Here is a 229,909-nt window from a genome sequence, read left to right as displayed (position 1 = left end):
GGCGTGGCGGGCCCTCGGCTCAGGCTTCCCACATGGTCCGAAAACCAAACGAACCCCAGCCAGCCCAGCCCTGGCTGCTGTCCTGCTTTCTGGGAACATTCTCCATGGGGAATGGCTGTTCCCTATACAGGTGTGTCCCCCAGAAACCCCTGGGCATAGCTGGAATCCTGCTGACTCTCCGGTTTCCGCTGAAATGCTTATCTTCTTGGCTGGGTCCCTTCCAGGAACCTGAATGAGGGGCCCCAAGCCCGTGTCCCCCTCGCCCATGACCCCTGTGGAGGTGGGGAGCAGAGAGAAGGCAGAGGAGGCCTCGCCCTCGGCGTCATTTTGGCACATGGTTAGCTCTCTCCAAACCTCAGTTACCTCATCTGTGAAATGGGGCTAGTTCCACCCTCACAGTGTCATAGGGAGGCCGCGTCTGGCAAAGAGCATGGCCGGCGAGGAGTGCTCACCTGTGTCGGCTTTCCCTTCACCCTGCCCTTGGGAGATGGGACTCCCTGGGGACACTCGTGATGACGATCCGCAGGTTATTTTGAAGCAAGTTCTCCACTGGGTGGTGACGGCCACAACCCAGCCTTGAAAACCACGGCTTACTCTGTCAGGGGCCCACGTGGCTGTCGTCTCACTGATTCCTCGAATCGCCCCATGCTGTAGGCAGGGTACAATAGTCCCACTTTGCAGGTGCAGAATTAAATCTCAGACACAGCGACTTGCCCGGGGAACTGCTGGTTGGTGGCAGAGCTGGGGTTCGAACACAATTTCTTGGCGGCCTCCATGGCCCCCACCCCTGCAGAGCAGAGCTGGTAAAACCTTGCTCCCCCGAGGTCTTCCCGCAGCGTCTTGGAGGGGGACACAGCCCAAATTGAGGAGGAAGAGGAAAGGGAGGGGGAGGGAGCCAAGAGTCCCAGGGGTTGCAGTGGGAAGGATCAGGCCTCCCTAAGGACAATCTGGGGTCCTGGGGGGAGAGAAATTCAGTCTGCCAAGAGTCAAAGGCCAAGAATCAAAGGCCGAGCGGGGGACAGAAGAGCCTGGAAGTCTAACACAGCATTTCCGGGAATGCTTAGGGGGATTAGTCCTTAAATAGGCACAGAGTGACTTCTGTGCCAGAGGTGGCTGCATCACACAGTGATTATGTAATGACACAGGGTATTCAGATACTGACACTGAGCCATCATGTTGTAATTCATTCACTGGGGGAGCAGGAGAGGGTTGTCAGCGACTTACAGATGGGGACGCTGAGCCTTCAGGAGGTCAAGCGACTGGGAGTGAGAGCCTGGACGTCCTGACCCCTGACCCCTGACCCTCTGCCCTTCTGACGTCAAGGCTCTACTCTTGTGTTCACTGTGAGTGGGGACAGAGGGGGACTGACCCCTTCCTCCTGGCTTCTTGATCTTCAGGGGGTCTGGCTTTCTGGAGGATCAGTCCCCAGCTCTGGGGAGGGTCCAAAGCACCCAGTCAGGAAACCAGGATGCCTGCGGGAGCAACATGTGGCGTAGGTGGGGCCAACCTCTGGCATGTGACAAAGTCGAGAGCCACTCTGAGGTCTGAGTTCATCCAGCCATGAGCCCGGCTGAGATGGGGTAGGACCCCCTGGAGGGGGCAGAATTGGTATTGTCTGGACTGGTGTCTAGTTTCTGGAAAGAGTAAGGACAGGAGAGTTAGGCAGATGGACTCACAAGCCAGTGTCTCCCTCCCCCGACAGTGTCTGATTTGGGGCAAGTCGCTTAGCTCAGGCCCTCAGTGTCACCTGTGAGACGGGAGCGGCCCCATGAGAAATGAAGGCGTGTAGATGCATAAGGCGCCTGGCTCAGTGAATTGTCACTCTCGGTGCAAAGCATCGCCGGTCGCCCTGTGCCGGCCTCAGTTTCTCCACTGGTGAAATGCAGTTAGCTGCCTCTTCCGGTCTGTAGCAGGGACCAGATGACACTGGGTAAAGGGCACTGAGAGGTGAACGTCCCTGCCAAGGCCAGGGCACCGGCTGGTGTGTGTGGGCATCTTTAAACAGCTGGACGGGTCCAGGCCCCATCCATCATGTTGCCTTCCGTTCCCCACGCTGGGGCGGGCAGCTGGGCAGCTGGACTTGTCCTTGGCAAAGTCAAGTGGCAAAGTCACAGCCCTCAGGCACCCTGTACTCTTGATCCTTCCCCACCGGCTTCTCCCAACGGGCTTCTGGGCGCCTCCCCCTCCTCGAGGCACACAAAGGCCCCGTCCAGGTGGAAGCGGGTTCCTCCAAAGGTGGTCCAGGCACCTCTATCACTGGGATGCCCGTTAATAATGCAGATTCCAGGCCCCCACCTCACACCCACCAACTCAGATATGTGTGTGTGAAGACTCAGGGGGCATCTTAACAAGCATCCCTGGACTATTTTTATAGACAGATCTTTTTATGAGAATCACTGGATTAGAAGGTGCAAACAGTTTAATATTCTCACCTGTTTTGCTGTTCGGTGTGTAATACTTGGGGGAGGGTTGGTTGGAATTTCTAGAATGCTTTGGCAGAGTCCCACCAGGGAGTCTGAAACACCCCACATTGGGCATTACAATGACTTCTTCTTTTTTGTCTTTTTAGGGCCGCACCTGCAGCATATGAAGGTTCCCAGGCTAGGGGTTGAATCCGAGTTGCAGACGCCGGCCTACACCACAGCCACAGTAACGCGGGAGCTGAGTCGCGTCTGCGACCTACACCACAGCTCAGGGTAACGCAACACCAGATCCTAACCCACTGAGCGAGGCCAGAGATCCAACCTGCCTCCTCATGGATGCTAATCAGACTCATTTCCACCGAGCCGCGAGGGGATCTCCTATGATGACTTCTTTCCTGGCTGAGTGCGACCCCTTAAAGCCTGCCCTTCCTGAAGGTGACAGGCACTTACAGGAAATGACCTTCCCCCTGCCCTTGGCTGGCCTCTCTGGCTAGTGTCCTTGTGCCCTGGGAGGAAGGGCCCCCTGGCCCTGGCCTAACATGTACCCCAGTTTCCCCCCTTCCTGGATTGCTGGGAAGAGCTTTTGGCCTGCGGTGCTGATAGAAACTTGTCTGTATTAACAGGAAATTTCAACCCCAAGGAGGGGCTGCTGGAGGAATTCCAAACACTTGCTGTCTGATGGAGAGGGCACTTCCAGGGCTCTGGTCCTTTCATTTCTTAAGAACCACACTTGAACCAATATGTATTGAGCTCCTACCCCGTGACAGGTGCCAGGCTGCGGAACGCAGGGGCCTGGTGATGAACAAAGCTCCATCCTTCTTTAGCTTCCAGAGGGCGGAGGGCAGATCAGGAAGGGACAGGGGCACCATCCGCTCTGACTGTCCCCTGCTCTTCCCTGGCCCACCCCAGGGCCTCGGCCCAGGAAGTGCGTGGCAAGTGGACACAAGCAAGCCGAGGGCCGCGTGGGCTGTGTTGCTTGGGGCTGCTGCGAGGTACGTTGGCTGTATGAAGCAATATGAAAAGCGCAGCTCTTCTTGGTCATTTGGTTTGCACATTTCCTAAACACATTCTCCTGTCACAGTACATTTCTTAGCCCTGGGCCTACCTGTGGGACGAAGTTAACACTTAGCCAAGGATGTTACTGCGCAGCTGTCAGGGCTCTCGGAGCTGTTGCCACGGCCTCAATGGCTCAAAGAGCTGCTGGATTCCTTTCCCTCCTGGGACACGGGTCCACTGGTGTGCAGACCACAGGCTGGTGAGCCCCTCACCTCCCCCTTTCGGAGGCCTAGCGAGGGAGGACCTGGCCCAAGGTCACACGAGGCCCACGCGGGACTCACGCCCAGGGGCTGCGGGGAGGGACCATGGCTCTGTCTCTCTCCACATAAAGCCAAGGTCTGAGTGGCCCGGGCTGTGGGGTTGGAAAGAGGCCGAAGTGAGAGGCTCACCTGCCAGGAGGGGCTTAGCCCCGGATCAGGCCACCTCGGGCCAAAGGTCAGGTGCCGCGGAGGGATAGCACCGAATCCTCAGGGGAAGCTCCAGAAATAACCTGCAGGAGGACAGGGGGGTATGGCCTGAGGTTTAAGGGACCGAGGAGGAGGCAGTGCCCCCCGCCCCCACCCCAAGAGGCCGGGGGCTGCTGGAGCCCAGGATCTTGTTCAAGTGTCTTCTGGTGTGGGGTGAACATGGCAGCATGATGAATGGGTTAGAATGAGCTCCCCGGGGCAGGTGCTCTACCAGGCAGTTGTGAAACTGAGAGCTGGCAGCCACAAATGTCCCTCAAAGAGCTTTGAATTAGGATTCACTTCAGAAGATGCTACCAATGCAAATGGTGGCTGGCAATTTTAATTCACTCAACCTTTTTTTTGGTGTTTTGAGCGCCACACACATGGCCTATGGAAGTTTCCAGGCCAAGGGTTCAGTTGGAGCTGCAGCTGCTGGCTTATACCACAGCCACAGCTCCACTGGATCTGAGCCGCTGCTGCACTGTATACTACAGCTCATGGCAACAACACCAGATCTCTAACCCACTGAGTGAGGCCAGGGATCGAACCTGCCTCCTCATGGATCCTAGTCGAGTTCGTTCCCATGGCGCCACGACAGAAACTCCCATCCTCATTCTACTCTTTACATTAATAAAATATTTCAGTCAAACAGAAAAGGCCTAGAGTATCATGTAAGGACTGGCCATACCCACCAGCCAGCCTAAAAACAAAACTTGACCAGTGTATCAAAAAGCTAAACACAGAATTACCCTATGACCCATCAATTCCACTCCTAGGTATGAACCCAAAAGAACTGGAAGCAGGGACTCAGCTACGTGTACACCAATGTTTACTGCAGCATTATTCACAACAGCCAAAAGGGAAACAACTCACCTGTCCATCAACAGATGACTGGAGAAACAAAAGGTGCTGTATCCACTCGATGGGATATTATTCAGCCCTGAAAAGGGATGAAGTGCTGCTCTGTGCTGAAACCTGTGAAGACATGTTAAGTGAAATAAGACAGACACAAGAGCACAAATGTGGTGTGACTTCCCTTATAGGAACTATCTAGAAGAGGCAAATTTAGAGAGACACAAAGTAGATTAGAGGCTACCAGGGTCTGGGGTGAGGAGAACAGGGCGCTTAATGACACAGAGTGTGTGCTTGGTGTGATGAAATTTCACTTCAGAAATAGTTGTACGATACTGTGAATGTAATTAATGTCACTGAATGGTACACTTGACTAAAAATGATTAAAACAGCAAATTGTGTGTCACATATATTTCACAATTTAAAAAAACTCCATATGCATTTGAAATCTGTCACTATTCCTCCTCCATCCCATTCACGCTCTCTAGAGAAAGTCACTGTCTTGAATTTGACAATTACGACTCCATGCACCACTCATTTTTGTGTGACTAAATATGTATGCATCCGGAAACAGTATATGATATTGTCTTGCACATTTTAAAACTTTATATAAATGGTATCCTACCGTGTACATCCTTATCCAACTTATTTTTTCACTTCCCATTGTTTGTGAGATTGATTCCTGCTGAAGCATGTAGCTATAATTTATTTGTTTTCCTTGCTGTATAATATTCCATCCTGTGACTATATTACAATTTGTTTCTCCTCTGTCCTATCGTTGGACATTTAGGTTGATTCCCACACTTTGCTATGGATGTCCTGGGCCCTGGCCCACATGGGAGAGTTCCTTTGCAACTTCCCGGATAGGAAACGGCTGGGCTGCAGGGCCTGTGTATCCTTAGCATGACCCAATATTGCTAAGCGGCTCTCCATGTGTGGTTATGACTATTTCCGTTCCTATCGGCCGTGTCTGAGGGTTCCAGTTCTTCCACATCCTGATTCACTCTTGATGTCACCTGACTTCTGAATTTGTGCTGGTCTGATTGGTATGAAAGGGCATTTCATTCTGTTTAATTTGTTCTTCTTACTAACGAGGTGCTCTTGTGTTTTTTCCCACAAAGTGTAGGCCTCATCGACAACAGATAAATGTAGCATGTTGAAAAGTGAAGCATTTCTTTTTTTCTTTTTTTTTTTTTGTCTTTTTGCCTTTTCTAGGGCTGCTCCCACGGCATATGGAGGTTCCCAGGCTAGGGGTCTAATTGGAGCCATAGTCTCCCCGGCCTACGCCAGAGCCACAGCAATGCGGGATCTGAGCAGCATCTGCGACCTATACCACAGCTCAAGGCAACGCTGGATCTTTAACCCACTGAGCAAGGCCAGGGATCGAACCTGCAACCTTATGGTTCCTAGTTGGATTCGTTAACCACTGCACCACAACAGGAACTCCAAAAGTGAAGCATTTCTATCAGTAAAGGATATGTTAGATATGGTATAATTCACCTTTCCAATGGAATATTATGTAGCCATTAAAAGAACAAGGCAGGGAGTTCCCGTTGTGGCTCAGCAATAACAAATCTGACTAGGATCCATGAGGGTATGGGCTTGATCCCTGACTTTGCTCAGTGGGTTAAGGATCTGTCGTTGCCATGAGCTGTGGTGTAGGTCCCAGATGCGGCTCAGATCCTGCATTGCTGTGCCTGTGGTGTAGGCTGGCAGCTACAGCTCTGATTTGACCCCTAGCCTGGGAACCTCCATATGCCATGGGTGTGGCCTTAAAAAGACAAAAAAACCCAAAAAACAAAAAAACAAGGCAACTCTGTGGCCATTATATGATGGAAGATATGTGAATATTGTGATATACTAAATTTTTTTCATTGCAGATATATTATTTAATAAAAAGGAAGAGGCATAAAACACTGTGTCCCCTTCCTGTATAAATCCAAATACATATACACATGTATATTACACATGCTTGAGAAACCTCTGGAAGAACAAACAAGAAGTTGATAAAAATAGTTCTTCTGTGAAGGGAACTAGGGTTCAGGGAGTTTTTCCTGCTCCGTGCGTTTATACTAGATGCATGTATTCCCATCAGAAAAGAAATTTGTGGAGTTCCCATCGTGGGGCAGCAGAAATGAATCCGACGAGGAACCATGAGGTTGTGGGTTCGATCCCTGGCCTTGATCAGTGGGTTAAGGATCCGGCATTGCCGTGAGCTGTGGTATAGGTCGCAGACGAGGCTCGGATCCCGCATTGCTGTGGCTGTGTGTAGGCAGGTGTCTACAGCTCTGATTAGGCCTCTAGCCTGGGAACTTCTGTGTGCCGAGGGTGCGGCCCTAAATAAAAAGACCGAAAAAACAAAACAAAACAAAACACAAAAAGCAAACGAAGAGATTTGTAGAGACAGAGAGTAGCACAGAGGTTATGGAGGCTTGGGCATGGAGAGCGAGGGTTCTTATTCAATGGGTACAGTTTCTTTTTGGGATGAAGTTCTGGGAATGGACCACGGTGATGACTGTTCTACACGGTGAAAGTACTTAACCCACTGAATCAGACACTTAAAAATGGTTAAAATGGTAAATTTTATGTTATGTCTATTTTGCCACAATAAAAAGGTAAGGAGAAGAGTACGCCCATGATAAAAAAAAAGTTTAACTGTACCCATTAAAAATTATAATTATTTAGGAGTTCCCGTTGTGGCACAATGGGATCTGTGGTGTCTTGGGAGCACTGGGACACAGGTTGAGTCCCCAGCCTGGCACAGTGGGTTAGGGATCCAGCATTGCCACAGCTGCGGCTTAGGTCACAGCTGCAGCTCGGGTCTGATCCCCGGCGCGGGAACTCCATGCGCTTGGGTGTGGCCAAATCAGAAACAAAAATATAATTATTTAAGACGTTGTTGCTTTCTGAATCTCTAGCCCCTGAAGGTAAGTCCTAATCCTGGCCCTCCAGCAGGGATGGTGGCAGCTGGGAGCCAGGACCTGGGTCCAGCAGGCAGGGGTCCCCACTGGAGGGGAGCTGTAACTTCCAGAGTCCCCCCAGAAGGCAGAGAGGCCAGCTCCTGTGTCCGCACCTTGGCCGAGCACTTCCTAAATCCTCACCAAGACTCTGGTGGCCTTGACCTGGTGGCCTGGGTGCCTTGCGCATCTCTGTGCATCCTTCCACAGCTGCCTGTCCCTGTCCCCAGGCCTCAGAGATCCCTGTTTCTCTGCAAACAAGACCTCTGAAGACCTACCAGCATTCTGCCCAGCTGGGGCCTCCCCTAGGCAGTGGAGTCCCCTCAACCCCCTTTGAGGCTCTGCTAACATGCAGAGCCCCAGTCCCCACTGGTGCACCCACCAGCCCCTCCACGACCCTCTCCCGGCTCCCGATGCCTTTGCCCACCATGACAGCCCCGCTCTGGTACCCATCCACCAGCAACCACGGCTTCATTTCAGCCACCACTTACCACAGCCACAGGCGGGTCCCTGCCGTGCTACTTCCTAAATGACATCTGCAGCCCAGGCAGGACGCGGGGATCAGACGCCAGAGAAGGAGGACCTGTCCACGGGGCACAGCAGCATCCGTTAGGCTCCCCCACTGCTGCCGACACTCTCACCGGCTAGTCCCTGCAGCTCCACCTGCTCCAAACCCTCTGGAGAGTCCCAAGTCTCCAGCAAAAGCCCAAAACACAACCAAGCCGGCGAGACCTTACAACCTGGCGTTCTCCAGCTTCCATCACTTATGAACTAGCTTCTCAGCTGGGACCTGCCTTGTTATTTACTTTAAATCCACTTGCATTAAAAAATGCTTTAAAGACTCAGGTTAGCTTTGTCCTACCCGTAATATTTGCGATGGGAATTGATGTGCTGGTTATATTTCTCTACTGCACATTGAAATCCACATATTATTATGACAATAAAATAGTTTTCATTAAGTAAATGAGGTTAATTGCCCAGGGTCTCATAACCAGAAAGAGGCAGCGCTAACTCTTGAGCCCAGGCGGTCTGGCTCCAGAATTCACATGCTGGTGTGTTCCATGTTGTCACCCCCCGGGGCTGTGACATTCCTATTCCCCCAACCCCTATCAAGAGACCAAGTGTGCCACACGTTAAAGCTGAAGGTGACAGAGCACAGCTCCGCAGGTGTGCTGGGTAGGGGTCGAGCCTGGCTGAGATTTGCTCAGCATCCTCATGGCATCAGCCAGCCCTGGCCAGCCCTCCCCATCAGAGGGCAATGGCCCTCGGGACCACACTGCCGCGCAGGGCCAGACCGTAGGGGTCGGGTTCACGTCCTACCTTCCTTGGGGAGCCCAGGGTTTGAGTCAGGTTGGCAGCAGGGCAGCCTCGCCTTCCCTGCCCCACAGCTGGGTGGTGACCCCCAGCGCTAGGTCCTTAGTAGCCACCGGCCAGGGCAGGTGGCAAGGCCTCGGCCTCAGTCCTGAGACGTGAATGCTGGGAAAGAGCCGGTGGGCAGAGCCGGTGGAGGAAGGAGGAAGGGGTCCAGGCAGAGCAGCCGTCGAGTGAGCAGAGCCGGCTGGAGCTCAGAGGGGAGGTGGGGCCCGACAGGGGAGGAGGCAGGAGGCCTGATGGCTCTGCTGAGCCTCACGACCCCCACCCCTGCTCTGGGGGCCACCCACCCTAGGGCTCCCCTGCCTCCCAGGCGAGAGCGTGGGTGCTTCGCTGCATCTGCATTTAGAGTCAAAGACTCCAGGACAGCAAAGGGTCCTTGCGGCTCACCCACTCTCCCCTCCCACGGCCAGCCTTGTGCCCCAGCACGCCCATCGGGGGCCTGGCAGCTCCGCCTCCACCGCCGGCCCTCCCCTCCCCCACCCCACCCACCTTGCACACCTGGGCTGCCCCGCCCCCTGCTCAGGTGTGGTTCTTCCCGGTGTCGTTTCCATGACGCCCCCTCGTGGCTGTGCCTGGGCCTCGTTAGAGCACTTACCTCACTTGCTGTGACCTCATCTCTGTCTGTCTGAGTTTCTGGAGGACCAGGAGGGATGGCTGCATCTTTGTGACTCTCAAGGTGAGGGGTCAAAGCTGAGGAGCCTCTGAAGTCCCAGAGGAGATCCCCAGGACTCACCAGGGTGAGCCTGGGTCTCACCCGCCACCCCAGAGTTCTGAAGCTGGGGCCAGCCTTCTTCCCCAAGCAGAGCACATCTTTGCTAACAGGGAAACCTGGGTCTAGAGAGGTGACCCGACCCGTCTAAGGTCATTCAGTGATTCTGAGGTGGGGCTGGGGCTCGTGGCTCTGTGCCTGCCGCTGTCTGGGGGGTCAAGAGGGTGGTTCTACCCTCTGTGGCCATCTGGCATCCTTTGGGCACAACAGGCTCCAGCCCAGGGATTGAAGCACATCCCAGTTGGGCCAGAGGGGTTTTCCTAGCTGGCTTCTGGTGGTCCTGGTGGGGCCTGTACCTTGACCCTTCCCACAGGGCTTTGGCAGAAGGTACTTAATCCAGAAGAGGGATCCATTTCCTTTCCCTCATCCTGCCCTTCCCTGCCCAGGCCCATTGAGACAAGCCTGGGTCTGCCTCAGGGCCTTTGCACGAGCCAGCAACTCCTCTAAAATGTCCTTGCACCAAATCATGGGGGCGGGGGTGGTGTCACTCTCAGCTTTTAGATCTCAGCTCAAGGCCACCTCTTCGGCCTGACAACCCGAACGAAGCAGCTGTGTTCAGATCCTGTCAATTGTTTATTGCCTGCGAGCTCCTTGCAGGCAGGGAGCCAGCACAGTGCCGGGCCCAGGCTGGGGCCCTCAGTTCACAGGGCTTGAAGGAAAGAATCAAGCATGTTGGCAGCCGGGCCAGCGAGGCTGTGGGGGAGAAACTCGGGGTTATAGGCAGGGAAGCTGTGGAAGACGTGGGAGCAAGGCCAGCAGGGGCCTCTCCAGCCCACTCAGCTCCGCCCTGCCCGCACCAGCTCCCACCCCAGGCAGGCGGTGGCCTTGGAGAGAGCAGCATTTGGGGGGGGGGGCAGGGGAGGGCCATCCATCAGCCGGAGACGTGGAGAGCCTGGTAAATCAGGGAGGCTGGCTGGGGCTCTGCCATCGAACGTCTGCCTGCTGCTCTGGATGTCTGGGAGCCTGGGGGGCGGGCAGAGGGGCTGCTTCAGCCAAGGCAACCCCAGTACCCCCCCACCCATCCCCAGGCACTTCAGTGGGTGGCCAGTTACCTGATACCACTTTTGCCCCATCCTGCAAGGCAGGTCATTCCTGTGTTTAATTATTTGGAATTTCAATACCTGAGAGCATAGAGGTTGACAGAGCAAACCCCAAAACATCCCCACCGAAATGAATATTTTCATCTTTTTTTGAGTTTTTTTTTTTTTTTTTCCTGTCTTTTTTTTTAGGACTGTACCAGTGGCATATGGAAGTTCCCAGGCTGGGGGTCGAACCGGAGCTGCAGCTGCCGGCCTACACCACAGCCACAGCAGCAGATCCTTGCCTCACCTGACCTACACCACAGCTCAAGGCAATGCCGGATCCTTAACCCACTGAGTGAGGCCAGGGATCGAACCCACATCCTCATGGATACTAGTCGGGGTTGTTGTTACTGAGCCACAGTGGGAACTCCTGAGGTTTTGTTTTTTTACCTTAAAGCATGTGAATCATAACACAGAAAACTGTGTAAAACACAGATGCCCCTGTAACGAGTAGTTATAAAGCAAACACCAGCAGAATCACCACGGCGGCCTCACAGGGGTCGTCAAGCAGGAAGTTAGGAACCCCACCCCTGGGCTGCCCTTGAAGTCTCTTTCTCATTCCACGCTCCCCCTGCCCCCGTGTGTGCTGATCTTTATGGCACTGTTGCCTAGGTTTCCTGGTCTTTTAAATCTATCAACAAAATAAAACATTCCAGATAAATATTTCCCTTCCTGAGTCCCCTCCACCCAGCAGTCAAGCAGAATCACGACCTATGATTCCAGGTTCTGCTGGATGTTTTTACCATGCAGACTTGTATTAGATGCTGTTCTAAAGTTTAAAACGTTCTACGAGGGGCATCGATACTGCGTGTGTTATCTTGCAACTTGCTTTTTCACTCCACTCTAAATGCTTTACCAGAAAAACAGCTTTACTGAGGTATAATTTATACACCATAAAATTCAACCGTTTCAAGTGGACGATTTAATGGTTTCGAGTAAATTTACGGAGTTGTGCCACCATCAGCACCGTCTGATTTTAGAACATTTCTATCCCTCCCCCAAAGTCTAAATGCTTTCTTGCTTTCTTTTTCTCCAAATGCTTTTGCTTTTCTTTTTTTCCAATGGCTGCACCTGCAGCATGTGGATGTTTCCTGGCCAGAGATTGAATCTGAGCCACAGCTGCAACCTATGCCACAGCTGCGGTGACCCAGGATCCTCTAACCCATTGTGTGGGGTTGGGGATGGAACCTGTACCTCCACAGGGATTTGAGCTGCTGCAGTCAGGTTCTTAACCCACTGTGCCACAGAGGGGACTCCTAAATGCCTTTTGATACACTTTTTTTTTTTCTCCCTTTTAAGGCTGACATTGCAGCATATGGAGGTTCCCAGGCTAGGGGTTGAATCAGAGCTGCAGTTGCCAGCCTAGAACACAGCCACAGCAACACCAGATCCAAGCTGTGTCTGCGACTTACTCACAGCTCGTGGCAACACCAGATCCTTAATCCACTGAGCGAGGCCAGGGATCGAACCTGCATCCTCATGGATGCTAGTCGGTTTCATTTTCACTGAGCCAAAACGGGAACTCCTTTTGATACACATCTTAATAACTGCTCTCTATAAAACTCCTACTACGTGCCATGTGTTCTAAGAGTGTTACCTCTGTCACTCATTTAACCCTGGCTGTGCCTCTGGGAGTCCAGAGCAGGTGAGAAACTGCCCAAGGTCACTCTTCTAGAAACCAATGGAAGAGGCCATGAACCCAGTTGCCTGACCCCAGAGCCTACAGAACAATCCCGCTCTGAATCTGCGCTATGTCAGGCAAAGACTTTCATCCCACGGATGAGCCACTGGGGCTCAGAGGGGCCAAGGGATGCGCTCGGCACCCCTGGGGTGGGAACCAGCAGAGCGGGGACTCGGCCCAGGCCTGTGTGCCTCCCGTCCTCCGGCAAAAGAGAGGGAGAGCAGGGGGTGCCTGGGTGGAACGGGAGAGGCAGAGATGTCAGAACCGACGTCTAAATTCTTTTCTGCTCATGAGTGTACCTGCAAACACAATGACACACCTGCGCATGCTCAGAGTGGTGCATGCACACACCTGCCCACACTCACACCGAGGTGCACATGCCCAGCTACACACACGATCACCTGAACAGAGTCAGTATTCAGAGGTCCTCTGTGCTCAGAATGAAGGCAATGTCTGCGATTGTGTGTGTGTGTGTGTGTGTGTGTGTGGTGGGAGTCGGCGGGGGGTCCAACCTTGCCAGGTCCTTCACTGACCCCTCTGCTAGGGTCCAGGCCCTGGGAGATGCATGGGGCAGGGTCCTGCCTGCTGGGGGCTGGGTCTCTGTCCCCACAGCCCCCTCTCCGGCCCTGGGGCCTCTGAGGGCCTTTGCTAAATAAAGTCTCAGCTCCAGGGAACCAGGCTGCCTGTGATCTCTGGGGACTTCATGGAGCTGCTGGAGCCACAGGGCCAGCCCGGCTCCTGTGTTGCCAGGAGTCAAATCCACTGTGTCTCCGCTCACTGGCCTAGATGCTTCCTGTCCCCAAAGATCATTCCCGTCCCTGGACTCCTGTGACTCTCCCCAGACCTGCAAGGGGCGCGGGAGCCGCGTGCAGGAGGCGCGAGCAAACGCCGAGGGGCCACGTGCCGTGCGCCAGTCATGGGCCTCAACGCAGGTCTAGGAGGTGTGCGCGGCCACCACTGCCCTTTGGAACCCGAGGCGCAGGGGCCTCGGGCGGCTACCGAGAGGCGGGCCCTGGATGCCGTCCCGGCTGTGTGTCTGCTCCTCTCGGCCCCAGGAATACCTGGCCCCAGGCCATGCAACAGCACAGCAGCTGCCTTGAACCCCGATCCCAGGAGTTCTGGCTTCCAGACCCCAAGCCTCCGTCCTGGTTGCCGGTTTGTAAAAGGGGTCAGCTTTGTGATGAGGGTTCTACCCTGCGGCCGAATGGTGAAAACAGAGGACGATGTCATAACTTTTTCACAAAGTTCAAGTCCCTTAATACAAAAAAGATGGTGGAGTTCCCGCCATGGCGCAGCGGAAATGAATCCGACTAGGAACCATGAGGTTGTGGGTTCGATCCCTGGCCTCGCTCAGTGGGTTAAGGATCCGGCGTAGCCGTGAGCTGTGGTGTAGGTTGAAGATGCGGCTCTGATCTTGCGTGGCTGTGGCTGTGGTGTAGGCTGGCGGCAACAGCTCCGATTCGACCCCTAGCCTGGGAACCTCTGTACGCTGTGGGTGTGGCCCTAAAAAGACAAAAACAAACAAACAAACAAACAAAGATGGTCTCTTTATGGATTCTTTTTTCCTTTCTTTTCTGAAATGAGAGTGATCTCCTAGGACAGTTAGCATTTTATATTTTTACTTGGCAAGATAAAAATGTGAGCAGTGCTGCCTGCCAGCCCCCCAAACCTGGGGGGGGATTTATTTCTGGTTTATAGACCCCTGAAAGTTTGGGCCTCTTTGGGGGGACCCAGCACTGGCCTACCTCAGCCTGGAACTGGGATCCTGCTCCTGTATCTGTCCTCTCTGGTTCACATCTGTATTTGCCACAATCGTCTAGCCGAGGCAGTCCTATCCAGGATGTTTGAAATCTTTATGCTACCAGTCCAGACTCTGGATTGAGTTAACGACAAAATAGAGGACAATTTTTTTCTTCTTCTTTAGTCGTCAAGCTTCAAGGCAACTTCAACCTGGGAACTCAGCCAGTGTCTGGGAAGTGAAGGAATCAAAGGCCTCTGAACAGTAAAAAAAAAAAAAAAAAAAAAAAAAAATGTCTTTAGAGCAGAGCTCAGCTCTGAGTCCAAGCTTTGGCCTTGACGGAAATTCAGAACAATGGTTTGGTCCAGCTTGTTTATCTCCTTCCCACCAGGGAACACGGTGCCCTCAGGGGCCCTGGGCAGGAGGCTGGGAGGGCTGTCTGGGGCTGGTCTGTGGACCAGAGCCTTTAGGGGAAGGCAGCAGCCCAAGAGCCTGGGGCCGTTCAGAGCTGGGGAGCCAGAGGTTCCCTTATTTCACAGCACTCTGGGTGGTCAAAGTTTACCACTTACATGTTGATATGGAAGAAAAAGGTGTCCCTAATGCCGCTCAGAAAGATTTCCGTAAGGAGTTCCCATCAGGCCTCAGTGGTAGTGAAACTGACTAATCTCCATCCTTGGCCCCGCTCAGTGGGTTATGGATCTGGCGTTGCCATGAGCTGTGGTGTAGGTTGCAGATGTGGCTCAGATCTGGTGGTTGCGGTGGAGGCCGGCAGCTGCAGCTCTGATTTGACCCTTAGGCTGGGAACCTCCATATGCTACAGGTTTGGCTCTAAAATAAAAAAGAAAAAGAAAAAGAAGTTTTCCATAAAACTGTCTAAAAAGCAAGCATAAAACCAACCAAACAGGCAAGGGTGAATTTCAGTTGTACGGAAGCTGCAGAGAGAGTGGAGAAGACCATGGGGTGAGTCCCTGGGCGGGTGGGAGGTGGGGGCCAGACTGGTACCCCCAGAGTTAGCAGGGCTGTGCAGGGGCAGGAGCTTACCTGGGGGAGCTGCCTTCCGGCACAGGCCTGGTACCCCAGATGGTCCCGGGTCGTGGGTCCCATTGCAGTTCCGATCCTCCCCTGCTGGAGCTCACACCCCGAGCCCGGTAGCTATTCTGTCCCCGCAGTGATCCTGTGGAGTGGGCACAGCCAGAGAGAGCGGGCGAGTCAGGGCATTTACTGCTGTTATCATGAAACAGGCACCACTCAGAGGAGGTGCCATATTCATGTAATCCTCACTATCGCCAGCTCCGGGAGACTGAGTCTCAGAGAGGTTAAGGTACCTGCCTAAGGTCACACAGCCAGCAGGTGCCAGAGCTGAAAAGAGAACACGGTTTTGTTTGACTCCAGGGCCTGGGCCTTCTGCCCTTGACTCCCCAGACTCTTCAGCCAGCTGGTGGCAGGTCCTCCCGCCTGGGGCTTCCAGGGAGGGCACGCCTGCTTGGGGCCAGCTGTGCGCCCGGCCAGGGATGGACCTCACGCTCTCTCACCCCCAGGGCTGGGCTGATGGCAGCAAGCAGAATGCTTTCATTTCTCAGCTACTAGCTCTGACACCTCCAATTTCTACTGCGATCACAGTGTTTTCTGAGTCAAGCAGGGTATAAGGAAAATCGCTCTTCCCTGGAATAATTTATCATCTTGTTATTTCCATTAGCTGACTCTGTTGGAGCCTATTCCATGCTGAGCTGTTTGAATTCCCAGCTTGGAAATCCCTGGGCTGGGCGGGAAATACTGCTTTCTGTCCTAGGAGACGAGGAGGGGCTGCCCTCAGGTGGGGCAGGGGGCATGATGGGGAACACAGCGGGGAGGGGGCGCTGATTAAAGAACCAGGGCAGGAAGGAGGGGACATTTTTGTTTCTTCTGACTCCAGAGGAGGGTGTGTGGTGGAGTTCCAGAAGGTTCTGCTGGGCTGAAGGGTGGGGCTGGCAGAGGCCTGAAGGGACCCACAGCCAGGGGGCCCAAGGGAGGCAAAGCCACTGGCAGGAAGCGGGGCTGGACCAGGGCCTGGAGTAAAGCTGCTTGAGGATGCTGACCTCAGTTTTTGACAAGTTGAGCATCCTCAGGGGACCGTGCAGGTGAGCACACAGCTTAAGAGCAGGGGACTGGGGGACTTCCCATCGTGGCTCAGTGGTAATGAACCTGAATAGTATCCATGAGGTTGTGGGTTCGATCCCTGGCCTTGCTCAGTGGGTTTAGGATCTGGCATTGCCATGAACTGTGGTGTAGGTCACAGAGAGGCTCGGATCCAGTGTGGCTGTGGCTGTGGCAAAGGGCAGCAGCTGTAGCTCCAATTGGACCCCTTGCTTGGGAACCTCCGTGTGCCACTGGTACAGTCCTAAAAAGACCAAAAAAAAAAAAAAAAAAGAAAAAATTGGGCATTCCCATTGTGGCTCAGCGGGTTAGGAACCCAACTAATGTCCATGAGGATATGGGTTCAATCCCTGGCCTCACTCAGTGGGTTAAGGATCCAGTGTTGCCGTGAGCTGAGGTGTAGGCTACAGATGTGGCTTGGATCTGGCTTTGCTGTGGCTGTGGTGTAGGCCGGCAGCTGTAGCTATGATTTGACCCCTAGCCTGGGAACCTCCATATGCCACTGGTACAGTCCTAAAAAACAAACAAATAAACAAACAAAAACGCACACAAAAAAGAGCAGGGGACTAGGCTTCAAAGCCTTGCTCGGCTACTCGCTGGCTGTGGCTTATCCGCTTCCAGCCTCAGTTTCCTCATCAGCGAAGTGGGAGGAATACTCCTGCCTCCTGGTGTTGTGACTGAGGCAAAGGGTGAGGGGACCTAGTCTAGCATCCAGTGTGGCCCGTGCGACCAGGATGTTGGCTGTCTGGGGTGAGCAACCCTTCCCGGTGTGCCCAGGACGTTTCCCAGCTTTGGCACCAAAAGTCCTGCATTGTGGGAAATCCCTTATTTGTGGGGACACTGGGAGGGGTGGTCACCCCAGCTTCGGTTCCATGCTCCTCAGATCTGGGAGGGGAGCCTGCAAAGTCCACTGAGGTGTCCTGGGAAAGGCTGAGGTCTTTGCTGAGGTTTCTGCAAAGCCCTGGAGAGCTGCCTCTCTGGCTCAGGGGACCTGCTTTGGCTGAGCTGACTCCATGTTGGGGGGGTGAATATCGCTTCCATACCTGAGATTCCGAACCACAGAGACTCAGCTGTGCCGTTCGGCCCCTCTTCCCCCACGTCCACCTCCACAAGGTGTGTGCATGTGTGTGTGTGTGTGTGTGTGTGTGCGCAGGCAATGCCGTGGTGGTGGAGGGTAGGGTAGGAGCTGCTTACATCCCTCTGGCGCAAAGAGCATCACAGGGAACAAGACAGGCCAGTCCTCCGGACCCCCGTGGGATGTGTGGCCACGGAGGGGCAGGGGTGGCTTCTCTCAGGGACCGCCCGCCTCACCCCGTCTCTCTGGTGTCACGGTCTGACCTGTCTTCCTTCCTCTAAATTCCTATTCATTTCTGTCTCTTTTGTGGCCTTGGCCTCTGGTTAGACTGTGTTCTCTGGATCATCCACAATCAGCCTTGAAAAGTATTTTCCTAGGAGTTCCTGCTGTGGCTCAGTGGGTTAAGAACCCAACTAGTATCTATGAGGATGCAGGTTTGACCCCTGGCTTCCCGCACTGGGTTAAAGATCCCGCGTTGCCGTGGCTGTGGTGTAGGCCAGCAGCTGCTGCTTCGATTCGACCTCTAGCCTGGGAACCTCCATGTGCCGCGGGAGTGGCCCTAAAAAAGGAAAAAGAATTTTCCTAAACAAAGACAGTTCCTGCCCCAAGGGGACCTGCGAGGCCAACCATGCAGATGACAGCAGCTGCTTGCCTGTGGGAGGAACTTAGGACTTACCTGTTTAGACTGGGAAGGCCGGCAGAGCGGGAGAGGCCAGCTTTGGGGTCTGTTCCTGGTTGTGCAGGGCGCCCATCCCTGGCTCTTTCAGAGACCGTGAACCGGGGCTCGTGCAGCACTTGTCCTCCTGGTCTTCCTGCGCCTGAGCCCGGCTTAGCCCTCGGACCCGGCAGCTGACACCGATCCCAGGCCGGCTCTTATCCTGGAGCTTGGAGAAGAGACACTAGAAAGTCACCACCTTCGGGACCGACCTGGGGCACCACTGGTTCAACCTGTTATTTATTTATGTATTTTTAGAAATTCTTTTTTTTGCGGGGGGGGGGCACCTGAAGAAAATTCCCAGGTTAGGGGTCGAATCAGAGCTGCAGCCGCCGGCCTACGCCACAGCCACAGCAACGCCAGATTCGAGCTGTCTCCGTGACTCACACCACAGCTCAGGGCAACGCTGGATCCTTAACCCACTGAGGGGGGCCAGGGATCGAATCTGTGTCCTTATGGATGCTAGCTGGGCTCGTTAACAACTGAGCCACAACGTGAACTCCCATTCACTCATTTTTCCATCCATCTGTCCAACCTTCCATCCCTCCATCTTCTCCCTTCCTGTATCCCTCCCCCCTCCCTCCTCCCCCCCTCCCTCCCCCCCTCCTCCCCCCTCCCTCTCCCCCTCCTCCCCCCCTCCCTTCCCCCCTCCCCCTGAAGGAGCCGAGGGCAGGGTGGGGGGATGGACCCTAGGGAACTGGGCTCAGCTGCACCTTATCTTGAGGCAGAGCCCGGGGGCAGCATGTGCGCTGATGGGAGCAGGCCCTGCTCTGGGGGCAGGGCTGACCACCCCCAGCTTGAGGTCCTCTCTTCCCCAGGAAAGAGCCTGGGCAGAGAGGTGGAGGAGACGGCAGGCAGGCAGTCGGGAGGGAAGGCTTCACTTGTCAGCTGCTCAGCAGGTACAGTCAGATTTAAAATGTCCCCAAAGAGTGTCTGCTGAGAGGCAGGGGGTGAGCACGCTGAATTATTTCTCCGTAATTGGCACTGAGGAAGCTGCAGGCGTCCTGCGGTCTGCATCAAAGAGCTCAGAGCTCGGTCTGTCTCGGTGAGGCCGTGGGGGCAGCTTGTCTGGGTCTCCCAGGGTTCTTCCAGCTCCCACCCACCTCCCCCCACGAGCCCCCACCCCACCCGTCCTGATGGGGCCACCACGATCTTCCTTGCTTTCTGCACAGGGCAGCCTGGGGGGTGGGGCTGGGCGTGTACAGGTCAGAGCCCCTGCCATCTGAAGAGCCAGCTACTGGGGAAGGGACAGGGACGAGGAGACTGGAACACTGAGGCCCTTCTCTGCAGGGGACAGCCCAGCCAGGGGCCCTGCCGATGTCTGCCTGGCAGGGTCCTTCTCCCCAGATGGTCTGGGCAAGGCCAGTGCCAGGTTTTCCTTTAGTCTCATCCCTCCCGTGGGCAGAAGACCCTTTGCTGGCCCTTCAGATGAGCAGTTTGAACCAACTGGTCACACATATTTTGTAAACAATTGGATCTTCCTGTGTCTGTGTGCGCTAGTGTGAGTGAGTGTGTGCGTGTGGGCGTGTGTGCATACGTGTGCATATGGGGTCCAGCTCCCCTGGCAAGGGCCCCTCCAGTGCATTTGTGGTTTTGCCTGGGGCTCTCCTCCCACGGTGTGGCCCTCCACCTGCTCCCCTTATGCCGGAAGCTTCTTCTCCCCTGGAGGCAGAGTGCAGGCCTGGGGTGGCCTGGGGTGGAGGATCCAGACTGGTCAGTTTCCAGGGCTCTGGGCTTCCTTCCTGCTGTGGAACCAAATAGAGTGAACAGATCAAAGAGAGTCCTATGTTAGCAGTGGGGTGCGGGTGGGTTCCTCCTGCTCCCTAGAACTTCCCATCCCCCTGCTCCCACACCGGGCACCTCTGGGGAACACAAAGAGAAGACTCTCTATTTAGCCAGTTCTCCCATGGCATAGAAGGGTTGGCAGTGGGGCCAGGATGACAGGTGCCCCCGGGCTGTCCCGCAGCAGAGTTTGAGGAACTTCACTGCCAACCCTTGACTGTAGATCTGGCCACACTTACAGAATCTGCATCCAGAAAGAAGAGCCAGGCCAGCAAGGACCAGCTGCATAATTTGCAGGGCCCAATGCAATAAGAAAATGTGGGGCCCCCTGCTCAACATTATCAAGAATTTTGAGACAGTGACAGCAGAAACTGAAAATAAGCTTGGGGCCTTATGTGACTGCACAGATTGAGCGTGTGCTCGGGAGGCTGGCACCGAGGCCAGTGGGGTTCCAGCCATCGAGGGAACAGCCCTGGGTGACTGCTGTTCCCCATGCCATGAGCCACATGGTGCAGAGAGATGCAGGAGGACAGCATCCTGCTTTAGAAGGAAAGGCAGAGCCTCGTGCACTGTTGCCGGCAATGGAAAATGGGGCAACCTTGGTGAAAAACAGTGGTGATCCCTTAAAAAGTTAAATGTAGATCTACCACATAATCCAGCAATCCCACTTCTAGGACTATACTCAAAAGAATTAAAAGCAGGGTCTCAAACGGATACTTGCATATCATTGTCCCTAGCCGCATTACTCACAATGACCAAAAGGGGGAAATAATCTAAATGTCCACCAACGGAGGAATGCATAAACCATGTGATCTACCTACCCAGCGGAATATCATTCAGCCATAAAGTGGAATGAAATTCTGACACAGGTTATACAACATGGATGGACCTTGCAAACCCCAAGCTAAGTGAACGAAACTAGATACAAAAGAGCAAATACTGTATGATTCCAGGTATACGAGGTACCTAGGGTAGGCAAGTTTATAGAGACAGAAAGTAGGATGCTGGATGCCAGGGGTGGGGGTGGGAGGAATGGAGAGGTAGTGTTTAGTGGGGACAGAGTTGGCTCTGCAATGATGAAAAAGTTCTGGAGATGGTGGCCATGGCTGCCCAACAAGGGGAAGGTACTTAACGCCACAGGACCATACACGTAAAAATTGTCACCATGGTTAATTTACGCCATGTGTATTTTACAACAATTAAAAAAATAAAGAAAAAAGAGCCCAGAAGTAAACCCAGACAGCTATGGTCAATGAATCTTCGACAAAGGAGGCAAGAAAAAAATGGGGATAAAAGACAGTCTCTTTAGCCAGGGGTGCTGGGAAAACTGGACAGCTGCATGTAAATCAATGACATTAGAACACCCTCACTCCAAGCCCAAAAATAAACTCAAAATAGCTTAAAGACTTAAACATAAGGCATGATACCAAAAAACTCGTAGAAGAGAACACAGGCAAAACATTCTCTGACATAAACTGTACAAAACTGTATAAAACTGTATAAATGTTTTCTTAAGTCAGTTTCTCAAGGTGACAGAAATAAAAACAAAAATAAATAAATGGGGCCTAATCAAACTTAAAAGCTATTCGCACAGCAAAGGAAGCCATAAAAAACCCGAAAAGTCAACCTACAGAATGGAAGAAAATAGTTGCAAATGATGCAACTGACAAAGGCTTAATCTCCAAAATACACAAACAATATATACAACTCAACAGCAAAAAACTAAATGGTTCAGTCGAAAAATGGGCAGAAGATCTAAACATACATTTCTCCAAAGAAGACATAAGGATGGCCAGTGGGCATATGAAAAAATGCTCAACATCATGAATTATTAAAGAAATGCAAATCAAAACTACAATGAGGTACCAGCTCACATGGGTCAGAATGGCCATCATTAATAAGTCTACAGATAACAAATGCTGGAGAGGGTGTGGAGAAAAGGGAACCCTCCTTCACTGATGGCGGGAATGTAAATTGGTACAACCACTGTGGAGACCAGTATGGAGGTTCCTCAGAAAACTAAATATGATGATCCAGCAATTCGACTCCTGGGCAAATATCCAGACAAAACTTTGCTTGAAAAAGATACATGCGGAGTTCCCGTCGTGGCGCAGTGGTTAATGAATCCGACTAGGAACCATGAGGTTGCGGGTTCGGTCCCTGCTCTTGCTCAGTGGGTTAACGATCTGGCGTTGCCGTGAGCTGTGGTGTAGGTTGCAGACGCGGCTCGGATCCCGCGTTGCTGTGGCTTTGGCGTAGGCCGGTGGCTACAGCTCCGATTCAACCCCTAGCCTGGGAACCTCCATATGCCGTGGGAGCGGCCCAAAGAAATAGCAAAAAAAAAAAAAAACCCAAAAAAAACGATACATGCACCCCTATGTTCATTGCAGCATTATTCACAACAGCCAAGACATGGAAACAACCTCAATGTCCATCAACAGATGAATGGATTAAGAAGATGTGGTACAATACGCAATGGAATACTACTCAGCCATAAAATGAACAGAATAATGCCATTTGCATCAACATGGATGCAACTAGAGATTCTCATGCTAAGTGAAGTAAGTCAGAAAGAGATACCATGTGATATCAGCCATACGTGGAATCTAAAATATGGCACAAACAAACCTATCTACAAAACAGAAACAGACTTGCAGATGTGGAGAACAGACTTGTGGTTGCAAAGGGGGCCGGGGGAGGGAGTGGGATGGACGGGGAGTTTGGGTTAGTAGATGCAAACTATTCCATTTAGGATGGATAAGTAATGAGGTCCTGCTGTACAGCTCAGGGAACTATATCCAGTCTCTTGGGATAGACCGTGATGGAAGAGAATATTAAAAAAGAATGTATATATATGTATAACTGAGTCACTATGCTGTACGGCAGAAATTGGCACAATCAACTATAATTTAATACAGAAAGAAAGAAAGAAAGAAAGAAAGAGAAAGAGAGAAAGAGAGAAAGAAAGAGAGAAAGAAAAGAAAGAAAGAAAGAAAGAAAGAAAGAGAAAGAAAGAGAGAAAGAGAGAAAGGAAAGAAAGAAAGAAAGAACGAAAGAAGGAAAGAAAGAAAGAAAGAAAGAAAGAAAGAAAGAAAGAAAGAAAGAAAGAAAGAAAGAAAGAAAGAAAAGAAAAGAAAGAAAGGAAGCAGGAGTTCCTGTCATGGCTCAGGGGAAATGAATCTGACTAGTCTCCATGAGCACGTGGGTTTGATCCTTGGTCTCAGTCAGTGGTGAAGGATCCAGTGTTGTTGTGAGCTGTGGTGTAGTTTGCAGATGTGGCTCGGATCTGGCATCGCTGTGGCTGCGGTGTAGACCAGAAATTACAGCTCTAATTTGACCCCTAGCCTGGGAACCTCCATATACTGTGGGCACGGCCCTAAAAAGACAGAAAAAAAAAACAAAACCCCAAAACCCAAAAAGAAAAGAAATAAAAGAGTGGAGGTGGCTTATGGGAAGATAAGACAGTTGTGGGGGTGGTCAGTTGAGGGGGGGGGCTGTGGAATTGCAGCTCCTCGTCTTGGAGCTCAGGGGTCATGTTCAGGTGCGCCTCCCACAGCCCTGGGAGGAGTTGCGGGTCAGTCCAGAAACAGGCTCTGACTCCAAAGGTGCTGAGAGGCTGCCTGATTTTTCGTTTGTTTTTGTCTTTTTGCCATTTCTTGGGCTGCTGCCACAGCATATGGAGGTTCCCAGGCTAGGGGTTGAATCAGAGCTGTAGCCACCGGCCTATGCCACAGCCACAGCAATGCAGAATCCAAGCCGCGTCTGCAACCTACACCACAGCTCACCAGAACGCTGGATCCCTACTCTCTGAGCAAGGCCAGGGATCGAACCCGCAACCTCATGGTTCCTAGTCGGATTTGTTAACCACTGAGCCATGACGGGAACTCCAAGGCTTCCTGATTGATGGAAGCTCCTGGAAACCCTCTAAGCCAGAACCACCTGCCTATCATGGCCTGAAAAGACAGTCGCTTCACTGAACCTACCTGGGTGTGGGGTGAGGGAAGATTGATAAGAGCCTGGTGCGTTCTCAGCCTGCTGTCTGGGGCACCAGACAGTGTCCAACATGGGGACAGAATCTTTGCAGCATCTGAGCTTTATTCTCAGTCGTTACACTGGGGAGATACCCCTGTGGGACAGGGGACTGACTTTATCCTATTCATCTAGAAGTTTCCATCAGTGCCATCCTCTGCCTGCACCCAGATCCTTCTCTGCTTGGTGTCCTGGCTTGTTCTCACCAGTAAACCCCTGCCTCCTGTGCTGAGCATGGTCTTTGGCATCTGACCACCATATATATTCAATCCAGGCTCTCTTGACCTCTCTGGCCCTCAGTTTCCTCTTCTGTAAAATGGGAACATTAGAAGTATTGGCCACATAGGTGCGAGTGAGGATCCCTAAAGCTTGTAGCAGGTGCCTGACTCAACAGATGGTGGCCATGATGGCTATTACACAGCAAAATGCTTCTCTCTCCCTGGCCCTGGCTCAGTGGAATTGAGGGCTCTGTTTGTTGTCAGCAAACAAAGTGGTGTGAGGAGGCGGGGCAGCGAGGGAAGCAGGGAGGGCACTGCCTGGAGTCCTTGATGGGCCTCCTGCTGGGCAGCTCTGCTCTCTCCGCTGCTGCGCTGGGCAGACCACGCGGGCTGGAGACAGTTCACGGGGTGGAAGCAGAGATCTGCCTGAGAATTGCTGGAAATAGCAAGCTCCTGGGTGTCTTCCCACTTGGGAAAGATGCTGGTCCCCACCTTTGTGGATGGAAGTGACTCTTACCTGCTGGGCTGGTGGATGCTCTCTGCTCCAGGGCTAAGGAACAGTTGGGGGTGGCACCTCTGTCCGGGGGGTGGGGGGCGGGCGGATGCAGCAGGACTGGGTCCCAGGCTTGTGTCCTCGTCCAGTGGGGCCCTGCATTTTCTCTGCCAGCCCCGTCCTCATTACCTGCCCTCTGCTCCCCCGCCCGGGTGGGTGTAGAGCTGTCAGTCCAAGGAGACACAGGTAAACTGGTTCTACTAGATCCATGGGTCTCAAAGTTGGTCTCCCAGTGGGGAGCTTTGGCATCGCCTGGGAACTTAAAAATGCACATTCTTGGAGTTGCCGTTGTGGTGCAGCAGAAACAAATCTGACTTGGAACCATGAGGTTGTGGGTTCGGTCCCTGCCCTTGCTCAGTGGGTTAACGATCCGGCGTTGCCGTGAGCTTTGATGTAGGTTGCAGACGCGGCTGTGATCTGGCGTTGCAGTGGCTCTGGCATAGGCCGGCGGCTACAGCTCCAATTAGACCCCTAGCCTGGGAACCTCCATATGCCGAGGGTGCAGCCCTAAAAGGACTAAAGACAAAAGACTAAAAACAAAACAAAACAAAACAAAACAAAATGCACTTCTCAGCCCCACCCTGGACCTTGGAGTCAAAAGCTCTGTGGTGGGTCCAGTGACCTGTGTTTTAACCAGCTGCCCACTGGGAAGTTGCTGCGGCGGCTCAGCAGTAACGAACCCAACTAGTATCCATGAGGATGTGGGTTTGATCCCTGGCCCCATTCAGTGGGTTGAGTGTCCAGCACTGCCATCAGCTGCGGTGTAGGTCACAGATGTGGCTTGGCTCTGGCATTGCTGCGGCTGTGGTGTAGGTCGGCAGCTGCAGCTCTGAGGCGACCCCAAGCCTGGGAACGTCTCTATGTCACGGGTGTGGCCCTAAAAACAAAGCGGAAAAACGACAAGCCCACTGGGTGATTCAGACGCCACGGGTGTGTGCAGGCCATGTCTGTCATGGCCACTACCGAACCTCAGCCTCGACCGGCCCTTGGCCCCCGAGCAGCTGCCCACTTCATATTGGATGGATGAACCATTATTCTCCGTAGGGAAGAGCATGAACAATTGCCATGCCCCAGGCTCTCGGCAACCAATGTACTTACCTTCTTACGTCATCAAACCAGCTCCCAGGGCAAGCACCACATCTGCAGCGGGTGGGTGTCATGACTCATAGCAGGGCTCGGAGCTTTACTTGTGCCTTCAGGGTTTTAGTTTCAACAACGTTCCTGTGAAGGAAGCCTTACCCCCATTTCACAGAAGGGGAAGCAGAGACCGAGACGTACTTATCATTCCAGGTACTAAGTAGTGGAGCTGGGATTCGAAACTGCCTGTCCAAAGTTCGTAAGCTGTCCACCTGCGGCCTCTTTTAGGGACCACTTGGGTTACCTGGTACCGGGGGCAAATCGAGTCATTTCTGCACACCTCGATTTTTACAGATGACACACAACACCCTCCACCCCGGCCATGAGAGTCTCCGGTCCCAAAGTTAATATGTAAGTTGGGGGCCTGAGACTCAGAAAGCTTTTTTGTAAAGAAAGGATTTCTTGGAGTTCCCCGGTGGCCTAGTGGTTAAGGAGTTGGCATTGTCGCCATTGTGGCTCAGGTTCCGTACCTGGCCCCGGGAACTTCTGCAAGGCCTAGATGTAGTAAAAAAAGAAGAAGAAAGAAGAAGAGGAAGAAGAAGAAGGAGAAGGAGAAGGAGAAAGAATTTCTCGGTTTCCAGACAAGCACACATAGCTTGACCCCTGACAGCTCCCGTTCCTGGTGGGGGGAACTGGATCCCATCTCTACCCTAAAGCTGAGGGCTTCGGGGGTTAACACGTGATGAAGCTGCTTCAGGACCCCATCTCCCCTGTGCCACGTGTCTCTCAGAAGCACCTTGGGATTCACCCTGGAGGCTGCGGGGCCTGAGCCCCCCTCCTGGACTGGATCTGGTCCAGGCAGGGGGTTCTGGCAGGAGCTGGGTGTGGCGGCTTGTGCTACATCAGGTCTGAGGTGTTAAGGGGGTCTGGTCCCAGCGCAGAGCACCTGAGAGCCGGGAGGCAGAGGCACCAGCCCCTCACAGGCCGGATATTTGGATATAGGGGCCACTGGAGATGGGTTTTCTCATAACCTCCTTACCTGCCTTACCTGCTATGGCCTCAGGGCTTTCACCTCCACCCCACGGATTTGTCCTGTTTGATATGTATTTTTCCATTAAAGACGCCATTGTTAAAAAGGTAATGTGGGGAGTTCCTGTTGCGATTCAGCAGTAATGAACCTGACTAATATCCATGAGGATGCAGGTTCAATCCTTGGCCTCACTCAGGGGGTTAAGGATCCAGCACTGCCATGAGCTGCAGTGTGGGCTGTAGATGTGGCTCGGATCTGGGGTTGCTGTGGCTGTGGTGTAGGCCAGTAGCTCTAGCTCTGATTCGATCCCCTGGCCTGGGAACCTCCATATGCTGTGGGTATGGCCCTAAAAAGACCAAAAAAAAAAAAAAAAAAAAAAAAAAGAATATATGGGAATTAAAAAAAAACAACCCAAACCAAACCTCATTAATCTGAAAATATCTTCATCCCAACGCCACTGAAATTTGGGTAGATATGCATTCAGATGAGAAATCATTTCCTGCCAGAAATCAGGAGATACTGCTGCACTGTGTTCTGGCTTCAAAATCTGCTTAGAGAATTACAAAGTCATTTTAATCCCTGACCCTTGGCATGTGATCTCTTTTTAAAAATATTTCTCTCTTTGGAAGGGTGTAGGAATTTTTTTTCTCTTTAGGATTTTTAGCCTAGTGTCTTAAGATTTCATGAGAAGCCTTGCGATAGTTGCCTAAAATTTTAATTCTGAGAGATTTCAGACACATACAAATAATACAAATACAAGGAAATGCTATAAATATTACAAACCCATCTCTCCATCTCTGAGTTAACAAAACACCACCACCAGTAGTTGAAAGCCCTCCTTCTGCCTCTTCTTCTCAAGATGTATCTTGAAATCTGTTGTTTATCCTTCCTATGCATTTCTTTATTCTTCCACTGCATAAAATATATGTTAACATATAACATTTTTGCATGTTTAAAAATCTCTATATAGACAGTGTCATAATGTATTTATTTTTTCTGCCATCTGGTTCTTGGCTCAGCGTGGTTTGTGCGAGTCAGCGTGCTGATCGTGGCCTCTTTGACTGTATCACAACTGAAGGATCTCTCCTTCTAGTGATGGTATTTAGGTGGCAAACAATTTTTAGCTAATAAAAAGGCACTGCTCTAAATCTCCAGGGCATGTCTTCTGGTACCCACACAGAGAAGTTTCTAGAAGAAAGAAGGGGTCCTGGGTTCTGCCCGCACGTGGCATCCTCTGGGGAGCTTTATAAAATTCTGATGTCCAGGCTGGACCCCCAATTGATGTAACCAGCCTCTCTGGGGATACCTCTGGCGTGAGGGTCTCTAGAGCTGGTCAGGTGATTCCAATGAACTGCCCGTGCTGCCCTGCCACCGCCCTGGACCAGTGCCCCTCAGCGTGTGGTCTTCCAGCCAGCAGCCTCAGCATCGGGGAGCGCAACAGACACCTCCACGCTCAGCCCCTGGCTCAGACCTAGTGGGTGAGGCTCTGTTTCAGCCAGGTGGCAGGTGATGGGTGTTAATTCCACCGCAGCTGCAGGTCAGGTGCATTTTCATCTCCAGGTATTGCCGCTCGGCAGCTCATGATGGTGGCGGCCACCCGTCTTCTCGGCTGTGGTTTTTTTGTCACTACGCCCAGCACTTGGTGGGTTCCTTCTCTGTGGACGTTCCTTTCCTTTCGTTCTAGAAGCTATTCTTGTGTCATTTCTTCGGCCATTTTCTCTCCTCTGTTTTCTGCTTCTCAGTTTGAAATTCTCTTAGCTGGAGGTTGGGTTTTTGGCCGGGATCTCATCTTTTGTTGTCCAATGCTCTTGACTTTTTCTTCCTATGTCGACTTGGGTTTTGATGGTTTACCTTCTGGGAGACTTTCTCACCTTTTCCCATCCCTTTTGCATTTTGAAATTTCTGCTCGTATAGATTTGTAAAAATTTTCAAGAGCTTTAACACTGCCTTTTAGAAAAATAACATTCTTTTCCTGTTTCCTGGGCAAACATCTTCAGAGGGTTGTTCTCTGACCCCTTTCTCCTGTCTCTGAGGGTCCCTGTATCTTTCGCTGTTGGTTTCAGTCAACTGCTGGTGCCACTATGAGTGCAACTCAGCAAAGCTACCAAGGGGCTCTGCACACGCGGGCAGGGCTTGGGAATGGGGGGGCCTCACTGTGCCGACCGGGCAGGGACCAGGAAATTGCCACATTTGGGATCTGTCCGTCTCTTTTCTTTACTCAATTTCCCAGAGAGAAATTCAATGATGTCCTGCCTGGGGGGTGGCTGGATGGGGCACAGGCCCAGCAGAGGAAGGCCGAGGGTCTCCCCATTAGTCATCGCCTGTGCGAGGGGGTTCCCAGTCCAGAATCCTTCTAGTTCAGCCTGGGCCGGCTTCAAACCTGTCTTCTGCCAGGGCCAGAGAAGGGCAGGCATGGGCCATCTGGGCTGGGAGAAGAGACCTGGGGTCTAACCGCTTCTTCCAACTGATACAATTTTCACACCCATCCTGAACTTCCGCTTTGAGGAGGATACCCGTTCCCTCCCGGTTCTGAGCTTTTGGGGGATTCTGCAGGGCAAATAAATGGGCTTGTTAACCATCGGTTTTCTTTCTTGTAGACATTTTGGGGAGTGGGAGAAGCTGGTCCTAAATAAATTATACTCTTCTGGGAGTTCCCATTGTGGCTCAGTGAGTTAAGAACCCAGCTAGTATCCATGAGGTTGTGGGTTCGATCCCTGGCCTTGCTCAGTGGGTTAAGGATCTGGTGTTGCTGTGAGCTGTGGCGTAGGTCACAGATGCAGCTCTGATTTGATCTGGGAACTTCCATATGTTGTGGGTGTGGCCCTAAAACAAAACAAAACAAAACAAAACTCCAAGTTAATGATCTTCTACCTTCCAAAGTCTCTGGACCTCTCTTACCTGCTGCTGTCTCTTCTCGTATTCTTCTTGCCTTTGAAGTTCGCCACTTTTTCGCTCCTTTATGTCACGTTGGTGGGTTTGGGGAGGCAGAGGAAATCCAAATGCATTCAGTCCACCAGGTTTAACCAGAAGTCCTTGTCCGTTTCACACACATTTTTACATATATATGTATAAGCTCATAGAACTCATTTTGCTTATCTGTGCGTATACCTAACGTTTAATGTTGCCGTCAATGGCCTTGTTTTTCCCATTCGCCCTGAGGTCCGTGAGCCCCTATAACATGCAGAGACCAGCTCCTTCCTCTTCCTTCAGCCCAGCAAGCGTTCCCGGCATCAACGTACCACGTCTCTTTCCATGCATTTCTCTCCTGCTGCATCTCAGAGACACAAGGGATGGCGGCCTTTTGATCAACACACTGGCTCGAATGCAAATTCTAATATTGTTTTTATTCTGAAGCATAACTCGTCACAGGGAAACAGTGAGGACTTTTTTTTTTTTTTTTTTTGAAACAGTCTGCCAGTGATGAGGGCTAAAGCGCTAACCGTGGGGGCTCGAGAGCCTGGAGAGGAAGGCCCTTCAAGGACCAGATATGGGGTGGGCAGGATGGCTGGGAGGGTGTGCCCCCCCCCCCACACATGTGCTCTCTCCTCAGGGAAGGGTTTTCCAGACACATCTGCCTGCCCTTTGAATGAAATATTTCTGCCAACCCGAGCCCCAGCGGGGGCCTCAGCGGAAGGCCGCTGGCAGTGAGGGAAATCAGTGCTCACCAGAGCCTTCCTGCCTCCACCAGGCCTGGGGGAGAGGCTGAGCAGAAGCTGGGAGGCCAAGGGGGGCTTCCAGGAAACCCAGCAGAGAGCCAGCTTCAGCAGCAGCTCCTGGGCTGCCGGAGGCGGCGGCTCCCCCACAGGAAGGGGGCGTCTCTCACCCCACCTGCTTGGGGGTGAAGGGTCTGCGTGCAGGGCAGGATTTCTCCTTGCATGATCACAAAGGCTGAAATTGCAGTGCATGTGGGGAGGCCCCTCGGGCGGGGGGAGGGGGGGTCTGAAGGCTCTTCCAGTCCAAGGCAGCCAACTTTAAATGAACCTGGGGTAGATGCAGTGGTGGTGGTGGGGGGGGGCAATAAATTAAGGTCAGGCTGAGTGAGCGGCTGGGTAGGGTGCAGCCGGGTAGGGGGTGCAGAAAGGCACTGGGTGGGGGGAAGCGGATTCAGCCCCCCCGCCGAACACTGGTTTGTTGCATCAGAGGTCACGTCCGACAGGGCTGGCGGCTGAGGCCCCAGGACTGGGGCAGGAAGGGTCCAGCTCCAGCTTTTTTCCCTCTCTTGAGTTCTTCCACTGGAGAGTCCACCCTGCGCACCAAGCCCATCTCTGCCTGGCAGGTGGAGGGGACTGTCGGAGGCCACATCAGCAGCGGGGACTCGCCCAGGTGTGCCTTTTGCCTTTGGGAGGAGAGAGAAAAAAAGGCCACTAGAGAGTGAGCAGGGACAGAGTCCCTCCCAGGGACTGAACTTTGGGAGTGAAATGCAGGAACGGCAGACTTCTTGCTGGAACCGGCCACACCTGAAGCAGCTTCTCCATCTGGAACTGAGCGGGGCTGAGGCCTGGGCAGAGGGTGCCTGCTGTATCACTCTGGGCAAGTCACCTACTCCCTGTGCTTCAGTGTGGCCATCAACACCCAAGCAGGTGATCGCCGGACGCCAGAAGGAGCAAAGCGACATGGGGACACAAACATTCCTCTAGGCCAGTCCTTTCCGAGTAACAACTTAAGCCCTGGGAGCCTGTCCATGCACTGCCTGTGCTCAGCCTTCCTCGCTGACTACTGGACATTGGCTGAAGACCTACCCAGGCAGGCACTCCGCGTAGACTTCGGAGGTTCAGGGGCAGGCTGGGCTCCGTGCTGCTGCCTCCAGGGGTCCCTAATTCTCCGTCTTAGGATTTGGGCCCGCCCTGGCCTGGGCTCTGTTTTCACTCAGTTGGCTGGGCTTCCTCAGTGACGCAGTAGGTTTCTGGAGGTCCAGGACTGTCCCCCCCTGCACCCTACCCAAGCTGGGCACACACTGCCTGGCACATAGTAGGTGCTCTAAAAATGGAGTTACCGTGATTGTTCTGGAGATGGGGAAATATTTTGAAAGATTATATGTTTCATAAAGCGGAGGATGGTGACAGCCACTGTGGTAGTTTCGGAGGACGGAGAGGGACGGTCACTGTTCTTCTTCTGGGCTCCTCTCTCTGTCCACTGAGGGCAGGGCTGGGGTCTGGCTCCCCTCTGTTCCCCCAGCCCCTGGCATAGGGCTGAAAATGCCACCTAGCTCCTAGTCCAGGAGCACTGATGAGGGAGGGGAGAAGACAGGGGGTGGGTGGGAGGAGTGGCTTGGTACTCACCAGGGCCCTTTGGGTCTGGCCAGGGGGGGGTCCCCACCTGTGGGTCTGCTGCTCCCGTCCCGGCCTCACTGGCCAGGCTGCTCTGGCTCCCTGAGAGGTGGCTGGGTGGGCGGGAGGGCCCCATCTTGGGGGACTCCATGCTGCCACCTGCAAGAGACCACGTAAATGGCTCAGGGCTGAGCCCTCTGGACTTTGAGCTGAAACAGGGATGATCTTAGTCCGACAAGGAACTGTTCTAAACTCTCATCTAGGAGTTCCCTGGTGGCTCAGCGGGTTAAGGACCTAGCATTGTCACTGGTGTGGCTCAGGTGGCTGCTGTGGCGTGGGTTGGATCCCTGCCCTGGGAACTTCCACATGCCTTGGGCATGGCCCAAAAAAACATAAGTAAATAAACTAAAGAGATTACAAAAAAAATCGCCTCATTTGGAAATGTGGGTTACATCGGTGGGACTGTCTGCCAGAGCCCCCCAGCCCCGGAAAGGGCCCCCTTCCCCCCCCCCCAACACGCTTGTTATGTCCTGGTGGGACCCGACCCTCAGACCCCTGCTGACTGGCCCTCGATCTCTAAAGGCAACCGAGGGGGCCCTGGGGCGTTTCACGAAGGAACAAGCAGGGCTCCCCACATGCGAATGGGCAGGGAGGGGGGCCTGCCTTCAGAGAAGGAGGGTGTGTGTAGGGGAGGCGTGCCTATTCCTGTTAACGCCGCGGAGGGACAGTCCCTGCTGCCTTCATGAACGACGGCATCTTTGCACAGACACGGCTGTCAGTCCCTGCCCGGCCCGGGGAGCTGAGATGGGGCCTGTCAGCCTGCGCCCCAGCTCGTCTGTCTCCTGGACCCGCCTGGTCACAGATGAGCGTTGGTGTGATGAGAAGGGACAAGAGCTGGGCAGTGAGGGGAGGGAGGGGCTGGAAAACCCGCTCCGCCACCGCGGCTGGCAGGTGAGGAGGGCTGGCAGGTGAGGTTCCTCCCCACGTTTCTAAGATAGACTCTTTCACCTGGAGGGGCCTCAGAGATCACCTCGTCCAGGGACAGTTTTCATCTCAAGCATCCTTTCCGCCTACTGATACAAGTGAAAAACGGAATTGAGGAGGACTCTGAGGCCATGTCAGGCTCTGTGGGAGAGAGGATCATGATCGACTGGTAATGTCTGCCCTGGGCATAGGCGTGGCAGTCTTAGTATGTGTGCCAGGCATTTACCATCTCTGGTCTGGCCCAGGCAGGAATTCCTTCTGTATCTGCTCTGGCAGGAGATCGCTGCCCAGCCATCCATTCCCTTTCAGTTTGGGGCAGTTATTGAAAAGCTTTCTTCTTCTTCTTTTTTCTTTTTGGCTTTTAAGGGCTGCACCCACGGTATATGGAGGTTCCCAGGCTAGGGGTCGAATCAGAGCTACAGCTGCCAGCCTACACCACAGCCACAGCAACGCCAGATCCGAGTCACGTCTGCGACCTACCCCACAGCTCATGGCAACGCCGGAACCTTAACCCACTGAGCAAGGCCAGGGATTGAACCTACAACCACATGGTTCCTAGCTGGATTCATTTCTGCTGTGCCACGACAGGGACTCCCCTTGAAAAGCTTTCTTCTTGTGTACTAAAATCAGCCTCCCCGAAACATCCTGCAAACATCCCAGTTCTAACCTCTGGTGTAACTGGGTGAAGCTGGCTCTTTTCCTGGGAAGGCCCTTCATGTGTTTCAAGGAAAGAAAAACGTGTCCCCAGGCCTTCTCTGCATATACACTTGAACCTCTGTTCTACCTGCTTTTTTCCTCCCCTTTTAAAAACATCTTTCCCAGTTGGTCTCTTAGAGAATGTATTTTACTCTATTTTTATTTTTATGGCTGCTCCTGCAGCACAAGGAAGCTCCTGGGCTAGGAGTTGAATCAGAAATGCAGCTGCCGGCCTGCGCCACAGCCATAGCCACAGCAATGAAGGATCCAAGCCACATCCGTGGCCTACGCCAGTGGCACACCAGATCCGTAACCCCCAAAGCCAGGGATTGAACCCGCATCCTCATGGATACTATGTCAGGTTCTTAACCTACTGAGCCACAGCAGGAACTCCCCATTTGCTCTCAAGTGGTGCTAACACTTTAGGTCCTCGTCACCCCAGCCCTAGGCCCACTTCCCCTCCCTGATCTAGAAGATTCCGCAGACCCCAGCTGGAGAGCAGCAGCCAGGGAAGCAGCGAGGCCACTGCACATGGGGTTTGGAAAACAAACAGTGCTGCTTCCCACACTTACCTGATTCCCCCCAGGGTTTGTCTCCTTTTGGGTCCCTGGTCCCAGGAGCTGGAAGTCTGTTCTCCAGGCTGGACGAGCTGAGATCAGAGTCACTGTCACTGTCGCTGGACACCACTGGAAAAGAGTCACCAGGACAGGAGGTCACCCCCACTGACCACCACCAGCAAGCATGTGGAACAGAGGGGCCCAGGGCTGGACTCCTCCTGCCAGGGACAAAGAGGCAGAGGGCCTTCGCTGGCCCTGGTGTTTGGGGCACAGGGACAGCGGTCTGGGGATGAGGATGGCAGGATGCTTTTTTCTGCCAGTCAAAGAAGTGAGTCCCAGTGTGAGGGGGCTGGGATGAGGTATAACCAGCCCCAGCAAGGGGGGGGGGGCTCAGCCCTCTGGCAGCCATCTCCACCGTCACCCCCTCCCTGGGGCAGAATCAGAAGGCTCTTGCTGGGAGGAGCCGATGGTCCCCTCCGTGCAGGCGCTCTGCCCTCAGGCTCGTACCTGGCAACGCCTCAAGGTGCACAGCCACGCTCTGCAGCTCTGCACCAACAATCCCAGTTCTCGCCACCGACCCTGCCCCAGGGCTCCTGGTCTCTTACCTACGCTGACTCACAGAAGCTTCAGAACCACCCTGCAAGACGGGAGGTAGCACTTTGGCAGACAAGGAAGCCAGGGCACTTGTCCAACGTGGGATTCTTGCCCCAGCGGCCTGGCTCCACCGCTTGTGTTTGTTTGTTTGTCAAGCTTTTTAGGGCTGCACCTGCACCATATGGAAGTTCCCGAGCTAGGGGTCGAGTGGGAGCTGCAGCTGAGCCGACACCACAGCCGCAGCAAGGCGGGATCCGAGCGGCATCTGCCTACACTGCAGCTTGCGGCAATGCCAGATCCTTAGCCCACTGAGTGAGGCCAGGGATCAAACCCACATGCTCTTAGATACCAGGTGGGTTCTTAACTGACTGAGCCACAGCAGGAACTCCTCACAGCCTGTGTCTGTAACTGCTCTGATCCCAGCTCATCCGGCAACTCCCAGGGGTGTCCTATGAATGCAGGAGGGAGCCAGGCTGATGGGGCTGGAATCCCAGGGGACCAGTGGCTGAACTCCCCTGGGAGTTCCCGCTGTAGTGGAAATCGTCTTTTCTGGACTAAATGGGACCATATTTGGCCAGTTATTCAACAGTGGGAGTCATAATGCAGGAACTACTCATACATGAAACACTCTATTTTAAGTATAGAAATGTACATCCATTCGCCAATCTTTTGACAGAGGGCTTGGGTGCTGCTTTGAGATTGGCCCACAAAAATCTCTCACGTCTAACTGCACCATATTGTGTGGTGTGTGATTCCCAGGCTGAGTTTCTTTAATGTGGAGCAGAGCTTAAAGACACGGGCAAAGCACGATGAAGGCAGAATCTTTCTCTGTTTTTCCATTTCTTCTCCCCATCCCCCTTTATAACTTTGCCCCAGCGTGCACCTGCTTTATGTGGGATCTTGGCTCCCAGGCCAGGGATCCAAATTGGGCTGCAGGGAAATCACTGAGTGCCAACCACTAGACCACCAGGGAACTCCCTCTCTCTCTCTCTCTCTCTCTCTTTTATTTTTTTACAGTTACGCTGCCCACATCTAACTCAATAGCATTTTAAAGCAAGTGGCTTCTACGCTTTCCAAAGTCTTGGTTTTAATGAAACAATGCTGAGTCTTTGTGGACTCTTTTCATGGATCTATAGAACATGTAATTAAATGATGCAATTGTAACAGCAAACACAACTGCACAGAAAGGTTTGGGATCGCAGGCAACTGGCTTGTGCAGGTGACTAACTCAGTGTGCCTTGCCCAGAACACAACTTGCTAGCTATGGAGAGAGTTAGGAGCAGTTGCCTGCTTTCTGCCAGGCACTGTGCTAGGTCCTTAGCAAGCGTTATCTTACTCAACCTACAGAACCCTGAGCCATAGGGACCTGTTTGGTAGGAGACGAGATTGCAAAGAGAACCAATCTCCACCAAGGGCAGTTAATAGCTTCCTAGCTTCCTCCTTCCCAGCTTCCTTCCCTCCTTTTTTGGCTGCCTCTTAGCACATGGAGTTCCTGGGTCAGGGATCAGATCCGAGCTGCAGCTGCAGCAACACTGGATCCTTAACCCACGGTGCTGGGCCGGGGATCGAACCTGCATCCCAGGGTTCCCAAGGTGCCACCGATCCATGTGTGTGGGAACTCCGAATAGGTTTCATCTGATGCTCCAGGCCCTCTGGAGCAGTGTGACAAGGAGACTCCTGAAAGTGCATTAATGCCCAGCAGGGAGCAAGCCTGGTCAGTTAGGGAAATACGTCATAGGTACAGGAGGGGAAACGCTGGACCCACGCCATGGAGTGCCCACCTGGATCTGGAGCCTTCTGGAAGGTCTTTAAGGCTTTAGCCTGTGTTACCTTTCAGCTCAGGAAATCACAGGTCAGAAAACCAAGCCACCAGAGGGGCTGGAGCTGGCTGGCCCCTTGAGTCTAAGAGATGCCCTGCCCTGTGCTTCCATAGCAGAGCAGCTGGCACACAGTAGGTGCTTTGGGAAGCTGATGACTCATCGGCTCTTCCCTCCCCGCCGCCCCACATCCTGCTGGCTTCATGTCCTAAGTGGCTCGTGAATCAGTGGCCTCCGCACCCTGCTCGCTGCCCTTGCTTTGCTCAAGGCCTCAACGTCTCTGGCCTGGACTCCCGCCACGCCTCCCATCTGGAGCCCATCCGCAGGCGCGTCCCTCTGCATAGCCCCCAAGGCTCCACTAACACACAAATCCTGGCTTACCTTTCTCCACAAGCACCCCGTGACCTATGGGGTTGAGCCCAGACCCCTGCCCTCTGACTACTTCTGTGTCATCCTGCACCACCTGATCTGCTACCCCAGGCTCCTCTGGCCATACACGGCCTGGAGCACCTGCTAAACTGCCCATCAGCACCGCTGGCAGTGCCTGGCTTCCCTCTGCCCAGAATGCCCTGCCCACCCCCCTGTTCCTGGGTCTGTTTGAGCATCACCTCCTCCAGGAAGCCTTCCCTAGGACCCCTGCCTGGCCAGCCTGGGGCTCCTCGAGGGCAGGGGCTAAATCATGCTGTGATGGAGGCTGGCTTCTTCCACAGAGCCTGATCCGTGGCGGGGGGGGGGGAAGGGTGCCCAAGAGCGATGCTAACGGGATTGCTTCCAGCTTTGCCCTGCTCAGTTTGCCTTTTCTGCTCTGTTTCTTTCCCTCCTCAGGCTCTAGGAAGAGTTCTGCTTTACTTTTCTGGGCTTTTCCTCACCCGGGAGGGGTTGGGGGTCCATACGCCCTCCTCCCAGCATTTGACAAATGCTAGCAAAGGTCTGACTTATTTTGCAGGTGCTTTTCAGGTCCCAGACTGGGTTGCTGTGATCATGAATCCACCGAGATCCAACTTAATGGGCATCCGTTTTATAAGCGTTTACATATTTTTGACTCATTCGGTGACTGACTAAGCGCCACCCCTGTGGGTCCCAAAGGGAGTGGGAGGTGGCAAGAGGCACAAAGCAGCTCCCCACATCTCCTTGCGGGCAGCGGCAAGGGACTGGGGGAGGATTCTGCCCCTTTCCTCCAGCAGGAAGGGGGGTCCAGCAGCTGGTTAAGCAGAGGGAAACCCGAGAACACGGTGACTGATCTCACCGGTGTCCCCGTCTCTCTGGTAGAGATCATGTGTTCCGTCTTCCTGACCTGGAACATTCTGTCTCCCCATGACTGATGTGTAAGATCTTTGTACTTCTGGGGCAGGGTGGGGAACCTGGGGCTGGGGCCGTGCATCTGTTGAAATAATGCCTGGGTCCTTCTGCGTTAACGAGCAGATGCCACAGGGTACAACATACCCGGAGCTCGAAGGGAGACGATGGGAAAGGATGTCTCGGGACTCGGGTCGTGGCGGCCCACTCAGGCGCCCCATTTCTTCCCTCTGCTCCCTGTTCTGTCATCTGTTGTGCTTGGTCACCGCGCTGGGTTGGGAGGGGGCTTGCCTTGCACGAAGACGGCTGTGCTATGTTGGGCGGACACTTTTTGCTGGGAGGGGAATGTCTTGTCCACGGCGTCAACCCTGGAGATGGGGTTCAGACGCCGTACTGCCTAGTTCCCACGTGGTGTCCGTGGGACGTCAAGGCCTCTGGAAGGAGACAGAATTCAGAGCCTCTGGCCAAGGCAAGAATCACCAGGCCCTTATCATCACCCCGCCCATCTCACTGTAACGTCCCCTCCCCCTCCTGAGCAACCTGGCCTACTCCTTCCCACCCCCTCCTAGGAAAGGTATGTGGCCCACTCCTCACCTCCCCCTGCAGGGGCCTTATAGGCCCCAACCAACCAGCAAGTGTATCGGAAGACTCCTCTCTGCCCAACCAATCAGCAGGTTGGCAGGTGCCTCACAAGACCTCTCCTCTCCCTGGACTATGAAAACAGACATGAGCCTGTGCCCGGGGTCGGCGCCCCCTGATCATCGGGAAGCCGTCCAGCTGCGCCAGCAGCATCCCTTAACTCATTATTGAGATACTCTTCTTTCTTTTCACCCTGCTATGAATCTGGAAAATTCTTTTTCTGACCCGCGTGCACAGACCATGCCCGTGCCTACGCAGTGCAAGGTTGAGAGAAGAGAAACCTCCCCCGTGTGACAGTCAGTTGGCTTGTTGTCTCCTTTTATAGCCCCCAAAGGGCCACAGTCGTGGAAGAGAGGAACAGCCTGGATGACAACTGAGATCACAACGGTGTCACAGAGCCAAGAAGCAGACAGCTGACGACTCATTCCTTCTGGAGGCGTCTCCCCGGGCTCAGGCTTCTTTGCTCCTTGTGTCTGGGATTTCGAGCAGGGGGCCAGGCCTACAGCTTCGAGGTCTTTGTGGTGCAAACCCAATCCCATTTCTAATGCACTCGGATAAATCCCACTTGAAACGAACACACCAAAGGAAGCTGGCAGTGTTCACGCCCGGTCTTGGCACTTAACTGTCGGCGGGAAAGAAACACACTGAGGTGACATTTTGGAGAATGTCCCTGGACACAAACCAGTACAAATGCCATTTACCCAAACACTCCTCCGGTGGCAAAGGAAGAAGTTTTTCTTCCTCCACCCCTCCAAATGTTGCCGACCCAAACTTTGGCTAATCTGCCATTCGATCGCCGCTGCCGCCTTTCTCTCTGCATAGCAGCTGCAATCGTCAATCTTCCAGGTCTATTAACAAAGATTTTAGGCTCATAAATCTTTTGGCCCTTGCTCTTCCATCCTCAACAAAATATCTGTGTCTGAAGGCTGATTTTTTTTTTTTTCCCTCTAATTCCCCCAAGGCTGAGTCTAGAATGGCTCGGTCGGTGATGATTGCTTGTATTCTGCCCACGCCTGATCTTTCAGATTGAAAATGGGAAAACACCAGGGAGAAGACTGTCCCGAAACCTTCCCTGAAAAGGAGATGTCACCAAATGGATTCACCCAGGAGGTGGGTGGAGGGCGAGGGGAGCTCCCCTGCTGCAGTGGCTTAGGCTCCTGGACCACTTGCTTGGGGACTTGGCATCTCTGAGATTTTTTCCACCTGCCACAGCAGGGCTACCCTACTCTGCCCACCCCTCATCCTCAGCAGTGGACAGACTCAGTGCCAGCCCTGCCAGCTTCTCTGGGGAGAGGCCAGCTTCCCCCCAACCCCCTTCTCACTCTTGGATGGATTTGCAATTTGACTGTCACCATGGAAACTCAGAGTTTTGGTACATGAAGGTGGGGGGAAGTCTTCCCTTTTGGAGTCTTTTCTGACTGCCTCACAGGACATGTGTGGCAGTGGCTGTCTTGTGGAGACATCTTGCCTGGGACAGTCCAGGGGACAGGCAGGATGCTGGCCACTTGACCTCAAAGCACTGCATTGGGATTTGGGGGACCTGCTTCCTGGCTCTGCTCTGCCACTATCTCTTTGTGTGACCGTGGGGGCACTTAGGGCTTCGTCACACACACAAAAGGCCAACCTCTGCAGCTACTCTGGGTGTGAATCCAAGGATTCAACTTCAGGTCAGCTTTGTTCCATCAGTGGGGAGGCCCTGATGCCCCTCTCTGGTGGAGAGGCGGGGAGATGTGACTTCTGGGCCACACAACATCCGCCTGCCTGGCACAAGGACAGCCATCAGTCTGTGAGCTTGGGAGGGCTTTATATGTAAGCTGCTGCTGCTCTGCTTGGAGGCTCCCAAAGCCCCCAGAAATTATGAGAATTAGTGAGGAAGAGATATTTTCAGCAAACATTCTGCCAAGGCAAAGCAGATGGTGGAAAATTTTGCATATTAAAAACAAAAAAAATTTTTTTTAATGTAAAGGAACGATGAGAGGGCCTTGGGGAGTGCAGAGACATCCCCAATTAGCCTTACCCAGCCCACCAGGCTGGCACGGCTGCAGAGAAGAGTCGCAGAGCCGTCCCCGCTGGCACAGATGAGGGCTGACCCGCCTGCAGGTAGGGCCAGGCTTGCAGCCTGAAATTCCACCGGGATGCCTCCCAAGTCTGGGGCTGTGTTTGGTGGCAGCCGGAGGGAGGTGTGGGCGTGGTGAAGAGGCACGGGCTCTGAGTCAGACAGACAGTGTCCTGGCTCTACCATTTCCCAGCTGTGTGACTTTGGGCAGGTTTCTTCACCTCTCTGTGCTCAGCAGGCCCACCAATCAAAGGGGGTGGGGGAGGATGGCTCCTTTCCTGGGCTATTTTGAGCATTAACAGAGGTAAGTAACATGGACAGTATCTGGCACATGGTAGGTTTGATAAACGGGAGCTATTTTATTTGAGAGGGGCATCCTGAACTTTCTCAGGGCCTGGCGTGGGGCTGGCCTCCAAGCTCGGAGCCCAGGCTAACCTCACAGGGGTGGACTCACCTTTTCCAAGGGAGCTTAAACTACCAAGTTGTGCTTCCTAAGATGCCGAAGGCACTAGATACCTTCAGAAGCTGTTGGGAGGCTGGGCTGGGATTTCAACCCAGGCCTACCTATTGCTGGAATTTGCTCTTTCCTCCTCACTCAGGATACAGGGCACCTCAGGATCTGGCCTCACCCTAAAGGGTCTGGTCCCTCAGCAGTGCCCCCTCCAGGCAGGCCAGTTTACCCTCTGCCTCCCCAGCAGGCCTTTTCCTGTCATGGGTTGAATTACAGCTCTGTTTGGATACTCTTGGACAAATACCTTTATTTCTCTGAACCTCAATCTTCTCATCTGTAAAATGGAGACACTATCAATTACCAAGGAAACAAGATCAAGGAGGACAAAAGGCATTGTACGTTTAAAAAGCTACACAAGGGAGGAGTTCCCTTTGTGGCTTAGTGGAAACGAATCTGACTAGCATCCATGAGGACACAGGTTCGAGCCCTGGTCTCGCTCAGTGGGTTAAGGATCCGGTGTTGCCGCGAGCTGTGGTGCAGGTTGCAGATGTGGCTCAGAGCTGACATTGCTGTGGCTGTGGTGTAGGCCCACGGCTACAGCTCCGATTTGACCCCTAGCCTGGGAACTTCCATATGCCCTGGGTGCAGCACTGAAAAATGATTATTTTTTCTTCTTTTTATGGCTGCACCTGTGGCACATAGAAGTGCCAGGGCTAGGGGCTGAACTGGAGCTGCAGCTGCCAGCCTACATCACAGCCACAGCAACACCAGATCTAAGCTGCATCTGCAGTCTACACTGCAAATTGTGGAAATGCTGGATCCTTAACCCACTGAGTGAGGCCAGGGATCCAACCCGCATCCTCATGGAGACGACATCCCGCTGAGCCACAACGGGAACTCTCTATGAATGTTTTTAAAACTTAGATGCCAATTCGTCCTCTAGGAACCCATCCAAATTGTGCCTCTACTTGAAAGTCTCTCCAGCCCTGGGGAAGGAAGCATGGAAGACAGCCCTTCCCTCACTGTCCCCACAACTGCTGGTCAGCTTTTCTGGCCCATCTCAGACACCGTCTGGTGTTGCATTTTTTTTCCCTACAAATGCCTGTCTTTATTTATTTATTTACTTATTTTTAGGGCCGCACCCACGGCATATGGAGGTTCCCAGGCTAGGGGTCTAATTGGAGCTACAGCTGCCAGCCTATACCACAGCCACAGCAACGCTGGATCCGAGCCGTATCTGCAACCTACACCCACAGCTCACAACAACGCCAGATCCTTAACCCACTGAGCAAGGCCAGGGATCAAACCCGCAACCTCATGGTTCCTAGTCGGATTCGCTTCCACTGTGCCACGATGGGAGCTCTTTCTTTTCTTTTTTTTTAATGTCCATACCCACAGCATATGGAAGTTCCAGGTCAGGGACTGAATCCGAGTTGCATCTGCAGCAATGCCAGATCCTTTAACCCACTGCGCCAGGCCAGGGATTGAACTTGCACCTCCTCAGCGACCTGTCATTGCGGTCAAATTCTTAAGCAAATGCGCCACGGCAAGAACTCCTCGAACACCTGTCTTGACTTCCCCAACAGTATCAGGAACCCCATAAGGGCAGGGCCATGCCCTCCTTTTTTTTTTTTTTGGCTCTTCCCATGGTGTGTGGAAGTTCCCAGACCAGGGATCAAACGGTGCTTCAACAGCAATTCCAGCCACAGCAGTGACAACACTGGACCCTTAACCCACTGAACCACCAGGGAACTCCCAGGGCCACATCTTAATCAGTGTCTGTCTCCTTCCTTCAGCCCCCAACACTGGGCCTTGGGCCAGGCAGGCACTCAGTGAAGGCCTGTTGACTGCTTTCTGAGAAAACCTCCCCAGGAGAGGACACGGCGCTGCAGAGACAGCAGGACCGACCGCGGCCAGCAAGGTGGTGGGAGCCAGCGAGGGCCGGGCTTTCCACCAAGCAGGAGCTTTCTCGCAGCCTCTTCCCGAAGGACGTTCAAGTACAGGAGGCGATGGATGGTGGCCTCAGCTGAGCCAGGGACAGACTCAGTGAGGGGAGGGGCTGTCAAAGGCTGGTTGCCATGGACACAGGATGAGTGGGGCGGGGAGGGGAGCGCACGCTTCCCATAAAACCTTCTCTTCTTCCAAACTGCAGCCCCCAAAACAGGTTCTTGCTTTGTTTTGGAAACTCCTTCCAGGGCCCCAGAGAGTCAGGGTCTGGACGACAGAAAGGTGGCTGCAAGGCTGGGGGGGGGGGGGGGTCTGTCCTCACGGGGTGGGCTTGGCGCCCCCCTCCCAGACCTGGAGTCAGGAGATCTGGATAACCCTCCCTTTCCAGCTGCCTGATCGCCCAGGGCCTCTGAGCCGGGGACAGTCATAGGACCACCCTCGAGGGTGTGGTGAGGGTGTGGCACCTGGGAGCCCTCCTTCCTTGGTCCCCCTTCCAGGCTGCCATCTGGGACAGCACGGGCCAGGACGGGAACTGAGAGCTGGGGAGCAGAGGGTTTCCTAGGCTTGTTTATTCCTTTGCCATTGATTTTAATTAACTCCCTCCTTGGGCCTTGCAGACAGACAGGAGGCACCAGATAATGAAGACGAATCTTCAGATCAATGGTGATGTGGTCGCCAGCCCTGAAATCCTGTGGTCCTGCCCTGGCTGGAGGAGCTCCAGATAAAACGGGAGATGGGCGGATGGAAGATAAGAACAGCTTTTTCCAGAGGGAACATGATACTCTGCAGGGGTGGTGGAGAGTGTTCAGGGAAAGGAGAAATCAGGGAGGGCTTCCTGGAAAAGGTAGAATTTAAAGACGGCCATGATTTGGACAGAAGACTTGCTGGGATCGGGGTGTGCCAGGCATCCCTGATGGAGAACAGGAAAGGCAAAGGCCAGGTGGTGGGCTTCTCTGGGGGCCACGACAGCTGTGTGGGCTCAAGGGAGGTTCCAGGCTCAGGCAGTTAGGAGGGTGAGGGGCTGGTCTGGCTTGGGTACGCTCTGCACCGTTTCACTCTGGCAGGTTATTGCTTCTGATTTATGGCAGAGATGAAGCAAAGCGGGTCCGCACCGCCTGCCTGCCCCTTTGCTGGGATGCGAAATGCATCTGCTCTGTGACATCAGGGCTCTCTTTGTCTTTCTTTACGTCTCTGTGTGTCTCTGGGCCTGTGTCTTTGACTTCATCTTTTGGGGCCTCTCTTGCTGATGGTCAAAAAAGATCTCTCTCTGCCTTTGCTTCTCTTTCTTTCCTCCTCTCCTTGTGACCCTACGTGTTCTGAGTCTTGGGTTCGTCCCCGGGTTCCCCTTTCCACTTGGGTCCCTTTCTCCTACTCTCCAGTCTCTCTACAATTCTGGCCATCTGTCTCTGGGTTTCTGTCTCTCTGTCACGTTCCCTCAGAGCAGGGCCTTGGGGTGTGGCCATCAGATTCCCTCAGCGGGGCTGGAACCTCAGCACCGCCCTCCCTGCTCAGGTCCGTGGCATCTGCTTTCAGAGCCTGGGTGTGGGGATGGGCTGCCTGGACCTCACATGGACCCCAGGGGCAACCGAGGCAGGGGCAGCCCGGCCCCTCCTTCCTGTAAGGAGATCGCCAGGCACACAGACCCTCCCAGCCTCTGCTGCGCTCCTGGGCCAGCGAGTGGGACTCAGCCCAGCCCCTTCCTCGAGGCTGGTCCCCACCCTGTGATGAACAGGAGGCCCCAGGGAGAGCGCTGCTGAGCTGGGTGGAGCCAGCACTGCTCCCTCCCAGGCTTTATTGGAATAAGAGAGCAGGCAGGCCCAGGTCCCCAGAGGCTGAGAAATCTCGAGTGGGCAGAATTAAGCTGTAGGTTCACACGGCCAGACAGGTGAGCGGCTGGAGCGGGCTGTGCTGTGCCGCACGGGGCCGGAGCTCTGCGCTCATCTGCTGACCTGAAGCTAGGCTGGCTGGGGTGGGGCTGGGGCCTGCTTTCCCAACGCAGCTCAGATCGGGGCTGGGGGTGTGGGGGGGACAAGGAGTCCCAAGACCTCACCTTGCAGCTGGCATCATCCAATCAGCAGAGGCCGTCATCAGGTTTGCACAGATCAGAAGCGACAGCCAGGCCCCTGACCTCTGTGGTGTGGCTAATGGGGACCTTCTCCTCTTGGGAAATCAACCCTCAGGCCAGCAAGGACCCCCAGGACAGGCAGGAGGGCTGCAGGGGCCGGGGGTGGGGCGCAGCAGTGGGGACAACGGCGGCTCCTGGAAGCTCAGGGCTTCTGCTCTGGGGGGTGGGGGGGCGGCCCCTCCATTCACACTCGCTGGCACCGAGCTAGCGTTTGGCTTCACCAAGGGCTCCGAAGGTCAAGACAAATTAGTAACGCATGGGCTGCCCTTTCAAAACACAGCCACACAAGATGCGGCCAGGCCTCCGTCTCCCGGAGACTTAGAGTTTCCCGAACACCGCGCGCATTCCTTGTTCTGCCCACACCGCGTCCAAGGGCAAGCGATCTGGCCCCTCCGTGTCTTATTTCCTCTTCCATGAACTCAGACGGCAGCAGTACCCTCAGGGCAGGTGTTGGGGGGGTTACACCAAGGCAGAGCACAGCACCTGGGGCCTGAGACCTGCCTCTTTCACCGGCACAGACCCACGTAAATGGTACCCAGGCCCTCGGCTGACCGGAAGGACGATGGCCACACAGAAGACTGACTGTCAGTGTTTATCCCAACTCGGCACGACCCCACCCCCTTCTCCTGCCTCCGTGGGATGGATGGTGTTTCTGTCCCCGAGTGGGAGCCACAGACAGGACTGTCCAATTATGGCTTTTTTTTTTTTTGGCTGCACCCGCAGCATGTGGAAGCTCCCGGGCCAGGGATCAAATCCGTGCCACGGCTGCCACTGTGCCACAGCTGTGGCGTTGCTGGCTCTTTAGCCCAAGGCGGGGCCCCAGGGGAACTTCCACAGCTTTATTTACTTTCCAGACCCAAACTGCAGGCCTACATGATGAAGGCCTGGGTCAGGGGCTTCGGGTGCCGGGCTGGACACACAGCAGCCTCCTCAGATGGTTCGAAGGCAGCCGCGCCTCCCTCCTCTCTCAACAGCCCTTTCTGGCTCATGTCTATGTATTTGGATTCTATTATCTTTATGTACCTATATAAAAAGCCCAGGTACTTCCAGCTCCCCAGGACTCTAGATCCCACGCAGGGTGTAAAACACATAGCGACAGGGAAGGTGATAATGACGCCTAAGAGACGCTCCCAGGGCCAGGACGGTGAAGGGAGAGTCAGGAAGATCAGAAGCACCCAGGGAACCTTGACCACAAGCCCAGGGCACAGGTGTGTGTGTGTGTGTGTGTGTGTGTGTGTGTGCGCGCGCGCGCGCGCATGCGCTGGGTGGGTTTGATGGGATTTCACCAGCAGCACACAGCAGGATTGTGTTTGTATGCATGCATGTGGCCGTGTGTGTGTGTGTGGACAGGGCCGCTGCTGAAATGCGGCTGTCCTTTGTTTGTTTTTGCCTTCTCTAGGCCCATGCCGATGGCATATGGAGGTTCCCAGGCCAGGGGTCGAATCTGAACTGTAGCCGCCGGCCTGTGCCAGAGCCACAGCAATGCCAGATCCGAGCCTCATCTGTGACCTACACCTCAACTCATGGCAATGCCGGATCCTTAACCCCCTGAGCGAGGCCAGGGATCGAACCCGCAACCTCATGGTTCCTAGTCGGATTTGTTAACCACCGAGCCATGATGGGAACCGCTGTTCATTGTAGCGGAGGCAGCCTTGTGTACAGTCTGGGAGCTGCTTGACTGCCTCTGGGAGAATCCCCCATAAAGTCTCAGCCCCTGGATCTGGAACAGAAGCTATGAAAGCTGGAAGGGAACAGACCCTCTCTCCCGGCCCCTGTCACCCCCTTCCTACTCATGGGGCAACCGAGGCCCAGAGAAGAAGAAGGACTTCCAAAAACGAAAGTTCTCTTGCCCGGGGGTCCCCTGTGGAAGCACAGGAGCTCTGAGGTCCTGGGGGTGACGATGGCGGGTCACCTCCACAGAAAGTGCCAGAGCCACCGCGGGCGCAGTTTGCGGGGCTGGGATCAGGAAGAGAGATGCACAGATGGGACAGGAGGAAGGGTCAGCAGTGAGGAGGGTTGGGCTGGATGTGAGACTCCTTCATTTCCAGACACGTGAGCCTATGTTTTCGGCAATGGTGTCCCTGTTGGTGTCTTCTATTCTCTTTCTTTCACAGGGATGTGGAAAGAAGAACTATTTCACGTTCTTCTTAATAACCCTGCAGGGGTGATGAGCAAAGAGTGTGAGAGACAAAAGGGAAGAGTGGGGACTGCGGTTAAACCAGAAACCACGAGTCCGGCATGAAGGGGTTTAGCCATTAGCCTGTCCAATTTTTCCATGGAGGGGCGGTGTTGCCAGGCCTTCTGAGTTTCAAAAAAGAAGCCAGAGCTCCACATTTTTTAAAAACAAGAATTCTCCACATTAAAAAAAAAAAAAATGTACTTTATGGCCATACCTGTGGCATTTGGAAGTTCCTAGGCCGGAACTGAATCCGAGCTGCAGCTGCAACCCGAGCTGCAGCAGGATCCTTTAACCCACTGTGCCAGGCTGGGGATTGAACCTGCACCTCTACAGAGACCCAAGCTGCTGCATTCAGATGCTTAACCCACCGTGCCACAGCAGGAACTCTGAGAATTCTCCACATTTTGAAAAGTTGTCTATGAATTTAAAGCAGTGAGCCAGATCGAGTCACCGTTCCACCAGTTTGTGACCTGTAACAACGGCAAATGTCGAACCTTCCAAGGACAGATGGCATCTACCTCCAAACACGGAAGCCCTCCTGCTCTGCTCTGCCTGTTTCTCCAAGCCTCAGCCAGCCTGGCCCCCTGCACACAACACACACTCCCGGCGGCTCCAAAGGCTGCAGGGAGTTCATGTACCAGGTCCAGGCAGATGCGACAGAAACGACAAGTCCTGAGTCTGCTGGGGAGACATGGGTGGTGGGGGTGGGAGGTGGGAGAGGGCAGCTGAGCGCCCCAGGAGCTTCCAAAATGCGAATTTCTCAGGAACAGAGAAAGAAGGAAGGAGGCATAGCAACAACTGGCTCTGGGCAGTGAGCAATCCTGTCTGAAAATAAAACATTTTACAATCCACAACCGTGGCTCATTAAGAATGAATGGATCTACTGGTATAAATAGCACGCTGCGTTAAGAAGTCAGGAAACAGCATATGCGTTTGATGGAAAAACGGCTGCCACCAAACTGCTTATTAGCTCAGTCGGCTGCAGCTCTCTGCTAATGAGACAGAGGTCTCGGGTTCAAAGCCATGTGGCTTTCTCGATCTTGGGCCATAGAATGTGTCACCATCCCCCCAGCCCTGGTCAAGACGTTGGGAACATCACTCTGGATACACAGCAACAAGCCCACAGCAAGCGTCCCCCAGTTTCTGAACCATAGCATCCCTACTATAATGTCCAGCCTCTGCTTGAATGCTCCCAGTGACAGGGAACTCACCACCTCATGAGATATGAAACTCCCAATTCTGTGGTTCAGTGGCTATTAAGCCAGACACAGACTTCCTCTCGCTCTGTCCCGGCTGTGATTTTGGGGAAAGGCGCTTCAACTGGGCCTGACTAGCCACATCATCTAGAATGTCCGACTGGATACAGGCTGGATGCATAAAAGGCAGCCTGAGCAGGAGGGGGTTGGGCTAATCCCATCCTCCCCATGTGTGGATGTGGGGTCCTGAGAGTGGGAGCAGAGGTGAGACGGAAGGGCTGCAGACTTGCAGGTGGGCAGGGGGCGGGGAATGGAGCTGATCCGAGAGTTCCCCCAGGAACCATACTCCCCCATCCCTAGAGGCCGCGAAAGCCTTCTCCACCCCTGTAAATCCGAAAGCACACGCCAGTGTCAGCGGCTTTGCTCTGTGCTACCCTCACAGGGGAGGCGTGTGGGCTGGGATTCAGAAGTCCAGGTCCTCGGCCCTCTTGGCCGCAGCCTACGTGACCTTGGCCAGACATCCCCCTCCTCATCCATCACTTAGAGTCAATTTCAGGTCCAACACGGCCCCCCAGGCCGTTCCAAGCATCAGATGAAATAAGGGCTAGGAGTCACGGAGCTGTGAGTGAGGCCGGCGCAGTGCCGATGACTTGGCTTCTCCGGGGGACAGGAGACAGCGGCGTGGGGGTGGACAGGCAGCCTGAGGGGTCCCTCAGAAGGGCTGCTCCAGGTCAACCTTTGGAACTGAGCTGAACCAGACCACTCAACCCCGAAGCCTGCTTTCACCGGAATGCCAATAGAACCAGAGTCCAGGATTTAAAAAATTGCTTAAAGTCTCACAAACCAATGAAAGTGTTCATGAAACCCCGATTTTTCTTAAAATCCACCCAGCTGGAACACATCCAAAACCTTGAAGTACTTTTCCAGAACAGACCTGGAAGTGAACCGGTGTGTAATTCTGTTCAGTTCCGTCCAGGAGCCCGTGCTCTGCTCAGGCGGAGGATGGGGGGGGGGGGTGCAGAGGGACCCGGGGGGAGGGACTGTGACCCAGGCCTCGGCAGGGACAGGAAAGTGAGTTTACCTCTCAGCTACTGGGGGCTCAAGGCACCTGCCTGCGCCCAGCTGGGGCTTTTTGGGATCTGGGGCGGGGGGCGGCGGGCAGAGTAGAAAGGCTTCCTTGATTCGGCCACGCCACGGGGCTGCGACAAAAGCTTTAGATGATCGTGGGCTTTGCTCCCCGGCCCGGCCCCAGGCTCCCTAGGAGAGGCGAACGCAGCAAAGTCTCACTGATCCAGGAGTCAATCTCCGAGGAACCTCGGCTCTCCGGCTCCCATCTGAGAACAAGACAGACATCCTAAAATACCCTTGGGGCCCTGTGTGGACCAGAGACTGGGGGCTTCAGCTCCCACTCCCGCCCCATCTCAGGTGCTCAGTACCATTTGGAAGGAAGGGGCAGATCCGCCACAGAGCAGACCCAGGCAGGGCTGCCTCCCAGTCACAGGTCTGGGGGCTGAAGAAAATAAGCCCCGTCCTGTTAGGTACTCTCAGCACTGGAATCCCAAAATCCTATCTGAGCAAAACTGCCCCATGCAACGAGTTCAGTCAGATAAAATCAGCTCTCCCTTAACAGGGAATCAGCTCCTCGTAAGGCTGCCGAAGCAGAAAGCTTACTTTCCTAGCCTCTTCTTTCATCTTTCTTCTTTTTTTAATAGCGATGGCTGGAACTGCAGCAACCATCTTGCGACCATGAGGGAAAGAGCAAGGATTACAAAGACATCTGTCCTGACGTTGCTAAGCTGCTGAACCAAAGCCGCAGTAGCTTCCTTTAAGCTTTCCAGTATACTAGGGAAATGTCACCTATTACCCAAATATGTCAAATTAATACCCCTACTTCCAGCAAATAGCTTTCCATACCCAGCCAAGGGTAGGAATCTGGCTGAAAGGAAGGAAGCCTGCAGAAGAGGCGGGTCCAACTCTAAACGAATGAAGACCCAAGAGCCCACAGTACTGGTTCCGCCATATACACCTTATATTTCATAGGGGAACACAGAGACCCAGGAGGGCACAAAAACTGACTATGTTTGTTGCGGCCATAACCTTGGCACAATGATCTGCCAAGGAAAAGCAGCGTAGACCACACATTTCAACTGGATTGATGCGGAAGGGGAATGAAAACCTCTCCCCAGAGGCAGCTGGGTCAGACCCAGGGCCAGTCACCAGGAGGAACTCAGGTCGCCCTGTTCCCCACTCCATCCTGGAGAAAGAAGGGAGGTCCTGCTAGGAGCAAGCTTGCAGGGGGCTCACCAAGGGGTCTGCAGGCAAGTCCTTGACCAAAATCAGCACTCAGTGTCCAGAGGAGGGAGACAGTGCCAACTCAGGCAGGCAGTCCACCTGGTCCCCAGGGGTCAGAGAGCCATCAGCTCTCCGTACTGAACGCAGAGGAAAGAAACACTTCTAGTCTTTCTCTAATCCATTCATTACGTTCTTTTTAATATTTAGATCTTTAATCTGTCTGTAATATGTCTTGGATACACATGGAATGGAATGGAAATCTGATCATGCCTCTCTGGTTGTTAAATAAACCTGATATTTTCCCAATGAATTGAAGAGCTACCTGTGTTTAGCTCCCATACATCCTCAGGTCTATTATTTCTCTATTCTAGCCCACTAATCTATTTAGTCATTGGGTTTGGGGGTTTTTTTGGGCCACATCCACAGCATGCAGAAATTTCCAGGCCAGGGATTCGAATCTGAGCTATAGCAGTGACCACGCCAAGTCCTTAACCACCAGGCCACCAGGAAACTCCTATGTATCTATTCTATGAATAAATATTCTATTTATTCTGGGGCCTAAATGCTAGTATTTCTCTTGATTATAGTAACTTTATAGTAAGCATCACTATTTGGTCAGGCAACTCCTCCCAATACCCTTGCTCTTAAAAAAAAATGCCTTGTTAAACCACTCTCTAGCTTCCTTACGAAGTTTTAAAATTGAAATATAATTCATATACTGTAAAATTCACTCATTGAAAGTATACAATTCAGTGGTTTTTAGTATAAAGTCATGCAACCATCACCACTCTCAAATTCCAGAACATTCTCACCACCTCTAAAAGAAAGCCTATACCATTCAGGCAGTCCCTCTCAGTTTCCCCACATCTTCCCCAGCCCATGACAACCACTCATCTACTTTCTGTCTTCTTGGATTTGCCTTTTCTGGACATTTCACATAGATGGAATCATATACTCTATGGCCTTCTGTGTCTGGCTGCTTTGGCTCAGCACAGTGTTTGCAAGGTTCATCCATGTTATAGCACATGGCAGTGCTGCATTCCTTTTCAAGGCTCAGTAATATTCCATCACCTGATTATACTATATTTTGTTTATCCAATGGATAATGAAAACATTTCAATCCATTCCTTTCTAAAACTGCTGAGAATCAGGGAGGAATTGTTATACTTATTAATTTGGAGTCCTGTCCTAAGAGTCCTGTCTGCCTTACTGTTCATGCCTTACTTTTTGTCCTTTGATAGGATTCTATAATTTTCTCCACGTTCAATGTACAATCCCTCCCGCCCCTTTTCATGGCCTCACCTGTGGCATATGGAAGTTTCTGGGTTAGCGGTCTAACTGGAGGTGCTGGCCTCCGCCAGATGTGAGCTGCATCTGCGACCTACACTGTAGCTTGCAGCAATGCTGGATCCTTAACCCACTGAGCGAGGCCAGGGATCGAAACTGCATCCTCACAGACACTATGTCGGGTTCTTAACCCACTGAGCCACAGTGGGAACTCTGAGCTGTAATTTTTTTAGAAATTTGTTTTGGGGAATTTTATAATTTTTGTGGTAATTATGAATGGATTCCACCCTCCCCCCCATTTCTACTTCTAATTAGTCAGTATGGAGAAAAACTGTTAAGTTTTTGGTTTAAACTATTGATTTATTTTGTGTCCTGTCACCTCCCAAATTCTCTGATAAATCCGAGTGGGTTGTTCTAAGAGGCCCTCTTGGGTTTTCTTCGTATACAATGTTATCATTTGCAAATAACAGAATTTTTTCTTTTCTAAGAGTAACGGATTTTTTTATTTTTTTGCCTGGGTACAGCAGTTAAATACAACGAAATGCTGTCTGCCGAATGATGGGGATGATGGAGGAACTCTTGCATTTTAACAGAACATGGTCCATGCTTTACCAGTTACTATGCTATTTGGTGTCCCATTTCGGCTTTTTTGGTAACCGTATCGTGTTTAAGTAATTTCCTTTTATTCTCATCTTACTTCAACTTTTTATCTAGCAGATTTTTTTTTTTTTTAAACCTTGCAAAGGAAAACATTTCAAAGCAAGATAGGAAACCTATAAACCGGAAAGCAAAAGAAAGACATGCTTGACTTCGGAAAAATGAAGAGAAATTGTGTGAGTGTGTTCCCCCCCCCCCTCCGTTGTCTTTTTAGGGCCACACCCACAGCACATGGAAGTTCCCAAGTGAGGGGTTTACTCAGAGCTGCAGCCGCCTGCCAGAGCCACAGCCATGCCAGATCTGAGCTGCCTTTGCAACCTCCACCACAGCTTGTGGCAACACCGGATCCTTACCCCCTGAGCGAGGCCAGGGATCAGACCCACCTCCTCATGGATACTCACTGGATTCTTAACCTGCTGAGCCACCCTGGGAACTCCACAGAGATAAAGTTTTGGGAGAAGGAGAAAAGAGCTTTACTTCTTTGCGAGGCAGAGGGGGACACAGCCGGCTCATGCCTCCAAAAATTGTGTCTCCAGAAATTGCGTTTGAGTGGCACGATGCTGTCAGTGAGGACGAAAGTCAAAGAGAACGTCAAGTCAAGGAGAAAAATATCTGCAACTCATTTCGTATCCCTAACACGTAAGGAGCATCTAGAAATTAGGTGCAAGAAATAAACAACATAATAAAAGATGAGCATTGGGTTTAAAGAGCAACTTTTTAAAAGAGGAGACGCAAGTAATCCATGAGGCTGGGGAGAGAGAGTCAACAAGCCAAGGTGGAAAATGAAAAATCATTTTTCATCTCGTATACTGGCTACAAGGATAAACACCAATAATATGCACGGCAGGCAAGGATGCAGGTAGAAGTGAATCTAAACAACTGGAACATTTTGGGAATACAGTTTGGTGATGTCCACTAAAATTTAAAACATATGACTCAGTTTTGGAAATCTGCCCCATGGCAATAAAAGCGTCGTGTACATTGCGTTTCAGCATTGCTCGCGGTGGCAAAGAGCCGGATACTATTTGAATGTCTCTCCATAGGTGGATAATTAAATCACAATACATGATACGATGGGATTTTATTCCACCATTAAAAAAGAATAAAGTAAAATCTATATCTATTGACCTGGAGGGAGGCCCACGATTCTCTTTTCAAAGATAAAAGCAACACACAGAGTTATGGGTAAGAGCCTATTCTGGTTGTGAAAATAAAAACAAACCAAACCAAACGATAACCCTGCATCAAGTATATGTTGGTAGGAACAGGGAAAAGGGGGTTTGGAGATGATGGCAGGGAGCAGAGGTTTTAATTTTTCATAGACTTTTGAATTGCTTCACTTATTAAAAGTAGATCCTGTATTCTCCTGTACTTAAAAACTAACAAAGAAAATTTAAAGGCAGAAGAAAAGGGACCTGCCTCAGAAACCCCAATCCATCTCACCCGATTGATTGCTCCGAGGGTGGCAAAGTTTGCGATTTCTTTCTACTGGCTCCCCTTCCTCCTCCGAGTGCTGTGAGCTGGGATGGGGGGAAAAGCTGGGGGACACAGATGTCCCAGCCCAAGAGCAGAGAGGGAGGGAGAGGGGGGGAGGAGGAGAGAGAGAAGGAGAAGGGAGCCTTGTGGGTGGGTGGTGGGGGGAAGCCAGAGAGGGAGCGGGTGCCAGGATCGGCTTCCAGGCCGGGGAGCAGGGACTGTGGGGCAGGAGGGGATGCTGGCTCTGGGGTCCCTGAAGACAAGAGCCTCGGAAGAAAACTGATCTAAAAGCCCCTTGACCCGAGCCCCTATGAAAATCCCTCTGTAGGCCTTTCACGTATCCCAGAGCCGGGGGGTAGTTCATTCATTCTTCCATTCAACCATCTAATAAGCCTCTGCCTTGTGCCTCTGCCCCACTCACTACATGCTGAGAAATCAGCCTGTGCAGGACAGATGTGGCCCTGCCTGCAGACAGCTTCCAGCGTGGTGGGGGAGCCCACACCCCAGTGCGGGGCACTCTGTTTTTGTCCGGCCCCAGCTCAGTTTGGGCTGAATGGGGTGCTAGGAGGGCCAGGCTTGCCAGAAGGCCCCAATCTGGAGCACAGATTGCAGCAGCACTCGGCCCCAGGGCTGATGGGGCTGCAGACAGGGAGGGGTGGCTACTTGCCAGCTGCTTTGTGTGCTGGGAGCCTGGGGGGCTTCGAACTCAGACTGAGTTCACACCAGGGGGCCTCCACATTGCCTGGCCTGGCCTCAGTGCAAACTCGCTTAATAAACAGAGCCAAGTACAAGTGTGAAGGCCGCTGGCCTCCTCACCCAAATAATTAAAAGGCCATCTGTATGTCTGGGCTGCTGAAGAGACAGAAGAAGGCTCTGCCCTTCCCCAGGGGCGTGTGCGTGTGCGTGTGCGTGTGCGTGTGTGTGTGTTGCATTGCTGCTGGAACAGACAGAGGTGGCGCCTCAGGGCTTCTCCTCCTCAAACCTCTTAAAGCAAAACCATCTAAACCTGCCAGTGACCCCAGCTTCTGTTTCCAGGGATCCTCTGCCCTCCGTCTGAGGGACACAGATGCACCCAGATGGGGCTGGAGCAGGGCCAGGAGGAAGTCCCAGCGCTGCGGGTGGAAAAGGGACTCCCCTCCGGCCGCCTGCTGCCCCGCTCCACCTGCACTCGCCCCCGTCCCCACCAAGCTTGTCTGTGGTAGTGGTGGCAGGAGGCGATGGGAAGGTGAGCTCCTGGGACGTGGACGTGCACACCGAGTCCAGGAGGATTAGCCAGGGAGGCCTTGGCTGCAAGAAGAGCTCACCTGGCCGAGTGACGCCGACCCAAAAACATCTGGAGAACAGACGCCACGCTGTTACTGCCGGGTGTGTCTGGAAGGGCTGACTTACGGAGCATTTTTACTTCCTAAATTCTCTCATTTGAAATTTTTCAAAGCTGTATACTAAACATGCCTTGCTTTCATGACAGGAAAACCCAAGGCCAAGCCAAATGCCAGGTCACAATCCAAAGACAGGGCTATTCGAGAGGCGCTCAGAAGCAGCTTTCTTGGGTCCACTGTCCTCAGCCTGGGAGAACCCTTAGCCCTCCGGCGGCCCTGTCTCGTGTAGGACCCTAAAACCCTGAGTTTGGGGCTGAAACTCAGGCACCTCAGGGCAGAAGGAGCCAGAGGGCAGGACCCCAACTTTTGGTCCCAGCTCTGCCGCACACCAGCAAGGCGCTCCTCTTCTTGGGGCCTCAGGCTACTCATCTGTAAAACGGAGCAACGAAACACCCACCCTGTCCACCTCTGGAACCTGCTGTGAGACGAGGCACTTTGAAGATAAAATCACAAACACTAAAGCGTCATGAAAGCAGTGGAGAGCCATCTGCTACCCCAGGTAACGGGGGCAGAGCGGGGCAGAGTTTCCTGCCGATGGTGGCCACCTGGCACGCACCCACATCAGTGCAGCCACCACAAACACCTGGGGCCTTGGGCACAAGGTCACTCTGGTTGTTAGGACCAGAGAAGCCAGGAGTCCCCACTTCCTGAGACACAAGACAAGTGCCGAGAGGAGGTGGTACTGGCCCACCTTGGAAAGACGCCTTTTCTTTTCTTTTCTTTCCCTCCCTCTCTTCCTTCCGTTCCTTCTTTGGCTGCACCTGCTGCATACGGAGGTTCCCAGGCTAGGGGTCAATTTGGAGTTGGAACTGCCAGCCTACACCACAGCAACGCCAGATCCAAGCCACGTCTGCAACCTACACCACAGCTCACGGCAACGCCGGATCCTCAACCCACTGAATGAGGCCAGGGATCGAACCTGCATCCTCATGGATCCTAGATGGGTTCTTCATCCACTGGAGCAACAACGGGAACTCCAAGAGGCGTGTTTATACTTTGCAAAAACCCTCCGCTAACATCACATTTCTGCCCAGACCCCTAATGCTGTTCATAGCACCCTCGCCCCTAAATTAGTGCCCGGGGGTAAAACGGCCCTCTGCAGACCCTCCTGCTGCAATCAAGCTCCCTGCTAGGGTCCAGCTGCCCACGTGGTGCAGGTGGGGAGCCAAGGGCACAGAGGTGGATGGAGACCAGCGTGAGCCACTTGGAAGTACCTTGGGCATTGGCCTGGTGCCCACGGCACTGCTTGGCTGGCTGACGGCCCGAATGTTGGCTGCTGTCCCAGGAGAGGGGGCCTGGGGGGCTTACCTCTCCCTCGGGCCCACGTGTAGACGCGGCTGGTCTCAGTGCTTCTGGGCTCTGGCTCGGTCGGCTCCACAGGCAGCGGTTGGAAGTGGGGGTGACTGGCCTGGCCGGGGGTCTTCAGGGGCAGGATGTACTTGGGGATCCCTTTGTAGAACCAGGCCCCCGACCTCTTCCAGACCTGGGCGGGGAGACAGCGACTCAGAGCACAGGATACAGAGCGGCCTCCCTGGACGGTGCTCCCTGCCGGCCCTCCCTCCCCTCCTGCTGGAAAGGGCTGGGCGCTGTGCAGGGCACCCAGAAGGCTCGCAAGGAGCCACTGCGTTCCTCTTGCCCACCCCGCCCTCGAGGCTCTGGACAGAGGGACGAGGAGCTGGAGGAAGAGCAGGACTGGCCACGACCTGGTCTTGGCCGCGGTCTAGGACAACGTCTCGGGATGTGATCATCCGGACAGGCCCGGAGCTCAGAAAGAGCCGCAGATTAGAATTCAGAGCAGCCCCCGCGACAACGTCCCTGAACCCTTAATGCCTGCTTCGGCGACTGCCAAGGGCTCCGTGACCTCTTTTCTGATGAAGGGAATGCATTTGGGGCCTTTGGGAAGAAGAACGCGAGCGCGTGAAGGAAGGATGTGACCTTTTCCCCAAGGAGGGAGGCTTGGCGGGTCAGAGCAGACGTGCCGGGGTTGAATCCTGGACCTGTCACCCCCGCAGCCCGGAGATTTGGACGCATTAACCTTCCCGCCCCTCGCTTCCATTATCAGTAGGTGGGATGCAGGGACAGCGCCATCTCCGGGGCCCCCGTGAGGTCAGACTCGCTAATGCATGTAAGTTCCTGCAGCCCAGGGCCCGGCGGGGCGCAGGGCAGCCACTTGACAGACATGGTCCCCACAACCATCCCTGTCACCCTCCTCCTCCTCTCGTCTGATGAACGTGGGCAGCTTTACAACCAGGGGACCTGGTCCCCTATGCAAAAGGGAGAATTTACAATCCGAAGGCCAGAGTCTGCCCTGATTCTCTAGAGAATGGTGTTTCCCACTCCACCCAAACTTTCTCTGTACTGCACTGGTTCTGTGGGATGTTAGCAGGAGCCAGGCGAAAAAAAAAAAAAAAAGAAGAAGAAGAAGAAAAGAAAAAGAAAAAGATGTTTTCAATCATCTATACCAGGAAGCACTAGATTAACCCAAGCTCCATCACTGCAGGACTTCTCAGAGCCTTTAATATACCAATGCACAAAGAGTTCTCCAATAGGGTGAAAGGATATCCAGTGCTTCCCACATGGAACCTACCTGGCAGGTTTTTCTAGAGAAACTGAACCTTGGGAACAGGTCTGCATAACCTTAACTGTAGCCCTTCACTGTACAGCACTGACTGTTCCCTCGCTCCTTACGCCCAGAGTGCCCGGCCCAGGACCCCTGAGTCCAAACCCTGTCCCTGGCATGAATCACTCAGCCCTCCCTCTCAGCTCCCCTGCGCAGAAGGGCTTGCTTTACCGCGTGGCCGTTGAATACCATGGAACACATCTGGTGGGATGGGTGCTTCGAGGAGACGCCTTGGAAAACCCTTTGGATCCTTTCACAACCCTCCTCTGAGATGTATTTATATTTTTGAATCAGTAACACATGCCCGCGATCTAAAAGTCACAAATTGTGAAATTAAAAAGTCTCCTCTCCCATTCCCAGGGGCAGCCGGGGAGAACTGTTCTTTGAGGAGGCTCTATTATCGTCCCCACTTTGCAGATGCAAAAACCGAGGCTCAGACAAGTTAAGAAGTTTGCCCAGTGCCAAGCTACTGTTCCCCTGGCCTCTGCCCTGCACCAGAGGTCCCAGTCTCATCCCAACAGCTTATAGATAGAAGCAGGGGGGCTCCCTAAGCTGCAGCTGAGTGGGGGGATAAATCCTCAGTGGGTCAGACACGGTCAAGGACATGAGGGTCTGGGAGCCCAGATGGCAGAGAAGTAAGGGAGAGTAGGGAGAGGAAGCGTGCCAAGGCCACCCTGACACTGCAGAATGGCTGCGTGGCTCTGAGGACAGGTGCCCAAGCCCAGAAGGCCATGGGGGGCTGGCGAGGGGTTCACTCGGCCTCCCTCTGCTAAGCAAAGCCCTGGGCACCTATCAGTGCTGGCTTTGCCTGCCCTCCCTCAGGCGTGCCAGCCTCCTGCCCCGCATGCGCTGGGCTGGGGGTGGGGATGGGGCAGGGACCACATGAGGCAAGCCCTCGAGCACCCTCTGTGAACAGTGGGGTCTAGGTAGGCTTAGGACCTGCACCATAATGCCTCCCTGACTCCTGCTGTGGATGCTGCTTTGCCATTTTTTTTTTCCTGCCTGAGAAATGCACAGGTAGCATGCAAAATTAGGGTAACAACAAAAAAGCAAAATAAAGAAACTGTAGGTCCCCATACAGTCACCCCACAGCCACGCAGAGCCCAGCTTGACAATGTGCTGTGAATTTTCTTACACCCTTTCCTGGGCATAGACACAATTTTTTCAGTCCTTTTTCTTTTTTCTTTTTGAGGCATGCGTTCATGTAGATGCGATTCCATGACACTTAACTATCTGTCATAGCAGTTGTTCTGTGTTAATATGCAATGGTCTCCACATGAAACTACTGTGGTTCTAGAGTTTAGATTTATTGAATTTAATTAAATCAACCCCCCACCGATGGACATTTAAATTGTTGCCGATGTTTCACTCCTGTGAACAGTGCTGCGGCCATCATCTTGGCACAGCCATCACCTTGGCACCCCCCCGCAGCAGGCAGGTGTCGGTTCCTGCCCTCGGAAATACTCCCGGGAGTGGAACTGCCGGATCAAGGGATGGGTGTCCATTTAGATGCCATGTATCAGCAGACTGCCCTCCAGAAAGAAAAGCCAGCCCTCCAACCGGGCACTCGGGGTCTCCAGGGAGGCGACCCCACACTGTGCCGTTAACGGTGTGAAGATGCACAGAACATTTACCATGGCAACCGTTTCGAAGGGTACCGGCAGTGTGTTAAGTACATTCACACTGTGGGGTGGTCCGTCCCCAGAACTCTTTTTATCTCGTGAAACTGAAATTTTACCCTTCGGACAACTCCCCGCCCCTTCTCCCCTGAGCCCCAGTGACTGCTGATCTGCTTTTTGTATATGAACTTGCCTCTTCTCGGTACTACCGGAATCATATATTATTTGTCTTTTTTTTCTTCTCCCCTTTTTAGGGCCGCACCTGCAGCATAGGCAGGTTCCCAGGCTAGGGGTCGAATCAGAGCTATAGCCTCCGGCTTACACCACAGCCACAGCAACACAGGATCCGAGCCAAGTTTGCGACCTACACCACAGCTCACGGCAACGCCAGATCCTTAACCCACTGAGCAGGGCCAGGGATCAAACCTGTGTCCTCATGGATACTAGTCAGGTGCTGTCCTCAAGGTTCATCAGCACCTGCCAGAACATCTTCCTTTATGTGGCTGAATAGGACTCCGTTTTACGAATACACAGAATATTATTCATCATATGTCGATGGACACTGGGGTGGCGTCCCCCTTCTGGCGAGTCCTCTATGTCTACGTCTCTCCCCCAGGGCCTACCATCCAGGAGGGAGGCTCAGGGCGCCTCTGCTCACCACCGATCTCCAAGCGCCTAGCACACACCTGGCACACAGCAGGCGCTCCAGAAACACGGGCTGAATGACTCAGTTGGCGGCTGTGGGTTGGTTGCCGGATCACGTCCCAATCCACACAAAGCCTGTCTCCTTCCTGGGGAAGTGGCCTGAGGGCGTCACCCAAGTTCTTGTAATTAATCAAACGGAGTTACTGTTTGAGATGAAAAGAGGGTCAAAGGGGAAGCTCCGAGCAGGGCGAGCCGGTGCGCCTCCCTGACTGTGAACCCCAGGCCACAAGGGAGCCACGTGCTCGTATCCCTGAGACCCACGGCCTGGCTGCCCCTGCCCGCCCTGGCATATCACAGCCTGTGGGCCCCACGCCACCAGCCTCACTTCCTGCTGCAACAGCCTACACCTCCCACCCGCTTAAAAAACACTTAACCTGTCATGTGCTTCTGGGAAACGGGATAAAGAGCACAGGATCCAAAGTACTAAGTTGTATTATAGGAAAACATCTAGATATTCAACCTTTTATTCCTATTTATTTATTTTGGTATTCAACCATTGTGACCTTTAAATATCCCTGTCAATTTCACACGAGGCACCCCGATATTTATGCTCAGCAGGGGCCATGGCCCCAAGGGTCTGCCAGGCCTGCAGCACATCCCTGGGGTCCAGGGGGCGAGTGAGCTCATTGTCACGGGGCCTCGGGGTGTCTGTTGCTCTTGAGCTGGCGCTGCAGCCCGGGTGGAGGCCAGATGCCGAGGGGCAGAGACCGGATCAGCCTGGCTGGTGATCCCAAAACTTTCTGAGTCCCCAAGGCAGGGGGATGAGAGCATGCAGGGGCATTCCCTGGTATGAAGGCAGGGGGCGGGGGGCACGAGATGCATTAAACACACCGTCAGTGTTTCGGAAAACGCCTTCCACATGGGAGAGCAAGACTGGTGAGGGGAAGGGCGAGGGATTCTGGTTCTGAGCAGCAGCATCCCTGCTGCCCCCCCCGCCACCGCCCCTGCCGCCAGTCCCTGCACATTCTCTACAGGACACACCTTCTCTCATCTCGCCACCCATCCCCACCCTGCAAACCGCACAGCAGCAGCTTTTAATCACGTGATCTCCGCTCTCTGCCTCCGAGCCCATCACCTACGGCCTGGCATCTTCCTTTGACCCCCTCCCAGAGAACAGCGGCAGGAAAAGCCCTCCGTGGGAATGAACCCCTAACCGCCCTGTCTAGGGCCGCAGATGGGAAAACCTTCACTTGCTGCAGAAGCTCCGCGATTCTGCAGAGCCCGGCGCTGCTCCCCACGTGTGGTTTGCTGTGATAAGGCCAGCGAAGCAGCCAGCCTTGAAAATGCCATTTAACGAGAAAAGACCCGCACGGCCGCCATGGCCCTTGTGGCGGGGGTGGCGGTGGGGGCCTCGATCCTCTGCGGGCACTGCTTCCAGCTCTGTGCTCTGCTTTGAGGTTTTCATTCCGATTTCAGCTCACGGCCAACCTGACTGCAGATACTGATGGGTATTAGCCAAGCTGCTCCCAGGGAATTTTAATTACCATGATAACAATCGCTAATCATCGGCATTTCCTAAATGGCTGTGGCTGGAGAAGGTGGTAATTGGCAGGCCCTGGTGGACAGAAGGGCAGGCCTCGGGGGTGGCCGCTGTGGAGGGTGCGGGAGGGGTGGCCCTAAGACTTCTGTCCCCGTCCACTGCCCTGCAATTCGGTGTGTTACCACCTCTCCCTGCCTCCCAGGCAACTGGGAAGTGCACCTGCATGAACTCAGGTGAGGTGTCACACTCCCCCTCCACAGGTCGGAGCAGGGGACAGCCTGTGGCCTTGGCACATGCTATTCTTTCCAGCTGGAGTGCCCTTCTACCCTCGGCTCCAGGAAGCAGGGACACTTTCCCTAGGAAGTCTTCCGTGTCACCCAGGGCAGCATCAGAGTGCCTCTGCCTTGCTCTTGGAGGCCACGTGGCACTGCTGCCCCAGTCCCACAGCCCGCTGGGAAGCTATGAGCTCTTCAGGGGGCAGGGCTGTGCCGGAGCCCACCCTGTATTCCCAGGAGCCAGCAAGGAGCCTGGGTGTGGCAGGAATGTTGCTACCTGAGTGATTGAATGAACAAATCAAGAAGGCAAAGCAAAGGCACTGTCTCCAGGGGACAGAGTGACGCTCTGCCTTCAGGGAGACCATGATCCGTTTGCTCAACAAGCTCTGGTCTTGAAAAACCACGGGAAATGGCCTGGTAGTGATCGTTTCTGAAAGGGTCAGTCCACCCTGGCAAGACAGACAGACAGACAGACAGACACACAGTGCTAGCCTCCCAGGAGCCCTAAGAGGCCAGCTGGCCTCCACAGCATGGCCAATAAGGCCCCAGAGCTCTGCCAAACCCTGCCCCCTCCCTCCCCCACAATGGGGATCAGCCAGACACAGCCGCTCCCCCTCCCGGACCTCGCTAAGCCAACTCATGGCTCCAGGCCTTTGAACAGGCTGTTCCTTCTTCCGTCCCTGGGCTGGGATCATGAGATCCAGCCTTTAGGAACTTTCAGCCAGAAACTTCCATAGAACCGTGCAGGCGCCCCCACTGCCATGCATGCACGGTGTTTGTTTTGAATGCCTATCTACATGTCTGTTTCTTACACCAAAGAGAAAGCTCCATGATGGGCGGAGCCCCAGGCCCCCGGCACCTGCTGCCACACGCTAGATGCCTAACAGACCCGTCAGCTGAGAGGACGGAACCCATGTTCCAATTCCAGACTTTAAGGAACTCAAGTTACTTAAGGGAAACACTGGCCCTTAGAGGGCGCTATGGGCTGAACCACAGTTTGGCTCCATCCCCAAGTTCGTGTGTTGAAGCCAAAGCCCCCAAGGTGATGGTATTTGGAGATGGGGGCCTTTGGGAAGTAAATAGGCTTAGATGAGGTCCTAAGTGTGGGGCACTCGTGATGCGATTATTGTCCTTATAGGAAGGGACACCAGGAGTTCCCGTCATGGCTCAGTGGTTAACAAATCTGACTAGGAACCATGAGGTTGCGGGTTCGATCCCTGGCCTTGCTCAGTGGGTTAAGGATCCGGTGTTGCCGTGAGCTGTGGTTTAGGTTGCAGGCATGACTCGGATCCCGCGTTGCTGTGGCTCTGGCGTAGGCCGGCGGCTACAGCTCCGATTCGACCTCTAGCCTGGGAACCTCCATATGCCGTGGAAGCGGCCCAAGAAATGGCAAAAAAAAAAAAAAGAAAGAAAGAAAAAAAGAGGGACACCAGAGAACTTGGCTTTCTTTCCTCTGTGTGGGATGCAGCAAGATGGAAGAGAGCTCTCGCCGGGAGCTAAGTGTGCTGGCACCTTGGTCTTGAACTTCCAGCTCCAGGACTGTGGGAAATAAACTCCTGTGGTTTAAGCCCCTTGTCTAAGTTAGTTTGCTGTGGCAGGCTGAGTCAAGACAGAGGGAGAAGCTGCCTGGGAGGTCGTAGTAGGTTAAACACGGCCCTAAATTATTTTTCTCTCCTTCCATCCAGAGGCGGCATCTCACAGAGAACAGACTTGCAGTTGCCAAGGGAGCGAGGGGAGGGGAGGGCGGCCTGGGAGTTTGGGGTTAGCAGAGACCAACCGTCACACACAGGATGGACAGACAACAAGGTCTTACTGTACAGCGCAGGGAACTAGAGTCAGTATCCTGTGACAAACCATAACGGAAAAGAATACGAATAAGAATATATTTGTATATATTGCATCACTTGCTGTACAGAAGAAATTAACACAACATTGTAAATCAACTATACTTGAATAAAATATTTTTTAGAAGTTCCGTGGTGGCGCAGGTGTAACGAACCCAACTAGCATCCAAGAGGACGCAGGTTCAATCCCTGGCCCTGCTCAGTGGGTTAAGGATCCAGCGTTGCCATGGGCTGTGGTGTATGTAGATCACAGACGTGGCTCGGATCCCATGTTGCCATGGCTGTGGTGTAGCTCCAATTCGATCCTCGGCCTGGGCACATCCATGTGCTGTGGGTGCGGCCCTAAAAAGGCAAAAAATAAAATAGTGAGTTTTATTTATTTTTTTTAATATATTTGTTTAAAGAGGTGGAGTCTCTTTCCCCAAACCCTTGCATCTGGTCTAAGCTTGTGATTTGCTTTGACCCACAGAACGTGGCAGAAATGACATGTGACTTCTAACTGGCCTCAAGAGCCAGGCGCTTCCTGTTTTGCCCCTGGGAGCACAGCTGCCATCAGGTGACAGAGCCTCGTCCAGTGTATGGAAGATAAAAGGCCACACGGAGGAGAACCAAGACTCCCCCTGGCCGCCAACATCTGACACCAGCTGCCGAGGTGTGCGCCTTGGATCCCGACCTCAGATGACAAGAGCCCTTGAGTGACGTCCGGAGATACCAGCAAAAGAACCACCCTCCTGACCTCAGCGCAACCTGCAGAATCGTGAGCCAATAAATGGTTCTTGTTTTCAGCCATTTAAGCCGCCAAACCTCTCATAAGACATCCAACCTCTACAGACTTCTAGAAGAAGAAACAACTGCATGTGTTGCTAATTAACTGAGTAATGTAGGAAAGTTAAATTTAGGCACTTAAAATATATATAGGCTCATTCATCAGATACAAACACCAGGCTATGAAAAAGGAACAATCGGAGAATAAGAAGAGGTCCTCAGAAATTAAAAATGTAGTGCACGTATATAAAAATGTAACAGAAAGGCTGGAAGATAAAAATGAGAAAATCTGGAATGATAAGAGACAAAAATGTTCAATTTGAGGGGTCAAATTCCCGATAACAGACTCTCCAGAAAGAGAGCAATAGAAAAACATGGCCAAAGCTGAAGCAGGCCATGAGATTTCAGATTTAAAGGTTTAAAATTGACTATAAGATAGGAAAAATGAAAAGTAAAAGAGACATATCCTCATAAAATTGCTTCGTTACAAATATAGAAAGAAGGTCCTAGAAGCTTCCAGAAAGGAGAAAAGAGGTCTCCTACAAGGAACGGCATCAGACTCACCATCGGCAACACTGGATGCTAAAGACTATGCATCTAAAATCCTACCAAATTATCTATTAAACAAGAAGACAGGATAAGGGGATTTTTAGACTTGCAAGGGCTCCAATTTTTCTATGCACATTCTCTTTTTAAGAAGTCACTTCAGGCTGCAATCCAGCAAAACCCAGGTGAAAAACAAGGAAGAGGAAAACACAGGATCCTGGAAACCGTCTCCAATGCGGGAGGTGGGTTGAAGGGAAATGCCACGAAGACAGCTCCCTCACCCTCCCACTCCCCCACCCCCAGCTGCATCCACGGCATTGGAAGTTCCTGGACCAGGGACTGAATCTGAGTGGCAGCATCGCCAGACCCTTAACCGACTGCCCTGGACCAGAATTGAACCTGCGCCTCTGCAGCAACCTGAGCTGCTGCAGTTGGATTCTTAACCCACTGTGCCACAGTGGGAATTCCCAAAAGACAGCTTTCGGTAAACAGGGCAGAGCTAGGAAAGGGCCTGGAGGGGTTTCTGAGAGAAGAAGAGAAGACTCCATGTAACAGATGCTAAAATCAATAAGCTGCATAAAAGGACAGAGAGTTCCATTATTCTCTGTCAGTGAGACAAAAGGGCAATGAACAATTCCAGAGAGAACGAAAACGCATAGCAGAAAATCATGGGCCAAATATCGGGTAACTTAAAATGTGATGTTGTTTTAGGAAATAAAGAGTTAATAAGAAATCCACTGGATCTTGTACTGGGAACATTTTCCTCGGAGCGGTTCGGGGTCAAGGTATCACAAAGGATCAAAATGCGATCTCCATATACCATTTGACTCTGAGGTGCTTACTGTTTACAAAAGAACAAAAATTTAAATTCATCACCATCACCAGAATAATTTTCTTTTTTACAGCTGCACCGGCGGCATATGGAGGTTCCTGGGCTAGAGGCTGAACTGGAGCTACAGCTGCCAGCCTCTGCCACAGCCTGGGCAACGCCAGATCAGAGCTGCATCTTTGACTTATGCTGCAGCTTGTGGCAACGCCAGATCCTTAACCCACTGAGTGAGGCCAGGGATTGAACCCACATCCTCATGGAGACAAGGGCGGCGCCTTAACCCACCAAGCCACAACAGGAACTCCAAACTCCTAAGAATGATTGACACACACTTTGTGTCTGGCACCATTCCAAGAATTTTATCTATAACTTACTTAACGCTTGTCAAATTCCTATGGCGTGGGTCCTATCATCAGCTCTGTTTTGCAAACGAGGAAACCAGGCACAGAGAGAAGAACGTGGGCCACAAATAGGGAAGAAGAACAAAATACGAATCCGGGTGATCCGGCTGTGGAACCTGCCCTCGTCACTCCCCTACAGAATCACATACAGGTTTGGGACCGTAAACGCTCTTTATTGTTTTTCAAGTCTTAGAATTAACCTAGAGACAGGTGTTCTGTTTTCTTAGTTTCCATATTTGTCTCTTTGGTATCCGCTAATCACAGGGCCAAACCAATGGCCAACGTTGTTCACCCCTCCCCTGCGATGCAGCTTCTGTGGGCAAGCAAAAGAGCTACTACAAACCTTCCAACCAATCCTGCATCCACACCCCAAGCATCTCCTTTAGCTGACTCTCCCTCACCAAGCCAACATCCCCTGTGCTCTAACTCAACACAGCACCAGGCACTGGGCCACTAAGGCCAGCCCCCAGGCCCCAACATCTGCTGGACCTAGTCCAGATAGCCACTGCTAAGATACCGACCCTGCCCTGCCCTGCCTTTCCTGTAGAAACCTCATTAAAGGCTGTGGCTTTCCCTGCACTCCTTTCTGCCTCCTGACTCAATCTGGTGCTTCCCCACATGGCCCTGCGTGGCCTGGCACGCCCCCCTCTCTTGGGCAGATACACAATAAATTCTTCTTTCAATGGCATTCTTCCCCTGTCGCCACTTGGCCACCTTGGCAAATTAAGATCCAGGCGCAAATCACAAAGCATGGAAGAATGAATTACGGCAACAGAACAATCTAAGCGTACAATCCTGGCAATCTATTAGAAGAGGTATCATCCAGAAAAGGAGGGAGGTGAGAGTAAGGGAGGGAAGAGTAGAGCCATTTACACCCACAACTCGAGCAGAGGGTGTCCAGGGGTGGATGGGAAAAGTTGATGGAAGAAGAAAGGCAAATAGAATACAAAGGTACAAATTTAATCAGAGTTAAAAATAATCATGGCATCAAAAATTAGGAGGAGAGACGGGAAGCGGAGTAGCCCAAGCTACCCAGCTCCTCACCTTTCAGAGCGTGGCGTCGGTAGAGTAGGTGAGGTTGACAAACCAAGGAAGTGGAAGTTGCGGCAGGAGCCAGCACGGGGTTGGTGATGGGCTGGGGAAGGGAGGGGCTGGACAGGCGACTGCCACCCTCCCGCATACGCTCTTCAGCACAACTGGATTTTTTTAAAAAGCACATGCATGTATGACTTTGATTTAAATGGAAGTATAACAGATTGGTAATTGGATGTGGATGTTATTAAATCCCTGGGCTCCTTGGCAGGTTGACACATGGGGAGTTGGACAGCCCATGGCTGGTACACTCAATCTGGATGTGCTTCAGGGAGAAAAGCTGGTAGGAAAGGAAAAGAAAGCAGTAATTAAATTTTTTTTTTTTTGTAGTGGCGCAAGATAGGAAAGGCTTAGCCAAGTTATGAAAACACCAGCATGAGTTCACCACCACCGACACTTCCGCCGCTGCAGAGAAGCAAGCTCCCGCTCGGAAGTCACTGCACCCACCTGACCCCCAGGAGTCAGAATTGTGACAATGGGGAAAACCTGGGCAGGTTTTCAAAGGGAACCAGGGTTTCCCAGCATAAAGGCAGACGGAGCTAGATCCCGTGGAAAACAGGAAGGGCCCCGGGGCATTGTGCTGCTGGTTGGAAAAGATGCTGCTCTCAAGGCTACTGGGCAGCACCCTCTGACCCGGTTTCCATGGTGACAAGCTGAGCGTGAAAAGCCATGGTTACCACTCAGGACAACACGCTGATATTGAGGGAGGCGAGTCAATGTGAGATGGGCTAATAAAACACACACATTTGTTTTCACATCTTATTTTCTTCTGGAGATCCTATCTGTGGGGTCAAACCAGAAGCGGACCTTCCTACTTGACGGCTGGGTTACCCGTTGCCCTACTCAAGCAGGATGGAGACGCAGAAGGCATACAGTGTGTGGGCTGTGACGGGGAGGTTTCTCCAGCGTGTGCAGCGGGTGGGGCCGGGGCAGGTGAAAAGCCGGTCTTACACAACGGCAACTATGCAATCTGCTGAGCTGTGTACCTGCCTCTGTAATCTGGAAAAGGGCTGTGATTCTCAACCCCCCAAAGAGGCTGTGGACCCTACCAGCAATGGCTGAAAACAGACGTGCATCCAGTCTTCCCCCCAAATTGCTCAAAAGTATACTCCAGGTTACCCACAGCTGAGCTGAAACAAAAAGTTCAGGAACGGAGGACTCAGTGACACCAGAAAATTCACTGTGATCCATCAAGTAAATTACAGACAGAATCCAGTCTAAATGACTAATGTAAATATGACTATGAAATAACAAAAAAGGGGAAAGAAACGAGTCTTAAAAAGTAGATATAAGATCATCAGTAATACTAATAATCTGACCCCACATTCGAGATTGTCTCAACAAAAGACAAGAAGTGGCAGGCGAAAAAAAGTTGTTGGATTCCCTGCGCTCCCTGGCAAACAGAGTTAATAGATACCGTTTCTAGTTTTTTCTTTTTATGTCCACGCCTGTGGCATATGGAGGTTCCCCGGCTAGGGGTCGAATCGGAGCTGCCGCTGCCGGTCGACACCACAGCCACAGCCACGCCGGATCTGAGCCTCAGCTGTGAACTACGCTGCAGCTCACAGCAAGGCTGGATCCTTAACCCACTGAGCAGGGCCAGGGATCGAACCCGTGTTTTCATGGATACTAGTCGGGTTCTTAACCTACTGAGCCACAAGAGGAACTCCAGACACTGTTTCTATTATAATGGACGTGATTAGACAAATTTGGTTTAAGAGTCATATACGCATATATACACCTGTTTGTCTGTCTGTCTGTCCAAGACAACCAGCAGAATTAAAACCAGGGTTCGTCATGCTGGAACACCTGATTTTCTAACTATTTCTTTGTCTTTTTCTTCCTTCTTTCTCCACCCCTCTCTTACTTTCTTGTTTCAAAATTTTCCCCTTGTTCTTGCCTTCTTTTCCTTCGATAGGAATTAAGTTCAGAGAGGCCATCCTTCCTCATGGCCTGTTAGCCTATCTCAGGAGGGGGCAGCTTGCAAACAACTTCTGACGAGGAAGTTGGCAGCATTTATTCAGGACCTCCTTTGGGAAGACTGAGTGATGGCGCACTCCTGTCAAGGCTCAGTGGTTAATGAACCCGACTAGCATCCATGGGGACGCAGGTTCGATCCCTGGCCTCGCTCAGTGGGTTAAGGATCCAGCGTTGCCGTGAGCTGTGTTGCAGACGTGGCTCGGATGCTGCATTGCTGTGGCTGTGGCGTAGGCCGGTGGCTACAGCTCCGATTTGACCCCTAGCCTGGGAACCTCCATATGCCAAGGGTGCAGCCCCAAAAAGACAAAAAAAAAAAAAGTGATGGAGGGGAAGGATCAAATGTCCTTAGAGATGGGTGGCACAAACAGCTGGGGTGTTTTGCTCTGAGAGTGTGCGGTCAGGGGCTCACCTGTCTGGGAGGGTTTCCTTGTGCCCCTCCCCCCACCACCTGGGGTGAAACCTTGGGTCTGCAGTGTGGACACAAGGAAGCAGTTTGGAGTCCACGAGGGGCTTTATGAAGCCAGGGCAGCTGGGCAGAGCCGCCCCCCGCCCCATCCAGCAGGCACTCATGAGGTCCTGGCTCTCCACTAATCCCTTCTCATGTGCTAAGTAATAATGGAGGTGCTGGGGGAGGGCTAAGTGGGACCCCTCGCAGAAGTACTTGCACATTTGTAATTTGAAGGATAACACTTTAAAACCTTGGGGGCGGGGTGTGTTGGTGAGCCAGTGAAAAAGCCTCCCCCATCCTCCTGCTCATGCCAGGCCCCGGGGGTGCACAAGCTCATCCTGCCTGGAAAGCACCTCCACCCCCCCCAAATGGCTGGCTGCATTGCAGGCTCCTCCACAGTGCGGCCCGGGGCCCAAGCCTCACCAGGAGGTGGGCTGGACATTAAGCCCCAGCAAAGACAGAGCGTGCACTCTGCTCCTTCTCCTACCCCCCAGTCCCCCCCAGCCCCACCCCCGGCAGCTGCTCATGCAGCCCAGGAACACGAGCCCTCGCCAGGGCCTGAGTGAATTTCTGAATTTCCCCTTCATTTCAAGTGGGTTTTTGAGCAACCGGGTCAGTCTGGGCGGCAGGCAATTGCTAGCATAGCAGAAAAGAGAAAATGCAGTGAGAAGGAATATTCCGAGGGTGCTATCTGTTTTCTTGACAGATAATTTAAACACCCTGGTTAGATTATTTCAGAACCGGAGGAAATGCTTTGGCTTCCATTAACCCCTGGTGAGGGCTTCGCTGGGGCGAGGCTTCCGCGCAATTACTGGTGAGGACCATTTGCCAGCTCCAGAGGGCGGTGACACCCGAGGGCTCGTGACGGCTGTGGGGACCGTGTGCCCTGGGGTCAGGGAGAATTTCTGGGGCAGGCAGGCCACCCTCCACCCTGGCCTCACCCCCTCGCATAGCCCTTGCCTCTCCCACATTATCTGGGGCACGTCGAGACAAGTTGCGACAAGTGGCTGAAAACAGAGACCCCCATCTCTCTGGACCCAGAGGGACTGTCTCCTCCTTGGTCTAGGATGGTCTTGCAAGTCTATGAATCCCATGAAGGAGAATGGCACTCACACGACTGTCCCCCCCCCTTTTTTCACCTTCTTAGGGCCACCCCCACAGCATATGGAAGTTCCCAGGCTAGGGGTTGAATCGAGGCTGCAGCAACGTGGGATCCAAGCTGCATCCACGACCTACGCCACGGCTTGTGGCAACGGCAGATCCTTAACCACTGAGTGAGGCCAGGGACTGAACCCGCATCCTCATGGATACTAGCTGGGTTCCTAACCCACTGAGCCACAACAGGAGCGCCCGTGCTGCGGTTCCTAATTACCTGCTTTAGCAACACTGTACGCCTGCCACCTCTGACCCGTCATTTGCATGGAGCATGAAATCCCTTTGAATTTCAAATATTTAACGCTCTCCCCTGTTCCAGCACAGATCTGAGAGAGGGCAAGCGTGCCGTGCGGTGTCTGGCTGCGAAGTCCGCCTCTGTGCCCAGATGGACTGGGCTGCGTGTGGGAAATGAATGGGGCTGGAGTCAGAAAATTGGACAGGCTGGTATCCCGGCCAGGTCTTTTCAGAGGGGCTTTGTGATTCTGATTCAATTCCCAGAACAACAAACACGCTTGTGTTTAAATACAGTCTCAGGAACCTATTCCAAAGCCAACAGGAAACCATTTCTGGGCTGACCCCTACTCGGCAATGCTTGGGGGCCTTCCAGAGTGTGCTCTCAAGTGACAGATGCCTTCCTTGGTAATGGATCTGATTATTGCTTCCAATTGGTCTTGTTCCTTCTTGGGGAAAACCTATGATTACGGGGTTCCCTCGCCTTCTCTGTCTTCCAGACTCATCACTGTCTCCGTCATTGTTTTTAGCCCTTTCTCCTCCTGCATTCTGGGAGAGTTTAAGGGTTTTTCTGAGTCAAGACTTTCGGGGTCTGGTTTTATTTATTTATTTATTTTTGCTGTTTAGGGCCACATCCGAGGCATATGGAGGTTCCCAGGCTAGGGGTCAAATCAGAGCTGTAGCTGCCGGCCTACGCCAGAGCCACAGCAATGCAGGATTTGAGCTGTGTCTGCGACCTACACCACAGCTCACAGCAACGCCAGATCCCTAACCCACTGAGCAAGGCCAGGGATCGGACCTGTAACCTCATGGTTCCTAGTTGGATTTGTTTCTGCTGCTCCATGCTGGGAACTCCTGGTGTCTGATTTTATTTTCTTTTTTTCATTTTTTCTATTTAATATAATGGTTTTTCTTTTTTTCCATTATCGCTGGTTTACAGTGTTCTGTCAATTTTCTGCTGTACAGCATGGTGACCCAGTGACACATACACGTATAAATTTTTTCTCACATTATCATGCTCCATCATAAGTGACCAGACATGGTTCCCAGTGCTACCCAGCAGGATCTCATTGCTCATCCATTCTGAAGGCAACAGTCTGCATCTATTAACCCCAAGCTCCCCATCCATCACACTCCCTCCCCCTCCCCCTCCCCCTTGGCAACCACAAGTTTTAGACACAGCTGGATCCGAGATGGTCCCAGAGGCCCTTCCTGCCTTCCTTCCAGAGGTAACCACCATCTGGAATCCTGTGTCAAGCAATCCTTTGCTTTCCTATTAAAAAAAAATTTTTTTTTAATGTTATGGAAGTTTCCGGGCCAGGGATTGAATCCAAGCTGCAACTGTTACCTGCAGTAACACCGGATCTTTTAACCCACGGTGCCAGGCCAGGCATCAAACCTGTGCCTCAGCAGCAACCTGAGGATCTGCAGTCAGATTCTTAACCCACTGTGCCACAGTGGAAACTCCTGATTTTCTATTTTAAAAAACTGCTAGAAATAAACCCAGACACCGATGATCAATTAATCTTTGACAAAGAAGGCAAGACCAAAGAATGGGGGAAAGGCTGTCTCTTCAGCTGGGAAAACTGGACAGCTGCATGCAAATCAATGAAACTAGAACACATCCTCACCCCATGCCCCCAAATAATCTCAAAATGGCTTAAATGTTTAAACATAAGATAAGATACCATAAAACGCCTCGAAGAAAACTTGCAAGACATTCTGACATCAACTGTACAAATGTTTTCTTAGGTCAGTCTCCCAAGGCAATAGAAATAAAAACAAAAGTAAACCAAGGGGACCTAATCAAACTTACAAGCTTTTGCACAGCAAAGGAAACCAGAAAAAAAAAAAAAAAAAAAAAGACAAGACAACCTATGGAATGGGAGAAAATAGTTTTAACCAATGCAACCGACAAGGCTTAACCTCCAAAATATAAAAACAACTTATACAACTCAACAAAACAGCAAGAAAAACACAACTGAAAAATGGGCAGAAGCTCCAAACAGACATTTCTCTGAAGACATATGGATGGCCAACAGGCACATGAAAAAAAAACTCTCACCATCACTAATTATTAGAGAAATGCAAATCAAAACTACAAGGAGGTACCACATCACACTGGTCAGAATGGCCATCATTAATAAGTCTACAAATAACAAATGCTGGAGAGGGTGTGGAGAAAAAGGAACCCTCCTTCACTGCTGCTGGGAATGTAAATTGGTACAACCACTATGAAGAACAGCATGGAGGTTCCTCAGAAAATTAAATAGAGAACTACCATATGATCCAGCAATCCTACTAGGGCATATATCCAGACAAAACTTTCCTTCAAAAAGACGCAGGCACCCCTATGTTCACTGCAGCACTATTCACAATAGCCAAGACATGGAAATAACCTAAGTGTCCATCAAGAGATGAATGGATTAAGAAGATGTGGTATAGATATGCAATGGAATACTACTCAGCCATAAAAAAGAATGAAACAATGCCAAGCACAGCAACATGCATGCCACTACAGATTCTCACACTAAGTCAGAAAGAGAAAGACAAAAACCCTATGATATCACTTGTATGTGGAGACTGAGGTATGGCACAGACGAACCTACCTACAGAACAGAAACAGACTCACAGTCACTGAGAACAGACTTGTGGTTGCCAAGGGGGAGGGGGAGAGAGTGGGATGGACTGGGAGTTTGGGGTTGGTAGATGCAAACTACTGCATTTAGAACGGATAAGCAATGAGGTCCTGCTGTACAGCACAGGGAACTATATCCAGTCACTTGTGATAGAACATGATGGAATATGAGAAAAAGAATGTGTGTATATATGTATAACTGGGTTGCTTTGCTGTACAGCAGAAATTGACAACATTGTAAATCAACGATAACAAAAAATTTTTAAAAACTGCTTATGTGTGCAGTTTATTTCTAAATAAAATCAACATTATATTTTTGAATCCCTATGTATTCTTTAGTGACTTGCTTTTTTTTTTTTTTTCTTTCACTCATTGGGTTTTTACTTCATCCTGTGAAATTCATCTATCTATTCCCCCACAAAAGGACATTTGGGTGGCTTCCAGTTTTTGGCAATCACAACAAATGCTGCTTTGCACACTCTTGGTCACGGGGAGCCGGTGCGAGTGTTCCTCCAGGCTGGACAGTTAGGAGTGGGGTGTGAGGCTGAGGGTCCCGCACAGATGGCGCCCAGGAGGCACCAGGTGCAACACGGAGATGAACCAGCCGGGACTCCTACCGAATGGGGCTCTCTGATTCAGTCTGCAAACAGGGAGCGTGAGGAGCAGGCCCACAACCATGGCACGACCCTCAGGTTGATGCGGGGCAGGAAGCAGACAAAGTTCAAGGGTGAAGAGGATACCAGGTGCTGGGACCCCAAACCAGGTTCAGGCTTGTAAGCAGTCAGGTAACAGTTGGGGCCAGGCTGGGCTTCAGCCGTGGGTGCATTAGCCTCGCTGGGATGGAATGACTTACAAAGGCAAGGCAAGGGGAGCAGGCCAGGGTCCCAGGGTCCCCAGAGAATAGGGGATGTATGCTGGCCCCTGCGGGTGTAACCTCCATTCATCCATCCCGTCTTCCTCCAGGCCCCAAGCCATCCTGGAACAGAAAGGGCGGAGGGCTTATTCCTGAGGGCGGGGGTCCCCAGTGCAGTAGAAATCAGGAGTGGTCTCATGGCAAGAGCGTGTCAGCCAGGGTCTGCACATCCTGTCATGCCACCGAGGGCTGGTCACTTAAGATCTTCTGTGTGGCTGAAAGCTTGGGGCCACAAAGCCCCCCGTCTGGCCCAGATGTGGACCCCAAAACGGTTGGTTCTCTTTTGCTTCCTTTTTTAGCAGCAGGATTTTCTGGCACCGCAGGAGCACACGCGTCGTGAGTCATTTCCTCAGGAGAGGGGCTGGCCAGGCACCACCCAGACCCCAATACCTCCAGCCTCTACTCCCTGGTCTTCACAGGAGAGACACCCGCTGGGGGAAGGGCACAATCATGCCAGCCAATGTCACTGGGCATCTGAAAAACGGGCAGGGGAATCGGATCATCCCACTTTTAATTCAGCTTCATGCAAGAAAATGACCACACTTAGGAGTTCCTGCTGGGGTGCAATGGGATCGGCGGCGTCTTGGAAGCGCTGGGACGCAGGTTTGGTCCCTGGCCTGGCACAGTGGGCTGCGGATCCGGCCTTGCCGCAGCTGAGGCTTAGGTCGCAAGTGTGGCTGGGATCTGATCCCTGGCCCAGGAACTCCATATGCTGCAGGGCAGCCAAAAAAGGGGGAAAAAAAAATGACCACATTCAGATGCTTTCTCTCTAGCTTTTTGCCTCCCTGCCCAGGGCCAGGCAGAGGAGGGTATCAGAGCCGGGAAAACCAGGCCGTGCAGGCCCATCAGAGGGGTGAGAGGGTGGTTGGGGATTGTGTCACACCATCTGGTCACAGAGGCAGTGATACTGATTCACACCCCGTTATTCTCAAGCTTGGTCACACAGCGCACAGGGTTCCCAATCCCGAGAACCCTGAGCACACCAGGGTGGCTGAGTAAGTGGGGGGGGGGCACCCCCAGTGGTGTGACAGTCAAACGCTAGGACCTGTGGGCTCACTCCTGGTGGCCGAGGGCTTCAGACTGGCTCACCTCACCTCCCCCTTACTCCCTTTGGCCAAAGAGCCTCCGAGGACCAACCGCTCCCGCACCTGCCTCAGGGGAACCCAGGACCCTGTGCATGGAAGGCGTGGAGCCGCTGCGCAGGCTCCAAGCTGTTCTGTGAACACACAGGCATCGGCTGTGGCCCCGTCCTGGGCTGCTCCTTCCCGGAGAGCCACGGGCCTCCCCGCTACACCTCCTCCAAGTCTCTGCTCACCTGCCACCTTCCCAAAGAGGCCCCCCGGCCAGTGTCCTCCCCTTTTATTTTTTGCTGTGGTAAAATACGCATGCCATAAAATTCACCACTCTAACCCTCTGTGGGTGTAGAGCCCAGGGGCATGAAGTGCATCCACACGGCTGTGCTACTGTCCCCACCGTCCCTTCCAGACCTCTTTCATCTTCCCAAACCAAACTCTGTGCCCATTAAACATAATGCCTCATTCGCCTCACCCCCAGCCTCTGGCAACCTCCCTTCCACTTTGTCTCTTCTGAATAGGACGATGCTTCGGGCCGCGTATGAATGGAAATCCTACGATATGTGTCCTATTGTGTCCAGCTTATCTCGCTCAGCACAATGTCCTCGAGGTTCTTCTCTGTGGCAGCAGGTGTCAGACTCTGCTTCCTTTGGACGGCTGAATCCCGTGAATAACAGGCAAAGACTGCATTTTGTTTATCCATGCGTCCACTGGTGGACGCTTGGGGTGCATCCATCTTTAGGATCCTACGAATCCTGCTGTAATGAACACGGGTGTACGACCTCTATTTGAGTCTCTGCTTTCAATGCTTGGGTCTACGCCCAGAGGGAGAACTGCTGCATGATGAATTTCTGGAGGGGACGCCATTCTGTTTTCCTTAGCGGTTGCACTGTTTTTACATTCCCAGCATCTGTGCACAGGGTTCAAATTTCTCCGCATCCTCGCCAGCACTTGTTATTTCCTGAGTCTAGATCTCAGCCGTCCTGGAGGATGTGACGCAGCGGCTGGCCTGCTTTGAAGATGGCCCCTCCCGCCCCACCCTGCACCCCACACTCCTGATCGCTTTGCCCTGTTCTCCTCTTTCTTCTTCCCCTGCAACATCTAACACACAAGACCGTTGGCTTATCTATTAGATTGGTTTTGTTTATTGTCTTTTTTCTCCTCCCCTGGTCTCTGCTACACAATAAACTCAAGGCAGAGACCTTTCCAGGGGCCTAAAAACCGTGCCTTGCTCATAGTAAGTACGCGATGACTAGTGGATGAATGAATGAATGGACAGCAGAGGTGTCAGAAGGCGTCTGGGAGGCAGACGTGCTCGGCTCTATCGATTACAGCCTGATGTCTTTGAACAAGCGACCTCTTTTCTCTAAGCCTCAGTTTCCCCGTCTGTCACATGAAGACAATAGCGAATATGTCACTGGGCTCTGGTGCGGATGCGGAGAGCTACTGTCCCGTCGTGGGTTAATGCCTGCAACTCAGCGCCAGACCGGGCTCCCCGCTGCAGTGGTGGGACACGGGGCTCAGCGCGGACTGCAGCACAGCAGTGAGGAAGTCAGCCCGTCCTGCATGAGGCAGCATCTTAGAGAGGAAAGTTCTCTGTCCCGGGCACGGATACAGGCTCAGGTAGGCACCCCACGAAAGGAGACCACTCTGCCTGCCCATGGAGGACGGGGGGCTGGTGGGTCCCAGGACCCTCCTCCTGCTGCCACTTCCATGTACAGGCAATGCCGGGGTCTGCACCTATCGTGGCTCCACCTGTAGCATGTGAGTGGTGACAAACACACCCAGGAAGTGTGACCATCCGGGTGCCCTGGGGCCACAGCCACAGCAGCCCTGAGCAAGCCAGACACGGAGGGTGGGGACCTCAGGCAGCCACCCGCCCCGCATGCCTAAGCGCCAGCCACCCACTCCTGATGGCACCCACGGGCCTCCGGAGGGGGGCCCTCTGGCAAAGCTGTTTGCAGCAAAACTCCAAACCGCAAGTAACAGCAGGGCCAGCAGAGAACCAGCGTGGGGAAGCAGATGGCAGCTCGCGGTGAGCACAAGCTGCCCGCCCGGGAGGCAGGTGCCACGAGGATGCTGGGCTCGGCTGGCATGGCTGCTTCCCACGGGCACCGGCTGGGAGCGAGGGAGCCCCTGGTTCTCCCGGCCTCTCGCAGGCTTGTGCCACAGAGGACTCTCCTCAGGGGCCCTAACTGGGGTATTGGTCACCCTGTGTGTGTTTCGGTGGGGGGGGGGCAGGGTGAGATGATGTCAAAACCATCGTGTGAAGCCACTTTCCTGCTCCGCAAATTCCTCCTGCAGTCAGTCAACACTCAGGAGAGAGGGGCCCGAGGCAGGAATACGGACCCAGCATCAGGGGGCACAGCGGGACCCTGGCTGGGGCCATTTGCAGTGAGACTTCAGGGAAATCAACTCCCCCCCCCCCCGCGCCCCCCACCCCGTGTGCTGGGAAAAGGTTCTAAAGTGATCTAAACAAGGAACCGGCGTTCCTCCTCTGGAAACGTCTCTTTCAATCAGCAAACCTTTCCCGAGCACCTTTTATAGGCAAAGCACTGTGGGAAACACAGTAAGTGCTGGTACAGCCCGGCCTCCGCCGCCGAGTTCTCATCAGGATGCGGGGAAAGCTGAAAGCGCGAGGGCAGAGCGGATGCTGAGCGGAGGGGCACGCTCAAATTACATGCCTCAGTTTCCAATTACTTACAAATTGGCCTTCTCCCCTTTCGAGCTCATGCCTCTCAGAAAACACCTCCATCCTCAAAGAAGGCTTTCTACCCCAAAGGTACCTTTACGGCTGGAGGAACAGTTTCTAGAATCCTGAAGAGTATGGATTCCAATGAACTTTCTCACTGGTAACAGTTGTGAGTGAGTCACTCTGATGTTATGCTTGTTTTTGTTTGTTTGTGTGTTTGCTTGTTTAAATGAATGGCAATTAAAGGCCAAACCATCAATGACATGAATTTCCGGCTTGCAACATGCTGTGTTTGGAAGCCCCCGACGCAGTCGGACCCAAGCTCGCACCGTCACATCCAAGAAAGCACGTGAGAAAAGGGCAGGCAAGCGCAGCAAGGAAGGGACCTGACCTTCAACCGAGAGTCAGTCCCTCTGTGAAAACAGGCCAGTGAGATGGACGAAATGGGTGTCCCTGGTCCGCCCTGCCTGGCCGTGATGAGGGTGCAGGGTCTGAAGCCCCCCCGGGGTGGCCTTCCTGGCACGGCATGTCCGCAGGTTTCTGGTGCCACACAGGGGCTGTTTCTCCTCCTCCGATTTGGTCTTTACAGATGGGAGACAGACGCCCAGAAAATAACTAGGCAGGAGTGGGAAGGAGCTGGCAACGGTGAGCTGCACCCGGGAAGGTAGATTTTCTTAGGGAGACCTCAAGCTCCATGGGAGAGCGGGGAGAGCGGAGAGGCCACAGGTTTCCAAGTCCTCCCTAGTGCTGATGGCCAGAGGGCTAGGTTGCGGGGAAGTCAAGGTACCTCCTCCATGGAGCAAAATCCCAGATGAAGGAAAGATGCTGTGAGTGGCGCTCGAGCTGCCTTTGACAAATGCTGAGCCGGCAGAGCTCATAGCTTCAGAAGGGGGATGAAGGCACAGGTGCAGCCTCCAAGACCCAACAGGGGCAACCACCAACGTCAGATGCAGGCAGGGGTTTGGGGGGGTGGGGCAGGAGTAAGTGACGTGGAAGAAAAGCTTTAAGATTTTTCCAAATGCGAAGTAACTAACAAGAGATTAACTGCCAAAATTTATGAACACCTCCTGCAGCGCAATACCACAAAAACAAACAACCCCATCAAAAATGGGCACAAGATCTAAACAGACAGTTCTCAAAGCAGACATACAGATGGCTGAAAAACACATGAAAAGATGTTCAACACCACTCATTATTAGAGAGATGCAAATCAAAACCACAATGAGGTACCACCTTACACCAGCCAGAATGGCCATCATCCAAAAGTCTACAAACAATAAGTGCTGGAGAGGGTGTGGAGAAAAAGGAACCCTAGTACACTGTTGGTGGGATTGTAAATTGGTGCAACCACTGTGAGAAACAGGATGGAGATTCCTCAGAAAACTCAAAATAGAACGACCATTTGATCCAGCAATCCCACTCCTGGGCATCTATCCCAGAGAAAACCATGACTCGAAAAGACACATGTACTCCAATGTTCATTGCAGCACTATTTGCAACAGCCAAGACATGGAAACAACCTAAATGTCCATCGACAGAGGAGTGGATAAAGAAGATGTAGTACATATACACAATGGAATATTACTCAGCCATTAAAAGGAAAGAAATAATGGGATTTGCAGCAACATGGATGGACTTAGAAATTATGAGACGTGAAGTTAGACAGTGAGACACTGACATCACATGCTATCACTAATATGTGGAATCTAAAAAAGGATGCAGGAGTTCCTGTCGTGGCTCAGTGGAAACAAATCTGACTAGCAACTGTGAGGGCGCCGGTTCGATCCCTGGCCTCACTTAGTGGGTTAAGGATCTGGCATTGCCATGAGCTGTGGTATAGGTCACAGGTGCGGCTTGGATCTGGCATTGCTGTGCCTGTGGTTTAGGTCAGTGGCTACAGCTCCAATTCGACCCCTAGTCTGGGAACCTCCATGTGCCGTGCGTGCAGCTCTAAAAAGACAAAAAAAAAAAAGAACCCAATGAACTTCTTTGCAAAACAGATACTGACTCACACACTTTGAAAAACTTATGGTTTCTAAAGGAAACAGGTTGGTGGGGGTGGGGAGATGGGCTGGGGGTTTGGGGTGGAAATGCTCTAAAATTGGGTTGTGATGACTGCTGTACAACTCTAAATGCAATAAAATTCATGGAGTTACAAAAAGAAAAGCAACATATTGAAACCCCCTAGCATGAAAAGAAAAGGATTTTTCCGAATGGAGGGAAAAATGAAAATGACTTGGTAGAAGATGATGAATGGAAATGCACTCTTCAAGTTCAGTGTGCTCCCAAGAAGAAACCAGAGTAGTTTGGGAACAAAGCAACAAGCAAAAACATAATTGAAAAGCTCTCCTGAACTGAAGATCCAAATATGTTTGACCTAGACGAAAACCAACGAAAATGACCCAGGCATACCCTGACAAAATCTTTAATCGCCAAATATAGATACAAATAACCCGAGCAGGTTACTTAAAGGGGAATTAAAAGCATAAGCCTGGCTTCAGACTCCCCCCACCCCAGACCTTCTCTGTTCTTGCCTTCACAGCTACTTTAGGCTGTGTCCGCCAAGGCTGCCTTCTCCGGTTCCCCGGTTCTCAGCTTGGACATCACCTGCTGCGTCTGTTTGTTGCTTACAGTGCATCCTGGAAACTGTCTTCTGGTTCCCAAGGTCTTTCTTGGGGTTCCTCAGGTGTGAGTGATGTGCTATTTACCTGGTCCACTGAGGGCTGTTGCGTTCCCTTTTCTGTGTCTTTAAATCGTGAACATATATCAGAGTTTATTCATTTGCCAACAAGGGAGCCAGAGATTGGGAATGCACTCTTCAAGTTAAAAATGCTCCCACGGGATCAGAGAGCACGCTCGTTCACAGCGGGAATGGAAACGAGGTGGGGACGGGCGCGGGGAGGCCGAGTGCTTACACAAACAGCTGGTTTGATTAGGTAAAGACTATAGTTTCCTGTGGTCACAGGAACATCCTACTCAAGGCAGCTGGTGTAGTGCACATCAGAGGCCATGGACCCCAGGCTGTGGGAGTACCTAACAAGGACGAAAACTATAAACAGTTAATAAGAAGCAAATGATAAGGAAAGCCTCTGTGGCTATTAGTGGGAATGACAAGATTTACTGCTCTAAAAAATTACTGAAGTATCATTCAACTGAGTTTTAAAATTCATTAATAACATTCTTCATTTTTAGAAATGAAAATGGCTCATTTGGTTCTTTCTTTTTTTTTCTTTCTTTTTTTTTTTTTTTTGCTTTTTAGGGCTGCGCCCACAGCATATAGAAGTTCTCAGGCTAAGGGCTGAATCAGAGCTGCAGCTGCCAGCCTACACCACAGCCACAGCAACGCCGGATCCTTAACCCACTGAGCGAGGCCAGGGATTGAATCCACGTCCTCATGGGTACTAGTTGGATTTGCTTCTCCTGAGTCACGACGATGGGAACTCCCAGTTTATTTGGCTCTTTTTCAAACTTGTTCACTCTTTGTTCAAAGGCCCTATTTATTCAGTTTGGTTTCCATTCCTTCTCTTAGCTCTTTTACCTAATTTAAAAACGTAGTATGTATATTTTTTTCACAGTTTCACTATTACCGCTAATTCTCTGGGCACCAATTCTCCTAGTTGTTACAGTTGCTGACTCTCCCTCATGGTGGCTCTTTTCACTGTGTGACTGGTTAGATGATAGAAGCCAAACCACAGAATTCTGAGTGGGAAAGATTGTGATTGAACTGTATCATCTGTCAGTCACTGTCTTTTTTTGTATAAAGGTAACAGCTATTAACAGATAGCAAAAGACTCAGAAAACACACTGTCCACATGTCATCATTTAAGATCACCTATAGCAGTGAACTGTAAATCAAAAAGCATGAACTCAAGGGTCAAGAAGAGGTAATATAAACACTGTGCCCTTCTAAGTATCCATTCTGAGGACATAATCTCAAATGCAGGCAAGGAGTTATGCACACAGATACATAAAGCATTTAGCAACGAGAGGGAAAAAAGGAAATAACTCAGATGGCCTAAATTAGAAAAATATTCATATGACAGAATGTTTACAAAGAGTTATTGATTATACTGAGAACTGCTGACGATAGAGTGTTAATTTTAAAAGAGCGCTTCAACAGTATAAAGAGAAAGACACGGAAAAAAGACAGAAAGTAATTACGCCAAAATGTCAACAGTGATTATCTCTGGATGGCAAGTTTATGGATTTCCAGGGTGTGTATTTCTTTATGCCTTCTACACATTGGGAATGTCAATGATTCATATTAACTTTATAATGAGAAAAAGGAAAATGTATATAATATTTTTTAAAATGAAAACTTCTAAGGGTAACAATAATCAAGAACTTAAATGTCTGGGGTAATATTAAATAAGAGGAAATGGCACGATTCTAACTCTGACATTATAGTCTATAATATATTCTTAACACAGCAGCCAGAGTATCCTTTAAAAATTGGCAGTGGAGTTCCCTGGTGGCTTAGTAGGTTAAGGATCCAGCGCTGTCTCTCCTGTGGCATGGGTTCCATCCTTGGCTTGGGAAGTTCTATATGCTGCAGGTGCAGCTCAAACCCCCCCCCAAAAAAAAACCCCAAAAAACTGGGGGAAGAAGGAGTTCCCCAGTGGTCTAGGGGTTAGGACTTGGGGCATTCATTGCTATAGCCTGGATTCCATCCCTGGTCTGGGAACTGAGATCCCACATCGAGCTGCTGCACATTGTAGCCGAAAAAAAAAAAAAAAAAAAGGTGGGGGGAAGACCCTCCCCATGGGTATTCCAGACCCTCCAAAGGGTCCCTGTGTCACACAGTAAAAGCTGAAGTCCTCACAAGGGTCTACAAGGACCAACATGATCTGACCCCGTGCCAAGTCTCTGACGTCCTCTCCTGAACCTGACTTTGCTCCAGCCACACTGTTCTTGCAGTTCCTCAAACCTACCAAAGGCCCACCTGCCTCAGGGCCTTTGCACTTGCAGTGCCCTCTACTTGGAATGCTATCTGTCTACACAGCCACAGAGCGTGTTTCAGACCTCCACTCAAATATCATTTTGTCAGTGGGCCCTTCCCTGAGCCCTGTATAAAACAGCAGCTACCCACTGTCATCACCCCTTCCCCCTGTCCCCTGAGCACTTTTTCAGCATCAGTGACACAGCAGAATGTACTTGACTGCATTTGTGATATCCATCTCCCATGAGAAGAGCTCTTTTGCGTGGCGCCTAGGAGATGCTCAATAAAGACGCATTGCATGCCCGAACAAATAAATGCAGTAGATTGTAAACGCCTCAAGAGCAGAGGGGCCGAGGCTGACATCACTGCATCCCCAAAGCGCACAAACAGGCAGCAGTGCCAACCTGACAGCCCCAGGGACATGTAACCAGCATTTGATTCACTTCCAGAAAAAAAATACTCAACAATCACAGCCAAAGTGATGGAAGTGAAACGTCAAACGGAAAGGAAGATAAGAGTGTCTGGGCAGAGGAGTATGAGAGTTCCCATCAGAAAATTTGAATTCTTCCATTGGGACATGGTTTTTGCTGCAGGACAGAATTCCACGTTTTTATCACAGATTCAGAACCAGCTCTAGGCAGCACTTAAAATGACATTTCAAATGCTCTTTCTATTTAGCTATCTCTCTGTTGTGATTAGATATTTTCTCCAAAGGAAAAAAAAAAAAAAGGCATTAGGAAACCAAATATCCTGTCACTTTCACCCCAAAAACAGGCAGGAAAATGCAGCAGCTGGTAATGGCACCCATAGGCACCCAGATTCATAGACACATGTCCTTCTGAGCCCGTCCACGCTCCTAAACCTGCACAGGCCACCTGGTCCTGCAGAGAGGACACGCCACCCTTGATCTTGCTCGGTTTTATCGGCCTCTAGAAATTCAAGGACAAATTGATAACATAGTTCGCAGCTTTATATTCTTTGCCTGAGGAAAGATAAGAAAATGCACCCTAAGCTATTTCAGACTTTTCTGGGCATCGGGACACTCTGGAGATTAGGACAGGCTGGTGGGGGGCGCTGTCCACGGTAGCGCAGGACAATTGTGAGGTTAACTCATCGGGGGGAGGTTGGATGGGGGCACCTGCCCACCCCCAGGCCCTCCACTGAATCATGACACGTGCTAAATTCGTCTTTCCTTTCACCACCTCCTTTTCCTTGACAATGCTCTGTCCTCCCACAGCTCAGCCGTCTTTTCATCCTGTTAAGGTGTCTCCCACGAGGTACCGTTTTAAGGAATTTTCTCCTCTTGTGCGTATCGGCATTGCAAAGGGGACACCAACCCCGACCCCCACCCACCTTGAAGACCACAAAGACCTCAAGTTCAAAGGGGGGGAGAGAGGGGGCCCGTCTAACAGGGGTGAAGCGCCTATGCGGGCTGGACATTCTGTACCTCTTGCATATTGTCATGCAATTCTTGCAGCAACTGCGTGCAATCATCGTCTCCATTTCAGGCTGAGAAATCAGGGCCTCCAGGCGACACAGAGTAGAACCTTAGTGCATTTGGAGGCCCCGCCTGCTGTCCCTTCCCCTGTTCCAATGACGCAGCAGTGATACAGGAAAAGAGCTTAACAAGTAAGCTCAACTCTGCTCAGAAACAAGACATAGGGGTGCCCGTTGTGGCTCAGCAGGTTTAGAACCTGACATAGTATCTGTGAGGATGCAGGTTCAATCCGTGGGCTTGCTCAGCAGGTTAAGGATCTAGTGTTGCCACAAGCTGTGGTCGCAGATGTAGCTCGGATCTGGAGTTGCTGTGGTTGTGGCGTGGGCCTCAGCTGCAGCTTCGATTTGACCCCTGGCCAGGTAACTTCCATATGCCACAAGTGGGGCCGTAAAAACAACCAAACCAAGCAAAGTAAGATACATATCTCAATGGATCAGAAGCACCAGAGAGTTACTATTTTGAGGGGCCGAAGGCACGGCCGGCTGAGCTCAGGGTCCAGAGCAGATAGAAGCAGCTAGAAGACTGGTTTTCCCAGGTACGGGATCTCCAAGTTTCTGGTGGGAGGCAGGGGACCAGAATCAGAGTCCTGGAAAACGGGCTGGCGAAGGCATTTCCTACCTGGGAAAGGAGGCTGAAAAAAGCAGAGGTACCACCCTCCCGCCCTTCCAAGACAAAGGCTTATCTAAAAATACGAACAGTGAAGGAAGCTGGAAGAAGCACACACACAGCCAGGGCCTGGCCAGACTGCCCGTGAACTTGACAATCGGCTTCAGAAATAATCCCGGGATCACTGGGGACACGCAGCTCATCGCTCACCCGAGACAGCTGGCCCTGCACCCGGGGACCCAGGACCCGGGCGGAGGCAACGCAAAGTCGCTCGGCAAGAAGAGCTGGGTGGAGGGATGAGCAGGGAGAGAGAGAGAGAGAGAGAGAGAGAGAAACTGACTCCTGCTCGAGATGCGCGGAAAAAGGCGAATTCCAACACGCCCAGGACAGCGGCCGTCGAGAGAGACAACCACCATCCCAAAGACAGAATGAGCTGCAGGCGGTACTGAAGAACCGACCCGGAAAGTATCTCAGAAAGATAAGGAAACGGTCAGGAAAGCTCAGCTGGGAGCCACGGAGGATGGAGGGAGAGGCCTGGAAAGGTATCGCACCGGGTGGCCAGGGGAGGCAACTTGGATGGCGGGACAGCAGTGTCGGAGGACCTCGTAGCTGAGGATGGCCCATCGCCAGAGACATCTCGCGGGTCCTCAGATGAAAGGCGCATGTTCATCACCAGGCAGTAAAAAAAATAATAAACCCAGGGGCACCCTCCCTCTCCCCGACTCCCTCTGCTCCCGAAATCCCTGTCCCGTGCCCTTCCCCTGGGGCTGCCCGTCAGTGGTCTCCACTCTTCGGGCCCTGCTTCCGATCTTGGTCCAGGGAGGAAGGCCCTGGGGTTAGGAGATGTGGGTTCGAACCCCGCCCCCATCCGGTACTGCCTCAATCCTCGCCGAGGCTTGATTCCTTCCCTTAAAATGGGATCTGAACTAGAATGATAGACACTTAGAACCAGAAAGGACTCTGGGGGTGGTGCCATCCCAGCCGACCCTGGCTGTGTTAGTTAGTTCCGAACCCCTCCCCGCTGACTAGCTGGGCGCCTACAAGATACTTAACCTCTCATGTCTCCACTTCCCATCAGTAAAAGGGCATAAGAATAGCACCCACCTATGGGGCTGTCTCAGGGTGAAAGGAATTCACATGTGTACAGAACTTGGCACCGTGCTCGGCGCGTAGGAAACCTTCAACCTGGAGCAGCCGTTTCTGCGATTATCCTCAGAGCCCCCCCCAAAACGCTGCCTGCACCGACACCCAGTGCAAGGGGCTCCCCACTGAAACCACGGGCCCAGGGCATAGCAGAACCACAGCCCACTGCCAGCCGTGCAGTGGGGAACGGGCAAGCCAACCAGCTGCCCCTCTGCAGCCTTGTCCCGGCTGCCCCGGCCCGGCCCTCCGTGCCCTTCTGAGACACCCCTCGGCGACCGACCATGAACGGCCCCCGGTTCAAGCAGGCCCCACGCCCACCCCAGCCCCCCGCCCCCACCCCGGGGCCCTGGTTACCCTACCTCTCTCTGCTCACTGCAGATCTTACACAGCCACAGGGGCCGCTTCTGGCCGGGGGAGGCCTCGATCCCACATTTGGTGCAGACTTTCTACAAGAGAGAGGACACGGGAATGTAAACACTCAGCCGCTTCCTTAGCCGAGGGGCTGGGAACACGGCACCCAGGGAGCCCTTTGGCATCTTCCGAGGGGGCGCCTTGGCTTCGGGCCACAAGGGCCCATAACCCAAAGTGTGCAGATCATCTGCAGCCCGTAGCTGGCTTGGGGGTACCACGGACGTGCCTATGCACGGATCTCCGTGGTATAAATTCACCCCCACAAGCACGTCGGTTGGGATCACATCAAAAAAAAAAAAAAAAAGCTTGCTGAGAGTCACAGCTGCATTCCTTTCAATAGCAAAGAACTGGAAACCACCCAAACACCCTATACCAGAGGCAGATCCAGGCAAACACGGCTGAATATGATACGATTCCTGTGCCGGTCCCAGGAAATATGGGCAGGAAGCGATGTTATTCAATAAAGGAAACCTACAACCATGCAAAACACTCCCTTGTGTGCCTCACAAAGTGAGATGATGACACATACAGTGAGAAATACCAGCCACAGCTTGAGCGCTTCCTTGGGGCCAAGCCCCTTCATCTAACAGTCCCCGGAACCCTATTCCATAGTTACGAGGCCCATTTTACAGGCCTCGAGAATTTGCTCAAGTTCACACAGCAAGTAAGCAGTGGACTCAGGTCTGCCTCCAGAGCCGCTCGCTCCGTAACTGCCTCCGGACGCAGCAGTCGCCAGAACCTACTTGCTGCAGTGTTGTTCCTTCTGCAGGGATGCTTAAGCTCATAGCTTCTAAATCCGTATTTTGCTTCCCTGAAACGCACAGCCACAAGCAGGGGTGAGAAAAGCCAGATGAAACGCCCCCGGAGGCAGAGGGGAAACCCGGTGGGGCTGAGCCTTGCTCCTGGCTAACCCTGATCCCAGCCCCGCCCACCTTCCTTAGAGACCAGTCTAATCCATTTCTCTGCGGGTCAGGGGCTGGGGGCTGGGGAATCTTCCCAGCCTCCCCCTTCTGAGGGAAGGCTGGATCTGTTGCCTGGCCTTTTCTGCAGGCTGCCAACTGAGCAAGGAGCACACCTCTCTGCAGAGAGGGAAATGTCACCAACTTGGCTTCCCAGAGCCTGTTGTCACCGCCTGATTGGGCGGCTGAGCTGGAGGAAGCGGGGAGCCAGTCGTTGGCAGAAGGGAAGCTATGATCCATTCGCGAGGGGGTGTGCATTTGCTTCCATTAGACACTCAGGTACAATAAATGTCACTTGTCTTTGAGCTCTCCAAACACACCGTCATCTGCTCCCAGGTCCCGTCCCTCTGGGTGGTCGGGAAAGTCCATCCCAGAGCTGTTTCGGCCCAGCTCTCTCGAAGGCCCCAGGCTTCGGATCTTGGGAAGTGCAGTACGTCTGGGAAGGGGCCCTGGGTGCTGTTGGGCTGCTCATGGCCGGCCCTGCCGCTCTCTCTCAGCTCCCAGGGTCCCTCGAAGGGGGAAGGAGCCTGGCTACTTCTGCACCAGTCCCGGGGTTTAGCCTATCAGAGGACCAGCAGCCTGTCCCCATGCAGCCCAAAGCTGTCATCCCTGACCTGGTCTGGAGGCTGCCCCTCTCACTGGGGCTGCCTCTCACCCCAACCCTTCTATCTCTGGGACAGGGGTCCCCATAAGCCCGTAAGATGGGCCTCCCGTGAGTGCCTGTCGTGGCTCAGTGGAATGAACCCAGCTAGTATCCATGAGGATGCAGATTCAATCCCTCACTTCGCTCATTGGGTTAAGGATCTGGCATTGCCCTGAGCTGTGGTGTAGGTCACAGATGTGGCTTGGATCCTGCATTGCTGTGGCGTAGGCCGGTGGCTGCAATCCCATTTCTATCCCTAGCCTGGGAACTTCCACGTGCCATGGGTGCAGCCCTGAAAAGGAAAAAAAAAGATGGGCCTCCATAAACACACCCCTCCCCCATGGGGTAAAGCGAGGAAGGAGGGGCTGAAGCCAGTCGGCTGTGGTCTCTGCTCTTTCCCACGATCCCGTGTAGACAGCGCACGTGGGAAAGTGAGTGGAGCCATCTTAGAGGCAAGGTTTTCCTCCTGCATTTTCCACACGCTTGTAGGGTTCGATGACAGCTTGCCCTCCAAGCTCGCAGCATGCCCTGCCCTCTCCTGAGGTGGCTGAATGAGACGATGGTGCTGGAATCAGGAGAGAAGTCCAGCTGCTCCCATTTATTGAGCACCAGACCCTATCACCCTGGCAACAGAGTGTGAAGGAGGCGGTTGTCATGATGTCCATTATATGGATGAAGAAACTGGAGCTCAGGGATGCTGAAGACTTGCCCGTGGTCCCGCGGGAAGGTAGCGACAATCAGGATTTGGGTGACCCCTTCTTCCAGAGCTCAGGAGAGCTGAGCACCCATGTGGGACACAGCCCTGCCTTGGGAGGGCAGGCAAGGCTCAGTCCCTGGTCAGCCTGCCTGCCTGCCCAGGCCAAGGGGTATGTCTGGCTGCCTTGTAGAAGTGACATTTAAGCGGGGTTTGAAGGCTGGGCGTGCACCTGCCTTTGATAAATAGTGTCTGATTGATCATCTGGGCAGGGAGAGAAACCAGGGGACAGCACCTGAAAGCTGCGTCCTGTCTTCTACCCACAGAGCACGGCACACAGAACCACCTGACCTGGGGGCAGGAGCCGTGTGGACCAGTCGCCCTCCAGAGGCTGGGTCAAAGGCTGGTCAGCTTGGTGGGGGAGGGGTGGGTGGTATCCCCCACCTGTTCCTTCCTCCCCCTTCCCCTGCGGGGTGCTGGGAGCAGGTGGCACGACAGGGTACCCTCCTGAGCCCATAGGCGGCCCCGTTTTCAGGCTATGAGCCCTCATGGGTGGAACCCAGGGCAGTTCTGCCATCTCTTGGTTGTCTTTATGCACCTGCAGCGTCTCTGGCTGGGGAATCCGGGCCAGCGGAAAGAGAACATGCCCCAGTTTAAAGAATACATACTTGCTGCTACCAAATCTCGATCAATAAGAGAATAACAAGAGAATAACAAGCCTTTTCCCCTTATGGGTTTGGTCTTTGTTCCCAGGTTCCAACAAAGAAAATTAAGTAGGTAGTATTTTTTTTTTTTTTTTTTTAAGGGCTGAACTCTTGCAGCACATGGAGGCTCCCAGGCTAGGGGTTGAATTGGAGCTGTAGCCACCGGCCTACACCACAGCCACAGCAACACGAGATCCGAGCCTGATCTGTGACCTACACCACAGCTCACGGCAATGCTGGATCCTTAACCCACTGAGCGAGGCCAGGGATTGAACCTGCGTCCTCATGGATACTAGTCAGATTTGATTCAGCTGAGCCGCGACGGGAACTCCAAGTAAGTAGTATTTTTCAAAGCCAGTGAGAGAGAGCGTGAGCCAGGTGCACCATCAGCTCAGGGCAAAGGGAACACTGCACAGCCGTGTGGAGGACGGCTGGGCCTGGGGGTGGCCGCTTTGCTTCCCTGCCGAGCGGGCTTCCACTGAGCGGAATTGCCCCCGGCGTGTAAGCACTGGCTTCCCAGGCTTGGCTGCCTCTTGCTTCTTGCAGCCGGGAACAGCGACTTGAATGTGAAACAAACCAAGTCTAGCTTCTGGGCCTGACTCAGATGCTCCATGCATTCCTTTTGAAAACTTACATCCCAGGTTCGAGCATGCACGGGAGAGGCGGTGACTCAGGGTGTAGCACCTGTGACATGCACCTGCCTTTTACTTTTTGTTTGTTATGTTTTTTGGCCGTATCCATGGCATGTGGAAGATCCCGGACCAGGGACTGAACCCGTGCCACAGCAGTGACCCAAGTCACTAGAGTGACAATGCCGGATCCTTCACCGGCTGCACCACAAGTGACCTTTGCACCTGCCATTGAGATGCAACCTCGGACCTGTTACTAATTTTCTCTGAACTTCATTTCCTTGGCCTTAAAATGGTGGTGAGAGGCAGGCTTATGCCATAGTGGGGAAGTTCCGGGAAGGTGATTCCCGACTGTGCCCAGCACAGGACACGGTAAGGAGCAGGCAACAACCAGCTGACTCAGGGAACCATGCCACACCCATCGGTTACATCAGCTGAAACCCCAGAATCATCCTCGACCCTCCTCTCTCTTAGGCCCACCTGAACAACCTATCTCCAAGAACCCTAAGTCTCACTCCAACTGCCAGGGCCCTTCCGCCCCTCTCCCCGTCCACACCGCCGTCTCTGGGCTGGCCCCACAGCCCCGCCCCACTTTGGCCAGCCTCCAGTTGGTTCCTGCCATGGAAGCCAGAGTGGTCTTTTCTTTTTCTTTTTTTTTTTTTTTTTGTCTTTTTGCCATTTCTTGGGCCGCTCCCGCGGCATATGGAGGTTCCCAGGCTAGGGGTCTAATCGGAGCTGTAGCCACCGGCCTACGCCAGAGCCACAGCAGTGCAGGATCCGAGCCACGTCTATGACCTACACCACAGCTCACAGCAACACCGGATCCTTAACCCACTGAGCAAGGGCAGGGATCAAACCCGCAACCTCATGGTTCCTAGTTGGATTCATTAACCACTGCGCCGTGACGGGAACTCCCAGAGTGGTCTTTTCAGGATGCAAATCGAATCATGTCCTACCTCCCATCCTAGCCGGTTGAAGAGCCTCCAGAGACTTTCTGGATGAAGGCCGCCCCCTCCCACATGGTGCGTGAGGCCTGCGCAGGCCAGACCTACATCCTTGTGGTCTCAGCTCACGCCACTCTCCCTCTACCCAGCGCCCCGCTCTCTGCTCTCCCAGCCCCAGCCACGTCTGCCTGACTTTAGTCTCTGGTCCCCAATCTGCTTTTCTGCCATCAGACCTTGGGGTGTGCTGCTCTGTCTCAGATGCACTTGATCCTTATGTGTCTCTGCAGCCTTCGGACTTTAGCAAAAGCACCACTTCTTCAGGGACGCCTTCCCTGATTTCTTGCCCAGTTGGAGCTTTCCTAACAGGCTGCTGCCTCCTCTCCTCCACCCGCAGAGCCTACCCGTGTGGCTGTCTAACCCCACTTTCCCTACAAGGTTGTCGACTCCCAGAGGGCAAGGCCATATCTGTTTCTGTTCACCTTCCTATTTCCAGAATCTGGCACAATGATTTTTTGTGGAATAAATGAATGAACAAATGAGAGTTACTTGTAACAGTACAGCCGAGAAGGCAAGATATTGTCCCTTCTGGAATGTGCCCATCTGCTGGTGGCTGGGGGTGGGGAGGGGAGGGGGCACAGACACAGGTAACACTCACTCGGAGCAGGGGGCGGGGGTGTCCCACCTACACCGAGTGATGCTGACTGTTGGGGTGACTGGACATCAGACAGGGGGAAGCCTGGTCTGGGGTGAAGATGGAGCATCCAGGAAGTCACAGGATGGCTGCCTGGTGGGCTCCCTCTTAGCCTGTGGGGCCTGAATCCCGGCTGGCCTGGCCACAGAGGAAATGACACTGAGGTCCTTCGCTAAGGGTTTGGGGGGACAGAGATGCATGTCCCACCCTCCCTGTGACCTCTCCTGCCTGCCTCCCCAGGGGGCATCCGAAAGCCCACCTGTGTGCACAGAGACTTGATCCAAGGTCAGTGGGGGCTGGCCTCCACTTCCTCCTTCTCCAGGCCACGTTGGTCACCCCAAGACTCCCTGGGACCTCGACCTCACCATCCAACATCACCGCCTTCCACTTCTCTGACTCTGGGCCAGAGTCAGAGGCAGGACAAGGTCTGGGGGACCACAGAGCTGGGGCTCCTCCCTCCTAGGCCAGCCTTTACCTCACCGTGAGCCTCTGATCCCATTCATGCAGAGCTCCCCATGCTTCGTGGCAGGGATCCCAAGATGCCGCCGATGAGAGCGGGTGCGGTACCCGTGCGGGGCGGGGGGATGCTTGCAGCCCTTGGAAATGGCCCCCCCAGAGCACTTAGTACCCGGGAATCAGCCACACCCCCTCACAGGCCCTGAAGGCTTTGCTGTATCATCATCCATCACTCAGAACGCGGTTTCCCGATGCTCAGCCAACCACAAAAAGATGAAATTGGGCTCAAATGTTCCATACAAGGAGGCCAGGAAAACATACGCTGTGCTGCAGGAATGAGTCATGGAGACAGTTAATTCGAAAATATTGGTTGCTTCGACTCAACGAGCATTTATTCAACACTGGAGAGGAGGCACCATTGTGGGAGCGAGGAGGATGAACGAGGATGAACCTCGTTAACCCTTTGCCCTTAACGAGGCTCCCCTCAAGCAGAGGAGCTGATGAACAAGCAGAAGTCCTCGGGAAAAGGTCTTGCCCCAGAGTCCTCACCAACTGCCCCTTGTAGGTGAGACGGAATCTCATGGGGCACCAGGCGCCAGGGATGCTCATGGAGTGGCCCACCCCCACCCCACCGCCCCAGGGAAGCCGGGGAAGGACACGCTAGGTCCAGACAATCACAGCACTGGCATGAAGCAGCGTGAAGAGGTCAGCCCAGAGGTGTGCGTTTCACGCCACCCAGTGCACTCCTGAGACTAGAACGTGAAATCTTCGCCCAAGAAAAATCTGTCTTTTGGAGCAAGGGACGTGGCCATAAAAATGATGACCACGTAAACGGAAAAAGTGGTAGTAATCACAATGGAACTGCATATTTACTGACATGGCCAAGGACGCCAAGAAATTAAGTTTAAAAACCACGTTACAAGCAGAAAGCCTGGTCTGATTCTCTTCCACATAAATATGGGTTTGTGCCTGTGGCTCTCTGTGAAAGATGCACAGCAAAATACCTGGAAGGAGACCAGCTGAAATGTAAATCGAACTGTGCTAAGTCAAAATCCATTTTAAATGGGTGAGCAGGATTCCTGGTTCAAAGGGAGCTTGTGCTAAATGTTTTGGGAAACCGCTTATCTCAAGTTCATTGTTTTGTCTTTTTAGGGTTGCACCTGCTGCAGCATATGGAAGTTCCCAGGCTAGGGGTGGAATTGGAGATGCGGCTGCTGGCCTACACCACAGCCACAGCAACGCCAGATCTGAGCTGCATCCTCGACCTACGCCGCAGCTTGCGGCAATACCGGATCCTTAACCCACTGAGGGAGGCCAGGGATCGAACCTGCATCCTTATGGATACCAGTCAGGTTCTTCACCTGCTGAGTCACAATGAGAACTCCTCAACTTCGTTTTTTGGACCAGATCTGGATTTTGTGGGTCAGGATGGATTAAAGAAGCCGAAAGCACATACCCAAGTTGAAGGGAGACAGGATTTATTAAAGTGTGGCTCAAAGGCAGATAGTCAGCCCTGGCACCAGCTTCCCCCAACCAGACCCCCACAGATGATGTCAATGGTTCCCTCTGCCCCCCCTGATCACAGGCTCAGCCCTGCTCAACCCTGAGACAGCATCAGCCAGGCTCGGAGATGCACCACCAGCCCTGGTGGGCAGGGGGTGCAGGGGCTAGAAATGGCCTCCTTGCTGTAGAGAGACTCAGGATCTGAAACCCAGGTTCTGCTGCCAAATGACTTTAACTCCTTTAGATCGTGGTGTACCTATTAGAAATATTTATATACTGTGTTGAACACTGATGCTGCAGCATGCACCCAGCTAGCTGTTTTATGTAGAATCTCATTTAGTTTTCATAATCACCCTAGGAAGTGGTATTATTGTCCTAGTTTCATAAACGAGGAATCCAGGGCTTGAGGCTAATAACTTGACCACGGGGAGCTGGGATGTGAACCCCGTGCTGTCTGAGCCCCCAGGTTTCTGCCCAGACAAGAGACTCAGCCAAGCCTTCATCTTCTCCCAGCGGCTCAAGGGAAGGCAGGGCGGGCTCCCTACCCCCACCCCGAACTCCAGACAAGGTCAAACCTCAGGTGATGGAGGGAAGAGCCAGGTCCTTGTTCTGTTCACTGGGACACGGCCAGGGGACCAGCGGGGCTGAGGGCGTGCTGACCGGAGCCCATCCTGCCGCCAATACTGAGTCACCAGGGCCCAATGACGCACAGTCAAGAATGCCAGCCACCTGCTGCTTGGTCTGAGACAGAAGCCAGAAGGCGTCCAGAGAAGAATTTCAGAAGGAAGACAAGTCCCTCTGTGCTTCCTCCCTAGGGTCAGCCTTCCTCCATCCTGGCTGCAGGGGGGTGGGGGGGCAGGTGAATGGACCCATGCGGGGCTGGGCCTCCACCTCCCGCAGGCCTCTGGAAGGCTGCGGCACCTCCTCTGAGCGAGGGCCACCTGCTAACCCCAGCAGCCCCCAGCGGCCAGCCACCTCTCCCAGCCGAACAGCAGCACTGCCGATTTCAGGATTAGCTTCCAAAACACCCCCTCCCTCCACCTGCCACTCGCCACAGTCAACTCGGCGTCTTGAGGGGGGGGAAAAGGCAATGGGAGAAGCTCTAGAGGAACATTCATGAGCGCAGAATAAGAAATCATGCCTTGGAGGTGGCTGTGGATCAAGCCTGTGCTCGCGTCCCATTGCAGGTCCGATGGGGGCCTGGGTGCACTGTGCGTCTGAACGGCGGACCGCGTACACCGCTTCTGGGACGGGGGCCTGGGTGCTTCGGGCAGGATGAAGCTGCCTCTCCACTCCCACCCGCCCCTGTTAGCCCTTCCTGGTCCTGGTTCTCCTCAGCATCATTCTCAACATGGAGACTCAGAGTTCCCGCTGTGGCACAACGGGATCAGCAGCGTCTTGGGAGCGCTGGGACACAGGTTCGACCCCTGGCCTGACATGGTGGGGAAAGGATCCAAACGCTGCGGGTGAGGAGGCAACCGCGGCTCCGATCTGACCCCTGGCCCAGGGGCTCCGTGGGCCATGGGGCGGCCAAGAAAGAAAACAAACAACAGCAACAACCAGAGACGCCGTGCTTGGCTTCTGCCTCTTTTCCAGTCAAACACAGGAAACAGAGATTTGGGCTGTCTTGGCCCCCGGGGACATGCAGGGTCGGGGACCGGAGAGTGAGTGGAGGCAGCCGAGGCTGCAAGCGACAGTTTGGGCAAAGGAAGGGAGACAGTGACTCTGAAGCCGAGAGGGAGCCCATCTGACAACGTACGATCAAAGGGGGACCCCGTGAGACACGGCCCCGGGTCTCCGGGCCTTCACTCCTTCGTTCAGCAGCATCTGTGCGGGACACGGTGGGCGTGTGATCTGCGCTCAGCGTGGGGTCGAGAAGGGCCCACGACAGCCCCTCGGGGGCGGGGGGGGGGAAGACATTCAAACGCCGGCCCACGTGGACGGAGCCCTAAGTTTGCCAAGACTGAAGAGCAACGACAAAGACACCGAGAGGAGAGGAGACAAGCACAAAACGTGGAAGGGACAACGGGCTGGATGTGACAGGCAGGCACGGTTCCTCGAGCCGGTTGGTCTCAGACAAAAGGCCCAGTGTGGCCCCCGAGGCTGCGGCGGGCCCCTCCCGGCACGTGCTCGCGTGTCCTGCCACGGCCCCCCATCTGTGACTCTACCGGGGGTCCCTCTCTTTTGAAGGCGTGTCAGACCTTCCAGGGCCGAGGACAGGACACTCGGAAAGAGAAAAGCACCTTCCACAGTGGGCTTGTGTGTTTTCAAACATACAATGTCATTCTGAAATTTCGAACAGCAGGACAAAGCAGGAACAGTTTCCACATTTATCAGAAGGGAGCCTGGGTTTTGAAAAGCTAAGCCACGCTGCTCCCAAGTCTTGATGGAGGGGCCTGGTCAGGCGGCCGGGTGGGGGGCTCCGCACTCGTCCCTAAAAGACACCGAAGGGGACCTTGGGTTTCATGGGGCCTTGTGCGGGGACAGGCAATAGCCGACTGTCCCCGGGGTGTGTGTGAGGATAGAAATCAGTGTGTCAGCCACAGAAAGGGGGCAGGGACATGCTAGGATTGGGATTAGCAGACGCACGCAGATAAATGACGGGGAACTCTACTCAGTGGCTTATAAAAACCTGTAATGGAAAAGAATCCAAAACAGGACATATACATATATAACTCAACACTTTGCTATACTCGTGAAACACGGTACACCAACTATACATCAATAATAATAACAGGCGTTCCTGTCGTGGCTCAGTGGTTAACAAATCTGACTAGTATCCATGAGGACACGGGTTCGATCCCTGGCCTTGCTCAGTGGGTTAAGGATCCAGTGTTGCCGTGAGCTGCGGCGTAGGTCGCAGACACGGCTCAGATCCCAGTTGCTGTGGCTGTGGGGTAGGCCAGCAGCTGTAGCTCCTGTTGGACCCCTAGCCTGGGAGCCTCCATATGCCGTGGGTGTGGTCCTGAAAAAAAAAAAAAACACAAAAGGCAATAATAATGATAAAGAAATCAATGGATGTAAGGAAACTGTTCTATCGGAGGTTCTCAGACACAACCCACTGAAAATCTCCCCGGCCCCTGGTCTCTGAGGCCACCTGTCCAGGGAGGAAGCCTGGGGTGAGCAGAGGCCTTCAGCACCTCAGGGCTGCCTAAGCTCTGAACACTGCCCACTCCCTGCCGCCTGGCTCCCACCGGTCCTTCAGGAACTGGATTCCTGGAGGCCTCACTGATTCCTTCCAGCCCAAAGGGACAGAACGCCTCAATCCTGAAACCGACAGGGCAGGGGCCACGGCTGAGCTCGACAAGCCCTCCAGCCGCGGGGCTGCAGGTCCACGTGGCTACATCTGCCTCCCTGGGGGATGACACTCGGGCCAGCGGTCTCCCAGGACCCCCACGCCACCAGGTCACATGCCGGCCGGGGCACTCTGGCTGGGAGGGAGTCGGGGCAGAGGAGGGCCCGGGAGGGGGCGGGAGGGTGGCCGTGGAGGAGGCGGCTCCCAGACTCATGCTCCCTGTCGCGCACTTACTTAGAGCTACAGCTCAGAGTAATGCCTGTAGTCACCATATACTGAGCACTTAGTCCACGCGTGGCACTGAGCACAGCGCTGAACACACAGTATCATCATCACATTTAATCTCCTTCATGTTCACAACAGCCCCGAAGGGAGGTGTTAGGATCTGAACATCTCGGATGATGGATCAGAAGCCCAGAGATCTTGGGTGGCTTGGCTAAGTGTATGTCACCAGGTGGTGGCAGAGCCAGGATGGGGACCCAGGTTCATCGTCACAAAAGCAAGAGCTTATATAACATGTCCTGTGTGCTGGGCACGGCAGGAACGCTTCCCACGGATTAGTCACTCAGCAATGACGCACTGGGGCAGACAGCGCGGGCAGTCTGTCCAAGGTCACGCAGGGACAGCAACTGGGGGGCCGGGCTGGGGTCTTGCCTCTAATCCATGCCCTCTATGACCCGCACGCTAGTTGAAAAGGATGCTAACGGGGCCCAGGAATGGATGCCACTGAGAGAGAGGAAGTGGACGGGGCTCTGCTTGAGACAGCGGCCGTCTGCAGATATGGTGGCCCGCTTGCTGAGACAGACCCTGGCCAGCCTGGGAACGTGAACTCAGGGAATTAAAGGCCCAGAGAGAGCCGGCTCTGGCCTCCCCCAGCCAGGCTCTGGTTGCATAACCCCCCTCTGTTTTCCCGAGGCACTGGGCCGGGGCCTCCCACAGGCAATTTCTCACCCAGAGGCGTGCCTGCCACCTGGTAGCCACCTGGCCCGGGTTCTGTTACAGGAGTCTGGCTCTTGGATCTCAGAGCCACAGGCAAGGGAGAGGCTGGATCATTGCGGTTTTTTGGTGCACATATCCAGTGTCCTGAAAATACCCTGCCCCTCTCAGCAGTGCCCTAGTGAGGGCTACAGGTGAGCCTGGCTCCTCTGTGGCCGCCACAAAGTCGCATCTTGGAGAGGGGGCCAGGCAAGGAGCCCTTGGCCAGGGGTGCTGGGCAGACCCTAGCTCAAAAATTCTATGGTGACCAGCCTGGGGGCCGGCCCCTAAAGACACTGAAGTCGCAGGCCTATTTTTGAAAGTCTGAAGTCTGTGTGGGAAGGTGAGGTTGGGGCCTCCTGAGAACCTTCACCATCCCACCTCCTAGAATTTGGGGGACAGCAACTTAGCCGCAGGTTGGGCCAATGATGTCAAGAGCATTCAGCAAATACCTTCTGAGGTCCTGCTGTTACTGGGTCCTGACTAGGCGGAGAACACGGCAAGGCTCACGGGCTGAGGGCACAGAGATAAGACAGTGGATGCACACCTACTTAAGAACCTTCCTCTTGGGCTGCTAACTCTCCAGCCTCGACAAGCCCACCACTCCAGCCCCCAAAGCCTCCCAGTATTCTGGCAACACTCTAGGCACTTCCATACCTCCATGGTCTTGCCCAGGCTGTGCCTCATGGCTAGCAAACTCCTATGCATCCTTCAGGAACGAGTCAAATGTCTCTTCCTCCGTGACGCCTTCCTCGATTTCCCTCTCAGGGGAAGCATGAGTTACTTCCTCCTGTGTGCTCCCCATATGGGCTGACATCTCTAGAGGGGTGTTAACTGCATCCTACAGAACTTGTCTCTCCCATGACTGAGCCCCTCTAGAAAATGGACATTCACTGTGTTTAAATCCCCAAGTTTAGCAGATACCTGGCAGGTGGTTGGCTAGGAGGCGAGGGAAGGGCTGACTGACAAACACCATGTGCTGTGAGGCTGGGATTCTGCAGATATCTGGGGGCCGATGGTGGCTTTTAAGGAGGGAGGGACACGGGCAGATAGATCTGGGTTTCCGAAAAAGCGCCTTTGCTGAAAACATGTATTCAATCACTCTCTCCTGGTCAACATCTCCTCCACAGTCTCAGGAGAAGCTCTTTTTTTCTGGACGCGCAGCTCCTTGCTGGGTGTGGAAGGTGAGGAAAAAGGACTCTGGTTCATTCTGAGGCTGCCGGCACAGTGATGTGTGCAGACTCCTGGGCGGAGCTGTCCAGCCGCAGCTGACAGCTGACACCCAGGACCAGAGCTTGGGAGGACGTCAGGGGACAGAGAAGGAGGGCCAGCACCCGGCCTTGGCCGAGGCTTAGGAGCTCAAGGGAGGGGAGAGGCCTTCCTGATGAGGGAAGCTTCGATATTGATCAGAGGGTGTTTACTGCTGATGTCACCACCCCCGGACCAGGTGCGTCGGGAGGGCCAAGGCCTCACCTGACCCTGAGGTCACTCTGGAACATGGACTGGGGCCTGGCATACTGTAGGTGCTCAATAAATGTTTGTTGAGGCTGAGGGACATGAGCACGTGGGTTCTGGTGGAGCTGGCGGGGGACAAGAAGAGGAAGGGCCTTGTCGGGGGCCAGGACCTGGGGGAGCAGGAGGGGCCCCCGAGCACGCCCACAGGGCTGGGGCTGGATGCAGAGGGTCGGCCAGACAACAAGCTTGAGCTGCTGGGCCAAAGAGAAGAGGGTGAGGGGTTCCCGGGGGCGGGGGAACGGGAGGACGGGCTAAATCCATCTCCGGTTAACGTCAGCGAACAGCAAACAGCTGTGCGGGAAACGGCGCAGCTGGAAAAACAGGGGCCCTCTGAGAGCAGTGAAGAACCGCAGGCCCTCGGAAGGGTGGCAGGCGCAGGGTGCAGCTGGCGAGGTGAGGGCCACATGTGCGGCGCTGGGCCACAGCTCGGACTGGAAATGTCATTATCTGCTATTTACCACAACCGAGGACGAGAGGCTGCACAAAACAACTGTTTCTGGTAACAGCCGCTAAACAGGTTTGCCAATACTGCTTCCTGATGCCTTCCTGCTTTCGCAGCTACGCTGAGCAGACCTGGGAGAAAAGCCACCGCGGGGGTGGGCAGGGGGCCCGAGGGGGTGCCGGACAGGGCTCCCAGGGTAGAAGCCCGGCCAGTGTCCCCAGCCCCACCCCAAGCCCACTCAGTGAGGGGCTGGCCTCACACCGACCGCTCCACAACGCAACAGCCACAAACTCCCCTGCGTGTCCAGCTGCTGCTCAGCCACCCTGGGGGTGTGACAAACTCTGAGAGGGGGAGTCTGCCTCAGGGGTCCCAGGGCACTGCACCTGCCAATGGATGCTAGCCCCTCGTATTAGGGTCACGAGCCCTTCCCCAGCGCTGGGGGCGCTTAGCCAATGGCCTTCGTACCCCAGGCCAGCTGGCACAGATGGCACCTTCCCCCTCTTTTTTTCCCCTGTCCTTTTTTTGGCCACCCCACAGCGTATGGAGTTCCCAGGTCAGCTGTGGCAATGCCGGATTCTTAACCCACTGCGCCAGGCCAGGGACTGAACCTGCGTCCCAGAGTTCCAGATCAGCACAATGCTGATCCCATTGTGCTACAGTGGGAACTCCATCCTTTGAGGTCTCCTGCATGTCTTTGGCCCTCTTTACTTCCCAAAGGGCGCAGTTCTGAGCTGTAGGAGGAACTGCAAGGCCTTGGCTCTGCCACCAGGACCATCCCTCTGAGCCTCAGTTTCTCCATCTGGAAAATGGGTATGATCACTGCCTTTTGCCTACCGACCTCCAGGGGGCCGTGGGGGCTTATGGCCTCACGGACATCAGAAGAAGAGGGGGCTCTCAGAAGCACACAGCAACCCCCATCCTGGCTTTGTCCTGCTGAGAAGACTCAGACTCAACCAGAGCCTGATTCAAAGCGAATTGGGAAGCAAACCTGTCATGGCTTTAAAATAACAACAAACAGAGCTGGGTTCTGGAGGCCAAGAGAAACGAGCCTTGGCTTGCGGCTGCAGTTGCAGCTGCTCCCTGATCTGTGGGGGCCAGGCATGTCCCTGGCAAGCAGGTTCTGGGCGGTGATCCTGCAGAGACCGGGCTGACCTGAGCTTCCCAGGAGGAGAGTCCCGAATGGCCCGGGAGAGCCTCGCCTCCGTCCCTCCAACCACTTCCATCCACAAGGAGCAAAAGAGGCCAAGAGTGAACCCAGGTCACAGGGGGAGCCCAGAGAAGAGCTGTCCTGCGCTCCTGACTCCTGGCCACTCAGCGCAGGGGCAGGGGTAGCAGGCAGATAGGAATTTAGGCAACACTGCCCCCCAATTCCGCACCACCATCCCCCCGGCTACATCTGTCCTATGATGCACACAGGGACCTGTGCCCTCACCTGGACTTCAGATATGGGTGAGACATGTGGCCAGAGGGACGCTGCTGAGCAAAAGAAGGCAGCAGAAGCTGAAATGCAGAAGCTGAAATGCAGAAGCTGTGCCCTCCGGAGAGACGCTGACCAGGGAGAGCCAGGCCTAACAGGGAGCAGGATGAGGGCTATCTGGAGTGAGGGAAGATGGGTCCAGGCCCCCTGTCCCCACCCTGGTCTTGCCCACACCCAGCGGGCGTGTGAGCAGCCTGGAAAAGGAGCTACAGGAAAGAGCAAAAAGTCCCTTATATCACACAGCTAAGGATGGGATTCGATTTCCATGTAGAGACCTGGTGGGGACATCTTTGATACGTTATTAAGTGAAAAAGATGAAAAAAGGGAATTACAGTGAGTTCCCACTGTGGCTCAGTGGAAAGGAAATTGACTACTATCCATGAGGATGCAGGTTCGATCCCAGGCCTCGCCCAGTGAGTTAAGGATCCGGCGTTGCCGTGAGCTGTGGTGTAGGTTGCGGACGGGGCTCAGATCTGGTGTGGCTGTGGCTGTGGTGTAGGCTGGCAGCTACAGCTCCGATTAGACCCCTACCCTGGGAATCTCCAATGGCCAAGGGTGCAGCCTTTAAAAAAAAAAAAAAAAAAAAAAAGAGTTCCCGTCGTGGCGCAGTGGTTAACGAATCCGACTAGGAACCATGAGTTGCGGGTTCGGTCCCTGCCCTTGCTCAGTGGGTTAACGATCCGGCGTTGCCGTGAGCTGTGGTGTAGGTTGCAGACGTGGCTCGGATCCGGCGTTGCTGTGGCTCTGGCGTAGGCCGGTGGCTACAGCTCCGATTGGACCCCTAGCCTGGGAACCTCCATATGCCGCGGGAGCGGCCCAAGAAATGGCAAAAAGACAAAAAAAAAAAAAAAAAAGGGAATTACAGAGTCAGGATATGGTCCCATTAAAGGTATGTATACACATACACCTGTGTACACTGGCATGCGTGTGGAGAGAGAAAGATCTAGAACGACAAAGGCGTAGGCTGCTCAGGCCAGAGGTGAGGTGGGGTGTTAATATTTCATATGCTCTGTATGGTTTGACTTTTATAATTATTTTGCAATTGCTCTGCACCAGGCTGTGTTGCTAAGAGCTTACCATACACCTCACTCACTTCCATCCTCACCACCTGATGACATGGGTGCTATTATTATTCCCAATTTCCAGAAAACTGAGCCAGAGAGGTGAGGTGACTTGCCCAAGCCAGGAGGGGAACACAGGCAGCCCAAACCCAGGGCTCTTAACCCCTAAGCAATACTGTAAATTAATTTTCAAAATTCTCAGAAAAGAAAACCAACAGGAAAAGAAAAGAATGCCACCTCACTAAATTCTTTAATACTTCGGAGCCCAAGCAACCCACCCTGGCACCAGCCACCTGGGCCCCACAACAGGGGACAGGGAGGGGAAGGAAGTCAGACCCCTTTTCCCTTCGGAGTGGCCCGGCGCTCCCAGTGGGTGGGGGTGATGGGCTGGGACAGGGTCGTCACACTTTCTTGGTCAAGAGCCAGGAAATGTGGATCAGGACCTCCCTGGGGAGCTGATACACAAGTGGGCAGGGGCCTGGCACCAACTGAGCTCTCCATCATTGGCAGCTTTTGTTACTTCTCTTTTTTTCTTTTTTTTTTTTAAGGGCGGCGGGTGCAGCATATGAAGTTCCCAGGCAAGGGGTCAAGTGGGAGCTGCAGCTGCCAACCTACACCACAGCCACAGCCATAGCCACAGCCACGGGAAACCCGAGCCTCACCTGCAAACTACCCTGCAGCTCACAGCAATGCTGGATCCTTAATCCACGGAGCAAGGCCAGGGATAGAACCCACAACCTCATGGATACTAGTTGGGTTCGTTTCTACTGCACCCCAACGGGAACTCCGATTTTGTTATTTCTCACTCGCAACTGTCTTTGGAGTCCCCATCCGGGTTGTTCCTGCCTGAATCCAGCCCTTTGTTATTGCTTAACTGGATAGTTCAGCATCCTACAGGCGCTCTCCAACTCACTACACATTCTCTCCTCCAAATCTGCCTCTGGACAAGAGCTTCCCGGAGACCCACCTGACTGGCAGCCCTTGCTCAGCATCCACTGATGGCTCTGCTGCCAACAGCCTGGCACCCAGGGCCCCTTCAGGATCCTCGCTCCATTCTCCCCTCCCTCAACTTGCCTCGTGCCGTCACCCCCTTTCCTGCTCCTTGCCCCACATCCACCAGCTCTGCCAAATGCCCACCGGTCCTTGCACTGCCTCTGCCACCCTTTCTCCTGAAATGCCCCCCATGCCACCCTGGCACCTGGGGATCCACCCTTCCAGGCTCAGCTAAAGTGAGCTCCATTCTGCAGCCTCCAGCACCTCCCAGGTGCCAGCCCTGCCACCCCTCCATTCTGGGATCACTCCATGCCATCTGTGTCTACAGCACTTGTCACAGCATTATCTGTCACCACCAGTGAGCTCCTGGAGAGCAGGGTCTCCAGGAGGCCAATGACTATGACGCTGGCCTCTCCAGGAGACTCCGGGAGCCTCCCCCGACCCCTGCCTCGGTCCTAACGACCCTGTGCTGAAGGTCAGTGTCAGAACCGGTACCAGAAAGGGCTCTGAACCACACAAAGTGGCAAGAAAGAAGCCGCTGTCAGGGAGGGAAAGCCACGGCGCGGGCACCAGGGCAGCAAGAAAGAATCACGCCTTGATGGAGACATCCTGCTCGTCAGACTCCAGAGCGAGGCAGATGTTCCAAGATGCTGCGCGGTGTCGGGTCCGATCCTCGGATCCCGGCAACAGCAGCCAAGTCAATTCCTGCCAAGCAGCCGGAGCGGGCCCTCGGGGCAGACGAATTAAGTGACTTTTTCCGGGAATTTAGGTAACATCAGTAGCTGAATGAAAAATCCATCTTCGTAATGAGGCACCAACACACGTCTTCTGTATCTGAATTAGGTCGAGGAGCAGAAAGGACATTGCAGGGCCCATGTGGAGGCAGCTCAGACAAAGTGGCTGTTGCTCAAGGAGGCGGCTGCTTTTGTGGCTGCGCCCGAGGGACAGAGGCACGGAGCACTAGGCTTGGAAAGGGAGGAGGGGACAGAGACGGCTTTCACTGCACCCCCATTTGAGAGCGAAGCCCTGCAGAACAATGCCCGCTCCCAACCTTGGCGCACTCTTGGTGGGATTGTAAAATGATGCACCTGCTGGGGAAAAAAGTATGACGGGTCCTCGGAAAATGCAACAGAATCACCCCATGATCCAGCAATCTGCCCCACTCCTGGGTCTACACCTGCAAGAACTGAAAGCGGAGTCTCAGAGGGACCTGCACCGTCACAGCAGCACAATTCACAAGCGCTAAAATGCAGAAGCGACCCACGTGTTCGCGGACAGACGAATGGATCGGCAAGATGCGTTACACACCCAGTAGGATTATTTAGCCTTAAAAAGGAAGGCAGTTCTCACGCACGCTACCACGGGGACGGGCCTGGCAGACCTGACATTGACAGAAGCCAGTCACAAAAAGACAGATATTGCACGACTGGCTCCTACGAGGTACCAAGAGTAGCCAAAGGCACAGAGACAGAAAGTTGAACCGGGGTGCCAGGGGCTGGGGTGGGTGGGAGTGGGGAGTCACTGAGTTATGGGTCCGGGTTCCAGCTGCGCAGGACGAGAAAGTTCTGGAGATGCTGGTGGTGACGGCCGCACCGCAATGAATGTACCTAACGCCCCTGAACCGCATACTCCAAAATGATGAAAATGGTTAAATGTTAGGTACATTTTGCCACAAGTCAAAAAATACTTTTAAAAATGGCCTCTGATGTGGGGAGAACTCAAGTCAATCCAAGGAGCAGGGGGGGGCGGTCCCCACCACCTGGCCCAGCGAGCGCCAGGCTGCAAAGCTGTGAAAGGTCATTTGGGGGGGGCCATGCCCTCCCCCGCCCCCTCCGCACCGGCCTCCTTTCTGCGCTGTGCTCTTTCCTACCCTGAGCCTCCTCCAGGCCCCCGTTCCCTCTGCCTGGGATACTTCCTGCCAGATCCGACCCCTTCTCATCCCAGTCTCAGTTCAAATGTCACCTCTTCATAGAGGCCCAGGCTGTGCATCCCCGCCCCCGCCAAATGACTGCCTTCCCACTCCCTTCCCACTGGTTGTTAGAGCCCCCCCCCCCTCAGTTTGGGTTTTTTTTCTGGGGCAGTGGGAGGCCTCAGCATGATGTGAGATCTTGGTTCCCAGACCAGGGACTGAACCCGGGCTGCAGTGGTGGAAGCACAGGGACCTAACCACCAGACCACCAGGGAACTCCCCCACACCCAGTTTTGATGTCTCTGCCTATCACGTTCTAGAATTAGGTGTCTTTACTTGGTCTGGTCCATCTCATCTTTCTCGGCCAGAAGCTCCATGGGGGCGAAGGAACACAGTGGTTAATGGAGAGGATGCTCAGAACCGGACTGCTTGGGATCAAATCCTGCCTCTATGACGGACTAGCTGGGTGGTCTTGGGAAAGGTACTTAGCCACTCTGAGCCTCAGTCTCCCCATCTGTAAAAGGGGAATGATAAAGATGCTGAGCCCAGAGGGTTTGTAGCAGGACTGGAGGAGGTAATAATGTGAAAAGTCCCCAGGATAGTGTCTCGCACAGTGAGAGCAGCGCAAGCTCATATTACGACGAGTGATGGTATAAGGGCAGGGCTTCCTCCTACCTGGTTCATTTGGGTATCTCCAGAGCCTGGCACAGAGTCGGGAGCCAATAAAATGCTGCAGAATGAGGAGTTCCTGTCGTGGCTCAGTGGAGATGAGCTTGACTAGTATCCATGAGGATGTGGGGTCCGTCCCTGGCCTCCTCACTCAGTGGCTTAAGGATCTGGCATTGCTGTGAGCTGCGGTGTAGGTTGCAGATGCGGCTTGGACTTGGCGTTGCTATGGCTGTGGCATAGGCCTGGGAATTTTCCATAGGCCACAAATGTGGCCCTAAAAAGACCAAAACAAAACAAAACAAAACAAAAAACCCAAAACCAAAAAAAAAAAAAAAAACCCTGTATAATAAATGGATCAAAAATTCTGCAGAAAGATAAGCCCTTCATGAAATTCAATTTCATTTGCAAGGACAGGCCCGGAACTGAGTCGGCTCCCAACGAGGTAAAAGTGCCCCCACAGGCCCTGGGCCCCTTGAGTAGACTCGGCGCAGCCCTAGGTGCCTAACTTTTGCCCTGGGAACATCCTGGGAACATTCAGGCTGCTTCTGAAGATCTTGAGAAAGTAGGTAGAAGAGCCGTTCCCCCCGTGGAGGTGAGGGCAGGCGGGGGCCACTGCTGGCACTGGGCAGGGGAGCAGGGAGGGGTGTTCCAGGTTGGGCATCTGGCTGCAGCTGGGGTCCTCACATCTGCCGCTGCTTCACCTTAAATGGGACCTCTGTGTTCTTTGATATTTGTTGGTTTACTCATTTATCCTCCAAAATATTATTTTACCTTTCCTATGTAAATCTAAAATCAATCTGTAATTGATTTTTGTGCCTAGTATGAGGTCAAAGTCAAGATCCGTTTTTGTCCATGTGCGTGTCCAAATGACCTTGAATTATTTATGCAAAAGACCATTCTTCCCCACTGCGAATTCATGATCCCTTTGTCACAAACTGGACTTTTTCTTTCTTTCTTTCTTTTTGTCTCTTTAGGGCCGCACCTGCAGCGTGTGGAGGTTCCCAGGCTAGGGGTCGAATCTGAGCTGTAGCTGCCGGCCTACACCACAACCAAAGCAATGCGGCATCTGAGCTGCATCTGTGACCTGCACCACAGCTCATGGCAATGCTGGATCCTTAACCCACTGAGTGAGGCCAGGGATAGAACCCACGTCCTATGGATACTAGTTGGGTTTGTTACCGCTGAGTCATAACGGATACGCCAACATGAGATTTTCGGTGTAGTTGAAACAGGCTTCTGTTGGAAAGTAGATGCCATAGCCAGAGAGGAGAAGTCAATGCCTGGCTTCAAGGCTTCAAAGGACAGGCTGACCCTCTTATCAGGGGCTCATGCAGCTTTCAGTTGAAGCCAGGGCTCACTTATTATTCTGAAGTCCTAGGGCCCTTCAGAATCCTGCTAAATCTACTCTGTGCTCTAGAAAGGGAACAGCAAAGCCCGGATGACAGCGCATCTGCATACAACATGGTTTACTCAACATTTTAAGCCTACTGTTGAGAACTACAACCCCGAAAAAAAAAAAAAGAAAGAAAGAAAACATTCTTTTCAAAATATGACTGCTTGCTGACAACGCAGCTGGTCACCCAAAGGCTCTAATGGACAAGGAGACCAATGCAGTTTTCAGGTCTGCTCACCAGCATTCATTCTGCAGCCCATGGATCATGGATAATTTTGACTTTCAAGTCTTATTATTTTATTTATTTATTTTGTCTTTTTAGGGCTGTACCCATGGTATACGGAGGTTCCCAGGCTAGGGGTCTAATCAGAGCTACAGTGGCAGGCCTACACCACAGCCACAGCAACGCCAGATCCGAGTTCCAACTGCGACTTATGCCACATCTCATGGCAACACCGGATCCTTAACCCACTGAGCGAGGCCAGGGGTGGAACCTGCACCCTCATAGATACTAGTTGGGTTCATTACTGTTGAGCCACAACAGGAACTCCTCAAGTCTTATTATTTAAAAAACATATTTCATAAGGCTATAGCTGCCATAGGTGGTGATTCCTCTGATGGATCTGGGCAAAGTCAATGGAAAACCTTCTGGAAAGGATTCACCTTTCAGAGGCCATTAAGAACATTCATGATTCAGAGTTTCCCTTGTGGCTCAGTGAAAAACGAATCCAACAAGGAACCACAAGGTTGTGGGTTCCATCCCTGGCCTCGCTCAGTGGGTTAAGGATCCAGTGTTGCCATGAGCTGTGGTGCAGGTTGCAGACGTGGCTCGGATCCCACATTGCTGTGGCTGTGCTGTAGGCTGGTGGCTATAGCTCTGATTCAACCCCTAGCCTGGGAACCTCCATATGCCGAGGGTGCACCCCTAGGAAAAAAAAAAGACAAAAAAGAAAGAAAAAAGAAACATTCATGATTCATGGAAAGAGGTCAAAATATCAACATTAAGAGGAATCTGGAAGAAGTTGACTCCAAGCCTCATGGGTGACTTTGAGGAGTTCAAGACTTCAGTGGGCGAAGTCACTGCAGATGTGGCAGAAGCAGCAGCAGAACTAGAATTAGAAGCGGACCTTGCAGACGTGACTGAACTGCTGCAATCTCATGATCAAACATGCGTAAGGAGGTGCTTCTTACGGATGAGCTAAGAAAGTGGTTTCTTGAGATGCAGTCTACTCCTGGGGAGGATGCCGTGAAGACTGGTGCAAGGACAACAAAGCATTTAGAATATGCCATAAACTTAGTTGATACAGTAGGAGCAGAGTTTGAGAGGACTGACCCCAATTTTAAAAGAAGTTCTATGAGGGGTAAAATCCTATCAAACAGCAGTGCGCGCCACAGAGAAACGGTTCACGAAAGGAAGAATCAATCACTGCGGCAAAAATCCCTGTCGTCTTATTCTAGGAAATTATTACAGCCACCCCAGTGTGCAACAACCAACATCCTGATGAGTTAGCAGCCATCCGCACTGAGCGAGACTCCACCAGCAATCCACCGGGCTGAAGACTTAGACAATGGTTAGCATCTTTCAGCAACAGAGCATTTTAAAGTTAAGTTATGTACACTGATTTTTTTTTTAGACGTAATGCTATGTATTGCACAGTTAATAGCCTATAGTAAAGTGTAAGTATAACTTTTATATGCACCAGGAAACCAAAACATCCATGTGACTTGCTGTATTGCAATATTTGCTTTACTGCAGTGGCCTGGGACCAAACCCACGGTATCTCCAAGGTATCATGTCTGTACTGATTTCCTTTTTCTTTTTTCTTCTCCAGCCACCCTGCGGTGTAAGGAGCTCCTGGGCCCGGGATCATATCCCAGCTGCAACTGCAGTGTGCTGTGGCAATGCTGGATCATTAACCCACTGGGCCCAGCTAGAGGTCAAACCTGCATCCTAGCGCTCCAGAGACGCAGCCAATCCCGTTGCACCACAGTGGAAACGCCTGCTCTGATTTTCATGTCTATATATTAAACTCGGATACAACCACTTTGCTAAATTCGCCAACTAACACGATCCACTGATATTTAGAGTCTTTCAGATTTTCTAGCTATAGAATCATGTTTTCATGGATAATGACAGTCTCAGCTATTCTTTTCCAGTCCTTTCCAGCCATACATTTCTTTTTCTTGCCTGATTGCACTGGTTAGGCCTCCAGTACAATGTTGGAGAGAAGTGGTAAAGATACATAGAACTTGTGTGTGTGTGTGTCTTTTTAGGGCCGCACCTGCGGCATATGGAGGTTCCCAGGCTAGGGGTCAAATCAGAGCTAGAGCTGCCAGCCTACACCACAGCTACAGCCACACCAGATCTGAGCTGCATCTGCGACCTACACCACGGCTCACGACAATGCCGGATCCTTAACCCACTGAGCGAGGCCAGGGATGGAACCTGCCTCCTCATAGATACTAGTTGGGTTCATTACCGATGAGCCGCAATGGGAACTCCCAAGATACGCAGATTTTATTTCAGACTTTATGAGACAAGTTTTCAACATTTAACTATTGAGTGTGATGCTTCTTCTCCTGTGTTCTTTAGAAAGATATCCTTGTTTCTCCAAGGAAGGGAAGCACGAGATGGGAATGCTTTGGTCTGAAGGGATGCAGGGGCAGCACGGCAAAGCAACTCTCCCTCGGGGACCCAGCTCCCGACTCCCTGGTAGGGGACCCGAGCAGGCCACACCTCCTCAACGGGGCCCCATTCTCCACCTGTGGCTGGGGAACAGCCTCGCCTGCCCTGCTTCCCTGTGGCTTTGTCCTAAGGACCAAAAAGGATGCGTTTTGTGCAAGGGATCTACACCCTCTAAGGAAGAGCACCAGGCAAGACAGTGGCCGCCGCGTGCCCCACTGGGAAGAGTTAGCGAGGCTGGCCCGAGCGAGGATGCCAGGGACTCTCAGTGGAGGGGTGGGGGGGTGTGGTGTGGGGGAGGCGTGGGGAGGGCAGCGGGGGCGAGACGGGCGGAGGGGAGGCACGGTCACCAGTGGTCATTCGCCCCTGCCCTGAGCCAGGCCTGGGGGTGCAAATGTTTTCAAACCCAAGGAGGATCAGGATCCCAGGAGCGTGGCAGGTTCCTATTCATGCACGGAGTGTCTGTGTCCCCTCACCGGAGTCCTAACCCTCAACGTGGTGGTATTGGGAGGTGGGCCTTTGGGGGGTGATTCACGTTCAATGAGCCTTCACGAGGGTGAGGCCCTGGCCAGGGGATTAGTGGCCCAGGCGTGCTGCCTGCTGTGTGGTCTGGGCTGACCTCGGCGGGACACACCTCCTCAGAGCCTTGAGCAGGGTGGGGGACAGGGACCAGAGTCTGGCCTGGCAGTGGCCGCCCCCCATCCCAGGTGGGGGTGCCTGCCCCCCCCAACTCCCAGTTGGACATCCCCTAAAGGCTTAGGGCGAACGGAGGGGCGGCCTCTTTCTCTTTCACCAGGTCTCAGCACACTTTACCGAGATCATCAGCTCCCGTGGTGGGCGAACCTCTGCTCCCACACCGTGGAGCACATGTTAGCCAAGACCAGAGAAAAAGCTGATTGCTTCCCCTGCACAGGGACCACGCCATCCTGGGCCCAGGCAGGCTCTCCTGCAGCCCTGCCTACTCTCTCTCTCCATCACTGATGAAGCCAGACGCTCAATTAAACTGAAAGCTGGTGGACTCCAGGCCTAAGCAATTAGGAGGGCCAGGCCTCTCTAATTAGCCAGCCGGCCCCTCTCCCTCCCCACCACAGCCTCCTGATAATGAGAGCAGGCAGCCTGGCATGCAGGCCCAATGAGAGGGGGCGCTGCTCCGAGGACCAGCAGCCTTAGTTCCACCTGTATGCTCACTAGCTTGTGGCTGCTGAACGCTGCCAGGGCTCTTGCTGGGAACGGCTCCGTGTGGCCAGGGGCACCTGAGCACCTGCCCCCCAGGCCTTGACCTGGGCACTTCCCATGTCAGAGCTCTCCCCAGGATCCCTTCTCTGCAGCTGGCCCCCTGCCCACATATCTCCTGGGACCCAGAGCTGCTGGCCATTGCAAACAGTGGGGAGGTAGAGAGAAATAAACAAGAAGGCATCCCAGAAATGAGTGAGCCTGGAGTACCCCCAGTTAGGCCAGTACCTTGTTCGAGCTCTCTCAGCACCCCCAGGGCTGCCTCTGTAACCCCAACCCCATGTGTAATCAACGACCCACAGTCATTTAACAGCTGCCGCCCAGAGGGGAGGCATCTGTGCGTCTTTACTCTGCAGCCCCCGTGCCTGCACGGTAGGCGTACAATAAAGATTTGGTGAGAGAGTGAATGGATGACATTGTCCTCCTCTCGCAGGTGCCGGGGAGCCTCAGCGAGGGCGAAAACTTTGCAGGGGGGACTCTGAGGCTAAGTCGGGGCCTCCCTCCTGATTCTCCAGGGACCCGGCTCCTCAGTGACCACCCGCTGGCTGAGTGGCCCGGGGTGTCCTTCCTGCCCTCAGGGTCTGCATCCTCAGTCGGGCACGTGCCCAGAACACGTCCAGCCACGTGCCCTGGCCATGCTGCTCTCCCCTCCCTGGAATGCCCTTCATACTGCTCTCAGCCTCTCAGAGACCTGCCCACCCTTCAGGAGCCGGCTCCTCCAGGCAGCCCTCCTGATCCTTCTCGGTCCTGGACATGTTGGTCCCAGCCATTGTCAGCATCATTCTAGAGCATCGTCTGCCCACCTTGACCATGACGACCTGAGGGGGGTGACCGTTCTGGACACCTTTCGGATACCCCGAACCCAGAACTAGCCCAGAACAGGCTGAATATTAGCGATCGAGTGTTAGGGTCACGTGAGAAACTTGCACAGAAATCAAGGAGTTTGGTTTCCCTGCTTAAGACATCTGGTGCAGGAGAGCTACAGAAGCTTCCAGAGGCTTCTATGTAAATTACTACATATATATATATGGGACTAACTGTGGGAACTCCAGCATTCAGTTCAAGGAAACATGATTTTTTTTTTTTTTTTTTTTTTGCTTTTTAGGGCCGCACTTGCGGCATATGGAGGTTCCCAGGCTAGGGGGTGACTCAGAGCTACAGCTGCCAGCCTACCCCACAGCTCACGGCAACGCCAGACCCTTAACTCACTGAACAAGGCCAAGGATCAAACCCACACCTCATGGTTCCTGGTCAGATTCGTTTCCGCTGCGCCACGACGGGAACTCCAAGGAAACACGACTTCTAACAAGGAGAATGCAGGATGCTAAGGGCTGAATTGTGTGCCATCAACATTCTTCGGCTGAAGCCCATCCCCAGCGTGACTGTATCTGGAGAGAGGGTCTTTACCAGGTACTTAAGGTTAAATGAAGGTCATGCGTCCTGATCCAACAGGACTGGTATCCTGGTGTAAAGCAGGAGAGAGGCCAGCGCGGTCTCCACCATGTGGGGACACAGAGCAAAGGTGGCCGTCTTCAAGGCAGGAAGAGAGCCCTCACCAGAAACTGAACTGGCCGGCACATCGACCTTGAACTTCCCCGTCTCCAGAACCGTGAGCAACCAATTTGTCATTGAAGTGGGCGAGGGTGGGCTGATCCGTTACGGCAGCCAGAGCTGACTGATCCACGGGACTTCACCAAACCTCTTCTGAGACCCCTGTGAGGTCAGTTCCATTCTTTGTCTAACCCTTGGGAAGTCTGAAGAGCTAGGACCTCAAAGGGAATGAATAAAATAATAGCGATAATAACTACAGGGTCCCTTTACTGAGGGTCTGCCGTGGATCTGACCCCAAGGGCTTCCCTGCATTAGCTCACTCACACCTCACACCCACTCGAAGATGATGTGGTTTTATCACCCCATTTACAGGGGACGAAAGAGCGGCCCAGAGAGGTTAAGTGACTTGTACAAGGTCACTGCACTGCAGCTGAGCTGGGACCACAACCCAGGTCCGTCTGCATGGGAACAGCGCTTGCTGACCTCTGCCCCCTCCCGTGCAGGACCAAGTAGCCTCTGGCTCTGGACCATGTGCAGTCTAGCGCCCTCTAGTGCCCGCTCTAATCCCTCCTCATCTGCCTGATTCTCTTAGCATGTGACCCCCGTTCCTATGCTGTCTTGTCCCCAACCTTGTCATCTCCCAATGACAGCCATTGTCACCTGACACATCTCCCGCTTTCACTCTATGTCCCCATGTAGAGCCCTGGCCAGACAGGAGCTGGGCTCATCTCTTAAGGACACAAATCAGATCACATTACATCCCTGCTTAAACCGCTCCACGGGCATCCCATCCAACTTCGAATCAAATCTCAACTCCTGAGAGCTTTGACTTACAAAGCCCTGGGTGATCGGTGCCAACCTCCTATACTCTCCGCCCCATTTCTCCTCATTAGTTCCTTGCACATGCCCAGCCAGTTTCTGCCTCAGGGCCTTCATGTCTGCTGATCCCTCTGCCCACAACGCTCTTCCACCTGGATCTTTGCCGGTCCGGCTCCTGCTTGCGCTCAGGCCTGAGTTCAGAGAGGCCCTTCCAGTTACATTCTATTGAATCAGTTTGTTTTCATCCACCACAGAGTCCTCAGTTCACTCAACATTATTTTATTTAAAAAATTTTAGGAGTTCCCATCATGTAACAAACCCAACTAGTATCCATGGGGATGCGGGTTCGATCCATGTAACAAACCCAACTAGTATCCATGGGGATGCGGGCCTCACTCAGTGGGTTAAGAATCTGGCATTGCCGTGAGCTGTGGTGTATGTTGCAGAGATGGCTTGAATCCCGAGTTGCTGTGGCTAGGTCGGCAGCTGCAGCTCCAATTTGACCCCTAGCCTGAGAACTTCCATATGCTGCAGGCGTGGTCCTAAAAAAATTTTTTTTATTTAATTTTTAAAAAGTTTTGGCTACACCTGCAGTGTGCAGAAGTTCCCAGGCCAGGGGTCAAACCTGTACTACAGCAGTAAAAATGCCAGATCCTTAACCACTAGGCCACCAGGGGACTCTTAACATTATTTTATATTTATTTGTTTATTGTCTGTCTTCTCCCATGCCTGGAAAACAATCTCCCTGAGAGCAAGGACTTTATCTTGCTCAGGGTATCACTGACACCCAGAATGGGGCCTGCACACAGTAGGCCCCCTACTATTTATGAGTCACAGGATGACACCATCTTCTCAAGGACAAAGCAAACCTTCCAAGTGCTCATCATTCAGCTGTGGCCCCAACTGGCACCCTCTCCTCCCACTTTCACCCAGGAACAAGTCCTCTCCAAACCAAACTCCTCATCTCGCCGTCCAAGCCGGGACCAAGTCCTCAACCTGCTGCAAAATAGGAACAAATCCAAATGGAAATACCCTCAGACCAGCCCTGCGCTCCGGGTACCATGGGGTGAGGGTGAGAGTGTCTGGAGGAGCACCCCCACCTCTCCACACTGAGGTCCTCCCCGGGGACTGCCCCTGTTGCCTAGGAAATGGCTCTGCAAGAGGCAGCTGGCATTAACCCTTCAGCAACCAGGGCCGGCAGCCTGCCTCTGCAGCAGAGGCCTCGGATTTTTCCAGGGGAAGGATGCAAGACTTTGATGCCCACTTCATGGTCCCACAAAGCTAGACATTTATAGCAGTCCTGGGCTGGAGGGGCAGAGGGAGGAAATAGACTGGTGGGCTTTGTTCTCCCAGCAGAAGACACACAATAGACCCCACCTGCCCAGGTGCTGGGAGGGAGCCAGACACGCCTGAGTCCCGGCGCCCAGCACCTGCACTGGAATCTATCTAGTCCAGGCCTCTGGGGGCTTAAGGAAGAGTGGCATCCAAGGGCCCACCCCCTCCCTGATACTCAGGCCCCTGCCACACCTCCACTGTTCTTGGGACCCCCCACCAGTTAATCTACACTCCTCAGTCCAGGTCACAACATGTGACAGGACAGAGGGAAAACGACCTTAGCTGAAATCTTGGCTTTTCCCCCTATGCATTTGGTACATTCACTTTTTTGCATCTTGGTTCTTTCATCCAGCTTTTGAACATCACTGAAAACACCCTTGTCAAGACTGCCAATGGCTTCTGTGTTGCCACGTCCATGTTTACTTCTTTGACTGTCCTGTATTTCACAGTCCTCGCAACTCGTAACGCCCCACCCCCAGTCTCCTATCCCCTGTTACTTCGCAGAATTTATTTCTTCCTGACATTTTCTTATCTATTTGATGATGGCTTGTTTTTGATTCCCTCACCCAATGCAACCTTAAGAAAGAAAGCTCTTTCTCTGTTTTGTTCACCACAATAACTCCATGACTGGCACATGGAAGATACTTGAAGATGGGCTCCAGTAAAACTAGGGTGAAAAAAGAAGTTATAGTATCTTGGGACCCGTGTCTCTAACCTAAGAGGGCAGTAAAGGGAAGTCCCATGAAGACAGCTATGCAGCAACTACTGTAGGCTGGAGCGAGAATAAGAGAACAAGAATCTAGAAGAGTTTCTGGCAGGGGGACAAAAAAGTAGGCTTTGTGTAAAAGAATAAAATTCAGATGCTAAGTAATCTTGAGGATTGGAAGGCCCATTATTCTTTGGTCAATAAGAAAAGAAAGGCAATTGGAAACTCCAGGAAAAACCAAAAGTTACTTTAAGAAGACATGGACTCAATATGAAACAATTTCAATATGTGGCACAATTTAGAACTGTCAGTGGAGTATAAGAAAAGGAGCAAATCCATATGACCTTGCTGCAAAGACCATTCTCTTGTGAGTGACCAGGGCTCAAGAGAGCAGCCCATGAGAATAGGCAATGTAATCCCAGTAAATTGTTTGGCCCTGAGGAGAGTATTTATTTAATAACAACTAATAACACTTGTTGAGTACTTATGTGACAGACAAGGTTTTAAGAGCTATGCATATAAAGCTTCATCCTCATAATTCTCTAAGGTACATATTATCCCTATTTCATTATCATTGTCCCTATTTCATAGATGAGGAAGGTGAAGCTTGACACAGCAAACAATTTTTTGAGGTCATGTAGCAGAAGAGCTGTGGAAAGTGACATCATGTCTCTTCTATCAAAGGAAATCTTGGTGACTCCATTTGGCTCCGGTTTCGGCCAAGACATCCCCTGCGACCCCTTCCTCTTTCCCTCTTCTCCCAGCAACAATTTGTGTCGATCAGCCGACCGGGAAGAATGTGTGCCCTGACCCAACCCATGGGAAGGGGACAGGTACATCACCTGCCTTAGGGATAAACGGGGGAGGGTCCTTTGTTCGGCGCGTGCTTTTTGGAGGACCCGCGCCCTTCTGCACAAGTAAAGAGCCTTGTCGAGATGTCTCCCTGCCCACGGGTCGCACTTTCCCACACGGATGACCCGAGCCAGAGTTATCTTCATTTCCAACAAGCTGAATTCACACTCAGGGCTATGTGACCCATAGGTCCACTCCCCAGAGCTGGTCCTAGAAGCCAGGCCATTTGACCTTCAGGCCCCCATCCTTGCCAAGAAGCATAGGATATCATGTGGTGTGCACACCTGTATGTACGTACACACACACACACACACACACACACACACACAATCACTCTTGGGAACCAGGATGCAAGACCACAGGGCAGCAGGGCGGGTCCAGGCTGGGGAGCCAGAGCAGGGCCTTACCTTCCTGCAGTCTTTGCAGAACACCGATGAGCTGCCCAGGAAGCCCAGCACCTCCCCACAGAGCAGACACTGGGAGAGGCCATTCCCCATCACACCGTGCCTCATGGTCTCCAGACGCTCCACCAGCCGCCTGCAGCACAGGACAGGGTCAGAGAGAGCTGCTTCCGGACTCCAACCCGACCAACACCAAACCATGCCCCGGGGGCTGGTCCCCCAGCTGGGGTACCGTCCCCTGCCCCACTCCTTCCCCTGGCTGACTTCTAATCATTCATTCACTCCCCAGCCATTAACCGGGCACCAAGGGGAGGCCGGACACTGGGAACATAGAAGCAAAGAGGCCGGAGATGGACACAGGCCCTGCTCTCAAGGAACTTTGGCTCCATAAAGGGATAAAATCCATAAACAGGCAGAGCGAATTCAGAAGTGGGGAGGTGTTACGGAAAAACATAAGTGGGGGTGGGAGGCAGACCGAGGGGGACAGGGCGTGCTAGATGGGGATCAGGGAAGGCTGGAGAGCATTTGCACAGAGAGCCAAAGGTGACAAGGACCAAATGTGAAGAGCTGGAGGAGCATCCCGGGCAGAGGGGATGGTGAGTGCGAGGAGGAGGAGGGTCCCGCCCCTGAGAAAGGCTGGCGGGGGGGGGGGGGGGGCTGACGCCTTGTGGGCTACTGGATAAGGGGGACTGGAGGGGTGAGCAGGACATGGGGTTGGTAAATCATAAAATGGTTTGGATTATTTTTAGGATAAATTCAAACACACTAGAGAAATCTAGGTGGAAGAGTGATTTGATCCAAGTGACATTGTAAAAAAATATTTTCTAACTTCCTTTATAGTCACTGTTTTTCCTGAAGCATATTTCTTCTTCTTCTTCTTCTTCTTCTTTCCCCCCCAATCCCTTTGGTCTCTTTAGGGCCACACATATGGAAGGTCCCAGGCTAGGGGTTGAATCAGAGTTGAAGCTGCAGGCCTCCACCACAGCCACAGCCACGCCAGATCTGAGCTGATTCTGTGACCTACACCACAGCTCATGGTAACACTGGATCCTCAACCCACTGAGCAAGGCCAAGGATTGAACCTGTGTCCTCGTGGATATTAGTTGGGTTTGTTTCCGCTGAGCCACAGCGGGAACTCCTTGTAGCATACTGCTTACGTTTTATTTTCTTTTATTTGCCTTTTTTGGCCACCCCATGGCATATGGAGTTCCTGGGCCAGGGATCAGATCTGAGCTGCAGGGGCGGCAACACCGAATCCTTTAACCCACTGTGCCGGGCTAGGGATCGAACATGTGTCCTGGCACTGCAGAGATGCCACTGATCCCGTTGCACCACAGCAGGAACCCCCAAGTGACATTTCTTAAAGTGCACTCCAGCTGCTGTGGAAAGCTGGGATTACGGGGGGAGCCAGGTGAGGACGCCAGTGGGGGCGGGGGGGTGGGGTCCAGGGAAGCGGGGCGGAGACTGGGACCTGCTTTCAGAAGCAGCGGCAGTGGATCTGGGGTGAGGGGAGGTGACAGAAAGATCCAGGATGGAGTAGAGGCTTTTGGTTTAAGCAACAGGGTGGATGGAGAAGCTGGAGGCAGAGAGAGGTCCTCTTTGAACCTCTGATGCCGAGGTCCAGGAGCATTCCCTGAATCCTGCTGAGCCCTGGACCAGTGCCTTTCCTCAAGTCCCATGGCCCCTGAGCCCACTGGGACCTCGGTTTCATGACAGCCTGTAACAACGCACGACCACGTCCGCAGCACAGCGGGCACCTGTGTCATCGCCCACTGTCTCCAGTGTCCAAGGGACTCTCGGCAACAAATCAAGGAACAGGGTGGAGGGTGTGGGTACCTGACTGCCTCTCACCGTCACAACTTCCCACCAAGGCGGATGCCATTTCCTCCCACTTCGTTTATTTATTTATTTATTTTAGGGCCATGGGTGCAGCATATGGAGGTGCCCAGGCTAAGGATCCAATCGGAGCTGTAGTCACTGGCCTACCCCACAGCCACAGCCACGCCAGATCTGAGCTGCATCTGCAACCCACACCACAGCTCACAGCAATGCTGGATCCTTAACCCATGGAGCAAGGCCAGGGATCAAACCCGTGTCCTTACAGATACTAGTTGGGTTTGTTACTGCTGAGCCACAACAGCAACTCCTCCTCCCATTTTAAAGATGAAAAGACTGAGGCTCCTGGATGTGAAGTCACTTGCCCACCATCACACAGCTCCTCAGAGGTGGAGCCCAGGACACCCCCAGCCGCCCCCCACCCCAAGTCTCAAGGCAACCCTAGTATCTCCCAAAGGGTGATCAGGCCCCACCTTGGGGGCTGAGAGAAGGCAGACTGGGAACTGAGGTTTTCCCCACCTACATGCCCTCTGGCAGGCACTCCTGACTCTACAGGGGTCACTGTCCCTCTGCCAGGGACCCACAGGGTCCCTGGAGCAAACCCAGCTTTGGCCCTGGACCCACCCGCTTGCTCTTGGGGGACCCCTATGGGTACATCTCTGTGTCTTCCACGTCATGGAAACACACAGAATGCACCTCCTCCCTCCGAGATGATGAACCCGAGGTGCCGCCTCCTGGGTCATCCTGCCCCAGGCAAACCCAGCGCTCACGGAGGGGCCCGACGAGGTAAGTGGCGCAGGGAAGGCAAAGGGGCCACAAATGCTTCCCACAGCTTCGGGGAGCCCAGGGGCACACCCCCCAGGGGCTCTCAATACGCCCACCCCCTAGGGTGCCTGAGGGATGCAGCGCTGCCCGCTGATTATCAGCACAGGCACACCAGAGATCTACGGAGCCTCTGGGGCTGCTAGAGGAGTGGGGGGGCCCAGTCAGACACGTGGGGAGACAGAGCAAAAGACAGCTCGTCCGTCTGATAGGTCTTGAGGGCAATGACCTTGCCGTCGGTATCCAATTTACAACTGATACCATTCATAACCCTTTCGGTAATGAAAGAGTCGTCAGACGTCAGTATTATTGAGGCACAAACAACAATATTTGGACAACAGCGGTGCTTTCACTTCCTAGAACTGTGCATTCCTGCAATGTCAGACTTTTTAAAACGATCGTATATTTAATAGAGAAAGATTAATAGAAAAAGAGCCAGGAGTCCAGAATCAAATTAATTCCTGCCGGTGCCCTGCCTCTCTGTTTCCCTGCTTGTGTCTGCCCGTGCTTTTCAGGCTGTCTAGGAAGTATGAATTGCTCCTGTAATTAAACAAGCAAACAAAAAAGACAGGACGAAACTGAGGCCTGTGTAGGCGGCAGCTCTGGATGCCGGGAGCCAGGAGAGTTCGGAAGCAGCAGGAGAGCGGCTCTGGTGGTCTTTCAGGAACCATCCATGGTTCAGCCTCCACTAAATCCCTCCCTTGGCCGAACCACAGTGGGCCCTGGCATGAGCAGAGCAGAAGAGACCCTGATGCGGGCCCCAGGCTCCTTCATCCTCCCCACAGCCCGGGGCCCACATGTCAGCCGCTGTCCCCATCTTACAGAGGGGGACACGGAGGCTTCCACTGGCTGACAAGTCTCCACTCCAGGGGTGTTCAGACAGAGCTGACGCACCCCCGGTGAGAAGGCAGCCTGAGGACCCAGGGCCCCAGACTCCCAGCCCGTGGATCTGGCACTAAACGCCTCTGCTCCCCTCTCCAGCCCCCCCCCCCCCCCCCGCCGCCGCCCCCGTCGCATCCTGGGTGCAGCGCTCACCCGATTCTCTGCTGCTCCAGGACGTCGAGCCGCTCGGCCCTCTGGATGACCTGCAGGATGGCCTCCACCTCGGCCGGGCTGAGGCACTGGCTCTTCCTCTGCTTCTCTGTCTGGTAGGTGTGCACAGACCAGCCCGTCTGCAGCCTCGAGAGAGAGCAACACAGGCCTCGAGGCCGCCCCATGCAAACCCAGCCAGCCGCCGCCCCCCCTGCAAAGCGCCCCCCCACCCCCCGAACGCTGTGTGTGTGTCGGGGGCAAGGGGTTCGGACACCAGCCTCCACATGCCGCCTCCACCACCTGCCAGCTACTGGGTCCCCCAGGGAGAGCAGCACCTCGGGGCGGTGGGGGGAGCAGGGGTGGGCAGAAGGCTGCGGCTACAGAGCAGGAGGTTTCGAGGGAGGAGCATGAAGATGAGCAGGAGAAGAAGAAACACTCGGATCTGAGTCGTACAAGAAAGCGAGACATGGGAGTTCCCGTTGTGCGTCAGAGGGTTCAGAACCTGACTAGTATCCATGAGAACACAGGTTCGATTTCTGGCCTCACTCAGTGGATTAAGGACCTGCGTTGCTGTGAGCCGTGGTGTGGGTCACAGAAGTGGCTAGAATCCAACATTGCTCTGGCTGTGGTGTCGGCTGGCAGCTGTAGCTCCAATTTGACCCATAGCCTGGGAACCTCCATATGCCTCGGGTGTGGCCCTAAAAAACAAAAAGACCAAAAGAAAAAAAGAATGCTGAGGATAAAAGGAGATTCACACAGCATTTTGGAAACAGGAGGGTTCCGGGGCAGGAGGGCAACAGCTGCCCAAGAGGAGAGGCAGGTGGTGAGGCGGGCTGGGGTCTCAGAGGGTTCAGCCGTCTCCCCCAACAGGGCCCCAAGCTAAACAGAAAAACTCAAACAGGGGGAGAGTGGGGGCAGGGGACCAGCTCCGCCTCCCTGCCCTGAGGCCCACCTTCTCCCAGATGCTCTGGGCCAAGTACTGGGCACCCAGAGCTGGGTAAGACGGCAAGGTCATTGCCCTCAAGAACTACAACATTCTCGGGGAGACGGATGCCCAACCAATTATTCAAATATTTATTTACCGAAAAATTTTGAGAGCAATTCATTCGACACATAGGTATTGAGCCTCCACTGGGATGCCAAGCTCGTTAGGGGCCGGGACAGGCTGCTGGCAGGCCATGCAGGTGGGCATCAGGAGGTCGTATATATAAGGGGGCTAACCTGGGGGTGTGGTTCTCGAGTGGCTCCCCCAAGGAAGCGGCGGCAGGCAAGAGACGGGGGTGCCGGACACCAGGCAGGGGGATGAGGATGCGGCCGCCTTCCGAGGGGTTCCCTGACCCGCTGCGGATCGCATCCCCGCCCTGTCCAGCTACTGCAGCCAACCTGCGTTGCCGACACCGTAGAAGTTAAGAGAGCTAGAAAGCACGTCCTCCTCTGGGAGTGGAGAGCAAGCCATCCCAGGCTGGGTGAGGTGAAGGACTCAGGTTCTGAAGTCCAACGGATGGTCTCTGATCTTACAGTTCTGTCCCTTCGAGCAGCTGCCCATCCTTGATTTCCTGTCTCTTTAAGGGATGCCGGGAAGATGAAATGAGGACACGTGTATACAGTGCTTTGTATGCAGCAAACGCCCAACTGCTTAATAAGTGTCAGTGATGATATATTCATAATGATTTGGGGTGGGACCATCAGGGGCAGCTCAGCCAAAGGCAGCATTTGCACTGGGTTTTGCAGGATGAATAGGAGTTCCCCCAATGAGAGCAGGGAGTTGGCATGCAGGCAAAGGACCTTGCAAATGCAAAGGCGACACATTACTACAAAGTCAGGTGCTACATTTGGTGGTCTAGACCTCTAGACTGCTTATTCCCCGAATTTAAAAAAGTACCTTGGAGTTCCCGTTGTGGTGCAGTGGTTAACTGAGTCCAACTAGGAACCATGATTGCGGGTTCGATCCCCACCCTTGCTCAGTGGGTTAAGGATCCAGCATTGCCGTGAGCTGTGGTGTAGGTTGCAGACACAGCTCGGATCCTGCGTTGCTGTGGCTCTGGAGTGGGCTGGAGGATACAGCTCTGATTCAACCCCTAGCCTGGGAAGCTCCATATGCCGCAGAAGCGGCTTTAGTAAAAGGCAAAAAGACAAAAAATAATAATAATAATAAAAAATAAAAATAAAAAATAAAAAAATGCCTTGGTACAAACTACTATGTATCAAATAAATAAGCTACAAGGATAGAGTGTACCACACAGGGAATCTAGCCAATATTTCATAACTTTAATTGGAATGTAATCTATAAAAATGTTGCATCACTGTTTTATACCTGAAACTAATATAAGACTGTAAATCAACTATACTCTACAATTAAAAAAAAAAAAATCTTGCCCTGGACTAACACTTTTTCAAGGGACCCTCACAGAGCTGGGAAAGCAAAGAAGGGGAATGGGGCAGAGAGAGGAAGAGAGGCCCCCAGGCCAAGGAGTGGGCAGGTGCACACGCCCGCCTTTCCTCCGCGGGCTGAGTGAACTCGGGGGATTTAGGTCTTGAAAAGGGACCCACCCCACCCCAACTGCTGGTTTTCTCCATTTGAACATTTCAGGGACTCAGGTGGTCAGGAACTGGCCAGGACACTCTCCTGGGCCAGAACCCCCAAGCTCAGGGGCACCCCCCAGCATGGGAAAAAGGCAGGCTGAGGGACAGAGGTGGGAAGGCACGGGGCCACACAGCCTGGGGCGCTGCGGGACACCCCCTTCCCCCAACCCCGTCACCCTGCAAGGCAGCCTCCCCAGCTCTCAGAGGAGGAAAGAGGCAAAGCGTGGTTAGGTGGCCTTCCAAAGACAAGTGGAGGTCGGTGGGCCCCTGAGTCTGGGGAGCCCACATCCAGTGGCTGCCAAGAGCCATGCCAGGCTCCCCCTGGGGGTACCTCTGAGCCTTCTTTTCTGCCTCCATCTCGCCCACAAGCCCCGACGGTCCACGTCCTCCCACTGGTCCTCCTTTCCAGGCTCAGGCCCCGACTCCCACCTATAGTCACAGCTGCCACCAAACCTCGTGCCCACTGCAGTGCCCTCCACACAGCCAGGGAGGCCAACTCAAGGCTGCCGGATGTGGATGGGGCTGCAAACCTCAGGGAAGAAGCCAGTGCCCGCCTGTGCGCCAGCTACCCTCTCCTGGACTACGGGGTATCGTCTTCTGGGCCTGGCTGGCCTTGCACAGTGCGCATCACCAACAGCCGCCCCGGATTCCCTGGTGCTCTGGGCTTCATGCCACCTCCAGGCCTTTACTCAGGCCCTGCCTGCCACCCGTGCCTGCCCCTCTCCCTTTCTGCTGGCTTACTCCTATTTGTTATGGCTGCACCCAGAGTATACAGATGTTCCAGGGCCAGGGACTGAACCCATGCCATAGCAGCGACAATGTTGGATCCTTAACCCACTGAGCCACCAGGGAACTCCTCACTTGTATTTTTTCACACATCTTTTAGACAGGCTCTCAACAGATGGCTTTCCCTTGATCCCCTCCAAGATGGGCTGAGTCCATTCTGGGCGTTCCCTAAGGCCCAGGCAGAGCTTCACCACTAGACCTAAACATTACTGCGAGGCAAGGTGGGATCTCCTGTCTCCCTCTTTAGAATGTGAGCCCCAAGGACCAAGCGCTGCCCCATCTCTCCATCCAGCCTCACCTCTCCATCTTCCTTCCCTGCCACTTGCCCCTCACTCTCTGCGTTCAAGCCACACCCGCCTCCTGCCGAGTCTTCTACGTGCCACGTTCCTTCGACCTCAGGACCTCTGCACATGCTGTTCCTTCTGCCTAGATGCTCTTCCCCATATGTCCATCCAATATTCACCCCTCCTCTAGGAATTGACACAAGCATCGCACTCTCAGGAAAGCCTCCCCCAACCGCCAGATTAAGTTGGCCGCCCCTTCATCCGAATGCCTGTTTCCACTGGCAAAGCAGCAGCACATGGGTAATGCCCGTTCCTCCCCCATCAGTGCCATGAGACAAAGGACCATATCGGTCTTGTTCACTGCGGGGCAACCGTCCTGGCACACAGTAGGGGTTTAGAAAATGTGTGATGGTGCCTGAAGGACGAGAGGACACACCTGAGCCGGAGCCAGGGAGAGTAACGCCCCCCGGCCTGGGAAGAATCCCGGGGGCACAGAGCCTGGCGGCGGGGATGTGTAGCTCTCTCCTGTTCGGGAGCCCGGCAGTACAAGGCAGCACACCCCGGGGAGAAGATAAAAGCATTTGCTCTTCTAAGAGGTGCTACAATAGCTTCTGGCTGCTGCTGCACATGAGACAAGGTTGGGGAGAAGGGAAGGCTGTCACCAGGCGTCAAGGGCCCTCCTGCAAGAGCACAGCACCCCCCACCCCCGCGCCCCACCACCGGCTCCTCACATCCAGCCACAGAGGCCACATCAGTTCACCTGGTGCCGGGGGTGGGGTGGGGGACGGTTTCACCCCTAGTCTCGCCCTGGCAGGGGCTGCATGGGAGAGAAAAGAGCACAACCATCCTGGGGAGGGGGACAGATGAATTGTGATGCAAAGATCTCTGCAAATCAGGCAGGACTCTGCTCTTTGGGCGCATGTGGGATTCATTTTTCTATCCTCCTCTGCTGTTTCAGCTCTGTCCCCCGCAGGCTCGCAACACCTAATTGCAAAGTTCTTGCACGTGGTCCTGTTTGGGATCTGCTGGCTCCCGTCCTTGGTGTGATTTGGCGGATGACGAGGTGCTCTTGGGCCTGTCTGATCTCGGGGACCCCCACTCCCCCAGAGGGATCGCCGGAGACTGGAAGACTAGAGAGGCGTCAGGGAGCCCCTGGTCTGCAGCCACAGTGGGTGGAGGCGGCCAGACCCAACTAGGAGTGAGGGGTCACCAGGCTGAGAGGTACCAGGAAAACTGGGGATGAACCAGAACCAGAGAGATGCTGACATGAGCTTGGCAGAGACCTGGGCGCCTCTGGGCTGGCTGTGTGCTCTGTGTGCTCCAGCCCAGAGGGCAGCTCTTCATGGACGGGACAAGGTTGTGCTGTCTCCTGCCTGCCGGTGCCAGGCCCACGACAATGAAGTGGGCTCTGGCGACCAGAGGCTCCCCACCCCTGGGGACTTGGGGACCAAAAACCTTGGGATGGGGGGGATCAGCACTCTGAACAGAGGAGGCACAGGAAGCGGTCTGGCTCTCTGCAGCCCATCGTGATACAGCGAGCACAGGCCTGGGAGTCAGATGCACCCGGGGGAGTGCCAGCTCTGCCACTCGCAGGTAAGTGATGTGGGCGAGGACCTCAGCCTCAGTGTCCTCAGCTGAGAAACGGGCATAAGTTCTGCAGGGTGCTGAAACGAGTGAGTGGCTCCTAAGTGCCCAGCTGAGGGCCAGGAGTGTGATGTGCATTAGGCAGGCACTTGTCCCCAGGCTGCTCCTTCGGGGGCCCTGGCGTTGAAGCTTGTCAAAGGCGGGCAGGGCGCGGGGAGGGGGCGGGAGGGAAGGCCTGGCCGGCTAGGGAGGTACTCACTTGGCTCGCAGGGCGAGCTGTCGATCATTGGGGCAGACCCACTGGTCACTCCCGCTGCCGAAGATGGTGTCGGCCATGGCTTGGGGGCGCCCAGCCAGGGTGCGCAGTCACATCTGAGGCGACAAGAGGAAAAAAGAGAGGAGCGCTTCATTGGCGGGGGTGCAGATGGCAGGCAGACAACAACAGGTGCACCTTGGGCACCAAACAACAGGACTTCCAACCTATTCCAGTCCGTTGCTGTCCCCGCCCTGTCCCCCACCCCCCATCCCAGATGATGTCCAGCTAGAATTTCACCGCCAGCATCCCTCCTCCAGCTAAACGCTGCTCCCTCCAAGCTCCTCTTTCAAAAGACCTGATCCTGGGAGGGGGCGCGTGGGGGATCATGCCGCTAAGTGACAAAGTTGGACTTGACTGGCAGGACGTCAAAGGGACAGAATCAGAAAGGAGAGATGAGGCACACCTCGGTGGCCTTCAACTTGGCAGCCAAGCCCCGAGCACGGCTGATGCCCGTGCCTTCCTGATAAACCCCTGCTTTATTCCACCGGGACCACCACGTAAACAGCCCCCTTGGGAATCCCACAGGGAAGCGACCCTGCTCCAGGACTTCCTGGTGGTTTAACTTGCACGGTCCAGCTTAGCTGGCTTTCTCCTTGCCACCAAGGATGTGGGGGGCGGCAGGTAGAGGAGGGAGGGGGAGAGAGCTGAGTCTGCGGGAATCCCAGTCCCAGAGCAATGGGGGGGGGGCGCTGACTCAGCCACACTCCTCTGCTCTAATCCCCTCCAGACCAGTGGCTCCCAAACACAGGACTCCTTGCACACTTAAAAGTCACGGAGGGAGTTCCCGTGTGGCGCGACAGTAACGAACCCACCTAGTATCCACGAGAATGTGGGTTCGATCCCTGGCCTCACTCAGTGGGTTAAGGATCCGGCGTTGCTGTGAGCTGTGGTGTAGGCCAGCAGCTGCAGTTCCGATTTACTCCCTTAGCCTGGGAACTTTCTCATATGGCAGGCGCAGCCCAAAATGCAAAAAAAAAACAAAAACAAAAAGAAGAAGAAAAAGGCACTGAGGTGGGAAACTAGTCTGGCAGTTCCTCAACACAAAGTTACCAGGAAACCCACAAAGGACTTCAAGGTATAAACCCAAGAAAACAGAAGACATATGTCCACACACGAACTTGTACATAAATATTCACAGCGGCCTGAGTCACGACAGCCCCAAAGTGGAAACCATCCATGTCCATCAATGATGAATGGATAAAACGCGGCACATCCGTATGATGGAATTTTATAAGTACTGACACGTGCTACAACACGGATGAAGCTTGAAAACAAGCTAAGTGCACGAAGCCAGTCACAAAAGACCGCAGACCGCATGGTTCTATTTCTATGAAGAAAGGTCTGGAATAAGCAGATCTGCAGCGAGAGAAAATAGATTAGTGGTTGCCGGCAGCTGGGGATGGAGGCAGGGAGGAATGGGGGTGACTAATCAGTTCAGGGTTTCCTTTCTGGGTGATGAAAATGGTCTGGAATGAGGCAGTGGAGACGGCTGCCCCGTTTGCGAATATGCCCTCAATCAGCCGTATCATAGCCATTAATGTCTGCATTTCATGGTATTTGAACGACACCTCATCAAACCGTCATAAACAATTCTTGAGACCTCCAAACAGTATGGGCTATTTTCTCCTGCTATTTACCATGTATTTAACACTGAGGAAAAAAGTTAATTCATCACGAAACAATAAACCCATGAGATGCTCACATATTTTGTTTAAAAACTGTGTTTTCAAAACAAGACAATTACTGAGAATAATGGCATTGTTTTGCATTTCTCTCTCTCTCTCTTTTTGAAGGGCCGAACCTTTGGCATAAGGAGGTTCCCAGGCTAAGGGCTGAATTTGAGCTGCAGCCACTGGCCTACGCCACAGCAACGCTGGATCCGAGCTGCATCTGCGACCTACACCACAGCTCACGGCAATGCCGGATCCTTAACCCACTGAGCGAGGCCGGGGATCGAACCTGCATCCTCGGTGGGTGTGCTACCGCCAAGCCATGATGGGAGCTCCTGTTTTGCATTTTTATGAAAGTGTGTAATGTGTGGCTTCACCAAAGACAGGTGGATGTGCGTTTCTGACACTTCATATCTGAAGTGTGACATGTAGTTTTGTTAAAGCACATGAAGGGCACCCAGCCGCTCCCAGGTGTGCATTACAGTTGGAAAAGGGTGGAGGTGGAGGGTTTTAAGAGCCTTCCCGTAACGCTGGAAATTCTCCTCTCATCCTACATTCATACTCCACAGACGATAGTTGATCAGACGGTGGCAGATTAGTCCCAATGTGGCATCTGAAACCATGTCAGTGAAATTTGTGTCTGTACATTTGTGTGAGAGCGTGGACCAAGTGTCTTATCATCATTATTACGAAAACAGTTTTGACCTTAGGGACTCCCTGAAAAGCAATGGGAACCCCCAGAGATCCCTGGACCCCGGTTTGAGACCAGCTGTTCCAGACCAATGTCACCCATTTCGGTGATGACCAGCAGGGGGCAGCGTGCAGATGGCTGCTAACTGACCCCCACAGGGACCAAGCTGCTAACTGACCTTGCCTGCAGGGGTCTCTCCACCCCACTCAGCTCATCCAGGCACCCACTCCCCACTGTGAGCCACCCCAGGAGAGAGACCTGGGTATCCTCAGGCCCCAAAGAGCTGCAGGTGGACACCCCATGGCCAGGCCTGGTGCGGGAGGGCTGCAGGTGCCACCATCACCAAAGCCTTGACCTTCTCCCAAATAAGGCTCACATTCAGTCCAAAACACAAGTGGGGTCAAAAATGATCCAGTCATCAGACAACTTTAAACCAGTCAGTACCCCACTTCTAGCTATAGTTAGGTTTTTAAAGTTCTATTATCTCGAGAATAGTGCCATCTCACCGCTGCATGGGTGTGAAAAGCGTTACTCTGTTTCAAGTAAACATTTATAACATACTGCAACTCAGTAGCCCTGTTTCCTTATCATTTTAAAACTATTCTGAGCGCTTCAAGAAATGGAAGTGGTGGGGTGTCCCTGTCCGGGAGAGGCTGTGGGGTAAACGGGGGTGCCCAGGCCGTAAGCTTTGCAGGCACTGTCATTCCTGACATGGTCTGCAGGGGGCACCACATCTCGGGGCCACTGCTCCAGAACTACCAGGCCCTGAGCCTTCCTGCCCTTGCTGGGGCTGGGAGCAGTGAGCATGGAGGTGGCCCCTCTGCTCTGCCAGGCACCCCCACAAGAGGAGGGATGCACCTGTGGTGACCCCAGAGGGAGGAGCAAACCAGCAAACCTTGGGGGTGGGAATTATTCCATCTTGTACAGAAACTTCCAAACCAAAAGGGAGTGGAGGTGGAGGGGGAGGCGGCGGGAAGAAAGAAGGGACCCTGTGCTCTCAGCTCCAACCTTCACCTCTTTAAGGCGGGAGGGGGTGGGGGAAACGCCCAGGAGACAGCAGCAAACACAGAGGAGAGGCAGCAACCCTTCACAGCCCCAAACACATCACCCCCAAAGGAATCTCTACGGAACGAACCTCTTTTGCCCCTTTTGGGTCATTTCCTAGGGGGCCAGTGTTTTGAGATCCCTGGCAAGAGAGCCCCCAAACTAACACTCCTCTGCCCTCTGGCCCATGTGAGGTTTCCATTCCTTTTCTCTGCTCTTCTTGGATTTTTTTTAACTTGAGCCAAAACAACTCTACAGGCTACTGTCCTAGAGTTAAAAGAGTGAGGCTGAGACCGAGAAGAGGAGTTTCCGCTCTCGTCCAGAGGGTTATGTCCTTTTTTTTTTTTTTTTTTTTTGCTATTTCTTTGGGCCGCTCCCACGGCATATGGAGGTTCCCAGGCTAGGGGTCAAATCAGAGCTGCTGCTGATGGCTGACACCAGAGCCACAGCAACGCAGGATCCGAGCCGCGTCTGGGACCTACACCACAGCTCACGGCAACGCCGGATCGTTAACCCACTGAGCAAGGGCAGGGACTGAACCCGCAACCTCATGGTTCCTAGTCGGATTCGTTAACCACTGCGCCACGACGGGAACTCCGTGGTTCAGAGGGTTATGAACATGACTAGTCTCCATGAGGATGCGGGTTCGATCCCTGGCCTCACGTATTGGGTTAAAGATCCAGCGTTGCCGTGAGCTGCGTGTAGGTGGAAGATCCAGCTCGGATCTGGCGTTGGTGGGGCTGTGGTGGAGGCTGGCAGCTGCAGCTCTGATTCAAGCCCTAGCCTGGGAACTTCCATATGTCATAAAAAGAAAAGAAAAAAAAGATGGGGCTCGCTTCTGCCCTAAAGTGTGTGTGTGTGTGTGTGTGTGTGTGTGTGTGTGTGTGTGTGTGTGTGTGTGTGTGTGTGTGTGTGTGTGTGTGTACACACGTGTGTTCTGCTGGGAAAGTGAGACCAGCCGCCCTGGGGGAGGCAGCTGTTGGACCTGGGAACCCTCCCCAGACCTCTTCCTCCTCTGGTCAGGTTGCGCCCTCTCTCCCCCACCAGCCCGGGCTCCCTGGGGGCCTGCGCCCTCTCTCCATCCCCACCCAGGACCAGCTACAAGGTCCATGGCAACCGTGCAGAGGCCCCACCTCCTCAGAGAGATGGCCTTTCCCAGGCAAGCAGGCATTCAGACAACTTGCCAGAGTGCTCAGAGCAGGACTGGGCTCTGTCACTTGTTCCCTCCCAGGCAGTCTGTTCCTCAGGATCCCCCGCGCGGGAGTCAGCACCCAGGGGCTCCATCTAACGGCTGAGCCACCTCCCCGCAGAGGGGCTGGTGTGCCCACGAGGGCCCCTGGGTGCCGCCCGCTCCCCGATGGGCGAGACTAGCTGAGCGGAGGCTGCTCCCTCACCAGAGCTTCTGAAGCCTGCAGCGCAGGGCTCAGGGGACCCTGGGGGGGTGGGGTGGGGGGACAGGAACAGGAGTTGCCTGGTGGTGATGTCCTGAGAAAATTGCAAGGGGGTGGAGGTTGGGCAGATCTATGAAAGCAAACACATTCTCAGAGTCTCCTCTCAAACCTCGGCACCCTAGACATGAGTTGCTGCAGGCAAGTCACCCTTGAACTCCACTGGGCAACAGTCAAGATGCAACCTCCTGTGGGTTCTCCGGGCACCGGAGAAAACACCCTTGTCACCCACCCCCAGATGAAGATCTTACCATCATCACGTAAGCTCTTCCCATTTCTTTTTCCTTTTTCTCTTCCTTTTTTTTTTTTTTTTTAACTTTTTGCTTTTTAGGACCACACCTGTGGTTTATAGAAGTTGCCAGGCTAGGGGTCAAATGGAGCCGCAGCTCCTAGCCTACTCTACAGCCACAGCCACAGCCACAGCCACACCAGATCCTTAACTCATTGAGCAAGGCCAGGGGTTGAACCTGAGCTTCATGGATACGAGTCAGGTTTGTTAGCATTACGGCTGAGCCACAATGGAAACTCCCTCTTCCCATTTCTTCTGAGATCTTTGTGTATTGATTTGAAATAAAATTGGGTTCTTACTCCATATGCTGTTTGCTCTGTTTTCTTTTTTTTTCTTTTTGGTCTTTTTAGGGCAGCACTCGCGGCACATGGAGGTTCCTGGGCTAGGGGTCTAATCGGAGCCATAGCCACCAGCCTATGCCAGAGCCACAGCAACACCAGATCTGAGCCACGTCTGTGACCTACACCTCAGCTCACGGCAACGCCAGATCCTTAACCTACCAATCGAGGCCAGGGATCGAACCCGCAACCTCATGGTTCCTAGCTGGATTCGTTTCCACTGTGCCACAACAGGAACTCCTACTCCGTTCTCTTATCACATTATCAAAAGTCCTTAAAAACATAATTCTTAATTGTAATTTAGTATTCTGGATATAGTTTATCATTTTCCTGTTGGGAGAAGCAACAGGTTGTTGCCAATGTTGTTCTATTAGATTCAGCCCTAAAACGGCTCTGCTGGGAGACCACGTCTTTGTGCCCACTTCTCATTAATTCCTCAGGATAAATTCCCCAGAAGGAAGGGAAGTGGTTTTTTTGTTTGTTTGTTTTTGTCTTTCTAGGGCCGCACCCATGGCATATGGAGGCTCCCAGGCCAGGGGTCAAATCGGAGCTGTAGCTGCCGGCCTACACCACAGCCCTACCAATGCCAGATCCGAGCTGCATCTGTGACCTACACCACAGCTCACAGCAACGCCAGATCCTTAACCCACTGAGCGAGGCCAGGGATCAAACCCACAACCTCCTGGTTCCTAGTCGGATTTGTTAACCACTGCGCCACGATGGGAGCTCCGATTTTTTTGTTTTTTATGATGTGTCTCTAAAGCGCATCTAGAATGGTTCACTACAAAACACTCTGCTGCAGGCAGCGGCATCCTGTCAGCCTCATGTGGATTTTGTGTTTTCAAACTCAGCACTGAGATGGAAGAATCTACCTGAAAATCTCCAATAAGTTGCTTTTAATAATGTGCACGGTCCTAATCACTGAAAGAAGACCTCTTCTCTGCAAACGTTCACGTCTATTTAAAAGAAACTTCTCCAGAGTTCCCATCATGGCTCAGCGGTAACAAACCCGACTAGTATCCGTGAGGACATGGGTTCGATCCCTGGCCTCGCTCAGTGGGTTAAGGATCCGGCATTGCTGTGAGCTGTGGCGTAGGTCACAGATGCGGCTCGGATCCCACGTTGCTGTGGTTGTGGTGTAGCCAAGTAGCTGTAGCTCCAATGCGACCCTTAGCCTGGGAACCTCCCTATGCCACAGGTGCAACCCTAAAAAAAGCAAATAAATAAATAAATAAAAAGAAAAGAAGCCTTCTCCCTCCTAATGCACTTCAGGGGCTTAGAATCCGGCAACCTGGCGGTCAGGTAACACTGTGCCAGCCGCAAGTTCTCCCTGCAGAGGGCCGGGGCCTCTGCCTCCACACAGGCCTGTGCTGAGGGCGAAGGGAAAACCCATGCCTGAGAACTCCAGAGAGCGTGGGCATCACCCCAACCCAGGAAAACACAGCCGTATGACCCACCCTCCCAAGTCTTACAACTACTTACACCCTTTCCAGCCCGCAGCGGTCTCTGAGATGCACCAGATTCTGAAAAAGATGCCAGAGGGCAGAACGAGCTGCCCTTTGAGAAGGACCACACACACTCACTGGGGCTCTGCCCCGCCTGCCGGGCCGTGGGGACAAAGGCCACTGCCCAGCATTCACCACCCGCACCTTCTTCTGGTGGAGTTTCCTCTCCCAGCTTCAGACCCCGGCCCTCTCACCTCCGTGGGTTTTTTTTTTTTTTTTTTTTTTTAGGGAAACCGCCACTGATACGACGGAGCCGAGTCAGATGGCCCAGGCTGGGATGCGGATGGAGAGGCTCTCATGGACCCACCACAGGGTCCAACCCACCATAGGGTCCAACTCATGGGAAGAGCAGAGGTGATGCAGGGATAACGAGGGAAAGAGGCAGGAGGGGTGGAAGGGCTGAAAGGAGCCGCCGAATCTGGGAGGGGACACCACGTGCAAAGGCAAACACAAGTCACCAGCAAGTGCAGGACGCTGGCTCCAAACGGCCACCGAGAAAACAAAAGTGCATCTTTCCACACAGTTGTGCGTGTGTGTGTGTGTCTTCTGGGAGTGGCTAAACCATGATGAGGAGACGTGAGGCCCGGCCAAGAGCAGCAGCTGGCCCACAGACGCAGGAATAATAAAGACATGTTGGAAACCACCCAGTTAGGGAGTGGTTGTTATGCGGCCTTACAATGGCAAGAGATAACTGATACAAACAGCAGCTGGAAAACAAAAGCCCAAGCCTGACCTCAATATCCTGCTGAGCCCAACCTCCCAAAGCCATTCAGAGTCTGGTCGGTTGGTCTTTCTATTTTCCTTCCTTCCTTCCTTTCTTTCATCTTTTTAGGGCCACGCCTGCAACATATGGAGGTTCCCAGGCTAAGGAGTTGAATCAGAGCTGTAGCCCTCCGGGCCCCCAGCCCCCACCCCCTACACCACAGTCACAGCAACGCCAGGTCCGAGCTGCACCTGCGACCTACACCCCAGTGCACGGCAATGTCAGATCCTTAACCCACCCAGCGAGGCCAGGGATTGAATCCACATCCTCATGGGTGCTATTCAGATTCATTTCTGCTGAGCCACAACAGGGAACTCCCAGAGTCTGATTTTCAAACTGTGAGCAGCATAAAGGCCAAAAGACCAGAGGAGGGAGGCACAAGAACCAAGCAAAACAGGAGGCACAAGAACCAAGCAAAACCCACGCTGCTCCCAACCCATGTGCCAGAGGAAAAGCCCAGAGGAGAGGGGGCTGGGGGAGGGCCCGGAGCCTTCTCAGGGGGCCTGTGCAGGGCTGGAAAAGGGGCATCACCCCAGAGTCAAATCTGAGCTGACGCCTGGAGAGCCTGCTTTCAGCCTCCGGAAAGAACGCTGTGATCCTTTAGTCATGCCTGCCCTGGGTCACTGCTGCTGCTGAGTCTGCCCTCCAGACAAAACCAGCTGTGCCTGGACTGGGGTGTCGGGGGCGGGGGAGGAAGAGGGGGTCTAAAGGAGGGGAAAAAAGCAGGGACGAATACAAAAGAATACTTGCCCCCCAGCTGGTGCTTCCTGAGGCCTCCAAGACACCGTGTGGGAGCCTGCAGTTCTACACCCAGGTATTAATATTCCTGGAACCCTTAGCAACAGGCCCTGACACCTGCTCTGTTACTATGATACGGGAAACATGGTGAGAGCAGCAAGATAAGGTGAGCGGAGACATCGACAGCTCCTCCACCTGTCACACTGCACTTGGGGATGAAAGACCCAGACAGGCAGCCTCAAAGGCCTGTCTGAAACTCCAGGGAACCTCTCTGTGAGCTAATTATGCACAAGGCAGGGCTGGAGAGGATTCGGGCGATGAGATGGGCACCCTGGGGAAGCTCCTGCCTGACAAACGTCCCTACGACTCACCCTGTCCGCGGGAGTCCGGCCAAATCGGCTCCTGTGGGTGACTTCCCTCCCCCACCCCCACTAGATTCTCCCCCACCCACCACCTTCTCCATGACTCTGGCGAAAGCTTCTCAATCAGTCTTTGGATCTCCTGGGGCTCACCTCACCCCCTGCACTTGCAGCCAGAGAGTCATCCTTAACGTGGAGCCAGACCAGGCGACTCCCTTGCTCCGAAACCTTCAATGGCTCCCCAGTGCCAAAGGAAAATGCCCAAGCTGTGCTCAAGGTCATTCATGACCTGGCCGCAACCACCCTTCCAGTGTCACCTGCCACCACATCCCTCCACGAAGCCCACACTCTTGTCACCAGGAGCCTGGCCACGCTCTGGCTGCTAGGCTTTCTCTCTGGAACTTCTCCCGTGACCCACCTTTCCTGCTCACCATCAGCCTGCAGAGGCTCAGCACCACCTCCTCTGGACGCTCAACTCCTCCCCACCCAACCTCCACTCGGTTCGGCCCCCCTGGCCTTCCCTCAGCGTTTCCCTCCACTCTGTGTCCTGGAGAGGGGTCTTTACTTCTGTTACCGCTGCAAAGCCTGCAGCTCTCAGGGTCCCTGGGCTTGCGAAATGCTCAGAACACAGCAGGTACCAGTTTGCCTTTTTTTTTTCTCTTCTGGCCGCCCTGTGGTATAACGAGTTCCCAGGCCAGAGATCAGATCCGAGCAGCAGCTGTGACCTACGCTGCACCTGCAGCAACGCCGGATCCTTTAACCCACTGGGCTGGTCTGGGGATTGAACCTGTGGACCAGAGCTCCAGAGACACCACTGATCCTGTTATGCCACAGCGGGAACTCCCCCGATCGCCTCTACAGAATGCATACTAACCTTCGAGAGTTTATCGCAGCCCAGGGATAAAGCCCAGCTTCCCAGGCCTGGAAGTTAAGGCTGGGCAGCATGACCTGCCTCTCCTCACCTTCCTCCCGGCCACACGCAGGCCCTTGCACTGAGCAGAGCTCACCTGTCCTGCTGCAGGCCCGCTCTGCGAAAGCGGTTGACGCCAACTAAAACCACGGGAAATTAGAGCCCCAAAGGGCTCTAAATCCTGAATGATCAACAATGGTAGATCCATGTACCACGTCACAGTCAGTGTCAAAAATGACTTGGGAAAGGGTTTACAGCCAGAGTAGGGGTAAGAGGTAGACCAGGTCACAGACAATACGACATATTACGACACAACATAAGCAGAATCACCATCAGAGGGTTGGGTTTGGACTTACGTGTGAACGAACTTCGGGAACCATTTTCTAAGGATGACTAAGAGTCAGACAAGCGAGGGGACTCTGCCTGTCCTCAGGGCCCCCTCACATCCCTCCTCTTGGGCGGGGCTCCCAAGGCCCCACAGCCCTGCTTAGGCTCCTGCAGCCTTTCCTGTCTATGGCCTGTGAGCAGCACTCCCTCCTGGATGCCCCCAAGTCACAGGGCTGAGTTGCCTGCTGTCCTCAGGAAGACAAGCAGGCCTGCTTTTGGCTTCGTTGCCCTCACTCATTCAGTCATTCAACAAACAAGCTCAGAGTGTCGACTCAGCACCAAGCACGTGCCGCACCTCCGCGGACTGCAGGGCGGGCAGGGGCAGGATCTTGTACCCCAGAAGGCCTCACATGGTGCACAGGAAGGAGCCCCACTTATCGCTGCAGGGGTCTTCTCCCCAGGGAAGCAAATCCTCACCCCGAACGCCCACTCCCACAGACCCAAATCCCTGCCTGTCTCTTTGTCTCGCCGAGACCATTTTCCCATTCCCGGGCTGAAATGGTACTTGCAGCCCCCGACTGAAATGAAATGCAGAGCCTCCCACTTCCTCCCCCTCTCCCTTCAGGGGCCAGCCCTCCGATTTCAACAGCCACAAGCTCGGCCTACAGGTCTCCGGAGGCACAGCTGCCTTTTGTCATTTCTCAAAGGCCTGGGACAGGGCAGGTGGAGGGCCCGGATCACAGAGCTGACGGCGGCTGACTCCAGGGTGACCAGATGCTTCGGGCAGGACTCACCCCCCCAAACACACAGGGAGGAGGGAGGCCTCCCAGGCTGGCTGCCAGGCCCAAAGCAGCGCCAGACCACGTGGCATCAGTCTCCTAGGGCTGCTGTAACAAGTACCACGAGCTGGGAGGCCTCCAGCAGTCCAAGAGTCTGGAAGCCCCAAGCCAAGATGACAGCAAGGCCAATGCGCTCCGAAGGCTCCAGAGGAGACTCCGTCTAGAGTGGAATCTCCTTTCGCTTTGCTGTTTGCTGGCAGTGCTGCGTCACCCCCATCTCTGTCAGGCACCTGCCTTGGGGCACATGGCGAGGGGTCTGGATGCTGTGTGTCTCCCCCACCCCTTTTTTTTTTGGCCACTCCACGGCATCTGGAGTTCCCGGGGCCAGGGATCAGCTCTGAGCTGTAGTTGTGACCTAAGTCACATCTGCCTCAATGCCAGATCCTTCACCCACTGCATCGAGCTGGGGATCGAACCCACGACCCAGAGCTCCCAAGATGCTGAGGATCCCACTACACCACAGCGGGAATTCCTGCTGTGTGTCTTCCAATGCAGAAATACAAGCCACCTTCCATCTATGCAACCGGTGTGGCAAGACCCAGGCAGACAGAGTTTTTGCCAAGGAAATCTGGTTTCAGCTCACCCCTGAGAGCTGCGTGTTAGAGGAGCCCAAGAGAAACCTCTCCATGAAACAGAGAAGCCTCTGGAAGGAAAAGAGGCCCACCCCTTCTCACCCAAACCTCAGGTGTGCTGACGGGCGGGTCCTCCATGTGCTCAGGTCCCAGGAACAGCAGCCTCTGACGACCCTGCCAGGGCGCCGGCTCTGCCAGGCCCTTCAACCTCCCTCCTCCCTCTTCCCTTGGGCTGGGCGGGGGGGACCCTGGCCCGGGCTGTTTGCTTAAGGCCGGCAGCCAAGGCAACCCCGCTGACCTCGCTGCTATCTGCGGCCAGCTGTCCCCTCTCGTTCATGGAAACGCAAACAGACGGATCTCTGTTCCAGCTCCAAGGTGAAGCACGTGATGCCCAGGTGCCAGCTGTCAACTCCTCTGCACACTCCCTGTTCCCCTGGCAGAGCCTCAGACCCTGCAGAAGTGAGGGTGCCCATCACCAATGACTGCCCAAGCCTCAAGCAAGGTTGGGACGAGGGGGGGACACCTGAGAGGGAGAACATGGCTTGGTATGGAGGAGAGGAGCAGGGAACGGGCCAGAAAGAACCACCAGCACTTCGTCGGCAGGTGTCCAGGGGGCTTTCAGGAGGAGCCCGCGCGTCACAGTGTCTCTGCGCATGCTCAGCCGCCCGGGGAGACCTAACCCGGAAGGGGAAGAGGGACATAACAGGGCCCCGCCGACCTGCCAGGTGCGGGTCACAGGCTGGCCTGTGAAATTCATCGCCATCTCAAGAGCATGGCGTGACCATCCTCCCCTTCCAGAGAAGAGGCTCGGGACCCCACGCTGGAAAGGTATGGCCACTCGCTCAAGGCCACAGAGCTGGACCCTGGCACTGTCACCCTCTCTGCCCCTGGCTGCAGCACGTAGCACCTGCTGGAAGCAATCAGCCAGGGCGCATCCACCCAGCACTGAAGAGCATGCCAGGAGTTCCCAGAAACCAAGACCCATAGGAATTGGCCCAACAGGAGTTCTGAGAAGGCCTGGGGCCACCTGGGCTGGAGCAGAGCTGCTGCGTGGCTTTCCCAGAGCAGGCAGCCCGTGGCTGGGATTTGGCGCAACGATCGGGAGGTGAGCAGCAAGGGCTCAAGGGCTGCTGTGACCCCATCTATGCCCGCAGGTCGTGGATAGCCCCTGCTCCCCACCATTCCCACGGCCCGACCCAGGTGAGCACCCAGACCTCAGCCTCCCCACGATCCTAAGTGGTTCCCCTGCCACCAGCGTCTCCCACCCAACCCAGCCTACTCTGCCACTGGAAGGGCCCTGCAAAGCCCAGCTCTGCTCAGACACTGGCACATCAATCCTGGCATCATCACCTGGGAGTGTGTGGCCATCCCCAGGCTCTATGCCACCCGCCAAATCTGTCTCGAGTCCAGCAGAAACACTTGGCATCCTTCCGTGTGTCCAAAGCCACACCGCCTCCGGGCAGCCCTCCTCCTGCTCCCCAATCCATATCACAGGCCTAGCCTGGAGCAAAGGTTCCCTCCTTGGCATCCTCAGCAACACTTTTTGCCTCTTCCTAGCACTTCCCGGTTTCTGGTGATTTAGGAAGGTGTCCTCTCCTACTGGGCCAAACACGCCCTGAGAGCAGCACAAAGCTCATGCCCAGATGACACTCAAAACACGTGCAGTGGAATCGAACTGAGAGTCCAGAAATAAACCCGTACATCTGTGAGCAACGGATGTTTCCACAAGGGCGTCAAGACCGCTCAATGGGGGAGAGAAGAATCTCTTCAACGAATGGTACGGTGACAATGGGGCAGCCAGATGCAAGAGAAGGAAGCTGGACCCTTCCATCACACCACTTAAAAAATTGACTCTAAATGGATCACAGCTTCTAAATGGAAGAACTAAAACTATAAAGCGCTTAGAAGGTAAAAGAGGGTTAAATCTTCATGACCTCAGGTTTGGCAGTGGATTCTTAGACACGAGAATGCAAACCCAAGCCGCAGTGAGATACCACTTCCTACCCACCAAAAGCAAAGCAACAAAAGAAAAAAAGTGGATGCCATCAACATGACAAAATTCTGCACACTGGAGTTCTTGCTGTGGTGCCATGGGATCAGAGGCACTGCTGCAGCACTGGAACACAGGTTCGATCCTTGGCCTGGCACAGTGGGTTAAGGGTCCAGCATTGCTACAGCTGCGGCTCAGATCTGATCCCTGGCCCTGGGAAGTCCATGTGCCGTGGGATGGCCAAAAAAGAAAAAAAAAATTCACGCACCGAAGAATTAACCTTAATCCTAAATGTTTTCCTGGACAAATATTTATTTCAGTATTTCAGGGTGTGTTTATAGAAGAAATATGACAAGAATGCTCACCATACATACCTTTTATTAAATGTCATCAACAGCAGAATTATTGCTGCTTTTGGTCTTTCACTTCCTAGGTCTGGCGTCCCTATTTCCATAAGCCTGATTCAAATTATTGTCCTGATTTTTAGGCTCAGGTCTATCTCAGGAAGTTTGAAAGAAAAAGAAAAATGTCTTTTAATAAACCCTGCCTTTCACGATCTTGAACAAAATGGGTGGCCTCATAGCCTGCACCTTGCCATCTGGGCTCACACAGCCAGTGCAACTCTCATGGACACGGATCTTTTAGAATTGAGTATATGACTATTAAGAACACTAATAAAGCTGCCTCCTTGGTCTTGGGAATGTTGTCAACCCTCAAAAATGTCTTCACATGTGCGACAAAAGATATGTGTATGTATGTTTGGAGTTAAATTGTCTTTAATGCACCCAAACAGGAAATAGTTTCAAATGTCCATGTGGAGGGAGATGCATAAATAAATGACTCACAGAGTGGAAAAAAGAAGGTAAAAAGGTAACACTCAGAATGAAGAAAAAATATTTGCAAATCACACATCAGAGAAGAGTCTAGTATTCAGACAAGTTCCTGTCATGGCTCAGCGGAAATGAATCAGACTAGTATCCAGGAGGATGCAGGTTCGATTTCTGGCCTCGCTCAGTAGGTTAAGGATCTGGCATTGCCGTGAGCTGTGGTGTAGGTTGCAGATGTGGCTCGGATCCGGCATTGCTGTGACTATGGCGTGGGCCAGTGGATACAGCTCCAATTTGACCCCTAGCCTGGGAACCTCCACATGCTTCAGGTGTGGCCTTAAAAAGAAAAAAGAGAGACAGAGTCTAGTATTCAGAAAATATAAAGAACTCCTACAACTCAACAATAAAAAGACAACATGCTTAAAAAAAAAAAAATGGGGAGTTCCCGTCGTGGCGCAGTGGTTAACGAATCCGACTAGGAACCATGAGGTTGCGGGTTTGATCCCTGCCTTTGCTCAGTGGGTTAACGATCCGGCGTTGCTGTGAGCTGTGGTGTAGGTTGCAGACGCGGCTCGGATCCCGTGTTGCTGTGGCCCTGGTGTAGGCTGGCGGCTACAGCTCCGATTAGACCCCTAGCCTGGGAACCTCCATATGTCGCAGGAGCGGCCCAAGAAATGGCAAAAAAATAATAATAATAATAATGGGTAAAGGAGTTGAACAGACATTTCTCCAAAGGAGATCCACGCGTGCCTAAAAGCACAGGAAAAGATGCTCAACTCCATTCACCACCAGGGAAAAGCAAACCCAAACCACAAGGACACACCACTTCATACCCACTAGGACAGCTGTAATTTCTTTTTTTTTTTTTTTTTTTGTCTTTTGTCTTTTCAGGGCCACACCCTCGGCACATGGAGGTTCCCAGGCTAGGGGTTGAATCGGAGCTGTAGCTGCTGACCTGCACCACAGCCAGAGCAATACCGGATCCAAGCCGCGTCTGTGACCAACACCACAGCTCACGGCAACACCGGATCCTTAACCCACTGAGCGAGGCCATGGATCGAACTTGCATCCTCATGGGTTCCTAGTTGATTCACTTCCGCTGTGCCATGACGGGAACTCGGGACAGCTATAATTTTTAGAATGGAAAATAACAAGAGCTAGCAAGGATGTAGAGAAACTGGAACCCTTATCCATTGCCGGGGTGAGTATAAAATGGTGCCACCGCCGTGGAAAAGTCTGGCAGTTCCTCAGAAAGTTACAGAATTACCCTATGATCCAGCAATTTCTAAGGACATACCCCAAAGCACGGAAAACAGGTTTTTCAAACAAAAACTTGTACACACAGGCTCGTAGCAGCACTATTCGTCGTAGCCAAAAGGTAGGAACACACCCAACATCCATCAGCTGATGCCTGGATAAACCAACGTGGTGTAACCACACAAGAGAGCATCTCCTGAGCCTAAGGAACAAAGTGCCGATTCCCCCTTCAACGGGGATGAACCTCGACCACATGCTGCTAAAGGAAGCTGGCTGCAAACAGCAACAGAGCAGGTGACTCCACTGATTCGAATGTCCAGAATGGGCAAGTCTTTAGAAACAGAATGTAGATTAGTAGTTGCCTAGGGCGTATCAGGGAGGAGGGGAGGTAACAGCTAAAGAACATGGGGTTTCTCCTTACAGAGATGAAAATGTCCTAAAACCAGCTGTGGTGATGGCTGCAACCAGCAGTGACTATACTAAAGCCCACTGAATTATATATTTTACGTGGGTCATCTATATGGTATACAAATTACATCTCAATAAAGCTGTTTTTAAAAAGCCTGGGAGAATTCCTGGTGTGGCTCAGCGGTAATGAACCCGACTAGAATGCATGAGGTCACAGGTTCGGTCCCTGGCCTCGCTCAGTGGGTTAAGGATCCGGCATTGCTGTGAGCTGTGGTATACGTCCCAGACGAGGCTTGGATCTGGTGTGGCTGTGGCTGTGGCGCAGGCCGGCAGCTGCAGCTCTGATTCCACCCCTAGCCTGGGAACTTCCATATGCTGCAGGTACAGCCCTAAAAAGAAAAAAAAAAAAAAGGTATGGGGTACAGTGGAGAATGAACTGGGGGTCTGGACAAGGCAACCAGGTACACAGTCTCCAGGGGACAAAGAACTGGCCACTTTCATGTTACTGTCAACCCCCTGATGGTCTGGGGACAGATTAACTGCAAATTAAACTCAATTAAAAAAACCAACAGATGGTGCATTTGTGAAAACACGGCAGGAGAGGGGCAGGGAGAGAGAGAGAAAGCAGATGTAGCTGAGTGCCAGGAAGCATTACTGAATCTAGGTAGAAGGCCCTCTTTGCACTGTTTGTCCGGCTTTTCTATAAAGGATGAAAACTTTCACAATAAAACATCCATAACGAGCTCTCAATGGCTAAAGCTTGAAGACTTTGAGTAACCAAAAAATAACCATGCAGAGTCCCCTGGTGGCTTAGCAGGTTAAGGACCCGGTATGGTCACTGCTATGGCTCTGGTTACAGCTTTGCCACAAGTTTGATCCTGGCCCCAGAACTTTTACACGCCACGGGTGCAGCCAAAATGAAACAAAGTATTGGATGATAACCCATAAGGTAAAAGAAATATCTGTGAGCCCGTATGATATAAATAATTGAATAAATCAATAGGGGAGAAGGCAGTGCTGAAAAAAGGCTATCAGTTAATAAATGCAGATGCACCTCATTCAACTGTGCTTCACTTTATTGTGCTTGGCAAATACTGTGCTTTTTAGCAAATGGAAGGTTTGTGGTGACCCTGCATGGAGCAAGTCTATCGGGGCCATTTTTCCAACAGTGTTGGCTCCCTTTGTGTCGCTGTGTCACATTTCGGTGATTCTCATTCTTGCAATATTACAAACTTTTTTCATTATTATGATAATTGTCAGGGTTTTGGGGTTTTTTTGTTTTTTGTTTTTAGGCCGCACCTGTGGCATATAGAAGTTCCTGGGCTAGGGCTCAAATCAGAGCTACAGCTGCCAGCCTACACCACAGCAGCCACAACAACGTGGGATTGGATCTGCATCTATGACCTACACTGCAGCTTGCGGCAACGCTGGATCCTTAACCCAGTGACCAAGGCCAGGGATCGAACCCAAATCCTTGTGGATACTAGTTGGATTCGTTTCTGCTGTGCCACAGCAGGAGCTCCCTGTGGCTCAGGAACTTCCACATGCTGTGGGCACAGCCAAAAAAAAAAAAAAAAAAAAAAAAATAGAAGCTAAAGAGACAGGCATATAGAAATTCCCATTGTGACGCAGCGGGTTAAGACCCCAACATAGTGTCTATGAGGATGCAGGTTTGTTACCTGGCCTTGCTTGGTGGGCTAAGGATCTGGCATTGCTGCAAGCTGTGGCATAGGTCAGAGATACAGGTCAGGTCCGGTGTTGCTGTGGCATAGGCCTCACCTGCAACCTCATGGTTCCTAATCAGATTCAGTTAACCATTGTGCCATGACGGGAACTCCAAAATTTTTTTAACTCTGCCTTATATTTTAAATTTCTCACAATAAAGTGTGGTTTTAAAAAAAGTAAAATTACAAATGAGTATGAATTGGGGCATTCAAATTGTAAACCCAGATCCACAGCCTCAGCGGGAGAACGCGCCCAGGACGCCCCATTTGCAGGAAAACACGCCCACGCCTGTCCCTTCTCCCCACAGGTGTCAGCAGGCCCCAGGGCTGCCCAAGGGCAGGAGAAGCAGTGGGGCTGCCGGGTGAGGGCCAAGGCCGGGGGCCTGTGGGGACAATCTCCACATAAATACATTCAGCTCCTTGGGTGCCAACCAAGTCAGAAAATGTGCGGCTGCCACGGTTTTTATGAGCTCCAAAGGAATTTGGCACTGGATGCCCGGCTGACCAAGCAGGCCCCAACCTGGTCACATAGGCCAGGTGGCCTTGCCAATGGCTGATGAATTCTCTCCTTCTGCCAAATAATAAAGGGCAGTGTGGTCCCTTCCAAGCCTTCTTTGGGCCAGGTATCGGGATCTGCATCCTGGCCCCGTGTGAATTAGTAATCCAGGGACCGCAGGCAGCTCCGGTCATTGCCCTAAGCCTTAGCTGCCTCCGCTGCAAAATGAGTAGCTGCCTCCCGGCCGGTTGGAAAAAATAAACTAGATCAGGTTCTGAATCGGGGTGATTTTGTTCCCCCTGGAGACAGGTGGGGGACGGGGGTAGCCCTGGCCACAACCCAGTGGGTAGAGGCCAAAATGCTGCTGAATAGTCTACAAGGCACAGCATGGCCCCCTGACAACATCAAATTACCCAGCTGAAAAGGTCAAGGCCCCAAGTTTGAAAAAACCCTGATTTACATGGTACACACCGCGCACAGACTGTGCACCCTCAGGGCAGGCTGCCATCGGCATCGTCACCACCATCGTCACCTCACTTCATCGTCTTTCTCATCGTCTTTCTCACCATCATCAGTATTGTTGGCCTGGAATCTCCGGTACCCGGAGGAGCAGAGGGAGGGAGCATCAGGGAAGTCTGCTGTACCCAATTTGAGACAGGCTGGGACTGGGACCCTTTGCTGCAGTGTTCGCACCTTCAGGAGTGCTTCCTCAGCCACAAAAGACAAAGAAACTATATGGGACTAACGCTGACTGTGTGCATGCACCGTTGGGGCCAATTACAGCCAACAAGATACAAAAACACCCGGAGTTCCTGTTGTGGCTCAGCAGTAACGAACTTGACTGGTGTGCATGAGGATGCGGGTTCAATCCCTGGTCTCGCTCAATGGGTTAAGGATCTGGCATTGCTGTGAGCTGTGGTATAGGCGACAGATGCAGCTCGGATCGGGCGTTGCTGTGGTGTAGACTGGCAACTATACTCAGATTCAACCCCTAGCCCAGAAACTTCCATAGGCCTTGGGTGCAGCCCTACAAAGACAAAAAAAAATAAATAAATAACGATCAAAAACCCAAGTGCCACTTTTTTGGGGGGCCACCCTCTTGGCAGGCAGTTCGCTGGCCAGGGGTCGAAGCTGTACCACAGCAGTGACCACGCTGGATCCTGAACATGCTGTGCCATAAGAGAACTCCCCACCTGCCACTTCCAAAGAGCCAGGAGCAAAAGCAGGCTCCTGAGCATGCCGCCTGCACACAGCACCCCCAAGGGGGCGGGCAAACCCCTAAGCCACTCCTCTGGGCTGAGCCCCGGACCTGCCCCCACCATCACCCTGTATGAGAAACCAGCTTGCCCCACCTGCTGCTGTTTTCACCCCTCCTGCTGCAGCAGGGGCCCAGAGTCTAGCCTTGGCTGAACTTCTTGTCTGGCCTCTCATCAATTTCTCTTTTTTTTTTTTTCTTTTTTTTTGTCTTTTGTCTTTTCCTAGGGCCGCACTGGTGGCATATGGAGGTTCCCAGGCTAGGGGTCGAATTGGAGCCACAGCTGCCGGCCTATACCACAGCCACAGCAACGCCAGATCCAAGCCACATCTGTGACCTACACCACAGCTCAAGGCAATGCCAGATCCTTAAGCCACTGAGGGAGGCCAGGGATTGAACCCGCAACCTCGTGGTTCCTAGTTGGATTCGTTTCTGATGCGCCACAACGGGAACTCCCTCTCATCAATTTCTATTGACTAAGGACGACCAAGAACCCTGGTCGGTAACACATTGAACAGACAGGCATTCCTTTGGGTTAAGCACTGCCCTCTTCCAAAGTGTCCCTTCAAGCCCCTAAGCTCACCCAAGGGAACAGAAGCAGCCTGAGGCAGGAGGTGGGAGGTGGGTAAGGGGCGTGGGAGCAGGGGTGCCTTAGGGAAAGGGGTGCCATATGATGGTGATACCAGCCCACATATGTGGCGTTCCCTTGTAGTGCAGTGGATTAAGGATCCAGCATTGTCATTGCAGCGGCGCAGGTCATGGCTGTGGCGAGGGTTCGATCTCTGGCCCGGGAACTTCCACATGCCCTGGGTGCAGTCAGAAAAAAATAAAATTAAAAAAAGACTCAAAAAAAAACCAAACCCAACACTGAATATGTGTGAGTTCTGTTCCAAGCATTTTACACGTGTTAATTCATTTCACTCTCTCAATAACCAGGGAGGTCTGTTCCTAATAGAATCATATTTTATATTATAATAATGTTCTGTGATTACTTCCCACTAGGATCATAAGCACTGAACTGCTGCTTTCCTGGTGGGAAAACAGAGGCTTTGCAAAAATTCACCCCCTGCCTGTGACCAGTCCTGTCACCAGACTACTCTACAAAGAGCCTGCAAACGAACTGCTCTGTCTCCCATCAGTGTGGATGGTTTCTGGGGCTCCCATTCAGTATTGGGGGAAATGCCCAGAGGGGGCATTTCTGGGCAGGTCGGATGCCTGGTGAGCAGACTGTACACCGTCTGGGAAGACAAGTCAGCAGGGGGGCGAGGCCGGCTGGCTTTCCTGAGGGGGCGGGGGACGTGCTGATGAGGCCACCTTGGAAACTGACCCCAAGGCCCATCTCTACAGGAGCCAGGAGCCGGCCAGTCCAGGGCCACTGCTGGGAGGACCCCGTCGGCCTGGTCACTTTCCCATCTCTCTGACGTCTCACGGCCACCAGCAGGAGTGCCCTCAGAGCTCATCCCAGGGGTCACCCACAGAGAGGTCAGAGCGGGGAGCGGCTGGGGGTCCGCCCTGACAGCCAGGCTTGGAGGAAGGGCAGCCCAGGGGACACGGTGGGCAGAAGACATGAGAATGGGGCTCCCTGACAAGGGAAGTGCGAGGAGGCTGGGGAAGGGCTGAGGCTGAGAAGGGGGCACCTGCTGGGACATGGCACGCTCCCCACATGCACGCACACCCCAACTTGGCACTGAATGCACAAACGGAGTCCTACTGGGTTCTGGGGTCTCGAACACTAAGGCACAAGGGACACCCAAAATATCATGTGGGAGAAGTGACAGGTATGTCTGCTAATTACCTATGAGAAGACCCACCGTTTATTGAGCCTTTACTATTTGTCAAGCTTGGTGCCAAGCAATTTATAGAATCACCTCCTTTATTTTTGCAGCAGTTGGTTTTTTGTTTTGGTTTGGTTTTTGGGGATTTTTTTTTTTTTTTTGGCCATCCCTGTAACATATGGAAGTTCCTGGGCCAGGGATCGAACCCATGCCACCACAGTGACCCAAATTGCTGAAGTGACAACATCAGATCCTTAACCTGCTGCACCGTAAGAGAACTTCGGCAGCAGGTTTCAACATCCCCACTTTACAAGTGAGCAAACTGAGACTCCGAGAGGTGAAGGATGTACCCAAAGTTACACAGTAAGTGACAAAGGCCAGAATTTGAACTCCAAGCTCAGCTCTTACTCTCAAGGGCATCCCAACTTCTTGGCACTTAACAGAACTATGTGTGTTTCAGGGCCTTTTCTCATGCCAATCACCCCACCTACACACACAATATTTCCTTATCCTTTCAGGTAATTGGAGACAATAAGATTCATACATTTCATTTTTTTCAAAATAACAAACAACCCCAGTTAAAAAATGGGCAAAAGATCTGAACAGATACTTCACCAAAGAAGATACTTAGATGGCAAACAAGCATAAAGAGACTCCATGTCACGTGTCATCAAGGAATTGCCAATTAAGATAACAATGAGATTCCACCGCAGACCTATCAGAATGGCCCAAATCCATCAAATGCCAACGAGGATACGAAGCGACAGGAACCCTCATTTATTGCAAAATGGTCCAGCTGCTTTGGAAGGCAGTATCTTACGAGACTAAACATACTCGTACCACGTGACCCACCAATTACACGCCTTGGTATTTACCCAAAGAATTGAAAACCTACATCCACACACCCCGAAGAAGGCACAGTCATATCTAGACCGGTTCTATTCATTATTGACAAAACTTGGAGGCAACCGAGATGTCATCCAACAGGCGAATGGGTAAATGAACTATGGTAGATCCAGACACGGGAATAAAATTTAGCAACAAAAATGAGCTACCAAACCACGAAAAGACATGAAGGAAACGTCAATGCATATTGCTCAATGAAAGAGCCCAATCTGTAAGGTCACATCCTGTTTGAAAACCTGGAAAAGACAAAACTTTGGAGGCAGTAAAGAGCTCAGAGGTTTGAGGGGAGAAAAGGAAGGATGAGTAAGTGGAGCACTGGGTATTTTTAGGGCAGTGAAAACCATTAGTCTGTATGACACTGTCTAAAAGTGGATATGTGTCCTTATATGTTTGTCAAAACCCACAGAACCTACAGCACCGAGACGGACCCCACATGTGAACCCTGGACTTTAGTTAATACTAAGGTATCACTCTCAGCTCATCAGTTGCAACAAAGGCACCACACCAATGCAAGATGTTAATAACAGGAAGTTGGGGAAGGAGGAGGGTATATGGGAACTCTGTACATTTCACTCAAGGTTTTTTTTGGTAAACTTAAAATCGTGTCTAGAAAAGTCAAATGCTACCAAGGCAATGGACAAAATTTTAATTTTTTTCTACAGAGAAGAAAAAATACAACCCTAATTTTCATCAATGGGAAAGAATTCTGCAACACTACTGGTACTAAAGTCAGATTTGTATAATGTGTCGTACTTTTCAAATTTTTTTTTTCTTTTTGTAGCTGCACCTGCAACATATGGAAGCTCCCAGGCTAGGGGTTGAATAGGAGCTGCAACTGAGGCCACAGCCACAGCCACGCCGGATCCGAGACGCATTTGTGAGCTATACTGCAGCTTGTGACAACACTGGATCCTTAACCGCTGAGTAAGGCCAGTGATCAAACACACAACTTCACGGACACTATGTCGGGTTCTTAACCACCGAGCCACACCGGGAACTCCCTCACATTGTTTTTGTGTTGATTAACAATTTGATGGCACCTCTGTTTGCAAATGAAGAAAGTGCACACGGTTTGTCCACAAACATCTTTTCCGTCTACACCACACGACCCACACGGGCACAGAGTCTAGCGCTGAAGATGGCAAGGTCGACAAACACCAACTGCCCATGCTTTGTCTTCACTGCATGTGTCACCATCTGAATGCGTGCATTTATTTCTTTGCTTACGTGCTCATCTCTGCCAGGTCCACAGGGAGAGGGGCTGCCTCTGTTTTGTGCACTGTGAAATACCCAGGGCGGATCGCAAGGGAGCGGGATGAATCCTGAATGAATCAGACAACAGCCCTAAAAACGCTGGGGCTGTACCAACAAGAGCGGAGCCAAAGGGCAGACTCAGCAAGGACTTCGTTCTGCAGCAATCCCAGAGGTCTCCCAAGTGGAGGGGAGTCTGGCCGAGAGCTGAACGGGAAAAGGAGGGCCTTGGCAGGCTTCAGGCAGGCATTCCAGGAAGAGAATCACCCTGGTAGAACTGCCAGAGCGGAAGAAGCCTCTCTGCATTTAGAGCTGGAAAGTAACTCAGAGTAGCTAGTTAAGGGCTTTAGGCAGTTAGGACGCGGCTCCCGGGCACCAATTTGGGGCAGGTGAGGCCAGAGACCTGGGGCCTCCTGGGAGCTGGTGAAACGAACAAGGTGCACCTGGATTCTCAAGCTTTCACCTGAGTAAGGGCAGTAACAGGAGAGCGAACACGGATTCCCCCTCCTCCCCACACACATTCCCCCGGATGGAGGATGTGGCCGGCCCAAAGGCAAACTATCTCCAAGGTCAAGTTTCCCATTCTTCACCATATATATTAATTTTTTTCCTTTTTGACCGCCCCAAGGCATATGGAGAACCGGGCCGGGGATCAGACCCGAGCCGCAGTTTTGAACTAAGCCGCAGGGGAGGTAACACGAGATCCTCGACCCCCTGTGCCGGGCCAGGGATCCCACCTGCGCCCCATGACACCACCGATCCCATTGTGCCACAGCGGGAACTCCTGTATTAATTATTCTTAAATTAAAAGAAAGCTTCTCCCCCACCCTGAGTCATGCCCTCCCAAAAAATGTCCCCCAGTAAAACTGATGTTCAGGATTCATACATTCTAGGTTTATGTCATAACAGCAGTAACAGCAGCTAACACACAGCACCTTAGCTCGACCGTAACTCATGCAATCCCCACCGCAACACTGCTGGGGGCCCAGCACCCCCAATTTACAGATGCACCCCAGCACACTGCAGGGAGCAGCCCCACTCCAGACAGGGCAGCATGGACGGTGAGTTCTTTCTCCCAGGTGACGGCCTCATTCCTACGACAGTCCCAGTGTGTGAATTTGGAATCAGCTCAGCAGGGAACCGAGTGTAGAGTTTGGGGACAAATCAGGTTTCCCCACAACCCGCTTTGTCCTCGGTATGACGCGGGTAGTGGTATCTTCCCCAGCAGGTTTTGGGCAAGGTGAGCAGAGTTAAAAGTTTCAAATAGTGCCGGCACATAGTTGGCTCTCAAAGGGCAGAAAAAGCCAACGCCTTTTTTTTTTTTGCCACACCCACAGCATGCAGAAGTTCCCAGGCCAGGGATTAAACCTGCACTACAGCAGTGACCTGAGCCACAGCAGTGCACCAGGTTCCCAACCTGCTGAGCCACCACAACCCTGTTTTTGTGTTTCGTGGGTTTTGTTTGTTTTTTTCTTCTTAGGGCCTCACCTGCAGCACATGGAGGTTCCCAGGCTCGGGGTCGAATCCGAGCTGCAGCGTCCAGCCTACACCACAGGCACAGCAATGCGGGGTCTGAGCCAGATCTTCTACCTAGGCTGCAGCTCGAGGCAACGCTGGATCTTAAACTCGCTGAGGGAGGCCAGGGACCAAACCCACATCCTCATGGACTCTATGTCAGGTTCAGAACCCTCTGAGCCACAAGGGGAACTCTCCACAACCCTGTTTTTTAAAACCAAGCCAGTCTCTGAACTCCTGGGGAACGTCTCTGCACTAGAAGGAGGAAATGCGAGAGTTAAAAAAAAAAAATCTCTGGCCCAAATGACCAGGGCCCAGCAAATGAATGAACCCTTGGCCCGGAGCTGTCAGCCAGGCTGCTTGGGCCCAAGTGCAGGGCAGGAAAGGGCGTGCTTCCTCCTCCTGCAGGATCAGCACTCCCACCCAGAGAGGGGTTTCCTTCAGCCGACCCCACCCGCTTCCCCCAGAACATTCCATGCTCAGCCAGGAGAGCCCAGGAACAAGCTCCTGGGTCTGGCGGGGAGAGGCAGGCACCCCTCTTCCAGGCCTCCATGCAGGGTCTGACCCGCACCCTCCGCCTGGCTCTCACTGCGGGCCCCCACCCCCAGCACCCCCCAGAGACCACCAGCTGGCTCGTCCGCCCCAGACCTGTCTCTCTCCACGTCTCTAGGCTGCTGGCCAGAGCCGGTGGGAGACAGGCCAGGGAGCTGGGCTGCCGGCCCTCCACCGCGGTCCCAGTGTGGCCTCTTATGTTCTTTCCTTAGGCCCCTGGCGGATGGATCATCCTGCCTCCAGTCCTGGGACCGCTAAGAATAAATGAGCCTCTTCCAAGACAGTCAGGCATCACGCCCCCTCCCTCCTGACCCCCTGGCACCTGCAAGGGCTCCCGAATTAAGCGCGGAGTCTGTATCCTGGGATTGGAGATCCGCCACAGGACAGTCCAAACCCACCCTCCAGTGCCTGCAGGACTCATACGTCGCAGCTAAAACGATTATACAGAGATGTGCACGCACATGTCTGGACCTGCCAGTACACACGCACCCTCTCCTGTCTCCACCTGGCTAGACGCTGCTCCTCCCCGACCCCAGCTGACCCTTCCGAGCCTCTGAATTTCTCCATCACGTTGTTCCCAGACCTCAGCACAGCCATGAGCCTGCCACCCACATTACTCTTTACTTAATATTTCCCTTTTTTTTTTTTTTTTTTTTGGTCTTTTTAGGGCCACACCCGCAGCCTATGGGAGGTTCCCAGGCGAGGGGTCTAATCAGAGCGGTAGCTGCCGGCCTACAACACAGCCACAGCAACATGGGATCTAAGCCTCATCTACGACCTACACCACAACTCCCAGCAACACCGGATTGTTAACCCACTGAGCGAGGCCAGGAATCGAACCCGCATCCTCATGGATACTAGTCGGGTTCTTAACCCACTGAGCCATGATGGGAACTCCTACTTAATATTTTCCTTTAAATCATCTCATTATCTTAAATTTATTTTCAAAGGCAACTGTGTATCCCCACCCTAAAAACCGTATCAAGCAGCTATAAAGGAAACTTAAAAAAAGTTATGTTCTAATGCACCTGAAAATAATCATTAAAATGTTTAAATGCTCATCTGTATAAAAGACTTAATATTACTGTATAATTATACTTCAACTCCTCTCTCACGCTAAGAAACGCTGCCTTGGAGTTTTATTTTTGCCTCCTTCCGGTCTTTGGTTTTTCTGGTCCTGTCTTCGTCATCTGGGGACTTGTCACAGTTTTGTCCTCGTTGACCCCAAAGAGCACCTGAGGGGGCTGCAGCCCCTCTCCCAGCACTTAAACACAGCATCGCATGCGATGAAAATACTTAGCAGACAGAAAGTTCCAGTTTGCTCAGTTGCAGTAACAGGGCCCCACTCCCCACCTGGCCCTGGGCCCCCGTGCTGCCCAACTTTCTACAAAAACACACCGCCCCTTCTCCGGCCACCCCCAAATCAATCCCTGGCCCCCGGCGTCCCTCTGAGGGTGGTATGGAGAGTGCAGCAACCTTCGGGGAGGCGCTGGGGGCTCCCCGCCCCTCTCCCACCCAGGGGCCCCTTCCTGGGAAGCAGCAGGCCCTGGGATCGGCCGGAAAAGGCAAGTCAACCGTTAACAACACTCTCCTGGCCCAGACACGCCCTCCCGGGAGCCAGCAAAGTTCGGGGAACCCCCCCTGGCTCCAGAAACCACAACACCTTCCTGTCTCCACATCGCCAGAGACCCCCAAACACCTACCAGGAACCGAGGGGGGCTTGCTGGCGCCCCAGACGGCAGGCAGGCAGAGGCGGGCACTCTCCCGCCCACCACGCGTTGTCAGGGGCAACCCTGATGCAGATTTGAATCACGGCCTTAAGTCAATAAGTGGCGGCCGCGGGAAGGCCCAGCTGGAGCCAAAACAAGGCCTGGATTCTCTGGGGTGGACGGAAGCCCGGGGTAAGGCTGCCCATGGCCAGTCTGCGGGTGCCCGAGTTCCCCAGGGACATCTTCCAAAACGGAACAGATAAAGGACACTTTCTATTAGAGGGGGGCCTCCTGTGGGAATGGTGGCATTCTTTTGGGGGGGTTTTCTTTAAACCTGACCTCGCATAGAAGATTTTGAGGAATTTGCTGTTAAAAAAGGCACATGTGGAGTTCCCGCTGTGGCACAGTGGGTTAAGAACCTGACTGCAGCGGCTCAGATTGCTGTGCATGCACAGGTTTGATCTGCAGCCTGGCGCAGTGGGTTAAAGGATCCGGCGTTGCCGCAGCTGTGGCTTGGATTCAGTCCATTGCCTGGGAACCTCCATAAGCTGAGGGTGGGGCCATTTAAAAAAGAAAAAAAAAAGGCACATTTTAGGGAAAAATATCCAAAATATTCATTCTAGGCAGGGGTCATACATGGGACATCAGCATCTCATAACTTCCTGAAACTTCAACTGCTGCGGGCAGGGCACCCATCTTCCCCGGGGAAGAAGATGAACAAAGCCTGAGGTTACTGGACCCGTGGCCCAAAGGGAACAGCCTCCCACATGCAGCTTGGGAAGAACAAGGCTCATGACGGAGTTCCTGTTGTGGCTCAGTGGGTTAAGAACCTGACTAGGATCCATGAGGACGTGGGTTCGATCCCTGGCCCAGCTCAGTGGGTGAAGGATCTGGCATTGCTGTGGCCAGCAGCTGTAGCTCCAACTCGACCCCTAGCCTGGGAACCTCCATATGCCGAACATGTTTCCTTGGAAAAAAAAAAAGGACAAGTCTCATGAAGGAGCCCTGGGGAGATGACACACTGTGTCATCTGCTTGCAGGGAGAAGGTGACAAGGATCCCCTTGCTGACCTTTTCATAATGCAAACAAGCTCACGACAGAAAAAAATGGTGTAGGGAGAAGAAAAACACCACATCTGACGCCTCTCCCCCATGGGAAACAAAAGTAAAAGTAAATTCTATGGAGAGGGACAGCATCCTGAAGAGGTTCTCTAACTGGGTTCCAAGGAGCCCTAGGGGTGCCATGCACCTCTTTGGGGGCCGCCAAGGTGGGGTGTGGAGGTGGGTGGATAAAGGGATATATTCCAACCTAGCCCAGGACAGCTGTGCTCTTGTCAGCTTCATCCCGGATTTCCAGGGAAGAGGGCCTTTGAAGAAAAGATGCTGTAGCTAAAAATGTTGGGACATGCGACTGTGTGATTCCGGTCGTATCACGCGGGAGAATGAATGTGATGCGAGCCTCTCTGAGCGTGTGGCCGGCAGGTGTGTCGGGACCAGCGGGCCCTTCATCCTCAGCAGGCACTCTGACTTAGGAGAGGTGACGAAGGAGGGCACCTCTTTCTCCAGGTCCAGCCTGGCCACTGTGCCCTTCTCCTGGCAGGACCACAGGCTGGACACTGCATGTGTCACCACAATCAGGACAAGCCTTGAGCCAAGTCAAGTGTCCAGAAAAGAGAGCCAGCCTTGGAGTTCCTGTCGTGGCGCAGTGGTTAATGAACCTGACTAGGAACCATGAGGTTTTGGGTTCAATCCCTGGCCTTGCCCAGTGGGTTGGGGACCCAGCGTTGCCGTGAGCTGTGGTGTAGGTTGCAGATGCAGCTCGGATCCCGTGTTGCTGTGGCTCTGGCGGAGGCTGGTGGCTATAGCTCCGATTCGACCCCTAGCCTGGGAACCTCCATATGCCGCGGGAGCGGCCCTAGAAAAGTCAAAAAGACAAAAAAAAAAAAAAAAAAAAGAGAGAGCGAGCCTCTCCAGGGATGGGGACCAAATGCAGACACCAGAGCCAGATGTGTGGATCCAGGGACCAGAGACCAAAGAGATGCGGGGTCAGTGCCTGGGGGTGACTTCTGGACACAGTGGTGAGGGTTTGGTTTCCATGTGCTCCCAGCAGTTAGCTGCCCAGAAAGGCCAGCGTATAGTTGAAAGGTCCTGGAGGGACCAGACCTGAGGCTGAGGAGGCCTGAGTGTCCACAATCCACTCAACAGACCACAGCGGGTATGCTGCTGCCCTGCTGTGCAGATGGCGCCCTGCAGGCTGCCTCCAGCCTCCAGAGGGCTGTGTGCCCCCGTGCAGAGCCGGGGCCTCTGCTGGCCTGTCACAACGCATGGACACTTTGTCTGCCCCGAATTCCTCTTTGAGAATGATTCCACCTTGGGGCTGAGGAAATCACTCCCAGTCCTTCTGGGTGGGAGAAACGGGCTCTCCCTTCCTCTTCCTCGGGATGAATGTGACTGGGGCCGGCTGATGAGAATATCCCCACCCACGGGGCACCAGGACTGGTTCGGGGCTGGCATGTGGCATCTCAGTCATACAGAGGCTTCCCTGGGCTCTCACTAGAGTCACCGAGAAATACCTTCTTTCTCTGTGACAGCAAGCTGTAAGAACAATGTTGTTCTGGGATGGCCATCTTGCTGCCACTTGGAAACATCCTGAGAATAAAGCCAAGCAGTGCTGAGAGGCTAGATAATCCTGATGGTGTTGTCAACTGCTGGATCCAGCCATGCCTGAACCACTCTGCTGATTCCCAATTTGCCAAATTCAGAGTCCCCACCCCCTACCTTTTTTTTTTTTTTTTTTTTTTTATGGCCATACCCATGGCATCTGGAAGTTCCCAGGGCCAGGGGTCCAGTTTGAGCTGCAGCTGCAACCTAGGCTGCAGCTGCGGCAATGCTGGATCCTTTAACCCACTGTGCCAAGCCTGGGGATGAACCTGCGCCTCTACAGTCAGATTCCTAACCCATTGCGCCACAGCAGGAACGCCACAGAGTCCGCTTTCTGAGTTGGGTCTTTGCCATTCACAATCAAGGGACTGGAATGAAGTCGCCCGTCTTGGCTCGAGAAGGAAAGAGAATGCATGGCAGGTACTAACCTGAGTGAGCCTGACGTCTTTATAGAAATGACATAAACCCTGGAAGTCAGCTTCCTGCTCCCACGTCAACTGCCCCTTTGGAGTCTGTGCCAGCAGCTGTCTGGTTCAGAGATGCCAGGGCGGCAGCTGCTTTCCTCTGAAGCACCCCGTGTTCGCTTCTCCTAGGCCTGCTCTGGTGGCTCTGCAGCAGTCACGTGGCCCCTCCACTGAGGGCATCTCTCATGGCCCCTGGATGGCATGGAAACCTCCCCTGCCTCAGCATCTGCCCAGACCACTACAAGAAGTTCACCCTTGTTCACTCCCCTAGGGACACAAGACACTGTCCCCGGTCATCCCGGTCCCTTGGCCCACTTCCCAGGTTCCAAGTTCAAGTGCCATCCCCCACCTCCGAGTACCCCAGCTTAGCCGGGCCTCAGGCTAGTGCAGCCAGCATGAACGCAGAAGCTTCCGCACGAACACGGGCATCCCTCAGCATCTCTCCATCCAGCATCGTCCGAGGACCCATGAATCACGAGCAGCAAGGCCCCATCACTGCTGCCTCTCCTGTTCCCAGTCAAAACCTCACCAAGCAGGTTAGAAGGTGAAAATAGGTACCAAACTGCTTAACACAGCCACGTGTAAGAACTGCAAGGAGGCCAATAGCAATAAACTGAATGACCCATATGTGAAATGGAATAATTTGCTAATTAATATAAATAGGAAAGAAAAGCTCCCTAGATAAGTGACAAAAAAAAAAAAAAACCTTAAAGAGCTCAAGAGGAAGGAAATTAGGAAAACAAACCTCAATCTAGAGGATCAAAGACTACACTCAAGATAATATGCTACATGTGATGAATGCACATTCTATTTCTAAACTAGAAATCTGGGAGTTCCTGTCGTGGTGCAGTGGTTAACGAATCCGACTAGGAACCATGAGGTTGCGGGTTCGGTCCCTGCCCCTGCTCAGTGGGTTAACGATCCGGCGTTGCCGTGAGCTGTGGTGCAGATTGCAGATGTGGCTCGGATCCCGCGTTGCTGTGGCCCTGGCATAGGCTGGTGGCTACGGCTCCAATTAGACCCCTCGCCTGGGAACCTCCATATGTCGCAGGAGCGGCCCAAGAAATGGCAAAAAGACAAAAAAAATAAACAAAACTAGAAATCTGCTGGCAACAGTGTCATTGGGTAAACCAGTTACATAGAGGCCCCTAGACAGGGGGGCCAGGTGGAGGGGGGGCAGAGCATGGCTGGGGCTGAGGTCTGGAGCCAGAACCCACCAGAGGGTGGTCCCCAAGGGTCAAGAGGCCACAGGGAGGAAGGATGTAAATCCAGGCCAGGGAGCAAAGGCTGAGCATCCCCCAGCGCCACCTCCACCGCCCCAGGGCAAACTCCCTGACTTCTCCAGCTCTCCCCCAGCCTGCCCGGCCTGCCTGGGGCCCCTCCCACCCCATCTCTGCTCCACGCACAAATCTGCTCTCCAAATCAAGCTGCAGAAGCTCCAGCCACTGGGTCAGACCCACCTTTCCTGGTGTCACTGCTCCTGCCCCCCCCATCACTGCCCTAAGAGCACCCCAACGTGATGCTGGCTCCTCGCTCCTCCAGCTCTGCCTCTCTGCCTCAGCTCCTGCTGCCCCCCAGGGCCCCAGGATGTCCCTCCCTCCACCTCATCCTTCCAGGTCCTGCTGCACCTCGGAGCCTGCCTTGCCCTCCCCTTCCCTCTGGAAGCAGCCTCTCCTTCCCTGAAGTCCTTCAGCTCCTCGCCTGTAGCACTGAGCATCGGCCGCCTTATGCTATACATACATTCTGTCGTCTAATGGGAAGTCTGCATCTGCCTCACCTTTGTGCCCTCTTCATTCATTCGTTCCTTCAGTCATTCCACACACATGTGCTGAATACCGACCACGTGCCGGACCCTGTGCTGGGACTGGGGATACCATAACCAACAAGACAGACACTGTCCCTGCCAGCTTGGAACTCACATCTCAGAGGGGGGAACACAAACAAAGAAACATGACTAAATAAACCCATAAGCATTGTGATACAGGAGAGAAAGGTGCAGGTATACCGGGAAGAACAACTCTGACTCCATATTGAATCTGTTTCTTTTACCTTAACCTTTGCATTCTATTGCTTTTGCTATAAGGTAAGATGACTGTGCAGTTCCTTGGTGGCCTAGTGGTTAAGGACTCGGCATGGCCACGGCGGTGGCTCAGGTTTGATCCCTAGCCCAGGAACATCTGTATGCTGTGGGTGCAGCCAAAAAAAAAAAAGAATGTTACCTAGAGTCTAAAATATACAGGAGAGCCCATTCTCAAGGCTCTGACCTTTAACGGTGTAACATTTTCCCATTCATATAGAGGTAATAAGTTACAGAACAGAGGCTAACAGTTCTCTTGTTGGAGGTTTACAGGACCAGGGTGACCTGATCTATGCGGTCGGGTGCAAGAGCAAAGGGTTCGACACCAAGAAGTTAGCAACAACTAAGCACACCCTTCCCCCTTTGTGTATAAAAGCAGCCTGAACGCTAACTCGGGTGAGATGGTTCTTTGGGACACAAGCCCACCGTCTTCTTGGTCTACTAGCTTTCCTTGTCCCAACAACTCATCTCTCGATTTACTGGCTTGTCGTGGGGCTATCAGTACAGGCTTGGACCTGGTAACAAAGGGGACACGATTTGTGAGCTCTGATTTAAAGGAAGAGTCAAGACGGTGTCTCTATCTGCAAAACAAGTGAATATACCAAGTAGGAGATTCCTGGTGTGTCCCCTGCACCCCTCTAGACATACTTACCACCCATCATCACCCTGATGGGTGCCTCCAACTGGCTTTTTGTTTGTTTTTAGGGCCACTCCTGTGGCATATGGAACTTCCCAGGCTAGGGGTCGAACTGGAGCTGCAGCTGCCAGCCTATACCACAGATATAGCAACTCAGGATTTGCTCCATGTCTTTGACTTTAACCACAGCTCACAGCAACGACAGGTCCTTAACCCACTGAGCAAGACCAGGGATCAAACCTGCATCCTCATGGATATTAGTTGGGTGTGTAACCCACTGAGCCACAGTGGGAACTCCCCCAAATGGCTTTTAGAGGGTTTTTTCCAGCAAACACACCTACAGCAGACAACAGGACATGGTGTCCATTCATGTCCTGCAGAAGTCTTGCCACAACTTCATGTGGCTCTCCCGGCAGAATTCCCTCCTGACTCCCGATACCACCATCACCCCCCCAGGGCTAGAATAGCAAGTGGATTGTGTCCTGCAAGCTGACCCCGTTTCACTGGGCTCTTCTGGCCTCCGTGGGAAAGGGCCATGATTGATTCGTCATGCCTAGCACAGGAAGCGGAGCAGAGAGCAGCGGCACGCGTGCCACGTATTTCCCTTGCCACTCAGGGTCTCGTAGATGACCACCCAGGCAAGAAATTTCCTTCAGATCTAATTGCCTGGAAAAGCACTCAGCGTCTGGTCTCCTGCTCCTTATGGACCCCATGAACCATGTAAATAGCACATTTTTTTCCTGCTCTGATCTCTCATTAGCTCAGAGCTAAATCTCTGATTCAAGCATAGTACACGGTGCACAGTTCTGCAGCCTGAATATATATCCTGACTCTCCCTGGTTGTGACCTTCCAGTTAATCTGTGTTTTTCCTGATCTTATTTTTATGGGTTTCTATTTAATTACATACACACGTATACAAGCATATATAAAAAAAACATCAACCCATAGCTCTGGCATTTAGCATCTACAGTATCTTTTTCTTATAAATATATATTTTATATTTCTTATGTAGTCAAGATACATACAGAAGCACATGCTCTTGTGAGTATCTTACTTCCTTGATAGAAGATGGAGGAATAAATGGAGCGATGGATGGATGACAGGCAGGAAAACCAGGAAGAAGAAGCTACAGTCTGTGCCTGAGAGAATTCAGATCATTACACTCTGTTGTGAACAGAGCCAGAGTCTGGGACCTGAGATCAGGAGGCAGGCTTTTAGTCCCAGCTCTGATCAGCTCTGTGGCTGCGAAGGGGAAAAAATTGCCCCCACACCCCCTCCACCACACACCCAGGCGACCTGAGAGCTTCGCAGCTCTTAAATGCATTTACAACCATCTGCCTTATTCCTTTGCTAGGTTACAGCAGAAATTAAGCGGAGAGGGTTGTGACTGCCAATCATAGGGAAGGCACCAGCTGCGGGCACGCCACCAGCGTCATTATTAGGATCGGGCACAACACTCCAGGCAACCAGCACACGGCCGTGAAGAACCTGCCAAACCGCACGGCCTCCTATAAATGCTGCAGGAATTCAAAGAGAAAAGACATCTGTATGCAGTGTCCTCCCTGTCCCCCACCCCGGATGTCTGAGAGAGCGCCTGACTCAAGGACTTCAATTCCCTGCTTCTCCCGGCAAGAGAAAAAGCCCCGTCCAGGACCCATCCCCCTCCTTGGCACTGGAAATCGCTGCCCCCCTCGTGAAGGGCTGGGGCTCCCAGGCTCCCGTCAGCGCACTGCCCACCGTCCCCTGCCCACAGCATCCCCTGCAGAAAGGGAGGGCAGCCCTGCGCGGTTAAGGGCAGGCCAGCTGGAGAAAAACGAGCTGAGGCTGGAAACAGTGGCGCTAGGGACGCGATTGGCGGGTGACCCTCCCGCAGGGCTCCCACCACACCTCCCCGACACTTCCTGACCCCTCCTGTCCCCCATCAGAGGCCCATTCACTCCACAATCACCAGGGTTCCAGGCACCTGAATCGACAGCCCTGCGTGTCGAACAGCAGGTGAAAATGAGACCGTGACAATAACTGGGCTCCTTTTCAACAAGTTTTTCAGCAGAGCGTGGGCGAGGCCTTGCTCTTCTAGGGGAACTGACAGACGTCACAAAGGTAATGTGGCTAATTCTAGATTCTGGAATGTTCCCTGCCCAGGCAGGGGCTGAACGTGAGGGCCTGGGGTCGGGGGGGAAGTGCGGGGGGGATGGACAGTCAGAGGGCTGTTGTGCAAACGAGTTCAAGGGACAAAATAAGGCCTTGTGTAGTTTATCCCAGAGGCAGACCCATGCTAGGCAGTGACTTCGCCAAAGTGGGGGTGGAGGGGTGTGTGAGGTAAGGTCCCTTGGCATCCTGCAGGATGTCCTTTCTTCTCCTCGGCCCGACGTAGCTGCCCAGTGGCCTTCAAGGGTGGGCTCCAGAAGCCCCGTGTAGGCACTGGGACGAGCCCCCTGGGCCCAGCTGACCCTTCCAGGGGCGCCATCAGCCCAGGCTGGCGTATGGAAGTCACTTCCTTGAGAACCTGGGAAACAAGCGAAGAGACCGACCTCTCGATTCAGCTGCTCTCTGCAATACCAGGATGCAAAGTGAGGCGCTGATGGAGGGGCATTTTCCCCAGGTGGAAACGCCCAGAGACGGGAAAGGTGCTGATCAGTGGGGGAAAGAACAGGAGAGCCGAAGAGAGGCGAGCAAACAAAGGCAGAGCCAGGGCTCCCGGGCTGCCCTCTGGTCCACATGCTGGATCCAGCCCTTCCAGGGGCCTGGGCTTCTGCGAGATACTCCAGTGTCCTGGAAATAAATCCCCGTTTTTGTTCAAGTCTACTATTTGCAAGGAGGCTAGCCCTCGTTAGCCTGATGAATATCGGGTCCGTTTTTCTCCCACCCTCTCCAGTAAGCAGGGGGATCTCCACTGCTCTCCGGCTGATTTAAGAATACCTGGGAGCGTGGGGAGGTGTTCCCGCTCTGGTGCAGCAGGCTAAGGCCCCGGGGTTGTCTCTGCAGCAGTGAAGGTTGATGCAGGGGCTCGGGTTGATCCCTGGCCCGGTGCAGTGGATTAAAGATCCTGCATAGGTTGCAGCTGTGGCTTGGATTCAAACCCTGGCCTGGGGAACTTCCATATGCCGTGGGTGCAGCCAAAAAAATGGACAGCAGAGGTTGTGGGGCTGGTGGGACTCAGGTCCGGCTTGGTCTGGTGAGGGGACCTTGAACAATTAACCTCCCTGACAGGTATGGCAGATGCCTCCCCAAACCCACTCCCGGCCTCTCCAGTCTGTTCTCACACGGTCACAAGAAGCTCTTCAAAAATGCCAGCCCCGCAGCAGACCCGCCTGCAAAAATCCTCCCGTGGCTTTCCCCTGCTCAAACGATACAAGCAAAGACGTCCCACCCGACCCAGGGCCTCCGTAAGCCCACACCCCTTCCCCATGGGGTTTGCAGACGCCCTGGTCCTCCTCCCTGGGGAGCGCGTCCCCTGACCCTGCTCTTCCCCAACCCCTGCTGCCTAGCTACCTCTGTTTGGATTTTTGTATCAACACCATTACATACCAGCAAATTCACCCTATTAAAATGTACACGTCACCGGTTTTAGCACATTCAGTTATATAACCATCACCACTATTCCAGAACATTTCATCACCCCTGAAAGAGACCCTGTCCCCATTAGCAGCCACTCCCTATCCGTCTTCTCCCAGCCCCAAGAAACCACTAATCTGTCTCTACGGATTTGCATATTCTGGACAGTTCATATGAATGGGATCCTACAACAGGTGCTCTTTTTTCTTCTCTACTTTCTTATGCTGTAATCTTATTATTATTATTATTATTTTTTTTGCCATTTTTGTCTTTTCTAGGACTATACCTGCGGCACATGGAGGTTCCCAGGCTAGGGGTCTAATCGGAGCTGCAACTGCAGCAACAAAGGATATGAGCTGAATCTGCAACCTACAGCTTGTGGCAATGCCGGATCCTTAAGCTGCACTGAGCAAGGCCAGGAATCAAATTCGCATCCTAAGGGATACTAGTCGGGTTCTTAACCCACTGAGCCACAGTGAGAACTCCATCTATGTGTATCTTTGAATCTAAAGTGTCTTGGAGATAGCATAGAGTTGGGTTTTTTTTTTAACTTATTCTGTCAATTTCTGTCTCTTTATTGGAGCAATTAATATACTGACTGATAGGATTTATGTCCTTTTGCTATTCATTTTCTACGTGGTCTGATATGTCTTTGTTCCTATCGTCTTCCATTCCTCCCTTCCTTGGTGTTAAACAGGTATTTTCTGGCATGCCATTTTAATTCTCTTTCATTACATATTTAAAATTATTTTCTTAGTGGTTGCCCTGGAGATGACAACTAACATTTTAACTTAAAACAATCTGGCTCTGATTAATGCCAACTTAATTTTAATACACACAAAAACTTTGCTCGAATATAGCTTTCTTCCCCTTTTATTATGCTATTATTATACTAATGACGTCTTTGTACATTATAAGCTTGTCAGTACAGTTTTATAATTCTTGCTTTACACCGATAAGAAAAGAGTTACAACAAAATACCTTTCTACCTTTAAAGGTGCTCCTCATCTCATGTGAATTTGAGTCACTGTCTCGGGTCCTTTCACTTCGGCCTGAAGGGTTCCCTATAGTATTTCGTGGAGGGCAGGTCTCATAGCAACACATTCAGGTTTTATTTATCTGGGATGTCTTGATTTCGCCTTCTTTTTTTTTCTTTTTCACCTGTGCCTGCAGGTGATGGAAGTTCCTGGGCCAGGGACCAAATCCGAGGCTCAGATGTGACCTATGCCACGACTATCCCGCAGCAATGCTGGATCCTTAACCTGCTGTGCCACAGCAGGAACTCGCATCCCCTTCAGTTTTCAAGAATATCATTTTCTGGATATCGACTTCTTGTTGCCCATCTTTTTGTCTCCGCACTGTCATCCCATTGCCTTCTGGCTTCCAGTTTCAGATGAGAAGTTGACGGTTGGTCTGATTAAGAATCCTTTGTCTAGTGAAGTCTTACCCTTCAATTCGGACTCAACCATCTCTTTCTCCCTGGACTCCCTTTTGTATATGACCCCCCCCCCCCAGGGCTGCATAGCTATCAGAGATGATCATGATTGTAATTAAACAATCACAGAAGTAGCTCCCTAGTTTGTTTGCTTTTTTTTTTCTTTTTTAGGGCCACACCCATAGCATATGGAGGTTCCCAGGCTAGGGGGTCCAATTGGAGAGACAACAGCCAGCCTACGCCACAGCCACAGCCACGCAGGATCCAAGCCGTGTCTGCGACTTACACCACAGCTGGATCCTTAACCCACTGAGTGAGGCCAGGGATCAAACCCACAACCTCATGGCTCCTAGTCGGATTCCCTTCCAGCGCACCACGATGGGAACGCCCCTAGTTTGTTTCTATCGCTAGAATGTAAGCTCCATAAGGACAAGGCAAGGAATGAACCTGCTTTGTTCAGCACTCTATCCCCAGAGGGAACACACTACTGGTCATACTGTAGCCTTTCAAAAAATATTTACTGAGTAAATAAATGAAACTCGTCCTGAAGTCGGCCGAATCACCAGGCGTCCATCCTTCACTCTCTGTTACAGTATGAGGCAGCCACGCTCGGCCACGGCCTAATGGTGGGCAGTTTATGTCCCTGCCCCCTGGCTTGGGATTAGAGTCCAGCCTTCAGCTCCTGACTCACTGCTGTGTGGGCCCACCCTGTGGACATTAGGTCACCAAGTGAGGCCAGCCCACAGTTGAGTCCTGGCTGTCCCCCGGGCCTGTCCTCTCTGCCCTGACCTCAGAGTGACCTAGAAGCAAAGTCTCGATTCTGTAAAGGCAATTTAGATTCCATGCAGGGCCTTCTCACCCCGAGTTTCTCCCTTTGCTAAATTATCCCCCAACTCCCCGTCCGGGGTGACCCAGTTCACCACATGCCACCCAAACCTGAAGATGGGTTTGGGGAAATCTGAGGCCATCCCAGCCTAAGAGGCCCTTTTACGTGAAGTGAGAAGCATTGGAGGCGTTCTCTTCCACCAGTTGGAAAAATCTCTGTCGTAACGGGACAGTTCTGAAACAAGATGCTTCACAGCCCTTTGCGGGAAAATTGCCATCATAAACCACAGACGGAAACCCTCTTCTGTGCGGTGCCCTCTTCCGTATGGCACTCAACCCACAAACACGCCTTTGGCAGACCCACCTGCAGCTCAGGCCAAGCAAGACCCTCAAAGCGGCTGGTCACCTGCGCCACAGAAGCCTGCAGACGGGGCGATCACGTGGCCAAGAGCCACACGCCCTTTCCACTGTGCTCAGGGCAGAAGCGTAAGGTCCGAACAAAGCCAGGGAGTGGGAGAAAGGGCTTTATGTTCAGACCAGGGTCCCTGGTCCCCAAGCAGTGACTTTTGCAAATGAGGGGAACCACCAGCAGGATCAGAAGCTGGCGGGTAAAGAACGTCACTGCAGGGACCTCGAGAAAAGCAGAGGGATGACGTCTGGGAAAGGTGGGCAGCCTGGCAGCTGCTCCAAGACATGGCCTGGCCGGATCACGACTGTTTGGAGGTAGAAAGAAGTTCACATTCATCTCTGACCTTTTCGTGGTGAGCCTCGCCCATGGTACCGATGCCCCCGATCAAACACCTGCCCAAACCCTGACATTAACGAGGACAAGCACTGACAACTCTGAGACCAGTTGAAACTGGGTCGTTTCCTGCCACTAATCTGTGTGATTCAATGACATTAAAAAAGAAACCAGAAGAGAATTCATTTCTTTTTTTACTTGTAAATGAGGCCCACTTAGAGCAGAACAAGTTCAATGCGAATCTTCTTAGACAAAGGATCCCTGGGAGGCGGGGGGGCGGTGCCAAAGAACTTGGGATCCAGCCCTTGTTTCCTTTTCCTTAATCTTTTTTTTTTTTAATTTTTTTATTTTTCCGGTGCACCTGCAGCATATGGAAGTTTCCAGGCCAGGGATCGAATCTGAGCCAGAGCTGTGACCTACACCATAGCTGAGGACTGAATTGGTGGCCTCCACAGAGACAAGATGCATTAACCCACCAAGTGCAGGAGGAACTCCTAGCCCTTGTTTTCTGATCACCGCACCAAGCACCTCTTCATCCAACCCCCTGTGCTCTACCTCGAAGAGAAATAAACCTGGTTTCCAAAAACGAAGTCCAAAATCATATACATTCCTACATTTCCCCTTCTAAATTAAGCCAGTATTCTCCATTAACTTTCCACCGGGGAGAGAGAGAAAAGTGTTTAAAAATTGGGAACTAAATTTAAAGTTAGGGAAAAAAATTAAAACTAGCCTTCACCAAGTGCAAATGTTTGAAGTGGCTCTGCCTCCCATTTTAAAAAGTTACAGGTCAAGCGACGCTCTGTTTGAAAGTTCACCTTGTCACATCAGCCCAGGAATCCAAGCGTTCAAGGGGGGTCACGCAAAGACTCAAGGATTGGTTCGAGGCAGCTTCTACGCTGGATTTTAGCGATAGGAGGGGCATGTTCCACTACATTTTTGGTGCTGGCAGGTGGGCACACTGTATGCAACAGGATTCTTGGATGGCGAGCAACAGAAACCAGGTCTGGTGGACTTAAGCAGAAAGGGACCTACCGGCAGGATACCTGGTAACTCAGAACTGATGGGAAGCCTGAAAATCCCCACGTGGAAGAACACAGGATCCCTCACAGCTGCAGAGCCGGGGCCTCAAGGTCTCATCAGCTGCCGCCTCAAGAATAAGTGGCTCCAATACCCTTTCCCTTCCTGCTTCGCCCTCCTTAGATTCCAGATCCCAGAAAGCCGGTCCAGCAGCGTGGCCCAACTTGGGCCAGACCCCAGGCCTTGACCTGGGTGATGGCTACATGAGTGTGTTCACTTTGTAAAAATGAGACCAGTAGGAGTTCCCACTGTGTTCAAAGGGCTAAGGACCCAATGTTGTCTCCGTGAGGATGCAGGTTCGATTCCTGGCCTCGCTCAGTGGGTTAGGGATCCAGCATTGCCGCAGCTGTGGCGTAGGTCAGAGCTGCAGCTCTGATTGAACTCCTGGCCTGGGAACTTCCATATGCCACAGGTACAGCCATAAAAAGAAAAAGAAAAAAAAAAGGCAGACAAGGAGTACACTTAGAATGTATGCTGTTTCTGAATGGATCTTTTTTTTTTTTTCCTGGCCACACCTGCAGCATGTGGAAGTTCCTGGGCCAGGGACTGAACCCGTGCCACAGTTGTAACCAGAGCCACAGCAGTGACAACACTGGATCCTTAACCTGCTGAGCCACCAGGGAACTCCGTGAATGGATCTTATGTGTCAATAAAAAACAAAATTACAACTAACCAGCAATTCTACTCCTCACAGAAGTAAAATATAGAAGAGAAATAACATACGTAAAAGAAATGAAAATATATGTCAATAAGACTTATGGCCACTCCATTTATATTAGCCCTAAACTAAAAAAAGCCCAAAGTTCGGGAGTTCCCGTAGTAGCTCAGTGGAAATGAATCTGACTAGCAACCATAAAGATGCAGGTTCGATCCCTGGCCTCGCTCAGTGGGTTAAGGATCCGGCATTGCTGTGAGCTGTGGTGTGTAGGTGGCAGACACAGCTAGGACCCTGCATTGCTGTGGCTATGGGGTAGGCTGGCAGCTGTAGCTCCGACTGGACTCCTAGCCTGGAAACTTCCATTTGCCAAGGGTGAAGCCCTTAAAAAAACAAAAATCAAGTGCAGGGGGATAAACACTGGGTACCTTGACAATTGCAGTAAAAAAGGAATGACCTGTAGCTCCATACAACATGATGAATCTCAAAAACATAAACACACATGCAAATGGATCTATTAAAAACTGGAATACAGTGTGACTCCATTAATGCAATTTCAAAAGTATACAAAATTTGGATTTCTTGTTGTGGCTCAGCAGGATAAGGACTCAACTGTTGTCTCTACGATAATGTGGGTTCGATCCCCGGCCTTGCTCAGTGGGTTAAGGATCCAGTGTTGCCATGAGCTGTGCCATAGGTCACAGATGCAGCTCGGATCCCGCAATGCTGTGGCTGCAGCGTAGGCCAGCAGCTGTAGCTCCAATTCGACCCCTAACCTGGGAACTTCCATATGCTGCAGATGCAGCCTTAAAAGGCAAAAAAAAAAAAAAAAAAAAGACACACGCCTACATGATAAAGATGATAAAGCTATAGAGAATAGCAGGTTAATGATGAGAATGAAATCGAGGTTAGTGCGCCCCGTGGGAATGCGGAGAGAGGACGATCCATGTAGGAAGAGGCATAAAAGCAATTTTTCTAAAGGGCTGTTAACGCTCTGTCTTCAGTTAGGTGGGCATATGCCTGCTTTGTTATCCTTCCTTAAACTGTACATGTATGTTTTATATGCGTAGACATATATCTCATAATAACTTTTAATTAGTTCTGATAGTCCAACAATATCCAGTTAAAAATAAGAGGGGAGAGTGGAAATGATGCTATTCCCTGGCAACAGAAAACATAAAACACCTAGGAACAAACTTCACAAGAAATGTTCACAGCCTCCATAAAGACATCAATGAAACTTTAGTGGGTGCCATAAAAAAAAAAAAAAAAAGAAAAAAAAAAAAAGGAATGACAGGAGAGAAGACACGCATCAATATTGTACAGACCATATTTCCAGAGAGGGAAACCTCAGTATCATTATTATTTCATAAATGTAATGTCACTCCAAATGAGAGTCTAATGACATGGGCAGGAGAGCAATAAAATGATTATAAATTTTACATAGAGGAGTGAATCAATGGGCAGGTGTGAACAAGGACACGCTGAGAAAGAATTTGTATTGCCAGGGGTTATATAAAGTCATAATAAAAAATGTGAGAGGGGAAGAAAAAGGTCAGGTGATGAAAAAAGAGAAACCCTGGAAGCGCGAATGTTTGCGCACAATCATAAAACTAACATTCAGAGTCAGGCGGGGCGAGAGCGAAGGAAACCAGGGATCCAAGACTAACATCTATTAACCTAGTACCACGGGGGACTGGACCTGGGAGGCTGAAGCGTAAAGGGGGAGGGAGACGCTGGTGTTTTGCCTTTTTGAATTTTGAACAACATGGTTATCACACATAGCTGACCCCGAACAATGTGGGGGGGGGGGTCCGAGGCATCAACCCTCTTGCACTTGAAAATTCCCGTGTAACTTGACAGTCAGCCCCCCTGATCCACTGTCACAGTCGCACGTACTCAGGGTCAATCAACCACAGCTTGGGTGATGCTGTAGTAATTACTGAGGGAAAAGACATCTGGGTACCAGCGGACCCACAGAGTCCAAGCCCGTGTTGTTCAAGGGTCAATTGGCTATTCAAAAAAATAAATTTAAATTTCAAATCTAGTTGGTAGGAGAAGAAACGAAACTAAAAGAATTGGTGGAGGAGTTCCCGTTGTGGCTCACCACAGAACCTGGCTAGGATCCATGAGGATGTGGGTTCAAGCCCTGACCTTGCTCAGTGGGTTAAGGATCCAGCATTGCCATGAGCTGTGGTGAAGGTTGCAGATGTGGCTCAGATCCCAAGTTGCTATGGCTGTGGAGTAGGCCAGCATCTGCCTCTCCGATTCAACCCCTAGCCTGGGAACTTCCACATGCCACAGGAGAGGCCCTAAAAAGCCAAAAAAAAAAAAAAAAAAAGAGGAGTTCCCCTTTCGGCTCAGTGGAAACAAGTCTGACTAGGAACCATGAGGTTGCAGGTTCGATCCCTGGCCTCATTTAGTGGGTTAAGGATCCAGTGTTGACGTGAGCTGTGGTGTAGATCGCAGACACAGTTCTGATCTGGCATTGCTGTGGCTGTGGTGTAGGCCAGCAGCTCCAGCTCCAGTTGGCCCCCTGGGAACTTCCATATGCCACAGGTGAGGCCCTGAAAAGCACACATAAACAAACAAACAAACAAAAAAACCACGCCTTTAAAAAAAAAAGAATTGGTGGACAATTCAGAAAGAAAGAAAATCAGGCTCTTATCTCCTACCATAAACCATTTTGGTTTATTAGAGTTGAATGCAAAAGAGAGAGCTGAATGGGAAAGCTGACGCCAAATAAAGAACTAGAAGAAAATATCAGTGACTATTTCTCTGAACTTGGGGTGGGGCAGAGCTTTCAAACCCAAAAGCAAGAAGGAAGTCATGAAAGGTCTGATAGACTTAACCACACAGCTCCATCTGCTGAGGCTGCCGAAACAAAATACCATCGACTGGGCAGCTTAAACCACAGATGTTTCTCTCTCACAACTCTGGAGGCTGGAGGTCAAGATCAAGATGCCAGTCCATCCAGTTCCTGGTGAGGGCTCTCTTCCAGGCACTAATCCCATCACAAGGGCCCCATCCTCACGGCCTCATCTAACACTAATTACCTCCCTATCATCCCATCTCCAAAGACCGTCAGGTTGGAATTAGGGCTTCAACATACGCATCTCAGGAGAACACAAACGTGTGTTCACAACACCCCAAAACCTTAGAACCTTCTCTACGTGTAATGATAATAACGGAGAAACAGGCACTGCACTGAAAAAAATGTACGACATATAGGTCGGTCAATATTCTTATGGATAAGCAAACATTAAATAAAACAGAGGTTATAAAATCATTTATATGGAATAATCTCTTAAATATTAAACAGTGGTTATCTCTGGAGTTCAGGAATCACAGATGTTTATTTTTTTCTTTGTGCTTTTGCGTATTTTTCTACGTTTTCCATAATGAATATGAATTACTTTTTTTTTTCCTTTTTTTTTCTTTTTTGGCCACCTCTCAGCATATGGAGTTCCCAGGCCAGGGATCAGATCCAAGCCACAGTTGGAACCTACACCACAGCTGTGGCAACATGGAATCTTTAACCCACTGCACTGGGCCGGGGATCAAACCTGCATCCCAGTGCTCCAGAGATGCCGCTGATCCCATTGTGCCATGGTGGGAACTCCTGAATTACTTTTAAGATTTTTTTTAAAATGACATTTTTCCTTTTTATTTTTTTTATTTTTATTTTTGGCTGCACCCAGGGCATGCAGAAGTTCCTGGACCAAGGATCAAACCTGCGCCACAACTGCAACTCAAGCCACAGTAGCGACAATGCTGGATCCTTAACCCGCTGAAAATGACCATTATTATTAAATTTTTTTTTTTTTTTTTTGTCTTTTTGCCTTTTCTAGGGCTGCTCCCGAGGCATATGGAGGTTCCCAGGCTAGGGGTCTAATTGGAGCTGTAGCCACCGGCCTACGCCACAGCCACAGTAATGCAGGATCCAAGCTGCGTCTGCAACCCACACCACATCTCACGGCAACGCCAGATCCTTAACCCACTGAGCAAGGCCAGGGATCGAACCCGCAACCTTACAGTTCCTAGTCGGATTCGTCAACCACTGAGCCACGACGGGAACTCCAGATGACCATTATTTTTTTAAAGGTGTTATGGCAAGGTCAAGCCTCATCAGGGGAAGAGGGTCCAATTCTGTAAAATGTTAGGAGGATGGTTGATGAGCCAGTGCCCAGCACAGCCTGGAGGGTGATCCATAACAGCTACAGACTCTACAAGGAGCCCCTGAAAGAGGCAGGTCCTTCTTCCCAGAGGAAGCAGGCATGGCAGAGATCTTGTATTGCTGAAAATCCTGCCGCATGGAAAAGGGGACACTAAATTTGAGCTGGCTCCAAAGGGACAGGCCCAGAAGCAGAGGGACAAAGAGGCGGATCTCAATATCTCAGCTCAAAAGAGGGAAGAATTTTGGGAGTTCCCTTGTGGCCCACTGGGTTAAGGATCTGGTGTTGTCACTGCTGTGGTTCAGATCACTGCTACGGAGCAGGTTCCCTCCCTGGCCCAGAAACTTCTGCATGCCATGGGCATGGCCAAAGTAAACACATAAGAGAAGGAAGAAGCTCCACCTATGTGAGCCGCCCCTAAATGCAAACCACCACCGGGTGAGCTTCGTGTCACGGTCCGCCCACAACTTAAGACTTCTTGTATCAGGAAAGGGGTTAAATTAGACATTAATTTTTCTTTTCTTTCTTTCCTTTTTTTTTTTTTTTTTTTTTTTTTTTTTTTTTTTTTTTACAGCCACACCAGCAGCATAGAGAAGCTACTGGGCTGGGGATCAAATCCGAGCTGCAGCTGTGGCAACACTGGATTCTTTAACCACTGTGCCGGGCCGGGGATCGAACTACACCTCCATGGCAACCGAAGCCACTGCAGTCAGATTCTTAACCCAAAGCACCACAACGGGAATGCCTAGACATTAATTTTTAATTATATAATTACTTTTCCTTTTAAAAATTTAAAGCAGATTGTATACTTAAAATGAATGGATTGTTTGAGACATAAAAATGATACAGCAATAAAATTATGTTTAAAGGTTTAAATATCACACACACACACACACACACACACACACACACACTCACACACACATACGTACAATCCTTTTTCCCTCCCCCTTCACCTGGAGAGAGCAGCTACTATAGGTTTGGAATGTGTCCTTCTAGACCTTTTTATGTGTTTTTGTATGTAGGTATGTGTTACATATATTTGTATTCATACAAAGTACAAAGGCAGACGTGCAAGCATTTCTATAAAAAGCATCATAATGTATTTATCACTTTGAAACTTGCTTCCTTCACCTTATAATCTTTATATAAGGATCATCATTATTGGTATAGAAAGATCCCACAGTTCTCAAAACCTCTTAATACTCCCAGGTACAAAAATGTGAGCTGATGGAGCTGTTAACTGTCCCGCCACCAACGAACATTCAAACCACATACAGTTTTTCACCGCTGACGGCATCCTGCCACAAAGGCTGTTCCAGAACTTTCCACCTGTGCATGCATGCCAGGGTGCCCTGAGAGGCAGAATCCCCACGATGCAGGGCAGATGCTTTTTACTTGAACACGTCCTGCCAAACTGTGGTCCATCACAGCGTTCCTTTCCAAGCCTTAGACCCCCGCGCTTTAAACCCCCATCCCTGTGAAATGTCTTGTCAGTTTCAGCTTGACGGTCTGGCCCGCCTGGCATATTCCACACCTTGGTTTCGCTCCACTGCTCTTCCTTAACTATTCGAATCATCATCCGGCCATGGGATGGGCTACTCTGCTCCCTGGCAGCCCTCAAGCCAACAGCCTCTCTCCTGGCTATGCACGGAGGGGCCTCTGGAATGGGGACGAGACCCTTCTAGCCCCTTCTGAGCTTCTGGGAATCAGAGGCTGCTCTCCCAGCAAACGAGAAGGGGCGGAGGGCTGAGCAAGAAGCATCTGTACAAACCCCCGCATCCGCTCCACGACTGGGATGCACCGGACCCAAAGGTGAAACGGCATCACCTTGTCGATGGTGTGTGAGTGCAGCTGAGTGAGTCAACCATTCGCTCTCCTCACCAGGCCCAACAACCAGCAACTCCAAGACGATGCCCGCCACGGGCACCGCAACACCCGACCAATTCGCTGTCCATGGGACGCGAAGTGTCTTTACATAAGGTGCGAACCATGTGACTGCCGTCTTACATAAGGTGCTCCAGTATTTTTAGCAGCATGTGGCTGTCACGTGAGAGGAGGAGCAGATCTCCCAGTGAACGCTGCTCGCTTCCTGGGCTGGGGCAGTCCTTGAAATGCTGCTGTTTTTGCAGGCAGCAGGCTGCCGCTGGAGGGCGGGGATGTCTGTGCTGCAGGGCCGCAGCACCAGCCGTATTCTGCAGTTTCTGCAGCCCCGCCGGACAGCTCTGACCAACAGAAAGGGATCTGTGTCACCCCCAGGCCTCAGGGCAGAGAGAAAAGGGCCACTTCACGGACTTGGCAGAACCCAACCAGCCACCTCTCAGCTGAGCAAGCGCTCCCCAAACCCAACAAAGTAGAGAGAGACAGAAGGAAAGCAGAGCTGCCCCTGGCCCTGCTGCCACATCCCCAGAGGCGTCCCCCCGCCCCAGAACCCCAGGCGCTCACCCTCATGTCACCTCCCACCTCTCACAAGAAATCCAAGATTCCAGGTACAGTGTCAAGAGTGTGGCCCTTGGGAGTTCCCCGCTGTGGCTCAGCACTAATGAGCCCAACTAGTATCCATGAGGACGCGGGTTCAATTCCTGGCCTCACCCAGTGGGTTAAGGATCGGGTGTTGCCATGAGCTGTGGCATAGGTTGCAGACTCAGCTCAGATCTGGCCTTGCTGCGGCTGTGGGGGAGGCTGACGCCTACAGCGCCTATTCAACCCATAGCCTGGGAGCTTCCATATGCCACAGGCGTGGCCCTAAAAACCAAAAAAAAAAGAAAAAAAGAAAAATACTAGTGTGTGGCCCTCATACAGGAGTGGAGTGTTGGTATTCTCGTCCCGACTTTAGGGTCCCTGTTGCCCTTTTCCCTGTTTAGGTCAATGTTATTGACGTGTCTCACACACACACACACACACATATACACACACACCCCAAAACTGGTGAATTTTGAGAATATGAACACACCTATGTGACCAACACCCAGATGGAGACACTGAACATCGCTGGCCCCCCAGGGGCCTTCCTCATGCCCCCGGGGACCCCTCCCCGACCTCCAGCACTTACGCTCATGCCACCTTTTTTCTGCACGTGCTCTTTTGCGTCTGGCTCCTCTGCTCATTGTTTGCGGGGTTCATCCCTGTCGTTCCTCGTGGCGGCGAGCTGTCTCGAGGGACAGCGTTCTACTGCACATATTCACCCCGATGTCCCCGGCCACTCTACCGCCACCGGACACTGGCGGTTCCAGTTTGTCGGCTCTTGCAGAGAGTGCTGCCGTGAACATGCTAGTACACATCTTTTCATTGCAGCCTTTTGCCTCTCCGAAGACATAAAATGTTGAAAATCACTGCTTTAAATCACATCTTGAGAAAGCCAACCTGCTCTACGTCTCCAGTTCACCCTTTCCTTCATTAAACGCGGTCTTCCCACTGTCTATGCAGCACCGAGTAAAGAGCACTGGCCACAGGAGTCAGACTTCCTAGGACTAAAGCCCTACTCTACCACCTACTGGCTGTGCATCCTTGGGCAAGCCCTTAACCTCTCTGTGCATTACTTTCCTTACCAATAAAATGGAGAAAACAACAGTACTTCTGTCTTCATTTGGTTGAGGATTAAACATGGGAACAAGGTCTACATAAGCTAAGAACCCCTCGGCGTTAGTGGCTATTACTACTGCCAAAGGCACCCGGTCTTTCTCAGCACCCCTGAGGCCCCCTGCTCTGGCAGCCCCCTGCCAGGATAGCTGAGCAAGGCCCTCACATCGGAGGAGACACCAACTGCAGACAAACAATTCCGCCACCGCCCACGGGAACAGAGCTGTACCCACGTGCCCGCCCTACGCCAGACTGCGCTCTTCCCTCGGCCTCTCCTGTCATCAAGGATGCGTGAAGGCCACAGCTACTGTCCTTTTACCCACAGGGCATTGGATCTCACTCAAAATGTGACCTAAACCAGGGGCGCCGTTCGGGGTCATTACTAATGGAGTGCCAGCAGCCTAGGGACAAGCTGCTGGGGCACTAACAGTGCCCAGAAATCACAGCCTGCAAAAAACCCCAATGGCTCTGATGTCCACGCAAAAGGAAGAGCGGAGCGAAGCATTTGATGGTTTTGTGTAGGAGACAGAGATGGAAAACGCCCCTCGAAGCACTCGGTGCAGAGACCTAGGAGCCAGAGCAGGGCCTTGCACTACCAGTTGCCATGGCAACTGTTTTTCACAAGAGGAACTTGTTTTCATATGACAGTGACCTGTGGACAGAAGGGAAGCACAGCTCCTAAGAAACTTAACTGGAGGCGCTCCTGTTTGGAGGGTGGCATTGATTTCTGCATCAAAAAAACAAAAGGCATTCAAAAGTGTCCTAAGCGACAGAAATGACCTGAGGGCTCCTCGCAGTTCTCTGTTCCACAACTCTCACGCACGCGCACACACACACACGCACACACACACAAACACACACTCACACAAAAACACAGCCTGTGTCAAAGGCCTCTGGGGCAGTTGTCACAGCTTCTCTGAGTCACTGGTCCCGCCCTTAACCATCTGTTGTGTTTCAAAATCCTTTCCTTGAAGTACCCGCTGTGGTGCAATGGGATCAGTGGCAAGGCTGCAGTACCAGAACGCAGGTTCCATCCCCACCTGGCACAGGGTTAAAGGATCTGGCGTTGCCACAGCTGTGTCATTGGTCACAAGTGCAGCTGTGATCTGATCCCTGGTCCAGGAACTCTATATGCTGGGGGGTGACCAAAAGGGAAAAACAAAACAAAACAAAAAACCTAAAACAAAGTCCTTTTCTTTCTTTTTTCTTTCTTTTTTTTTTCTTTTTAGGGCTGCACCCGCGGCATATGGAGGTTCCCAGGCTAGTGGTCAAATTGGAATTACAGCTGCTAGCCTACGTCACAGCCATACCAGATCCGAGCCGGGTCTGTGACCTACATCACAGCTCACATTAACGCCAGATCCTTAACCCACTGGGCAAGGCCAGGGATCGAACCTGCAACCTCATGGTTCCTAATCAGATTCGTTTCCACTGTGCCATGATGGGAACTCCCAACAAAGTCCTTTTCTTAGTCCAGTGGAGTTCCAAGCAACCAGTACACCTGCACACCTGGGCCAGGTACCGAAGGACCTGTAACACACTCTGCGGACTGAGGCTTATGCTTTTCTGGAAAAACAGCAAATCCAAGTATCAGGAAACAACCTCCAAAGTCAGACAGACTGGAGTGCCAAGCTATGTGCTGCCCACCTACAAGCTGTGTGGTGTAGACAGGTCCCTGGACCTCGCTGGGGTCATATCCTCACGGGCAGAACGAAGCCAAGGAGCCTGGCACCCTGCCCCCTGGGGGTGGCAAGGATAACGCACAGGAGGGGTGCTGCAAAGAGCAGCACAAGCCGGCACATGCCGACCACCCAATAAAAGGCTGCTGTGATTTAAGAGCTGGAAAAGTGTCTCTCTCAGCCTTGATACAATCAGAGGCTAATAGCAGAGAAAAAAGTATTAAGTTGGGTGGACGGACTGTAAATGAATCCAGCCGTGAGCCCAGCAGGAGCACCGGGCAGTGGGAATCCGGGCGACTAAAACAGTCCTGGAGGGAGGTGGGATCTGAACCAGACTCTGAAGGATGACAGGACGTCTTCTTGGAGGTTTGGGGGAGGAATTCCTTTACTGACAGCCAGCAGGGTACCCAGCCCCAGGGCCCAGGAGGAAGGGAAGAGGCTTCCAGGACACATAGGGACCTGCCATCTGGGGACAGTCAGCTGTGGTCCCCAGGGCGCAGTGGGGTGGGAAGACCAGGACAGGGGCCCTGTGCAGATGGGAGAGGCAGGGCGTCCCCAGGGAAGTGGCTTCTGAGAACGGCTGAGGCTACAGGAGGGAGAGGAGCTGGGCTCTGCAGGGGAGGGGAAGTGGAGCCTCCAAAGACTTCCCAGCAGAGGGGAACGGCGATCGGGTAAAAGCAGGGTCCGTCCACCTAGAGATGACATGCTGCATAGACTGTGGGGACGGAAGGGATTCTGGCATCAGCCCAGAAAAGGGGCCTCTGAACTCAGGCCTGAGACATTCAAGACCTAAAGCAGTAGCCTGGTCATGGAGGGCAGGGGCAGGGAGAGGGGAGACCCACTGCTGGGACACAAGGGCGGGCAGCTGCCTGTGAGGGGGGGACACGCTGAGTCTGGGTGTCATTGGGCATCCAAGGAGCCAGGACCAGGACTAGAATTGGGGGCGGGTGCTGAGGGCTCCTGAAGCAAGTTCTCTGAGAAGCTAAACACCAGGCCTCACAAAACACCCCAGAAAAGAGGGAAGGGGGTGGGGGTCAGAAGAGGAGAAGGAAGGAAGGAAAAATAAGAGCAAATCCAAGAGAGGAATCACAGCACAGAAGGCTGCAAAGAGGGCACGTGCACACAGGGGTCTGCTTCCCGGACAGAAGGGCCGGCAGCAGGACAAGCCGACAGAAGAGCAGTGTTTGGAAACAAGCCGATTTTCAGAGAAGCAGTTTCAGCGTCGCGGTGGGGCCAGCAGCTAGACTGCGAGGGATTAAGAGGCGAGGCGTGGAGCCAGGAGGCAGGTGCAGAGCACTTGTCGGGAAAATGCGATAGTGAGAGAAAAGAGGAAACGAAGCTTATTGCTCTGATGTATTTTTTTCCCCCAAGAGATGGGAAGCCAAGTGGATGTCAGAGGCAGGAGGACGGAGGGGCCTGGACCTGCGCGGAAGGGCGGGATGGCTCGAGGCGTGGGGGAGGGGAGGGGCAGAGCCTGGACGGCTGCCCTGGCTCGGCCCATGCTCTTCCTAGGGTGTCAGAGACACTGACTCCCCCCGACCTCCAAATGCTGTGGGTGGGGGATGGGGCGGTCAAAGATTCCCACGCAGCCGCACACATGGGGCCTGATCTTTCTCCCGAATCCCTCGGTCCTGAACTCACTGAGGATGGGTTATTCCACCTTTCGCATGCACCTCTCACCAGGACTGCGTCCAGGGGGTGGGTAGGGGTGTCACAGATCACACAGGTAGGAAAATCGGGTCCTCAGCCTTCTGAGTAGCCGGGCAGGGGCCCAAATTCTCAAACTTCCCTGCAGAACCCTCACAGCAAACCAAGAAAGGGGGCTTCACCCCTCGCCCTGCCTCCCGCCACAGCGCAGGTGTCACAGGGCACCATCGTGAGTCGTGAGGCCAGAGCCTCATTCTGATGGCAGGGCTGGCCGGATTTCTACAATTCCTCCAGACCTCCGGCCTGGAAAAAACGGAGGTGGGCCTGACCTGGGGTTTCAGGAGGACTGGAAAACCAACCCGGGGCAGGACACTCAGGAGGAAAGAGGCGCGCAGGGTGAGGAATCCTGCCTGGCCAGGGAAAGCTACCGCCGTCCCGCCCTCCTCACACCCTCCTGGGCACCAAGTGCCATCGGAATCCCACTCCTGGTCACCTAACCAGGGCCGAAAGCCCAAACGGCCAGGGCCCAGGCCCAGCCAGGTGCCCGCGCCCTGCGTCTGGAGCGTGGGATCCTCACCGCAGGCAAGGCGGGGCGCGGAGGGCAGTGCGCGCCGTCCCCGTCCCCGCGGGCCCGGAGGCAGCGGCGACCCCGGGGCCCTGCCCGCGCACGTGCGCGCCCCGCAGGCGCTCGGTAAACACCGCACTTGTTGACGCGCTCGCCCGCAGCGCTCGCCCCAGCGCCGCCTGCTGTCTGCCGCCGACCTCGGCCGCCCACCTGCTCCCCGCCTCCGCCGCCCCGGGCCGGCCCGGGCCCGCGACCCCCAGCACCGGCGCACCACCGGCTCCCCGAGGGCCCCAAGCAGGCGGCGGGCCCCACGCCGAGCGCCAGGCGCTCCGGGGGCCGGGCCCAGGCGCTGCCCCGGGCTCGCCCCCGACCCGCGCACAACAGCTCCCGGGCCCGCCTGCTGTCCCCGGGCCGGCCCGAGCGGCCCCGCGGCCCCCGCCCCCGAGCCTTACACACGCCCCGGCTCGGCGGGCCCCGGCCCCGAAAGGGGGGCGGCCCCTGGGAACCAGACTTACCCGGGGTCCGCCCGGCCGCCGGCGCGCTCCCTGACCGCCCCCTGGCGGCGGCCTCGGGTACCCGGCGCCCGCCCCGCCCCGCCCCGCCCGGACCTGGGACCTGAGGTCACCCCGTAGGCCAGGGCCCCTCGGGGTGGCTGGCCCCTTGCTGTTACTGAGTAACAAACAGTACTCTCTGTTCCCCAAGCAGCTCCACGTCCCCACCCGCCCAAATGACCCACTCTAACAACCCCAGGAGACAAGAGGAGGGCAAGTATGATTTCTGGGGCCGGAAACGGCACCTGGCACCTGCTGCAATTCAGTTCAATTCATTGGTTGAAGGAGGGAAGGCGCCACTCATGGGCCGGCAAGCTGAGGCAACTTGCCACAGTCACTAAAGGAAATCATCACGGAACCCTAAAGCTTTCACCAGCCTCTTGTCGACTTTACCACTTCAAGAACTGCTGTGTTCTCCACTTCCACCCGCCGGGAGGCTCGGTGCCCAGGTTTTTGGATCCAGGCGGGGTGCGAGTGAGGACAGGCAGCGCTAAAGCCCTGTTACCCTTCATTCTCGACCGGGAAGACGAATTCAATCAAAAACCGGTTTATGGGAGTTCCCGTGTGGCACAGCAGAAACGCATCCAACGAGGAACCATGAGGTTGCAGGTTCGATCCCTGGTCTTGCTCAGTGGGTTGAGGCTCTGGCGTTGCCATAAGCTGTGGTTGTAGGTCACAGACATGGCTCAGATCCTGCGTTGCTGTGGCAGTGGTGCAGGCCAGTAGCTGTAGCTCTGATTCCACCCCTAGCCTGGGAACCTCCATATGCTGCTGGTGCGGCCCTAAAAAAAGCAAAAACAAAAAGCAAAACCCAGTTTATGAACAGATTTCCGGAGCTAACCCCAGAATCTGCAGCTGAGTGATGACCAAACCTGGAGGTCCTGGTTTCCAGACTTACAAAGCAGCCTCCACAAGTCCTTGGGTCAGACTTCGGTTTAGGTTCTGGATCTGGCCCAGGGGAGATGTGGTCTTGGGTAGGGGAGCAAATCTCAGTAAGCCAGCCCTGTCCAGTAAACTTCCTGCCATCATGGACATGTCATATGGCCATGCTGTCCACCAACCAGTGATCCCAGGGGCTGGACTTTTTGATTTCACTTAATTTTACTTTGTTTAAATTTAAACCACTAATGTAGCTAGTGGCCAAACCTCATTTTCTTTCTTTCTTTTCTTTTTTTGTTTTTGTTTTCTTTTTAGGGCTGCGCCTGTGGCTTATGGAAGTTCCCAGGCTAGGGGTCAAATCAGACCTGCAGCTGCCGGCCTACCCCACAGCCACAGCAACACTAAATCCAGGCCTCATCTGAGCTCTACACCGCAGCTTGAGGCAACACCAGATCATTAACCCACTGAGCAAGGCCAGGGATCAAATTTGCATTCTCATGAAGACTATATCATGTTCTTAACCTGCTAAGCCACAGCGGGATCCCCAAGCCTCAGCTTCTTTATGTGCCAAAGGGGTGTGGTTGTCCTCTTGTGAGGACTGCATGGGACAGTGTGGGGGAGGCCCCTGATTCCCAGCCTGGCTCGCTGGAAGAGCTCGGCTGAGTTGCTGGCATCACTCTCACCACCATCACCACCTCACCAACCCTGAAACCTCAAGGCTACAGGGATTCTATAGGCTGTAGCCCACCTCCCACAATCACGCCTCCAGGAGTCTCGCACGCTGCTGTTGGCACAGCCTGTCACAGAATCCTCACCATCTCTGGGATGACCTAGCCTCTGGACTGCTGACCACTGGAAAAAGATTTCTAGGCATTCCCACTGTGGCTCAGCAGTAACAAGCCCGACTAGTTGCCATGAAGATGCAGGCTCGATCCCTGGCCTCACTCAGTGGGTTAAGGATCCGGCGGCATTGCTGTGAGCTGTGGTGTAGGTCGCAGACGCGGCTTGGATCTGGCGTGGCTGTGACCGTGGCTGTGGCTGAGGCTGGTGGCTACAGCTCTGATTCGACCTCTAGCCTGGGAACTTCCGTATGCTGAGGAAGCAGCCCTAAAAAGCAAAAAAAAAAAAAAAAGAAGGAAGGAAAAAGTTAGTTAATTGAGGGTGCCTATAAGATTGGCATCTTGTTCCCAGCAGGATCCTGGCTGAGCTGGTGACTCTCTCCTACTCCAGGAGCAGAGCATGGTGAGAGAAGACATTTAGAGAAGTTGACTCATCCTCCAGAGTCTGGGGCTGGCATGAACCTAGAACAGGGTCGCTCAACCACAGCTCTGTTGACCTTTGGGGCAGTTACTCGTGTGTGGAGGGGATGCTGTTCTGTGCATTTGCAGGGTGTTCAGCAGCATCCCCGGCGCCCACTCCCCAGCTGTGACAAACCACAATGTCACCAGACATTGTCACCTTTCCCAGGGAGGGGCCACCCTCCTACCCCCTACCATGAGAACCACTGACCCAGAGCCTGGTGTCTCCAGCCTAGAGGACCGGGCGGGGGGGGGGGGGGCTTGCTCGGTGCTTGCAGTTGTGGGTAGAGGAGGACAGGTGCACATTTCCACGATTAAGCCAGGGACGTTTCCTAAAGGCCAAGAGGAAGGTGTGGAAGAGAGCAGGCTTTGGTCTTGAGGAGGCTCCTCTCCAAGAAAGTGGCTGTGGGGCAGAGGAACCCTGGCCGGAAGAGGCTGTGGGATGTTGCTCTGGAGACAGATGCTCAGAGGGAAGCAAGAGAGGGTACCACGCAGGGTCTCCCGAGTCTCAAATGCTCGACTCTGGAGGAGATCGAAGCAGGAGAAAGAGAAGGGAGAGGAGCCAGCGCTCCCCCTTCCTCCCCCAGGGAAAGACCAGGTTATCTCCTGGTTCAGCCCCATCGAGTGGCATTTGTTCAACAAATTCACGACATCGTCGAATAAGCATATTTTTAGCTGGACTTCTGCCTCGTTCAAGATGGAGTAGCAGGGGCCACAGTTAGCGTCAGGCTCGAAATCACTAAACTATCAGACAAAATATAGGAAACGACAACACTCAAGACGTTGCACATCAGGCAGCAAAGACGAGTCATCCCTGGGAGAGAGGAAACAGCGGAGGGACCCCCGCACTGCCCGCCTTGCCACCTGGAGAATTTCCAGACTGTGGTTCCGAGAAGGAAAAATCAGCCAGAGTCCAACGGCGTAGCTGCATGGAAGAGACAGAGCTGCAACCCGAGCAAATGAAACTAGTTTGCAGGGCAGAGGACCAGAGAGGAGGGAGGAGCACACAGAGAGAAATCTAGAGATGTGATGACGTTTCCCCTCAAATATTCAGTGAGTACCGCTCAGCACAGGTGTGTGAGAAAATTACACATGCCTAGAGGATGAACCACCCAACAGGATTTGTGGGAACAGTCAGTACTCACGCAGGGCAGGAATGATGCCTCTTCCCAAAGTGGAAAACACCACCGTTCAGGGGCCACTAGTTAGAATACCCAGAAGGGTCTTGCCTTAAGACTAGAAAAAAACAAAAATTTAACCCCAGACTAAATCCAGAAATCCAGGGCTGGTCCCACCCTTAGGTTTTAAGCTTAAAATCTTCAAAAGCTTAAAAGATTGGAAAGGAGCGCACTTTTTCAGGTAAATTAGCTGCTGCAACACAGTTCAAGAATGTTGATAGGAATTTAGAAATATCCTGTACCCAGTAAGGAAGGATTCACAATGTCTGGCATCCAACAAAAATGACCAGGCACACAAAGCAGCGGGAAAATGCAACTCGTAGCGAGGAGCCAACTCTATTCATTGAAACTGACTCAGACATGACACAGATGATAGAATTAGGAGACACAGGCATTTAAACGGTTATAAGAGCGTATTTTATACGTTCAAAAAGCTAAAGGAAAGCTTGACCATGTCATGTGCAGATATGGAAGGGAAAAAAAGACTCAAATGGAACTTCAATGAACACTACAAATGTCTGAGATGAAAAATACATTGAATGCAATTAATGGCAGATTAGACACTGCAGAAGAAAAAATGAGTGGCTCCCCTAAAAACCCTCAGTGAAGTCTACTTATCTCTCTTTCGTGTCTGTATGAGTTCATTTTGTTGGACAACTCAAAGTGCCGTGTTTTTGGGGGTTTTGTTTTGTGTTTTTTTGTTTTGTCTTTTGAGGGCCGCCCCTGCGGCATATGGAGGTTCCCAGGCTAGGTGTCAAATTGCAGCTGCAGCTGCCAGCCTACACCACAGCCACAGCCACTTGGGATCCGAGCTGTGTCTGTGACCTACACCACTGCTCGTGGCCACGCGGGATCCTTAACCTACTGAGGGAGGCCAGGGATGGAACCCATATCTTCATGCATACTAGTCAGGTTTGTTACCGCTGAGCCACAACGGGAACTCCCAAAGTGTTGCGTTTTGAGAGGACAGAACAGCAAGGACAGGGGTCAAGGCAGGGAGCCTTGGCAGTAAGCGCATTGTTTTAGGGACGGGTCTGGCTTTGATTTCAAGGCTTGAGGGAGCTCCAGCTGACATCCTAGTCATTAAGCGGTCTTGTCTGGTTGCTTCTGCAGGTTGGCGCCCTGCACTGCCAAAAAGGCCCAGTGTTCCTGAGGCCACAGCAGGTGTGTGACCTGGAGGGGCCCTGAAATCTGCTACGTGAGATAAAATACTTTGTCTTCAAGAACCTCATAGTTAAGTGGGGACACAGAAACATAAATAATCTCCAGTGGCAAACCTGCTGCAACATGCTGGCTACCGTGTGCTGATCTCACAGTAGACGTGTCCCACGGAAGCAGGACTTTTTTTTGCCATTTCTTGGGCCGCTCCTGTGGCACATGGAGGTTCCCAGGCTAGGGGTCGAATTGGAGCTGTAGCCGCTGGCCTACGCCAGAGCCACAGCAACTCGGGATCTGAGCCGCGTCTGCGACCTACACCACAGCTCACGGCAACGCCGGATCCTCAACCCACTGAGCAAGGGCAGGGACCGAACCTGCAACCTCATGGTTCCTAGTTGGATTCGTTAGCCACTGCGCCACAACAGGAACTCCAGGACATTGTTTATCTTCATTTTATAGCTATGAAAATTGAGAAGGAGTTCCCGTCGTGGATCAGCAGAAACAAATCCGACTGGGAACCCTGAGGTTGCTGGTTCGATCCCTAGCCTCGCTCAGTGGGTTAAGGATCCGGCATTGCCGTGAGCTTTGGTGGAGGTCGCAGATGCGGCTCAGATCTGCCATGGCTGTGGCTGTAGCTCTGATTAAACCCCCAGCCTGGGAACTTCCATATGCCTTGGGTGCAGCCCTGAAAAGACAAAAAACCAAAAAAAAAAAAAAAAAAAAAAAGGAAGAAAGAAAATTGAGACAAACACCTTGAGAAATTTGCCGAACGTCCTACAGCCAGGTAGTGGCAGTGCCACCATGCTACCCTACCACTGCGGCTGCATAAGATTCAAAAGACACAGAGGATGGTGCAGCAGGGCTCCGATCAGGAAACCTTTGCTCTGGGACACACAGGGGTAGGAGTTTGCCAGGTGGGCCAGGGCGGGAAGGACATGGCAGAGAGAAGGAAGAGCAGACGGCAAGGCGCAGGGAAGGCAAGAAAGGGAAGGTGGGAAAGTCGAGAATGGTGCACGGGGAGAGGGAGCAGAGGAGCCCAGAGCGGGAGGTTGGAACCAGGGTGCGAAGGGTCCCGGACACCCTGCCGAGGCTGTGGATTACAGCCAGCCAGCCAGCCATGGCTAGTCTCGGATCCTTGAGATCTGAGGCTCCATCAAGAAGTAAAAGAGAATCAGCCATCTCTGTGCATGTGCATGAAGAAGACACGCCTCTTTTCTCTTGGGTCTAAGAGACAAAGGTAAATAGATATTGGCTGATACAGATTCACTCCCACAGATGGGACTGCTTGCTAACAGGAGACTTTATGAATAAGATGCATGCTGATTATAGAGTTTTATGTATTTCCAAGTACCACTGCTTGATGTAATAATCTGTGGCAAAGATATTTATGTCCTCAGGTTAGAGATGTGCTCAGTTATGTGCCCAGAGACACACGGGCAGAAATGACTGATTAAAGCTCAGTCTCGGAGTTCCCGTCGTGGCGCAGTGGTTAACGAATCCTACTAGGAACCATGAGGTTGCGGGTTCGGTCCCTGCCCTTGCTCAGTGGGTTAAGGGTCCGGCGTTGCCGTGAGCTGTGGTGTAGGTTGCAGACGCGGCTCGGATCCTGCATTGCTGTGGCTCTGGCGTAGGCCGGTGGCTACAGCTCCGATTAGACCCCTAGCCTGGGAACCTCCATATGCCGCGGGAGCAGCCCAAGAAATAGCAAAAAGACAAAAAAAAAAAAAAAAAAAAAAAAAAAAAGCTCAGTCTCTTCATACTCAAGGCACGTGGTGTTCTTTTGATCCCGTAAACCACAGCAGCCTCTGTATGTTTCCTATGACACTTTCAGAAGCTTGGTGATGAGGAGCCGTGGGGACAAGTCAGGTGGTAGGACACCCCTAAGAACACAGAATTCCTGGGCATCCCTAGGGATCCAGAACCCTCCTGGCCTGCACCCCCTGGCTATCTAATCAGGTGGAAGACCCAGAAAGCCTCACGCTCGGCTTCCCAAATGGCATCTCTCCAGGTTGGTTTGGAGCTATAAGCACCCCAGGACATTTCTGTAAAAGCCCTAGCTCCCTCTGAGTCACATATGGAGGAGATGGGGGGGGGCGGTCCCTCACCTTCCTTCCTCTGACACCCAGGGAGTTTCCCAGTGCTTTTTTCACCTCCCCTCCTTGCCTTTAAAAAAATAACAGACTATTTTAAAAACAGTTTTAAATGTTGGTAACCCCAAGCAATAAAACAGCCAATTATTTAGCCCACAAAATGGGCTTTGTTTGGGAGCAGCAGAGAATTGCAATTCAGGACATGTAACTATGTTGAACCATAAGCAAAGGAGAAGAAACTCTTTGACAGAGGAGAAGGGGGACGTTGGGAGGGACTGTCATAAACAAAAAGCCCAGGGAAAGAGACTTGGAGTTCAATGTATGGTGGCTCTTCGTTGGCTGAGTGGTAACAGTCTCTCATTGGCTGAGCTGCTGTTGCCAGGCAAGGAGAAAACCACTCTTCCTCCTGCTGGTTCTGGTAAAGCCGTTTCTCCTGCCATACAGGTGTCTTTCTTCCAGCTGGGATCTTTATTTACCTTGAATGGCATGTCTGTGATTGTTCCCCTTCTGGCTTCCTGATTCCGTTTTAATGAGATTTCCCTTCATTAATTTTTACAATTGACAAAAAATTAAGTAGATGATACACTGCTCCCATATCTACCCCCCCCCATAGTCTCCCCTGCTATTGACATTTGACATCAGGGTGGTGCATTGGCTAATAATGGACTAATACCGATACCTTAGCATGAAAGTCCATAGTTTCTCCAGATTTCCTTAGTTTGGGCCTAAAATCCTTTTTACATTCCGTTTCCATCCAAGATATTACATTACACTCAGCTATCATGTTTCCTCCGGCGTCTCTTAGCTGTGACAGTTTCTCAGCCTTTCTTTGTTTTTGATGACCTTGACAGTTTGGGGAAGCACAGGTCAGTTATAGTGTAGGATGCTCCATTATCGGAGATGACCTTGGCAGTTTTGAAAAGTACAGGTTAGTTTTAGTGAAGGATGCTCCATTATCAGAATGTATCTGATATTCTCCTGATTCGACAGGGGCCATAGGTTTTGGGAGGAAGACAGTAGGGGCAAAGAGGCATTTTCACCACATCGTATCAAGCGCACATACTGCTCAGTGATTTCCCATTGCTGAGCTTGACCTTGATTACTTGGCGGAGGTAGGACTTGTCAAGTTTCTCCACTGAAAATTACCCTCTCCTTGGAAGTCAAAATACACAACCCACACTTAAGGAGTAGAGAGTTATGTTTCCCCTCCTTTAGGAATTTCTTGGGAATTCTTCTATATGAGAGACCTGTCTCTTCTCCCCTATGATACTATGATATAGTAAGAAATATATATATATAAAATATATATTATATAATATATATATATAAAATATATATTATATAATATATATATATAAAATATATATATATATACAATATATATATATAATAGATATATACACACACACATACAGTGGTCTTTTTCCTGGCTTCCAGTCAGAGCTCCTAAAACAACAAGAACAACAACAACAAAACGTCTAATTTCCTAAGTGGTAAGAGCTATAGAACTACCTCATTAAAATATTCAGTTTTTGTCTCGGGCTCCTGAAGCAGCTCCAGAGTGAGCAAGGTAAAAGGAGCCTCTTTTGCTATTCATAACAAGCGCCTACACCTGAGTTTATATCCAAGAAATGACTTTTAGGAAGCCCCAAAGGATGGGTGAGCTGGTTGCAATGGGAACGAACCTAGTGATTAGGGGGTTGGCCCCACCTCCGGACCTCTGAAGAGGGAGGGGGGGCTGAAGAGTTGACTGAATCATCAGTAGCCAATGATCTGATCAGTTGTGCTTACGTGATGAAGCTTCCATAAACGCCCCAACTGAAGGGCTTTGGAGAACTTCCAAGCTGGTGAATCAAGCGGTTGGGAAGGCGGTGCCCCCAGAGAGGCCATGAAAACCTTGCCCTCTTCTCTTTCCCACATGCCCTGCCCTCTGCCTCTCTACATCCGGCTGGTCACGTGTACCCTTTAGTATGGCTATTGTGATAAATTGGTGATAATAAAGAGACTGATTCTCTTGGTTCCATGAGCCATTCTAGCAAATCATTGAACCTGAGGAGCAGGTCCCGGGAAGCCCTGATTTACAACCAGCCAGTCAGAACTATTGGACTTGCAATTGACATCTGAATGGGGCAGGTACCGTCTTGTGGGACCGAGCCCTTTATCGGCAGGGTCTGCGTTAACTCTGGGAAGTTAGGGTCAGAACAGAATTAAATTGTAGGTCCTCCAAGTGGTATCTGCCAAGAATTGGAGAATTGCTTCGTGTAACAGAACCCACAGAACGGATGACAGAGGTCTTGTGTGACTAAATGGAAACTAGAAAAGTGTTCCTTTCTGGGTGTCGGAGAGGTGGGATCTGCTGGAATGGCCCTGGCTGGTGGGAAAGTGTTTGGGGGAAGAGAAAGGAGGAAAGGGTGCAGGGGGAGGCACCCTTGATGTCCGGGTGGCCCCAGAATCGCCCCGTGGTATGAAGCAGCCACTGGGCTGCAATGGTTCCTGAAGGTCAAAGCTACCAGTGGAATGTACAGATGGATGCCCTTCCCAGGCAGCTGGTCCACTGGTTATACGAGGAAAGGCAAACGAGTGAAGAAGAGGCAAAATAGTCTATCCCCTAGTTGTTGTTGTCGGAATAGCCAACATGAAATTACAAGGGCCTTCTCAGTTGGACTTTATGCTGGACCAGGCTGGGGTCAGTCTAAACTGTGGCAACTAGCCTCAAAGCCACCCCAGGAGAGAAAAATCATGCAGGGGCAACAGAAAGGAAAGTACCCCGAGACCTCTGGTCACCAAGAAGAACACGTGGAGAGGGCAAAACTGAGCAGCCAGTAAAGGCGAGGGTTAGGATGCGACGGGGGTGTTTGGTTGCTGTAGGTCAGCGTCATGGGTAGAGGCTGAGGAGACTTTCTTAACAAGGGGTGTTAGAGTAATTTAGGGGCGGTGACTGATTTTAAACGCTGAGAGCAGGAGGGCACGTTAGCGTCAATTCAGCACCAATACCTCACTTGGGAATGACCACGGATAGGATCCAGACACAAGAGCACCTTCTTCCCAAGGGAACAGTCAACCTGCCGGATGGGACAAAAGCCACCGCAAAAGCGGAACACCCCGAGAAAGGGGACGGTCCATCTTTCCCTAGAGATGCCAAGTGGTGCGCCCCAGATGAAGCAGCTCACATGCTGTCATGTCAGCCCCACAGGACAGGCTTTATGATGACTGGGAAAGTCACTAGTCACTAGTGTCTATTACCAAGGTCATGATAAATGCTGTGGTTAATGGGGTGCTTTTTATATGCCCCCCCACACATAACCTTCCTCCTTCAAAACCCAACAGCAGTTCGGGAAGCCTCACCAAATTTTCTGGCTCGGCTTCCCCTCATGAGTCTTACACTAATAAAAATACTCAGTCAATTAACAGGAAAATAGGGAAAGGCAGAGAGAGTCAAGGGACAGGTTTAAGCGTAGAGGAAACATTTAAGTGGTTATTAAGAAATAAGGTGAAGAGGAGATCCCTTCGTGGCTCAGTGGTTAACAAACCCGACTAGGATCTATGAGGTTGCGGGGTCAATCCCTGGCCTTTCTCAGTGGGTTAAGGATCCGGCGTTGCCATGAGCTTGGTGTAGGTCGCAGACATGGCTCGGATCTGGCGGGCATTGCTGTGGCTGTGGCGTAGGCTGGCAGCTAAAGCTCTGATTCGACCCCTAGCCTGCAAACCTCTGTATGCCACAGGTGTAGCCCTAAAAAGCAAAATAATAATAATACATAAAGGATTAGGAAAGTTGGAGTGTCTAAACAGGCTTCATATAAAGTTGGGTCTCTCTGTTTGAGAGATGACCGGTTTATGCTTTAAACCAGTTTCTTAAATGTGGCCTCGAGGCCTTGTGTGTCAGAACCTTGTTACAGAAGCAGATTCACAAGCCCTAGAACTGAATCTGGAGGTGGGGCCTGGAATCACATCTTGATATGGTTCCCCAAGGATTCCGATGCGCTCTAAGGCCAACCCTTTCTGAGAGGACGGGACATCCACAGTCACGGTACCACGTGAGGGAGGGTCTCTGTCTGCTCCCTTCCTACAGACGCCAAGCTGACCCCCTGCCGCCTGCTTCTTTTTGGGCATGCGCAGAACATGGGCCCAAACACTGCTCATTTCTGAGTCCCGCACAACCTCAGCAGGATGACCTCATTGATTTCCACCTTCCTTTTTTTTTTTTTTTTTGACTTTTCTTTCTTTTTAGGGCTGCACCGATGGCATATGGAGGTTCCCAGGCTAGGGGTCGAATCGGAGCTGCAGCCACAGGCCTACGTCAGAGCCACAGCAACGCGGGATCTGAGCCATGTCTGCGACCTGCACCACAGCTCACGGCAACGCCGGATCCTTAACCCACTGAGCAAGGCCAGGGATTGAACCCGCAACCTCATAGTTCCTACTCGGATTCGTTAACCACTGTGCCACGACGGGAACTCCAGCTTTGTTTTTCTTTAATACTTTCTAGAAATGTTCCTGGTGTTCAGAGCTTTCGGGCTCCCTTGTTACCTCTGAACCAACAGGCCTCCGGGACTTGGAGTTAAATAGCAGCCCGCAAAGCCAAACACGGGGGCAATTGTTCAGCTGGCAGTTGACAAGGCCTGGATCTAGTGGCACAAAAGGATCTTCCCTTGCCTAGGTGGGGGGGGGGCCCTCAAGAGGCACAAGGCTTCCTATAGAGACGGCGGCATAAATCAAAAACAACTAAATAAAGGAAGAAATGTAAATCTTTGAGTTCCGGAAATAGCCTGGGGGCCAAGCTGTAGACACAAGCAGTGAACATTCAGAAGGAAACTAAAGTTCCAGAGGCTCCAGCATCCTCGTTTGCACAGCCCTTAACTATAGATGCTGTGGGGGAAGGCCTGTGCAAACAGAATTGCCTGTGTCGCTCCCAGCTTCCTGCAATTTGCCATATAAAGAGACAGGCAGCGATGGCTCAGACATGAGAAACAGACCATTCACAACCGAAGAACACCCCGACCCTTACAAAAACGCATATTTGGGGGTGGCCTCTTCTGGTATCCTGTGGGATGAGAGCAGGACTTCTGGAGCAGGTGTGTGGGGTGGGGCGGGAGCAGCAAGTCAAAGGCCTGGGCTGAGATGTCTGGGTACCAGGAGAAACAGCAAGGCGGCAGGTGCGGCTGGAGGGGAGGAGAACAGGGGAGCCGGTGTCAGCACCCCATTTACATGGTTCTGCTGCTTCTCCATCGACATGCTCTTGGCCTCTGTCCCGAGTCAGCCCAGGTCAGGCTGCCTCATTCTATTTTAGACACCCCCAAGTAGTCTGCCAAAAGGATATAATGCGATTTGTTTAATAGGTTGTAAGATTTTTCTTTTCCTTTTTTTTTGTGGGGGGTACCATGAGGTATGGTGTGAAAATCCAGAAGGAGATAGTGGCTCACAAAAGCAGGAAAAATAAAGAGCAAGCCTGCTCTTCACAGGTGCAAAGCCCAAGGCGAGAGTAGAAATGGAGGCCCATGTACCATATAGCTAAATATTAAAAGTTATAAAACAGGAGTTCCCGTCATGGCTCAGTGGAAACGAATCTGACTAGCATCCGCAAGGACGCAGGTTTGATCCCTGGCCTCGCTCGGTGGGCTAAGGATCTGGCATTGCCGTGAGCTGTGGTGTAGGTTGCAGATGTGGCTCGGATCCCGCATTGCTTTGGCTCTGGCGTAGGACGGCAGCTACAGCTCCAATTAGACCCCTAGCCTGGGAACCTCCATATGCTGTGGGTGCAACCCTAAAAAGACCACACACACACAAAAAAGTTATAAAACAAATTGACACAGTGTTAAATAAAATACGTACTACCTTCCCACCTTGACAAATAGATGCCCGCCGGTACCAGCGTGGAAGGTCAGGTTTCAATTTAGAATTTCCTGCGCTTTGGGCCTCTGCACTCAGCCTGTGGCCTGCCCCCTCGTCTTCCGACTCCCAGCTCCATCCTGCACTGAAAAGGGCCTCGAATGTACAGGTCTGGACACCTTTACCTGCCTGCTGAGTTTCCACCTATGCTGGCCTTGGCCTAGGGCCACTCAGAAGCATGGATTCAGGTACGAGGCCCACATTCACCCTACCAGCAGGTGGGGGCCATTTGGGCGAGGAATTGCACACTTCTAGACTGTGTGCTAGAAGTGGTGGGAGAAGTGGGAGGTGCTGGGTGGGCAGGACACCTTGATTCCACGGGACCACCTGGGATAAGCTGGGGGAGAGTCAAATCAAGGTCCTGGGAAGCACAAGGCTCAGGACAGGACGCCCACCTGCCCAGGTCTAAGGCTAGTGCTGCTGAAGAGTGGACACTGCCTGCCTCTTCGTGGAAGGAACTGACAGCATGGAAAGAGTGGGCAGCAAAGAGCAGAGAGCTGGAACCAGCAGCCCAGCCAGCTGAGCTGAACAGGCAGCAGGAAGGGACAGAGCTACACGCTCTACCCAAGCAGGCCCACACCAGTGCTGCTAATGCCAACGGAGGAAGAAACCTCAGCTCCCACCTGCTCATAACTGTAACAGCCGCTAAAACCACAAAGAGAAAGTATAAACAAGGAAGCTGCAACATAAAAAGAAAACACTACTGGAGTTCCCGTTGCGGCTCAATGGGTTAAGAATCAGACAGAGTCTCTGTGAGGATATGAGTTTGATCCCTGGCCTCACTCAGTGGGTTAAAGATCTGGCATTGCTGCAAGCTGTGGCACAGGTTGCAGATGCAGCTCAGATCCGGTGTTGCTGTAGCTGTGGCGTAGGCCTGAAGCTGCAGCTCTGATTCAGACCCTAGCCTGGGAACTTCTGCATGCTGCAGGTACAGCTATTAAAAAAAAAAAAAGAAGAAGAAGAAGAAGAAAAAGAAGAAGAAGAAAGAAAGAAAGAAAATACTGCCATCTCTTCCACTGGTCAATGTACATCCTTGTAACGTCAGCTGCTTTCCTGCAAGGGGAATATGGATTCCGGGCCCCACGTGGAGGCTAATAAGCATTGAGAGGTGAACCATCACTTTGTATCTCTGTTTCTGCATCTATCAGACAGGGATATACTTGCTCTGTCTCCCTCTACTTGCCAGAGATTTTTAGGATAATAATTCCTAAAAAACATGTATTCCTTTGCTGGATGTGCATTTTCTCTCTCGAAGCTGACCGAGTGGTTCAACATAACCTCGATGTACCCTTCACGAAAATCAGGAAGAGAGGCAGTCAAGCTGCCTCCTGCCAGATAAGCATCCGGGCAAAGAGGACCGGCTGAGAGGGAAGAAAGGCCAGCCTTTCCTGGAAAGAAGGGCATCTGGTCTCTTTGCAGGCACCTGTCTGCGAGCGTGAGGGTCAGCAGGGTAAGGCAGCCTGAAAGCAAGCCTGGCACAGCTCCACCAGCAGGGGGTCACTTGCACAAAGGACCTCTGTCATTTACATTTCACTTGGCTCCCGGGGACAGAAGCGGGCAGGTAAAGGGCAGCCTCCAAGCACTCGCTGTGTGCAGAGCTGTGCTGGAAACTTTTCGGGAGCTTGACAGCAGACAAGAGACTAAGAAAAACCGAAAAACAGAAACGTCCTTTACAGAGCAGTGTATCCACCTCCCAGGCCTGTGTAGGGACTGGTACGCCTGTCATCACTGAGGACTAAGAGTGCCCACTTGCATAGAGTTGATGCCAGTCCCATCAAAATCCCTGCCAGATATTTTAAGGAAATAAGGAAGATGATCTGAAAATGAATATCGAAAAGCAAAGGCCCTAGAAGAGTCAGGTGAATTTTCACAAAGAACAAAGTTGTAAGACTTAACACTATTTAATATCAAGACTTAATATAACGCTACAATTATCAGGATGGTGTAGCATTGCTGTAAGGAGAGACGAACAAATCAATGGAACAGGATAGGGCCTTGTGACTAGTCAGACATATATAGTTAATTGATTCTCCACCGAAGTACCAAGTCAAGCGAATGGGAAAAGGAATGTCCTTTCATCTTTCTGTCTTTTTAGGGCCACACCCGCGGCACATGGAGGTTCCCAGTCTAGAGGTGGAATCGGAGCTGTAGCCGCCCGCCTATGCCAGAGCCACAGCCATGCCAGATCCAAGCCACGTCCACCATCTACACCACAGCTCACCACAACGCCAGATCCTTAACCCACTGAGCGAGGCCAGGGATCAAACCTGCAACCGCATGGTTCTTAGTTGGATTTGTTTCTGTTGCACCACAGCGGGAACTCCAGGAGTGTCTTTTCAATGAAAATTGCTAGAACAACTGGAAACCCATTTGGGGGAAAAAATGAATCTCGATCCCTATCTGACTTTATTCACAAAATTGATTTGAGATAGATTGTGAATCTAACCTTTAGCCCCAGAGCCATAAAGCTTCTTGAAGGAAACAGAAGACCCGTCTTTGTGATCTCAGAGTAGGGAAAGATTCCCTGGCCAGTACACAAAAAGAAAAAAATTCTAAAGTGGCTTCACCAGAATATAAAATTTCTGCTTATCAAAAGAGACCACTAAGAAAATGAATTGACAAGCTGCAGACATGGAGAAAAAATCTTCACAAAATACATCTGACCAAAGGTTTATATTTAAGACATGGAAAGAGCTTTGCCCTCACAACGTGGCGGCCTCAGGGTCCTCAGCCATCCTTCCAGGAGGCTCCGGCCTCCAGGAGCAAGTCTTCGCCAACAAGGTGGATGTGCGTTACCTTTTACACCTGGTTTAAGAAGTCACACGCTGTCACTTTCACCACAGACTCATAGTAGTGAGTCCACCAAGTCACCCAGATTGAAAGGGAGAGGAATCAGCCTTTGTCTCTTGAGGGAGTGGCAAGATTCTAGAAGAGCCTGTGGGACGAGGATGTTATTGCAGCCATATTTGGAAAATACAATCTATGGTGGATAAAACTGGAAAGAAAAGGTGACAGATCACATCAGGCCTTATAAGCCACACTAAAGTTCAGTCTCTCTCTCTCTTTTTTTTTTTTTTTTCTTTTTAGGGCTGCACCTGCAGCATGGAGAAGTTCCCAGGCTAGGGGGTCAAATCGGAGCTGCAGCTGCTGGCCTACACCACAGCCACAGCAATGGCCAGATCTAAGCCACGTCTGCCACCTACACCACAGCTCACAGCAATGCTGGATCCTTAACTCACTGAGCAAGGCCACGGATTAAACGCATATCCTCACAGATGCTAGTTGGGTTCACAACCCACTGAGCCACAACAGGAACTCCCTAAGGTTCAGTCTTGAACGGACTGCTGACAGGGCCCCACTGGAGGGTTTTAAGCAAGAGAGTGAAATTATCCATCAGCTTAAAAAGTTTATTCTAGGAGTTCCCTTCCTGGTGCAGCAGAAACGAATCCGACTAGGAACTATGAGGTTGTGGCTTTGATCCCTGGCCTTGCTCAGTGGGTTAAGAATCCCGCGTTGCCCTGAGCTGTGATATAGGTCGCAGACGCAGCTCGGATCTGGCATTGCTGTGTCTGTGGTGTAGACTGGCAGCTGTATCTCTGATTAGACCCCTAGCCTGGGAACCTCCATATGCCGTGGGTATGGCCCTGAAAAGCAAAAAATAAAAAAATAAAAATAAGAAGTTTATTCTAGCAGCTGTGTGGATAAGGAATCTGTGGGGTGGGTTTGGAAGCAGAGACCATTTAGGAAGACGGTCCAGAAGTTCAAGTCCCAGACATGGCGGTCAGCCCTGGCATAAGTGACGCCACAGAGAAAGAGAGTGAGGCCAAGGAATGCCGCCAGGTCTCTGACCAGCTGCTTTTGTTCTCGGAGATGGAAAACGATGGAGAAATGAATTTGTTTTGGATACACTGGGCTTGAAAGGCCAAGGTGGTCATACGAGATTGGAAACTCGGAGATAAACATTTAGGAGAGAACACACAGCATTTTAAAAGGCACAGGAGTGAAGAAGCCACGCGCCCGCAGACATTCAGAATCTCTCCGTCCAGTCTTCTGCTTAGCACCGCGGACCAACCCAAGCGCTCCGGCTGAAACACGCATGCGTACATCTGCGCATGCAGCGCGGCTCCGGGGCGGCTGCTTCCGGATTGCGCGCGCAATGTGTACCGGTCGCCATGGAGACGCCTGGCGGAACCCAGCGCTCAGCGCCCAGAGCCGCCCGGCTCAGCGGCGGCCGGCCTTGGGCTGCCCCAGGCACTGGGGGAGGCCCTGCAAGCGGATGGACGACAGAGGGGCTGGGACATCGGGGTGCGGCGAGGAGGGCGAGGACGAGGAGGAGGAGGAGCGAGAGGGCAGCGCGGTGGGCTCGCAGGGGTCCAGACTGCCCCCCATCGCGGGCTGCTCTGCGGAACTGAGTAAACGGAAGGTGAAGAAGAAAAGGAAGAAGAAAAAGACCAAGGGGTCGGGCAAGGGGGACGGTAAGAAGAACAGCTAGGGCGGGAGCCTCAGCCCCCACACCTGAGATTCTTCTCTGAGAACACCCACCCCACCTTTCAGAGGCCCCCAACCCCCTGGAGACCACTTGAGCCCAGAAACAGAAACACGCCAGTCCCAATCAGAGGTCCTCCTGCTCCCCGTACAGTGATGCCCCAGCGCTACCCACAAAGACCATCCATGTCCGCCGAGACCCCAGATCCTGCCTCAAGAATTCTCAACATCCATGGAGATCTTCAACCACGCACAGAGACACCCCCCCAGATACCCAGCGTTATCCCCACAGAGCTTCCCAGCCCCCACACTGCGACTCCTACCTTAACACAGTCATCTTCCTAATCCATCAGTCCAAAACTCAAAATCCTGAGCATCCATACCTTCCCCACATCAAGCCCTCCTACAGAGATGCCCCCATCCTCACACAGAGACTTTCCCAATCCTAAGATACTCAGGCACTAGTGACGCACGCTCCCACTCATACACCGAAATGCAGACTCCTGCCTTCCACCTGGAGGCCCTCCTTACCCCTCCCAGGTCAGGGCCCCCTGCCTCTGGATGCTATGCAGACACCCGGTACCTGCACATAAAGTTCCTCCCTGCACAGACAGTCCTTGCCCTGCCCTCATCCACCAAGGCCAGCCTTTGACCACACACCTTCCCGCCAGTCGCTGCCACACACTCTGATGCTCCCCAGCAGCCCCAACACGACGCCCCTATATCTATAGAACCACCAAATAAAGCTAAAGCACAGACACCCCAGCGGGCACACACATCACAATCTGCACCCACAAACAGACACTGGTACACACTCACACATACAACCACATGCACAGGGTTCTGGCTCCAGGCTCTCTGTGGACATCTAACAGACATACACACACCAACAGCTGTCACAAACCCACAGAGCCCTGCAGCTCCCCGAGCTCCTCTCCTAAAAACCCCTGGGGTCTGGACAAAGGCCTTGAGCACTCGTTTACGGAGAGAGCACATCAGTGACATAGAACGCGCCTCTCCGTGGATGCTGTGGACTTGTGTGGTTCACCTCGGTAGCTCTGGCTGTCAGGGAAGTGGCTCTCATTGAGCCTGGCATGGCCACCCCAACCTCCAGCACACCTGGTCTTGATTTCAAGTTTTCATTTTGTGCAGAGCAGGCCTCCCTGGCAAGCTGCAGGCAGAGGGGGCAGCAGCTTTGCCCACGTCAACCTTGCAGTCGGGGGAAGGGACCAATGGGCCAAGTATAATTACTTCTCCAGGTGGAATCATAAGAACAAGGCAAGGAAACAATTCTGGACTTTAGGTCAATAAGCCCTATGTGTGTCTGCCAAACCAAATTAGGGAATTCATTATCTTTTTGGCTTAGCTTCTGACTCTAAAAATTATAGCAGCACGTACTTCATACCGTCAGCAGGGGACACCAAAAGTTTTGGGGAAGAAGGAAGGGGTAGGAATGACAAGAGAAGATTTTTTTTCTTATTCCCCCCCTTTTATTGTTGGGGGGGGAGGGAAATTCTTCTCTCCCCCAAAAGAGGATGAAGTGATGAAAGAATCACAACGTGTAGTATTTTATACACATGTTATATAATTCAGAAGGGCTATTAATACATATATTTCTAAATCCGTACAGGCCACACAGCAGAAGTATTTCCTGGCTTGGCATAAGGCTTTCCGCAGTCAGATTTAGGAAGCTTTGCTGTTGTTCTCCGTTTCGTCCCCATAAAGTGTCTAGACAGGGCTAAGTCAGAGTCCCAGGACTGGGAAGTACCTTGGCGAGCACGTGGCGAGGTGAAGCAGCGGGCAGCGCGGAGAGAACCGGACACAGGGAGTCGGGGCTGCGTTCCAACCCTGGCACTGCCCCCTGCTCTGAGACATTGGCAAGTGACTGAGACTTGTGGAGTCTGTTTCCTCACCTGTAATATAGCGCTGAGAGCCTTTATCCAGAGACCCCGGCTCCCAGCACGTGCTTGTAAAGGGTTTCTCCCTCCCCCCAAAGGCAACCCGAAGCGTGCAGGCAGCAGGTGCACAGTGAAGCTGGTGGGCGTGGCCAGCTGAGCCCTAGGTAAGGAGGGGCCTCCAGTCCCCCCTTAGGTCCTCGCGGGTTTGGGATCGTCCTGGCAGGCGGAGGGCCCGCATCCCGAGCACTAACACGGCCCATCTGCTCAGCAGATAAACATCAGAGCCGAGGCGCGAAGAGCCAGCAGCTGTCTTCCTCCGGCCATGACGTCCTGAGCCCCGGCAAAGGTCACGGCCCGGAGCCAGAGCTCACCCGTCCTTACCCCTCCACCCCAAGCCTCCCCCACCTTGCTGAGATAGAAGAGACCCTTTCCAAGCAGGTCAACGAAAGTCTGCGGTGGGATGGAGTCCTCGCCGACCCAGAGGCCGAAAACGAACGGATTCGCGTGTACAAGCTGAACCGGAGGAAGCGCTACCGGATGTGGGCCCTGAAGGGCTTCCACTCAGACCCGGGGGCTGAGGAGGCCCCGGAGAGCTCAGCCTACCCCTCGGATCAGGATGGTGGCGGTGGCGGCGGTGGCGGCGGTGGCCGGCAGCCCCACTGAAAGCGGAGCGCTCCAGTCTCGGCTTTGAAGGAAACCTTATCCCGAAGCTCCTCCACTCAGATTTAGCAACTACTCTGCCCGAGTGACAGCCCGCTCGGGACACGGATGCGCTTATCATTTATCCTACTGCAAGCTGATGTGTTAAAAAAAAAAAAAAGAATAAAAATAAAAGGAAATCAGACCTACCTCTGAAGGGAGCAGACGTCTGGGGTTGAACTCAGCCCTCCTTCCACCACAAGGCCCCTCGCTGCCCAGGAAGCCGTGGTTCCTGCAGAGTAAGCCATTGAATGAATGCAGTTCTTTTCCAAGTGTCCTTTTTCTCAAATAAGCTGCCATCTCTTTGTTATTTAACTTCCCATTACTGTTAGATTTCTCTCACCTCCCCCACCCACAAAAAAGAGTGTTGTAGATTGTATCAGTTCTAAACCTTGAACTGATTTCATGGGTAAAACTCCTCGCACAGCATGCCCGAGGCCCAAAGAAAATGCCCCCAAACGTCCTTGAGGCTTTAATGCAATATACTCCCTGTCCTTACGTGGTTTTCAAGATAAGTAAGTTCCAAAACTTTATCCCTGGGAGCTTTTTTTTTTCGTTTTTGGCCACCCTGCGGCATATGGAATTCCCAGGTGGATCAGATCCGAGCCGCAGTCGTGACCTAATGCCTCAGCTGCAGCAACACCAGATCCTCTAACCCACTGATCCTGGCCCGGAACAAACCTTTGTCCTGGTGCTGCAGAGATGCCTCAGATCCCATTGCGCCACATTGGGAACTCCCCTGGGAGGGAACGCCCCTGGGAGGTTTTTATGGGAAGTCTCAAAAGGAATATTGCTTCTCTGAATTGATATGATCCTTCCATAATCCCCCAAGACAGCAGCATTTCAAGCCAAGTTCTAAATTACATATTCTAAATAATATTCTACATATTCTAGATTAATATTCTTCTTTTCCACAAATATTGAGTGAGGGCCATGTGCTGCCTCAGTTTGGGTTCTTCCAGAAGCGGACAAAGACTCCAATGCAGGTACTTGGTCTGGGAGGAGCAGGTGAGAGGAGCAGAGAGGATGCAGGGAAGGGGAGCCACCCAGTCCAGGGACACTGTGAAGCCAGCTTCCACACTGGGCAGCGCTGCCAGGGTTGTCCCGCCCGCGGGCGGGTGGGGGGCTGGTGTTATTTATACCTCCCAAAGGCATTGGCTGAAGGGTCCTACAGGGTGTTCGTTCCCTGGCATTTCCAGCGGGCCACACGAGGGCTAGAGGCCAGCCTGAGTGGTGGGGGCGGAAATCGCCCTTAGGCACAAAGATGCAGCCTGAAAGGTCGGAGAGGTGGGGTGGTCCTGGGAGAGCATCGGACACCTGTGTCCAGCACACCTGTGTCCCGAGAAGGACAGAGGGGACATTTAAGATGAGGCTCCTGCCTTGCAAGGAGTTAAAGACAGGCGGTGTTCTCAGGGAGAAGCTGAAAACCAACGCAAAACATCTCAGAATGCTTATTTGAAAGGGGATCTGGGTCTCCGGAAACCCCGCCCCCGCCCCGTCCCCGCCCCGCCCCCCGACTGACGGAGCCGCCTTCTCCCCCCTTCCTTAAAAGGCCAGTTACAGACTTTCACCGGGCAAGATACACGGAGGGGCTTTCAGAAGAGCCCTGCCCTCTCCTGGAGAGGAGGTTGGCAGCCAGGTCTGGCAGGGGCCCTTCCGATGCTACGACCAGGCCTGTCTTCTGCTGCCAGGTTGAATGAAGCAAAACGGACCGAGGGCTCGGGTGCGGCTCGGTGGGGAGGAGATGGGAAATGTGCTAACACTCAGCCTCAGACCGCACCCAGGGCCCCGGGTTCCAGGTGAACACAGCAGAGGGTGGGGCAGAGAAGCTGGCATTTCCTGTGCCCTCTGGCTCAGCCGCGGTGCATGGGGGAGTCTGAGGGCTCCCCCGCCTCAGGGTGCCTTAGTCGCTTTGCATTGTCTTCCACGGGCGGGGGTGGGGGTGGGGGGGCCTTGGGCACCTTTCTGCCACAAGATATGCTGGGATAGTGGTGAAAACTCTGCACTTTGACCTCAGAGCTGCATCTTTTCTTTTTCCCACCATGTGCTAGCTGTGTGACCTGAGACAAATCGCTAAACCTCTCTGCGCCTTAGTTACCACATCTGGAAACAGGGTTGCGAATACCTACCTACCTCAGTGTTACGGGAATCAAATGCAGTAATTACATAAAGCTCCTGGCCCCTAGGAATCACCCAATCTATTATAAGAGTTTTGATCAATGATTTTTTTTTCTTTTTAGGGCCACACTCAAAGAATATGGAAGTCCCCAGGATAGGGGTCAAATCAGAGCTGCTGCTATCCCACAGCCACAGCAATGCCAGATCCTTAATCCACTGAGTGAGGCCAGGTATCCAACCCACATCCTCATCGATACCAGTCGGATTTGTAACCTGCTGAGCCACAACGGGAACTCCCTGAGCAGTGACATTTTTGGTTGGGGTAGCTACACAGCCCCGGGAAAGACTGTCCTGGGTGATGGTGTAGCGCTCCCCTTCTCAAAGGGTGCGCTTCACAAAGAAACATGGCGTCAGTGGGTGGCTGATTGAATTCAAAAAAACCCCAACAAAATTACAGGGGTCTGGAGCAAGAGGGAAGGGGTGAGGAGTGAATTGAGGGTCTCAAAGCCCAGGGTTCTAGGGAGAGGGCTTTGGGCTAAATAAGAATGTGCCTGCTTGTAGCCTAGAACCAAATGGGGGTCTGTGTTCAAGATATGAATAGAAGAAGCAGGTGGGTATTAACTTTCCCACAAGCACAGAAGTGGCTTCATCTCAAACTATGTGGGGTTAGATGTTTTATGTATCTTTCTTATAGCCAGGCTGTTGCAGTGAGGACCCTTCCAATGGTAAGGAATAGAAAACCCAGTGAAAACTGGCCTCTGAACAAAAGGGGGTGATTGACTTATAAGGCCAATAGTCCAGGGTTGGCTGTGGCTTCAGGCATGGCTGGATCCAGAAGATCGTAGAATGTCATCAAAATTTCTCTCTTGCTCCATATCTTGCCTTTGCCTCCCCTGCTTGGCTTCATATTCAGGCAGGTTCTCATAATAGGATTGCAAAGATGGCCACCCACATCCTCATAGTTCATCAAAGAAAACAGATGTGTCCCTATCTAGTGTCCATATCAACCCTAGAGAATGTCTCTGGCCTGGCATGGGTTATGCCCATCATTGGACTAAGCACGGGGGCCAAGGAAGCACGGAGACTTCGACTGCTGCACAGATCTAGGGTATGGTGGGGATGTGGCACGGGTAGGCAGAGGCAACCCCACCAGACACATACACCCAACAGATTGTCATGGAATCTATAAAACCTACATAGAACACAGAGTGACTCCCTAAAGAGATGCCAAGTAGGCTTGTCCATTACCCTCCCAGTAAAGAATGATTCATTTCTAAAAGACGTCGGCCAAGGGTCACGGGGGTGGATTGCACGGCAGGAGTTCATCTCAACGGTCTGGATTGACTGTACACTTATCTTCAGAACTGCTGACCCTTGGCCAACACTATGGAATCTTTCAACTAAAGATGAACAAGGCTGCCCAGCCATGGTCCGTGAGTTGTTTGGAGCAGAATCAGCCGCTCAGCACCGTGTAGCGATCATAATTGGGTCTGTGATTTTCACCTGGTTTTGGAGGCACCCAGGGTGGGTCTCTACCTTGAAGCCTGGTCACGTGGCTAGAACAAGCCGCACCCAGATCCCTGACCCACAGAAACTCCGGATAATCAAGTTGTTTGAAGCCACTCACTCCGAGGGTAATTTTGTTACTAAGACAGGTGGCCTCACACACTCCTACCACCAGCGCTCAGAGGAGGCTTCTTCATCTCCAGAAACGCTGCTGTGTCTGGCAGGGTTGAGGGGGCTGCGGGGTGAGTTAAGTGCCAGTTAAGACTAAATGGTTTCTACTTGTTATGCTCACACGTGGAGCTGTCCTTAGCTCTTTACGTTTTCATGGTCCGTGTTTTGGGTCCTGCCCCGCCCCCTTGTCATGATACCGTCTGAGGTCATTTTCTGGCGTATGGGTTCTTCCAGCCCTCGGGCCCCTCAGTCAAGCTGTTCCCCGAGGGGTGGGAATTACTCTCCCCATGTGACAGTTTAGGCTTAAAGAGAAGAGGTCACTTGCTCCCCGACCTTGACTCCAAGGTGGTGACGGTGGTTTTAGAAAATGTTTATCAAGCAGCTGCTCAGTCCACACTTCCCTGGTCCCAACTGTCCCCACAGATCGGGCTCCTCCTGGTCCAGCACGGAGACAGGAATTACAGACCCCACCTGTGCAATTCCATCCCACCCTCACGGCCACCTCTGAGACGTGAGATGTCAGGATCCTATTCGCTCATGAGAAAATGGACCCAGATGGGAAAGGGACCTGCTCAGGGTCACGCGGGGACTTAGGGGAGAATCTGGGATGTCACACCCAAGACCGTCTGGTACCCAAGGGCCAGCTCTTCTTTATTGCTATGCTGCATGTCTCGGACAAGCTCGCACAGCAGGCGGGAGCCAAGCTTCATTCGCTGAATACTTGCTCATGGTCAAATCCTGTCTTTGGAACACACCCTCTTCTAAGCATCGCTGGGAAGGGTCTGAGTTTGTCACACGCCCATGCTCCCACCTGTAGCTACTTACCACCACGGCTTGCATCGAGGATGGTGCCAAGGCTCGAGGCTCCACATGCCAGCCTGGGACCAGCAGCGCCCACAGAACCAGGAGCTTGTAAGAAACATCTTGACCCCAGCCCAGACTTCCTGAATCAGAGCCTGTAGTTTAACAAGCTCCCCAGGTGATTCCCATGCACGTTGATGTTTGAGAAGCCCCAGTGATTGGGAGGCAATTTCCCAGATCCCTCAGGAGCCTGTGCATTTGTGAGCTGAGTCCCTGGATGCCTTGGTTCTTTCGAAGGACGTTGGTGTGACCAATAGCCTTGGAAGATCTTGTGGTTTTTGATCCCGAAGCTCAGCGTCCCTCTCCTGTAACAGACCCTTCATGTCCTAGTGCCCCCGGCCCCTCTGCTTCACCCCATGGGAACTGAGGCTCTGGAAACCCATGACCAAACGCTGGGTCTCTAGCTATTGCTGTGGCTCTGAACCCATTCTTTTCTCCCACCCAAGAGTCTCATGGCTTCAGCCAACATCCATGGAAGCGTGGAGGCTAAGGTGTTAGCTGGCAAAGAGTAAAAGCTCAAACCCTACACAGGTCTCCACATAATGACCATTTAACCCTCTGGCTTCTCTACACTTAAATCACCAGAAACGGGAGTTCCTGTTGTGGCACAGGGGAAATGAATCCGACTAGGAACCATGGGGCTGTGGATTTGATCCCTGGCCCCGCTCAGTGGGTTAAGGATCTGGCATTGCTGTGAGCTGTGGTGTAGGTCGCAGACAAGGCTTGGATCCTGCGTTGCTGTGGCTGTGGTGTAGGCCGGCAGCTATAGCTCTGATTAGACCCCTAGCCTGAGAACCTCCACATGCTGCAGGTACAGCCCTAAAAAGACAAAAAAAAAAAAAAAAAAAAAAAAAAAAAAAAAAAAATCGCCGGAAAGGTTTCTTTGCTTTTACCCTGGTTTTAGTGCCTGTATCCCAGAGAAGGTGTGTCATACTGCAGTCTTCCCTTTTTGAAACTGAGTGGCTACAAATGAATACATGAACAAAATAAAGGAAATAACTCGATTAAAGGAATTTTTGGACCCTTCCTGCTTTGCAAGAACTCTGGAAACAGTGGGGCTGGCATTTGGAGCATTCGGTTGGTGGCGCTTGCCAGCTTAATTACCCATCCTAAGCCCCAGGGCTTTCAGAGAAAAGCAGTAATTTGTAATTACCAGCAATTGGCTTGACACACCCAGGACCCCGGCACTCTCATTCTGAAAAAAGAAGCCAGCAAATGCAAAGAACAGAAACCTCCCACCAAAAAAAAAAAAAAAAAAAAAAAAAAAAAAGCCCCCTGATGCACCGATGACTTGATTCAAAGCCCGCCCTACCATGAGGTTGACAGTGGTATTCACGGTGCCACCAGTGAAAAGCAATGTCATCTCTTAGACAGGTCCAGGTCCATTCCTACTACCACCAAGAGCTGCAGTTCTCTGCTGTCCAGCACAGGGAACTCTATCTAGTCACTGGGACGGAACATGATAGAGGATAATGTGAGCAAAAGAATGTATATCTATGTATGACTGGGTCGCTTTTGCTGTACAGCGGAAATCGACAGAACACTGTAAATCAACTGTAATAGAAAAAAATCAAAAATCTTAAAAAAAAGAAAGAAAGAAAGAAAGAAAAAGTAGCTGCAGTTCTCCAAAAATCAGGCATGGGGAGTTCCCGTCGTGGCGCAGTGGTTAACGAATCCGACTAGGAACCATGAGGTTGCGGGTTCGATCCCTGCCCTTGCTCAGTGGGTTAAGGATCCGGCGATGCCGTGAGCTGTGGTGTGTGTCGCAGACGAGGCTCAGATCCCGCATCGCTGTGGCTGTGGCGTAGGCCTGTGGCTACAGCTCCGATTTGACCCCTAACCTGGGAACCTCCATATGCCGCGGGAGTGGCCCAAGAAATGGCAAAAAGACAAAAAATAAATAAAAAATAAATAAATAAATAAATAAATCAGGCATGGGTTATCTCTTGGGAACATAGAGGTGATTTTTTTTTTCCTGATTTTCATTTTTTTTTACTTTTTAAATTATAGTTGATTAACAAAGCTCTATTTTTTCTGATTTTTAAAAATAGGCCCTTATCACTTGTATCCTAGAAACGTTATTAAAGATATACTTTCCCCAATTTTTTAATATGGAAAATTTCAAATATATACAAAGTACACATAGCGTAATGAAACCCCATGTATCCGTCACCCAGTTTCTAGAATTTTCATCTCCCACCATTCTTGTTTCATTTCTATCCCCACCCAATCCCCCCTCCTCATTATTGATGGTTCTCTTTTCTTTGAGGAAAAATTACATTAGAATGCAATTTACAGATCTAAATTGTCCAATTTTGACAAACTACCCAAGCAATCCACCCTCATCCCGGTATGAAACATTTCCTTCTCCAAAGGAAATCTCCTCACGTCACTGCCAAGTCACCCACACCTTGGCAATCACTGCTATTTCACCATAATTTGTTTCTATTTCGTAAGAATATTATTCCCTTTCCTCTGACTTTGGGTTAAACTTGCGTCTTAAGGCAGAAATTGCCATAGGGGGCGCTAGGGGTGGGACCCTCTTCCTGCAGCTACTTCAGGCCCCTTCCTTTTTCTTTTAGCCTTTCAACATGTGTGTCATCAACTCTGTATGAAACCTTCTCTGCTGGAAACATCTTGTGTGGTTTTGGTTTTCCTGATTGGACTCCAACTGTTATACATTTAAACTGGCATTCCTTTCCTTTTTTTAAAATTTATTTAAAAATTTAATGTTTAAAGGTTTTGTTTTATTGTAGTTGATTTACATTTGTTAATTACTGCTGAACAGCAAAGTGATTCAGATATATATCCATATCTCCTTTTTCATATTCTTTTCCATTATGGTTGATTAGAAGATATTGAATGTAGTTCTCTGGGCCATGCAGTAGGACCTGGTGTGTTTATCCACCCTGTACATAAGAGCTTGCATCGGCTCATCCCAAACTCTCAGTGCATCCCTCCCTCACTGGTCTCCCCTTTGGCAACCGGGGCAACCACAAGTCTGTTTTCTATATCTGTGAGCGAAACTAGCATTTCTTAAAGTGCATTAGAAAAAACACTAGTTAAGTCCTATGAAATTCATAGGGGTTCTTTGGTGTGAGATTTGAAAATGCCATGTACTACATCTTCCCTTTTGAAGATGCTCAATGCCTGGTACCACATGAAAGGCGAGGGTAGATGACGCTGCAGCAACAACTCACTGCTTCTGTAGCCTCCATGTTCAGAGCATGGTTCTCCGATCCATTGACCTGAGCCCTGGCCATGCATCTTCCTTTGGCCAACAGAAAGAGGGTGGGTGTAACAGGGTGCCAGCTCCTCGTGTAGACCTTAAGAGGTATTGTATGTTTCTACCTGCTCCTCTGGGAGCTTTTAAGAATGTGACCTTTCCAGTCTGCTTCAGAGACAAGGGGAACAATCGTGAAATCCACACCTAGCCTTGGGGAGAAATGCCCTATCAGACATGAAAGTTAGGAAAAAAAATGCTGGAGTTCCCATCGTGGCTCTGTGGTTAACAAACCCAACTAGTATCCACGAAGACACAGGTTCCATCCCTGGCCTCACTCGGTGGGTTAAGGATCCAGCACTGCCATGAGTTGTGGGTGTGGGTCACAGATGCAGCTGGGGTCTGGCATTACTGTGGCTGTGGCATAGGCTGACAGCTACAGGTCCAGTTGGACCCCTAGCCTGGTACCCTCCATATGCCATGCATGTGGCCCTAAAAAGACAAAAGATGAAAAAAAAAGAAAGGAAGAAAAATGCTTAGTGCTATATGTCACTGTGATTTTGTGATGGCTGTTACACACTAAGAGCTGACTGACACAAGGATTTCAAGGAGCCTGCGATAAACACGTTTAGCCCATTCACCTTTCATTTCCCCAAACGTATTTGATCACGGAACCTTATTTTATTCCATAGAAAGCACTTTGGGAAAGAGTGATATAAACAAACCACTTGGTAATGATTATATTCCAAAATAAAATTATTAGAATTTAATTTTTTTTTTTTTGTCTTTTGTCGTTTGTTGTTGTTGTTGTTGCTATTTCTTGGGCTGCTCCCGCGGCATATGGAGGTTCCCAGGCCAGGGGTTGAATCGGAGCTGTAGCCACCGGCCTATGCCACAGCCACAGCAACGCGGGATCCGAGCCGCGTCTGCAACCTACACCACAGCTCACGGCCACGCCGGATCGTTAACCCACTGAGCAAGGGCAGGGACCGAACCCACAACCTCATGGTTCCTAGTCGGATTCGTTAACCACTGCGCCACAACGGGAACTCCTAGAATTTAATTTTAACAAAAGGCATTTCATGCAGAGGGGGTCAACACCTAATCAACAGAGTTATTTACCTCTTAAATTCTTGGGAAGTACACCAAAAAGGCTTTCTAAGATCATATTGCTACTGATTATATCTACTGCTCTTTCTCTTGAGGGCACCAGCTCAATCTGAACACTTAGGTTGGACAAAATGAAAGAGTATTAGCTTCAACACGCTTTTGCCCCCTCTCTCCACAAACACACCCAAACGCACATTATTTCTTTAATCTCACATGCCTTAAATATTTTTCCATCAAAACCTTACAACTGCTGATTAGCTCACTCATTTTACGGAAAATTTACATCCTATAACCTAATTGGCAAAATTAGCCATCATTGTCATCTCAATCAGCCAAGTTAGACAATTTCCACCACCAAGAGACTGGCCTTTAAAACGTACTTGTCAGAGTTCCCTTGTGGCTCAAGGGGTTTAGAATCTGGTAGGGCGTCCATGAGGATGTGGGTTCCGCCAATGGCCTCGCTCAGTGGGTTCGGGATCCCGTGATGCCACAGCTGCAGCGTAGGTCGCTTTTGCTGCATAAGGTCGACTCGGATCTGTGGCGGCTGTGGCTGTGGCTGCGGTGTATTCGACCAACTAGACCCCCAGCCTGGGGACGCCCAGGTGCCACAGATGCGGCCGCTAAAAAAAGAAAGGGGGGGGGGTTGTGAGAATGATAACCTGCATTCCTGGGACATGTTTATTTCTGAGTTATAACTCAAAGACGAATGATAAGGCCATGGTAAGGCCAGAGCCTGGCCATGAATTTAAGGCTGGAAGAAAGAAGACGCCTTCACTTTCGGTAGCTCTTACGGATCTTCTCTTCGCTTTGCCCAAAGGGACTCTTCCTCGGGGATGACAACTGTTTGAGACCAAAAGATGTGGGTGGTCACAGGGAGCGTCCTCAATCCGCCAGCCTCACTTTACTAGAGGCGGGGACCCACGTTGCTTCCACCCCCACCCCCCAACATCTATGTGCAGGAGTTTGCAAACAGCCGCGAAGCCTGCCCTGGGTCCCGGAGGCCAGACACCATGTTTCTAGCTGTCCCTTTGTTCTAACTACAGGTTTCTCCAGCCCAGAGCAGAATAGCACAGCAATTCGCTGGGGCTCAGACCTGCATCTCTTCTGCAAAGTGGGAAGAAGGCCATTTGAAAGGGGAGGTGGGAGGGGGCTGGCCTGACAGGGCTGCTCACAGGTGCATCTCAGGGCAGATGGGTTTTACGAAAGAGTACCCATCGGATCTGGGAACAAAACCCTTAAAGCTACCCGTGCCCAGGAATCCCTTGGACAATCTCATACCCCCGGGAGAATGCATACACCCGTCAGAAGTGCTATTTTTTTGGTTGTTGTTGACCGTGCCCAGGGCAAATGGAAGTCCTCCAGCCAGGGAACGAATCCCAGCCACAGCTGCAAACTACACCACAGCTGTGGCAACGCCAGATCCTTGAGCCAGGCCGGGGCAATTGAACCCAAGCCTCTGTAGAGACCCATGATCCTGCAGCCAGATCCTTAACCCACTGAGCCATAGCAGAAACTCCCAGAAGTACTATTAATACATAATTATCTTAAAATTTCTCAAGAAGAGCAGGTGTTTTTCTCATTTTTCTTCACCAGACAATGGTTTTATTTTTAAAAAGGGAGGCATCTCCAAGTTTTTTTAAAAGATAATTTATTATTAAATGAAGAAGTCATAAAGCAAAATGGAGGGGGACAGTTGCCAAAGATAAATTTAAAAAGTCATTTTCATCAAATACTATTCCTAAGGTTAGAAACAGGACAAGTATCGAATGGAATACTGATTCTTTTTAAAAGATCTGTGATTTCAAAAGAGAATTTTCTCTGAAAATACAAATCATCCTTATTACATAAATGACATAATTTAAGAGTCTGAGAAAAAAGACTTTTTAATTCATAAGTAAACGGTAGTTCCCGGACACGCTTAGGAATGTTTGTATTTAATTGGTGGGGTCTTTAAAAAAAAAATCACTGCTTCTACCTTGCAAACCAACACGACTCCACCACTGATGGACGTCACTCCATCCACCTGCCCTGTCCCTTTATGTCTTCACACACACCCTTTCCTGCCACTTTCAGCAAAGCAGATTTGGAGAAAAAGGATTGGAACGAACTACAGTCAAGTCCCTAGTGAATAACTTAACGAAATCTGCTCTTCCATTCACATGACACACCTGCAATCGCTCACGACTTACTTTACTGATACATTTCATATCCAAAAATCTCATCTGTGCATCTCCAGTGGGCTGTGCTCCAAGGCCATGTTCTCCCACCCTCGTCTCCGGGGGCCGTGCCACTCACAACACTGCTCTGAGCTCATCCAGTGCCCCCCCCGCAAGCCAAAGCAAAACCTTGAGAATTCTCTTACCATAGTTTTGTTTTGTTTGGGGCCTCACCCGCAGCATTTAGAAGTTTCCAGGCCAGAGACTGAACCCAAGCCACAGCTGTGACTGCAGTGACTCAGTCCTTAACCCACTGAGCCACCAGGGAACTCTATCTCTTACCATAAATATTACATTTACCATTCATCTTAAATGACAAGATGATGAAATCAGAAAAGTCCACATTCATCAATAATGCCTGTGCAATTTTCTTTTCTTAACACAGGAGGCGTCTGCTGCTCTTCATGATGACAGGCGACTCTGGGGTCCTGGGGTGCCCCCTCGAGGGGTCCCTGTTGAGCTTCACCCTAACAAACGGGACCACGGAGCCGCTTGCAGGATCCACTGAAGGGATGCTTCTGAGCAGGTGCAGGACGGACTGAACACTATTAAATCTGAAGAGGACAGCAGACGACTTGGCCCGCAGGCCTCTGATGACGCTAAACGACAGGTGTCACCATCACACCTGGTCTCCTCAGAACAAAAGTTCCCGCCTGCCGTGGCTCCAGGGTACCCACCGAGCTATCAAGTCTGCCTGCAGGACCGATGGGAGCCGTCAGCAGAAGCCCAGAGACACAGCGTATGTCGGAGCTTCCGGGACTCGGCGAGCCCCAAGCCCTTGTCACAATGTGGATGGATTCAAAGGGAACAGCCACGGCCTGTTCTTTCCAACACCAGAGGAGCAAAAGCCACCCGCCACTTGGCTTTACTCAAAACCCACGGGGATGGGCAGGAGGAAGAACGGGCCGGGGGAGGTGGGGCAGGCAGGAGGCTGAAGGCCGGGCCCAGCCTGCATCCCGGCTTCTGCAGGATTCACAGACTCGCTTCTGGACCCAGCCAACACCAACACTTACACAAACCCCAACGCCGAGCCGCGCACAGACACCACGGCGCCCAGGCTTCGGGGTTCGATGTGCGACACTCCCTCTGCTGAATGCACCATTGCATCACCTGGGCTGGGGGCGGGGGGCAGAGGTCCTTAGACCTCAGGCGCCAGCAGAATTCCTCGGCAGCGCTGGCCCAAGGGCGCTGGAAGGACACCCACCTCGATGAACCAGATCACCAGCAACACCTACAGCCGCCTCCTCCCAGAGGGTGTCCAGTCCCGGGGTGTGGCCAGCGGCTCCCACCGTGAGGGACACCCCCTGGTGGGGTCCCCCCCAGCATGTGGTTTTCCCTAAGCAGTTTTTCAAAATAGGCCCTTTCTGGCCAGGGGGCCCGCGGCTCTGTTTCGCCTCATGAAAAAAAATAGGAAAGAATTTGGAAACCCCAAAATACATATCAGGAGAGTTACACAAGCCTGTGGAGACATTACCAGATGCCAAGGGTTCAAGGCGCTTCGCCAGGGCCTGTGCTTGGGACCCACCCGAGGAAGGAACTGGAACCAGGCCACCACCCTCAAACCCGGCCATCAGTTGACCTGATCCCTGTGTAGCTGTGAGGTCAGGGGGAACCTTTTCTTTTTTCTTTTTTTCCTTTTTTTTTTTAGAAAGCCTTCATATATTATGGTTTGGGGTTTTTTGATATCGCAAAAAAGATTTAGAGAATTCCAAGCGTTTCGGTTAACAGGAAATCCAAATGGAAATAAAAAAGAAAAAGAAAAGAAACAGAATGGAACTCAATTCTCTGCAGATTGAACCCATATGGGTGTCACAGCTCACTGAATTAGCACCACTCTCGCAGCAGTGAGGACACCCGGGGCTGAAATTTCTTCAAATTCACTTTTTCCATCTCAGAGATTTTGTTCCACGCTCTTCCTCAGACAAACTGACCAACGGAAGGGCTCCCCCACCTCCGTATTTCAAATCGGGGCCCTTTTCCTTTGGCTCTAGCTATCCTTTTACTTCCTCGTGAAATTGGGACTCTGGGGAAGCTATGCAGCAGCAGACGAGGAAACACACCCCTTCGAAAAACAATGCGAGAGCTCCCGCTGTGGCGCAACAGGATCGGTGCTGCTTCCGAGCACTGGGATGCAGATTTGACCCCCCAGCCCGGCAGAGTGGGTTAAGGATCTGGCGTTGCCCCAGCTGCAGTGTAGGTCACAACTGCGGCTCAGATCTGATCCCTGGCCCGGGAACTCCATATGCCACGGGGCGACCGAAACAAACAAACAAAAATAACAAAATTTGAAGGGAAAAAAAAAAAAAAAAAAGGTAAAAACCAAAATCTCTTTCTCATTGGAAGATACTGTGATGTTTTTTCTTCTGGGCTTAGACGAATCTCTGGGTCAGACGCTCCCGGGGCTGGCATGACCAGCAAGGGCAGCCTGGCCCAAGCCGACCAGGACGGGACGGCCGGTCCAGCCCCCAGCCTGCCCCAGTCAGCTCTCATCCGACAGGTAGTCGCCGCCCGCGAACTCCGCGGCTTCCAGCTCCACGCTGGACAGGAACCTCCTCAGGGTCTTGCGGCAGTTGTAATCCAGGGTGGTGGTGTAGACGGTTTTGGGGTACTTGGGGTAGACGATGGTGGTGCTGAGGAACCGGCTGGGCTTGTGCCGGGGCTCGAAGTGCACCTCGGCCTTGTAGTTGCGCCATGTGCACCTGGGGATGCAGGTAATGGTCTGGCTGCAGGAGGCCACGGCCAGGCCCAGCGGCAGGTGGACGTCGTCAATGAAGTGCCGCTCGGAGTCGTACTTGACCGAGGACGTGTACCTGGGCGGGAGACACAAGGCAGCATGAAGCCGCTCCTCTGAGCTGGGGGCAGAGGGGTCCCCCCTGTGACCTTGACCCTTGGGATGCGGTGACTCCAGGGAGAAGCCACACAGGGTTCAGGACGTGCTCCCTGTGTTGGGTGGGGGGGGGCAGCTGTCCTAAGCACTTTACTTCCAGGGTCTCGCTTAATCTACCCCAGAATCCTGGGAAGAGAAATCAGGCGCAGAGGTCACGGTCAGGGTGTGAGGGAGCTGGGGGGCCGGGACGCACATGCAGACCTGCAGGAGCCCAGGCTTCCCCGAAACTCACTCACGGCTCCTCAGGGCAGGCGGCAGCCCAGGGAGTCGGCGCCACGCACTTAAGCTTTGAGACCTTCGCCAAGTAACTGAGCCCCAAACCTGAGTTGCCCCTTCCTGAAACAAGCGCCCCGTCTCCCTGCAGAGGGTGTGAACACACAGCAACGCGGTGGGCGGTAAGTATTCCACAACCAGGCGGACGGTCCACCGGCGTGAGGTTTCTCCGTCCCCAGATGTGAACCATCAGCCCTTTAATGAGAGAATGAGGGAACCCGGGCCTCCTGAGTGCTGGTTCCGAATGCCCGGTGATGCCAAATACTTGTACCCTGTCCACCCTGGCCTTCAGTTTGGAGACCCCTCAAACCCGGGGACCCCGAGACCTGACCTTATCTATCAAAGCCAATTACAGGCTCGATTTCCATAAAATGAATGAACACCCACATTCCTCAGCGGCTACTTTCTTATGTTTTAAAAAGTCCTTCTTGGAGACGTGTGGTTGCCAAGGGGGCCGGGGGAGGGAGCGGGATGGACGGGGAGGTTGGGGTTAGAAGCTGCGAACTATTGTATTTAGAACCGATAAGCAATGAGGTCCTGCTGTACAGCTCAGGGAACTATATTCACTCGCTTGGGACAGAACGTGATGGAAGATGGCATGAGAAAAAGAATGCATGTATATGCACGACAGCATCATTATGCTGAACAGCAGAAATGGGCACAACACTGTCAGTCGACTATAACAAAAAAAGAAACAAAGGTGAAAAAAAATACATAAAAGTCTTTCTTGGGCAATTTGGGAGTTAATTTTTTTTGGCCATGCCCTTGGCATGAGGATGTTCCCAGGCCAGGGATTGAACCCTCGGCATAGCAGCAACATAGCAGCCGCTGCAGTCCCCAGATCCCTAACCTGCTGCAGCACAAGGGAACGCCTGCATTGTTTTTTTTTTGGAAGCAAAGCATGAATTCATTTCACTTCCTAATTATTGCATCTTCATAGAAACTAAACCCTGTACAATCCTCACACATGGAACAGCACTGCCCAGCCCCGACCCCCCACCAACCCCGACCCCCTGGTCAGGGAGAAAGGGTCAGCCCTCTCTTCAAAACGAGTCAGATGGAAACATCTATTCTCCTGCGCAAATAGGTTAAGAGGCCGGTGGAGGCAAATGTCATGAAGTCACGTCCCCATTTTGTTCAAAATACAAGCGTCTTGGGAATAAAAGGCCGAACTGCTCACCTCCAGAGCGGGGAGCCTCCTTTGTCCTGTGTCAAAGGGCCCTTTGTGTTCAGGCAACGGAAACTCCAGCTATAAAACCACCAGCTACCAAAAGTAAAATTCCTCTCTCTAGAAAGACCTATCTTTAACGGAGCCCCTGAATGGATCTCTGCCCCCACAGGGTCCTGGATGAGATCAATTCCCTAAGGAAGAATGGTTCTTGCCCAGTGAAATCAGCACCTGAGACAAGGTCACAGCACCTGGAAGGTACGGTGGGGTGGGGTGGGGGTGCGGAGATGTGGGAAGCGACTTCGGGAGGGAGGAATGACTTTATCGCAAAGTGTTAAATACCCATGGCCATCAGAGATGAAGGGCAAGGGGCAAGATGCAGGACTTAATGTATGGCATGATCTCGTTGTATCTTTTTTTTTTTTTTTTTAAGGGCCACACCCGAAGCATATGGACGTTCCCAAGCTAGGGGTGGAATCAGAGCTGCAGCTGCTGGCTTACACCACAGCCACAGCAAAACGGGATCCGAGCCGAGTCTGTGACCTACACCCCAGCTCAAGGCAACACCAGATTCTTAACCCACTGAGTGAGGCCAGGGATCGAACCTGCATCCTCATGAATACTCGTCAGGTTCTCAACCCACTGAGCCACAAGGGGAAGTCCTCCTTATTTTTTTTTTTTTTTAAATAAAAAAAAAAAGAAGCACAAAATGAAAAAAATAAATAAATAAAAAAATAAATAAATAAATAAGTGTACCCGTATCCAAATGGTTAGAATACAGAAAAAGCATCCCAGGAGCACCCACCAAACTTTAACAGTCTTTGGCATAATTTTGTAACTGACTATTTTTTTTAACAACAGGCATATATGACTGGAACACAACATGAAAATAAATAGAAAATGGAATCAGGGCCCACCACACTTACCTTACTTCCATCGGTGGTAAGGGGTCAAACTCCACTCCTTCGCCAAAGGACAGTGGGCATAACCTGGGCGAGCAGCCGGAGGCCAGGGGGTTGGGGAGGGAAGCCGGAGCCTGCGAGGACGGAAAATGCACCCTGAGTTAGAGCACAGGCCCCCTGAGGCCGTCCCCACAGAAGGTCCTGGCTCTCGCCTCCACCTGATTTGCGTCTCCCTCCTTACCTGCCCGGGGGAGATGCTAGAGAGGGGCTGACCCACGCCTGGGAAGGGCCCTGCACAGGGTGCTGAGAGGCCTGTTCAAATCCCAGGTGTATCAGACATGTGCTGTGTGCCCTGCCCTCGGCAGTCACATCCTATCCCCTGTGACCTTACCTGCACACCCAGGCGTGTCCCCTGCCATTGATGGGGTTTTTTGGAAGGATGAAAAGAGGAAAGAAATTCGAGCTCAGGGTCATGACCGTAGCCAGACCCCGAGGCCACCACATCATCCCGCAGAGAGGCGGTGTCACGGGGCCTGGAGCCGGGGCCTGGCTATCAGAGCCTTCAATTAGGCGCCCCCCGACCCTGTCATTGTCTCAGCAATGCTTCAGCAAAGGCCAAAACAAACAAAAAGAAATGCCACCCGGGATTTTTCTACCCTGAAGACTCAGTCCAACTCCCCCCACATCCCCTCCCTCTGGGGCGGACAGCAACGCTCAGCCCAGATGGAGCAGTCTGCAAACCCTCGGGTAAGACGAACGCCAGAAAGTTCTCTATGTCACCCTCCACTATCCAGAAAACTCAAAGAATCAGAGCACAGCATCCCAGCCGTGCACCACCTTCCAACAGGGTCAGAGCATCGGGCTTTCTGCTTCACCAAGCAGCCGGAGCAAGGGGGCCCATCCTCCACACAGGTGCGAGTTTTTTGCCCCATCCGACTGGAATCAGGGCTGCTGTGTTAAGCAGGCAGCTCTTTGGGTTCCTGGGAGCTGTCGCTTTCTTTGCTGATTTGAGAGAAGGACCTACACTTGGGCCAAGGTGTGGTGGTGGCAGCCCCGCCTCCATGTCTTCCAGGAAGCAGGCATTTCTGGAAGGTTGCCTCTAAGACGCTTATGTGACCAGGACAAGGTGTCAGGAGGGGCCACAGGGCGGACATGCAAAAGCCAGAAGGGACCAGGTAGATCAGAGAGAGAGAGGCAGGGGTCCTCAGGGTACCAACCTCAGCACCCTCGAGGGGAAAGGGGAGCAAGTCCCCACTGGGCTTGAACTCAGGGCAGTGGGGGGAGAGGGAAAGGTGTGGGCACGGCTGCAGCAGAGCTTTAGAAAAACTATAGCAGTGACAGTGGGCCCTGCTCTGCTCCCAGCTCTCTGGCTGCCACACCCCTCCCCTAACCTGGGGTGGACGGGCATCTTCCTGGCAGCCCTGGGGGCTGCAGGATGACACGGCCACCAAGAGGAGGTGGGTGACTCCCAGCACTCACAGAACAGCCTGCCAGCTATCCACACAGGCATTCTGTGTGGCTTCTTTTGCCCCTGGCTTCTCTCCTCTCTCACCGCTGCCCACCCAATAGACACCCCCTGAGCAGAGACCTTCCTCCAGTGCGGGCTGGGGGTGGGGCAGGCAGCAGGAATGACCACGGACACAACAAGGTGTCACCAGGGCAAGGGGCGAAGCCATGGCCTCTGGCCTGGCTCTGGGCAGCATCGAGGAAGAAGACTTCCCAGAGAAGGTGACAGGTCTGCCACTGAAAGGCCAGCAGGGGGTGGACAGGTGAAAAAGCCAGCTGGGTGTTGGGAGAGGGAGAAGGGGGTGGCCTGGGAGGGGAAAGGCACGGCCAGGTGGTGGGAGCAGCAGCAGAGGCCCCCCCGAGCGTGTATCTGCCTGTGGTCAGCGGATGTGGAAGATGAGGCTAGAAAGGGCCAGAGGGCCAAGGCTCTGAAGGCCAAGGTGAAGCAAGTGCTGCCTTCTAATGGACATGAGAGAAGGCACTGCTGTCCCCCTAGAGACAGGATCAGTGGTCAAGAATTCCACACACCATCAAAGTAGGTGGGTCCCTAAGGAGCGGCAGCGCCACTGACTCCTTCCTCCAGGGGAGCCGGCTGTAAATACCCCTCCTCGAGGGGGAGGGGGCAGGCTCCGAGCCCCACTTTGAGCTTGACTGTAGGCAGGATGTGGCCTCCTCTGAGCGCCAGGCAAAAGCAATAAACAACGCCACCTGAGCAATTCCGAAGGTAAAAGGGACCTGTGTTTGTTTTTTTCTTTAAATAACAATTTTAAAATAAAAGGATTCATTTTTTAACGTTTCCACCCACCTAAAGGCCTCCCACCCATCATGTGCCAGACAAGGGTTAGGTGACAGGACAAGAGGGGCCTCTCCAAGACCACTGAAAGTTTCCCAAGGCAGGCTCCCTTCGCTCTCCGAATCGGGGAGGCCGAGCACACCCCCTTCCCGAGACGGGCCAGGAGGGGGCAGGCCCGCTGGAGCCACCAGGGCGGGGTCAAAGGCCGGGGGTGCCTGGAGTTCTCTCTCTGGGTCCCAGGACCCCTCCAGCCCCGCCAAATCAGTAATGCGGCCCAGCCGCAGCCTGGCAGCCCCGGAGGCCACCACCCCGAAGGGAGAGGCAGCGGCTTGAGTCTCTCGGGGCTCCCGCGCCTCCCAGGCGATGACAATTTTCCAGCCACCGGCTCCAGCTGGCCAGGCTCTCGCCGCGCTCCCTCCCCGGGCTCCCGGCGCTGGCCATGCCGTCCCGACGGCGGGTGGCGGCGCCGACAGCGCGTCCCGGGCGGGCCGACAGGACGGCCAGGGGGTCTCCGGGGCCCGGGCGCCGGGGAATGGAAAGGATCGGAGGAAGGGGCCCAGGCGGGGCCACTCACCGGGGCCGCGGGGGTTGTCGCCGCGTCGGGCTCCAGCGCCCCGGGGGCGGGCGCGCGCTCCCCCCCGGCGCCGCCGCCGCCCCCCGCCGCCGCGAGCGCCCAGTGGCTGGGGCTGGGGCTGGGGGGCAGCCCCGAGTCCGGACTGTCCAGGACGCCGTCGCCCTTCTTCTTCGTGTCCACGAGCTCCGGCACATCCTGCAGACTCAGCCGGCCCACCATGGCGGTGCGCGCGGCGGGGCCGGGGCCGCTGCCCGCCGGCCGCCCTCCCTGCCCGCTGCCCGCAGCCCGCAGCCCGCGCGCCGTCCGGGTCTGCAGCCCGCGGGGCTCCTGGCCCCGCCCCCGGCCCCGCCCCGGCCGCCCGCGGGTCCGACCCGCCCGCCCGCAGTGGCAGAGCCCCCAGGCCCGGCGCCAGGGGCCGCTGCGCTCCCGCTGTGCGCCGCCAGCAGCTCAGCCTGCCCGGAGCGGCGGATCCCCGGCGAGGGGGTCCCCGGGCCGAACCCTTGCTCTGCCCAGCCCGCAGCCCCGCCGCAAGCGGACACGCGGCCCCGCTCACACTGGGCCTCGAGGACGCCTTGTCCCCCCTACCCCGGCCCAGCGGGCGCTAACACCCCGAGCCCTGGCGTCGGGGGGCAGCCAGAGGAGAGCCCCGGCCCGCAGAGGCCCGGGGGGCCGGCCGAACCCAGAGAGCAAACAACTGGAAATTATTAATAGTTAATGAGTCTCGTTTGGTTCCAGCCGCCTCTTGGCTCAGCCAGCCGGCCTCTCAGTCGGTTTCTGGCTCTCATTTCTGCCCCGGAGGAAAAGAGCGCCTACTCCGTTTATCCTCAGGGAGCTCCCAGGGGAGAGGGGGGCGCACATCACTTCCTGGCCTGGGTGCGTAGCTGAACAGGCCATGGCCACACTGGGCAGGGAAATTCTGTGTGGGCGCAGACTGGACTTGGAACCAGATGCGCAGGCTCAGCAGGCTGCTCACCCGCTCTCTGAAGGGCCACCAGGGGCTCCCTGGTGGGGGGCGGTCACAGCTTTTCAGACGCGGGGGGGGGGGGGGGGGCTGCTCCCTTCCTCCTTAGATTGACAGAGCAGCCCTATTTGAGTGGGAATTCAATGCAGTAGTAGAACCGGGCTGTTCTCAAAAAAAAAAAAAAAAAAAAAAAACCTAGAAAAATGTTTCTTACACATACCGCCCTGATTATCAGTAAGTATAGGAAGTCCCCACCCCGCCACTAGCCCACCCTACCCTGGTGGGGGTTTCTAATGGCCCTTCAGCTAAGCCCTCAAGCTGGAGCTGTGCCTGACCTAGCTGGCAGGTGCCAACTCTGGAGAGGAGAAATGCCCAGGGCTGGGGACGTCCCTGGCCAGATGAGAGGTGAGCCCTGCGCAGTCCCCACCATGATAGCCCAGTCTGTGTCCTTGCAAAAAACAAAGGATGCTTGTCCTGCTTGGGACCCGATGAAGTCCGAATTTAGAGCAAGTGAATGTTTGATATCTGCTGTCGAAGCTCAGCCCCCTACCCTCCTCACTCTTTGCTTGCAGGTAAAGAAACAGAGAAGGGGAGTTCCCGTCATGGCGCAGTGGTTGACGAATCCAACTAGGAACCGTAAGGTTGCGGGTTCGATCCCTGGCCTCGCTCAGTGGGTTAAGGATCCGGCGTTGCCATGAGCTGTGGTGTAGGTTGCAGACACGGCTCTGATCCTGCATTACTGTGGCTGTGGCGTAGGCCGGCGGCTACAGCTCCAATTAGACCCCTAGCCTGGGAACCTCCATATGCCACGGGAGCAGCCCTGGAAAAGGCAAAAAGACAAAAAGAAAAAAACAGAGAAGGAACTCAACTTGCCCCAAGTCACACAGCTGCTACAAGGCAGCTTGCTGTAACAGGAAGCCCAGGGCCATCGCTTTCGTGGCCAATAAAACCTGGTACGTGCCTGTGTGCTGTGGGAATAGGATTCAAAATCAAGGCTGCACAGTCCTGGATCGGAGGGTCGTGCAAGGATGTCCTGTAATCAGTGGGTCTTAGACACTGAACCAACTATGCAGCCACACTTCCCTACCCCTGGTGGCCTCACCAAATGCACACCCCAGGCTCCCCACCCCAATCTGGGGCATCACAGGAGGGATCTAAGAACTTCCTGTGGAAAGGTGGTCTGCTGGCAGTGGGAGGACTCGGCGCCCACCCAAGATCCCAGGAACTCTTCCCTAAGCCTGACCAGAGGCAAAAGGTGTCCAGGAAGATAGACTGCAGTTGCTCCAAGTCACTGGTGGCCTTCAAGGACATCAGGAGGAGGAGGATAGGACTGAGGAAGGCCAGCGGCTAGGCAGTGCAGCGCTGGCTCCATCCAGGCTTGGAGCAGTTTCAATTGCCTTGGAGGGATCTCCTCCTGGAGTCCAGGAGGAGGCCTGCAGAGCCACCTTCTGAGGGGAGCTCTGAGGGGTTCGATTATTCACATTCTGACAAAGATCCATGGAGACATCAGAGTGGCCAAAGAAGACAAGGGAGAACGAGGTTGCCACATTTGGAGGGTCCAGGCGGGTCAAGGGGACACCTTTGAGGCATCCCCTTCCTCCTTGGCACTGGGGTCACCAAGCCCAGGACTTTACACAGGCATTGTGGCCATCAAGCTGGACCCAGGAAGCATCTATGTACCGAGCTCCATCCTAGGAGAATTCTGTTTCATCCCCAAGGCAAGCTCTCCCCAGCTCCAGAGGGGCATCTCAGCTTTACACAGAGATCAGAGCATCCTCAGGCCTCAGGACAATTGCCAAGGGGCTCTCTAAGTGTAACATGATGGCACACCATGGGCCCCTTCCTTACAGAGAAGCCCAGCACTGATCCACACACAAGAAACCAGGGACGGGAGCTTGCAGAAGAATTCAGCCCGGGGACCAGATGCTGATGGTGAAGCAGAGGTGGAGCCCATGGTCCCAGGCAGATTCCCCTGGACCACTCAGGCGCCCCTTCCCCAATAAGCTACAGCGAAGTCTTCCCCTCCCCTCAGTCAGAACTCTGCTGAGCCAGCCAAAAGACAGCTGGGACCCAGGTTTGTCCTCTCTTGTCTAGACTAACAAGATAGATGGATGGAGCTGATAAACGCTGCATGGGTTCAGAGGAGAGCATGGAGGGCACACCTGGCCTGGCCCAGGCATCCTGCTTGCACCTGCATCGCAGTGAACTCATGGCAGATGAGACAGCGGAGATGAGCAGAGGTGTTCCTGCCATAGGAACCATCCAACTTCAACCTGCCCACGGGTTCTCCTGGGTAGTAGAGCAGGGGGACTTCCTTTGTAACCTCCTGGGAGCCGTGCAGCTCAGACCCTGGAAGTCAGCTGCATTTCCTTGGCCGTAAGCAGTGCATCTGCACTGCAGATCCACTGTAGTCCTTTGAAAGAGCCCCATGCCCTGGACTCCTCATTGTCCTACATCTTAGTTCAGATTGTTGTCCAAGGAACGTTTCTTTTTTTTTTTTTTTTTTTGCTTTTTAGGGCCTCACCCGCAGCATGTGGAGGTTCCCAGGCTAGGGGTCCAATCAGAGCTATAGCTGCCCGCCTAAGCCACAGCCACAGCCACGGCAGATCTGAGCCACATCTGCAACCTACACCACAGATCAGGACAACGCCGTTATCCTTAACCCACTGAGCAAGGCCAGGGATGGAACCTGCAACCTCATGGTTCCTAGTCAGATTCCTTTCCCTTGTACCACAATGGGAACTCCCAAAGGATATTTCTTTAAAAAACAAAACTCCAATCAAAGCTTGGGAAAGAAAACCGATTCCACTTTACCCCCCTCCCAGTCTAGCTTCGAAGATAGACCTTCTTTTGAGGAGCATCTGGGGCACACCTAGAAATCAGGGGTGAGTTGCACAAAAGGAGACCTGGAGCCTGCATAAGAGTGGCCTCATCTCAAAGCTGTACTTTCAGAGCAGCCATTGTCTCCTGCCTGGACCATGGAGACTGGTGTCCTCACGGGACTTGGCTTCTGGCCGGAGGCCTCTGCTGGCAGGGTCTGAGGAATAAAGCTGCGGAACAATGAAGGCCAATTCGGCATTTTCCCTTTTTCTCCACTAAATTAAAGCTGATGCCCAAATGGGAGTTGAGTCAGACGAGAGCAGGGCAGGACCCCCACAAGGGCTGCTGCTTATTGTTTTTGGAACAGCTTGTCTTCAGTAAACCCAGCCAGACAGAGGATTAAAAACACTGCCGGCTCCAGTGTGCTGGCTCGTGCCCCGGGCCCAAGGCACCTTGCAGTCCCAGCCCCTGGGTCTCCGTGTTCTGCAATTTACGATGCAATGGATTTGCCTTCATGGGCACCCATGTCAACCACAATACCTTTTTTTTTTTTTTTTAAATAACACAGTTTTTTTCCTTAAATATTTAAAATTAAGGTGATCGTTTTCAAAAAGCCATATTTGATAGAGAAAGGAGCTGAGGCGTTCCTGTTGTGGCTCAGTGGAAACAAACCCCGCTAGTATCCATGAGGGTGCAGGTTCAATCTCTGGCCTCGCTCAGTGTGTTAAAGATCCAGCGTTGTTGTGACCTGCGGTATAGATCACGGTCCGAGCTTGGATTCGGCATTGCTGTGGCTGTGGCTGTGGCTGTGGCTGTGGCTGGCAGCTGCAGCTTGGATTCCACCCCTAGCCTGGGAACCTCCATATGCCACAGGTGCGTGCCCCCCACCCCCAAAATAGGAAGGAACTGAATTTAAAAGATGTACTCAGGAATTTCCTGGTGGCTTAGCGGGTTAAGGATCTGGTGTTGTCCCTGCTGTGGCACAGGCTTGATCCCCGGCCCAGGAATTTCTGCATGCCGTGGGTGTGGCAAAAAAAAAAAAAAGATGTACTCAGACACAAGATAGTGCACAGGAGTCTGCACACACGTGGCAGTGAGGTTGGTTCACAATTCTGTGCCCCTGGGACTCACTAAGGTGCTCATGAACCACAGTGAGACTGGGGACACCAAAGTTGACAATTTCAGAGTGAAGTGGGCCCCAGGGAACAGGCTGGCTCCTTCCCTGACCTCTCACTGGGAGATCACCAGGCCAGGGGGAGAGGTGGGATCTGGCCTGGCCCAGGGGGTGACACTGACCCAGACAACCGAATGTACCCTGGGGGTGGAGTCAGGCTGGCGAGCCCGTGTGGGGAACCCCACATCCCCGTCAAGTGTAGGCTCCGCCCTTGAGGCTTCCTATTTGTAAGCTGAGAGCTATTCTCCCAAACGCTCCCTAGTTACACAGAGAAAGGGCCTCGGCCTCTGCAAAATAAAACCCAGATGGGATTTTGCAAAGAGCTGGGGCACATGGCCTGGTTGGAACGGCATCAATACACTTGCACTCCTGGCTCCGTTCTACGTATTCACACTGGACAAGGACTTGCAGCCCAGAAAAATAGCCCTTAGCTGAGCAATGGAAGTTAAGACCCTTGGCTCCTTGGGTGAAAGGTGTGATAGAGGGTGTGGGGGGGACAGGGGCTGATCTGCATGGACACTCTCCAAAGGCAGCTTCCAGCTGTGCTGTGTCTCAGGACCTCAGTGGGGTGGGGCGGGGCGCGTGCAAGGACTCGATGGAGAGCGGGAGCCGAAGGCAGCCAGCTGGCTCCACTGCCCTTCCCTGGAGCCACTGCCGCTGGAGTGCATTCCTCTCCTACCCCAAATGCAAAGCAGGTTGCTACCCACCCCCGCCGCCCCCTGGACCCTGGGGCGGAGGCGGCTGTGGTTTGCAGCTACGTGCTGCTGGGAACTCCTGATCCTTGCTGAAGACATACATGTGCCTTTGAAGAAAGGTTTTTTCAGTTTTGAGTCTCTACTGAAAATTGGCCAGAGGTGGGGAAAGAATTTGGGGTGAAAGGAGTGGCCCAGGGAAAAAATTCTGTGCATCTCATGTTTTCCCAGGTCGTATCAGCTGGGGGTTAACTGGAAATTTATTGCCTCTTCCCTTGAACTTCTGCAGGATGAGCCCAACCAATGACAAGTACTTCTGGAAATCTCTGAGGCTGTCTCTCTCATGCTCATAAATAAATCTGGTCAGACACACAGGATGCCTGGTATTAATTTTCTTTTCCTTTTCCTGCACCCACTGCGTCTGGTTCTGCTAAGGTGGGTGACAGCGCCCCACAGGCTGCCCCTGCGGAGACCACCATCAGCCCCACCAAGCACTCAGGGAGAGGCTGCGGTCACGCCCCTGCTGTGGGTACCCGGTGCTGGGGCCGGGGGAGGGCCCCGGGGCCTTTCGCCCCTTCTGCTGATGTTTCTAGGGTGGTCCTGAAGCGGTGTGGCTTCCTCTGTGCCTGCCGCCCACCCTGGATTCAACTTGAACCCTGCAGGGCTGTGCCAGGAGACAAATAGTAAAACAAGCAAGCAAAATAAAAAACGCTCTGAATTCCAAATCCCTCTCCCCTGAGCCAGGCTTACCTTTCTTGTCCCCTCTCTTTAGATTTGTCTAAGACGCCCCCAAATCACTCTTGCAAAGAGGGCCTCTCGACCTGAGGATGATGGGGATACTCAATTTCCGTCCCAGCTGGGACCCCTGTCCCACCAGACGCATCAAACATCACCTGACTCCCATCTCATCAGCTTGCTTTTCAAAGACTGAAAGGTAGACTCTGCCACTTCCAGGGTGACTTTTTAGCATCAAGTCTGTCTGTCACCTGAGAAAGGACCCTCTGTTGTTAGCAGGCTGGGCTAGCAGCAGAGATTTCTAGAATGTCAGACATCATCATCTTACAAGCCCCAAGACAGGGCACAATGCTTACCTGTTCCACAGGCTTGTGATAGAAAGAGCGCTTAATAGCTGCTCAGCCACGCCTTCCATCTCACACGGACATGAGGGAACCCGGGCTTTGTGCTGCTGGTTGAAAAGTGGTCAGCAGACATCTCAGTCTTGTTCGCCAGAATTCATTTCACTCTACTCCCAAGGCTGACAGGTCTCACCAAAATCTGCTTTGGGTTAGAGTTTGGGGGGTTGTCTGTGCTATCCCACTAGACCCGTTCATTCAACCAGCACCCACCAAGGACCTACACTGTGCGAGGCAGAGTGTAGGAGCACAAAGGGAGCTTCACGGGCCTGAGGGAGAGACGGTGTGAAGCTTGGGGAGAGTCTCCTAGAAGGAGTGACACCTGTGCAGACATGAGAGCATCCAACAAGGAGTCGGCAGGCAAAGGAGGGAGTGGCCGCTACTTCAGGCAGAAGGAGGAGCACGGCAAAGGCTGGGAGCTCTGACGGCCTCTGCTTATCCCCGAGCAGGAGACCCTTAGCATCCTCCTGGCCAAACACCCCCTGCCCTGCTTCATGGTCAACCTTGGGAGATCTTTGGTGGCTGTACCCAGGAACGCCCGATTGCCTCAGGGAACAAAGGGTGTGTTGGAATCCAAACAGGTCCCCTTCAGTCTGCCTGATGCTCTTGGACCAGGTCTTCAGAGCCCTCTTGGCAGAGCTTTGGTGGTCATCGTTCTCCCCTGGCTTAGATCCACTGGGTGGAGAGCGGTGCAGACCCGACCAGGGCCCCAAGTCCAACCCCTTCTGGAGTCGCCTAGCTCCATTCCCTGACATGCCTCCTGCAAAGCTGTGGCACTGCTGACAGAGGTGGCTGGTTTAGTCCAGCTGTGCCCCTGGGTGGAAATGCCATGTTGAGGACATGGTGAAGAGCTGTTACTTCTCCTTTTGCACTTGCAGTGGGTAACATTTTGTGACTATGTACCCTGGCATACAAAATTTAATGCTTTATACATTTTTTAGAAACTCAAAAGCTCAAAGTAGCTCATAAGCTCCCAATTTCCCTCAAGGCTGTAAACGCATCTTGCCAAATCGGTATCGTTCTTATGTTCTGGGAAGTGACCAGCGGCTCTTGGGTTGTTATGACTCTTGTCCTTCCCTTTCGCCTGGGGGGCCTCAGGGGAGGCTCCCATCACATCCCAGTAGCAAGGATGGGTCGGCTGGTGGGGAGGGCCTGGTCCAGGGTCATCACCCCACCTCTCTGGTCCCTCATGAGGTGTAACTTGCTCTGCTTGGCCAGGGAATGCCACCCTCTGCTTCGAGGTGCTAGGCCACCTGATCTGCATCTTCGGGGTCCCGGCCTGAAGTCCCTTCCAGCAAGCTGGCCTTTTCATTCATTACTTCTGGGCGCTCAGGGAGCTTGGGAGCCACCCCTCCTGTGATGGGGTGTGAGGGACTCTGCGAACTGTGCCCCCCTTGGCCTATCTGGCTGGACCACACTCGCAGACACTCTTTCTTCTCCTTGGGGTCTTGTCAAACATCTCACTTCTCTACAGGGGTCTGCAGGATCCCAGGTCAATCACTGGAAGGCTGACAATGCTTTTTTTTTTTTTTTTTTTGCTTTTTAGGGCTTTACCCAAGGCATACGGAAGTTCCTGGGCCAGGGGCTGAATCAGAGCTGCAGCTATCGGCCACAGCCACAGTCACAGCAAGGCCAGATCCGAGCCGTGTCTGCGACCTACAACGCAGCTCATGGCAACGCTGGATCCTTAACTCACTGAGTGAGGCCAGGGATCAAAGTCACATCCCACATCCTCATGGATACTAATCTGGTTCCTAACCTACTGAGCCACAACAGGAACTCCCAGACAACAGCTTTTAGATCAAAATTTCCCTCAAATTTATGGAGTTTGCTCTTATACTGGGGCTCAACCCAGAGTGGTGGGGTTCTGGATTTCTTCTCAGTGAACTTCCAGTCTTTAAACCAAGTCATATTCCCTCCAGTTTTTCCTTTCCTCTCTGCTGGTCAGAATCCCGCCCCCCCTTATTTTTTCTTTTTGCTTTTTACGGCTGCACCCATGGCACATGGACGTTCCCAGGCTAGGGATCGAATTGGAGCTGTAGCTGCTGGCCTACACCATAGCCACAGCCACAGCAATGCGGGATCCGTGCTGCATCTGCAACACACACCACAGCTCACGGCAACGCCGGATCCTTGACCCACTGAGCAAGGGCAGGGATCGAACCTGCATCCTCGTGGTTACTAGCTGGATTCTTTTCCACTGAGCCACGACAGGAACGCCTTCCCCTTTTTTATGAAGAAAAAAAAAAAAAAAGTTTGTGTCCAGATGCACTGTCCCTATGATAATGGTGTGGACTGTATGCCAAGTCCTCCAGAACTTGGCTCTTAAAATGTAAAGGTCCACTGTTAGAATAAGGAATGAAACTGAAACAGACGCCATTCCAACAAGTCTTGGCTTTCAAGACCTTCTTCTCTATTATAGAGTCACAAAGTCTCTACAGGTGTTTGGAAACTAGGAATTCGAGCTGGAGGGCAGTGCGTACAGGGAGGCCTGCCTGCGGATGGAGCGCTGGGGAGGCCGGGGGTCGGAGATAACGACTAGGAAGGATGCTCAACTGAATATCCAGCTCTCACCTCTCCACATACACAAAGGATGACTGCTGCTCTCATGAGCAAATGAACAAAGCGTGTCCTCCAGGAGCCCTGACCATGAGAGAAGTCGTATGTCTTTTACTCAGTTAGAAAGTTTTCTTGCAGCAAGACACAGCACTGGTTGGGTCACAGTGGGTTTTGTGCAATGAAAACCAAAGGGGAACTTCTGTTTACTGGGTTTCTACAGATAGAACTGCAACTACATCCTGTAGATCAAGGAGCAGGAAAAAACATCGAGGGTGGCGAGGCGGGTACAGGCATATGCATGGCTGACGGGCGTGTGCTGCAAAACAGTCTTTGTCAAGGGCATTTTGGCAAGAGCTGGTAACGTTTCTAATGTGCATGCCCTTTTGTGATTGTGTGTGTCTTTTTAGGGCCGCACCTGAGGCATGTGGAGGTTCCCAGGCTAGGGGTCGAATCAGAGCTGTAGCCACTGGCCTATGCCACAGCCATGGCAACTCAGGATCCGAGCCGCATCTGTGACCTACACCACAGCTCATGGCAATGCCAGATCCTTTACCCACTGAGCAAGGCCAGGGATCGAACCTGTGTCCTCATGGATGCTCATGAGATTTGTTTTTGCTGAGCCCTAACGGGAACTCCTGCTATGCGT

General features: G+C 52.7%; 3 protein-coding genes, 1 long non-coding RNA gene and 1 pseudogene across 48 annotated transcripts; 1 reads left to right on the top strand and 4 right to left on the bottom strand.

The window, feature by feature from the left end:
- Nucleotides 1-14,167: 14,167 nt before the first annotated feature.
- On the bottom strand, nt 14,168-18,778 carry LOC146398301 (uncharacterized). Its single transcript, XR_014821672.1, has 3 exons — nt 18,263-18,778; nt 15,420-15,552; nt 14,168-14,635 (listed from the first exon to the last, which is right to left on the bottom strand). It is a non-coding gene; the product is annotated as an uncharacterized LOC146398301 (long non-coding RNA).
- An 11,537-nt stretch (nt 18,779-30,315) lies between these two features.
- On the bottom strand, nt 30,316-202,090 carry RPH3AL (rabphilin 3A like (without C2 domains)). 45 transcript variants are annotated; one of them, XR_014821588.1, is made up of 10 exons: nt 154,716-154,776; nt 127,507-127,619; nt 122,014-122,157; nt 118,327-118,456; nt 87,737-87,823; nt 57,194-57,368; nt 38,349-38,635; nt 34,510-34,623; nt 32,270-32,416; nt 30,316-31,326 (listed from the first exon to the last, which is right to left on the bottom strand). XR_014821588.1 is itself a non-coding variant. In XM_021067539.2 (10 exons), exons 3-10 carry the CDS (start codon nt 127,581-127,583, stop codon nt 31,292-31,294), a joined length of 909 nt encoding a protein of 302 aa, XP_020923198.2. In that variant the 5' UTR covers nt 127,584-127,619; nt 200,767-200,848; nt 201,298-202,084; the 3' UTR covers nt 30,316-31,291. The 45 variants fall into 45 exon arrangements, 40 of the variants coding, with proteins under 40 accessions (XP_020923198.2, XP_020923202.2, XP_084841725.1 ...); XM_021067539.2 differs by lacking the exons at nt 38,349-38,635; nt 154,716-154,776 and adding exons at nt 200,767-200,848; nt 201,298-202,084; XM_021067543.2 differs by lacking the exon at nt 38,349-38,635 and adding an exon at nt 152,434-152,715.
- Nucleotides 197,726-200,762, top strand: LIAT1 (ligand of ATE1). The gene is given in 2 exon segments (NM_001435225.1): nt 197,726-198,009; nt 200,189-200,762. Coding segments are annotated over 2 exon segments (591 nt in total). The 5' UTR covers nt 197,726-197,810; the 3' UTR covers nt 200,581-200,762.
- A 9,085-nt stretch (nt 202,091-211,175) lies between the features above and the next one.
- RFLNB (refilin B) lies at nt 211,176-220,253 on the bottom strand. The gene is made up of 3 exons (XM_003131818.5): nt 219,925-220,253; nt 217,076-217,185; nt 211,176-214,631 (listed from the first exon to the last, which is right to left on the bottom strand). The coding sequence occupies exons 1-3, from the start codon at nt 220,141-220,143 to the stop codon at nt 214,301-214,303; spliced, it is 660 nt and encodes a 219-aa protein (XP_003131866.1). The 5' UTR covers nt 220,144-220,253; the 3' UTR covers nt 211,176-214,300.
- LOC146398300 (uncharacterized) lies at nt 215,505-216,548 on the bottom strand (annotated as a pseudogene).
- Nucleotides 220,254-229,909: the final 9,656 nt, after the last annotated feature.

Source organism: Sus scrofa, chromosome 12 (genome assembly GCF_054392235.1).
Source record: "Sus scrofa isolate SSC_HxYL_T2T_F1_AM1 chromosome 12, Sscrofa_HxYL_maternal_Yorkshire_Landrace_v2.0, whole genome shotgun sequence".
NCBI lineage: Eukaryota > Metazoa > Chordata > Mammalia > Artiodactyla > Suidae > Sus > Sus scrofa.
This window is presented reverse-complemented; position numbering and strand designations above follow the sequence as displayed.

Bases quoted from the DNA above. Each gene is read 5' to 3' on its own strand.
- RPH3AL (XM_084985583.1), bottom strand. From the start codon at position 127,583: ATGGCCGACACCATCTTCGGCAGCGGGAGTGACCAGTGGGTCTGCCCC. The intron at 123,394-127,506 runs GTGAGTACCTCC...TCGGCAACGCAG, and splicing joins CAGCTCGCCCTGCGAGCCAA to GTTGGCTGCAGTAGCTGGAC. The intron at 118,457-122,013 runs GTGAGCGCTGCA...CCTGTGCTGCAG, and splicing joins CTGGAGCAGCAGAGAATCGG to GCGGCTGGTGGAGCGTCTGG.
- RFLNB (XM_003131818.5), bottom strand. From the start codon at position 220,143: ATGGTGGGCCGGCTGAGTCTGCAGGATGTGCCGGAGCTCGTGGACACG. The intron at 217,186-219,924 runs GTGAGTGGCCCC...CCGTCCTCGCAG, and splicing joins CGACAACCCCCGCGGCCCCG to GCTCCGGCTTCCCTCCCCAA. The intron at 214,632-217,075 runs GTAAGTGTGGTG...TCTCCCGCCCAG, and splicing joins TTACCACCGATGGAAGTAAG to GTACACGTCCTCGGTCAAGT.